We start from the raw sequence: 288358 nt of genomic DNA, 5'->3' as shown, positions 1-288358 counted from the left end.
TTACAGAGAGCTACTCCTTTCTATTTAGTACCCCTGCTCTTTGATAGTCCATCCATAGTATCTGATGAAGTAGGCTGTAGCCTATAAAAGTTCATGCCTCTGAACAAGTTAGCCTATAACGTTCTACCCTGCTCTACCTTCTGCCTAACATTTTAAGAATTAAGATGCTTTAAAAGGTGTAGAATGGTCTAGCAAAATACAGCCCTCTAACAGATGACTGTATTCTAAATGTATTTCCCCTTTAAGGAATATTTAATCAATTATTTTTAGTTTAGGGATTTCTAAAGTGGTTTCCTTATGTGGGATACAGAATCATAGATTACAGATAATTAATAAGCTTCCTAGGTATGAATGAAGGCTCATTAATAGTTGTTGGGTTATGTGTTGCCAATTTCAATAGTACCTTAATCTTGAGATAAAAATATTCTGAGACACAGTTGTCCCTGGAGAGAGCATAGATCTTTTCCCCCCGCCATTAACAATGGAGCAGAAATAGCAATATTTTTATTTATGTGCACATTTCCAGACCTAAAAGCTTGTCCCTTTACAATTGCAAGCACTAAATTCTGCTCAGCACTTGAAGAAAGAATTATGGATCAACAGTAACCCCATTAACATTTGTGGAGAGTGCATATTAAAGAGAAACAAATATCTAAGTTCATGTAAAATTTATAAGTTTCTGCTCCAAGAAGATGATAGAAGAAATGTGAAAAACGACTCAGTCCAATTTAATCATACTAATCCAACTGTAAGTAAAGAACTGGACATGAATGTTTTTGTAAAATGGAAGAGCCAAATGTATAATGTGCAATAATCACAGAAAGCAGACAGGTGCCTCTGTGTTTGGTTACATATTAGCAAACTCTGCCTTGCATATCTCTAAAGCTAGTCCACACTCTTATTCAGTATTTTGGCCTAAAAATTAAATATTCGGTCCTCTAAGTTATTGCAATTTCTCCTAGTGACCATTAGACATTAGGATCTCCCAGCCTTTTGAATTAGAGTTCAATAAAAATTCCCAGCAAACTTATTTTTGCCAAAAAATTGCAGATATCAATTGACCAATGCATTTAATGAATTCATGTTTATTCCAGTGTTGTTATTAGTCTCAGACACTGATGTCTGGAACCAGCAGCAGTCCAAGTTTGGGAGGTTAGTAGAGAGTCAAGTTCAAATTAATATATGTATGGAAGGATCAGGGAAGGAGGGGCCAGTGTACCCCTCTCCAGCTAGCTGTGCTGGGCATATGACCTAGCATGTGACCTAGACAAATTGGAGGATTGGGCTGAAAGGAATCACATGAGGTTCAACAAATCAAGTATAAGTCCTGCACTTAGGACAAAAGAATCCCATGCACCACTACAACCTGGGGACAGACTGGCTAAGCATCAGCTCTGCAGAAAAGGACCTAGGGGTTACAGAGGACAATAAGATGGATATAAGACAATAAGATGGATATAGTGTGCCCTTGTTGCCAAGAAGACTAACAGCATAATGGGCTACATTAGTAGAAGCATTGCCAGCGGATCAAGGAAAGTAATTATCTCCCTTTATTCAGCACTGGTGAGGCCATATCTGGACTACTGTGTCTAGTTTTGGGGCTCCACTATAGAAAGGATGTGGACAAGTTGGAGAGAGTCCAGTGGAGGGCAACAAACATGGTTTGGGGTTAAGGCACATGACTTATGAGGACAGGCTAAGGGAACTGCAAAAGAGAAGACTGAGGGGGAATTTGATAGCAGCCTTTAACAGTAGTTACAAAGAGAATAGAGCTAGACTGTTTTCAGTGGTGGGAGATGACAAAACAAGTAGCAATTATCTCCAGTTGCAGCAAGGGAAGTTTAGGTTGAATATTAGGAAAAACTCTCTCACTAGGAGGGTGATGAAACACTGGAATGGTGCTAGAGGTGGTGGAATCTCTATCCTTGTAGGTTTTTAAGGCCCAGCTTGACAAAGCTCTGACTGGAATGATCTAGTTGGGGTTGGCCCTCCTTTGAACAAGGGATTGGACTAGATGACCTCCTGAGGTCCCTTTCAACCCTCATTTTCTATGTTTCTGTGTGCAATGAGTTATCTGAGCTCACTAATTTATTGGTGTGGGGTCTTGCTGCAGCTGCTATTTCGGCAGCAAGGGATAAGGTGGGAGAAGAGGCAGTGGCAAGGAGCCATGTAAACTAGCAGGTGATCTTAGAGAGCTCACTATACATGCTCAGCACAGCTGCAGAGGTGTGCAACTGCACCCCACAGCAGTCCTTTTGGAGCTACTCCTGAATGTACACACACATTTATTTAGCCTAGGCTCATATCTAAATCTTTTTTGATCTATGGAAACTGCTCCCCCACATGCAGCATATGAAGCTGGCCCAGCACCATGCACAACATGTGCTAGCTCTGGGGCTCGTACAGAGCTTGTGGTGCCCTGCCTGTGATGCACAGGCTGGACCCAGCGCTGCATGTGGCACTGGGCATCCAGGATACAGGCTGCATGCAGCATATGGGGCTGGGGTTGGCAGGGGCTGGATCATATAGAATCATAGAAAGAAGGACCAGAAGGGACCTTTAAGATCATCAAGTCCAGTCCCCTGCCATGGGCAGGAAGTAAAAGGCTCAAATGAGCTCAACGAGGTGCTTGTCCAGCCTCCTCTTGAACACCACTAGGGATAGTGACTGCACCACCTCTGCTGGAAGTGTGTTCCAGATTTTGGTTACCTGTCTGAAAAAGAAGTTTTTCCATATGTCTAGCCTAAACTTGCCAAGTAGCCTGTGCCCATTGGTCCTCTTTCTCCCAGGGGGTGCTTTTCTGAAAAGTTGCTCTCTCAGAACCTGGTGTTCTTTCTTGTCATATTTGTAGGTGGTTATCCAGTCACCCCTCAGCCTTCTTTTTACTCAGACTAAACAATCCCAGGTCCCAAATCATAAGGCCTAGCCCTCAGGCCCCTGATCATGTGGGTGCCCCTTTTCTGCACCATTTCGAGCTTGTCCACATCCTTCTTGAAGTGCGGTGCCCAGAACTGGACACAGTACTCCAGCGGTGGCTTCATTAATGCCGAACGGAGGGGGAGGAGCACCTCTCTGGATCTACTGGCAACATCTGCTGATGCATGCCAGAGTTCTATTTGCTCTGTTGGTGACTCATATTCATCCTCTGGTCAATTGTCAACACCAGGTCCCTTTCAGATGCAGTGCCAGCCAGTGGACCAGCACCCATCATATAGGTATGGTAAGGGTTCATCCTTAACAGATGAAGAACTCAGCACTTGTCCCTGTTGAAACTCATCTGATTGCATTCAGTCCATAGGACCAGCCTGTCAAGGTCATCCTGGATCTTTGTCCTGTCCTTGGACATGCCCACTTGTCCCTATAGCTTGGTATCATCTGCAAATTTAATCACTGTACTTTTCACTCACTCATCCAAGTTATTAATAAAGACATAAAGAGCACAGGCCCAAGCACTGATCCCTGGGGGACACCACTGGCAACAACTTTCCAGGATGAGGCCACCCCATCACCTACCACTTCCTGGGATCGGCCACTGAACCAGTTGCCAACCCACCTCACTGTAGCCTGGTCTAGGCAATACTCTCCAACTTAATTGAGAGGATTTTGTGGGAAACAGTAGCAAAGACCTTGCTGAAATCTAGGTAGATGACATCCACCTCCTATCCCATGTCCATCTGGTTAGTTACCTGATCATAAAAGGACACCAGGTTTGTTAGGCATGACCTCCCCTCAACAAAGCCATGTTGGTTGTTTTACAGTACCCCATCAGTTGCAAGCTTGTGGTTGATGGCCTCCTTGACAATTTTTTCAAAGATTTTTCCCAGGACTGATGTCAGACTGACTGGTTTATAGTTAGCAGGGTCTTCCCTCTTTCCTTTCTTAAAGAGGGCACTACATTAGCCCTCTTCCAGTTGTTCAGGACTACTCCTGAGTTCAACGACTCTTCAAACAGCCTCACCAGAGGTACCACTATGAGACTGGCCAGTTCCTTCAGCACTCTCAGATGCAGGTCATCTGGCCTAGCCAACTTTAAAATGTCCATATGATCTAAAAGTATCTTTCATAGACATTTCATAGATTTCATAGACCTTAGGACTGGAAGGGACCTTGCAAGATCATCAGATCCAGCCCCTCTGCTCAAAGGGCAAGCAGTCAGCAGGGGTCAAATGAACCCAGCAAGCAAGGCATCCGGGTGTTTCTTAAAGGAATCCAGAGTGTGCCTGCACCACCTCTGGGGGGAGTCTATTCCAGGCCCTGGAGACTCGGACAGTAAAGAAGCTTTTCCTTAATGTTCAGCCTAAAATTGTCTTCCAAGAGTTCGTGACTGTTGGACCTAGTCTTCCCATGGGATGCCCTGGTAAACAGATGTTCAAGTTCCTGGTGCACACCCCTTATATACTTATAAGCTGGCACCAAGTCACCCCTGAGCCTACACTTTTCCAGGCTGAAGAGTCCCATATCTTTCAGCCTGTCCTCATCAGGCCTGCTCTCTTGTCCTCTAATCATTCACATAGCTCTCCTTTGGACTCTCTTGAGTTTCTCCACTTCCTTTCTGAATTGCGGACTGGACAAAGTATTTTAGCAGTGGTCTCATGAAGGCTGAGTAAAGTAGGAGGATCCAGCTCCATGGGCTGCATTTGGCCCACAGGCCTTATGTTTGACACCCCTGCTGATACCATTATTTCATAGATTTCATAGACATTAGGGCTGGAAGGGACCTCGGGAGATCATCGAGTCCAGCCCCCTGCCCAAGGGGCAGGAAGTCAGCTGGGGTCATAGGATCCCAGCAAGATAAGCATCCAATTTACTCTTGAAGGTGTTCAATGTAGGTGCTTGAACCACCTCCGCTGGCAGACTGTTCCAGACCTTGGGGGTTTGGACAGTAAAGAAATTCTTCCTTATGTCCAGCCTGAAACGGTCTTGCAGGAGTTTGTGACTGTTCGACCTCGTCATCCCTTGGGGCGCTCTGGTGAACAAACGTTCCCCCAGATCCTGGTGGTCACCCTTGATAAACTTACAGGTGGCCATCAGATCACCCCTGAGTCTACGCTTTTCCAAGCTAAAGAGTCCCATGGCTCTCAGCCTGTCATCATAAGATCTGTTTTCCTGACCTCTGATCATGCGCGTGGCTCTCCTCTGGACTCTCTCAAGCTTCTCCACATCCTTTTTGAATTGTGGAGCCCAAAACTGGACGCAGTACTCCAGCTGCGGCCTCACCAAGGCCGAGTACAAGGGGAGAATGACGTCCCGTGATTTGCTCGAGAAGCATCTATGGATGCAAGCCAGCGTTTTGGGCACTTTACTAGCCGCAGCATCGCATTGCAGGCTCATGTTCATCTTGTGGTCAATGATGACCCCCAAGTCTCTTTCTTCTGTAGTGCTAACCAACGTAGCACTGCCGAACCTATAAGGATGCTGCAGGTTTTTCCTCCCAAGGTGGAGAACCTTGCATTTTTTGGTGTTAAACACCATCAGGTTCTCGTCTGCCCATTTGCTGAGCTTGTCCAGGTCAGCCTGGATCACCCGCCTATATTCTGGCGTGGATGCTTTGCCCCAAAGTTTGGTGTCATCGGCGAACTTAGCCAGTCCACTCCTGACTCCAATGTCCATATCATTAATGAAGATGTTGAACAGTATGGGTCCAAGGACAGAGCCTTGAGGGACCCCACTGGTCATAGGGCACCACGATGAGTGACTGCCATCAATTACAACCCTCTGGGTCTGACTATGGAGCCAGTTTCCCAGCCAGCAGATCGTGGTGGAGCCAAGGCCACAATTGGGCAGTTTGGCCAAGAGGTGATCATGGGATACCAGATCAAAAGCTTTTTTGAAGTCAAGATATATGACATCAATCTCTTCTCCCTTGTCCAGGTGATAGGTCACCTGGTCATAGAAGGAAATGAGATTGGTCAAACACGACCTACCTGCAACAAACCCGTGCTGGCTATCCCTTAGAATGTTAGCCTGGGCCAGTCCATCAAGGATGGCCTCCTTAATAAATTTTTCTAAGATCTTTCCTAGGATAGAAGTCAGGCTAATGGGCCTGTAGTTAGCCGGATCCACTCTCCTCCCTTTCTTGAAAATCGGCACCACATTGGCCTTCTTCCAGTCTTCGGGCACTACAGAGCACCAGGAGTTTCAAAGATCCGTGCCAGGGGCTGGGCTATGACGCTTGCCAGCTCCTTGAGTACCCTGGGGTGCAGGTTGTCAGGGCCAGCTGACTTGAAGGTATCCAGCTTCTCAAGGTGTTCCTTCACGAGGTCAGCATTGATGGAGGGTAGGGGATCCCCCTCACCCAGATTTCCCTGTCCCATAGCAGGCACGGGCATCCCGTGTGACTGATGAAAGACTGACACAAAGTACCTATTTAATAGGTTGGCTTTTTCCTGGGTGTCAGTTGTCAGTTGCCCCATCTGGTTTAGCAGGGGTCCAACATTGCCCTTGCTTTTCCTCCGGCTCCCCACATATCTGAAAAAGGACTTTTTGGCGTCCTTGATGCTTGAAGCTAGTTGGAGTTCAGTTGCAGCCTTGGCTTTCCTGGTTTGCTCCCTGCAGGACCAGACCAGCGCAGAATAATCCTCCTTGGAGGTGAATCCCATCCTCCATCCTTTGTAGGCTTTCCTTTTTAGCCGCAGGAGGTCTGCTAGGTCCCTGGAGAGCCAGGAGGGCTGCTGTGCCTTCTTGCTGCCTTTCCTCCGTGTTGGAATAGATTTAGCTTGTGCATTGAGGATCGCTTCCTTGAGAAGCAACCACTCTTCTTGAACTCCCATCTCCCTGGGGTCAGGGTCCCTGAGGGCCTGACTGACAAGCCTCTTGAGCTTGTCAAAGTCGGCTTTTCTGAAGTCAAGGACTTCTGTGTTGCTGACTGACTTGCCAGCTTTACGGCGGATGGTGAAGGTGATCAGCTCATGGTTGCTGTCACCCAGCTTCCCATCGATCACTAGGTCGCTGATTAGGTTGTCCCCCGTAGCCAGTACCAGGTCGAGCAGCGCTTTGCCTCTCGTTGGCCCATAGACTTCTTGAGTCAGGTAGAGGTCATCCACGCATGAGAGAAAGCTTTGCGACCACTCGGATTTTGCTGAGTGATCTTCCCATGAGATGTCCGGGTAATTGAAGTCACCCATGACAACCAAGGTCCTGGAGCAAGCGGCCTCAGTCAGTTCCCGGGCGAACTCCTCCGCTCAAGCTCAGGACTTTGAGTGGGAGGTCTGTAGTAGACTCCCACCGTTGTGTCCCCTGTGCCGTATTCCCCACAAATTTTTACCCAGAGGGTCTCTAGCTGTCCATGCTGGTCGCCAACATCAGCTTGCAGGGACATGTAGCTTTTCTTCACATAGAGAGCTACACCCCCGCCCCTTTTGTCAACACGATCCCTCCTGTACAGGGTATAGCCCTCTATACCTGTGGTCCAGTCATGGGTGGAGTCCCACCAGGTCTCTGTTATCCCAGTGACATCATAATTCTTAGCACTGAGCAGGAGGACGAGCTCATCCTGCTTGTTACCCAGGCTCCTGGCATTAGTGTACAGGCAGGCAAGTGTGCCCTTGGGGGCTCTTGCCTTGCCCACAGATTGTGCCAGGGCTGGGGCAGGGGTGGGCTCCCTTAAGTGCCTTGGTCTGCTGGCTTTGCAAGGGCCGCTCAGCGGGCCAGCAGTGGCAGTAGTCCCCCCCATCCCCCAGCGGGCTTAGTTTAAAGCCCAGTGGAGCAGGTCAGCCAGCCTGGCTGAGAAGAGCCTCCTCCCCAGGGGAGAGAGGTGGAGGCCATCTCTTCCCAGCAGCTCACTGCCTCTCTCGCCAAAGAGTGGGCTGTGGTCATGGAAGCCAAAGCCTTCCTGATGACACCAGCTCCGCAGTCTTTGGTTCACTGTGTGGATCCTCCTCTCCCTCCTCAGCCCGTAGCCCGAGACTGGGAGGATCAACGAAAACACCACCTGAGCTCCCAGACCCCTAAGCCCCACTCCCAAATCCCTGTAGCGCCTCATGACCTGGCTGGGGGTGCTCTGAACCGTGTCATTGGTGCCCACGTGAATAAGGAGCATGGGGTAGTGGTCTGTGGGCCGAAGAAGCTGTGGGATCCTCTCCGCAATGTCTCGAATGCGGGCCCCCGGGAAGCAGCAGACTTCCCAGGCTAAGGGGTCGGGGCGGCAGATTGCCCCCTCAGTGCCCCACAGGATGGAGTCTCCCACAACAAACACCTTTCGCTTTGACTTGGGGAGAGTGGGGGCAGTAGCTGCGGTAGAGCCTGGGTTGCCTGCAGGAGCCGGCAACTGAGCAGGCTCTGCTGGGGCTGCAAGAGGTGCGAGCCTGTTGCTAAGCTCCGGTGAGGGAGGGGCCTTGGTGTGGCGGGCCTTTGGGCCCTTGACCACCTTGGTCCATGCCCCTGACTGGGCAGAGCAGGAGGTCCCAGAGTCCTCCTTTAGTTGTGGAGGGAGACGATGCTCTACCCTGCGGCTCCCGGGGGAGAAGGGCCTGGCTAGACAGAACATAAATGCCCTTGATTTCTCAGATCAAATTAGGGTCTTGATCCTTCTAAGTTGAGAAGATGTCTAAACTTTGACTGTAAGGCCTTTGGCAGATATTACACTTAAGAGATAAGAAACCAATTAACCACATCTTAAGTAGTAACCTGACCACATGGTCATGCAATTAATGGTGCAATGAAATAAGTAATAAGCCACATCAAGCTGATTGCTATCACACCTGAAATAGAACACATAGCCAATGCCAACCAGTGCTCCCATTCTTGAGTGCATAGAAGACTTGCAGGGGCAGGAGGTCCATGGCAGGAAAAACAATTGTTGGAATTGCAGATCAGATCCCATCATACTTTTAACTGAACTTCTGTCAGCAGCCTAATGTGCATGTAGAAATGCCTTCCAATAGCTCATTTTAAACCCAAACCCTAAGTTTTGCATACTACTGGCTGCCCAATATATGAAGGAAGGCTCATCAGACACCTGTAACTTGGTACAAATAATAAAAGGTGGGTATCTGAGTGAAAGATCCAAGCAAATCCAATGATGCCTGTACTTTTCTAAACTAAATTTCTCACTGATATGCGAAAATTGCTGGTTAAATCCAATAGCCAGTCACTGTGCCCTGGGCAATTTTGATATGGGGAGAAGCATGCCCATAAATCCCAAAGAAACATACATATTATCCACAAGTGCACAAGCAGAAAGAAGGAAAATAGGTCTGAAGAATGTAGAAAAGAGAAATGATTTGTGTGTGCATATGCATATAACACCTGTGACTAATGCAAATACTATTAGCATTTTCTCTTTTGAGTGCCAATATAAAATAATCAGAAAATTCATCTCCTAAAAAAGAACAACAAATTTTATTTAAACATATGACCTGCTGTTCTGGCAAAACTTGGCAATTGCAATGGCTTTCCCAAACTTAATTGTTTGGAATATCAGGTCCCATAATCTTAAGGTCTTTCTGGTGATTCTTGCTTAAAAGCTTCATTCCTATATAATGTTACCAGAGGTGTAAGTCACCTTATTCTGCAGTGTTGTGGCATTTTATTTTTTTTTAACTTTAAGTTAAAATTTCCATTACTTTTTTCAGCTCTACCCATTGATTAATTTCACTAGCAAAACCACTCTTGGCTCCCATTCAGTCTAAGCATTTGGCACACAATCCTTGATCTGCTATAGGTGCTGGCTGCTACTGAACCCCCTGAGACTGGAGCTTAGTCAATGACTGCATCACTCATTCAAATGTTTTTAATGTATTTGCTATGACTGCTTTAAAACGACTTGCCAAGTCAATCAAGGCTAAATCTCAAATAAGAACTGGGAAGACATTAAAGTAGTTGGCATCAAGATAGGAACTTAGAAATGCCTTTAAAAATGGTACAATACTGAATTCAAGTGAGCACTGTGCTTCGGAAAGGAAAGTATAAGAATACAGTCTGTTGAATGGCCTTGCTGTAATCTATTAACTAATTTCCATTATATTACTGGGATCCTGAGCCCTCTAGTAATCTCTACTGGGAACATTGTTTTGCAGGTGTCTTTTATTGTATGTATGATATGTATTTCAGAGGATATTCTGAAACCCGTTGAAAACAATAATAATTCACTGTTTGAACTTAAAAAGCATTTTCCATTCAAATTTCTCTAATTGCTTACAAATGCTGGTACCATATTTTCTAGCATACCACATACCCACAAATAAAATACAAACCTTGTTTTTGGAAGGCAGAATGTGGGTGGGGGAAGAAATTCTAGAGGCATGGCTGACTGTGAGACAAAGTAGGTTCTCCTGGAAACGTAGTGCCTGGGAAGTATGGCAAAAGTGCCCAGTCTGGGTGAGGAAGCAGGAACTTCCTGGTATGACAGGGCAGCAATAGGGCAAGTCCCATACACTTGAAAGCAAGACTATTATTTCTTTAATGTAAATAATAATGTTTCGTTTCCACACCTATTACATGGTTACTTGCTGCTTCAGGCACAACATACAGTTCAGCCATGACTGTGAGAACGTTAACATGGGACTCTGCCTCTACTGCTTTCTGCAACCAGAGACATGTAAGTCAATTTGGTATCCAGGAACAAGTAGGTGCTGTGCACTAATATTCATCCCCGTTCCTATTACGGCCAAGAAAAATCAGCTTCTCTGTTTAAGATACACACACCAGTGCCGGAGTTCTGATTTTTAGGGGAAAGGTACATATTATATATGAGTTAATATGGTCAATTAAAACTCTGACAATCCAGTAAATGAGATGAAATATCTTTTTCAGCTGCTGAGGTCAGTGAGGCAGAGAGAATTTAAGTGACTTCCTTAAGGTTACACAGGAGATTGAGATCTTCTGATCCCAAGTTCTGTGTATTGATGGGTTAACTATCTTTTTTCAAAAGAAATGAAAGTGATAGTAGTTCCAGCTTCTTTGAGATTTGAAATTCTGTGCTCTTCTCTTACTAGATTTCAATATACTTTCATCTTCACAATTGATTGTGAGTCGAATCGCACAGAAAGCAAGGCTCAGGTAAGTATTTCCTCCTAGAAAATTCTTTTCTTAAAAGTAGAGAATTCAAGGAACAAAGGAAAAGATGAAAGAGCACAAGACACTCAGAAAGCTCTCAAAACGCCAATAGGACATTACTATCAGTCTGGAGATATTAGACACATGTTTTTTAAATCACATTCTTGCAAAAATGAAGGAGTCCAATTTCAAAGAATTTTTGTTTCCCATGGTACTTCTCTCATTTTGAAATAATCTCTTCCCCAGTCAAATGTGATAAGCCAGTTATGTTCACTTTAAATATGGGATCCTGCAGCAGGACATTAACCCCATTCTCTCTCAACATCAATGCATATCTTCATACCTTTAAGACCATGTCAAGAGAATTGCCTATTTTAAGGCCTATGTAAGAAAAAAGTTGGTCATTACCTTGGAAGTGAATTATCTTGCATTGACAAAATCCCTTAGAGTTCACTGTAGAGTATTTTAATTTCCACATTTAAATGAGATTTGAATTTGATCGGGCATCAATTAAATACTGTGCATTAAGACAATGACCTGAGATGGAGATAACAGGTTTACATAGCACTACCTCATTATGCATGTTCAGTTTATGGGCTTTGTTTCCCTCCAGAATTAGAATCAAAGGTCATAGGCCTATTAAGAATGATTTCAAATCAGTAGTTCATCAAGTGAATAAATAATACATCTATATAACTTGCATACATTAAATCCTTTCTTAGAAAATGTAGTTACAAACATAGATCCAGTCTGCTTCCTTGTCCAATTAATGGTCAGCACCAGCTGCCTCAAAAAGCTGTAAGAAACTCCTCACAATTTACTTCACCAAATTTGTAGTCCTACCCAGACAACACAAGGGGGAAAAAATCCATCTTGACCCTTTACAGTAATAAGCTCAAACCCTGAAGCAAGAACCAGAATTACCCACACATTGTTATGTTAACTATAGCTACACATGGAATCAATGGCCACAATATTATCTAGGCCTATTAAAAACAAAAAACAAAATAAAAAACAGTAACAGTGTGAAGTAATGAACTGCACAGTCTGAGTAGAGGATGGAGTGTATACAGAATTTTGTTTGATATCTTTTGATATCAGCAAGCGCAGCTCTGGTCTTTTATTGGGGATGGATAAAAAGGACCATCTGTTTTCCATAACCACTTTTGCCATTATGTATTAACTTGATGATATGCAAAAATGAAGCTTGCACCCTGCCATCTTTCACAACGTTACTGTCTTGTATCATTCAAAGGACTCTCGAATGCTCCTTTTTCTTTAATGATGAGATCACCCTTCATTTTCTAGTGGACAGCATAAAAGCCTTCATGTCTTACAAGAGTTAGGAGACTGGAACTGAAGACTAAATCCATAAGATGACTTAGCCAGGTTCTCAAACACTCAGGCTGCTACCATCTAAATTTGTAGCTGCCTAAAGCCCCAAAGTGACTAATTTTTTGATGGTGGACATGTGCAAAAACCACTCTGCAGTTCAGAGCCCTAGCTTATGCCTAAGTCCAGCCAGGATTCTCAGACATTTCCACGCATAGCTCAGCTACACAGGCACTCTCAGAGTATGCTCACTAGACTAGGCCTTGGATAAAACAAACCGCTTGACATAAGACTTTCCTGTCTGCCTGAGTAGCCCAGTGGGCAGGGACTGCTCATGGGGGGGTTACAGAATTTCAAATTCCTATTCTGCCCCTCCTGTTGAAGCTATTCCACTTCGTATAAATAATTAAATGCTAATTACAGCAAGGACTTAAACCCAGCTCTCCTACCTGCCAAGGTGAGTGCCCTAGCCATTAAGCTATAAATGCAATCTGTCACTGTGATTTTTCATTACAAAGGCCTAAACCTGGCCTTTGTAATGAACCCATTAATTTCAGGAATGGGTTCAATTGCTGTGATTTTTCATTACAAAAGCCTAAACCTGGCCTTTGTAATGAACCCATTAATTTCATGAATGGGTTCAATCTGTGAATCCCAAGTGGTGATGATGACTTCCCTTCTAGCTTGGAGTTAGGTGTCTGACCAAGGAGGGGTGGACATATACCCTACCCTTCTCCTTGGCACTTCCTGCTGGCTTGGTTAGGTAGCTTCCAACTCAGCTTGGTAGTCTCTCTGAATCTTATTTTAGCTGCCTATTTCTCCCTATGCCCTGTATAGGAAGCCTGGGAACCTCATTTAGGGTTAAGAATTCCACCAGAAGGGCAAGGGACCTAAAAGTCAGATGTTTCTACCCTGACCACTGCAATGCACAATCCTTTTTGTGAATTTAGCCCATGTTTCTTTTATGGGAGAGAGGTGATATAGGAGAGGGTTGCAGGATGGAAGAGAAGGTGGTCAGGGTAGTTAATTCCAGAAATTCTGTACAGATGTGAGTCTTGTTCAGAGACTCTAGATACTTCGTTTGCATAAGGGCTTTGGAATAGTTTGAGAAATGAGAAGTGGACCTTTTCAGGGAATGAGGTTTGTTGTGGGGGAAGGTCATGCATCTTTCAGGGAAGTCTGACAGATGGTGGTAAGTTTAGGAGCAGGAGATTATTGGGGTTGGTAGCAACCAAGTGCAAGAGATCAGCCCCTAGGAGGGAGGGGACTTGAGTAAAGGTATTAGTGATGGAATATGTTGGCAAGAAGATTTAGGAGAGAAGTCTGCTAGAGGGTTGTCATACAATCATAGAAAATCATGGTTGGAAGGGACCTCAGTAGGTTATCTAGTCTAAACCCAACTAGATCATCGTAGTCAAAGTTTTGTCTAAATGAGCTTTGAAAACCTCCAAGGATGGAGCTTCCACCACCTTTCTGGGTACCCTTTTCCAGTGTTTTACTACCCTCCTAGGTAGAAAATTCCTCCTAATATCTAACCTAAACTTCCCTTTTAAAAAAAAAAAAATTAATAGTTTGGTTGCATTTTTAGTCAAATAATTTGTATTAACATTTCATTTTATTTTGGTCCCAAATTCAAGCATTTTTGATGGCTGTACTTGTGTTAATACATCAATCTGTTGATATAAGTTAAGACTGTCTTGTTAATATCATCGGTATTAACAGTTCCCACATGTACTTTAATACCAATTTTGAATGGCCAAAATGTCTTACAGTCAATTTAGCCGACGGGGTAAAGTTTGCTTGGTAGTGACTGTCTAGTGAATTAAACATTCTGATTTTTATGCCATTGCTATCAGAGATAAAGTCTTTTCTCCAGCGCACTTGCAAAGTCTTATGCAATAGAACTATTTGATTGAAGGATAAATCCAGACTGTCATTCTTTTAAAACAAGTAATTTTTCCTGTAATAAAAAGCCTGAATCTTTGAATTCAAGACTGTTAAATGTTAGCATCGTACAAACTACAACTGTGGGGATAGATGTGTGTGGAAAAATAACCAGCACATCAATTCTAGTTGAACTTCAAGCAATTCCACAAATTAAAAGGTCTGGATGTACCTGAGGTCCCTTAGGTTCTTATTTGTTACTTCAGTTTTACCCAAGTTCTTCATAGCCAATGCCATCAGAAGAAAAATGTTGTAACTTTCTTGGTGAGTAGGGGACCAACGCACATTTTTTATTGCTGTCATCTACATGCTTAGGGGCTAGAGGAAGATTTGAGTTTAACGTGCATGGTAAGGACAGACAGGCATGTCAAAATCAAAGGTTGGGAACCAATAGATCAAAGTTTTATTACAAACTGCATCATAGACTTGCTATCCATGCATTTATAGCACAATTATTACTATAGTATGCGTTTACTGTATTCTGGACAAGTCAAGCACTCCCATGTTTTTTCAGTGTACCTCTTTTTGGTAAAATAGAGGAACTATATACTTCCCCTACCTCACAAGAATTGTGTAAGACCCTTGAGAATCTTAGATTGAAAGGCACTATATAACTGATTATTATCACTATTACTATTATTCGTAGTATTTCTACTACTACTACTGCCACTGTTACATTAGTGCAATTTCCTAAGAAATATAACCTATCCAAGTCATATGAGTATATATCAGGGGTAGGCAAAATATGGACCACAGGCCAGATCCAGCCTGCAGGTCCCCTAAAATTTTAGAAAATAAATATTTATTTGCCCCTGGCTGCCTGTCAAAGAGACTTCTGGCTTAGGACCCTGGGGCTGTTCCTGTCTCCCTCCACCAGGGAAGGAAATTCAGACAAGAGTGGGAGGGGGAGGCAGGGGAAGAACGCAGGCAATTGCCCCAGTCCTTGGGGCTGGGCAGGGCCAGCTCCTGCTGAGTCCTGCAGTTGTAGCCATGCAGCCGAGAACCACATTGTGCCAGAGTACTGCAGCAGTGGGCAGGAAAGCAGGGAAAGCAGCAGCAGGCAGGGGGTGCACAGGAGTGAAGCAACAGCTGGGTGGGTGCACAGGGCCCATGCTGGTGTGCCAGTGGGGCCCAGAGCAGGGTGGCAGGAGTGCGGGGTAGCAGTTCTATGGAGCTGGGCCAAGCTACACCAGCAGGGAGAGCTGGAAGCTGGCCCAGCAGCATAGACCCCCTGCCTGCCCAGTCCCCTGCTCTTGCTGCCTTGCTCTGGGCCTGACCAGTGCTGGAACACCAGTACAGGCCTCATACTCCTGCCCAGCTATTGCTGCACTCCCACACACCTGCTCTCTGCCACTCCTCCCACCTGCTGCCACTTTCAGTGCTTTCCTGCCTCCCACTCCAGCATCAGGTGGCTCCTGGCTGCATTGCTGGATAGTGCATGGGGCCCATGCTGGTACCCTGTGGCCAGGAGCAGGAGTGGGGTGTGTACATGTGCACATCCATGCAATGAGGGAGGGGGAGAGAGAGACAGAGAGAGCAATGAGGGAAGGACAGCGTGTGTGTGTGTTCATAGGGCAAGTCCCATATGTACACCACACCATATACACGCACCCACAACCTTCTCATACTGCCAAACATACAGACCCCCACACCCACATCCCCCCACACACAAGGTCCCCCACAAACCCCATCCCCACCCACACCCATGTATCTATACATACCCACATGCTCCTTCACCAGCAGAGCTAAGTCGAGCAAGGTGTGGGGCCCAGAGCAAATCCACCTAGTGCTGCTGGGCCCCCAAAGTGTGGGGTCCAGGGTGGTTGCCCTGATTCACACCCCCTAGGGATGGCCCTGCTCACTAGTCACCCAAATCCCTACATCTATCCACCCCAAACACACCCACACCCTCCCCCACACCTCACTTACCCAAAGCCCCCAACAAACCTATACCCAACCCCCACCTCCCCACAGTATACAAGAGTAAGACTTCATTTTCAGCTATTGTGCAGTCATCTCTGTATACACTACACAAACACATGTAAATCAGGACAAAAGTATTTTTTGAAACCAAATTAATGAATGTAGTAGATGTTCACTTTTTAGAATATAATTTGGTATTTTTCTGGTTCCGAGATGGCAAAACTTCTTTCTGGGGACAAGGGGAGGGACTTCTGGTGGCAAATGTAGGGGTTGGGGGTGGGACTTCTGGTCACAAGACAGCAACCAAGGGGCGGGGCAACCCATGTGGTCCTCAACAGCTTGCTAAAACTTTGTAAGCAGTCCTCCGGACAAAATAATTGCCCGCCCCAAGTGTATATGAATATATTTTCTGTCCATGTCCTAAGGATTCATTGTTATTTTTACTACATTTTCATAGACAATTTAAGATATACTACATAGCAATAAAAAGGAAACATAGTACAATAAATGCAATAATAGTAATAATTCACACTTAAATGCTTTGTATTTTCAAAGTGGCATACAAGCACTAATTAATTAAATAAAATAATCAGCCAAGTATGCTTATTTTCCAGGATACCAACCTTACTATTATATATTTTAAATTTAGCAGTTTAAACAGCTTAAACAGCCAATTAGAGTGCATTTGTGTCCCACATTTAGATCCATCATCATCAAAAACTAAGATCTAGGGAAAAGTTGCATGCCCTGAGAGTACAGAATAATATTAGTATGCTAATTACTGGTGGGAGAGGAGGGGAGACAAAGGAATATACAGTGTGCCGGTGTGAATATTTACTATGTAATATTACCTGCAGTGGAGTCAAATGTACTCTATTTCCAGAGCTCACAGAAAAGAGACACTTTTTGTATTGCTTCTATATGATTTATTTTGTCTTCTCAAAATTGGGCTGTGAAGATTCTGCACATATATTAAACTGACTGAAAAGTAGCTACATTTGTTCTTAACTTGCTTTTAAATTTGTCCTTTTCCTGACCTTGGTTTTCATAGTAGAAAAAAAATAACTTGTACTGACATCTTAGACACCTCACTTGAACATTTCAGAACAAACTATCCCAAGATTTAATAAACACATCTTCCCATTCCACTGGAACAGTCTTCTGTATTTTCCAACATAAATCCCATTTTTACTGATTAACTATTTATTCATTTCCCCTTCACCCTACCAACTTTTTTACATGTGGATGTTATTATTTGAAGACTGGGATGTCAAACATAGAGTCCATAAGATGTTCTATCTGGCCTGCTGATAGTCTGCCTACTGGAAGTTTGGGAGTCTGGCCTGACAGAATTTGGGGTCTCAGGTCCCCGACAGATGTTACCATTGACAGTGGCCCCAGAACCCACACAACTACCTAAATGCAACCCTGTGATGCTGCCCAGTCAGCCCGTACCTGAATGTGGTCCCCAAACACATATTGCTGCCTGAATGCAGACCTGCCACAGTTGCTGCTAGCGCTACATATAGAAATCTGGCCTAGGCTGAGTTTGACACCCCCATTCTAAAATACTTTCTAATTATCTTCCCAGTTTATGTACATAGGATATTGCTTCGTAAGTATTTTTAAACAAATATCATTCTAAAATTATTAATAACTAGCTAAGTCATTGATAAGGTCTCATGTTTGATAGGTTTATGGTTTGATCTCAATGGCCACATCCAGACAAGCACGAACTTGCAGTGCCACACACCACACATGCAGGCATTCCCTGAACTGCTACTTTGCAGCACAAAGGGCTTTTTTGACCCTGGGGTCAAAAAATCCACACCAAAAAAAATGGGGTGGCACACGTAGCAAACACGCGTGTTGCCTAAAGCCAGAGCCACGCTCCAGCTGCAAGCCAGGCTCCCTGCTCCGCCACAGCTGCAGCTCCCAGAGGCTCCCAGGTCCGTACGTAAGGTTGCTGGGGCCAGCACAGTTGCTGTGTCGCTCACATGCTGGCCCTGGCCCCCTTCAGGAAGAGGGCTGTTACCTGAAATGTCAGAACAGCTGCTCATGTACTTAGAACAGCTTTAGGCTTAGTAAATGCCATTTTGCATTTTGACACTGCATATATTATATACAGCAAAAAATAGTGTAAAGAACCATAAGAAACTGTTTAATTAACCAGGATCAGGTATTTGTTAGGTATATGGGATCTATCAAGCTGCATTGATAAGATCTCTCCAGAGTTAGGTGTTTGGAAGAGAGATTAGTTAGCATACAACAACTTTAACTTGGGAAGGACTTTATTAATTGGCCTAGAATCCATCTTTTTATGTTAGTAGCCTTGCATTTGAGTTTGATTTACCTTTTACTGTATTAAAAGCTTTTGACTGATGGATGAACTTGGTGGTAGCTGATATTAATAAAGACTCTTCATTTGAAGACTTACAGGAAAATTTCCAGGTCACTATACAGATAGGATTTCTCTATTGGGATTAACTTTTTTAGTTGAGGTTTAGTTGATGTTAACTCGATTATTTGATAATTGGTTGACCCTATACTCGGTGCTGTTTTCTGGTTTTCTTGATCAGATAAGAAAGTTATATTAAGGTTAGGGATAGCTATTTGATCTGTGCTTTGCAATTTTATTTATTAAATAGGGAGGGTGGCTAATGGAGCTCACAAACTAGAAAAGTCATTCTGAGTCTATTTATTTAGCTTAAGTAATGAGGCTACCTTGAAAACTCCATGCAGAGGTTAAATATAACTAATCCACCTTTCCATTCACTAACTGTCAGTTGTTCTCCCAAAATTAAGCACTCTCAAAAATTAATCTCCTTACCCTCCTTTGCAGCTTTACAAAAGTATCTATCCATCTGCAAATAAATTATTTGTTAATTCAATAACCATGAAAAATATAACTAACTTTAAAGCACTGGCAAAATAAAAGTTCTCAGCAGAACAAAGAATACTAAACTAACTTGCATTTTGAAGTAAATGAAACTGAAGCAACTCTGCATACATACAAAGGAATGATGAATTCACCCTTAACTACAGATATTACTTTACGGCTGTAATTTATCTTGGAGAAGGCATTTGAGGTATTTATTTGAAGGGATAGAGAAAGATAGATGCTATGTGATATGGGATTTAATGTTTTTCCCCACAAACAGCCTCTAGTAAATACCCCTAGATCTAGGATAAACAAAATGTTGAATTTTAGTCTGCTGTAGCTTTTCAGCATTTAATAGTTTTTGCTTCACTACCCTGAACTGATTTCCAAAATATTCAGGGCTTTACAGATATAGTTAACTGCTTATCCTGGGCAAATTAAATTTAGCTTCTGGCATATGATGAAAAGCTTGTTTCACCTAATTGAGCATCTAATGGGTATGGATAAGTTTGAGCTACACATAGAAATACTGTTTTTCAAAGCTTTTCTGATGAACACCCATTCAAATGGGCAAAGGAACACAACATTTACACAACCATAAGTTTTTGGAAGCAAGCTTAATATAAGTTTGAGTCCTCCAAGAAGGTTTTATGCCCCACGTGTCTTGATGTCTGAAGTGTTCACCTAGTAACACAGAAATACCCCTGGCCCATTTTTATTATTGAATCATAGTTGCCTCTTACTATTTTATTGAGCTTTTTCCTACAATACTGTGCACTCTCATTAAAAGGCTGTGCTATTCAGAAGCTTTATGATTACTCTGATGAAGCTCAGCATTTCAATTTTTTCCTCTCTAGAGTATGCACCTGGCAACAACATGCAACTTGCTTGCCTCTTAAATACAAAACAACAGGGGGAGGTGAAGAAAAAAAACCCAATCAATCTAAGGCTTCTTTTTGAGATTACTGAAGCTTTCACACTTTTGAACTTGTTATATTTTCTAGTATTCCTCCCTGAATTCTTCATCTTATCAGTACTGAATTTGCAGGAGAAAAAAACCTCAGAGAGAGACTCTTCTTTTGCTCACTACTGCCCACTTCTCAATACAGCTCTAGAATATGTCTTGTCTTCAGGTTCAGAATAGAGAGAAATAGAAGATCTTTGACTGTGAAAAGCCAAAATTGTATTTGATATCAGAACAGCTTTTCATTTTAAAGAACTCCACAGGCATTTAGGGAAAATATGGGCCTGGGGAAACTTCATAGTCATTTTTGTCGCACTGTATGCCGTGGTCGTGTCCCCCTCTTTCTGAGGTCTCTTGTGACAATTTCTAATTGCTGTTTACTTAGGTTGAAAATTAAAATATATTGTCCCTTACATGTTAAACCTGATCTGGCCATGTCTTTTCCCTTTTTGAAATTTTGCACTAATTTTTCCTCGCAAACGTTTTATTTTAGTTCCTTCTTGTTTTAAATTCACCATGATACTGTGCTTCTTCCACAGCTCTGCCCTAATGCCTTGCTACAGCCATCCTGCTTACTTTGGTCTGGCTTCTCTTTCCCTTTTTTTTTAAAAACTATTTCCTTTGCCTCCTTTCCCTGCACAAAACTAGATGCTCCATTTCATGCCTTTTCTTCAGCATGGAGCAGTCTCCAACTCACGGTAGGTCAGCACTGTAATAGAAGGTATACTAGGAACAGCACCATAAGCATACCCATGCTACTTTTTAATCTACCTAATGTTGTCGCTGATAGCAGTGCAACTCCAGAAATACATGTTAATGCAGACAGTAGAAACCATTTTTTTCTGTTAACGATAAATGTTCTTTTGCTTGCCCTGGCCATTATTTTTTTTTACACAAGTGATAATTTACAAATATAACTGTTTAGTGATAACAGAAAACATGTCTAGCTCTTCTTTTGCTTTCTCCAATCCCTAAAATGTCCTTAACATATAGTTTTAATCGTATTTTTCTGTAACACCTTCTCTTAGTCCAGAGAAAAGACAGAGAGGAGATTTGATAATAGTCTTCAAACACCTTATGAGTGGTTATATGGAAGGTGAGAATTAGACTACTCTCTGTGGCTACAGGGGACAGGAAAGGAGCAATTGTCTCAAACCACAGCAAGGGAAATTTAGGTTGGAGATTTGGAAGAACTTTCTCACCATAAGGGAGGTTAAACCATTAGAAACATGGAATATAAATCCATGGAAGTTTTTAAGAGCAGGCTAGATAAGCATTTGACTGGGATAGTTGTGGATGATTTTGCCAATATGACCTCCTGAGGTCCCTGGTAGACCTACTTTTTAATGATTATCATAGGGATTATCATACTGGTAACCTTAAAGAAAATCCTATACAATGATGAATTTCTCTAACTTGAATGGGAACATGCTAGCCCTGCTGCCCAGTGTTAATAGTCTTATTAACTTTGTGCGAGTTGTAATCATTAGCTATTGATCTGGCAATTGCAACCCACAGGATATTTAAGACTGGAAAAGTATGTTTAGATTTAGTTCTGGTAACTACAATCCTTCTTCTGTCACAGACCAAAGAGGTGCGGTTGGTTTCTGCCATGTACAATATCCAGCTCTGGACAGGGCTCCTCTATACTTTGTCAGATGTTGTAGGTTGATGGTGCTCAAGTTATAGCCCACAGGCATGATCTGGCCCATGGAGCCATGTCACTTGACCCATGGCTCTCCAAAAAGGTCCAGAAATTTGGCAGCAGGGGAAGAGGTGTAACTGTTAAGTGCTGCAGCTCAGGGCAATTGCTGCAGCAATTAAAACTGCCATAGCTCCCCTCCTGCCAAATTTCTGGACCCATAGTGAACGTGTTGGGCTGGATGATGTGGCCTATCTGTTGGGTCAACTAGCACGCAGGTTTGGTCAGTGGCCAGAGTGAAGGATCCAGCTGGCACACAGGGGCAGGCTGTGGCTGGATCTATAAATTAGGGTCCAGCCAGCATGCAGGGTTGGCCTGTGGCCAGATCCAATGCGCAGGATTGGTCCATTATTGAATACAGAGCACGGGGTCAGTATGGCATGCATCCCATATGGTGCATGCTGGATGACACCACAGACCAACCCACACTGGATCAGGGCCCCAGACTGACCCTGCATGCTAGATCAGGGGTTTTCAACCTTTTTTAGTATGTGTACCCTTGGCAGATGAGTTTTGTCTGTCAGTTGCTAGAGGTGCAGGGCCCCAGAACCCAGAAGCCCTGCACCTATCTCCTTGAAAGCTGGTAGGCTTTGTGGCCACAGCAGGGACTACCATCCCTGCAGCTTTCACCCTGCTGCACCTTAACACACACAGTGTTACCCATGTCACGAGTTTTGCTTGTCTGCAGCTTGAGGTGCAGTTTCCCCCAAACCTCTGCACTTATCTTCTTGAAACTTCGCAGGCTTTTGTCGCGGGCATCTCCCCAGATGAATGACCAGGCCACAGCGAAATGGCAGAATGCTAGGCCGTAACACGGGCCTCTGGATGGGTGACCCCTGTCAGGTCACAAGGCAGGGAAGTCAACCGCATCGAACTGCCAACAAAGCAGGAAGGAAATTGCAACATAACTGGCTAAGCAGAAAACAATGAGGGGACTGCGGTGAGGAAGGGGCTATTGACAAGTGAAAACAGAACGCTGGCAGGAAGGTAACACAATTGGCCAGTAAAGATAAGTAAAAAAGAGTGAGGGTATAAAAGGGTAGAGCCACGAGGCCCTGACAGGGAAAGTCTGAACCGTAACTTCAAGCGTCAAAGGGCCCGCGGACTGATCACCAGAAGGGTCACCCCCGAGCGCTGTCTTGGGTCATTCTTGACGCCTCCACGAAAAGACTAACGTTCCCAGCCATGAAGCCGCTCCTTTTGTTTGCTGTAGTGGTAAGCGTGCATGTAAGACTGTAGTAATTTATGTTTGTATTTGTCTGTCTTTCCTGTAAAAGACATGAGCCGTTGACCAAGTCTGGGTCTAGGGTCTTGGCTAGCCACGCCAAAGTCATCCGCGATCTTGAAAGCAAGGGGCCTTGACCTGAACCCCGTGACTCAACGGACATAATTTCCCGTTTAGGTGTTTGTAGTTATTTTGATTATGTTTTGATTGTTAAATGACCTTTTAAGAAACGAGCTGTTGACCAGGTCTGAGACTAGGGCCCTGGTGAGCCGCACCAAAACCACTCTATATTTCATTGATTCCCCATTATACCCTATGGCCAGATCTCTGAAGAGGCTCCTAAGCTTTTCCAAACCACTTGAGAAAGCCTAAAGAAGCCAGCACTTTGAACCAGACATGCTGCTTTGTCCGAAGCTTCTTTGGATCCAAAGCACTGTCTAGAGCCTTGCACAGCTCTACTGTCTACTCACATCCCTGCATGACATAGTTTCAATTTCTCAAACACTAACATCTGTATGCATTTCTACTGGATGTCTTAGTAATTAGGTCTGTGCAAAGCAGCTAGTAGTCACTTCAGATTCTGATTCAGGCAATTCAGAGGAAAGCGATTTGATTTGGTGATTCAAATCACTGTCCTGAATCGATCTGGCCGAATTTGATTCACCAGGCCAGGTCCATCCCCTGCCCACTTTCCCAGCCTGGCAATGGCTGCCCTGCCCACCCCAGCACCCAGCACTTCGGAAAAAACAAACAAAAAAAATCCCCCAAGTCACCAGGTGCTGCCAGGTGGTGGGGAGGGTGATCCCCACTTCCCCCTGCTATCCCATGCTGCATGGGGGGCTCTGCACAAGCCCCCTGACCCCCCTCCTCCAGCCCCTTCCCCATGGCTGCCCCAGCTCCGGCCATTTAAGAAACCCTCCTCCCCCCACAGACTCACCAGTTCCTGCCCGGTGGGGAGTGATCCCCACTGCCCCCCAACTCCCCAGCATTGCGTGGTGGGCTCTTTGACAAGCCCCAAGGCCACTGCAGGAGCCAGTGAGTCTAGGGGTTTTTTTCTGGGTTTTTTTCCCTTAAGGAGCTGGGGTGAGCAGGGCAGCCATTGGGGGGGCTGGAGGAGTGGGGGGGAGGTCAGGGGTCTCATGGCAGAGCCCCCCTCACAGTGGGTGGCAGTGGGAATCACCCTGCTGCTGGGCAGGACCTGGTGACTCGGGGCTTTTTTTTTAAAGGACCAGGTGCTGGGGCTGGGCAGGGCAGCCATGGGGGGTGTAGGGGAGCAGGCAAGGGATGGGGCCTAGCAGGGTTCCCCCCCCATGGTCCTTTCCCCCACCCCCTATTTACTGGCATGGCATCTGGCTCCAGCTCCCTGCTGCAGCAGGCAGGGACTGCCCGACACATAGAAGCTCTCCACATTTTTTCTGAGAGCTTTGAATCAATTCAGACCTTTTTATTGGTCCCGATTCAATTCTGACTTGGAGATTCAGCCACCAAATAGGGCCGAATCTCCTCTGAATTGAATCAGCACCTAAAGCTTCGCACAGCCCTATTAGTAACACTTTGAGTTTGCTATTTCATGTAGTGAGATCTTGTACAGTTTCCCCTATGTATTTCACCATCCTGAAGGAAACGTACCTATATCTATTGGATTAAGCATGTTGCTGACTGCCTCAATTTAATTCTTACCTTCTCTCCCAGGTAGGTTATTTCCTTTAACAAAATGTATCCACTGAGTTTCCAGTGATTTTGTTTTTAAAGTGCTAATACTGTTTTTGGAACAAACAAAGATTTGTGCAACAATATCCAACTAAAATTAGTAAGTGTCCAATTTGCTTTCAGGTTGACAGGTCCCCTTTTTTGCTGCAGCTTTGATCATTTGCTCCTATGAAGAAGTGATCCGAGTCCCTAGGTTCTCGCTGTTATCTTTATTCATGCTATGTACATTCTGCTAGTTCTTGACAACACTAGCCAAGTGATGTCGTTTGTTGTATTTCTTGCATCTCTTCCCATGTACTGGACACTGTCATCTTGTACTGTGTGTTGTTGTTTTAACTGGATTCCAGCTTCACTCTCAGTATGTCTTTCTTCCTTGGGTCTCTCTTTTATTTTTGTATTTTGGACTCTTTATCAGATTTACAAAGTCAGAACACTGTCCATTTCCCATAATGTTCATTCTGGACTTTGTGACTTCCCATACTTGGCAAAATTTAAACGCTCTGTCATGGCTTAATACCAAGTCTTCTGGTAACCTCTTTTTTGTTCCAGGTCTCGGTCACAACCGGGTCTCTACTCAGGCATTCACTTAGATCAGTGATTCTCAATCAGGGTCTGTGCCTTGAGATCCTTTAAAAAATGCCATAGGGACTATACAATGTTAGCACACTGTTAGGTGTACGAATATGATTCACAAGACTAACCAGGATATTTCAAGTAGGAATCCATCATGTTAAAAGCATCCTTACCTCTTGTAGTCTTTCTGAGTTCTTTGCGCTGGAAAAATTACTCTTTTTTTCTGTAGTCAAAAAATGTGCATTAGAAACTGGTATTTTCTGAGGGTTGCCTCTGGTCTAAAACCACTGACAGCCATATTATTCCAAAATTGGATCTTCAGCTTTAAATCAGGCACAAACTTTCTTATCATTTTACTTTTCTTTAAATTATACTCAACAGCAAACCTCTCACATTTCACTTTTATGAGGAGTGCAGTTTTTCTAAGTGTCATAATTAGCTCTGTATGCCTGAGGTAACTGCTAACTCATCAAGTGCTCCAAAACCAGGTTTAGTTAGAAATAACACTGCCATCTGACTGTCTTCCTTTTTGCTGGCACCCTTTTTTCCTGCAGTTAGAACAAAGTGTTGTTTATACCTTTTGTCCTCTACATCAACTCCAAATGGAAGCAAAACACTTAGTGCCCCATTAAAGCCGAGACCCAGAAGACAATTCAAAAGTGAAGGAAGAAGTTGTGAGAGGGCAAAGCAAAAGAAATTCAAATGTTTGCCGACAGCCACGGCACACACCGCCACTTCCACAGAGGAGTTAGCCCTCCCTTTTCCTCGTGCTGCCTCCTATACTTGTTTTCATTCCACGTCTGGAGCAGAATATCAGCCAAGATATCAGCCACTCTGTTCTTCACTCACACACCATATTCCTGGGACTATCCTCCACCAGGGAAATCAGTAGCAATGGCTTAGCTCTGGATACTGATGAGTGACTCACCACCATTGCTTCCTGATGTGATTTAGGTCAGTCTCTTCTTCTACCTCCTAGAGACTCCTAGTCCCAACACAGAAGGGCCCTACATGTACAAGTAATCACAGCAGAGCTTAAAACCTCCTCCAGATGGCTGTTAATTTGGGGGTCAGGGACCACTTAGGCTAGAGGGACAGGCTTTATATAACTACCTGGAGGCATGCAGCAGCCAGTGATTTATACAGGTCTGTTCATCCACTCAGATTATTTTAAACCTGAAGAAGCCACTGCCCTTTATTCTTGGATGTCCAGTCAAAGAGGTTATTTCTAAGATTACTGGAGTTGTTTTCTCTTCCTTCTCCAAAATGCTTCCACAGAAAGTACACCTGAATATGTTACTCTGTTTGGCTGAAGAGGGCTGGTAGTGTAGCATCTGTACTATTAAGCTGTCTTGAATTTCCTCATGTCATTAAACACTTATCAGCGCACAGAAGGAACTTTTGTTCTTTTCTTTAGATACTTAAGTGAAGTCAAAGCAATTATGTCACTATATAATTATAGAAAAAGAAATACAAATGGTCTGTTTCATTCCAAAATGAAAATTGATAAGCAAAGACTATCTTGTACGTATGTGTTAGATCCGCACTAAAGAAATGTTCCACCTACAGATGGCTTGCTAATGTATTTGTCTCACCATTTAACACATCTATGCAAATAAAAAATAGCTAAAATTTGTCCCCTGCAGTGTGCACTCACTTTTAAACACTAAGAGTGATCTAAAAATGATTGTCACCTTTAAAGTCATATTAAGAGAAGAAAGTGGGTATTGGTCCCAAATAATTTAAACAACCGTAAACTCCCAGTGAAATCTGGCCAGGGATACCACAATTCCTCATTGTGTATACCTGTTTAGAGCTGAAAAGTTCCTGATACCTTTTTATCAGGGATAATCCCTTTAGGTCAAAGAACAAAATTTGATTTCAAGTGTCCTTAGTGGACCATTTATCTGGTATTAAAAATAGTTTCCTTTGTGAAATGGAAACTCTTAGATTTTTCAGCAACTGGATCTGTAGATAATCCCATCGCAAGGCTGCCTTTGTTCATTGATAGTTTCCTTGTGAGATACACCTGCACAATTTGTTTGGAAAAAATAATCTGTTGTGGGTTGTTTTTTTTTGTAGCTAACATGTTAATTAAATACAAAAATAAATAGGCAAGGGCATATGTGAGAAGTATCTATCTAGGTTTTCACTTTTGCCACCTACCTAGGATACTGGAAACATATTTGCCTTTGAAAGGCACATAATACTTGGGATGACTCTTTAGTTTGATATGGATCATATATAATTAATAAATTTTGATAATTTATCTTGTAAAATAATGGGTAATTTTTTATGGGTTGATATCAGGATTTTAAAATCTCACCATCTGAAACAGAGCAGAACCAAAATTACTTTAGCTACTGAATTCTTAGAAGAACAAATTCAAAACAGGTTTTATACATTAGTCGAATACAAAAAGAGGACTGGGAAACTTGTTCAAAACTGATTTACCTCTTAGACTTGATTAATGATGTACTATGGAGGCGATCTGATAATACATTTTATAAGACACTTAAATGAACTGCAGTTTGGCTAATATGTAGTCAGTGCTGTTCTTTGACTTCTATGAACTACGATTACAGTTGGATATAATCCATATAGCTTTAGAATCCCCCGAGATATTATTCACACCAGATATCCAGTTCAGAACTCAAATATAATTTACACTTCGATGGAGTCTGTGCCCCCTGCAGTCCTATACTAGAATAATAAAAAATCCCAACAACACTGCCTTTAGCACCATACGTAAACTGCAAGTTCCAGTTTAGAAGCTTTTACAATATCAATATTATCGAAGCAGCGTTGTTTCTAACCATATACATCTATATATACAGTTGTGTGTACATATTTATACATGTACATATATAAATATGATTATTTCATGTGATTAAAAAGTCATTCAATTATCACAATTGCTTGAAACTTGGATTGGTTCTATCCATTCTTTACCAAATGAATGAGAAATATATGAATGCTAGTAGATAGAAACATTAACATAAAGACTAATCAGTTTTCTTTTTTTGTATGACTTCCATTTCAAGGTCTTCCTTTTTCCAATTAGTCACCCCAAATTGATTGTTTAATGCATAACTAATTTTGAACTTGCTTTTTCTTGCTGATGGGAAAATTAGAGTTCATTTTGTTCAAGCCACAGTGCTTATGTTGTACATTTATCAAGTGGTGATATTTTAGAATACTGCATGGCAGCTGTTCTGTTTTTCCTCAGTGGCAATAAGAGAGTCAGTTTTATTGGAACATATGCAGACCCTGTTTTGTAGATAACCACAAAGTAATATATCCTTTTTTGTAAGTTCAGAATCTTTCCCTGATGCCAAGAGTTAGCATATTTATTTCTCATAGCAACTCTATTTCAGTCAATGATTAATCATTACTTATGAAATAATTCAGGAGCTTTTAACTCAGGTGTGAACACCAGCTTCAACCCCTCTTCTTGCACCTTAAGAGTTCATATCCAAAACCAACCTTTCTGTGAGCTTCTCTTTAGTTTTTACCTTTTCCAAGATTTTTGGTATGTCTCAAGACATAAATATATGACCTCAATCTTTTATAATTGGATCAGTTGTTGCTGCTGGTACTGATTTTGGGAACTTTATTCAGACACCCATTTGAACAGGTGTTTCATATCCATGGTAAAGAAGAAATTCTGGCATCAGGATTCTAAATTCCTTATCCAAGATAGTGACCACGCCAACCACAGGTGCGAGTACTGCTTTACCTGTTGTGGTCAGTTTGATAAATGAATTTCCTTTCATTTGATTAACAGTAAGCATTTTTCATTTTTCTGTTATCTCTTTACTATCCAAGCTTTCTTGATATGGCTTAGCTAAGAGTGAAGGGCATACAAAGTTCAGCTAAGTCTTTTCATTTAAGTGCTCAAAGTATCGTGGAGTCTTGCTCACAATTTAATACGGCATAGGGTGCATACAAATAGATAACCCAACACATCACTGGTTAAAACGATCTAAAAATAGCTGGCAGTAAGCTAACAACATAATTAGTAAGTGAAGAGTAAACTGGATAAGGAACTGAATAAAAGTATAGGAGGACAAGTAACATCAAAGAGAGAACAATTGAGCTGGAAGGAAGTTAAAAGTGAAGCTTTTCAAGAATCTGTTTAAAGACTGATGTCAATTAGTATTTCCATTCATTTGTAACCTTAGCACAAAAAAGTAGGAGCCTACTCATGAAAAGTGCCAGTGATAGAAAGTCCGGAGGCTATTACAATAAATACAAAAGAGAACTGGAATGTCATAGAGGAGGAACTAGATGACTTTGAGAATTTCAGTACTAAAAATGGGATGAAATGTAATAGTTTCAAATGAAAGGACTAAAACAAAATATTTCTGCTAAAAGTTGAAAGATTATCAGTTGGAAATGACAAAATGGGAAAATAGGAAGAAAAAAAATGGGGGGGGGAGGAAAGGAGTTGTCTTCTTCAATTGGGAGATGGTATTCCATAAAGGAGGAATGATGGAAAGAGATGAGACTAATTTGACAAGGGGAAAAGCATCCTGTGACATTGATTTAAATCAGGTTAGAAAGGGATTAGTGAAAGAAGCCCACAGGTGAGTGAAACATAGTAAAAGCTAGTCTTTGGAGAAAATGGAAAAGTACAAGAGAGTTAAAGAAAAGACATAAGGTGGGCAGTAACTTATGCAAACAGTTCCCGCTATATAATTATCACTACCTACTTTTCTATCATGGCCTCAGGCTTGAGTCGAATCCAATATCAGTCTCCTAATCTCTGGGCAATTAGGTGCGATTGGGCACTGGATAGGTAATATACGTCTCAAAATTGTCATGAAATTTATCCTCCAAAATACCCAAGACAGTGACTTTAACATGCTAATAGCCCTGAGCATTCTTGAACTGAGGTCCTGACAAAACAACTGGGCCATCCCTGACAGGGAGAAGTTAAACACTGCTGCCTGCTGATCTAAGGCTGTAAGTCTGCCATCACCTTACTCTCAAATGTCTCCATAGATCGTCAACTAGCCCCAACTTTGCGAGCCTTATGGGGATGTCACAGCTGCTGGGCTCTGGCCCCACTGATGCTGTCAGTGCAGCAGACTGCAGAGCAGAGGCACAATTTGATGCACCAGTTACCACTGCTGGTGCTGCTGTGGAATAGCAGTCTCAAATTAACTGCTGTTGCTGCTGGACTGCCTGTTGGACTAACTGTTAGGAACTCTGCTTGGACATCCATCTGAATAGCTGTTCATATCCATGGTTATAGAAGAACTCTGGCACGGGATTTTCCTCATTCCCTCCAACCTGGTTTTGTCAGAGATTAGGCTCATTCATCTGCCTGGGTTCTCCACCAAAAATTGTACTGGCATTTTGGGGTAGGGGGGAGGGACAGGCTCTCAAACACTGTAAGATGAGTTGTTCTTGCATTATTTTTCTTTGGGGTACTCTGTATCCTTTATAACAGCTTTGAGAAGCCCTTTTCTTGTTATGACAATTTGAGAAAGCTGGGGCGAAGGCAGGGGAGGGAGAAGAACAATGCAGAGGACTTCAATAACATACTTTATGGCTATATCACTTGCATGTATTTTGGAAGCATTTCAAAAAGCTATGTCCCCCCCCACTCCTTTTTTTCTTGCTTTTAAATAATGATAACGTGTAACCAAGATGATCTTTGAGGATTTTAAAGACAAACAACTTATGTGATATGGTGATATATTTACAATTCTGGTATTTTTATCAGATCAATACCTTCAGGCAACAAGTTTAAATTTATGGATAGGCTAAAAAAGAACGGGAGAATAAGCTTATCTTTTTCCTTTCTTTCCCAGGCATCAGGTAGACATGCTGTTCCTTTCAGTCTCCAGAGACTGAAGAAATCTTGTTTCTCAGCACTTGCCAGAAACTTTATTCTTTTCATACTACGGTATCTTTTGCTTCACAGCTGTTCTAGAAGCTTCTCAGCCTTTTTTTGCTAGGTGATACTTAATCGATTGATCAGCTTGACTACCCCAATCAAAGCTGCACATGCCAATCATTTGCCCTATAGCACTGCTTTTGAACATTAGCACATAATTCTTTAGAACCTATTAACATCTAAAAAACCCAGAAGCTTTTCATCCTTGGGGTAAATTATTTTTTTCTTTTAGGATTTAACTGAAACTGAAAATGTCTACTGAAATATTTTTAATGGTTTTTAGGAGTAGGGCATATTCATATAGATATTTTTATTTTAGGTTAATAAAAAGTGTCATGGCTCTTGAAATATTTTAAAATTTGTAAATAAATCAAGAATGGTCTCTAATAAACACCATTTCAGATGTTTCAGACAAAGGCATATATTGTGCACCCTGTATAACCAGGCCATGCATAACTGGGAATTATTATTAAATGAAAGTTTGTTAATTGAGGCGTTTCTAATAAAAAGATCCCATTATTTATAGTTTGCTTAATTAATAGGTAACCTTATGGTACAGAGTGCTGAATAGTAAACGTTGTTATGCCAAACAATTAAGAGATTCTCAGAATACTAAAGGGTTACAAAGACTGGGGGATTATATGAAAAAATCATCAATAAATGTATCTTTCAGATATATGAAAAGGGAGAAAATCATACCTACAATTAGAATAACTCACTTCAAAACAGACAAGCTGTCCAGTAACTGCCCAAATAACTTTTGCATAACCTTTTATTGTACTTAAATAATTAATAATGAAGTTGTAACTTAGAGTGTTGGACATTTACTAATTTCTATAAACTTCAGGAGGGCCAGAATTTACGCCTAATTTATTGTTTTCCTCATACAAAAGTATGCCTGTTTGCAACTACTGCAGCACTGCTGGCACATCAATAGTGATTTTTTTCATGGTATCTCCAACAGACATTATGCATAGGAAGCAAACAACAGGTAAAATAACATGTCTGAATAAAGACATCTTAAAGCAATGGTTGCATCAAATATCAAAATCTTTTGACATTTGATTTTAAATCTAAAAGATTTCAGTCTTGAACATGGCAATAGACTATGAAAATATTAACAGGAACTGTTAATTCATAATCAACTTTTAACTAGATGTGCAATCAACAACAAATATTCCATCAACATTACCTACTGCCTCTGCTATAAATTTGCAAGAGGCTTTGGTTACAAACATACATTCAAATAATCTGGGATAACTCTCTTAGGTTTGTTCTCCTGGAACTGCAATGCACCTGGAAAACTGTGAACAGGCATTTAAATGCTGAGCCCTTGAAGAATAGGGCCTGCAATGCTGATGCTGCTCAGCAAGGGGACCCCTGTGCACACATCTCAACATGCTATGCAACTATGAAATCTATGAACTCCTCAGTCTGCCCAGAGACACGTGACAGTAGCATACAGGGCAGCCCTCGGGCAGCCTATGTCTCCCTACAGCACAATATGGAATTGTGAAAGGAGTGTGTTCTGCTCCCTGCTCAGCTGCTTCAGCAGAGTCCAGCAAGCAAGGCAAAAAGCACCCTGGGATGCTGGAGGACTGTGCTGTAGCTTCTTTCAGAAGAGAACATGTACAAACATTTGTTCTCTCAGAAGAAACTCTTCTGAGAGTGATTTAACCCATGCTGTTCTCAGGTTATTTTTCTCTTGGAGTGGCCATTCTTGCTCTGGGAGAAAAATCCTGAACAAGGAGAAACTAAATGTCTGTATTGGAAGGCAGAGGGAATGGGCTGGTCTACTTTGTTTGTTGACCGTATCCCACTAACTTATTTTCTTTTAGGAGTCACCCAACAACTGCCCTACCACTAGAGGTCCAGTTTACTTCAGTCTTTTTTGTAAAGTAAATATACTGAGAAGAAAACACTAGCAAAAAAGAAGGAATATAAATTTTTATATATTTATTGGCCAGTCTGTGTACCTTGGGAAATGGCTAGATTCCTGGATGGATGGATTTCTTTTAGGCAAACATATCATGCAGATATCAGTAAAACAAAAGACTACTACTTTTCAGATTACAGAAAATATAAACGAGAGTATAGGCCTGCTTGGCCTACTCAATAACAGAATGACATGGAGATTTAGCACATGGATTAGAAGTATACTCTTGAAGTTCCCATTAAGTTGCTAACATGTATATTTTCTTTTGTCCAATGTCACATTAGGCCAACCCAACCCATCATTCCACAGTGATTTTAAAATATTATTTTAATGTTAAAGAATAGTTTGCAAGATGTTTTTATAAACTTCAGAAGATGGACGCATGTCTCTAATCAAGCTTATTTTTCATACTTAATCATTTAAAACTATTTCAAATAAATACAGAGAGATGCATGACGTCCAGCCGTTCCCATATACTGGTATTTTCAAGGTGTGATCACAAGAAAACAGCCATGAAACAAAGATCTGTTTGGATGGGCCTATATATCAATTAGTTTGAATGAGCATCTCAGAAGCTTAGGGCCTGTTTACTCAGATACAGGTAACTGATTTAGCCAGTTCACTTGAAATTCACCTCCATAATTCTGATACAGGTACATATCCCCCTGTATAGGCCCATTCCCTTGAACAGATCTAGAACTAACTAGAGAGGTCCAAAACAGCTTTTAACTGTTCTAAAAGTGTTCATATAATATACTACACTGGGGAATTTTTGACATTGGTGCTTAATATGGGTGTAGGTAGGCAAATCTGGACAATGTTCCTAGAAAAAACTTATTAAGTGATAGGGATAGAGACAGCAAGTTCTCTGCTAGACCCGTTTGCTCTGGTCTGATCATTCAACCCATGGTCAGTTCTCCAATCTAAAATTAGATAGATTTCATAGATGTTTAGGATTGGAAGGGACCTTAGTAGATCATCGATAATAAAAAGTACCAACAAAATATATGTTTTGGCCTCACCTACATGGGCAAATCTAGGAACTGCAACAGTGACAGAGGCCATACAGAACAGTAGGACATTTTAACACTGCTTAGAAACTATAAGACAACAGCCGAATGCTTAAGTATTGTTTCTATGATATTTTCCCGACTGTCACCATCCATGCAGCTGTGATTGTAGTGCACTACATGTTCTTGGTCTGCAATTGTACACATGAGCCTTGGAAGGGGTAGCTGGGTGAATTGAAGCTGGTGTCATTTAGATAAAAGTGATGCTGATGCTGTTCTGGTCAATTGCTCTCTCTCTTGAACAAAGTGTTTAAACAATGAACAATATGAGTTGAATTGATACAGAAGCAAGAATCCCTCCTTCTTGCTTTCTTGCCCGAGGAATCATTATCTTACTGGAAACTGACTTGAATAGAATTTCAGGGGAATAAATGAGAACAGAACTTGGCCTGTTGAGTTAAAACGTGGACCTCATCACATCTCACTTCAAAGTCCAGAGAGGGATACATGGAAATCACCAAAATACTCATTAAGACAGTCCACACTTTCTAGGAAAGCAGAGATCTCCTGACAGACTTGGCCATCTGTAGACCCAGATTTTAAGGTATTCTGCATTCATAACATTTCCTCTTTTGTATTTTAAAACTTACCATCAGACATGTTTTCTTATCTTGTCTTCTGTTAGTCTTCTATTAAACTTTATCTTATCTTTTGTTGTGTAAGGAATTTGGAGCAGGAACAGCAAGCTGAGCATTGGGCTCTGAGAAAGCAGAACAAGCAGCAGAATAAATGCTGAGCACGAAACAGAGACTACAGCCATTGTCAAGGCAACAAGGAATCAGATGTGAATGGTTCTGCTGCCTGTATTTTAGTGGGTGGGGAGAACTGCTTGCTTGTGGACAGATGACGCAGAATCTGTAGTTAAACATTTCAGCTCTTTTAAGTGGAACACTAATTCTTAGAAACTGTAAATGAAAAGATATGGAAGATTGAGTATTTATGTATAAGCTAGGCTAAAAACTTGACTATTGCAGAATGCGGAATAATATATAGGCTAAAAATCTTTAGAGGTGCTCAGGACCTATCATGATTAGTCCCACAGCATTTTTACCACTTGGAAATCCCTCTAATTTTCTAAAAATATACTTCATAATTAAGCATAGTTCTATTTAAATATAATGAAATATTTGCTCCCCTCCCAAATGAACACAATGGATACAGCACAGAACTAATAATCATATATTGATGACACGAACACAGTCATGTGTTGTACATATTGCCTAAAAAGCATGTTGTACATTTTTGCTTAAAAAATAATCATCATTTGAGAAGGTTTCTTCAGCATTATAAATCTACTATTGCAGCACTGACCAACAAATAGGCCACTAGTATTCCTAAAGGTCAATACATTAACTACTCAAAAGTACTGGTCACTCTGAAGTTATATTTTCAATTTAAGTTACCCTTAACAATCTTAAGTTACACATCCTCAATTTAAGATCCATGACTTCCAAACCTGCCTTGTTTGTCTGGCAAAAAATTATGAACAACCTATGTCACTTACAGGTAAAAGACGACAATACCTTTTTCAAGGAAAGAATCTCTCTTCCACTCTCCCTACTGTCAAACCTCCTGTTCTCAAGCAAACTCATAGTACAGCTACCTATGGGCCAGCTAAATTCCATATTTAGACTGTGCACAAGACTAAAAGCTTCAGTGGCACAGACAAATCATGTACTTCTGTCAATGGATGGAAGTGCAGGCATCCATTCTATAACAGGGGGGCTACTGGGGCCGATCTCCGCGTGGCCTGCCCACCTGTTCTTGGGCAAACCACCCGTCTTCTTGCCCACCACGCCTTGGTCTTAATTAATTAACAGATGTAATTAGGTGGGACGCCGTCCATTTTCTGCCCCACCGCTAGGGGGTGCCATCTGCGGCTCCATTCCTCCCCTACACCGTCCCTCTCGGTGGGCCTCCTTGCCCTTCTGACCCTCCTGGTCCTGGCCCCTGCTTGGGCCAGTCAGGGGAAGCTCTGGCAGGCCTCACTATATGACCCATACTCTTATCCTGGGGTCCCCCTCTCTGGGTTCTCCTCCATAGATGGGGGAGCTGGGGTTACCTCACACCACAACTGGTGCCTCAGGGTGTCACAGGGGACACTCATTCCCCACCCCCCCCGGGCAGCAGGTCGTGATGCTACTACCAGTCTTATACTCAACCCAAACTCTGCCTCCCCACATTGGAGGACTTACTGGGGTCAGGACTCAGCTCTCTCTCTCTGGCTGAGCCCCCTCTCCCTTCTCAGGACTCCACACACTGCCCCCATCACACTGGAGGCTCCACACTGCTTGTAACGCCCCCTTTACTCGGGGTCTTGGGGCTTCCCTCCATGGGTGGGCTCAGGTGGCAGTAGCCGTGCCTGGCCCCAACTCTCCTCTACAGGATCTCAAACCCCCACGGGGCTCAGGCGGCCTTGGCCACACCTGGCTTCCAACTCTCCTCCTCAGGGCTTGCACCCCCACAACTACCTCCGGTGTACGCGACCCACCCCAAGGTGAGGGCTAGGGGTTAAGGCACCCTGACCCGCCTTTCACCGGGGTGATCACTGGCCTGGCATTTCCTGGGGGCTCCCACACCACTGGGAGACCCACCAGGCCACACACTCCCAGCAGGGTGTAGTTTCTGGTCATACCCAGGACCAGGAGCCTCCTACCATCCCCTGCAGCTCCTCCCTTACCTTCGGATGAAACTCGGCAGCTCTCAGGCCAGGCGATGTTGTTGCCTGCCCTCCAGCAGTCAAATTGCCTTGTTTGTATAGGGAGCCCTGAATCTAAAATGGCTGCCCTCATTAGGCACCTGGAGGCTGCCAGCTCCAGGGCCACACGTTCCCATCCTTTAGAATTCATTGGTAGCATTTGTCATTGTCAACCACTTAGCTTCAGAATGCTCACTCATCTCAAAGAGGTAGCAGGGGTCCAGGTGAATGTGTCGAAATGATATAAGCCTGAAATGATACAAGCCCACCTGGAATAAAGATTAATATTAAACTGTACCATTGCCATTGTTTCACTGATCCTATTCTACACAGGCATGCTGCCATCCAGTAAAATGACATGAATTCAAATGCTAGCAATATGCAAATGATACCACTCATCTGGAACCTGGAACTTTCACCTACAGATGTAAAACTCACTTGTGTAGAAAATACAAACCTTTTTTGGAACAAATGTCCACTGGAACTAAAATCATCACAAACTTCAACACCTTTGTTCCAACGGTTTTTCTTTGCTTTTGCCTTCTCTAATATAGCAACAGAACTACATATAAATACTAAAAATAAAACAAAACAAAATGCACTTTAAATATTCCTAGCACAGCAAAATACTGCACATAATTCTCCTGGGAGGAGGACCAGAGAAGAGGGGGCAGTCATGAAAACTTGACCCTGGTATATTTTCAGATGGTCTTTAGGGCTAACTTCAGGGTTAGTCCCGGAATCCATTGATATCCTATACCTCACTATTTTTGTCAGTATTTTATGGAGCCCTACAAAAAGATTATCCAAAAGAAAGCTTTTACCTTTCTTTCTCTTACTAGCAAATTGGCAATCAAAAATGACTGGGGTGGGGGATGGAGCCCAGCATTCAGCCCCGCCCCCCTGAGGCCTGACCCTGTCCCCACCTGGCTGTTTGGGTTCACTGCTGGGGCTGCTCCCCATCCTTTCCCCCACCTCTGCCACAAGCCTGACCCCATTGCCTCCTGCCCCCTGCCGTGACAGCCCTGGCCCCGCTTTGGGGCCAGCTCCGCTTCCCTGTCCTCTCCCCTGCTGCTTTGACTGTTCCCTGCTCCCCCAGTTTCTCCCCCTGCTCTGGGGCCAGGCCTGCATCTGCACCCCCTAACTGGGCCCTTCAGCAGTGGTAGGCAGAAGGCCAGTGGCGGTGGCAGTGAGCCTGGGCCTGGTGGCAGCTGTGGACATGGGCCTGGTGGGGTGCCAGCCATTGGGTGGTGGCTGTGACTACCCATAACCACCCCTAATATAAAGGCTTTTATATTAGATACTTGTGGAATAGACCAGATCCCTCTTTCCTAAAGGTTTCTATATATGGCCTCCTTCAGCCTTTACATCTTATCAGAAGTTGTTCTTCAATTTTCTTTAGCACAGGTGCAAGCTTTTATGATTTTGTGTTGCACAGTTTCTACACAGTCTCAGTGGTTCCTTTGTTTTACGTAGGAACTCTGCACAAAAGGTTTGATGGAGTTCTTAGTTTCTTCCAAAACTTAAGTCATGAAGGAGGCCCACCACACTTCTACTAACTTGTTTTCTATGACCAGGCTGTCTAACTGGTGGCCTATGGGCCACATGGGCTAGGGACAAACATTTAAGAAGCCTGAGCCTGAATTGATTCAATCTTTGCAGGTTAGTTTAACCTGCAAAGCTTAAACCAATTTGGAGATGGATAGACATTCCCTTTTCATTCCAGAAATGCAGGTACATGCCTGCAGTGGCTCAGGCAAGAAGCTGGGGGGGAAGGGATGCTAGAGTGAGCCCTCCCTTCCCTTCCAGAGTACTGAGCTAAGTACAAAGCTAAGACAGTCCCCTCAAGGCTTTGTCCTTGGACCTATTTTGTTCAACCTCTTCATTAATGATGTGGACATTGGAGTCAGAAGCAGACTGGCCAAGTTTGCCGATGATACCAAACTTTGGGGTAAAGCATCCAGACCTGAGGACAGAGGGGTAATCCAGGCCGACCTTGACAGACTCAGTAAACGGGTGGACAAGAACCTGATGGTGTTTAACACCAAAAAATGCAAGGTTCTCCACCTTGGGAGGAAAAACCTGCAGCATGTCTATAGGCTTGGCAGTGCTATGCTGACTAGCATTATGGACAAGAGGGACTTGGGGGACAGGATTGACCACAAGATGAACATGAGCCTTCAATGTGATGCTGCAGCCAGTAAAGCAAGCAAAATGCTGGCTTGCATCTATAGATGCTTCTCAAGCAAATCCCAGGACGTCATTCTTCCATTGTACTCTACCTTGGTGAGGCCACAGCTGGTGTACTGCATCCAGTTTTGGGCTCCACAATTCAAAAAGGATGTGGAGAAGCTTGAGAGAGTCCAGAGAAGAGCCACGCGCATGATCAGAGGTCAGGAAAACAGACTTACGATGACAGGCTGAGAGCTATGGGACTCTTTAGCCTGGAAAAGCGCAGGCTCAGGGGTGACCTGATGACAACCTTATAAGTTTATAAGGGGTGTTCACCAGGACTTGGGGGAATGTTATTTCACCAGAGTGCCCCGAGGGATTACAAGGTCAAATGGTTACAAACTCCTGCAAGACCGTTTCAGGCTGGACATAAGGAAGAACTTCTTTACTGTCTGAGCCCCCAAGGTCTGAAATAGACTGCCGCTGGGGTTGGTTCAAGCACCTACTCTGAACGCCTTCAAGAAAAACCTGGATGTCTTTCTTGCTTGGTTCCTATGACCCCAGCTGACTTCCTGCCCCTGTGTGGGGGGAGGTGCTTGGCCAGGCCCAGGCAATTCAGGGGCAGTGTAAACTCTCCACCCTGCCTGCACCATCTCAGGCTTTTCCACCGCTGGCTGCTCAAGGGGTGGGAGCATTGCCAGACCCCAGCCCTGGGCTAGGACTCTGAGGCAAAGGGGGGGTTGCAGTGCATGCATCTGTTGGTGATACTGAGCTTTTCAATCTCCCTCTCCCTGTCTGCAAACCTGACAGGACTGGAAACCAGCAGGGGGGCTGATAAAACCACAGTGTTATCAGCCCATCTGCAAAACAAAGCCTCTCTCATTCATTACAGCTTTTCTTAAACAGCTTTTCCCAAGGAAGGAACTGAGGGACATTACCAGCTGCCCTATTGATTAACTCCAAAAAGCCCTGAGCAGACTCTGTTCTCTCTACCTGCCCCAGTGAAATTGGAGAGAAAGACATCTTTCAGCATTAGCTAGCATACTACATGCCTAGGGACCATGGAGCTCGGGGATCCTTGCTTGAGCAGTGATGGAAGCCAGGCAAACCCTGCTGTGCCTTCATTCCCCGCCAGAGCTCTGGCTAGGGAGGAGAGGGGTGGGGCCAGTCTGTTCTTTGAAGCACAGAACACAGCCTAGCTCAGCCCATAAGTGCACTGAACTTATGTTTGGTTAAATGTTTAAACCAGTTTCTGATCACTTCAGCCAGTTTATGTGTAATGTCTGTCCCTAGCCATGCAGGGTTAACATGCAGCCTGTGTGCTCTCTCCTGGGCTAGAGACAGACATTCAAAAAGCCTGAGCTTGAATTGATTCAATCTTTGCAGGTTAGTCTAACCTGTGTAGATTGAACTGATTTGCAGGTGGATAGACATTCACTTTTGACTCTGGAAATGCAGGCACATGCCTGCAGTGGTTCAGGTTAGAAGCCAGGGGGTGCTAGACAGAGCCCTAGGCTGCAGGGAAGCTGTGCTGGAGGAAGGGGAGACGTGGCCAGGCCCCAGAAGGCCTGAGTATGATTGGGGAGGGATTTAAACCCCCACCCTGGGCTCCAGGGACCCCAGCTGGGGCATGCCTGCAGTGGATGGGGGGAAGCAGCCTCTGCCAGGGGTCCCCAGCACCCGCATCCCTGCTCACTTGCTTACTGCTGCAGCGGCAGGAGTGGGACTGTGGCCAAATCCCAGTAGCCTGAGGGGAAAAGGGGGTTTAATCTCCCCATTGCAGGGGGGCAGTGGTGCAGGCACTGACAGGCTCCACTTATGCACCTGGGGCTGAAGCAGCCAGACGCCACTGGCCTGAGAAGGGGAGAGGGGTACGGGCACCAACACAGCAGTGGCTCCATCCCACACTGAAGATCTTCTGGGCCAAGCCTAGGCTGAGCCCATTGGAGGAGCGGTGAGTGGCGCCCAATGCTGAGACATATCTGGCCAGGGGAAGGTGTGTGGTGGGGGGGGGGGTAAGGAGGGGTTGTGACCTGGCTGGAGGTGCAGAAGAGGGTGGGGGTGGCCAGGGCCAATGATGGAGTCCAACTCACCTCTGCCTCTTGCTGCCTGGGCTGGACTAGCCCTCAGGGGTGGTGGCCAGCTCCCTCCACCTCCCACCCCATGATTTGCAGGCATTTTGCAGCTGGAGCATGGCTCCCCACCCGTCTCCTGGCAGCAGTGGTGGAGTGAACCATTGCGATGGGCAGAGGTAAGGTACCTATCACCCACCATCTGCTCAAGGGACTGAGGCACGGGCCCTGCCTGAGATCTTCAGCATAGGACAGAGCCAGTGCCCATGCTGCTGTTGCCTGCAATGGCAGAATTAACCCCCCACCCCCCTCAGGCTACGGGTGCCTAGCTGCCACAGCCCCAGGTGCATAAGTGGAGCCTGTCAGTGCCCACACTGCCCCCTCCACAATAAGGGAATTAAATCCCCCCTTGCCCTCAGGCTGCTGGGGTCTGGCCACACTCCTGCTCCTGGAGCAGTGAGGGAGGATGTGGGGGCTGGGGATGCCTGGCAAGGCTGCTGCCTTCTTCTCAGGCAGACCCAGCTGCACTCCAGATCAGGGTTTCACAGCCAGTCAGAGCAGTGATAGTGATCTGGCTGTGGAGAAGAGGGGTGGGGCCAACCCCACTTGGTTGGAACAGACAGCCCAGCCCAGCCCAGCCCAGGGCTGCAGAGCATGCTGGGGGGCTCCGATTTAGCTTAAAACAAGATAGAAGTTCCATAAACAGGTTTGACCCAAATCAGTTAATTCTGATAACTACGTTCAACCAGGTTGATCTCAAATCAGTTTTGGTCATTTTGAAACTGGTTTATGTGCCCTGAACTTATGTTCAGTTACAGGTCTAAACCAGTTTCTGATCACTTAAACTGGTTTGTGTGTACTATCTTTCCCTAGCCCTGGTTACTGTTCCTCCCATTACTCTAGCTGCTATGACATTTGGGAGCTCTGGGCTCCCCCTCTCTCTTCCAGCTTCTGCTTCCTGCCCTGCTTCATGACAGCAAGAAAGGAGGGAACTGGACTGCATGCCATGGGGTAGAGGCGGGTGCCTGTGTAGAAGAGGGGACCCAGGTGGGGTGCAGCATCTGGCCCTGGGGTACAGCCCATAAATTGGACAGCCCGCTCTAAGCCATCAAAAGATAGTTGGTCCAAGTCAGCACAGAATCTACTACCACCATTTTTTTCTTAATAAGAATTATGGTGAGCTGTGGTTGAAGGCTATTTATTCCTTCTTTCTATATATCCACAGTGCTCTATACTGCCTCTCCCACCTTTTCTACCCAGCTAAAAGGTAAAGGTGAATGTACAAGGTAAAAGCTAAAAGGTAAGGTGTTAGTTTAATGGATGATTATCTTCTAGTATCAGTTTTGTGCCAGACCAATGAAGTTAAGCCTATATCCTTTTAAGAACAACTCCTAATTCCTGACTCCTAACGAGCTATTTCTTTCTGCTGCTCCTCCTTTTTTAAATGTACATTGGAATGGAGTCCTGCAGAAACTGTAGAAGTTTGCCTTCTTGTTTTTTGGGTCCAATGCTTTCTAGATCCATTATCTCATGTTTTGCAAGATAGTGTTTACCATTTACTGCTCATCAGACACAGCCAGCTTTCTTTAGACCTTCAGAAACTTTAGCCACTAAGGCTACCCTGACATTTTGGGGGTCAAAATAAGTTTCATATACTCCTTATCTTCACTCTGCTGGTAAGCTGCCACAAGCACATAGCTATAAGAATAATGGTGGCTCATTAACTCTTTCATTGCAAACCATTTGTCTACCAAAATCATGTCTCTTACCTGGATGACATTTTTAAAAAGGAAATTTCCAGAGACTGAATTTGAGAGGCACCTTGCCTAGCACACAATTGATAGTTATAATGAAATCCAAACAAATTATTAGCTTACTCACTATCTTGGCAATCCAGACTTCTTGCATAAATAAAAGAACAGATGACTATGAGAGCTCTCCTGAGTCAGAGTCTAGTTCCTTATATGTTCACAGGCACCCATTTATCCAAAGAGTTCTGAGAACTACCCAAATTTAATTCCTCCCCATTACAAGCGTAAAGTGCATTACAAAATCAAACCCATCTTATGATATGGAGTGAAAAGATTTTTACAACAGGTGAAAAACGGGAGATGAGGGTACCACGACTGCCTGTCATTGCAACAGTAGAAAATTTATTATTTGTGTGAACATATAATCTCAAAGCTTACGCTTCCTTTGTTTTGATGCTACGGGGAAGGCAAAACCTCTCCAACTGTCCTTACCGCTAGATTCTAGAGATGCAATTTTTCCAAAATCTGGAGTGGTGACATTCCACTCATCATCTCCCTTTGAGACTGCTTAGATGGGTCAGCTCTAGATCCCCTAATTCCTAGACTTTTAAGCAGATCTGGTCTAAAAATGTAAGTCAGTTTCCATATATTCTGTTCATGTGCTTACTTGCCAAACTTCAATTACTGTTTTTTAACTTCGCAGAACTAAACAGAAATGATGGGGCTGATCCTTACACTGCCAAGCAATAGCATTTCAGCTTTTGGGTGCCTCCACTGCCCTCTCCCCCCCTTCTCCCTGTTTTTTACACTGGATGAGGGGCTTTGAGAAAGTGATTTGCAATCAGTGGCGATGCATAGGGGGTGCATGGGGGTGCACATGCACCTCCTAAGCGCGCTGGTGTACCCTCTCACAGCCAGCATTCCTTACTTAGGAGCACCAGCTGGGGAGCACGGGTGCCAGAAGTGTCGCTGGCACTTCCAGATGTGCCCCTGGTACTTCCGGGCATGCAGCTGGCACTTCTGAGTTAGTATGGGTGGCCAGGATCCCCCCCCCCACCAGGTTGGTGCAATCAGCCGCAGGGGAACCCCTCCCGATCAGCTTGATTGGCCACAGGAGGACTCCCTCCCAGTCACTGACTGGCTGCTGGGGGGACAAGTGCCCCCTGTGGCTCAGGAGGCACCAGTCGCCCATGTTTGTGATACTCTGTCTGGCCTTTCTGCCTGCCTCTCTCCCTTCAATAGACTTTTTATGGTATTTTTCTTTCAATAGTAGCATTTAACTGAACTGCTTGATTTAATTTTTGGATTGCTGTCATTTCCAAATGTTATACTTTTCATTAAAAAGTAATTAAAATATCATGAACCTTTACAATTATACACGTGAGACAGCTGAACTTAGTGTTCTTGATCAACTTTCATTTTCCTCACTGGTAGCTGCTGCCTCTTTTGTTACTGCTGCTGCAAATTCCATGGCAAATTGCACATAGCCTATCAGTGTCTTTGGGTTTCTTTCATTTCTCTTAATCTGCAAGTCTATGTATAACGGCACATCTCTAAAAGTGTCCATTTTCAGCCCCTCCTGGAAGAAACAGATGATACAAGTCAGTGATCCCTTTAAAACAATCTTGTTTATTTGCTAGAATGTAGCAAAGTCCTGTTACAGGATACAAAAGAAAACAGGAGACTGTTTCTAGACTTAGAGTGCCAAACTTTTTTCAACTAGTAATAGATGGAAAAAAATCTCTTTTTAGACTTTTCTCCTGGTCACATATCAGGCTTGTCAAGGTTATGTCTGAAGAAAGAGAATATGAAACTCCACCAAGTCCTTTACCTGCTTCTCTCACACATTGCCACGCCTTCCTGGCCCCTCACCCCCTCCACATACACACTTAAACAAAACTCAAAGTCTCTCTGTTCACAAAATTCAAATGACTGAGATGCCTTTGCCTTTTGGGGTTTTTTTCCCCCCCATTGGTTTAGATGGTGACACACAGTTGTATTTTAGTTTGGAAGCTGCACATTTTAAAACCTGAACTGTCCTATTATCTAAAATGAATAATAGCAGTTACACCTACCACCTTCAGTGATGTTTTGTCCAACCCACAACAATATACACATACACAGCACATACTGTAGACCTATCTTTCTTCAGGAGGAACTGATCTATATAGGTGCAGACAGACATGCAGCTCCCAGCTGGAACTTGGAAGGATTTCTGCAAAGCATTCTGAGTTACAGTATTACTCCAAGCCAAACAGAAGTTCACTGTTAGTTCCAAGAGGAAGGGAGTCTAGCTGTGGCTGGGAGCCTGCAGCAGGGTTCCCATAGCAATGGCCAGGGCTTTCTGCCAGTGGTCACTGTTTTCAGAATGGGAGGAGGAAAAGGCAGCAGAGAGACCTTGTTCTCGGGGCTCCCCAGCTGTTGCTGAAAGGTCGCGTGGGTGAATTGGAGTCCCCTCATCTTGGGGAGGCTGCAATATATCCACCTCACCCCCCGCCCCCAAGATTGAACTCCCTCTGCTCCCTTCCCCCCTCCCATTCTGTAAATAGCTACAGGCTGGGAGCCCTGCAGATGCAAATTACGAAAGATGCTACATTTTGTATCATATTTATTTGATATCTCATGCAATGAGAGGGGTCAGATTTTCATCCAATCGGCTGTTTTTGAAGCTGTTTGCAGCTGTGCACTTGTGTTTGGTCATAGCTTTAAGCTGCTTCCTGTGCCAGATCAGGTGGAAATTGTTACTTCTGTCTGCACCTTATATGTTCTTATTTGCCCTCTCCAATGCCATAAATCAGTCACTATGGAATAGATTCTGGATTAGTCTCTAAACTAAAAGACTATATTTGTTACTAAAAAGCATTGAAATGACTTTGAATCCAATCTTTTTGACTGGACTATTTTCTGTGTACATAAGTTCAAGACGTACAATTTACCATTTCCATTTTAAACAGAGTCTTAAAAACATTACTTTAAAAATTCTTTCCATTATACCATGCCTTATGAACCTGAACCTCTGAAATCTAGGCTCATTCTTACAACATTCATCTCGCAACTTTAGTAGCATCAGGTTTACACTTCAGCAGAGAAACTTTATTTTCATTATTTTCTCACTAGTTGTATTCATATATAAACGTAAGAAAACTGAAATCCGTTATGGCTAATGTGATGAAATGCTGAAAGTTAGGCAAGTACAAAATCATGTGGTAGAATGTACATCATAAATACTAATTAGTTCATAAAAGTAGACATTAAAAAGGATGAAAATTTGAACTACAATTAAAAAGTAAGTTTTGAACAAATCGTCAGTTACTATACAAATTTGTGTCAGAATGAAAAGTGGTGGGAAACAATAATGCAAGCCTCTTTAACTTATCTGAAAATTAAGTTTCCAAATAAGAATAATGTTTAGCCTAGATCTTCTATTAAGTTTGTATTTCATAGCTCTTTAAAAATCAATAACTTTTTATGCTAGTTTAATCTTAAATCTATACAGATAAATATAATAAATTCAGACAAAATGTGCCAAATTATATAACATACTAAATTTGGTCTGTAACTTCTTTTATCATATATTAGAGCTGTCGCACTAGTGGCCTGCGGGCTGCACGTGACCTCCAAAAGGCAAATAGGACACTATCTCCTTTCTCCCCTGACCCTGCCATGGCTCCTGCCATGGAAGATGGATCTTTCAGGATCCCCCAGGTTCTACCATCACACACAGGGACAGGAAGTAGAAGCTGGATGGGGGCAGGTTGCCTGTGCTGCAGGAGTCAGGGGACATCTGGCCACAGGACCTGGAGGGGCTGGTGGATAGAGGAGCCAGGCTGCCTGCAGGGCCAAGAGGGGAGGAAGGGAGCTGAATCACCCACATTGCGTGCATGGTGGGAGAAGCAGGGGGAGTAGTGGGGGCAATCACCCAAGCAGCAAGCGGCTCTCAACCTGTGGTCCATGCATTGTGCACAGCCCCTAGGACTGCGGTTTCTGCAGGGTGTGACCCCTAGCTGCCCAGAAGTTGGACAACCCTGGCATATAGGATTAGTTTTTACATTACAGTCATTCAACTCAAGTCAGATACATGTGTTTATTCCTTTATTAGGCTGCATGTTTTCACTGTATGACAATAGAAGGCAAAGCAGTTATCTTAGTACAGCTATTTTTTTGGAAATTATTCCCTGCAGAGCAAAAGGGAAACAGACCAAAAAGTACTTTCATTATATTTTTAAAAATAATATATCACACTTCTTCTTATACAGGTCTCCTGTTCTGAGATCTGAAGCACCCAATTTCTCAGGTTTAGACGGATTTTACAATATAGTATCTTGACTTTGCTGTCACCTATGATGTTTCAAGAAACAAAAACAAAATCACCTATAACTGCAATTACAGAATGTATTCAGTGTACATTCACACACCTCATTTTCCAGACGGTATAAAATTCTGTGCTGTATTTTATTCATATACATGTCATATACATGTTATACCAGAAGTTTGGTATAACTTTAACAAAAAGAGATCCAGATATCAAATATGTTACCAGTTTCTGTGTGCTATAAAACAAATATAGAACTAGTTGCAAAAATAATTCTTTTGATGTCATTTCTCTTCTCCACTGTAATGTCTGGAAGGCCTTTCTACTTTTCTTGAAACCCAAGCTTCCTTTTGAGTTCAGCCATCTCTATCAAACAAGAAGCACTCAAACCAATAACTGAATCATGTAATCTAATTTTAGATGGAATAAACATTGGTGATTGGGAAGGAGACTTAAAATAGCCTGACTTTCACCCTTTACTTTAAAAAGCAACTAAGTAGTATAATGCATCCCACAGTAGGGTTTCACTGAATGCTATCAGCTGTCTCTAATATCCTTTGTGTACAGTGAATACAGAGGCAAGAACTCTTGGTATACTAAACAAGAGGCTAAACAGGCTTATGTGGGTTGTCACTAATACACAATACAAGAAAGAGGATTTACGTTCTTAATGTTTTAAAAAAAAACAAAAGGTTCAAGCAGTTATTTTTACTGTTAAATATTCATCAACCCAACAATCCATAACCCAGATTATCAGGGCAGTCCAACAGAGGGTTATTATAGTAATTGTATTCCATATTGCTCCTCAGGATTAGTTTTACCTTTAGCATTGTGGAGGCCTCTTCTGACTAGATGTTGAACTAGGCAACAGTAGGTAGATCATTTCCCCTCAGTTCATTTCAGGTGGGATAGACACCAAGCAGTAAGTCTCAGTATCTAGTACACTACAATCTTAAGAAAAGAAGGAAAGATTACTGGGACATGGCTAGCAAGGGGAAAAGGAGCTAATGGGGTCCAATGATAAGAAAAGCAAGTCTGCTTTGATATACAGATCCCTTTTTAACCGAGAATGCATTTTATGGGCATCTTGTGCAACTGTTTGTGAACAGACAGCTTTCCATGGATCAACAGCAAGGGCTCCATAATCAATTTTGACAGCCATTCCTTTACAGCCTTATCCTGGAAATTTAATTTGATAGAGTGCTATGTGAGATGCAACAAAATCTGTGTTTCACAACCTCATGATGCTAAAAACATACAAAAGTCATGGGAGAGAGACACAGAGAGACAGAGATAAAGAGTTATCTTCATCACAGTTCAAGTATTTCTAACAAACTATGGGAGTTTATACACATGCTCTGGGAAGTTGGGGGGGAGGCGGCACTTTAATTAGCGTGGCTCCCAGAGCCGTGCTCTTTAAGAGCGCCCGGAGTATCACATGCATCAGCATCTCTGTGCTGAAAAATGGCAGCAGGTTGCTTTGAATTAAAGATAGTCAAACAACCTTTAGTTTAAAGTGTCTCAATGCCATTTTTCAGCACAAGGAAGCTGATATACATGACGGTGAATTCTGCTGGAGTGCAGTAATTACCATGCTCCAGTAGGCTTGATTAAGAAAGTCTGCTCTGACACACTATAATTACAGAGCATCAGAGCAGCCCTCCTGCACATGTATAGGAGCCCTATGACTCCAAAGTAGGATAAACTTCAAAAAAAGTGCCTTGGTATTCCAGAAAAGTTTACTCCATGTCACAATGCAGTGCATATAGCTTATAAAGTGAATTCTTTATTCTGTTTGCTTTAAAATCCTGAAGTAAAAGGAATTACATGTTCTTACCATCTGGTTCAACATGGGTTAACCCCTTGCCTCTGGCTGAATGCTCTCTTGATTAAGCCAAATTTATGCTAAATCTATTGTAAATAAACATAAGTTATTGCTATTCACAATCATTAAGCTACATCAATTCCTTGGGATGCATCCTAATAAAGCAGCTATTACAATTAAAGGGGTCCCAATTAAGCATGACATGCTGTAGTTAGCTTTAGAAAAAGGAGAACATTCATATTTTTTAACTCAAAAATTCTACTCCAGTTTCAAGGGTGCTGTCATTGTGAATGCATTTTCTAAAAGTCTGCATTTGTTAATAAACTTAATGGGGTTGCTGTAGTAAATTACAAGAGCAGTCCCCATTCCATCACTCTAAGTGTATAAAATCAGGAATGAGACAAATTTCTCAACTCTCACTGAAAATACTTCTAAAATACTTTAAAACTGCTCTACTTCTCTGTTCATCGGGTAATCAAGGAGAAGCCTTTCTTTTTCTCTATGAACAGATGAAATTTTTGGTGTTCAGAAGTCACATTAGTTACCTGAAGCTATAATCTATGCTTTATATATACACTTAGCATTAATACATAATGGGGCATCTTACACCAGCAATGCATTTCACAATAGAACATCCATGTTCCTAACAAATGCTACTGAATTGCCAACCTTTGGAAAGGATCAGATTTATTTTTTAATAAACTGTGGCCAAGGCATTGATGACACAGAAGACATAACACAATCAGATTATCTTTTATTAGAGATCTTATTTTACATTTCCCCAAAAGATATAAAACCTTCTAAGAGAAAATATCAAAAACCTTCAATTTAAATCGGTTTGTTTCAGAGACAGCATGGTCAAGAAAAATCAAAGACATATAGGATATGGGAATGTGAAGAAAAAACCCCCTTAAGGACAGGTACAACTCTGATATGAAAATAATTACAATGTTTTAAATCATTCCCTGTACAGCATTTTCTTTAAATCCGTATTTGTGTAAAACAAAGATGCTTGGCTCTCTTAACCAGTAGTTAAAATACGAGCAGCTTTAAGGGTTAGAAAAGATACAAAGGAATATGATTAGACTGCAAATGTACAGAAAATCAAGTGCCACCAGAAGTGAAGTATTGCAATTAAAGTATTGAGTCAGCTTTTACAGGAGATATGGAAAATAGCAACAGCCCAATCTTGTACCAATTAAAGTGAAAATCTCTTCACTAATTTTGATTGGTGTTTTGACTGAGCTCAAAAGTTTAGTACTGGGTTTCAAATTAACTCCAAGTCATTACTTCATCATAAACTTATAACACAAACAGAAGACATTTAATTCTTTTTTATGTAAAATAATTTTAGAATATACTTGAACAAAAGAGATTTCTGCTGGTTAAGGAGTATTCAGGCATCATGATTGTACAGCTGATGACAAATGAAAAAGATAATACAATTATTAATGATATGAAACAGGTCCTTTGGAAACAAGTCCAACAGGCAAGAATACTTTTAAAATTTATTGCATCAAAATTTTACTTTTCTGCTTTAACAGAATTTAAGATAGTATTTCAAGTATCCTCTTTGCACAGAATGCACAGAGGTCTCAAACATTTTCATTCTAAAGATGCAACCAAAAATATTACTATTAGAACTTACTGCTGGTAAGTCTACCAATCTGCAAATTTCAACTAAAAGGGAAATAATTTCCAATACTGTTACCAAGCCTTACAGTACATGTTTATTGCATGGAAACATCCACTTTCTGCTTTATATACTTAAATATAGTTTTAACTTTCCCACTAAATGGTTAGTGATTTTTCTGTTCTTCACTTAACTTGCACCAAATTCTGCTAAATATTGAATTCTTGATTATAAAATATAGAGCAGATTGAATTAAGTAAGGAAACTATTCAATCAGGATAAAGAGATCCAAACCATGACAATACATTAAATTAAAATTTTACTTTTATTTGTATCTTTAAAGTTGGATGTATAGCTACAAATTTGATATACCACGGCACCAAAATGATCCAATTAAATTAGTACAGCAGACAGTTATATTTAGGAAATACTAGTATTTTCCAGTTAAGAAGAGTTGTTAATCTATTAGTATTAAACATAATCATTGCTGAATGCATAAGTAAAGCCTAAGCACGAGAGAAAGTCAGAGGTATGACGATTAAGGAAGATCAGGATGGGGTATCATAATCAAATGCAAATTAGTATGTTTTAATTGTAAACAGTAGCTCTATTCAGGGAAATAATTTTCATACTCACATGGCTTCAGCATTCAATGCAAAATACTTGGTATGGTAAAAATTATGTGAGAGGAATAAGCAGCTATTCCTCAGTAAGGTAAACATTGGCAATGTATGTGTGATTATCGGGTTTGAAAAGTGGCATTTTTAAAATATAGGCACATGATTCTCAATGCACAGTTCACAAACTCTGAAATGCAAATACACATTGTATGATGGGTTTTGCAAACTGTCTTGCACACTATCAAATCTTTGCAGCAAGGCGCAGATTCATTGATAGTTGCTGAATTTAAATTTAACAGCATATCTTATCTTTCCAATATTTTGTTTCATGACATCATTTTAATACATTCAAAGAGTCAAAATATTCATAGTAACATAGCACAAATTTGGTGCAGGAGGACATAGATCAGAGAGTGGCCAGCATTGTCAAATAGAAGATACACAGTTTAAGTATTATATAAACTACCCTTCCCCAAAAACAGTAATGTGGACACCAAAATAGTAACAAGACATATAAAAAAATAAGGCACATTTATCTTGATATGGTAATCCTAGAATAGAAACCCATTTCAGAGAACATCAGTATTCAAATGAGTTTTGTAAAAAAAATCTTGTATTTGTGATTTTATGGACTGACTTTTTTTTTTTCATCTATATGATGATGGAATAATTGCACATATCCCAATATGTCAAGTACTAAAATGGGAGTTTTATTAAACATTTCTTTTATTTTTCATTGCAGGATTAACTTAAAATTCCATGGTTTTTAAGCAACATAATTCTCAAAGTGGGTGGTAGTATTAAAATCTACCATCACTTATATCACAGAGACTCCTGGCTTTCACTGGATCACAGAATTCAAATCTCCATTCCATGGAAAAAAGTTAAATTTAATAAAGAATAAATTGAGATTATTGTCACATATAAATGATTGCAAATATTTGGACATTAGCTTTTACCCAAGAACTTTTTATTTCATTTCAATGCCAAGCTGCATTAGAGATTTCAACATTGCAATTATTTGTATATAATTTAATCAAGGATCAGCAATACAAGTAATTTAAAATCCAATCCCCGCCCTTCAAAATAAAAAAACCTTAAATTGTTATTTAGCATTTAACCTGAGATTCAATTTGAGAGAGGTTAACATCCTTAGAAATGTCTTCATGTGTTGCATTAACTTATACTGATGTTGGTATTTTATGTAAAAACAAAAAAGTCATTTGCAACATGGCTTTTCACTGTGTTGGTCAAAAAAATTCTAAAATGCATGTCTTCTCACAGTATCCAGAAGCTGGAATAACAATGTGCTTCTTATTGCACGTCAAACTTGGAGATATAATTGCAGATTCCTCTTCACTCTCTGAATATTAAAGCCAGGTTTCATCTCAGTCGAATCCGGAAGGTATTTATCTCCATAGAATTCATATTGATTTCACTTATATTTCTGGCATCCGGAGGTGAATGCATCAAAGATAAAGATGCAGGTATGAGACTTTCAACACTGAACTTATTAAAGAGTTTGTGCACCTTTACCTGAAAATTCCAAAATGAAAAAAAAAAAAAGTCAATGATATTTAGAAAATCTAATACAAGTTTTGAAACCAATTTTACATTAATCCTAGATAATGATCATAACAACATCTTATTGTAGGCAACACCACACATGATGACAAGCCCTCATAAGCCACTGAAAATTCCTAATGTTATAAATGATGCCAGTAAAAAAAATGATTCAAGCGCTATTCATTCTGTAACATTTACATGCAGCCAATTTAGGCTAGGGACAGATGTTACACATAAAGCAGTTTAAGTGATCAGAAACTGGTTTAAACCTGTAACAGAACATAAGTTCAGTGAACATAAGCCAGTTTCAAAATGGCCAAAACTGCTTGAATGTAGAGTCAACTGATTTGGGTCAAACCAGTTTATGGAACCTCTGTCCCAGACCCTTTTCTGGTTTAACTTAAATCAGAGTTCCCCGGCATGCTTTTCAGCCCTGAGATGGGCTGGGCTATCTGCTTCAGAGAGCAGGGCTGGCCCCACCCCTCTCCTCCCTAGCTGGATCTCTGGCTGGCTGAGAAGGAGGTGGAGACTGCAGCTGGGAGACAGCAACATCTACCTGGCTTCCCCCTGCCCCCCACACTTGCTACATTCTGCAAAAGCATGAAGCCCCCCTCTCCCATAGCACAGACCCCAGCAGCATGGACCCTAGCCATCATCTTGTCACAGTCACACCACCCCCAAGCTAGCTAATGCTGAGAGGTGTCTCTGTGTGTGGGTTTCCAATTTCACTGGAACAAAGGCAGAACAAAGGCAGTGTCCCTTTAGGGCTTTTTGGAGCTAATCAACAGGTCATCTGGTAATGTCCCTCCATTCTTCCTTAAAAACGCTTTGCAAAAAGCTGTTTAAGAAGAGCTTGAACTAATGAGAGAGCAGCTTTGTTTTTGATGAGCTGATTAGCTTTTTGTTCTGATAAGCTCCGTGCTGCTACTGGCATGCTGTCAGCGTGGGGACAGAGGTGTGAGAAATGACCTGGTTTGCAATGAATGTACTACCTGTCAGTTTGTTGTAGACAGTATGAGGCAGCAGGGAGAGGGAGACGGAAAAGCTCAGTATCAACAGATGCATGTAGTCCACAAAAGCTTGGCGAGCGATGCTTGCCTCTCCCCCTCTAGGCACACCCCAGCTGGGGACTGTGCAGGCCAGGGTGGGGGTTTAAACCCCTCCCTTATCATAGTGTCCTGCTGGAGCCTGGCAATACTCCCTCCCCCACCTTAGCTCAGCAGTGTGGAAGGGAGGGGTAGGTTCACTCTAGCACCCCTGGCTTCTAGCCTGAGCCACTGCAGGCATGTGCTTCCATTTTCTGAATCAAAAGTGAATGTTTACCCACTTGCAAATTGGTGCAATATCTGCAGGTTATATTAACCTGCAAAGATTGAATCAATTCAGGCTCAAGCTTTTTAAAGGTCTGTCCACAGCCTTATGGTTAATTAATACACAGAAAGTTGAGTTTTTTTGCTAGATATTTTGTTTGGTAATCCTATAATGAGAATTTGAAACAAAAACTATTTAATCTTCCCCCTTAAATCCTCCAGAGAATTTCTACTTCCAAATCAAACTATATTAGTTCTGTGGATTATGACCACTCCAAGGTCTATGGCCATTAAGGGCATGTCCACACATATAGGCACGTGTGCTTGCAGTAGCTCAAATAGAAACAGTGAAAATTTGAGCTGGGGCTTTTTGCACGTGCCTGGACATGCACTTTGGTGTGGGGCAAATTGTGCCACTTGCGGCAAAATAAACTGGCCTGGCTCCTCCTGGATTCACAGCCAGGGGGAGCTAGAGTCTGGGACTAGCACCTGTGCTGTCCTCAGCTGTATAAAAAGCTGCCCTGTCCTGGCCCCATCAGCCATGGGGGGGCTTGGGAGGCTGGGCAGGGCAGCAATGTGGGGCTGGGGGAGCAGAAGGGGCTGGCAGGGGTTTGCCCATGGTCCCCTCCCCTCTCTTTCTGCTCTCCCTCCCCCCTACTTAACCAGCACTGGAGCCCAGGTCAGGGCAGCGGGCAGGCAGTGGGCTTCAGCACCAGGGTGAGGGCCAGCCATAGAGATGCTCTGGTTGCTACCGGAGCTTCTCTGTGGAAGACACAGCTTCTGGCCACCTCAGGGCATGGTCTGGGACTGTGCCCTGGTCCACTTTTTTCCACTCTGGTTTTTTTTGACCCCCAGATATACAGGGGTCTAATTTTGTTCCCACACTGCCTATTTGCTGCACAGGGAATGTTTTCTTGTTCCTGCACGTGCCTCTTGCAACTTCTCAAAGGGCTTTGAGATACTACAAGCCGCATGTACAAGCTCGTCTGGATACACTCTAAGAGTCTAATAATATAAGCACAGTGTCATAGAATTGTGGTACAGTAAAATCCATCAATATGTGTCACAGTGATGTTGGCCATCCAAAGGCCTAGATATAAATTCATGATTTTGCTACATTGTTTCCTCAAACTGTCACGGTAGCAACTCAGAAAATTCATGTTGGTATTAACTAATCATACATGCAGAAGACAAATACAGGTAGGACACTCTTAATTCAAATATTCTAAACAAGAATATTTTGAAGAAAAATGATTACTGTTTGAAAATAATTATTTTCCCAAGAGCTTAATAAGACTAGAGTGCCAAACCAAAAGTTGCCATGTTACTTGCTAATCCCTAAATAGTCACTTACATGTCCAAATCATCATATTTTTATTAATATGTAGAAACCATGAGGAATTTTTTACAAATTAAATAATGGTTCTGCAAGAACTGTAAATCATTTTAAAGCAAGCATGCTTTCAAAAATAGCTTTAACCCCTTGAACAATTTAACATACCTTTCCCTGAGTGGTTGAACACTGAAGCCCCATCTCTCTGTTTGAGAGTCTACAATCAAATCCCTTTCTGTGAAGGATCAGGGCTGCTTCATCAGATGGCCCAGAATCTGCCTGCAAACAAAAAATGTAAATATACCTTGGGAAGAAAACACTGAAAACAAGAGCCTTTTAAGAAACTCATGAACTGTTTCTCTTAAACCATTTAGCCGCTTTTGTCATAAATCAGATTTTGCACATATTGACCAAACACATTTTGTTATTGTTGTGAAAAATCTATGGATTTTAAAAATATGTTTTTGTACTCCCTGGTCCTCCAAATTCAATTTACTTCTCATATTTCCATTAATAAGCTTCTCAGGATAAGTAAGGAAATGAAAAAGGTGTTATTACAAAAACTGTTGTAATTACATGTGTGTACAACTTCTGGGTTTTATTACTAAACATGATTCTTCTCCCTAATGAATTTTTAAGGCTTAAGGTACCATGGTTTTAATTCTAATCAGTTGCAGAGCTTACTAGAAAATGCAGTGAATAATTTACAACTATAAATTAGTTGTTTAGTTTTATGAGAGAAATACATGGGACCCAGAACCCACAATGAGGAATGTACGAAAATCCAAGCAGTCCCTGAAACTCAAGCTAAACTTCGGCTTCATATAAAAAAACACTTCAAGCTCAAATGATCACAATTATTACTAATCAAGCACATTAAAATAACGTATAAAGGTTTCAACTCAGAATCAAGATACAATTTGTTAAATACGTACAAAGAGGCAAGGATTTATAATTGCTACAACATCACTCTTACGCTTTATAGATACAAAAGGACAGATGGAGGAAGTGGCTGAGAAACTGAAATTTACTCTTGTGAAAGAAAATTATTAAGCTTTCAAAAATTTCTTCTCCCACTAAACTGAGGTAAAAGGCTAAAACCTGATTTTATTTTCTTACACCCCCCCCCCCCGAGGGAGTAGGGAGCACCTTGTTCCCAAGGAAACAGAGGTCAACTATTTTTGCCCCTTTGAGTACCAGAAATAGGTGCATTTGGGCTTGGATTTTAAGATCAATAGCTGGCCTGCATCAATTAATGTATCAAATTCCTTGGAACTGAATAAATGAACCATTAAATTTCTAGGTGTTCCCTGTGCTTCTTGTTCTGCTATCTATAGAAGACCAGTAATACTATAAGATCAGCCAGTAACACTGAAAAATTTGCTTCTATTCTCACTCCCAAGTTACTCCATACCATAGGGCTGCAAGTCCCACAGACATGACTCTGGGAATAGGCTGGAAGCCTCTTTCATTATTATGAAAGGTAAAAGTTGTATAAGTATTGTTGCTTTCTCATCCCTCCATTACAATAGGATATTTGGATTCTGGGAGTAGGGGAAAAAAAGGCTGGATGTTAGGTCTACATCAGGGTGGGCAAAATACAGCCCACAGGCCAGATCCAGCCTGCCAGGCCATTCTATCCAGCTCATGGGGCCTCTACAATTTAAAAAAAAAAATCAATATTTATTTGCCCCAGCTGTCTGTCAAAGATGACAGCAGCCAGGGGCAGTAAGACCCAAGGGAAGCCCCCACAGGCTCCTGCAATAGCAGGGCCTGCCCGGCTCCACCTCCCAGCTAGAAGCCCCTACCAGCAGGGCTTCTAGCCTGGGACCATGGGGCTCTTTGCACCTCCATGCCCCAAGCAGGAAATTCAGGTAAGAAGGGGGTGGGGGACAGGGGGAGTGGAAGCAAGCGGGCGTGTAGAAGCACGCGGCCCATGCTGGGAAGAGCCCAGAGCAGGTTGGTTGGAACAAGGGGTGTGGCCTGGCAGGTGTCTATGGAGCTAGGCTGCACTGCACCAGCAGGGAGAGGGAGGAGCTGGCTCAGCTCCACAGAGCCTCGGCCAACTGGGACCCTGTCCTCCTGTTGGCTGCTCTGGGCCCTGCCAGTGCTGGCACCGGGGCACCAGTGTGGGTCTCCTGCCTGGCTGCTGCATGCCTGCTTGTTCCCAGACCCACCTGTCCAAGCCCTGCGGCACAGGCAGGGATGACAGTGAGCAGCTCTGACCCCGTGCGCCCCACATTCACCCATCCGGGCTGAGCAGGAGCAGAGAACAGGCTGCTGGTCAGCGTGGGGGAAAAGCCGTCCCTCCCCCGCCCACCACCAACAGTCCCTGCAGCACCTGCTTGGAGCCCATGGAGGGCTGTCCTGCCTCTCTGACATGTCCCTGCCACTCATGCGGCAGCGGTGGCAACAGAGAGTGGGCACAGGCAGCCCCGTGTGTGCTCCCTGCAGCTGCTGCAGGGAGCACCAGTGGCAGGATGGGGAGCATCCACTTTTCCCCTTGCCCCAGCCGCAGTTTGCACCCTGCTGCTGCTCAGCCTGTCGGGCAAGCACGGAGCCACCACAGAGCCCAGGCTGGCAGCAGCAGTGACAAACAAACTGCAGCTGAGAGAGGGAAAAGCACTCCACACTCCCTCTGCTGCTGGGCAGTCTGCCAGAGCCTACTCCACACTAGGCTCTGCTGCGGCTCCTTTTCTGGCAGCTCTGTGCTGCCCAGCATGGCTGTAGTGGCTGTGCGGAGCAGCCACGCTGGGCAGCAGAGCCAGTGGCAAAGAAGCCGCAGCGGAGCCTAGCGCAGGGTGGGCTCCACCAGCAAACACTGCCCAGCGGTGGTGGTGGTGGGGGGGGCTCTTTCATCCGCCCCAGCAGCAGTTCATGTCCTGCTCCTCCTGCCACTGCTGCTCAGCCTGACAGGCAAGTCCAGAGCCAGCGTGGGGCACAGCCTGTTAGCAGCAGCGATGAACAAACTGCAGCTGAGCATGGGGGAAAAAGCAGCTCCTCCTCTCCCGCTGCCGGTGCTCCCTGTGGCATCTGCTTGGAGAGTATGTGGGCTGCCTGTGCCCACTCTCCATTGCCACTGCTGCCCCATGGGCGGTGAGGATGCAGAGGAGAGCCAGGACAGCACCGCATGAGCTCTGGGTGGCTGCCACAGGGATCACTGGCAGAAGGAGGGGAAGCAGCCGCTTTTACTCCGTGCTGAGCAGCAGCTTGTTCCCTGTCACCACTGCTGCTCAGCCTGAATGGGTGAGTGCAGGGCATGTAGAATAGGGCTGCTCGCAGCTGTCCCCGGCTTTGTTGTGCGGTTGGGGCAGGTGGGGATGGGAGTGAACAGGTGCATGTCAGGCCGGACAGGAGCTGTAGTTTCTGGTGCCGGTAGTTGCATGCGGGTGGCGGGGCAGCCCCAGGAGGGAGGCAGTGGGGTCTGGGTGACCTGTCCTGCTCCCGCTGCCATGGCTGAGCCCAGTAAGGTGCTGCCAGTGCACTGGGGCCCATGCCAGCCTGGGCAGGACTGTCCACCCCTGCCTGAGGCTGGGAGTAGGGGGATGAGGGCAGGGAAGTGCCCAGGGCGGACAACGGGAGGCAGCTCTGCTGCTTGCTTCTAGGAAAGGTAGCAGAGCCCCTTCTTCCCAGGCAGCCCCAATTGGGTCCCCCTGGGTCACTGCCTGCACAGTCCCCTCCCCTGCAGGGTTCCCCAGTGCCCCAACCCCACACAATCCTCACCCCCCCCATAAAAACAAAATTTAAACATGCAAGTTAAATTTATATCTGTAAATTATACAGTTTGCCAGTCCGCAGTATAAAAAGGTTGGGAACCCCTGCCATAGACCCCTACCAGCCCACACCCCATGCTCCTACTACTCCACTCTGGGCCCCACAGGCCCCATGCTCCTGCACGCCTGCTCATTTCCATTTCCCCCCTCCTCTGCTGCCACTTTCCCTACTTTCCTCCCTACCTGCCACCCACCCAGCACCCTGTGGCTCCCATGCCCATAATACCATACCCACACACACACGTCCCCACAGACCCCCATACTCACCCACCCACAACTCCCCACAAACCCCACACCCCCCCGACCCCCATGCACAACCCACACTGCCGCTGCCACTTTCCGCAGCCCTTACCTCTGTCCCCTCCCCACCTGCTGCTTCCTGTTCCAGTCCAGTTCAGCCAGCATGATGCTGTTCCCAGCTGTTGGGCGTATCACAGCAGTTTCCCCCCTGGTCCCTCTGTCCAATCTTACCCCCACCCCCAGCCCCTCTATCCAATCTTATCTGACTTTCCATTTGGACAGAGGGAGAGTCGCCAAGCCAGAAGACGCAGAGGCTTCTGGCTGGGGACTAGGAGTGGGATGGGGGGCTGGGTGGAGCCAGGTGGGCTTTGCTGCTCAGCCACTGGGTCCTGCCACTGGCTCCCTCTGGGTCCTGCTGCTGCTGGTGCCTATTATCTTTGACAGGAAGTCAGGGGCAGATAAAAATAAATTTTCTACCATTTTTAGGGGTCCCATGGGCCAGGTAGAATGGCTTGGTGGGCTGGATCTGGCCCACGGGCCATTTTTTGCCCACCCCCATACTAAAGAATAGCACTTGGGTTTTACTTCCAAGTTTCTCATTTAAACACTAAGAACAGCTAACTTTGCATGATTTTCAAGGCATGAAGAGATCACAATTTGAGAGGATTTGTCTAGAAATAATACTTGTTTAATAACCTAAAACAAAGTTTCTTAATTAATGAATTGCATTTACAGTGGAGGACAGTTAATTATGTAGACATACATTAATTAATACTATTACAGAGAAAATCTCTCTCTCTACTGTTTATTAAAATGGCATAATTTCCTATGTTAATTATTGATCAAGATGATTAAAACAATGTGCGATAAAAAACAACCAATCTTAGAGTTTTTAACCATGAAAACTGAACTAGCACGTGATTTTCCCTGCCACTGAAATGACATTTTCTTTAAAAAAAAAAAAAAAAAGTTGTACTCAAAGGAATCCAGTAAAAATTTTTGCTTCACCTAAAATAAAAATGCCTGCATAAAAAGCCCATTAATGAAACATTATTTAACATTCATACTGCAGAAGCTTGACTACCTATGGGGTAAAGCAATGCTAGAAATGACAAGCCAGTCATGGGTAGCAACACTTTTTCTATATCCAGTGGAATTATCTTGTAGTCATCTGCATAACAAATGCGCATCAAATGATGGCATTAATATTTCAACTCTGAGTTTTTCCAAGTTAAAAATTAACCTAATTAAGATTCCAAATCAATTATACCTGAAATATTATTAATAAAAACAAAGCTAATTATTTATGACTATAATATAAGTACAGGATTTAATAAGCAGCCATTTAGACTCCCCTGGAACTTTATTAGGTATAAACAAAACATATCACCAATGTGTAAAGGAGGTTAACTTTCTTTAATTTACACACAGACAGTGTAGAAAGGGTAAATTAAAGCAAACTGCCCTTCCTATACCACTTTGACATGTAAAGTAGGCTAAGGGTAATTAAATTAGAAGAAAGACTAAGTGCTAGGAAATCTAATTTATGCCATATCATATACTACTGCCAAATTTGGCTTGCTATGATACATGTCAGAAAATCTACTTTAACCTTTTCAATTTCAGACAAACACTGAATATTTTTAATACTCTAATATTTTATAACAATGTTAGGGAACAGAATTCCCAATATACTATACTATCAAATCTCACAGTGGCTCTTCCGAACAGGTGCCAAAGCCTTGAACACTCATTTCATTTCGATCATTAATTTAATGCTGTCCTAACATCAGATTCCAATTTAAAAAGCAACCAAACAAAAAAAGAAAGAAGCCAAAAAAACCCCAACAAACCACCATACAAGTACCATGATGTCTTATAAGCAGAGATCCGGGTTTTCCGTTTCCCACAGAAAAACACAGATTTCCCATTTTTATCAGAGAAAACTCAGATTTTCTCTTTTAGAAGAGAAACCCACTGATTTCTCCCTTTTGCAAAGATCTCTGCAGGCTTGCTGAGTTCCAGCCTACAAGAGCTGTTTGCAAAAGGGGCCGGGAAACCCTCAACCCTGCTGGGAGGGGAAGGGAGAGGGGGAAGGGCAGGGTCCGACACTTGCACTTACCAGAGGCTGCTTCAGGCTCACTTTTCTTGCTGGAGGTAAGTGGCACTTATGGGTCAGGGCAGGTGGGGGAAGCTGGGTAGGAGCCGAGGGAGTGGGGAGATTGCAGCCAGCCGGGCACTCTGGCCGAGAGGGGGTTTGCAGCCTGCCCACTCCTGACCAGAGTACTAGGCCGCCTGCAAACCCCCACCACTCCCAGCCAGCTGCAAACCCTCCCCTCCTGGCCAGGGTGCCCGGCTGGGGAGTGCCCAAGCTGGCTGGGGACTGAAGGAGCAGGGAGGTTTGCAGCCAGTCAGGCACTCCGGCCAGGAGAAGGAGGGGAGAGGGATACAGCCTCCTCCACCTCCTCAGCCCCCAGCCAGCTTGGGCACTCTCTGGCCGGGGGGCGTGGCTGGCCAGCCACTCTGGCTGGCAGAGGAGAGACTGCAAACCCCTCTCTCCTGGCTGGAGTGCTGCAAAACCTGGGTCCCAAAAGCTGCATTCCCTGCCCTGCTGCCCTCCCCAGGCCTAGCATGTGTGACTGGGACAGCAGGGCATAGTGGGCCATGCACAAAAGCTGCCTGTCGCTGTAAGCTCCATGCTACCCTAGCTACACTTCCTGTGTGTGCACGAGGGCAGCACACACCTGCCCTGCCCCCCCCCCACAGATCTGTGGGGCGTGGGTCTCCCCTGTCCCCTGGGAATGCATGCTGCCACTGGGAGCTGGCCCCACCCAAGCCTGCAGCAGGCAGGCATCAGCAAGGGGCTGGCTCCTGCTCCTGCTGTAGCAGTCACTGCCTTCCATTGGGGGCAGGGGGCTGAAGACCTGGGTCCCTGACCCCACAGCTCTGGCAGATGGGGGCTCCCTCCAGCAAGGCTGTGGGGGCATTTAATGTTAACCATGGATTTTGGGATTTTTATCAGAGAATCAGCAATTTTTTTATTAGAGAATTTGTGATATTTTAATCACAGAAAACCAGGATTTCTACTTATAAGCAGTACCTCAAGGCCACAGATTTTGCTCAAAGTGAAGAAGGACCATTGCCACAATTTTTATCTGATTAACAAAGTACGTAACAGAAAATGTAAGCAGCATGATAGCCATGTATATTTGTTACAAAAAGACAAAAGAAAGTTTTAGTGCTGATATCCAATCTATTTGTAGGAGGATATATCAGTTTTATATCCAATCAACGTAATACGACTTTTTCTTTTAAAGAAAGCATCCCATTTCCTTAAGGCATTGAACTCTTCTATGTCAGAAAAGTTATTTTACAATACAGTAATTACTTTTTTCTAGAGGAAGAGAATTTTAAAGGGAAGTAATGTTTTGCCTCAGATGTTTCCTTACTTGTGCTTTGATGGCTGATGTATTTTGTAACTTGGTAAAGAAATCATGACTTCTATCGCTTGTACTTTGGCTTCTCTGAAAAAATGAAAAGCTGCCCCTTTATGCAAGAAATTCATTTCTATGAGTATAACAGGTTTTTCTGTGGAAAAGAAGGGTTTTATAGTAACTGTAGTAATGTTTCTGCCAATTTATACCTGATTGCAAATACTAGTGCCACAAGCTCAGAAGCCATCTATATAAGGCTGATCACTGAACCACAAAATTTGTAATTATATATGGGGCCATAGTATCAAGCAACTACCCTAACTTTGAATTTGTAGAAATTGGGAGTATAGTTGCAGACAGGTGAACTGAGAATTTTCCTTACAGATGCCCAGAACTAGGAGTATAACTTGCTGTAAAGGTGATCAAGAGTACTATTCAAGGTAGCCACTGCAGGAATTCCAGTTTTGCTGAGCCACAGTTTTTGCTAAGCTATAGTTAAACAAAGACTCCAGAAAAGGAGCTTGGGAAGAACAAGCCTTGTGACCACTGAATGACCTGATAAGAAAGAAAAAGTAAAAACACACCAATCAGCAAAGCAGCTGATTCAAAGGAAGGAGTAGCAAAAAGCAGTTGCTGAATAACTCGAGAAGTAATGTAGAAGAGCACACTAATGAGGGAGATAAATGGAACCAGAAATACAGGTGGGCAAACTCAGCAAGAGGGACCAGCGGAAATGAACATCTCAATAGAAAGACAGAGGAAAAATTGGTATAAGATTAAGGCATTTCAGACTTGCAAGACTCATTTTTTGTAGCGACCTTAAGGAACCTAACTCATATGGTGTCGCTATCTGTCAAGGGCATTTACTAAAGTTGAGCTATTCGTTAAACAGATCAGCTGGCACACTGTCCGACTGACAACTATCCTCTCTGAACTTCACCACAAAACACATTCAAGCAGCTTTTTTTGAGTCACCTCTGGAGTCTGAAAACTTAGCCTTCCTGAACACACCAACCCCAGCAGTCTGTATATCAAAGCAACAGCAGCATGATACCACCTGAAGAAAACACTCCCCACACCTCAGAACAACAGCCATCTACTCCCCTGAAACAAGCATCTGTTTGGGTTTCTAAATTAAGAAATAAGATAAGCTGTGCACTGTGCTGTTGTATTAATATTGTAAAATGAACATGAAGAAACGGGGATGGACAGAATATTCCACCCTACATGGAAAGACTAGATCCTCCATTTATCAGTTGTGAATTTAACTTGTAAACTGTGGATCTTCCTGAACTGAATGACTGATGTAGACTAGGTACTTCAGGATCCTCCTAACAGTATGGAAAACAAAACCTAAGAAGCATCATTACCATATGGATCTGCATGCAGTGAACAATGCATTTTAATCAAAAACTTAACAAGGCACCAGAAATACTATCATGTCCCTCTTTCAGAATCACGATGGCTTGTTAAACATTAAAAATTACCAGATACACCTTGTTTAGGAAAGAGCATGCAGAGAGGCAGGGAATCTGCATTACAAATATTATTATATGTTCCAGAGTCGATGACAATTTGAAAAGACTGGCCCTGGAATGCTTAGATTGCAATGTACCAACTAATGAATCAGACAAAGGGGTAGTGGTGGGGGCCTCTCACACCACCAGAGCAAATGTGGGAACACAATTACATCAGAACACAATAAACATCGATTTATACTCTATAGAAAAAAACTGCAGTATTACGAGAGATTTCAAGTAGGAGCACATATGACAAAGACCTCATGCTGCTACAGCTACTGGTAAAAAAAAAGTTTTATTTCTAAAAACATTTCCAAAAAATACCAGATAATTTTCTAACAAATAACATTACAACTACTACTTTATAATAAGTATTGGATATCATTGTCAGATACAGATGAAAAATCTACTTAAAGTACCTAGATGCCAGTGATAATGACCTAATTTTGTTTTGATATGTGGAAACAGAACATGGCCCTGATTAGCAATATATATATTAGAGGTACACTGATACATCAGTCCCATATTGGATCAGCACTGATATAAGGAAAATTGACAGTATTGGCATTCGGCTTTTTTTGGCTGATGTGGCTGATAAAACCCCCAGTCATGCGTGCAGCCGCAGCATAGCACACAGGTGGCCAGAAGCGTAGCCCGACAGCAGGGAGAAGAGTCGGGTATGGCTGGTAAGTCTGTTGCGAGGGAAGGGGCATGGAGGGGGACAGATTGAGGCCCTCACGGTGAGTGAGGGAGGGAGTGGGGCTGAGGCTGCACAGTTGGGATGGAGCCATGAGCAAGCTCGTCCGGGGGGTCACAGTTCCTGCTGTTGGACACACCTCAGGAGGGTGTGGGAGGAGTGTACCACCAGATCTGTGTGCAGGGTGAGGGCATGCTGCTGCTATGAGCTAGGGCCAGGGCTGTGCTGGGCTCTTCCTGGTGGGGGGGGAGGTGTGGTGGGGGTGGGGGTCAGGGGAACTGGTTTGGACTGTGCTTGGGGCTGGTGGCAACAGTGCTGGGAGGGAGGCTATGGTGAATTTTGGGGTGGCTGCAGCCCTGCTGGTAGTTCCTCTCCTAGTGCTGCTGCCATCTGCCCCGAGTGTAGTAACGTCCCAGCCGCAGCCAGGAAGAGCTTGGCACCACCTCGGCCCCAGCCCACAGGGACAGCCCACCCTCACCTCATGCACAGATCCAGGGGCACATGACCCCCATGCCCTCCCAGGGTGTGTGCAGCGGTGGGAGATCCCCCCGTTCCCCCCAGATGAGAAGCTTGTGGCTCTGTCCCGTGCCCTACCCCAGCCCCACTCCCTCCCTCGCTGCAGGGGCCTCAATCTGCTGCTTTCCCCCATACCCCTTCCCCTACAACAGACTTACAATCCGGACCTGCATATTGGCAACTAATCAGTATTGGCCTAGAAAATCTCAATCAGTGTCCCCTAATATATATACTTGTTGCCTTAAAATGGCCAGTTTCTCAAAATTTAATGCAACTACAAGAGAAAATCAATTAACCAGGTTTTGCATTAACACAACCATCAGCCCAAAGTTGGGTTTTGCTCATCAGCGACTATGAATATTTTAAAATCTGTAGATACAAATAATGTGCATTCAGGAATATAAAAACAATTGGTTGAGAAACTCTTTGGACTATTGATGTTGATTTTAACATTCTAGGAACACTTCAGAGTTTCAGAGACAATGTTATACCAATAGAATTTGGATGGCACAAGAACCTACATACAGGCTGGCTGGCTGGACAGTGATCTGGGCCAAATCTTGGAAAAGATTATATGCAACATAAACACGAAGGCAGGGTTTCTCAACCATTTCAGACCTCAAGGTACCTATTCATAACTTTCCTGAAGTTAGCAGCACCCATTACAAAACCACTGTTTGAGGCTAAATACAGACATTCAGGGGCCTTAGGGCGAGGCTAAATTGAATCAAAATGGCTCCCTGATATCAGGCAAGACTGAATGGGGAGGGTTAGTGAGGGGGTTGGGGGTCCAGCAGACTTGGAGGGGATCAGAGGTTCACGGGGGGATGGAAGGAGGAGGCACAACCAATGAGGGGTGGGGGGGGGCTGTACAACCCACAGGTGGGGTGGACAGGGCCAGCATGACCTGCTAGTTAGGTGAGCAGGGCCAGCACACCCCATGGAAGGGGTGGGAAAGGGGCCAGTCTGACCCACAGGTGGAGTGGGGGGGGCAGTGCAATCCATGGGGGGGAAGGCACATGATTCATGAAGTGTGGGGATGAGGCACAATCCACAGGTGGCATGGGGTCCTTCTTCAATGAACTTACAACCCCCATCCCTCCAGCCCCATCCCCACCAGGACTAACTTGCTTGGCTCCAGCAGTGGTGAAAGCTGATGAAAGCGGCTGCACCTGGAGCAGCTTGTGGGAGGTGAGTGGAGAGGGCTGGCTGGCTGGGTGGGAGGGGGAGGAGAGGAGGGGAGGGCAGGCAAAAAATACCCCAATGTGGGGTGGGGCTGAAAAGAGCAGTCCAGGGGCTGGGGCAAGTGGATGAGTATTCCGAGGCCTGGAGCAGGGCAGGGAAAATGTAGTTTCATTTTAAGTTTGACCTAAAATCAAGTAAGTTTGAGCATGAATGACTCATGCCCCCGGTGGCTGGAGGGGCATGGCGGCAGCAGCAGGCATGCAGTGGCGGTAAGTCGGGGAGCTCCCACAGATGCTGCCGGCGCTGTTGGCAGTGGGGGAGGTAGGTGGTGAGCACTGACCAAGGGTCGGTGACCACCCGCAGCCGCTACCAGCAGCAGCAGCCAGCAGTGATTGTGGAATGTCTGCAGGTGCCACCAGCCATGCTGATGAGCAGTGACCACCCACAGGCGCTGCCGACTTTGTAGAGGGTGCACTGCCACGCTCAGGGCGTGCATGTACACCTATGTGCACCCCCTACTCATCACTCCTGAGTTTGAAAATATGGGGCAGTTCTTCCTGACTGCAGTGGCAGTTGCAGCAACCCTGAACAGGTTTGCAGCACCCCAAATGAGAATCACGACACTAAGGTACTACATGCCTGTAGCATAATTAGTGATAATCAATTTGTTTTTATGGAAAGTAGATGCTGTCAAACAAGCTTAATATTTTTTACGAGATTAAGAGATAGACTGATAAAGTTAACTGTGACAATATACACAGGCTTCTCTAAAGCATTTGACTTGGTCTCACATGACATGATTACAAATACTAGCACTAAACAAGGTTAACGTAGTCCATGCTAAATTGAGTAAAACTAGCCTAATGATGACTCCTAAAACGTAACTGCAAATTGTGATTCAGCAAAGGTGTTTCCACTGGGGTACTGCAGGAATATATTTGTGACCCACTCTTCAGTAAAACTGTGGAAGACATAATAACTGTTTGTAAAAATATGCGAATGACAAAAAATGAAGAAATGGTAAGTAATACAGCTTGACTTGCTCTGTAAGGTGGGCTACTTGAACAATGCGTTTTAGACATAAGCATACACAAGGTCATATACTCAGGAACAAAGAATTCTCATCACCCATATAAAAAACAGTGCCTTGGGAAGCAGGAACTGTCAGAAGGACTGAAAAGCTATTCTTTGGAATCGGGAAATAGCAGAAGCAGAAACTCTAAGTGTTCTCATAAAACTTCTATTTTATCTCTTTTTAGATGCAAATAAACTGCTTTCTCCAATATGATTTTATCATAAGACAGATCTCTGGAGAGAGAGGATGCAGAAGAATGAATAGTAGCCTGGCACAGAATTGGATGGATTAACATTTTCAGATGGTATCCAATTCCAACAGCTTGAAGTAAACCTGAACTAAGCACTATATGAACTAATATGCTGCCTGAAGAATGCTGAAAATTGCATATAACCATTCTCCCAAAAAGTTGCTAATTTTAAGCCAATGATGAGATAATAAAAGACTTCTAATAAAATGTGGCTCTTTTACGGTAAGCAGGGTTCGGTCATGGAATAAAGACCAGTACTACCCTTGAGAATGCATCTCCTTTTTTGCTGCAGAGGGAAGAACACTGGATAGGAACGTTTCTTGTAGGGGATGTAACACAAGGAATTCCACGGCCATTCTTTTCTGACTCAGGATTGAAGCCAGAAGACCCTAATTCAGAGCAATGCTTTTTACACATGGCCAGAATATACATGCTAATATCTGAGGCTTCAAATTTATTTCAGTGACTTCTCCCTTCTTATTCAACCTTCAGCAATCAAGTTTTAGCAACTGCTTTTTCCTTTTCTGACAAGGATCCCAAAACAGGGCTTACATCATTCCACAGCACAGTTAAACTGGGACATGACAGCCAGACATTAGCTATATGAAAGTGCAAAAGGAAGGCAAATTGGTCTTTCTGCCAGAAATATCCAGTTTATGCCATGGCCCATCTTTGACCAAAGGCAAGAGGAATGAGATGGCTTACTACCTTTGGAACATTCATGTAAAGCAGCTATAACCAGCATACTCACCAAAGGAAGCTGGGAGTAAAAATCTATAACTTTCTGTAAGGTTATGTACTTGAGTATATTCTCTTTTTCATCAGTACCTAAAAAAACACCAAACTTAACAGAACAGAGCACGCCAAATGTCCTTGGCTGGATGAAGCAGGCCTGGACTAATAGGAATGGCCATTTTATTTTCAAAATGAAACTGCAAAAACCAAAAAAAAGGGGATTAGATGCAAAAGAGCTGCCTATCTGGTCTTTTGGTGAGGACAGGTAACTTATTAAGACTTTCTGAAAGAGTGTGACTTTACTTATCCAAAAAGTGGTAATTCCTTCCAAGGATTTATTAGTGGCTAGGACAGACAGTGCCATGAACAGCTGCAGTGCTGAAGAAAGATACAGTACTGAAACAGATATTGTTAATGACACCAGGATATTAAAGTCAGTGCTAGATTCAAACTGGCAACATCCTGCCAACTTTCAGGGAATCCTAAATGTAGAGCTACACAAGAAGCAGGAGTCCCCTTGTGGGAGGTTCTTTCATAGTGTTTGTATCTGCAGTAAGTGTACATGAATATGTTCCTGTGAGGTTGGGAAGCAGACCATTCAAGATCAAGTCTTTAAGACTATTACACATATTATAGATGGAAACCAATGAAATCTATAGCTGTGCAGACAGAAGTAATGAAAAAACATGCAGGTCTAATGACACGCTCAGCAGAGTCTCCACTGAGACACGCGGAGAAAGTTATGTATTCCCACATACTGTAGAGATTTCAGGGGGCACATCTCTGGAAGCCAGGGAAACCAGGACACTGCTGTAGTCCTGGATCTGGTGTTGCCAATCAGCTGACTGGCAGTTTCAGCCTTGGGACTGCATTGGAGTGAGTTTGATGCTGTGGTGTGATCTGCTGATTGGCAGCCCCAAGGCTGCACTGGAGTGGCCCCATGTCCCAAGATGGGCCACTGAGATCTCTGGCATGCATTTCTGGAAGCGGGGGAAGTCAGGATTCTTTGGTTTAGAAATGTGTCCCTAGCAATCTCTGGGATGAATTTCTAGGAGCAGGAAATCCCAACTATTCCCACTTGCAAAGACACATCCTGGAGGTTACCAGGAGCATGTCTCTGGAAGTAGGGAAAGCTAGGCAGGCACACCTGGGACTTGTGGGGCTCCAATCTGCATGGGAATTCCTGGGGTGTGCAGGACCAAGGCCCTTAAGTCCCAGGAATATCTATTTCCTTTATAGGAGGAGTGTGCAGGTAGTTAGTGCTGCCTGCACTCTCCTGCCATAAAGGAAATAGATGTCTGCCACAATAATGCCACACAATGTATTGCTACCTTTTGCCAAGGCCATATTGTGGCATGAAGAAAGGTATGAAGGTATGGCTATTTTCTGTCACTCTGTACTGCCATAAACATTTTTATGGCAGCACAAAGGTGAAAAAGGCATGTCTGTTTCCATCCCCAGGCATATGGGATATCTGACAGGGGCATACATCTCGCACATAAACCTAAAGGAAGGTTCAAAATCTAACGCAGAATTTAATTTTGCAAGCCAAGAAAGAGGTCATGAGAAACATAGGCTATATGAAATATTGATGGATATCTTCTGAACGCTGCTTACAGAAAATGGCTTTTGGAAGTCTTTATCATGAGCGTTAAACTCATCTGACCTGGGGCTGGTTCATGGGCCAGATTGGACCCACACGTAAGACCCACATTCCGCATCCAGTGCGTGCCCTGGAGTGGCCGAACCAGGTGTTGCATGTGGCGCATCACATTCAGCCACTCCAGGGCTGTGCTGTATACAGCAGCCACTCCAGATTATGACCTAAAGCAGCAGCCACGTGTGGTGCATGGAGCCATAGGTGCACCTCACATGCTGCCTGTGGGTTAACTCCGGGCAACACTGAGGGCCAGATGATAGGGGCCTATGGTAAGATTCAGCCTGTGTGCCTTATCTTGGACACTCCAGTCTATATAGTTTTCTTCTGAGAGAAAAATCCACAGGTGTTCTACAATTGAGAGATACTCCATTAGAAGGAAATCTTGACTCAGATGAAGTTGGCCTTTTCATGGTCCATTATGATGAGAGGTACACTCCATGCAGAGAAGAATTTTTGGGGGGCAAGGTCTCAGTGAGCCAATAAACAAAATAACGTCAGATGTAGTAACTTAATACTGTGATGAGACAAGATAAATTAGCCCACACCCTACGGCTACCAGTAGGAGTACCAAAGCTAGCAACACTGAAGCTGGCTTGGGTATCAATACACCACATTGCAGTCACTTTTGTGACTGCAGTGCAGACTTTTCCCTTATATAAACTGTCATTACTTCCATAGGCAAGAGGAGGCATAATTAAAAAAAAACAGTTGTAGCTAATATGGGTGGCAGTCATTCCATATTTGAGATGCTTCCTATGACTGGTCATGATCCAAAATATGGAAGTACGCCCTAAAAGTTTTTAAACCACTTACCAGTCTTTCAGATTTGGAAAAGGGATAGTGCCTGCCAAATTACAGTATGAAATTCTGAATAAATATTCCAATTATGATTTTTCCATTCTTTAAACCACATACAGTGAGAGTCACTTATGCACTACATCTGCTCTAAACTGCTCTCTTTCCACAACTTGTATTACTTAAAATTTCATTCTATAACCAAAATAGCTTTCTGCAGACCACAGTATGAGAACCTCTGATATAAAGCATCTTTATATCTAATACAGGACAATAACCATTGCTCTCTGTAAAACGGAAAGATCAAGAATGAAATTCCTTTTTCTATATATTATAAAATATCCATTCTATTTTTCCTATTTAAGATGATCTATTTGGCCTCTTTATAGGTATTTCATTAAACTGATCTCTGAAAAAGATGTTGAAGGGGACTTGGACAACAGGAAGTAGTAAAGCTGAAACTGACATAACCCTTTTTGAAACCTAACACTATAAAATTACGTTAGTCTACAATGCAAGGAAAATGAAAGAATCTCCACATGAGGAAGATGGAGGGGATTGTACCTGGAATCAAGGACAGGACTTCCTGAGCTCACAGGTGACTAGAGAAATGAGGAGGATGGCTGTCCTATCTATTGGGCATAATTTTGTTGTTTTAAGTCCTAAGACTGCTTCAGAAAATTAATTGAGGCCTTTACAATTGTTTGTTACAGAGAACATTCCCCCTGCCCCGAAAATACTCAGATCAAGGATTTCACTGCTGGCTAGTTTTCCTTGAGTTTCATCATCATCTTGTAAAGAATATGACCTTCCAAAAGCCAGGTCTAAAATCCTGGATTTGAGGAAGAGGCCAGAGGTCCTTAGTCAGGCACACAGAAAATGCCAGAGCTTAAAGCCACTGCTATCGATCTTGTGGTAGTTTTCAAAGTATTACAGGCAGTTCCTAATGAATAGCTAAATGGATTCTGGCCTTCCATATTGATTATTTTACCTTGTTTACCTTGTTTGAACTGTTAAGAAAACTGGATCATGAGGAAAGGAGTGAAATCTTCTTAGTGGTCTAGAGAAAGATGAAATGTAAAGCTTTGACCTACATAACCTAACCTATGGTCAATTATTACCCTCAGGTCCCTTTCATTTGTGGTGCTGGTCAGTTTGGCGCCACCAAGTCTGTAGGTGTGTAGGGAATTGTTTGTCCCCAGATGGAGCATTTTACATCTGTCGATGTTGAACTTCATTTGGTTCCGATCCGCCCAACTTGCTAGCCTGTCTAGGTCTGCCTGTATCTGTAGCATATCTTCAAGCGTGACCACGCTTCCTCATAAATTAGTTAGTCTGTGAACCTGGCCAGTGAGCTCTTCACCCCCACATCCAAATCATTGATAAAGATGTTGAAAAGCAATGGAGCAAGCACCACCCCCTCACTGGCCACTTCTTGCCAGGATGACACAGATCCGTTCATTAGAACTCTCTGGGTCCTACCTGCATCCAGCTTCCTACCCACCTAACCGTCTCGCAGGTAAGCCTGCAATCCTCCAATTTTCTCATGAGAACATTGTGGGATATCAGATCAAATGCCTTTTGGATGTCATGGTATACAATGCCAACCTCCTCTCTCTTATCCAGGTGGCAAGTTACCTCATCGTAAACGGAGATGAGGATGGTAAGACAAGACCTGCCTGTGACAAAGCCATGCTGGCTGTCATTCAGAATCCTACATTCTGGAAGTCTATTGCATGCAGACTCCTTGAATTTTTCGAGGATTATCCCGGGGATAGAAGTTAGGTTAACTGGCCAATAGTTACCCGAGTCCTCCCTCCACCTCTTCCTGAAGATGGGCACAACACTGGCCCCTCTTCCAGCCCTTGGGGACCTCTCTAGAGAGCCATGAGTTTTGGAAGAGTTTTTCCAGGGGTTCCATGATGACTTTGGCCAGCTTGTTCAGCACTGTTGGATGAAGTTTATCCAGTCCTGCTGACTTATACATATCTAATTTTTTTTAACTGATCACACACCAGTCCTATGGCAATACTAGGAAGGCAGTCATTCCCACCCTGCTCATTCTGTACCCCACCTGGCATAATTTCCCCCTTGGCCCAGTAAAATACCAAAGCAAAGTAGTCATTGAGGAATTCAGTTTTCTCCTGAGTGCCGATAACCAGCTGTCCCAAGTTGTTGAGCAATGGCCCTATTGTCTTGAAAATAGTATTTAAAGGTCTGTATTTTGGGAATTGGCTTATAGGTATAGATATATGTATCATAAGAGCTCAAAATGGGCAGCAGGGGTTAAATGATTTCTAAAGAGCGTGGGTCTCTCACACACAGTTTCTCATAGCTCTGAAAGCAGACAGGCTGTCTAACACAACAAGGCCAATAGACACACACATAGCCTAAGAATTGAAGGGGCATCCCATAACACGAGATCACAGCCTACAAGACAGGCAGGTTGTCTAACACAACAAGGACACAAAGCCTGGGAACCAAGGAAATATGTACCATATTGCCCATAACATGAGATAAGTGACACCACCTACAAGGCCCCAGAGAAGTTAGGGGGCTAAGTCCTGGTTTTAGGGGAACAGACCAAAGTAAGAGAGGGCCCAGAAAGCAATGTGGACATGTGACCACAGAGACTACCAACCAAAGATAGCCACGGATGAAGAGTAATAAGGAGTCATCAAGAGGGAAGGAGTACACAAAAGCAGAGACTTGAGAGTAACAGAATCCCTCCTTCTCTTCCTTCCCTCCCTCCCCATTCCTTCTCCTGCCTGAGAAGGGTCTCCAAGGCCACCATGGACCAAGGGCATACCAGCAACCCATCTCATGCACTCTACTAGAGAGGGGCTGTGGAACTTGGCATCCCACCTCCAAAATGCTGACACGCCATGCTGACATTTGACACCTACGAGATAGCCTTAGAGTGGAACTTTGAGTCTGATGACAGCCCTAGGATTTGGTAGATATATAGAACTGCTTGATTGTTTGTATTGTTTCTTTTTGTTATAACTATGTATCAATACATTTACCTATTATCAAATGGAAAGGTCGTGGTCGGTCTGAGAGTGGGTCTCCCTGCACTGAACAAGGTATCTGGATCTTAAATCCAGAGCCAACCGCCGTTTGTTTTTCTCCTGTTCCTTATGTACTGGAAGGAGGACTTGTCCTTGGTTCCTATCTGTCTACATGAGCATTCTGGCAGTTAATTACTCCACAGTAAGATAGTACTGTCCCCGACAGTATGATTTTACAGCAGAGTAAATTATTTTACTCTGCCCTAATACCGGCACTTGTGTAAGCAGCAACGCTTTAATGTAGAGCTAATTAGTCAGCTCCATAGGAAAGCACATATGTGGGTGCACCAGGCTGTCTCATTCTATGTAGATTCATAAATTAGTCTTTCAGAATTAAAAACCATATTTGAAATATCAAATATTTGTTTATTAAATTACCATATTGAACATACCTTTGATTGTATTGTTCTTAGATTAACCACATGTATGTCACAAGGCATGGAAGAAGTAAATGGAGAAAAGACATTCAGCATCTGTGGGGCTCCTGAGTCCGCATACGTAGTCATTGGAATTAGAGGATGATTTATGAAAGTAGAAGTTATATGGCTAAGAATAGAGGGAAAACTCACTGATGACTTCTCTTCTTTCTGTTAAAAAAGAAAAACAACATATAAAGTTACTTCATAGAATCAATATTAACATTTTCACATGTCTAAACCCATTTATTTCACATTAGGCCCTCTTTATTAAAGTCTATAAGTTAGAAGTATTTTACTTAATTCTACAAAGAGGGGACAAATTCTCACATCAACAAACTTGTAATCTCTACTATTACTTCTATTAATAAATACCTGTGCTGCACTGCCTACAAAATACTATCAGATAACTGGCTCTGCAGCTGGCAAGAGACCACTGCTACCTCACTTATCTGTGAGCAGGTTGTTTCATCAGAAAATTTTCAGTGTGTGGTTGAAAAATCCTGTTTTGTTAAACATGTAACATTTCACCAAGATGTTCTGGGGCTGAAATAGAGTTGCCAAATTCAATGCTGGCTTCTCTCTAAATTCATGAACTGCATGAACCAGGGCAAAGGATGCTACAGGAAAATTAGCCCAATTTATATACTTTTAGTGCAGACATTTTGAAGCCCTATCACTTAAAGGATTGTGAACAACATCTTCATGTTCTAAAGCAGTAGAGTTCAACCTTTTCTTTGTGGACCCCCTAAAAGATTTTAAATGGAGGAGCAGACCCTTCTGAATTGCAAGTGTGGGTATTAACATACTTTTAATTGTTCATAGTCATCTTTCACAGACCTCTTAGATACAGTCTGCAGACCCCCAGATCCACTGATCTAGAGAACAAATTACCAGTTTCCCATGTGAGGTTGTTAAATGACTCACAATAATTAACTAAATTCTGCTCAAGTGAGTTATACCCTTTAATGTTCAGTGTGCCTTTGGGTAAAAATACTATTTCCTTCTCCTGCTAATGTGAAGAGACAGTTGGAGCAGCAGATCTAGGTATTCAGATACATTTTGTTGTACTCATCCTGCTTTATTGAGGGACACAATGAAACCCTGTGTACCACAGGAAAAGCAAATTACTAAGGGAATAGCCTGTATTACACATCTATCTTCCCTATCATGAATCACATCCATGCCAGTTTTACTAAATTAAGAGTGGGCAACCTATGGCCTGTGGGTCAGATCTGGCCCATGGAATCTTTGGATCCACCTGGCAGATGTAGGGTTCCAGTAGCATTCAGCAGGGGTACAAGTGGCAGCACAATGGCAAGGTGCTAGCGCTTGCCCACCTGCTTCTGACACTGAGCGGGTCATTCCAGCTTGCAGCAAGAGAAGTTCAACTATCTGCGTATTAAATTGTTTTTAACTTTATTTGAAAAAAATTTAGGAAAAGATCACTGATGATTAAAAAACAAACCAAAACAAAAAGAACCCCAGAAGTCTCTGCTTACACAGTCACATTATGCATAATAGCAAGCAGATCAACATGCCACCTCAAGCTTAACTTTCAGTTACATTTTTCATGGCACTTAAAATTCTTTATCTAGAAACTCCTGAATTTATCAAGTCGCAATTGTTGTTTATTCACTTATATATCACATGGTCCTCTGGAATCATTTTTAACACATATATTGCATATATAATCCCACAAAAACTAAAATATTTGTAAAACTGAACAGATATCTGAAACATTTACTAACTATATCAGCACTGAAAAATACCATTGTTCTAAACTACTTATAAATTATGTTGAATAATGCTAGGGAAGGTTCCTTTTCCACATGATAGTCTGATGATCCGTGAAGACCTCAGGTCATTCATAATGTATTGAAAAATTAATGTCTTTAAACCAACGAGCTGGTATAAATTACATGTGATATCTTTTCTTTTGCTAAACACCCTCTGCCCTCCATTTGAAGGTTTCCACAGCATAAAGTCAGTGTGCCATACTAGAAAATACATTCTTTGGAATCAGTGATGAACAACAAAAATCATGTGGCTATAATGAAAGAAATTCACATTATATCCTGTGATGGCTGAACAAAACAATTGGTTAAAAAGGGATTATGCCAATCTATCTATAAAAAGAGCTGAATAGCAACAGCCAATTACTGCTTTGCCTTTTGAACACTTCTTTGACCTCTTTCTACATATCATTTCTATCCGGTCTATCCAATTCTTTCACCTCTGGGAGGCTGAAAATAATTATCTGCCCAATAATAAAAGCCAAAAAGTACACAAGTACTTAGCATCAATCAATGGGAAACAGAAGAGATTAGAGTATTTTCTGACTATCCAGCTTGCCTCGCAGCTATATATTTTGCACTTTCTGGAAATCATGAACTTAGTATTCATGTTTGTACTTGGAAAATCTAAATTGGGTCTCTGTGATTTAATGAAAAACAGATTACAAACGCATAATATAGTACATGAAATGTAGAAGAATTAAAGTTATTTTGGGAACCTTAACTTTTACATTATTTGTCATCTTTATTTTGACAAGACATAACTTTAATGGTGCACTTACCATATTTTCTTGGACACTACACACAACTGAATAAAATATGCACCTTGCTTTTAGAATAAAATCAGACTTATAGCAGACTGTGAGACACTCCTGTAACGAGTGTCTAGGTAAGGCAGCAGAATTTCCTTTGTGGCAGGATAGCAAATAGGCTAGGCCCAGAACCTTACAAAGGCAGTAGCAAGACTGTTACTTCTTTACTTTAAGACGTTCTTTAAATAAATTCCTGTAAATAATAAAAGTGGTTTCCATACCACAAACGTTATCAAAATACTAGACTGCATGCAGCAGCTCACTTATTCTGAGCCAAGTCAAAGTACTCAGGGTGTGAGAGGGTTAAACATGGACTCCACCCCTTCTGCTTTCAGGGCCACAGAGAAGTGACAGCCATCTTGAAAGATAAGATATTGTACTCTTAAAATCTCAAGATATGTACTTTATTAGAGAAGGTTAAGAAGTGACTTGATTATGGTTTTTAAGTACAAAAAGAGATTAATTTCTGAAAGCAGGTGCCTCTTTCATCTTACAGAGTGAAGAAGATTCCACAGTTGTAACTAGACACATTCAGAATGGTATTAAGGCACGTTTATTTAAAAAACATTGGAGTGGATTTAGCTTTGAAACAAATTTCTAAAAGATGTGTTGTTTTTCCTATCTAATGAGGTCTCAAATAAATATTAGATACTTTTCTACAGGTTCCTAGTCAAAACAAACTTATGGACTTGATATAGACATTAGAAGTACAATATTATGGTTTGTGTGTTATACTGAAGGATGTAAACTAGGGGGATCATGAACAGAATCTTCTAATCTTGAAGTACTGGAGTTTATCTTTAAGTGGTACCATTCAAGTGTCTTCACCATAACCAATGGTTAATGATATCCATATAAAATAAATTCATTCCAACTTATTTGTATAGTCATCATAAGCTCAATATACCGTTCCCAAGTTTTATAAATCGTATGCTCAGTTAAATCTACTCAAGTATTTCAGCAGCTGTCATTACTTTCTGCTTGTACATGACAATCAATTTGTCCTTCCCAACTGTTTTAAAAAAGAGAAATGAAAGCAGAGTAAGAACACAGAGTAGAAGAAAAGAGGAGGGAGAATTCAAAGGTTAACTGCTGCAAAACACAGGAAAGCAACCAAGCTATTTTCTATCCTATATCAGAATCTCAACCCTTCCTGATTTACATTACATGAGAAAATTCTGCTTGGTCAGATATGTCAATTTTTAGTTAAATTTAACATTGTAGAAGCAACATATTAGTTTTATTTAAAAATATAGTTAATGCATTTCTGTAATTACTCCTACCGCATCTACTCCATGTCTTTTCTCTAGTAGAAGTCGGAAGAGACTGGCTGTAATCTTATTATCTTGGACACCTTGTCCAAGGCCACGGTTGTCATCCTGCATAAGTCGACGGTCCATGATTACTTCCAATTGGCCTGAAATACGAATGTTGGGTTTAGGCTGGTAAACTCAAGGCATTCCTCTATTAACTATATGCAAACCCAATGTATTTCCCTATTAACTGTATACATATTATTACTGCAAACAGCAATGACAAAGATAAAAGGAAGTTACTGGTAACTGGGGTTCTGAGACATTGCACACAAAGCACATTCTTACATAAGGGAGAGCTCAGCCCCTGATCCTTTTGACTGGAGATATTTTGACAGTGTTCCTCTCCTTGCCTGCCTGCCGCCTCTTGCTTCCCTTGCCACCTCCCCTGCAGCCACACACACACACCAAGGTTATGAAGGACAAAGTATGCAATCTGGCTCCCCAGGTGGATTATCTTTTTTAAAATTAAAAGGAGTTTCAAAGAGGTAGACTCTGAAGAAAAGGTGAAGGAGTATAGGGTTTAGAGAAGTGTGTGGACAAATCATGAAAACATGATGAAGGAACTCCAGTTACTGTTAAATCATTTCTTTTTCTCCTTCAAATACCTGTCCACAATATTTGCAGGTGGGACGTGGAGTCTACTTAGGCAAAGACTGACAGAGTACTGCTGTACCAAAGGCAATGTCACATTAGGAGGCCTCCACAATTACACAATAAGGGTATATATGCCAAACTTCGTGTTGCCGGACTATAAATGTCACAAAAACCTTATGGAAAGAAGCAGCAAAGGTAGCTGGAGGACCTGGAGGAATGCAGTTATCACAAAAGAAGGGTGAGCCTTTATCTGGGCTGATATAACTAGAAATTGAGTTAGAGAAATTCAGGGGATCTAAAAGCCAGACGAACCCCTGAATCTGTGGCTATGACCACCAACAGGCAGGGGGAGCCTTCTCAAAGGTTTGATCCTCTGTCTCTAATAAACCAGAGCTCTTCATGTTGCTCATGTGAAGGGTACCCTTAGATCCTGAATTATACAACCGGGGGAAAGAATACTAATGAAATGTGCTCAAATAACCTGTAGCAGGAATTTGGGTACAGAATGCCACTTTTCTGTATAAATCTATAAACAAAGGATCCAGTATTGTGGCTTGGATCTCATAAATGTGTTTGATGGAGGTGATCACCAGCAGGAAAACAGTCTTCATGGATCGACATTAGAACAAAGATGATACTACTGGTTCACCTAGTCAGTGCGTTACTGCCATCAGATCTCACTGGCAGGCTGGGTTCTTGACATATGGGAAGACCTTTCTTGTCTCTTTTAAGAAACTCGGTGCAACAGGTGCAAGAAAAAAAGCTGATCTTCTGTTTGGGGGGACAATGGGTAAGAGTGCTGCCAGATAAAATTGAGGGATATATAACTGGTTCTCAGTTCCAACATTTAAACTAAAATACATGGGATTTTTGACAATACTGGGGAAATAACCTGCATTGGGCACCTTGAGGAGAGCTGTTTCACAAGGTAGAACAACTCATGGAAACTTTTCTGTTATGTGTTAAGACATTCCTAACACAAGGTTTGGTACAGATTCACTCTAACTGTGAGAAAACCCTCAAAAATTAATGTTGTCAGAGTACAAGTTGGTCTGAGTGGTACCCTCTGTCATTTCATTGAGGGTGTTTGTCATGAAGCAGCAGCAGGGGAACACAATTGCAACTTACACAGGGGTTGTGTTCTGAAGTCAGCACGTATAATTGAAATCGCATATAGCAGAAATCACTGGGCTCGGCGCTGAGCAGCTGCCACCACCAGGCCCGGACAAGGCGGCCAGCTGAGCGTGAGCCCCCCAGCCATGCCAGTGTGTGCAGGCAATACCACACGGTGCTGCACTACGTGCTGTGCCCCAGACGGCACCCAGTGGCCAGCCCCAGCAGCTGAGCGTGTAAAGCTGAATTTGCCTAAGTTAAATGCGCGTAAGTTGTGACTGTACTGTACTTATCGGTATGAGTATAGGTTGTCTTGGCCAGGCTAGTTATATCAACACAATTCTGGTCCAATCCTGGTATACATCTGTTATGATTCACAGGTTAATGCGATTAGGGAAGAAGGCACCACAGGTCCTATCCACCCATGGTATCAGGAAGGCATGCGATAAGGATCGTAGACTGCCCTGTCCCCCTTCCCTTCATCCTCAAAGTCTGCCCTGGAGCAGAACAGCTGGCACTTTGCATTCCACTCCATTGCAAATAAGTCTATTTTTGGAAACCTGCCATGCTACGAACACTTGGAAGAGGACTGAATCCTTATCTCCAGCTTAGGGTGGATTGACATGACTGCTCACTGAGGACTGAGCAGATACAGGTATTGTTACTTTCCATCTCAGAAAGTAGATAGATTGTAGACAAGTTTGTATCTCTCTGAGGTCTGACATATGGCATCACAAAGTGCAGGATGCCATGTGGCTGACGAGGGAGAGTCCCTTGTCTGCTCTTCTAGGCTGATAATCTGTCTCCTCATCGCATGAAAATACCTCTGTGGGAGAAACATCCTGGTGACTACTGTGCCCAAGAGAGTCCCTTCTAAGTTAAAGGACTGAACTGGCATTAGTATAGATTTTTTGGTAATTTACTATGAAATCTAGTGAACAGAAGAAGTCTTACGGTCACCCAAAGGTTGGTCAATATGCATTCTGCTGTAAAACTTTTATCATCAATTAGTCATCTTTCCTTACTTAGATGACAATCTCTGACTTCTTGTGGTGCATGACCACAATCACAAGAACTTCTGTAAACACTCATGGGATATTACAGAGGCCAAAAGGGGAGGAACCCAATATTGGTAGTAGTCCTAGGCCATAAAGGAATATGTGTATCACCTGTATGGTGATAGTTATTAAAACTGTGGTGGAAATTGATACTTTTTTTGGACATGACTTTCTCATCTGATATAACCAAAAGTAGAGGTAGAGGAGCACATTAAAAACTGACTGTACAATCGTATAGAGTGAAGTTGTATCAGGCCAATAACGGATAGTTCACAATGTGGAATTGTATACTTGCTCAGGAATAGGGCTCCTTGCCAAAGAGGTCCAGATACCTAGGATTCCTCTCTATTGGTTCCCCTGTCAAGGGGTGGGGCTATCTATGCAGCCCTCAACAGCTTGCCCACACTCGGTAAGCAGCCCTCCACATAAAACAGTTGCCCACCCCGATATAAAAAGTCATACTTTCCTAGGATGCAAAATATTTTTGTGATAGGTGGAAATCTACCTTCTATGCAGAGCTGGGACAGGAACTGATGGTGACTTTGTGAACCACAGGACAGCTTAATGTTTTGATGGAATTTCTTTATCTTCCAAGCAGATGCAATTGATATGAGCCATGCCAAAATGATCAATAAATATTTCTATGAAGCTCATAACGGGCTCATTAGTAAGGTCCATCCATTAGTAAGGTCCATCACTTTTCTCATGTCTTCTTTACTTAAGGAAACAGGGTTCCATAGGGCAAATTGTTTGATGATATCTAGTTAAGTGGATTCTAATTATGGATTTTTAAAAATATACTGTAACAGGGGCTTAGGCAGAAGCCCCGTTATTAGGGCAGCCACAGGAGCAGGTAACCACAGGGAGCACCCCACACAGGTGAGGGGAGTTACTAAACCCAGAGATTAGGGTAAGTAACCCACCGCTGTGTGCAGCCCCAAGCTCGGCTGCGAGGGAATGCAGTTTGCCCTTGGGCACTGGAGAAGGAGGAGACCACTGAGAAAAGAGAGGAGAGGAAGGGAGATGGCATCTGGAGGAGGGCTGAGGACTGGTGACACAGAAGAGCCACGGACAGCTGGTAAGGAGCCTGGGTACTTACCCAAAGCCCGTGGACAGCAGGGGCAGCCCAGGGAGGATCTGGGGCTCCTGGAGAACAAGGTGATAAGAAGAGTCTTGAGGCAGAGGGCCCCGGGGCAGCATGCAGAGGGCAAGAGCCATGCAGGCCATCTGCCCCACCAGGTAGCTAAGGACGGAGATGAGTTCACTTTCGGGCACGGGGAGTCTGCTGGGAAGATGCTTCCTTGCTGGGAGCTGATAGATGCAGTAGAGACACTCCCCGCTAATGAGTTAATTGGCATGCCAGGACACTTCCTGATTTAAGAGTTAATTAGAGCAGCTGTATCACTTCCTTTGCTAATGAGGCAATTAGCATGGAGGAAGCAACAATATAGCCCTGTTATGAATAAAGCCAGCACTGGGAAACTAACCATCTGGGTGGTCTGTGGTGTTTTGCCACCCTTAAGGGGTAACACTGAACATCTTTTTCTTTCAATCGAAGTCATGGCAGGAATGTTCTGAGGGGAACCGAGACAGACCCAGCCACCCTCCCACAGAAACTGGTGCCTTGGCCAGGAAAGCCTAGAAAACCTGAAGAGCCATGGAGTCCATGGACATCCAAGCCCTGACAGACTGGCAACAGGTGCACAGTATCACCCTATGATTCCTACAGGGCAGCAAAGCATGGATCCAGCTGTTTTCTTGCCAGCAGGACCTGAAAGAAAAAAATCGAGGCCCAACAGATGTTGCTGGGGAGAGGTGGGGGAGGGGCCAGGTTCCCCAGGATGCCCCCACAAGATGATGTGGAAGCATACCTGGAAGCCTTCAAGAGGATGGTCACAGCTGCAAAATGGGATCCTAGCAGCTGGGCAGTACGGACAGGCCCCCTTTTCATTGGGCCAGCATAAGCGGCCTGTCAGGCTCTCACCAAGGCCAAGGCCTGGGACTATCAGAAAATGATATCATACCACCTTGATATCCCCTGAAACATACCGCCAGAAGTTCCAGGTCCGAAAAGGGGCTGAGGGATCCTGCCCGCACCTGCTTGCCCAGACCCACAGGGACCTAGTAGAACAGTGGCTGCAACTAGAAACCTGAATGGTAGGAATGGTGGACCTTATAGTATTGGAGCAATTCTTGACCAACCTCAGAAGCAACACTCATCGCTGCGTACAGCGCTACCAGTCTAAGATGGTAGAGGAGGCTCTGTGGTTAGCTGAGGATTATGCTGCGGCAAAGGGAGAGGGGGATACTCCTAGGAAGGCGTGCCTAGGGGAAACTGGGATGAGGCACCGCCTGGCAGAACCCAGCCAGGGGAGGAAGGAAGAGAGCCCCTGGGCCCCCAGTTGTGAACCCTGGACCTGGAACTCCAGACAAATAGTATGCTACAGGTGTGGAGAGAAAGGGTGCATTTCTCAGTTTTGTCCACAAAGGTCCCAAGTCTAGGCGTTGATGGACAGGCCCCACAATGCGAAGATGGACTGCAGCTTTGGCCAGCACAAGGGACCAGGTCACCAGAACAAGCCTGTGGTCGAAGTCAAGGTGGGGGATACCATCATCCCCACCATTGTTGACACAAGTTGCACATGGTCCATGATATGGGTAGACCTCATCCTGTCACACCTGGGGAGCCCTGAGAGTCCCATGAGTATGGTTTGCATCCATGGGGCCTCATATACCTATAAGCACCAACAAATCTGGCTCACAATGCTGGGGCACATGGAGATCGCAGTGGGATTAGCCAAGACCTTCCCCTGCCCCATGCTTCTAGGGATGGATTGGCCCCACATGGAGGAGGTGGTCCCTCAGATCCTAGTGAAGAAAGCAGGGGAACGGGAGAAGGACCCAGAAGTGGCCTGCTTCAGAACCCCTAAGGAAGGAGGAAAGGACCTTGATGTGGAACAGATCATAGGGGATGGGTACTTCTGAGAAGAGCAGAAACAGGAACCCCTGTTCCAGAGCATCTGGCAATCCCAACTGGCCAAAAATGAAGATGAGGTGGTGGACCCCTGGAAGACGAGACAAAGCCTTCAGTTTGAGGTAAGGGGGGTGGATATCCTGTACCATATGGAGGACAAGGAAGATGGGGAGGAAAGACGGCAGATCTTGGTCCCCCAAAGGTACTGGGAGGACTTGCTACAGGTGGCACACATGCTTCCCAAGGGGCGGCATCTGGTACAGGATAAGACAGAAGCCCACCTGAAGCAATGGGTCTTCTGGCCTGGCTTTTATAAGATGGTGGAAAAGTATTGTGCACAGTGCCCCAAATGCCAGAAAAAAGTGGGGGGCAAAGCCCCTAAAAGCCCCGTTAGTGCCCCTGCCCCTTTTGACAGAGTCGCTCTGGACATCGCAGGCCCATTCCCCCACAGCCGGGTGGGGTATCAATTCATCCTGGTAATTACTGACTATGTCACCCGCTTCCCCAAGGCAGCACCCCTACATCTGGTGACGGACACTGCGACAGCCAGGACCTTCATGAATTGGATAGTGTGGGTCAGGATCCCCAAGGAAATCTTCACTGACCAGGGGAAGAATTTCATGTCCAAGATACTGAGGGGAATATGTAACACCATGAAGATCAAGCAGCTCCAAACTTCCATCTACCATCCCCAGACGGACAGCCTTGTGGAGAACCTTAACTGGACCCTGAATGGGATGATACGGGCCTGCATACAAGGGGACCCCCGGGAATGAGATGTGATGATACTTCCCCTACTCTTCTCCATCAGGGAGGCCCTACAGGGATCCATAGGGTATGCCCCATTAGAGCTGGCCTATGGCCACAGCCTAAGGGGACTGTTGGATATAAAGGATGGGAAACAGGGCCAGGGGACATGGCCCAGCCCCAAGCCATGGCCAGCTTCAGAGAGAGACTGAAGAGGGCCTGGGAGAGAGCCCAGAAGAACCTGGGATAGAGCCAGGAGAGACCGAAGCAACATTATGACACATGGGCTGCCAAAAGGGTACTCCAGGTAGGAGATTGGGTGCTTGTGCTACTGCCCAATATTCCCCACAAGCTACGGTCACGGTGTCAGAGACCTTTTCAGGTTACCAGGGCCAGTAAACTATGAAGTCTTCTGGACAGAACCCACCCATAGGAAGCAAATTTACCACATTAACTTACTGTGAAGGTGGCGTCAATGGAAAGGGTGGATGAAGGAGGTATGCGAGCTAGAAGGAGAAGAAAATGGGGTGCTCCAAGAAACAGAGGGATCCCCAACTAGACCAGAGGTTGATGACCAGCTCAGCCATAGATAGCAAGAGAACCTAAAGGCCCTGATAACATAGTTCCAAAATGTCTTCAAAGAGTTACCAGGAGAAGCCTGGGGAGTAGAATGTTGTATTCAGACCCCGCTGGGATGTATTGTACACAACCACAGTGCAGTGTTGCAGTGGATAAAGAAAAGATGGCCTTCGGTCCTGTTCCAAGTTAAATGGATGCCATTCAGACTGCATGGGGTGGCCTCCTCCTTCCAGCAGCTGATGGACCAGTTGCTAGTACCCCATCAAGAGTATGCTGCTACATATATCAATCACATCATTGTTTTCTCCTGGGACTGGGAAACCCATGGCCAGCATCTGCGAAAAATCCTGGAAGAACTCTGACAGGCCAGACTAACAGCCAACCCCTGGAAATGTGCGTTAGGTAAAAGAGAAACGCAATACCTAGGCTTTATGGTGGGGCAAGGTAGCATAAGACCTGTGGCAGACAAAGTGGCGGCAATCCGACAATACCCCCTTCCCTGGACACTAAAGCAATTACGATAGTTTCTTGGCTTCGCCAATTACTACAGATGGTTCATGGAGGGTTTTTTGGAAAAGGCAGCAGCCCTGACAGAACTGACCAAAGGCCAAAGGAACTCGACCAAGTGGAACCTCAGGGCCCCCCGAGCCTTCAAGCAAGTGAAAGAAGCCCTATGCCAACACCCAGTTCTGTACACCCCAGACCTCAAGAAAATTTTCTTCCTGCAAGCAGATACGTCAGGCATTGCCTTGGGAGCAATCCTCTTCCAAGAAGGGGGGTGGGGAAGAAAGGCCTATAGCCTTCACCAGCAAAAAGCTATCTCTGGCAGAGACACGATACTCCAGGATTTAACAGGAGCCTGGCCATCCAGTAGGGGGTAGAACTCTTTCGTTACTACCTAATAGGGCAGGAGTTTGTATTAATCACAAACCGTACCCTTACACTGGCTACAAACAGCCAAATTGGCTAATGCTAGACTGAGGTGGTCTCTTGTGAGACATCAAGGAAAGAAGAAGAATGGGAACATCAATTTCCTTTCCCATATGGAAGAAGGGCAAGATGACACCCTGACTAAGAGCCAGGCAGAAGATGGATTTTGAGATTTGTTTAACTAAGGGAAGAGGTATATAACAGGGGCTTTGGAAGAAACCCCGTTATTAGGGCAGTCATGAGACCACGTAACCACAGGGAGCACCCCACACGGGTGAGGGGAGTTAACACACCCAGGGAAAATTACAGTAATTAACCCACTGCCATGTGCATAAGCCTGGCTGCGAGGGAACGCACTTTGCCCTCGGACACTGGGAGAGGAGGAGGAGGAGACCACTGAGAGACAGAGGGGGAGAGGAAGAGAGATGGCATCCAAAGGAGGGCCAAGGACTGGTGACACGGAAGAGCTGTGGTTGGCCGGGAAGGAGTTGAGGTACTTATCCAAAGCCCATGAATGACATGGGCAGCCCAGGGAGGATCCAGGACTCCTGGAGAACAAAGCAGCAAGAAGAACCCCAAGGCAAAGTATCCTGGGGCGTCGTGTGGAGGGCGAGAGCTGGGCAGGGCCGGCTGCCCCACCAGGCAGCTAAAGACTGTGACGGGCTCATTTTTGGACATGGGGAGTCTGCAGCAAAGATGTTTCCCTGCTAGGAGGTGATAGATGCAATAGAGACACTCCCCACTAATGAGTTAATTGGCATGGTGGAGATGGATTAATGCGGCAGGGACACTCCCTGACTTACGAGTTAATTAGAGCAGCTGTATCACTTCCCTTGCTAACGAGGCAATTAGCGTGGAGGAAGCAACAATATAGCCCTGCTATGAATTAAGCCAGCCCTGGGAAACTTATCATCTGGGTGGTCTGTGGTGTTTTCTCACCCTCAAGGTGTAAAACTGAACATCTTTTTGTTTCAATCAAAGTCGTGGCAGGCATGTTCTGAGGGGAACCGAGATAGACCCAGCCACCTTCCCACAATATATTTAGGTTCTCTCATGAAATTTTTCACATTACCCAAAGGAGTAAGCAGGTGACAAGGCTCCTCTAACTGATGCTATGTGCAATGGAGCACAAGATGTGAAAGTGACACAGTTAAGTAGAGGTACTCTGTGGTCCAATTCCCTCTTCTCTGCTAGGCTATTAGCAAGTTGGGGGAGTGTCACAAATGTCTGCATGTCAGCTCACATCTACCCTCCAAAGGCCAGTTACATTGGCCACCACTGGCATATGTACACACAGGTAGCTTAGGGCCCTGGTTTATGTCCACATCTGAGGAAACTGCTCCACTATTCTAGTAAATTATCATTGGAAAGGTTACTACTACCAACTGTACTGTACTAAGCACTAAAGCATTACTGCTTAGTACTAACTGGAATCTTCTAACAAAAACATATAGATCATTTTGAAGAAAATATAGTAATTCCTTCAAGTGGTAAAGTATATTTTCAGGTGCTAATAAAAAGCTTTTTTCTAATACATTTATAGATTGTCTTTGGACAACTATAGAGAATAAACAAAATTTGTCAGGTGGTAATATACTGAATTGTCACACACTCCATTAAAAAAGTGCCAGTTTGGCCTACTGGATGGAAGAAGGGACGGACTCCAGAGGCCTTGATTCTTTTCCCCATTCTTTCTCTGGCTTGTGGTTTCTTTGGAACAAGTCACTTTTTACTTCTACATCTCAGGTTATTGGTAAAATGGGAATAACGATCAACAGAGTATGAGTACTCTCTGGAGTATTGTATACAATTTTGTGCATCACTTAACTTATTTAAGCAGTATTTATATATGGGTATGTTTATGGATAAAAAGACATAATGAGACTATCAGTAGCATTAATACTTGTGTTCATAATACTAGTACTGGGTAAGTAATCTGTGGTTATATAGGAACCTCCTATTCTACTCTCATAGTTCAAGATTGATGGTATGGTTAACAAAAACTAAAACATGAAAAATTGGGAAGTGATAAGAGAAGAGATACTGTTTCACATGACTCAGCTCAGCGGAATTAAGTGGTAGCAATATTATCAAGGCCAGAAGCTTAGCATGATTCAGAAAAAGAAAGATTAACATTCTTATATTTAAACATGAGTATTAAGAATCCCAACAAACAAGAGTTATAGAAAGGATAAAGAGATCTCTGAGAGCTCTTGGAGGTTGGGTGAGGTCCTGTAAAAAGGCAAAAATAGTTCCCATTTAAAAAAAAAGGAAAAAGGAGGATCTGGGGAATTAGACTGATCAGTCTGACCTTGATGCACAGCATGATCATGAAGCATGTCATCAAGGAATTTATTTCTTAGCACTGAGAGGAAAACAAGGTGATCAGGAAAACCCAACATGGATTCACTGAGAGCAATTCATGCCTTACTTATCTGATTTCCTTCTATACCATACTAACTTTGTGGATGGAGAAGAGAATAGTGGATGTGATATACCTTGACTATACCAAGGCTTTTGACAGTTTCCCATGACATTCTCTTTAGTATGCTAAAGAAATACAGGCTAGATGAAAGTACCATCAGATGAATACATAACTAGTTGGATCATCATGCTCCAAGAGTAGTGATCAATGGGTCAATGTCTAATTGCGAGTATCAGGCCCTCTTGAGGGAATCCATCCTGGGTCCAATACCATTTACTATCTTCATTAATGATTTTGAGGATGAGATAGAGTTTACAGTTAGTAAAACTGCAGATGACATCAAGTTGTGGGGAGTTGTAGACATTCTGAAGGATAGGATTAGAAGTCAAAGTGACCTTGATATATTGGTGAAATGATCTGAACTTAATCAAATAAAAATCAGTAAGAACAAGTGCAGAGTGCTATGCTTAAGAGAAAACAATGAATACAGAGTAGGGAATAGCTGGCTTGGCTGCAGTACTGCAGAAAAGAATCAGTGGGTTATAGTAGACCCTAGATGAATACAAGCCAGCAAAGTGCTCATGTTGCAAAAAAGAGCCAATGGTATATTGCACTGCATTAATAGGAGTGTGTCACCTCCGAGTCTAGGGACGTGATTCTTTCACTCTAATTCAGCATTGGTATGCTTCATCTGGATTATGGAGTCCAATTTTGAGCAGAACACTTCAAGAAAGATACAGACACATTGGAAAGAGTGAAGTGAGAAGCAGCAAAAGTCATTAGAAATTTGCCTAATGAGAAAAGTTAGAAAGAATTTGAATTATTTAGTCTGGACAACAGAAAACTGAGGGGAGATCTGCTAACAGCTTTTAAGTAACTGACAGGTGGTTATAAAGAAAATGGTGACAGAATTTTCTCTCAAGCTGTAGGGGACAGGGCAAGGAGCAATGCTCTTAATCTGAAAAAAGGGAAATTTAGGCTGGATGCTAGCAAGAACTTTATCATGATGAGGGTGATTAAGCATTGGAACATATTACCTAGAAAGACTATGGAATCTCCATTAGAAATTATCAGAGCAGGGGTTTTCAACTTTTATTAAGCAGTGTAACCCTTTTGGGTACACTCCTGATGGAGTGGGGAAGGAGGGGCCTTGCATGCAGTAGCATGGGGTGGTGAATGCTTCTCTTCCCATGCAACCCCTCCCCCCCTCCCCCCGCCTCCAGCTAGCTGGGTGGTGCCTGTCCACCCACACAGGGAAGCTGCTGCCTTCATCCCCCACTCCCTGGCCCTGCTCCTGGGAGGCAGTGGTGTAGGATGGTGGGTGGCACCCCTGCATGCGCGTACCCCTTACCCCCTTCTCGCAGACCCCTGGTTGACAACCCTTGTATTAGGCAAACACTTCTGTAGATTGGTTTCAGACAGGTATGATTCTAATCTTGAGCACTGGATTTGACTAAGTGACCTCCTAAGATCACTTCTAACTCTACTTTTCTATGGTTCTAAAAACTACATTTAACAAGACCCAATGGAAAGAAGGGGTCATCACCAGGGAGGACTATTCTGTAGTTGCTCGGGGATGTAGGGGGGTAGTTAGGAAGGCCAAGGCAGAGATGAAACTGGGACTAGCTTCCCAGATTAAGGACAATAACAAGTCCTTTTTTAAATACGTAGGGGGGAAAAAGAAGGTCCCGGGTAATGTGGGGCCCTTGCAGGACGCCATGGGAAACTTGGTTGTCACACCAGACGGCAAAGCTAACATGTTTAAAGATTTCTTTGCCTCCGTCTTCCTAAGTAGGGACCAGAACAGCCACCTCCCTGCTGGGCCCCCCTCAGGCCCCGGGGGAGGCACACCTGGGCCACGGGTTAGCAAGGATTTAGTTAGGGAGCTTCTGGAGGGGTTGGATGTATTATTCAAGTCAGCCGGCCCGGATGATCTCCACCCTAGAGTGCCAAAGGAACTGGCCGAGGTCATTGCAAGTCCCCTGGCACAACTTTACGAGCACTCGTGGTGCTCTGGTGAGGTACCAGAGGACTGGAAGAGGGCCAACGTGGTCCCCACATTCAAAAAAGGCAGGAAGGAGGACCCGGGAAACTATAGGCCGGTTAGTCTTACCTCCATCCTAGGCAAGCTCTTTGCGAAAATTATGCTGGCACACATCCAGGAGGGGCCAGCAGGGGACTGCATGCTTAGGGGCAACCAACATGGGTTCATCATGGCAGGTCCTGTCAGACCAACCTGGTGGCCTTTTACGATCAGATCACCAGATCATTAGATGCAGGGGTAGCAGTGGATATAGTCTTCCTGGACTTCTGGAAGGCTTTCGACACTGTCTCTCACCCCGTTCTCATTAAGAAACTGGGGGGCTGTGGTGTAGACACCCACACAGTCAAATGGGTCGCCAACTGGCTGGTGGGCCGCACCCAGAGGGTAGTAGTGGATGGGTTCTTCTCAACCTGGAAGGACGTGGGCAGTGGGGTTCCGCAGGGCTCGGTCCTCGGGCCCGTGCTGTTCAACATCTTCATCAGTGATTTGGATGAGGGGGTAAAAAGCACCCTGTTCAAATTTACTGATGACACTAAGATGTGGGGGGACATGGGCACACTGGAAGGATGCAACAGGCTACAATCAGACCTAGACAGGTTACAAGGGTGGGCGGACGAGAATAGGATGGGTTTCAACACAGACAAATGCAAGGTGATGCACCTCGGAAGGAACAACTGGCACCACACCTACAGGTTGGGGAACTCCCCTCTTGTTAGCACAGAGGCGGAAAGGGATCTGGGGGTCATCATTGACTCCAAGATGAACATGGGCCGGCAGTGTGGAGAGGCAGTAAGGAAGGCCAACCGCACCATGTCATGCATCCACACATGCATCTCGAGCAGGTCCAAAGAGGTGATCCTCCCCCTCTATGCAGCACTGGTCAGGCCGCAGCTGGAGTATTGCGCCCAGTTCTGGGTGCCACACTTCAAGAGGGATGTCGACAACGTGGAGAGGGTCCAGAGGAGGGCCACTCGTATGATCAGGGGACAACAGGGCAGGCCCTATGAGGAGAGGCTATAGGACCTGAACTTGTTCAGCCTCCAAAAGAGAAGGCTGAGGGGGGATCTTGTGGCCTGTTATAAACTAGTCAGGGGGGATCAGCAGGCATTGGGGGAGCCACTGATCCCCCAAGCACCGCCAGGAGTGACCAGGAATAACGGTCACAAGCTGGCAGAGGGTACGTTTAGGTTAGCTATTAGGAGGCGCTACTTCACAGTCAGGGCGGCTAGGGTCTGGAACCAGCTTCCAAGAGAAGTGGTGCAGGCTCCTACCCTGGGGGTGTTTAAGAGGAGGTTAGATGAACATCTTGCTGGGGTCGTTTGACCCCAGTATTCTTTCCTGCCATGACAGGGGGTCGGACTAGATGATCTAGGCCAATGTGGTGCCGATCTTCAAGAAACGGAGGAGAGTGGATCCAGCTAACTACAGGCCCATTAGCCTGACTTCTATCCTGGGGAAGATCTTAGAAAAGTTTATTAAGGAGGCCATCCTTGAGGGACTGGTCCAGGCTAACATCCTAAGGGATAGCCAGCACGGGTTTGTTGCGGGTAGGTCTTGTTTGACCAATCTCATTTCCTTCTATGACCAGGTGACTTATCACCTGGACAAGGGAGAAGAGATTGATGTCATATATCTTGACTTCAAAAAAGCTTTTGATCTGGTATCCCACGATCACCTCTTGGCCAAACTGGCCAGTTGTGGCCTTGGCTCCACCACGATCTGCTGGCTGGGAAACTAGCTCCATGGTCGGATCCAGAGGGTTGTAATCGATGGCAGTCACCCATCGTGGTGCCCTGTGACCAGTAGGGTCCCTCAAGGCTCTGTCCTGGGACCCATACTGTTCAACATCTTCATTAATGATATGGACATTGGAGTCAGGAGTGGACTGGCCAAGTTCGCCGATGACACCAAACTTTGGGGCAAAACATCCACGCCAGAAGATAGGCAGGTGATCCAGGCTGACCTGGACAAGCCTAGCAAATGGGCGGACGAGAACCTGATGGTGTTTTAACACCGAAAAATGCAAGGTTCTCCACCTTGGGAGGAAAAACCTGCAGGTTCCTTATAGGCTCAGCAGTGCTATGTTGGATAGCACTACAGAAAAAAGAGACTTGGGGGTCATCATTGACCACAAGATGAACATGAGCCTCCAATGCGATGCTGCGGCTAGTAAAGCGACCGAAACGCTGGCTTGCATCCATAGATGCTTCTCAAGCAAATCCCAGGACGTCATTCTCCCCTTGTACTCGGCCTTGGTGAGGCCGCAGCTGGAGTACTGCCTCCAGTTTTGGGCTCCACAATTCAAAAAGGATGTGGAGAAGCTTGAGAGAGTCCAGAGGGGAGCCACGCGCATGATCAGAGGTCAGGAAAGCAGATCTTACGATGACAGGCTGAGAGCCATGGGACTCTTTAGCCTGGAAAAGAGGCTCAGTGGTGATCTGATGGCCACCTATAAGTTTATCAGGGGTGACCACCAGCGTCTGGGGGAACGTTTGTTCACCAGAGCGCCCCAAGGGATGACGAGGTCGAATGGTCACAAACTCCTGCAAGACTGTTTCAGGCTGGACATAAGGAAAAATTTCTTTACTGTCTGAGCCCCCAAGGTCTGGAACAGTCTGCCAGCGGAGGTGGTTCAAGCACCTACATTGAACACCTTTAAGAGTAAATTGGATGCTTATCTTGCTGGGATCCTATGACCCCAGCTGACTTCCTGCCCTTTGGGCAGGGGGCTGGACTCGATGATCTCCCGAGGTCCCTTCCAGCCCTAATGTCTATGAAATCTGTGAAATCTGCTCAGGTCCCTTCCGACCCTACAAACTATGAAACTATGAAGACAAGTCTGAATTTTTTTCCCCCTTTGGAGTAGATTTTCATATGTCTATCTTCAGAAGAAGCCCTAAAGGGCTGGGGCTGAGAGGTATTGGACAGTGATACTAGTGAATGGCAACCGCTATGCTCCGACTAGAATTACTAAAACTCCAGATTTAGGACAATTTTTCCTTGCCTCAATACTCAAAGTAGCAATACTTGGCACCATAGTGATCTATAAGCTAACAATGTGTATCTATAAGCTAACGATGTGTGTACTTTAGCTGATTAATCACCTAGGTCAGATTTTAAAAACAATCATCATACCATACTTACCATTTTTCAAGCTTGCAACACCCAGAGACTGGGCAGAATGAAGTGTCAACCGAATTCCATCATCTTGGATATAAGCCATTGTTGTCATTGGATAGACATTTGCTTGAAGAGGCAATTTGCTCATTGTAAGTCTGGGCTGAATCTATAACATCAAAATTAACTTCAGTAAATTCTACTGAAATTTAAAATAAGAAAAACAAACAAATTTCAAGCATTTATCTTATATGCTCTACAACAGCATTTCTCAGCTCATGGGTCACCACCCAGAAGTGGGTCACATGAATATATGAAAGGGTTGCAAACAAAAATGGATCAACAAACTTTAAAAATGGATTGTCCTTTAAAAGAGAAAAATGTGGGAAACTGGCTTTTCCCTTATAGGCTGGCAGAGTTCCAGCCTCTGCTAGGCTCCTTAGGGGCCCCCTCTGCCCATCTCAGATACCCACTCCCTGCCCCACACACTGAGGGGATGGGGGCAGGGGGCAGCAGGTTAGGAGTGAGGTGCACTGGGTTGGGACTGGCCATTGATGTTAACAAACATGTCCTGATACAAAAAAAGGTTAAGAAACACTGTTCTACAAACAATGACTGACAGCAGAGACCAAAGCCGCCACTCCATTGTATTATACAGCTTGTTAGAGATTTGTGGCCAGTATCACCATTTTGGAAGTGGCGTAAGAGATTAACTCTAGTTCAAAGAACACTTTTGAAAACTGAAGTATTCATCAAGAGAATCCACACAAAGAACTGATATGGCTTGCAGAATAAGAAGCGGTATTTGAGAGAGTGAATTTTCTTCCTTTACAGAGCAGATGATGTGCAAGTTCAATGTAGTACAAGAGGCATTCCTAGGATTTATAGAGGAAACTAATTAAAAAGTCCAATTACATTCTTGAAATGTACATGAATACATTTATAATAGTAGTAAATATCCTTCCTATTTCTTGTTCATTTTATCATCTTTAGGAAACTGCAGTACGACTTTGAACATACCTATACATGGGGATATAGAAATATCTTATTCAATAGATTTGTTTTTCAGTGTACTCAGAATAATATTTGATGACAGCAGGGGGGGAAGTTTTTATTTTTGCCCATACTGTGGGGACAACACAACTAAGGAAAATGAGCATCATTTTTATTTCATCATATGCATCATTAGTTATATAGCAGCTTACTAGAGTCCAGTGATCTCCAAACATTTTGGGCATGAGATCACTTTTTGAATTAAGAAGCAACCCAAGATCTACCCTATACCACCACCCCTCCCTCCCCTTCCCACCTAAAGGTCAGTCTGTGGGCAGAGAAGGGGGGGGGGCACATCGAGAAAAAAATTATTTGGGGGCTCACCCCACCAGCAGGTAAGTCTATAGGAGAAGGGGCAGGGGACGGGGTGGGGCAGATTGAGGCCCTAGCAGTGAGGGAGGGAGTGGGGCACAGGCAGGAACAGGGGCTGGGGGGAGTGGGTCTGGCCAGGCTGGGACAAGCAGAGGCCAGGAGGCACATGCCCCTCAGGCCTCTACTTGTCCCCCACTCCCCCCAGCCCCTACTCCTACCTGTGCCCTGCTCCTTCTCTTACCGCTGGGGCCTCAATCTGCTTGGTACTGAGCAAATGCAGAACAAGATAAAGTCCCTTCCCCAAAGCACTTACAATATAAATAAATAGGACTGAAAGGGAGAGGAATATTACATACAAGTTGAGCATTATTAGAGCACTTGTATTACATACAAGTGATAGTTTATTAATATCATGTTAGTTTATGTCAAGCTACTCTTTGATTCCAAGAATTACATTCAATATACTTCATGTCATCCTTGCATCATAATAAGATCCTGAAACAAACATGTGTGAAATGTGAGCTTCTGTTCTTTAGCCATCATCATCTAGACCTTTTACGGAAAATGGCATGTCTTTTGCTAGAGATGATGCCATTCTGATAATATGCAAAGGGGAACTGGGAGTTTTCTGATGCTGCAGAATTCCATGGCATCTTGATGGAGTAGGTATTAAAATATAACCCCTTAGAAATTATTCAGATCTTAAACTCGCTTTTAAATAGAGTAAAAATATGTGCGACTGAAAATTTCTCAAGAAACATTTGTAATATGCTAACTTCCTCTATGTGCAACATGTACCTTAGTGCTTTATTTAGTTTGTCATATTTCTGAAGCAAAAACTTTTCTATATTTTTTAGAACAAAGAACACTAATGGCATTTAACAAATTATAATGGATGAAAAATAAAAAAAATGGTTCTTTTAAAGAAATCTTTTTCTTCCCAATAAATTAGTTATTAGCTACCACATACACAGAATGCATCTCTTTGAAGAAATCTAAAGCACAGCACAGAAAAATCAAAAAGACAAAAAAGTCTGAATATAAAGTATATTTTAACAGTAGTACAGTACCAGTATAACAAAAGAACAATGTTTTATATGCGAGACAATGGCCTGTACTAATACATATAGAGTAATATATACGTAATGTTGTTGAGTCATGGGAGAAAAAAACCCACAAACAAGTAATCTCATGATTTCCATATCTCTTAAGCAACACCAGGAAACAAGAATATATATTTAAACAAATCCCTACTTTCAAAATAAGTTAGCATATTGTAATACTAAAGAATTAATTGTTTGATTGAAGAGGACTAAAACAACCAAATAAAAATCAGTGTTACAAAATAATATACTAAGTTGTTATATCTATTACACAAAATTGGCAGAGTAATTACCTGATATCCATTAAGGTCAGTGTAAAACCTATTTTGACTGTTTATGTCAGATGAAATTCTCATTGCAATCTCACGATTGTACTCTCCTCTAATGTCCACAATATTGGAAACCTCAAGGGACTGGCCTTCTAACCCTACATGAAAAAAGTACATTTAAAATTTTCAATTATTTAAAAAAGAATTTACAGAACACAGCTTACAAAACAGTGATCAAAATCCTTCTATCACCTTTCTATCCCTGTTAACGTCTATCCAAACACACAAAGATAGGCTTTGGAACCAGTGCAGATGTCAGTATTACAAAAGCGGTAGGCAGACAAGGTTCTTTGGGTAGACATGATATCTTTTATTAGACTAAATAGTTGGGAAAATGGCTCTCTGCAAGCTTTCGAGCACAAACACCCTCCTTCAGGCATAGAGAGAGTCTGTTGGTGTTTTGGGTGCTCTCCTGGGTAGAATAGAAGACAATATGCAAAATGCAGGTCTGTGAAAATGTAAATGCATGGCAGTGAGGATCAAAGAGAATGGAAGACTATAGCTGTAAGACAAGTAGGGGTGTGTGTGTGGCCAGGGGGAGCTTGCAAAGAACCATTTTTCCAACTACAATAAAAGCTCTGTTATCTGGCATCCCCCGGGAACGGGAGATGCCGGGTTACAAAAAAATGCCAGTTAATTGAGTGGCCCCGGCCACCGCTTCTCACACAGCATCTAGGGTGTCCCTCCGCCCCTCCCATGGCATTGCCCCTCCATGGACAGGGAGCTGGGTCCCGCACAGCCTGCACGACCTATTATGTCCCTGGGCTGTGGGGGCTTGGCAGTGCAGGCTGCTTTGCCCCAAGCCATGGGAGCTCAGAGAAACCGGAAGTGCCCCAGGGGGAACTTCCGTTTTCACTTTAACTTGCAAGCCAGCATGCCGGTTAGTCATGCTAGCTTGTAAGATAACGGATAACAGAAACTTTTACTGTATTAAGTTGGTCTAATCAAAGATATCACATCTACCCAAAGAACCTTGTCTGCCTATGTCCTTAGACCAACATGGCTACAACCAACAACCCTAACATAAAGGGTAGTATGCATAAAAATGGAACTGTTCCAAAATATCACTGACTGGGAATCATTTCAGTTGTGTGAAATGCTTTGGCTCAGATACCGGGGGCAGGAGTGAGCATCCCTCTCTTTGCAAAATGTTTAGTGTTTGTCAGATAAACGTGTAGAAATCCATTATACCAAGGATTTATATTTAAGTTAAAGTTAGTGCACTTGAAAACCTTTTGTGTTTTTTTTTGTTTTTTACACAGCAGGTTTTTTTTTTAACAGGATTCAAACATTTAAAAGTTAGAATATTCCAGTGTTAAGGTTTTCTGTGCAACTTTAATTTGGCTCTGTGATGGTCTTTGATTATGTAGTCTTACACTGTTTTTTTCACAGAAACCCTTCTTCACTCAGTACACAAGCTACATGATGCTGCCCTGCAACAAATATAGAATACATATAATAAAACTTGTGTGTCATTTGTTGCAGAAGTTAGAAGACAATTGCTTAAGGCATTTTATTGCTAAGCCAGAGAACTGGATTCTATCACTGACACAGAATGCCTATTGGGTTTTAGTAAACTAAAACTTTCAGACAATCATTTGTGTTCCTTGTATTCTAGGTACCTGAATTATGTCACTTAAGGCTACATCTGAGTTGCTGAATGCTTGCAATTACAACTGGAGTTGACTGAAACTGTACTTTGAATATATAAAATGCTATAAAAATACTAAAAGTACTCTGAAAAATCAAGTTTACAGATCTTAATGTCAGCACCCAAAATTAAAGGATACTTTTGAAAGTCTGACCTGTCGATACTTATTCCACAGTGGTAACATGTTGAAATTAATAACACCTCCATTTATAAAGATATATATGAAGCAGTAAGATACTATAGTTAAAGGACTGCAGGAAAACATATTAGAAAAGCCACTGGCAAATTCTCTCTTTTTCCTCTAGTGGCTAGTCCACATAAGGAAAACAATTGCCAGCTGCATTCTTTAGCTCAAATAGGAGTCTACAATATGGTTCTGAAGGGTTCAATGTGATGGGGGGGTTTTTAAACCTAGGAAATAAGCTAGAAAATAATCTACAATCCCCCAACAGGTATACAAACAAACTCATGTATTCTAAAAATACATTAAGATTGCAAAGTTGTGTTTAGCTCCAATATTGGCTAATGTGTACTATATAAGGTCTGGGTCATATATGAATGACAAGCAATAGAAAGCAAACTGAATGGCTATTCTATAAGTACCATCCATCCTGTTATTGTATAATTGAAGACTGTATTGCACTGCATATACATAAAGTTAAGTTAGCCCAAGCAACTTCACTTCTAGTACTTCTTAGCTTTGAAGTGTTTGACTTCCAATATCTGGAAGATGAAACTAAACGAATTCACTAATTAAGGCACAGATTTTAACACCAAGGTTAATAAAATATCAAGAGTAATTTATCTAGGGATGTATTAGAGTCTCACTTAAAAACTTCAGATCAAGATTAGGCACTTTATCAAAACATGTTCTACAACACAAAGATAAGTTATCTGGGTTCTGTACAAACGTTACTGAGAAAATGTATATTTGCAGTTACATCTGCACCTAGTCTTTTTTCCTAAACGTGATCATATTTGCTTGCTTCATCTTCCTTACCAGCCTTGTCTTCTGAATTTTTTATTATTTTGTATTGCTCTTTCTTGCATATCTGTTGCATTTCCATAAGAAAGTGTCCACATCTGAATTTTATATAACTATTATTGTTGACTACTATGATTTATATAACTACTACTGTTGACTAAATAGGAAGGTGAACCTAATTCCAACCATTTGCAGGCTGTGGAGATCAGAGCTGCTTAGGAAGTTTCGTCATTAGAAAATGGCCATTTGTCAAAACTTATAATTGCTTGAGTGTTTTTAATTGCTCCGAAACGGCTTTTTTGCAGGTTTTGTGCCTATTCTTTTTTATACTCCCTTTTGCTGTTTACAAATTAGCTTACAAACTGCTAAAAATACACATTTTTAAACAGTTCGTACACCAGCGTAGAACCTTGTAACACTCATTCTAATAGCAGAGAACAGGTGTCCAGTTACTACCCCCATCATACCAACTTGACACTCTCATAAGAGGTGATGATTATGCCCAGGGATAGATCCAAAGCGGGTGCAGTGGTATGATGGCACCCTGCTTTGAGACCAAATCATAATGGAGGAGCTTCTGGAGACTTCTTAAAAGTCCCCAAAGTAGATGAGAATCTTCCCTGCTTTCTCTTCCATGGCATGTATCTTCCGTTCTCCATCTCCCCCTCCCCTGCCTGCCACTGCTGCCTTCCTGGGCAAGGGAAGCTCCAGAGCTGTTCCTGCCTACTTGCAGGGGCAAAGCTGAGCTGAGACAATGACAGCGGCTGCAGTGATGGGGTGGAGGGGTTCCCTCTCCCCATGATACCTCCCAGGGAACTGGGGAGGATGGGGAAAAGTAGGGCGATGCTTACCTGCCTTGGTTGGGAGGAGGCGGGGAAGAAGACTGGGAGAGGGAGTGCAGCCAACTCTGCACTGCATATTGCTACCCCTGTACACACCCCTTTGCTAAATCCTGAACCTGACCTAAATTAGGCCACTTTGCTGCTGCTCAGTACCTTCAGGAACTGAAACCACTGTGCCTCATTAAGAAATTGCATCTGGTGTCCCTAGATGTCTCAAGGTCTCCACTTCTGCTGGCCATAAGCCAGGCAGGAAGACCATGCCAAGAATGTCTGTGCTGTTTGACATGCAGTAATGGTATGCAATGGATATTTACCACTTTGAGCTCCTCCTGTCACTAAACACTCACTGCTGTCAGGTTCTGACAATGTACACATCATTATGATGCAAAATCTTCAATATTCTTATAAGTATCACCAGACTGCCCAGTGGTCTGACTTTTTTTTCTGGTCTATCAGGCAAAAGAGACCATGGAGTGGAATCATGTAGCATGCTCTTCACAGGTTACTGTGAGCTCCTGGAAGAAAAGGAGATGTGCAAAGGCAACACAGGACAGCTAGCTTTGGGACCATCTTTAGATTATCTACTGCCAGTTCTGCGTATAGGAAAAGTGCACAGGTTGCAAGGAAAGGTCAGTTCTGTAAAATGCAAGATGATCGACAGCAAGACAAGAATTTTAGGATGACAGAAATCTGCACAGAGTGGACCCCAGTCTAGGTAGCAGACCATGATTTAAAAAGTCTCACAGAAAATGAAAAATGGAAGTTAGAGCAATTTGGAAAATGGCAGACCCCCAAATTGTTTAGGTCAGTCTGGTGCAGGTAAATCTATTCTGCATCTTCTGTACTGAAAGTATGCATTACCATCAAGAAGGTGGACACCACCTTGTTTTCTTAGGTTCACCAATCTCCACAATGTCGTTGATGGATTGCCCAATTAAATCCTCTGACATTCCCATCTCATAAATCCCGAAGTGTTAGGCTTTTCTAAAGCTGAAGATTGCAGTGCAGTAACACTTGACAAGTACACAGCTAGCAGAAGATGTGGGTAGTCAGCACAAACTAGCAAAGTTTTGTCTCTATACCTTATTTTTAAAAGGTGAGGCCACATGTGGTCCCTGACCCTCAAACAGTTGAGGCTAAAAGAGCTGCCTCACTGGCTGCCACAAAGCATAAATGATTCTGTTGAATACACCAACTGCTGGGCAAAACTTATATCAATATATTCTTTAAAAAAAAACAACCCCATCGCTGGACAGAATTATACTGAGTTATATGCCAATGGTTCATAGCTTTTTAAAAACAGTATTTTTTGTCTCGATCTTTAAATTACACTACAATTGAGCCCAAGTAATTTAGTCTGTAAAGTCAAAACATCCTAAGTCAAGAAACAACATATCTTTTGCCACTTGTGAAAACCGTAATTCTCTCTTTCTTCATCCAACCTATTCATTATCTCAGGGAATAATTGTATGAAAAACATGCAAGTGATCATGCAATTAAAGAATGTATCCTAATAGTTGCATAAGCACACACCCTATATATACGTCTGTCATGTGAGTGCCCCCCCCACGGCTGGGACACCCGTGTCAGCTGCAGTCTCGTAGTTGTGGAGGTGTACGGGGCAATCCCAGGCTTGGGGGTACACATGCCCACCCTGCCCCCAAACTGGGAGCTCCAATCAGCTGATGAGGCTCCCCGGGACAGGGGCCTGTGGCCACATGTTCAATTAATGGCATGACAAGAAATAGCTACAAAGCTATTACACGTATTTTGTTGAATAACTTCATAATTTATTCCTTTCTATTATGCCACTAAGTGATTGAACCCGTGGCCAGGTGACCACTTAAGGTATGATTAATTGGTTAATCGGGCCTTAAATAAAATGTGTAGATAAGGCCTTATAGCTTCTATAGGCCCACACTCTGTAGAAGCTGTATGTCCCAATTCATGGATTTTTAAAAAACTATTCCACAGTTTTAAAAACCATTAAGGCATATATGCATGATGAACACAAATGGACATTCCATGCTGCAAGTATAAAATAACCATAGCCTGCATTACTCTCACTCCCTTTCCATCATTTCCAATTAAAGGCACTTCACCAAAAAATGGTAGGCACACCACTAACGTGAAAAAGGATGACTATGGACTGGAACATGGAAGAAGCAGGTTCATTTCCCAGCTCTACTAAACATATCCTATGTGATTATTTTGGGACGCTCATTTGTTCTTTCTGGTGACAAGCTAACCAATTATACCAAACTGTACCAGTACAAAACAGCTGTACTTTGTGTCAGTTCCATCTTGCAGTAAATGGAAGCTCAGCTGCAGTAATTTAGCAGCTGTTTTAGCCATGGGTAAAATTCTCCAGATTAGTTTCCATTTACCACAGGATAGACCTGACATAGGAAACAGGTCTTCTTTTTAATTTAGTTTAATTTGTTCATTCTCTCCATATCCCCATTTCCCATTTGTAACAGTTCCCTATTCTCAGCTGCAAGGGCGATAGAGTCATATGAATTACTAGGCAGATCAAATACAGCTAAAAATACTTATAATGCGGAAATAATTTTCCTTTCTCCATCATTACTTTTTTTCAGCAGCTTCTTACTAATAGAAATTAAAGGGAAAAAGAACTGAATACTTAATTAAATCAAAACTACATGTGGTTCTTCCTGATGCCTCTATATGGCTAGGAGACTTACCTCTGACCATCCAAGTGGGTAAGCAGTCCTCGAGTCCTAAGACACCTAGGCTTGTTTTTCCTACAGCAGCACTCTTGTACAGTTTTGGATAATATCAGAATGAAAAATCTCACAGAATCAGAATGTGGGACCTGAAGAGATCGCAAGATGCGATTCAATTTTCTCACTCTGAAGTGACATCAAGTATACTTGGACTACACTTTACAGATGTTTGTCTAATTATGAAATTGATTTCTAGTGATAAGGAGTCCACAACATATCTGAACAACGTTTCACAGCTTAATATGCATAGTTAGATTTTTTTTTCTAACGTCTAAATAAATCTTAAGTGTATTACTGGCGGCTGTATTCCTTCTGCAATTTACAGTGCCAACTCAGGTGTTAGCCCATAAGAGTGGGCACCTAAAACAGGGAATTTATCATGAACATAAAAATCTTGCAATTCCCAAATGAAGGCATGAAACATTTTGGTAACTCTATCTTCCTTCCTTCGCCCATACAAAACAACAAATTAAATGGTAAGAGGGAAAGGGATTTTTTGGTTTTCTTAGACAGAATAAAATCCCTCTGTGGGTCACATCCAGCCTGTAGGTTTTAGATCCTTGTTCTATATCGGGGTGCTCAACTTCTAGCCTGCAGACCAGATGTGACCCCTGGCCAGCAGGACTCCCCATGGGTCAAGAAATCTGGCAGTGAGGGAGCAGTGGCATAACCACTGCCCTCCCCAGCTTCTAAATTCCTAAGACCCCCATGGTGAGTCAGAGCTGAGTCATGGCCCTCTCCCACACTCCCAAATCGGTGCCAGGCCATGCCACATCACACACTCCCCACCTGTGGAGCCAGACTGGGGCTGGGTTGTCCCCTGCCCTCTTCTGCACATCCAGATAGGGCCCCATCATACCCACCCTGGGCATTTGACAAGGCACTGCCCATCTGGGCCTGTTGGGTAAAAAGGTTGGGCACCACTATTCTAAATAAATAGAAGTTAGTTTACATTACTTCTGCTTATGCATCATGGTTGTGTCCGAGTCCAGACATAGGTTCTACAGTAAAAGTGATCCATAGTAAGAGGGCTGCAGAGAGAAGGCATGACTATTGTTCGATTCCCCTGTTTAAATGATCTTGAAACAAGGGTTTTACTGAAGGAAAGCAGCAAGCTATGTTTATAACTTCTCATGCAACAGTTGGGGGTAATAAATTTTATAATGCAGCTTAACTGTGAAAGGACTTGGCAATCTAATGAGCAGTAGAATATGCACTTCCAGTGTAAAGCTGTAACTAAGACAGGCTAAAAGTAAGACATATATGTAACAGGGCCCCTACCCATAACTGTATATGTGGAAAAATGGGAGCCATGACTTTAAGGTTGAATGCAATTTGCATGTTGCCTGGAAGGGGTGGAGCTTAGCTGTCATTTAAGTCAAGCTCCTGGGGATGAGTAGGCAGTCTAGTTCAGGCAATGGAGGGAAGGAGTTCCTGACAGGACCACACTAACCTGAGGCACAGTGTCTGAACCCAACAGTGCTGAGTGATTGTGGGCCTACCAACAGGGGGAAGGCACTCTGGAAGAATGGGCTTTTCATAGCAACTGATTTTCTGTTACAGGGGGCTTTTTACTTGTTGTACCATAAAACATGGAGATGTCAGGGATGCTACTGAGAACCCTCTGAAAGGGGAGACACCAGATTATCCCTTGTGCAGAACACTGCAATGACTTAGCAGGGCCTGAAGAGCTCAGCGTGTAGAGGGCCAAAAGGACTTGTGAGAATAGACTGATCAAGGCCCTAAGTCAACACATTGGTGAGGGAGATGGTTAGTGTTAAAAGGAAGCCCAATAGGAAGGCAGAGCATACGGCACTGAGTGGGAGGTGTCCTGGAACTGGAAACAGGCTTACTCAACATAGATCTTAATATGGGTGCCAGGCCCCATGCACTAATTGTAAACCAGAAAAAAAGAAAGAGAGATCTCAGTGAAAGCAGGGGATTTCTAGACTATCAATCTAGATCAGACAAGGGGTGGCCTGTAACAAGAAGCATAAGAAGGGCACCTACAGTAATCCCCTGGCCATCTATAGACCACCTCCCAGGTTTATTACTGAAAACATCAAGGCATGGCAGTCAAGGTGGGGAGGTCATTAGGGAGCCAGGGAGCAGAGCAGGCTGAGGCAGAAGGCTAGGGGGTCAGCAAGCTACTTGAGAGATCTTCAGGCATGGTATAATATAGTTATCAACATATATTAAAGGCATATTTGATAAGTCATTCTAGCACCCTTCACAATTATATCTATCTAGAAAGAAGCATCTTATTTTGTTTTCCATAACAAGCAGCATTCAGATAACTGATGATTCCAGACCCTAATTATTCCTTAGAAAAGGAGAACAATTGAGAGACAAATATAAAGGATTTCAAGCCACGAACCTCTGATTCTCCCCATCTGGCTATGGAATACGCCCAGGCATTGACAAGAAATATATCCTCTAACTTAAATGTGCTAAGTGATGAGAAAATCTAATAGTTTCAGAAGTAAAACTTTAAAAACTTTACCACCAGCTTCCATCCTAATGTAGAGCTGTGTGTATGTAGTTTATGAATTAAAGGTACAAACTTTCCACACATGAATAATCTGTCTTGTCCAAAATAAATTCTCTTTTTCTACTGCATGTATAAGATGTATCCAATAGAAAAAAAACAGACTGCCTTCCAGTGGCAAGTATCCGATTACAATTCAGCTGATTTGGAGGGAATCACTCCCAATTCGATTTGGCTAATTCAGATCTGAAGATTCAGTGCCAATTTGGAGGTTCAGCTATTGACTAAAAAGTCCCGTGCCCCCTGGCCCGGCTGGGCAACTTGTCCCAGCCCCAATCCCTCCTTTGCTGTAGGGGCGTTGATCTGCCCCCAACACACCCATTCCCTCCCCCTTCCGCCCACCACAACAGACTTACCAGTTGGAGGCAGCTGTGTCCAGTGTCCTCAAGGACTGCTGCCTCTCCAGTCTATGGCCAAATCTCCGAATCGGCACCGAATCATTTCCAAATTGATTCGGAGGCTTCCAATTCAATTTGGCACTTTTAACTGGTCTCCCGATTTGATTCAGATTTGGAAATTCAGAACGCTGAGTCTACTCTGAATCAAATTGTGACTTGGCTGCATTCACACTTACAATTGAAAAGGGTCCACACCTCCATTCAATTTTTTATAAGGTTCACAAATGAAAAAACGTTGAAAACCACTGCCTTAGATCAACATCTGTGTTGAATGCTATTCTCCACAATTCAAAAAGGATGTGGAGAAGCTTGAGAGAGTCCAGAGAAGAGCCACGTGCATGATCAGAGGTCAGGATAACAGACCTTACGATGACAGGTTGAGAGCCATGGGCTCTTTAGCCTGGAAAAGCTCAGGCTCAGGGGTGATCTGATGGCCACCTATAAGTTTATCAGGGGTGACCACCAGGATCTGGGGGAACGTCTGTTCACCAGAGCGCCCCAAGGGATGACGAGGTTGAACGGTCATAAACTACTGCAAGAGCATATCAGGCTGGACATAAGGAAGAATTTCTTTACTGTCCGAGCCCCCAAGGTCTGGAACAGCCTGTCATCGGAGGTGGTTCAAGCACCTACATTGAACACCTTCAAAAGCAAATTGGATGCTTATCTTGCTGGGATCCTATGACCCCAGCTGACTTCCTGCCCTTTGGGTGGGGGGCTGGACTCGATAATCTTCTGAGGTCCCTTCCAGCCCTAATGTCTATGAAATCTATGAAATTGGCTACCGGGGCTTTGCACAGACCTACTGCCTTTCTCCAAGTAAAACTTAGATCACTGTGTAGAATCCAGAACTTTTTGAACCACAGAAGCAGCTATAAAATCTAGAAGCACAACCAAACTAAAACCAACTGTGTGGATCAGCATTCCTGCTCTCTGGGACCTAGTGCACGGTTACAAGGGCTGAGATGTAATAGCAGCAGGGTTTAATTTCAGAAGTTACATTTCTCTTTATTTTCTTTAATAAAAATAATTCTAAATTATCTTGAGTCTACACTTTTGAAAAGACCTCAGTAACTGCATTTTCAATTTTAAATTAGTAATGGAACAAACAGCTAGCAGAGATCACTTTGATCATTGAGTCTAGCCCCTTGAAATAATAGGCAATCATATAGTAGATGTTCTAGTGGACTCTTTTAGACTTAACATTAACTCCACAGCTACAAAGCTTCTCCTGCTTTTCTATGGCAACCTTAGGATCTTTAGTACAAACAAATGATTCAAAAACTTGAGAGTCTAAAAAGCCTACTATTCATCAAAGGAAGAAAAGAGGAGAAAACAATGATACTGCTAATGTTTTGGGCACCTTCAATGGTACAGAAATTGTTGAATTAAATGTCTTATTTCTCCACTGAACCCAAGTTGTACTAGTTTAAAAGAAACTTGAACTTTAGCAACTGCTTTTGATGTTTTAAACTAAACTTTTCCTTACTAGACAACTCAAGTAACAGAAACCATATTTGTAAAAATTCACTAAAACAATCACATTCTTACTTCTTTGATATGTAACTGAATTATAAGCGTGTTAGGTGGGCTAATGAATTGATAATGCAGGGGCGGGCAATTATTTGGGTGGAGGGCCGCTTAATGTGGTTTGGTGAGCTGTCAAGGGCCCTATGGGTAGCTCTGCCCCTTGACAGTTGCCACACCCCCTGGTTGCTATCTTGGGACCAGAAGTCCCACTCCTAGCCCCTGAACTTTGCCACTGAAAGTCCCTCCTCTTGCCCCCTAGAAATACTCATATTGGGATAGGGAGTTTCCATCTTAGAACCAGAAAAAACTCAAATCGTATACTAAAAGTCAAACATCTACTATAACATATTTTAATGTTATTACAAAACATTTTTGTCATGATTTGTATTTGCATACTGTATATACAGGTGACTGCATAACAACTCAAAAATAAATTCTTAGTTTTGTATATTGTGTGGAAGGGTATGGCTGTGTGTGGGGGGGGCAATACAGTATGCTGAAGGATGTGTATATGTGGAGGGCTGTGGGGGCAGGATGTGGGTGTGTGGCATCTGTGAAGTGTGAAGGAGGGTGAGGGGACATCCCCACACTCCTCCCCCCATAGTGCAGCAGCAGGTGGGGGCATTTGCGGCACTCATGGCTGGCACAGGCACTGGTACCCCCGGGGGTGTGTGGCTCTGGTCAGCGCTGAACATCACAGTGAGGGGCACAGCCCCCCACTGAGCCATCTCTATCACTGCTGCTCTCTGCCGTGCAGTCCACACACTCATGCAGCACAGGAGGGAAGCCCCAACTACTAGAGCTGCCTGCTTTCCCTGCCCCCTGGAGTCCAGGTACAGGGGTGGGGAAAGCAGCCAGCTCCAGAGTGTGGGGCTTCCCTATGATGTTGTGTGAGTGCAGGAGCTGCATGTGTGCAGTGGGGAGCACTAGTAATAGAGACAGCCTGGTGAGGGATGCACCCCTCACCGTGATGTACAGCACTGGCCAGAACTGCACCGGGAACCAGTGCCTACGCTGAGCATGACCATGCTGAGCACCTCTACCTGCCAGAGCTGCACACCATGGGGGGAGAGTGTATATGGAAGGTGGGGGGCCCCCCACCCCTTTCCTCTCCCTCACATCCACACCCTGCCCACCTGAATTCCATGCTGCTGCCGCCCCCTTAAGCATGGGCTTGGTGCTATCCTCAGGCCAGCTCCATGCTCTACTCCTGCCCCAAGCACTTCCCTACCTGTTGCCCAGAGCAAGTGGGTTGCCAGGGAAGTTGAGCAGGTCCCTGGCTGGGCCCTTCCATCCACAAGACTGGGAGTGAGGCGCAACAGGGTGTGTTGGAGGCATGTATATACATGGGTCCCTCACTACCACTCTTGTGGGCAAAAGGGCTGAGCATGGTACAATTCATTGGTTGGTGCCATCAGTCGAATAGACATGCAGATCCGGCCTACAGGGCATATTTTGCCCCCCTCCATGATAATGGAGTCTCAGAAATAAATGAAATAAGAAATCTAGGTAATTTGCGTTATTCTTTGTTATTACTGCTTGCTACACTGTACATGGATGTTGAATTCATGTCTAATTTGCCAAGAACTACATGAGCATACAGTCGTTTCATGGATCAAATGTAGGTACATAGGCATATGTACCCACTTTTGATCAATGTAAGGTTGATTATATGCTCATGTGTTTTTTTGCAAATTAACGAACTGTTGTTTGGTTAAGACGGCCAAGTCTTCTGATGAGGAGCACTATCCACACAGTAAAAGCTGACCTGAAAGGGACCTAATACTAAAACTAATAAATTAACGCTCCATAAATATAAAAAGGCCTCTAACTTACAACCCAATATTCGTTATATCTTGTTTATTCCATTCCAGGATTAAACTATAACTGCCAGCTTGATATACACATCAAAATGTTCCTCTGCTACATTCATGTTTATATTATCTGATTTTTTTTTTGTTTTTGCATATACAGACAGGGACATATCAAGCAGGAGAAGAAAGCAAGTGTTATATCTGTACAGAGCACAGTATGAGCCTACTACTGAAATATTGCATCCATTACTGTTATCTACTCTTCAAGGATAGTTAAAATTGGAAAAAACTAAGGGAAGAGCCTTTAGAATAATTCAAAGTCTAGAAAACCAGCTTATAGTAAAAGAAGGCCAATCTATTTAAATTACTGAAGAGTAGGCTAGGAAGTGACGATCACCATTTCCAACTCTCTATGGAGGAAGATTTCTGACAGCAGATGGCTTTTATTCCAACAGTCAAAGGCATAACAATATTTCAGTGGTTACAAGCTCAAGAGTCTCCTCATCACCGAGCCTATTAACCACTGGAACAATTTAGCAAAGAATGTGATGGATTCTTCCCTACTTCAAGAGTGTTCTAGCACAGATCTAATTGCCTTGATTCATGACTTACTTCAAGAAATTCTATATCCTGTATTATGTAGGAGCTCTGAATAGATCATCTTAATGTCCTCTTCCATCCTTAAAAATCTATGAATCTCCATAACAGCTTAATGTAGAAATTGGCTAAATAAGAACAACTGGAACATAATACCCCTATCAGCTGTTGTTCTTTTAATCTCAAAAGGAAGAAAGATAAATGTAAAGCTCTCAGGACTAGAAATAATCCCTCTCTCAAATTTGATACAGAAGATGACGACTCCCAATGCATAGGGCCACAACTGTAAGTTTACTAAGAAATTGTTCTTTAGAAACTGTTCTTTGCTTTTGAAGAGAAGAGAAAGAAGCATAAGCAAAACAAAACTTAGGTTAGCTCCCCACTGGCCAACAGTCACATAAGGCAGGGTGTCCAGGGCTGCTTCTGATCTTTAGCATCTACTACCCAACACTATTTGGACCTCTGATAAAGCGGGTGGAGGAGAAGAAAATTTCACTAGAGATAAAACTATCTGCCAAGTTATTGTTACTGAACAGCAGCTACTATGTCTTATTATCTTGGATAGGGATTCCTGTAGGGGAATAAAGAAGAAAGAATTATTCTCAGTGAGAAATTTCCTAATGTCACTTAATGAATGGCAATAGAATGGCTTTATGACTTATAAAGCTCTTATCAAGTGAATGCCTAATAGGCAGACTTCTCCTCCCAAATAAAGATTTTCCTCCCAAATAAAGAACATCATGTAATATTCTGGTCCAACATTTAGGCCTCACTCCTATATCATTCTCCATTCTACCTCTGAGATTCCTTTGGCAAAAATACCATAACATGATAGCCCTACTTGCTGGATAGGAACTTGCTCACAAAAAGGGCCTTAACAACATCCCCATATTTGCAAGGTCAATGCCCAGCAGGTTCCAAGGACAATGGTAAACCTCATCACAACAGTATTTTCTTCCTTCTAAATATTGAACTTTCTTTTCCAGGTTGTTGCAGGAGAAGTGTACTATTTTCTCTTAGCAGAGGCAAAGATTCCTATTTTCTTTTCCCCGCAAACTTTCATGATGCTTACTCAAAGGAAGAAAATATTGGACTGACTGCTAGTATACACGCAGTGAAGTACACAAGTAGGAGTTGATAAAGTAACATCCATACTTTTTGTTCAGGAAGCTTTACTGACAAGAGCCAGGGTTTAAGCCATGAAAGAAAAGCAAAGAAAAATGCAATCAGATAGTATTCCTTTGGGGACACTAATGTTTAAAAAAATGGAGATGGAGATAGACTACAGCTACTAGGGTGTCAGAATGGGTGGGGAGTGGGAGAACTTGGAAGTGAGCAGGCTATCAGATATTTTCAGTGTCAACTCTTTCATTTCCTTGTTTGCTGGAAAGGAAGAAAGAATTTATGGCAGAACGGAGGACAAGGGAGACAGACAAAGAAAGAAATCAAATTTATTTAATTCTAACTAAAGAAAGCCCCAATATAAAAACTGTATCTTTACTATGTTTAAAGTTACCTTTTTGTAATATCTCCTTCCTTGCCCAATACTTCCATGTATTGCAAACACTCAGACCAAATGAACCTTTCCCCATATATTCTTAGTGACAACTCATTATATCTTGACTTCAGGGTACTTGTTTTTCTTCAACTAATCTTATTACAAATATTGTTCTTAAAACGTATTGGTTGGAAAGGGACAAAAACATTAGACTTCGAGTTTTGCTTCCTAGGGGCTTCAAACTGATAACCAACATCTTGCTTTACAGTCATAGGAAATATATTGCATAGAGATCATTTAAAATTATTGTACCATTACGGCTCTGGGGACTGAACCCTTCCATCAATATGCAAAAACCTGTGAGACACTGGTAACCCATACCAATCTAATACTTCAAAACACTGATGCCACGAACTGGGACACCTCAGTTTAATTACAGTTCTGAAGACAAATGTGACACTACCTGGGCAAGCGTCACCAGCAGATAGTAATAATTCAGTGTCACGGTGAATTAAATACTTTAGACAGCACTAATTCAGAAACTGAAGGTGAGAAATTGCAAAACATCCTAATTATATTAAGGTCCATTTTTAAGTATTACTTTTTCCACCTCATTTTAATAATTGGTCTTATTATTACATTTACTGTGGTAGCATACAAAAATCCAAATCAGTTCTGGGAACCTAATACAGAAGCTATTTACATCAAAGATTTCTCATGACTCAGAGAATTCTCTACCAGACAGCCAATCTGTTGGGCTTGAGCTGGGTGACTGGTGCCAGACTCAAGAATAGATCCTGACAATCAGAAGGCCACTTCTGTGCCAGCACTATACCCGGCATAAAAGTAAAGCATTAGGAAGAAAAATGTACAAACAAGAATTAGCAAGAAACCATGACTACATGTTTGCAGTTTCTTACCCTGAACCTTATACAGTCGCACTGTGTGTGTCACATGATGGAAAAAACACGTTACTTCTGAGAAAATCCTTCCATGAGTAACTCTCACAGTAGGTGGATCAGTGAATATATAAGGCTGCAAAAATAAAAAGCCATAGTTATTACAACTGTATAAAAATAATTTGTTGTAATATTGTTGTCAGGAAGCAAAACATAATTTATTAGCCTCAAACATTAATTTTAAATACTTTTTATGCAGAAAGCATATTACAATGTAGGTCTAGAAATCTGAACAAAGCACTAGATACTAAAAAAAATCATAATTTCTATTGCAAGACAAGAATTCTCGTTGGCAAAATGTTTTATTGGACCATGCTGTTGCTGGCACTGGTTTCTGACTTCTGGATCTTGTCTTGATCTGTGACTTGGACTCTCCTTGTGGATTTCCCTTTGAGCTGGTAACTTGGTCACTGATTCCTGAACCCCCACTTTGCCTGTGGTTTGGTTCCTGCCTCCTGCCAATGGCTTAATCACTAGGCCAGCCACCCACGACCTTGTCCTTACCAGATCTTTATCCCCTAGTATCCCACAGTGCTCCAACTCAATTTCTTCTCCAAGTGAGTAAGAAAGGCTGGTTCTCTGACAGCTGATGGCGAGAAGAGCTGTAGCTTTGCTCATTGCCATGGTTGTTAAAAAGCCAGTACTGCCCCAGGGAAGCAACTCTGTTCGTAGACACAGCTGCCGGTCCTGCCACTGCAGTGATCATGGAGCAATGGCTTTCAAAGACAGCCTACCCTTCCCCCTACCCAAAACAGCCCTCTCTCCTGCTAGGAACAGGTGGAACCTGACAAGCACAGTTCCAGCTACCGGGGGGGGGAGGGGGGTGCAGAAGAGTGGGGTGACAGGTGGGATCTCTTTGATGCTGCTGGTTTCCAGCAGATCACTGACAACCAGCTTGGTTTCCAGAAGTAGTTTATCTACACTTCCTCAGTTCTCCAGGGTGATATCAGATACTCGTTACCAGAGATGATCTTCAAATATGAGTGTAACAAGAAACAGGTGGTCATGGATTCAGAAAAGGGTCCCTATTAATCCTAATATAACCACATTAAGGTCCAATGGTAGAAGAGCTTTTTATTGGTGCAAGGACCCCGGGTGGGACATCAACTACAAATGATAATACTTTAAATACCGTAAATCTCCTAGTAGAAAGATAGGTAGAAACAGCAGCTACATGCACTCTAAACCAAGCTAACAGACAACCTGGAGTATTTTGGGAGCAAGTAATCTAGCTAGGACAAAGACCTGGAAATCAACAGGTTGTAAATCTTTCCCATGTGGCTGAGTAGGTCTGGCTGGTGGAGTCTTTTGTTTTTTTGTACTTCTAAAGAATATGATCTCCCTCTGACAGAGTGGGGTAAGCTCCCCAGGACCAGGTGATCAGTGAACCTGGTCCTGACCCAACAGCTTGGTTCCAGTTTCACCAATTGCTCCAGGCGAGTCAGTAAACGACTGTCAGGTCCCACAATCACTGACAGCACAGTCCCAGTTGGTTATCAGGCTGTCACGAGGGGAAGCAAGTTGTCAGCAAGCAGGCTTACTGACAGGCTCCTTCTCCTCTTGGTTGGAGATGGGAAGGGAAGGGAGCAGAGCTGCAGGGCCAAGCAACCCCATACTGTTCTTTGCCTGGAGGGCATGCCACTGAATGCCTTTGCCATGACTCTCTGGACATCTGTCTCTGTCTGGTACCACTTTATTTTTGTAGCACTTCAAAGTAACGTGGCACTTGTAGCACAAGTACACATGTCCATAGTTTGAAAGAGAATATCTAACCACCCTTACTGTTAAGCTACAGTGGTCCTTGGTCAAGATGAAACTACTAAGGTTATGTCTAACAGGAACAGCATAGCCACATCAACATGGCACTCTGTCCAGGTCTGAGAAAGAGTCAGATAGTCCAAGTGGAGTGCTGAAATGACACTCCATCAGTTCCAGTTTCCAGTCAAGTATCTCTACATAGCACTGCATTGTGCATCTCATTGAAGCTATGACAAGTACTCTGGACAGTTTTGCAGTGCACCAAATAAAGAATGTGCTAATAGGTTTTTGGTTTTAGTGAGTCTGACCTTCTGAATCACCCTTGGAAAAAAGTGAATAGGAGAGAAAGGAAGAGACCAAAAGGGTCCAAAGTAGGAGAAATGCAACTGAGAGTGATCCATAACTCCAATTTCCTGGAACAAAACTGATGATTCATTTGGTTCAGCACTGCTGAAAAGAGACTGATGTGGAAAAACTACTCTTGAATCACTTCCTGTTACACGGACTATCCATTATTTATGCTGATTATAGCCATTATTACATGTTTTCACTATGAATGTGAACCAGGAAGAAGGGACTTCAATTGTTTACGAAAAGTTCCATGAACAAATGGCTTTTTGGCATAACTTGCTCCTCCTTAGTTGTCTTAGCAGAAAAATGTAACCACTGTCTAACAACACTTACAAAAGCATCCAAAACCAATTTTTAAGGAAAGTCTTTCATGCATAAAAAAGGGTCTAAGTTCTAATACATTCATATACATGATAGGCAACAGCTGTTGTGGTCCAGTATGGCTCTGCTGAACTCTGTTCTTTAGGTTCAAATCAATACAGATTTATTCTGCTGTTCATGGGCTCAGGCTTGTAAGAGGTTAAAAGATGCCTGTGACATTTTCCTTCACTTGTTGTCACAGTAATCAGCTGGCACGTTACAAAAACACTTGGATGCCAATTTTTGTTATGACTGGCAGCTGGAAAAAGTAGGTATTTTGTGAATATCCTTTGTGCTGTCAAGAATCCAAGGGGAAGAACTTAATATTGATAATAGCTTCTGTCTACAACAAAACCAAAAAAGCATTTGTTTGCAAAGTGAATAGCTATATGAAAAGTAGGTTAAGAGCAGTATATCAGTTCTCCTCGTCTAGGAAAGAAATGATTGTCACGAAAAAGATACCAGCCTAAACTTGGTCATTTTCCTGTAGCAGTTCAGCTTCCTGTGGTACAGAACATGGCAAAGTCCCTCCTTTTCTCTTTGAAATAAGGAAACATCTTGAATAGAATCTTTTCCTCCCTGTTGAAACACTTCATTTTCACTGTGTGGAATCTCTTGTCCCAAAATGCTCTTGTGAGAGGGGCCCTGATGAGAGACTGTACAAGATGGCAAGCAGATGCGATAAGAAGAGGAAATGTATCACATCTCCACTAAATCTAACATACACTAGTCTGATTTTGATGGACTAATTATGGTAGAAATGAGCTAATTTAAAGGGAAGTGATGTCACAAATAAATTCAAAGTGACGGACAGGTTGTCCTCAGGTAGGAAGTCAGACCTGCAGTCTAGTGAAAGACAGCAGCTAGTGAGATGATGCATCAGTGAGTGTACAAAACCATCTCTTAGACAGTGCTTGCAGGTTCTGGAAGTCTGTATTTAATAGCATACATGCTATCTCTGACACACTTCCAGAATAAACATTCCAATTAATACAGAAACGTGAAGGTACAAGAATTACCCTGAACTCTTTGAAGGTCTTTGGGCGCATCATCTTGTACTATCATGAATTTAAGTGCAAACTGCAAGTGGAAAATCTATGGCCAAGAAAAACAATACACAGTGACAACTGTCACCATTCTAAGTTGTATTAACAATATATTAAGTCAGACTGAAAGGCGATTCTTGGCAATCAGCTGACCCTCCACAATTTAAATACTATAATGCAGGGGGTTTTCTAGTCTAAGTATCCCCAGAAGCCGGATGCTGAGCTGAGGAGGATTGGAGGTGGGGGGGGGGCGGGCGGTGGGCAGGGTAGCATGCGGCTAAACACCAAGCAGGGGGTGGAGGGGTTGGACTAGACAAGGAGCATGGAGGCAAGTGGGGACAGAGTACTGCCACCTCCCAGAAGCAGGGCCGGTGTGGGGTGGGGGAAGCTCATCAGGCTGGTATGAGGCTGTGGTGTCCGCCACATGTGAGCTTCCCTGGCTCACAGAGGGGCACCACTGCCCTTGCCCTACTCCGGCCCTGCTCCTGGAAGGTGGCGGTGCTCCATCCCTGCCTGTCTGTGCATACTCCGAGCACTGGTCCAAGAACTCCCAGGGGTATGCGCACTCCCCGTTGAAAACCCCTGCTATAACGTCCATCTGCCATAATTTATCAATTACCACTGCTTGGGAACACCGCTTGATGCATTCATTATCAGCAATACCTGATGATAAGAAATCCTTATCTGCAGATGGAATGTGGAATAGAATTCCTGAAAACAGACGTCTGTGCATTTGAGAATTTTTTCCCTTGGAATGTCATAGAATCATAGAAGTGGGGTTGGAAGGGACCTTGTAGATCTTCAAGTCTGACCCCCTGCCTGGGCAGGAGAAAAAACTGGGCTCAGATGATCCCAGCTGGTTCTCTGACAGCTGATGGCGAGAAGAGCTGTAGCTTTGCTCATTGCCATGGTTGTTAAAAAGCCAGTACTGCCCCAGGGAAGCAACTCTGTTCGTAGACACAGCTGCTGGTCGTGCTGCAGTGATCATGGAGCAATGGCTTTCAAAGACAGCCTACCCTTCCCCCTACCCAAAACAGCCCTCTCTCCTGCTAAGGACAGGTGGAACCTGACAAGCACAGTTCCAGCTACCGGGGGGGGGGGTGCAGAAGAGTGGGGTGACAGGTGGGATCTCTTTGATGCTGCTGGTTTCCAGCAGATCACTGACAACCAGCTTGGTTTCCAGAAGTAGTTTATCTACACTTCCTCAGTTCTCCAGGGTGATATCAGATACTCATTACCAGAGATGATCTGAGGCATCAAGCCTCTTCTTAAAGACCCCCAGGGTAGGAGTCAGCACCACTTCCTTTGGAAGTTGGTTCCAGATCCTAGCCGCCCTGACTGTGAAGTAGCTCTTACAGATGTCTAATCTAAACCTACTCTCCAACAACTTGTGGCTATTATTCCTTGTTATGCTAGGGGGTGCTAGGGGAACTAAGGTCTCTCTCAAACCCTTCTAGTCCCCCCCTAGTGAATTTATAGGCTGTCACCAGGTCCCCCCTCAGCCTTCTCTTGTGAAGGCTGAACAGGTTCAGGTCCTGTAGTCTCTCACTGCAGGGTCTGCCCTGTTGTCCCTGGATCCATGCTCTCAAGAAGGGAGTTTCCCATCTTATAAGTGTGTTGCTGGTTACTAATTCCTGAGCCCCACGAGTGCTCGCAAAGCCGTGCCAAGGGCCCTGCAATAACCCACGCTAGCTCCCTTAACACCCTGGGGTGGAGAGCATCTGGACCCACTGATTTGAACACACCCAGCCCCTCCAGAAGCTCTCTAACCTGGTCCTCCCCAACCTGAGGTCTGGAGGTGTTCCCCTCGAGTCCATCTTGCATCACGGTGGGGAAGTCCCGGTCCCTATCCAAGAAAACAGAGGTAAATGCTGCTAACCTTGCTGAGATTCACTGGTGCTTGTAACTGCTAAAAATCCACCTATCAGATGAGAATATGATTTTTAAAATCTAACAGTCAGTACCTGGTACTTCTCTGTTAATTTGTCATTGGTGTCAAGTATACAAGTATCTGCAACAAGATACTGATATAGGGTTTGCTAGTTCTTTATTTGGGATTACACCATGGGATTACCATGCATGCTAAAGCATGCAAAATATCTAGCTATCTGAACTTTGCATCTTGAACCTTTTCAGAATGGAGATCTAAAGTTTATAGCCACGCTCTCCTGATCAAGTTTAGAATGATTATATAATCTCTTAGACTGCAGGCTGCTTGGTTCAATACCAAAGCTTTGTCTGGCAAAAAAAAACGACAGTAGAGGAAACTAGCAACCTACATACTGAATGAATGGGGAAAGATCAGGACCCAAGTCTCATTGGCAGAAAATAGATTATCCCTGTTCTGCACTGACACAGGGATACTGATCTGGAAGGAAAAGAAATGGAATACCATCCTTTGCAATAACGACAACTCCAAAGAGACCAAAAGTTCTATGGATGTTGGGTGGCTTGTTGGGCAGGGCGAGCTCACCCATGGGTTCATGGTCACCAACAACAGGGCCAATACGGTCAAGGCCATCCATGATGCCAACTTAGCTGGCATTTGCTGTGTGACACACAAGCTGCACCTCACAGTCAAGGACGCTTTGGAGATGGACAGGGCTGCCGGAGATGGTGCCATGACTACCACCCAGCTGATTTCAAAATTCAGGAAGGTGGCAGGTTACTTCCACAGCAGCATCAAGGGGGGCAAGATGCTGCGGGAGAAGCAGGCACAGAAAAGCATCCCACAGCACAAAATTATGCAGGATGTGGAGACTTAGTGGAGCAACAGAAGGCCATCCATGCGATGGCCTTGCTCCAGGAGATTGGGATCAGCGATTCCCTTAACGAAACCGAGTGGAATACCATCTCCCAGATCTTGGTAGCCCTCAAGCCCTTCCAAGTCCACTGAGACCCTCAGCACTGGTGATGCCCTCCTTAGCCAGGTGATCCCCCTAGTGAGGGAGCTTGAGAACCCAATAGAGAAGTTCCAGGGCAATCAACGTTCCTGGCTGGGGCAGGCAGGCATGTCACCAGACATGCAGGCACTGGTGAGGCAGCTGAAGGAAGGCATCAGGAAATGGCTGGATCCCTTGTGGTCCAGTATGATCCACATGATGACAGGCATGTACGACCCGAGGGTGAAGGGGAGCATATACACTGGCAGCACCAAAACCCTAGATCACTGGACACAGGTGCTGGTCAACAAAGTCAGAGGGGCAGAGGCGAGGGGATGTGGAAGACAGGGATCCACTTTCCCATGCCAGCACTCTGAGCACCAGTCAGTCTCCCCCCATGCCAGCCGCTGCCAATCTGGGCCAAGGGCATAGCTTCAATGTTGGGGTTCAGACGCACAAGACCCCAGCCTTAGGCAGGTAGGAACTTCACTACATCAACCTCCTAGGTACGGAAACTCATGGACTCAATACAGATATTGGAATTCTGACTCTACAACCCGCCAGACATCTGACTCCCCAAGTACCTCTCCACTTTTACCTGCGCTGCTCCATCTCCCTTCCCCCTCACCACCCCCTGATGCCTCCATTTCCATTTTCACTGACTGGCTTTCTTGCCTGCATTGCATGCTAGTCTCTGGCTTCTTTATTATTCCTTCCATCTAGGAACAGCGCGCGCGCACACACACACACACTCTCTCTCTCTCTCTGCAGGTGCTTCCTCAGCCTGATGAAGGGTTTTTTCAACCTGAAAGCTTGCTAAGATATATTTCTCTAACTATTCAGTTGGTCTACTAAAAGATACCGGATTGACCCAAAGGACCTTTTCTGCCAGTGCCATGTCTTTAGACTAACACCCTTAGCACCTGTCCTAGGTCAGCTGACCAGGAGGAGGGAAGGGCCCTGGGCACATCTAAGTCCCAAGGCTGGGGCTGGTGGGGAAAGTTCTCTGGCAGCTGCTGGAGAAGAAGCTCCTGCAGGAAAGGAAAGAAAGGCTCTAGTCTGACAGTTTGGCTGCCTAGTGCTACTGTGCTACAGTGCACTGCTTACCTGCTGTTATTTAAAGTGGTGGACTGGACTGAGGCTGTAGGGGAGGAGGAAGCCTCATTGGGGCACACTACTGTGTTGTGTAAAGGCCCCAGTGCCAATGAGGGCACGCCTTAACACACAGACAGTGTCACCATGTCACGAGTTTTGCTCGTCAGCAGCCTGAAGTGGTTTCCCAGAAATCCCTACACCTATCTTCTTGAAATCTGGCAGGCTCCATGGCCTCAGCAGGGGCTAGCAAGCCTGCAGTTTTCACCCCCCTGCACCTTAACACACACACATACACGTGACATAAGTTTTGCTTGTCAGCAGCTTGAGGTGCAGTTTCCCAGAAACCCCTGAACCTCTCTCACTGAAACTTGGCAGGCTTCATGCCCTCAGAAAGGGCCATCAGCCCTGCAATTTTTATCTGAATCAGCCAAAAAATGACAAAGGTATAGATATTTCAGTAATTCCAAATTATAGTCTACGGCTAAACCTCTGAATCAGAGCCAATTCAGTCAAATCAATTCGGGACAGTGACCCAAATTGAATAACTGTCCTCTCAATTGGCCAAATCTGAATCGAATAACTCCCGATTCACAGAGGCCTAATAACAACTAATCTGATTTTTTAAATTTCCTAGTGCAAAAATAGAATGACTATGTAATTCCCCTCTCCCCGCAACAATTGCTAGGCTACAGTTCTACCTATTTGTAGTAGATGATTGCATTAAAATAGCTGCTTATAATTTAATGCATATATATATCACCACTTATATTAAGGCTGTGAGAGAAGTTACGATCAGGTTGAGTCCCAGCATATTAACTGCTCTATAAATAAACACAAGACCCCACAATACAAAAATAATTTAGTGTATTAACTCTGTTATTGAATGTATGAATTAAGAGTACGACTAACAAGTCACTCAACTGACTGGTCAAATATTGTCAAATGACTGCATATTTTTTCACTGGTCAAAGATTATAGCAATTTTACACAAACTACATTTTTTTTTGTAATTTTCTTGAAAGAAACATAATGTTTTATTTTTTGACATTTCTTACTGGAAAATCTGTGCTTTTTCTGTGCACTATTTGGACCTATTGGCAAATGCTTATAATTTTTTATTGAAATTTGACCAGTCAATTGACCAGACTTTATTTGACTGGTCAAAATATCCAACCCTAAATCTCAGATTCAAGATAAAAAAAGGAACACTGAAATGAACGTGTCTTCAGTAAATTTTTATCATAAGACATAAAATGAGGTCTTGACCACTTGAAGTCACTGAAGGTCCTACGGCACTTCTTGCAAAAGTAGCTGGTGTCCAGTTTATATTCTTGGCAGCTAATTACATTCTGCCTATCCCTGCAGTTTCAAGTGGATGATTTATTTTTTATCCAATTCTGATCCTAAACTGTGTCAATTTTGCTGTTCACTACTAAAGTAAATGAAACTCTGCTTCCAAGAACTGTGCATTACATCAGCTGATCAAATGATTCTTCTATATAAGCTTGTAAAGTGTTTTCAGATCTTTGAGAAAAAAACCCTGTATATAAATATTGCTATTACCTTGGCCTCTCCATCTGGTAAGAAGAGGTAAGCTCCACTCTTATCTCTGTTACTTGTGGTTCCATACCAAGCAAACTCAACCTTTATTTGATGATTTTTGCCATCTTCTTTTGTGGTTATTTTCTAAGGAAAAGAATCACAATTTGAAATATTGACATGTTCAGTTTTTTATGCATCAGAATCACAAATCCCACTGAGAACACAAAACACATTTCAAATTGTGAACCAGTGTACCTCCAAAAGTCCAGAGTTCCCAGAGAACCACAGCTTCATATAGGAGTTCTCTAAAATTATGTCATCCACACCATTTTGCATCTCGTTTATCTTGAAAATGCTATCTGGGATCACCTTTATATTGTTGCTTCCACTAATATACATGTTATAATCAGCAAAGACTGTTTCTGAACTTGGAACCTCCAAAACTTGGTAAACTCCCAACCCCAGAGGTGACAGATGTGCCACAAAAGAAATCTGTTGGAGAAAGAAGAAGGTACTAGATATAAAAAACAAATATTATGAAAAGTGAAAGTTTAAACATATTGCACAAAACTCAAGCACAATTTAATCCTGCTTGCTTCAGTGGTTATACCTATGGCCCTGAGAAAAATCACAATTTCACAGACTGCATGGAAACGACAAAATTTGTGAACATAGGCAGTGAAAGCCTGGGGCTAACAGGGCTTAGCCCCCCTCAGACATGGGGCAGCCCAGGCATGGGCTCCAAGTGACTGCAGTTGGGAGGGAAGCACACATACACACAGAAAGCCTGCCTGGGATTGCAGCCAGATGGCATGCAGAGCACTGCCCACCAGAGCAGGTAAACTGGGGAAGGGTCGTGGGGGATAGATTGAGGCCCTCACATTGAGGGAGAGACTGGGGCAGAGGCATGGGCAGGGACTAGAGCGAATGGGGCCCCAGGGCAGGTTGTGGGATGCTCAGAGCATGGGTTGCTCATCCAGGGGTGCAAGGGGGCTCCTGCTGCTGCACATACCTTGGGAGAGGCCCAGGGGGCATGTGCCCCCCAGATTTGTGCATGGGGTGGAGGTGGACTACCATTCCGAGCATCTCATGACCTGTCCTGGGACCCCATTCACCTTAGCCCCTGCCTCTGCTCCACTCCCTCTCTCACTGCAGGGGCCTCAATCCACCCCCTCCCCCAGTGTCCCTTCCATTTCCCTGATTTATTTACTATGGTTGGCAGCGCTCTGCACACCATCTGGCTGCAATCCCAGCCTCCTGTTGGTTCTGTGTCTGTGTGCACCCCCCCTCCCCCCACTGTGCCCAGAGCTCACAGCCAGGGTGCCTTGCTGCCCTCTGCACTCCCCCACATTTGGGGGAGGCTAAGCCCCATTAGCCCCAGCCTGCCGTTGCCTATGGCTGTGTGCTTGTCTGCCGCATGTGTGCTGGTAAAGCATCATTTTTCATGGAACTACTGGGACCCACTTGCCAAGATCAATGGTAGTTCTGTGAATATTCTGTGAAAAAATGATACTTTACCCATGTGTGTGTCACAAATTTTCAACAAGATATCTGTGATTTTCTCAGGACCCTAGTTATACCAGGGCTGAATTTAATCCACCTTGTAAAAACAAAAATAAATTACTAATACAGTGTGTTACTAATAGGAAAACCTCATATTGCTGAATAAAGAAATACCAATTATTGCTATATAAAGAAATACCACTTATTCATCACAAATAAAAATAAATACTGTTACTGTTAAGTTGATTAATAGCAGGATCACCACTTACTATTATAGCGACTTTTTTGGTGTGTTGCTCTTACAGAATACACTTGTAGCCTGAATTATTAGGCTGCACCTCAAACCCACTTAAAAATCTGAAAAACGATATAAAAGAATGGTGCCCTACAACTGCTCTCTATTTTCTGCTTGCTTAGAAGCTATATAAAAGTAAAATAATACAGTAGATACATTTCCAGGAGAAATTTGCTCAAAATTCCAGTTACACGTGTCTTTTCTTCTTCTAGAAAGCTTCAGATATCTGCACTGGAAATTAATTAGCAGTAAATATTTCCTTGAAGGAGGGTTGGAAAATAAACAGTGCAGGAATGAGATCCTTAAAAAAAACCAAAAAAACCAAAAAAAAACAAACCCAAAAAAAGAATTCTACCCAGCTTCCAAATCAAAAGTATTACTAAGTAAACATATTAGATAGGGACCTATGAAATATTTTACAATTTTCAATCCCAGTTTTATGGCCAAACATATATAGCATCTGAAACCCAGTTTTCTTTATAGTATTCTTTTTCATGAACTATATAGCTTCTAATATGAAGCTACAGCACATAGCAAATGAAAAAAAAAGCAGAAAACAAAACTGATGGCTTACTTTCACATAGTAGGACATGATAATTACCTTAAGTATCTGTTAGAACCAAAACAAGTAGCTGGCTCCTGAACAAGTATCTAACCTGAATACAGCATAATAGAAATGACAACTTATCTCCAAATCAATATGATGGGAAAACAAGACAACTGCTCAAAGCTTTGAACCTGAAGGGCCCATTTAACACATAAATCACTGTAGATCCTCAATTATCACCATGCTTTTCTAGCCAAAGATATACAATATGTGAAGACCAGGCTTCTTTCAGTATCCTTTTTCATGAACTATGTAGCTTCTAACATGAAGCTATACAGAAAACAGAAAATCCAAAAAAAAAATGCTTTTTATTAAAAGTAACATACCTGATATGATTCATGTGATACTGTAGTAGTTCCACCCCAAACAGCACAAACCTGGACCATAACAAGTTTTCCAGATGGGGATAATACTTTAACTTTGGGTGAATTCACATTCACTGAAACTACTGAGAACCGCTCTTGTTCTGTTGGATTATAAATCAAAAGGTACCTGCAAAAATATTTTTTTTTCCAAATTATCTTTGTGAAAACCAATGTTTATTTTCAAGTTACCGCATTGTTTCCCACTAATTATTTAAGCAGAAACAAGTATTTAAACAAAAATTTGGTCACAATAATAATATTCAGGATGTAAGCAGGAAACAACGAATAACTAACAACAATTCTTCAAAAGATTTTTAAATGTTACTATTTCTCATAATCTTCAGACAGAAAAAGGTATCTTATGGTACTTACAAAAGTCCATTACAATTAAACTGATTTTTAAAGCATTTTCATAAACAGTTATAATTACAGCCTAACAGGACAATCTTTGACGTATTTTTTTTTAAATACTGAATTATTGTACACTGCCTAAAAGTAAACAATTATATTTACTGTACAATTATGTATTAATTTTACTCATCTTATTAGTGAGATCGGTGCAGCAAAAGAATAAAAAAGACAAACTACTGATGTTTTCCAACATGTTAGAAAGAAATATCTTAGACCTCTGTTTTTAAGAGCCCACTGCTGAACCTGAAAGTTCTGAGGAATCAAACTAGTGATTTGAAAATAGCCAACTGAAGTATACTTCTACTTAGAGTTGATGTATATTTTTTCAAGTGTATAGTTTCTCTCTGCTATAAAAGCAAACCCCTTATCTCCAAAGCCTGAAACCTTTTAGGCATTCCCTACAAGCTAATGGCAGTATATAATGGGAAAATGCATGTTTACTTGACGGCCCTCATATGAGCCTAACATAGGTAATAAGTGCCTTTGTGAGTGCTCTCCTGTTGCAGCAAAGGTTGCATTTGTAAACCAATCAAATTACAAGTTTTTAACTTTTAAGGTAGTAGTTTCCACAGTCTATTGAGCATAGGCACTGCAAGTAAGCCCCACCCCTATATATGGTCTGTACAAATGACAGCAAAGGCTCCTTCAATACACAGATGGAGATGAGTCAAGTGTTGACCAAAGGGAAAGAGTGAAGTCAAACCTCTAAAATGAATTCTCTCTCTTATCTTTCATCAAAGTAAAACATTTCTGTCTTCATCTTTCACATATTTTTCCCATAAACCCAACACCTAATATCTTACATGAAAAATTAATTGGATAAATATTATAGAAAGCTAGTAAAACAAAACCACCCCCCCATGAATACACCTTAAACTTTCAGTACTTTTTTGTTATGTCACTGAGTCAAAGTTATATGCTAACTGTATGCTTTTGCACAGCTAACCAAGACCAAATACAGCTTCATGCCATGCAACATAGAAGCTGCCACATGGCAATGACAAGGGAAAAGTTGACCTAAGTGCCAAAGGCCCTCTCTAAACATTCAGGTAAAGATGCAATAGGATCCGATGTGCAATTTACACAATCATGCCTCCTGCCACACCACACATGCACAGCAGAAAGTGCGATTGTGGGATCAGGCATTAGATCCCATCATGCCTTATTGTCAGTGCAGGGGGAGCCCAATCCCAGCCTCCCCCTGCACTGGCAAGATGCAACCTCCTGCAGCTAGGATCACCACACACAACTAGGGCTGGAGGATGCCCACTGTGACAATCTCCCCATTCCAGGGCTACATGAAAACACCAAGGCAGGGGGGATCATTGCAGGGGCAATCCCCTCCCTTCCCCACAATCCCACTCCAGGGGTGATACCCCAGGTCAGGAGGTGGAAGAAACTCCTGGGGCTAGAGGATCACTATGATCCTCCCACCCCAAGAGTTTCCCTGCTCCTCTGGGGCAAGAGGACTGCCCCTGCAGCAATCCTCGAGCCCCAGGAGCCCTAGGGATCATGGAAGCTGTAATCCCCAGTGTCCAGGGGTTTCACTCACCCCTGAGCCCTAGGAATAATGGCTGCTGTGATCCCTAGGGCTCAGGGGATTTATGCTGAGCACAATGCACCCCTGTAGTCTCTCTCTGGAAGATCCTGCTACACATGGAAATTAGAACTTGACAGCAACCAGCTATAAAGTTAGTATACATTTTCAAGTTCTAACTTTATAGCTGGCTGGAGATTTTTATTGCATAATAGCTACTTTGCAAATGTAGCTGGTCTCCAGGGGTGCCTACATCAGCCAGGAGACTGCTCTGACATAGGTGTCTGGTGCCACTTGATTCAGAGAGGGCACGTGCACCTCTTGAGTCGGGGGGGCACTTCTGGAAGCAGTGCGGCCGCTTTGGTTGGTGGCTCCCCAGCCAGCACTTGCTCCTGCCTGCCAGCTAAACAGGGAGTGCAGACTGGCAGGGGGTACACCGGCACTCGGGGGTGCATATGCACCCCCATGCGTCACCCCTGTGCTCTGACACGCTGTAATTACAGCACATTGGAGCAGACTTGATCAAGGTAGTAAGTGCCTTTGTGAGTGCTCTCCTGTTGCAGCAAAGGTTGCATTTGTAAACCAATCAAATTACGAGGTTTTAATTTTTAAGGTAGTAGTTTCCACAGTCTATTGAGCATAGGCACTGCAATTAAGCCCCACCCTTACATATGGTCTGTACAAATGACAGCAAAGGCTCCTTCAATACACAGATGGAGACGAGTCAAGTATTGACCAAAGGGAAAGAGTGAAGTCAAACCTCTAAAATGAATTCTCTCTCTTATCTTTCATCAAAGTAAAACATTTCTGACTTCATCTTGATTAATCAAGTCTGCTGGTCTGTGGTAATTACTGAACTCCAGTCAGCCACCACTAAAAATTAACACTCAGAAAAGACAGCACTTCAGCAATGCTACAACTGCACAAACCAACGTCTTTCAGGTCAGAGGACAAGTCATGGACCTATCTATCCCAACCCACACGGAGGCAGTCTGCCTTCATGTATTATTGCCATGATCTAGCTATCAAGCAAAGATTTAGAATGACTACCAATCCAGAGCACTTCTTCGTGGCATTGCCACAGGTAAGCTCTTAGAGATCATTCTCCTGAAAACTGCTAAAATGTCTCTCCTATTACTATTTGCTTGTAAGACCCTGCAAGAAACTAAATTAGTGAGAACATTTCACCACAAAAACAGTGAGGGTTGCTTAATCCAACATTAATGAAACTACTTTTGTAAGCTCCCCTTACAGGGCAAGACAGTGCTGATTAGTTTATCATCATTAAATTTAAAACAAGAAAGATGATTAAAAGTAGAAGTTTTCTCTTATTGTGTACATACATAATATCCAACATATGGGAACCCAGATCATGGTTGGTGCCGTTACGTGTTACTGCAGCATAAATGACCACCTTGAGAGTCTTCAGGGTAAAAACACTATAGATCCCTTGGAACCAAACCATGAAATGTCATAAATTTTGCATCAACATTATTTATGCAAACCTATAGCAATAGAGATGTTAACGCGATTACTGAAAATAATTTCGAAGTTACTTTAAGATACATTTTACTGGCAAAATAAAATGTAAAAAATGCATATTACAAAAGATTACTTATCTCTAAATCTACTCCTTAGAAAAATACCTGTATGAAGGATTCTCATTACTAAGTCCTGAGCTCCCAGCAGGAAGGCAAAATTAACTAACTTTAAATATATACTTCAGCAAGGCATCACTCAAAGCCTTTCTGGCTCCCTGGTCAGTCGTATGTTAATTATCTTTCAGTTCCACCTTCTAACACATAACCAATTAAAAATGTCTCTTATACAAACAAAAGACGTGAACATTATAATATCAGTCAGAATGGAAGCTATAAAAATCAATGTGTACAAAAATCATATTAATTAAAAATGTTTTTATAGTGGGGTTAATGAATGACTGGTACCTGCATGGTATCTTCAAAAAAGCAGAACAAGTGTAATTTTTTTTTTAAATATATAAGATTTCTTACTCTTTAAAGCTATATTAAGCAACATTGCAATTTAAAAAGAAATTAATTGAAACACTGCAACAGCCAGTCATAAGAAGAGAGTTCAATACCCAATAGGTAATAGTCAAGATCATCCTTTTTTTCTAAAAAAACATATTTCAAACCTAATTCAAATGACATATCTAGTATATGTCCTCACGAAAACAAACATGACTATATTTTACACGGCTTAAAGTAAAAGTTATCTGAAAACAAATAAGCCCTCAAAGCCAGTCTTTATGGAACAGAGAAGTAAAACTGTCTTACACAACAAATACAAGAAATATTTTGTAAAAGTATAAAATAAACACCTTCATATTACCAGGATTGAACCATTCTTGAAACTGGCAGTGGAAGCCACTGTACCTCTGACAAAATAACCAAGCATGTTGTTTGACTTGTGGTTAGTCAAGTTTATAACAAATTCATCTAGATAATCTTCTACTGATAGTGTTAATAAGAATAGATATCAGCACATATAACAGTCAAATGGGCCTTGAGGTCTTTTCTGAACTCACGGGAAAACCACAAGGATTATGCCATGTCAGACTTATGAAGAACCATCTCACCTGTAGGAGTGAGAAGGTCATTGACAAATAATACACCCATTAAAGTGGTGTTTCAAAACACTACTATAAAAAGAAAACAATCTTGTATTAGATAACAGTGCCACTTTACTCCTGTAAAATTTCCTGTAAAGGTGAATCCACTCTTAGAGACCACAATCATCATGCTATTAATTCAACACCACCAGGAAAATAGCTACCTATTAAATTAAATTAAAGCATAGGGATCTAATTAATCTAAAAAGGTGGTTGTATCAGCTCTATGAAGACTACTGTAATATCTCATAACACTAGAAGCAATTTAATGGAAGGATGCGAAGCCACATATAAACCCGGCCATAAAAGGTTGAAGGTAGACTTTCTACTTCAGTGAAAATTCATATACACAATAGCTACCAAACATACCTGGAGAACGTCAGTCTGAGTTACAGTCTTAGGTAAGTGATGAAGCAGGTCAAGAAGCTTTTTGGTAAAGTACTAATCTTGGCTTGCTGCCATCATGCTATAAGGTGTTTCTGTTTACATTCACAAACTCTCCTGATAAATGGTTTCTGAGAGACCAAGAGGAAATAAGCTACCTATTTAAGAGCTTCCATCTACCCAAGCAGAAACCAGGATGTCAGGGAAAGAGTTCTTATGGAATGGCCTGGGGCTTCTTGATTGGATGGAATCACCCAGTGCTGGACTCTCAGGAGGGGGTCACAGCAAGACTATTTGCAGTAGGAAAGAAACCAATACCTGTGCAGCCATGTGTATCCTTAGGAGGATTTGCAGCAAGGGACATTTAGGTTTTCAGCAAGGGAAGTTTAGATTAGATTAGGGGGAAAAAACTTTCTTACTAGGAGGTTAGTAAAGCACTGGAACATGCTAACCAGAGAAGTTGTGGAATCTCCATCCCTGGAAGTTTTTAAGACCCAGCTAGACAAAGCCTTGGCTGGGATCTAGTTAGGGATGGTCCTGCTTTGAGCAGGGGAGTATGACCTCCTGCTGTCCCTTCCAACCCTATTTTTCTATGATCAACTTTCTAAGTTTTGTTACCAGTTACCCCAGATTGGCATAGACAAGCTCTCTCTTCCTCAGCAATTCTTAAAAAAGTAATAAAATAAAAATAAATGAAGGCCTTCAACCTTTGTCTCCTACAAGGCTGAATGTATCTATGCTTGCTACATTTTAGAAGTGGAGTCTGATAAGCGAGTACTAATAGCAGATTATCTTTGTAAAACCACTCAGCTACCCAGGCATAGGGGCAAGTAAGTAATTGATATGAAATATCAAAGTCCTTCAATACTCAGTTCTTCTGAGCTCTCAGGACACAGATGTTATTATACACACACATATGTATACAGTACTAAGAATTCTAAATCTTAAGTAGTCAACTAGTTTTTGTGTTTTTTTGTTTTTTTAAGTAGCAGTGAATTGAATTCAGGGAAAAAAAGTCCTGAATTGCCTGAATTTTTTTCCTAACGACTGTAGTGAAGTATTTAATGAGTTTTGTTTCACCAGTGACAGACTTTTAGGACTCTTTTTCTCTCTAAAGAAGAATCCTGATACCTTGGTCTACACCAACCTAGGAAAATGATAAAGTTCCTATATTGTCATACTTCTCCAACTTTTGCACATAACAAAATTCAAATTAAAACTAAATAAGAAAACTATCTGTTTCCCAACTATTTAGAAAGCTTTTTCTTCTCAGAACCTCAAATTTTACAAAACATGCAAGATTCCTTCCTTTTTTAAGAGTATAAAACTCTCTTTTCATGAAGCTGTAGCTTAACACTTTGTCTAAACAACAGGTTAGATAAAGCTCTGGAGAGTAAATTGGGATTCCCATGCCCTCTGAGACAAGAATTAAAGCACCTGGAATCAGTTGAGGGTTGAGCGAAAATTATATTTTAACTACATTTTTTCTATACTTTCCTTCATCTATGAAGGAATTGTGTGTTTCTATTATGTAACACTAAAACTGGAATGGATGTAGGACAAGCAGTCAAACACACAGCCTTTGGGTTGTACCTGGCCCCACCATCTGGCCCCTAAGTCTAATCAGACCCACACAAGGCAGAGTACAAGCCTGTGCCTGCAGGACTGGACTAGGCCCACAGACCTCTTTCCTTTTCCCCAGCATACCTGATCCAGCAGCTACTTTGGCTCAAATTCCAGAGCAGCTGGAATGGGCACCACGTGCATCACAGTCCAGAGCTGCTGGGTTGGGCAGCACATACAATGCAATCCAGCTGAGACAGCCACTACATGCAGCAGTCACTCTGGTCAGACTGCACCACACGCTGTGCCTGTTCCAGCCACTCCAGGACCTATGTCTCAAGTAGCACAGGTCCCAGACCAGATGGAGCAGCCACCAGATCAGATATGCTAGGGGAAAGGGGCCTGTGGGCACAATCTAGCCCAAGAACTAGTCTCATAGCACTTCTCGGTACCACAGGGACTAGATGAGTTTGACACCCTTGATCTCCACACCAGAGCACAATAGGGAACTGGGATCAGTGTGCCAGAAGACCACAGTGCTTTGTTTGCAACCCTGCAATGTGGCTCCTCTATGGCCACCTCCCAAGTCTATCACCTTGGTGTCACAAACCATTTCCCAGATGTGACCTTAACCTTTTTAAATGGATGTAAAGACATGCCAAAGCTACTATTTTCTGGAACATCAGCCCAGACACTTGGCTTCTCAAGTTCAGTGCAAATACTCAACTACCTGCCCACCCATGATACAAAACAACTTATAACACACACAATATCCACATCCGTAAAACACTCCAACTGGAAACAAGTGCAGTCCCAGACCTCCCCTCCACCTGGAGTAAACAGATGACGGCAGAGATGGCAGCTCACAGGCAAAACTGACACTAGCACGGACGACCGGTGATGCCTTAGTCGAGGGGGGTCCAGCTGATTGCTGCGGCCACTTCCGGAAGTGACTGCAACCACTTCTGGGAGCGCCATGGCACTCCAGTCCCCGGCTGGCGCTTGCAGGGGGGGGCACTGGCACTCCTGCCTGCCCCCCTAGCCACTACCTAAACAGTGAGCACGGCCAGTCAGGCAGTGCACCGGCACTTACGTGTCACCACTGGATACTAGCATCTTTTCCAGTTTGAGTTGATGGTCCTAATAGCATAGTTCAAGAGCATGTGATGTCAACCAGGTCTTTGAGGTCCATGAAGTCACATGCTTCTACTGCCAAGGAACACTTGCACTCTAAGTGAGGATGCCATTAGCAAGTAGACCCAGAGGCTGCGTTCAGACAAGCGTGGACATTTGGTTTCTCGGGGACAACTAGTAGAGGGACACCTCCTGTCGCTGCTAGTTGTCCCTAGAGAATGTCTGTGCCACACACCCTCTGGTGCATTGCAGGTTACCCCAGGTGGGGTAGGAAAGGCTCAGGCCAGTAACTGTGCTGGCTCCAGCAGCCTTACCTGGAGTCCTGGGGACCAGGGAAGCTGCAGCCGCATTGCTCCTGCAGCTTGGAGCCCGGCTGGCAGCCAGAGTGTGGCTCTGGCTGGCCAGGCTCCAGTTTTGGGTGGCGCGCACTGTTCCCACAGGCACCACTCTGCTTTTTCTGTGCGGATTTTTTTGACCCCTGGATTGCAAAGACTCCAAGAAATATATAATTTGTCCAAGGAAGGAAGTGTAGGGGAGGGGCAACCTTTGAACCCAAGTAGTATTTATATTTGTATTTAATATACAATATAATATAAATGTGCGTCATCCAGATGGTCTTAGAACTACAGACATCCTTTATGAAAGTGAATACTTGCTTGAGAAGTAATACACCTTCTCCCCAACTCCTATGCTGATCATCAATCCCAATGGCTTAAATCTTTTCAGAAATTCAAACCATAATGAAATCATGAACAGCTGAACAGGAAGAACAACACTTGCAATGAACTACAGACCTTTCCCCGCTATCACTTTCCCAAACTGCTGGAGGTTCATGTGAAAAAAAGTGAAGACAAAAAAGGATTGGGGAGATTCACAGTTTTAGAGCACATTCTATCCATTCAGCCCCTTAAAATTAGTTTTAAATATGCTAGGGAAGATTTGTAGCCTATACCTCAACCATGACATCATGCCAACGGGAAAATGAGGAGGGGGAACTTTGTTGAATTTCATCCTGTTAATTTCAGAATATTTCTCCAATTTATCAAAATCATTTTCAATGCTGATCCTACCTTCCAAAGTGCCTGCAACCTCTCCCAGCATGGTGTCACCTGCAAATTTGATCAGCATATTCTGTTACATTATCCAAGTCATTAAAGCAAATACTGAATTGTACAGAACCAAGGACAGATCACTAAGGTGTTAACAGTCTGACTGAAAAAGAAGACACTGCTTCTTTCTGTTTTTGGCCCTTGGTCTACTGCTTGAAGGGAAGGACTGTGCTTCTTCTATCTTCTCACCTGGGCACTAAAGGATAAGAGACCTGAAACACAATATCTAGTATGGGTTATCTGCCATATTTACTCAAATCTAAGACAAGCTCAAATTTAAGATGAGCCCCCCATAATCATATTTATGTATGGAAAATGTATAAAGCTGTTATACTTTTCCAGGTATTAAATCTAATTATGGTAGGGTTCCTCTCTCCACCATCACCCGACTCCCCCTTCATTGCTACACTAAAGAAAACAGTGGTGGGGGGAGTCAGGTGATGGTGGAGAGAAGAAATGTCAGGAAGCCCTTTTGCCCTCTGTCCCCCATACTTCTTCCCTCTGTGGCCTTCCTGACCCGCCATCTGCACCCTCCCCATCTCCAGTCTCTGCTCCTTTCCCCACCAGTTCCCCACCATCTCTGCCCTTACCCCCGACATCCTGCTCACTGAGAGACACTACTTGAGCTTTGTTCCCTGCTGGGTCACAGAGTGCAACACACAGAAACAGCCCTTGCCAGGCTATACAGCAGTGGCAGCACTGCTTATTGGCTGAGCAGAGGATGGAGTTTCCCTGTACTCCATGTCTGGGAGGAAATCCTACCAAGCTGGAGCCAAGCTGTACCTGACAGCGAGAGAGGAAAGGGGCAAAAGTAGGGGAGGAGGGGGCAGAAGCTGCAGAGGACAAGCCGGGGCGGGGGGAGGCAAGAAGCTGCAGGCTGCTGTGGGTCTGACTCTGGCCCCAATCCAGGCTCAGGGCCAAAATCAGAGTTGCAACAGCTTCCTGCCTCCCCCCCAGCTTCATATGCGAATTCAAGACAAGGAGCTTCCTCTCCCATGCTGAAAATTTCATCTTAAATTTGAGTAAATATCTACTTGCAACAACACTGACAATGCTTTATTATTCTGGGGTTACAGTAAAAAAAATGTGGAAGTCTCTTACCCTTCCAGGTTATTAAAGCTGACACTAAATTACTTGATTTTTCTTTGTCAATCCAACAGCAAACATTAACTTAATATTAACCTACTTTGTCTTATTTTTTGATGATTTTTTTAACACTTTTTGGGTGACAAGTTTAGACTGATTTCTTCTCCAATAGGGCATTGTACAGATTAAAGCTCAAATTTTACTTATGCCTACCTGACATCTAAGACTTAGTAGCTATTTGTACTAGATTTCAAATAATGTATTATTATTCATTATTATTTATCCAGAAATATGTACTAGATTTGAAATAATTCTAATGCCATTCAAGGCATCTCTCCCAGTGGAAGAAACATGTGCATTCCACCCTGCACACAGCTCTCCTACTTTGGCAATTGGTCTGAGAGAGTTGCCTACAGGAAGCAAAAAGGAAATGCATGGCCCTGGTTGGGAGGAGTTCATATTACATACCTTAATCATTTTAGGATCTTATTTTTCTGTAGGGCCATGGGTAGAGATGGACAGACCCACTCTTAGCCTAATAGTCTAGTGATTGTAACACTTTCCTAGGATGTGAGAGACCTGAATGCCACTCTGACAGATGTTCACTTTAAGTTACGATGGGCTCTAATCCTCAGTACCAACAACTATACCTCTTGCCATGCCATGGCAAGATGCACCATTTTAGGATCAGGAATTAGACCCTAATCATTCCTTTCTTGCTGGTGAGTGGGAGCCCAAGCTCATAAAACCAAGATGAAACCAATCAGCTGATTAGCAGTTGAGGCTGGGAACCAAACCAGTCCCTGGCCCAAGTTTACAAAGAGCCTGGCACACAGAAAATCTTGCACTGGCTTGCCACAGCCTGACACCAGGCTCTCTGTATACCAGGAGCTGTATAAACCCCATGTGCCACCCAGATAAGCAGGATACAGGGCTTATACAGCATCCCCCACATGGGGAGCCCAGCACCAGGCTGCTGCAGCTGGGCAGCACACCGGGCCACATGCTCAGTTTAAGGTTAGATACCAAGCCACAACGCTATTCCACATATAATATGCGGAATAACTTTGTGGTTCATTTACTGTATTATAATGTCTTAAATTGACTTGCACATATGTCCGGGTTACTATTTAAAGCACAGTCCACTTGTTAATTGCGTCTTAAAGGTAAAGTGTGCTGAACACCTCAGGCATTTCAGAAGAGAAACAGGATTCAGGCTTATATTGAGTTTAGGTCAGTGATCCGCTAACAATTTCAAATTAAATCGAAAGTTTGCTTTAAACTAGATCAAATATGCAGCTATATAATGACGCTGTTGTAACAGTTATAACATCAAGTTCTCTAAAATGTCTATCCAGTTTGAGATACCAAAACAGAAGATACAGATAACACATGGAAAAAATGTAACATCAAAATGATGGTAATATATCAACTCCAACTAATCTTCCCACAGGTATAAAATGTCAAGATCTAAAATTGCTATGAATACAACAGATAAAAGGAACCTGTACCTTTGATGACATACTCATACTAAAAATAGTTTTTGTGCATTTGTAAGAGATCGTTAGCCTTTAACATACCTAGCATAAACAGAGTTTTTGGAAATATTTTTTCATGCCCAAATAAGAAGACATCTTCCAGGGTAAAAAACAACAGAAATTTAAATTTGACAGTGTGAAAACACTTGCAGAAGAATGAATATACAGATCTAACATTTAATTTCAAGTCAAAGGAAGTACAAATCAGCACCTTGCTTTAATAAGGTGGATCAATAAAGACAGCACCAGAATCTATTGTCCACAGATCAAATTCAAACCAATTTACTAGCACAAGAAAAAAATATATATTGTCCACAAATAACAATTAGAATCATAGGAAATCAGCACGTCATAGGGACAAAAAACCAGACTGTAATTGATAGGAAAGTGATTTTAATAAAGTTTAAGGGATTAAATGATTAATTTGGAAATCAATCAAAATATTAAGAAATAAAATTTTTACCATCTCTAAAAGAAGTAATAATTGACAGAATTTGATTAATGTGAAATGTAAGATGTTTAAGGACAAATAATTTTTTGTGAGAAACAAAGCAAACCCATATTTTAGCTGCCTTTTTTTTTTTTAAACCATTCCTGCAACGTCTATCCTAACAAAGCACCTGATCAAGCCCCTTGGATCTCTTCATAGGAACAAATAAACCCAACCAACATGCATATCAGATTTCTCTCTAAGATGCCACAAAGGCCTGTGAAGATAGAAAGTAGGCAGGATACAGGCATATAAATTCATGCCTCTAGCCTCAAGGAGAATCTCTGATGGCAGCAATATAGCTTCATGTGTTTTGTATCAGTGGAAATCGTATATAGAGGTAGACAAATGGAGCTGCCAGATGACAGAGCCATGAAGAGAAAGGAAAAAAGGAAAACACTAACCTCCTGCTGATCTCACAGATCTCTGCACAGATCTCTGGGGATCAGTCAGTATTCAACATGGGTCCAATGACCCTTTTTGTGAAACAACAAGTATGAGAATACCTGAGAGGCAACATTTTGAGACTTCCTCATTAGAAAGCCACTTCCCAAGATTTTCCATTCCCATGAGACAACTACAGTCCAAGAAGAATAGATATTTTCTAAGATTCAACTGTTCACTCTCTCATTTCAGAAATCTACCCAAGTCATTTGTTAAAAGGACAGAGAGAGAGATGTAGCTCAGATAGGGCATATATTTTTTCATTAGATAAGGTTCTTATTTGCCTTCTTCAAAAGAAGCTAGCCATTCATCCTTTATGACATAACATGGAAACAGAAATAAGATTTGGGTCACATAAAGTAGCCTTATTATAACAATAACTAGCAAGTCCTTCCATCCAAATAAGTTGACATCATATAAAATTGATCTAGAAAATTATTTAGAAATAGCCATTATTAGTCTGTTGAGGCCTACCTTCACGCAAGGCAATTGCAACAGGCAATTCTGAGACACAAAACACCTTCAAGAAAACAACACTCACAGTAAACACAGACACAGTGGCACAATAAATAAAAACTATAGGTTTTGAGAAAAAAAAAACACAAGAGGCCAACATCAACCTAAGACAACACTTTCTCTAAATGTTATGTACCTACTATACAATCCAGATACGAGTACTTCCTATGACTTGGATGCATTTCTAGTGGCACATATATCCTATGTACCAAAACTACTCTCCAATTAAGGATAAAAGGATTAAGTCCAAAGGCACTATTTTAAATTATTCTTTTACCACAAAGTTGTGAAGTGTTCTGAAGTCCAAGATGGGCTTGAAGCCCCCTGACTTTTTCAGGATCAGGAAGTACCTTCACTAAAATCCTTTCCTTGTTCCTCTTGTAGTGCAGGCTTTATTAATCTGCATTTAGAAGGGAAAAAAAATCTGGTTCAGAAGAAGAGAAGTTTTTAAATATGCCATATCACTTCAGTCTGCACCCTGAAAGCCTTGAACTAACTAAAGTATTGCCTTTAGCAACTCCAAAAGAAAGGTTGATAGAAACAGCCAGGGTCTAAAACATGAGAAACTGTATACCAGGTCAGGCAATTATTTTAGCTGGAGGAACACTTAATGAGTTTTGGCCAGCTATCAAGGACTGCAAGGGCAGCCCTGCCCCTTGACAGGCACCCTGCCCCCTAGTCACTATTTTGGGATCAGAAGTCCTGCCCCCTAATCCCTGACCTTTGCCACCAGAAGTCCCTCACCTTGCCCCCAGAAGTACTCCTTTTGGCAAGGGGATTTGCCATCTTGGAACCAGAAAAAAAACCAAATTGTATGTTAAAAATCAAACATCCACAGTAACATATTTTAATTTTTTTTAAAATCTTGATTTGTATGCATTTGCATCATGTATATACAGGTGACTGCATAATAGCTCAAAATGAAGTCTTTCTATTGTATATTGCAGGGAGTGTGGATAGGTGGGTGTGTGTGTGGATGTGTGGGAATGGGGAGTTTCTGGGAATGTGTGGGTGTCTGCGTGGGTGGGTATGGGGTTTGTGGGGGGTTGTGGAGTGTGGCTAGGGGAGTGTGTGGGGGTAGATGTGGGGTGTGCCTGGCGGGCATGGGTGCATGTGTGTTGTGGTTGATATTTAACAGGGAGCAGGGCTCCCACCATAGGCACACAGGTGTGTGTGTGTGGGGGAGGAAATGCATATGGGCAGGGGTGAGGGAGGGTGTGGTTGTAGGGGACGGTTTGTGGGTATGGTGGGGTGTGCATGGGAGCCACTGCACATGTACTCCCCTGAGTCGGTCAACACCTGCCACGTAATAGCTCAGAGCCTGCGTACCATGCTGCACCCGCCCACCACCACCACCACCACCACCAGAGCACAGCCCCAGCCCTGCCCTCTGCCTGCTCTGAACTCACCCCAGCAGGAACAGGCCAGCCAGAACCTATGCACACAGCCCCAACCCCAGCCCGCCCCGTACCTGCTGCACCCCCATCCCCATCCCGTGGCGCATCCTGCTGCCCCCTGGGCGCACAGTGGGGCTGGGACAGCTCTGTAGCTGGGGTACACAGTGGGGCTTGGGTGGCTCTGCATGAAGCAACAGCTCCTTCCAACTGCTACTGACGCTGACCGCAGCTTCTTGATACTGACAGAGACCCATGCATACAGCCCCGACCCAGACTGTCCTGTGCCTGCTCTAGACTCACCAGCTGAGCAGCAACAACAGCAGCGGCAATGCCGGGCAGAAACTGTTCCTCGGCATGGGAGTAAAGCAGCCCCTCTGCCTCGCCACTGCTAGGCCCTCCTGCTGCAGCCACCTCTACGCTGGGCTGCCCTGCATCTTCTCTGCACTGCCACCACTGGCCCTGGGCAGCCCAGAGATGGCAATGATGGCAGCAGAGACACAGGGCAGCCTGGCACAGGTATAGACAACTGCAGCAGGAAGGGCCTGGCAGAGGTAAGGAAGAGAGGCCACCCCCCACACCAAGGAACAGTTTCTGCCAGGCCACAGCTGCTGCTGCTCACCAGCAGCAAATCCAAAGCAGGCATGGAGTGGGCCAGGTCAGGACTGTGTTCACAGGTCCCTGCTGGTACCATGGGGCTGGGGCCAGTAGCAGCGGCAGCCGGAAGGAGCTACTGCTGCCTAAAACATATTCCAGCCATGGAGATGCCCCAAGCCGGCTGCATGTCCAGGGTGCAGCAGGACACGCCATGGGCAGGGGGTCTCTGGACCAGGCAGGACCAAGAGACCCACGGTGGGTTCCTCCACAGACCAGATTTGGCCCATGGGCCATATTTTGCTCACCCCTGCTGTATACTGACATCCTTACATACTGAAAAGGCATATCACCCTCTACCACCAAAATTCTTCAAATACATGCATATTGTGCAAATCTTTCAAGTGTTCTTAATTTGTGACTACAGTAGTTATTTATTCATAAAGAGCAGCCTATCCTTCATGGGAACAATTTATAGCAAGGCATATTTAAAAGTTAAGCTATCATTACTGCAATGCATAAGGCATTGCCATAACAAACCCAACTTCTCTTTTTCAAATACCAAGAAGTTTCTTCTAAGTTCAAGCGCCAAAAGTTTGCTATGGCAACTGCTGTACTATGTGCATCTGAGACAAAAAACATCTTCAAAATACAATGCTCTATTTCTGTAACCAGGAAAGCAAAATAAGTGTAAAAATACTAAATTTTACATAGAACATCTTTAGCCAATTCTGAGAAGTTGCAAGTTAAGCCATTTAAAACTGTACACACCTAGTCATTTTAACATTCTAACCATAGAAGGAAGTCTATTATAAAGAAAGTATTAAAAAACAGGCTACCACACTCCATTACCAAGAAGGGAAAAATAAGAGTCAAACAAATAATTATTGGACAATTTAACTTCTTGTACCAATAACGTGTAAAAAAAAAAAAAGTTTTAAAATCTTTTAGAAATAGGTTACAGTATAAGCGCTTAAAATAATGATGCATCATCAAACTTAGCTCTAGAAAAAGAAAAGAATTTCACAGGATTGTTGGAATGCAACAAATTATTAGCAAAGGCTACGTTTCCTTATGGTTAAACAGCATTAACGTCTGTCTTATTTTATATGTCAAAATACATCACACATTCAAAAAAATTGTTTTCTGACTTAGTAATTTTAGTTGTTAGATTGTTCAGCCAAGACTATCCCCTCCATTACTTTGTTCTCACTACTGCTAATAAACTGTTAAATGTCAAATACTTCTTCAAATTACATGGAACCAATACCAAGGTCATGCTGAACTTAGAGTTAATTAACAGAACAGATTGTTCACACAGCAATGAGAATGTTCTATTTATCTAAGACCATACATATTCACTTGAATACAACTACATTTGGCTTTATTCATTTTTAAATTGCTATTTCTGGGAGGGGGGGCAAATCTTTACTGTAAAAGCAAATCTGATTTCAGACTTAAATCAAATCAGGCCATAAAGAGCTGTTGCGTTTGTAGCGCTAAATACATCCCTGTAAGTACTACAAAAAGCTGGTGTCGAGCTATTTAAGTTGTTTGCAGCATTACAAACATGCTGCAAGTGCTCCAAAATATTAAAGCTGTATTCGGCAGCAGTGTTGGTCTGAGACAAAATGAAATGCAAAACTCTAGAACTCCTGAGTTCACAGATGATACCTTTTATTAGACCAACTAAGAAATAGCAACATAGAGCTACAGGGCTCCCTAGAATCCCCAGCATACCAGAAGCCTTTGTTCTCTCCCTCCCCCCCCCCCCCCCCGACACACACACATGCATGTACGGACGGGTACAAGAGCAGATGGGACGCTTCAGGCACATCTACACATGATGCTATGTCACTGTAGCAACGCACTATAGTGACGTAGCATCCATGGGTGTCTATACATGACCAGCAGCTCTTTTTCTGTAGCAGAGCACTCCCCTGTTACCACACACCACCATGGCAAAGCAGGTGCTAAAAAGAACTGTGCAACGCACACTGGCACAGTACAAGCAGTTACTGTGCCATGCTTTAGTACTTCCAAAAGGAAGTACCAAAGCATGTTGCAGTAACAATGTCGCTATAGGGCAACTCTTCAAATGGCAGTAGGAATTCCCTTATCCTAACCTTCCCCCTTTCCACTAACTGGCAGGCAGTGGAGGACTTGGGGTTAAAGGGCTGGGGTTAGGGTTAAGATAAGAGGATTCCCACTGTTATTGCAACAACCAGATTGTGGCAGCAGCAATGCTGAGCTAGCAATGGCAGTTCTCCACACCCCTTGGTGGGGGATCCAAGGAACAGCCTACTTCCCGCCCCATCTGGAGAGGTTGCCTTTATAGTGACTTCAAAGCTCTCTACCCAGGGGGCCTGTCTGTATGCTCCCATAGTGCAATATGTTTGTGCTGGGCCACTGTAGCATTTCAAATGACTGCCTGCCCATATCCTCAATGTCTGAGGTTAATTTTTTTTAAACCCCAACAATTTGAGTTTTATGACATATCTAAATGGATCAGACTAGAGAAAACAAAAATGCAAGTATCTAAAACAATACTTTTACACATGATTCCACGCTCCTCTTAACTATCCTAAGGTAATGAATTGTTTTGATTTAATGAAATGAACATTTAATCCAAAATGGAGTAAGGCTGTCATATATTAAAAGGCGACAACTTCCTTTTAAAATAGGCATTAGCAAATGACCCCCTCCATTACTTGTCTAAGACTAGTAACACTGAACCACAGAATTCTTTGAGAATTCTTAAAAACAGATGACCAGATGCAGCCCACAGCAAATGCTACTGCATTTTTATCTAAAAACAGCCAAAGAATTCAACTACAAAACTTGTTTTTTCTGTTAGGAAAGAAAATTGCTTATTTGGCATTTATTCACTATATATTGAATATACCAGTATATAAACTAACACTCGCTTTTGAATGTTCCAGTATCATGGTATTTAAGACAAAGTTATTTTTATTGGTATCTTATTCAAATGTTCCTGCTTCAAATATATTTCCTCCTTTATTTTATCTGTACATGGATAGTATCAGCTTATCACTCCCCCGCCATGTACAAAATTCAACAAACACACAATGTGATGATATACGAGTTCAAAATACCATACCCTTAGCCTCTGTACCTTTATAAATCATTGTGAACATTTACCTAAAATCATTTTGAACTACAGAAGTGAGCAACAAGGGCAGTGTCTGGAATGAGACCTATCAAACTTTAATGTCGTTATGCACCTGTGTTATGCTGTATTCTCTGCAAGATGCTTCATTTCCATTTAGAACTTTGGCCTGAAACTTTTCTTAAACTCTGGTTCAAGTCATCAGGGACCATGTGTCTGTCCTGCTGTCTCACACTACAAATTTTCTTCACTTTCAAATTATATTTATGAGCTACACTTATCCCTGCTACTGTTCAATTTAAAGTATTCAAGCTTAATGTAATACAACTGGTGGTAGGGCCTGACTTCCAGCAACTAAAATAGTAAGTTTCAACCTTTGTACCAGTATTTCTTACAATATTTTACATGAATTACTATATCACTCCATTTGTATTATAACTGTTTGTTCTGACAACAGCAACAAACCATGATTGTCATGTAGTATTTCTCAAAGAAAACAGCAACCTGCCTCTGATGAAGTGTCAGCATAAGTTACTGAGGAATACTAACCAGTTATCTGATTATCATCATGAGAAGTCTTATATAATAAAGGGCTTAGTCCGTCTGTCTCTAACGCTCTTGGAGCACTCCCCAACCAATCACTGAAGCAACCAATCAGAATGCGGAGTGCTGCCATGATGGCATGGACAGAGCGGGGAGGCAAGGCAAAGTGAGCACCGCTGGACTCATGCCTCCCCTCCCCTACTCCTCAGCCCTACTCCTCAGAGGCAGCAGAGTGCTGCCATGAGAGCACATATGGAGAAGATGGAGCAGGGGGCAAGGCCAGTGGCACTGGTCTCGCCTTCCCACTCCATCCCTGCCATCATGGTTGTGCTTCGCTGCCCCTGAGATGTATGCATCCACCCCCAGACAACTGCTCATCTATAAACTCATCCAGAGGTTGAATGCTACTGTAGTACATTGTATGTAGAACATTTTTATGGATGGTTTGTCATCTTATACCTACTTGAACTAGATGAACAATAGCACCCTGCCATTTATGCTGCGATTAACATGTAATCCCTACATAAGTGTAACATGTAGAGGGGGTGTCTATGCACAAAATTTTAGGCAAAAGGCAGGACAAGATTGCCCCTTAGAAAATTAAGCTTACTCAGAATGGCATACACTTTTGTAGGTCATCGGACAAAGTAGGCTGCTGTCTACAAAAACTTACAACTTTCTGAACAAGTTTGTCTCTAAGGTGCCCTGGTGTTTGTCTCTTCCTGCCATGCCTTTTGCCTAAAACTTCAAAATGTTAGAATATTCTTGCAACAATGAGGCATAGAAATAATAGTATCTCTTGATAGAAAGCACTCTGTAATTAAGGAAGCTTTCAGCACCAAAATCTTTCCAAATGACCTCAGAAGAACACGGAGGAATACAACCTAATACCCAAATATTGTGTCTACAAAGGACAACACATACATTTATTTTAAGGCTTTCATTTAGTGGTAGATTCAAATAAAAGATATCTTGTTTCCATCCAAGAACAACAGTTTTTCTATTTCACAGAATTATTTAAGAATAAGTACAGAGGAAGAAGACAGCTCTTGGGTCTGTGGTTCAGCCCTTTTTTAAAAGTCTATCAGGAAGGGCTCAGGCTTGCCACCTAAATTCGTCAATCTCCATTTCCATATATCTGCCTTCATTTTCAAGGTCTATTTGCACATGGATCCTTTCTTTGATGCTAAAGTCTAGATATTGTGTAAGGTGCTCTGCAAACTTTCTATTCAATTATGACACAATAATTATCTTTGTTATGATCCTTTTTGGGAACTGACTTGCTTCCTTATTTATCTATATTAGAAGGCAATATTATAAGAGCATTGCACCTGTACATTATTTAGAAAGTTATAGAAAATTTCTACTCTATTGAACTTCAGAGCCACAAAAAATTAATTCCCATCAAGGATACTCCACCAGAACAAAAACAAGCTTGTGAAGATGAACTTTTAAACCATAATCTTGAGTTCAACAGACACTGGTTGTGAATTGAGAAGTGAACTTTTGACGTGTGTTAAAGTTGAAGTTGAGGAACATAATCAGATCCCACTTCCATACAATTTCCATCAAACAGTAGGAATCTTTTTCTGGTACAAAAGGAAAAGAAATCCTTTCTAGAGATATCCTCCAAGTCTTGTTATTTGGAACCAATATAAAAATTAAACTATCGCCATCCAATGGCCTTTATTTCTACAGCTATTTACTGCAGGAAAAAAAAAATCACAAACCCAACATGAACGAAGGAAAAAAAAAGTATTCCTTCCAGAAATGAAGATGATTGGCCTCTTCCTAAGAATCTGGGAAGAAATGAAGACTATAAGAAACATGGATATTGTTATCTTGCATTCTTTCCTCACAGATTTCCCTCAACTCCTGAGGGATTGAATTCTTTTGGGTTCTACACCTTTCCACTCTCTAGCACAGGACTTCCTGACAAAAAAGAGCAACCTAATTAGGGAGGACACCTATATATATTTTACAGAGACTTCCTAATCAGTCACAGGATCTTTTAGACAACTGACTGCTACTAGATGCATTTTATGTAAAGCCGGGATATCAGCTGCTAGGCATAGACTTATATATTAACCCTGTTCAATTTAACCTATTAAAATTATTTTATGAAAAATAGTTAGCAAAGAGCCAGATCCCCAAAAATATGCATGTACCTAAGCTCTGACTGGCCCCAAAAAACTGGATTAGCTTCCATTAGAAGTTGTATAACCTTCTGTGGTAAGCAAAAGAACAGAATCAGACATCAATGGACTAAAGTTTTGCTTTATAAATTTAGGTCTAGCTGATGGACAAAAAAAATGAAGGGATGGGCTATTTTGGCCATGACCCTCTTTAACAGAACTTAAAAAAACATCCACACATACTTGTACAGATGGGGGCAGGGAGAACCAAGACTAAATGAAACCTGAAGATGCATGGACTAGAAGGAGTGATAATTTCCAGTAATGGCTGTCCCTCACTCTATCTCATGGAACCCACCAGTCCACTATGAAACCTCTGGCTCTCATCATTTTACAATACCCAATAACATCTGACTAGATCAGACCAAAGAGAAGAAATTAGTTTACAAAGCCATCTTCACTAAGATTTAGCTGAAGTTACAAGCTGAAGGAAAAAGGGGGAGGGGAGGGGCGGGGGGGGCAGATCATGGCTCTCCCCCCAGGGAGTGGGGGGGCAGGGGCAGGCACTGCCAAGGCAGGGTGGAGCCATGGGTTGTGTGCGGGGGGGGGGGGGCAGCTCCCACCGCTGCTTGCACCCCAGGTGTCCCCTGGATCTGCATGGGGCAGGCTGCAACCAGAGCTGCACAGGGTTCTTTTCCAGCAGCAGCTGGGCTCAGAGTGGGCATCGGGGTGCTGGGAGGATTCTGCATTCACCCCAAAATTTGCTGCCACTCTGCTCCAAGCACCAACACCACCAGCTGCCCAGCGCAGCCACGGCTCAACACCCTGCCTCCACCCATGTCCCAGGAAGAGCCAGAGCTGTGCTGGTCAGCTGGCGGTGGCAGCACTGGGAGCAGAGCGGTGGCAAGATTTGGGGTGGATGCAGTATCCTCCCAGGGCCACCAACACCTGCTCCGAGCCCAGACCCCACCAAGAAGAGCCCCAACTGCAGCCCAACCCACACCACCCCATCCTTCACAGATCCAGGGGAAACATGCCGCACCCCCATGCCCTCCCAAGGTGCAAACAGAAGTGGGATCTGCCTCCACCCCCTCCCTCACTAGCCCCCCCCCATGCCCCTACCCTCCCCTTTCACCACACCTGACTTACCAGCTGGAAGCAGCTCTATCAGAAATCAGATTGGTATCAGCCAGTATCCCTCTTTAAATATTGGCTATGGCATCAGCCCCAAAAATCTCTATCAGTACACCCCTAGAAATTATTTTTATTTCATTCTAGGGAGATGTCTAGACTTCAAGCTGACAAGTGTCTCTCCAAATCTTAAATGAGGAAATACTGGTAAGCAAAAAAAGGCCAATCTGTATAAATGGTTGTTCATTATGAGAACATACTATACTATATGAACACCTTTAAGGAGGTGCTGAGCCTGCAGAGGACTGCGACCCAGCTGCAGGTAGAAGCCTGGGGGAAGCTGTAATTGATCAGTAAATGAGGGCAAAGCTAGAGAAGGGGCAGGCAATTATTTCGAGAGGGGGCCACTTACTGAGTTTTGAAAAGCCATTGAGGACCACATGACAGACTGGGGGCAGATTAATATTAATTTTCTAAATTTTTTAGGGGCCCTGTGGGCCAAATAGAATGGCCTGGCAGGCCACATCTGGCCCACGGGCTGCATTTTGCTCAGAAGCACAGAGCAAAGGGGGAGAGAGGAGACGAGATAAGGTGGTAGTGGTGGTAGCAGCATTACTCTGCTATTTTCAAATCCATATTATTTTCCATTTCATCCTTTTTCCATACCCAATTGGTTTGGCTATAACCCCCTCTTGCTGTGCCAGTTTTACATTACACAGTCAATTAAATTACACACTAACTGGCCAGTCAATTTTGGAACTTAGCCAAGCCAAGAAGAAACTTAGAGGCACCTGATGGTCCACAGTTCCCCAGAATGTGGGGAACTTGGCTAGCCACATCTGCCAACAAACTAAGCTCTGAGAAATGAACTCTTCACCTGGATGGGAGAGTTCTGCAAACATTACTGCTCATTTGGGATGCACGACTGAAAGAATAACCCTTCAAAATGCTAAACCATCAATACAGAGCAGTAAAAAAAAATCTGAACTTTCAGAGGCAGTTAAAGCTGCACTAATGTAACTTTTGACTAAACCATGGCCATAAAAATAACTTCATCTAGAGCCAGGCATTAATTGCCACAAGTTGAGTTTTATGGATTCTTTCACAACTTTTGGAAAAATACCACTGAATTTTGAGGGCTCTCTTTCAGAATAAATAGGACTTGGAAAATGTTAGCAAGTGATTCTTTGACTAGGCTTTTCTGCCCAGACAAGTGGTTCTTACTCCTGTTTTTAAGGAACCACCTTTTATTTTTTCACAGCCAAAACAAGAAGAAATTCATAGAGCAATTCTTATGTTGCAAAGACCTCAGAAAGATCACAACAGGTCAGGATGTTTTTAACACTATTGATCTGAGATCTCTGGGTTTGTCTTGTGAAACACGTTTGCACACCTAACCATACTAAGCTTGTGTAGCACCACACAACGCACTCAAAAGGATCTCAAGACATCATAAGGAGCCACAGCACCCTGGCCGAGGATTACTTAGCTGGATATTCTTAAATTATTAGCAGGCTCTAGAAATGGAACACATAGCATGTCTCTTCCAAGGGATTTCTCTAAGGAATGCAAACTTTAATTAATTAAGGATCTTAGACTGGTTATGCATGTCTACTTAACACCCGAAGAATGCCGCTAGCATAGCCAAGAATCCTAACTACAGCCAGTTTTAAATTGTAACTAATTTGGAAAAGGTGGTTCTTAAACATCTTCATAGCACGCATCCAAATAGGACTCCAGGCGCAATACTAGTAGCAACCACAACAACCACCACCCCACACAAATAAGTGTGCACACATTCTCCCTCCTCATTTTACAGCCTTAATGGAACAAAAAGATACGGTCAGAGGGAAACTTCTGCTTTGCACTTCATCTTAATATATTTTTAAAGATGGCAAATCAAGCATTTAAGTAGAATGTTTTTAGGACATTCTAAAACTATGATTTTCATCACAATACCGTACTAATTCAGCTATCAGGACATATACAGTATTTCTTATTATTTTGGTGTATACAAGTTGGTAAGGTTAGAAATGTGTACAATGTGTATAGTTATCAGGCTTGTATTAGAAGTACTGTAACAAACAAAAACATTTAAGTTTCAAATGTTCTGAGTGCCTCATCTTGACACGTTAATATGAATGAAGTAACAGGCCTTAACTATATCATTAAAAGTAAAAATACTTCTACATTTGGCAGATTTAATATGGAGTGAAATAAATTACAAAAATAAAAACAGTAAAGAAACTAATACTACATTCAAAATTTCAAATCTTAAAATATTTACTTACTTGGGCTGTGTACTCAACTTTATAACAGTCTTGTGTGGCAGAGAATCTTGTGAGGACTGAACATCATCCTACAGAAGAAAATATTTTATTTTGGTTTGGTTTTGACCAAATTAATCAAATTAAATCATACATTTTGGTTTTGGACAAATCAACATTTATAAAAATGCAATGTCAACATCACTAATAGATAGAAATCTAGTCTGCCACACACACTCAAGCACACACATGCACATGCACTAGATTGTTTAAATGTAGAAATATATCAGTCCCCTCCTCCACCTACCCCGTTAGAAAATTATTTCTTCAAATCTTGTATACCTGCTGGACCAGAAAACTGAAGAGAAAAATCTATCTGGTTATATTATGCATTATATAACACAACCACATAGATTTGACAGAGGAAACAAAAAACCATATACTGCATTGTTTCACATACAATACCCTTCTCAGTTAAACAAACACCTTGCATTTGAAAGGCAGACGAAAGAAAAAAGATCTTTCCTTGAAAATGCTGATGAGTACAGTGTTTTCCAGGGAAAAGACAGGTAACTGCAATAGTGGGGTAAGCAAATACTGTGGCGGCTCCGTTAACCCCTGGCTGCAAGATGTCGTATGTGCTGATGGTTAACACAAAATGTCTGACTCTTCTCTTTTTAAGCTTAGCTGGGTGGGCAGCCAGAAACATCTGCCAGGTTAACTGAAGGCCCAATCCTAGTCAACAGCACCTAAAGAGTCAGGGAAGGGCCCACCTACCTAATTCAAGAGGAGCAGCCTGAACTGCAGAAGCTATTACCATATTTCCTTGCTTAAAACACCCTCCCCCAATTTCCAGCAGCTACTTTTTGCAGAAAAGGTGCACATTTTATGTGAGAAAATACAGTACTCATCCATCCAATTACCAAGCTATAGTGTTTTCTTCATCTGAATTCACTATGAACTACTCTACTCCAGAAGCACAACAGCAGAGACAAAAAATATTTGGATCAGGAGTGTGAAATATATGGCCCATGAGCTGGGTAGAGCCTGAGGAGGTGGGTCACCTAACCATTTATCTTTTCCTGACATTTCTTTTTGGGATTCTCCACACTCTCTATAAGCTTAACATGAAAGAAGAATAGATGGAGAAAAGTTCTCTTTCATTACTGAAAATGCAATAATAGTCTTCTCAGAGTGACTCAGATCACCCCAGAATGTGTCCATCTTTTTCTTCCATCTTTCTCTCTCTCTTCTCAGTTTCCTCCTCCTACTTTTTTGTGTTAGGGCTTCCTGACAAGCTTGGCTTGTCTCTGTTAGCCCTCCCTACTTTTTCCTATTCCCAACTTTTCTCTATCCCTTGCAAATGTAGCTAGGAAGGAAAACACCAGAGAGTTTACAATAATATAACCAATTTTTTTCTGGAAGGAAGAGTGTTGTAATGTGAATATTTCAAGAACTAGCTAAGTGTGACACCTAAGTGGCAGCAGGTTGTTGTACACAAAGGTCATGAACAGGAGTAGAAACTGCAAGTGTAAGGAAACACTGTAAAAAACAGCAGTCAGAATAAAGAGCTTCCCAATACAACAGTGATGTTATTTTTTACATAACACATGTGCATGTCTGTAACATCATTAATCTGTTGCAAAATAAGCAAGCGTTGTATCTCATATATTTGTGTGACCTGTAAGCCAGATAGCATGTTTGTGAAGCAAAAAGTAGATAAATTGTTTTTCAAAAGAAATGGAAGCTTTCATGCTTCTTCATAAGAGTGAATGAAAAGCCTGTGTATTTGACTGTAAGCAAACAGTGGCTGTTTCCAAGGAACACAATGCTAAGAGATGTAATGAGTCATACCCTGGAGTCAAGTATGACAAACTTACCAGGAAGTTGAATGAAAACAAATTGAGTGAATTAGAGCAGTTGGAAAATCAAAAATGGATCTCCACACAAGCACCGTCAAGTGACGGAGCAGCAAGAGCTAGCTCTCTCATTTCTCCATAAATAGGTGTCTCTCCAAAGATTTTTGCTGAGGGAGAGTTAAGGGACAGGATCTGCGTGAACAGAATTTCTCAACGATGAAGATCAACACACAAAACTATGCTCAAGATTCAGTGACAAACACTTGAACCTTTTCCTGGAAGTGGCCTTGCAGCAAAGTACTGCCATGAATCTGAGAACAGTATTGACCGTTTGTGAGATATTAGTGCATGTAAAAGACTTCTTTTAATTTGAATACATTTTATGTTCTTATTTTTCCTTATAAAACCTGTAGCAAATACTTTATGAAAATAAATCCATTTTTTTCCACACATTTGGAGGCCTGACTGTAACAAATATGTATATATGAACCAATTTTAAAACTGATATATGCTGAAGAGATTGGTATTGATGTGCAAAAACCAATTTATCAAAGTATAAACTGAGCTGAACAAACAACAGATTTTGGTAAAAATATATAGGTGTAGCCTGCAGGCACCTGCAAAACAAGGACCAATTTGAGCTTGATATTCCTGATTTAGAGATAAACCTTCAAAACATGCAAGATAAACAGTTTTTCAAAAGCATGGTCTTGGTTATTGAGAAGACTAGTATAATCCAGGAACAATTAAAATATAGTTTCACAGACTTTTAAAAATGCATTCATTGCCTTGACTCCAAAAACTCTTAATGCAGGTGTGCATTAAGCTTTCCTCTACTAAGGGTTTTATTATGCTCTTGTGATCCATGTTACCCCAGAATGGCCATACTCTACATATTAAATACTCTGAATAATAAAAGCAAAGTCCCGCTACTTTGTGTATTCACTAAGAAGCATCATGTTTTCCTATTTTTTAAAACAGTCCATGAAAATAACTTATCTGAAAGAGGAAGTACTGTACATGCTGTTTCCTCTTGCCAATCATTATGGGATCACTTGTGGCAGTATCCTCAGCTTCCTGTATCCTAAAATGCCTTTCCAGGACTTGGATCTATCAGAATTGATGACTCCTCCTCTACTATTAATCTTTTTCCTCACTTTTTGATATAATTGCTGTTTCTTTCCATGCTTCACTTTCCTCCACTCTTGACTTCTTATTCCATCACAAGAGCTACATATATGTGTTCATATTATCTAGGAGAATTCTCCTATGGCAGAGTTCTGCTAGAAAAATTTACTCAGAAACCCTTGAAAAAAAGTTGAAATGCTGAGCCCCTATGCAGCCAGGGGTGCTCCTGTGCACACATCTAAGTCATCCACATAATAGATGACAGCAGTGCACAGAGCTGTCCTGACTGGCCGACTCAGGCTGCCTTTGCAGCACAAGGGGGGGGGGTGAAGGGGTTCCCTGCTTGGCTGGAACAGCACAGTGTAGCCTGAGTGACACACTGTCTCCTTGGACCCATGGGAGGGGTTGGGAGCAAAGCATGCTGGAAAACCAGAGGACTGTGCTGCAGCTTCTCTCAAAATGTAGGTGTACAGAAGTTAGTTCTCCTGACAGAAAGTCTCAGAAGCCACTTAAATCTGGTTCTTCTTGAGTTATTTTTCTTCTGGAGCAGCCATTTTTGCTCTGGCAGAAAATCACAAGTGTCTTAACACTTGTAGTTTCAGCTGGAGGAACAGTGACTCTTCTAACAGAAAAAGAATGCCTCTGTGTGGCCAAGGTCTACCTTCCCAATTCTCAGCCCTGGTTCATATCCATCATTTGTTTCCTCCACTGTACCTCTATAGAGATGATTAACAGTTCTACTCTACTAAGGGCTTGTTATGAGGATGAAGTCTCAGTTGAAGATGATGACACCTTGATTGACACCTAAAAAAGAGGTAGCAGGAAAGACAATAAAACTATGAACTTGATTTCCACTGACGATGTCTGAGAGATGCCAAGATTTCAGTTCCCCTTACTTAGAGGCTGGAAGTTATTAAAGATATATAGGACCACTATGACAATAACATTGTGGAGGCAAACATGAGTGCAAAAATATTTCAAAGTGTTACTGATGCACTGATCTAAAGTTCCAGAAACATTTCAATATACCAAATCCAATTGCATAGCTACACAAACGCATGCACAAAGGTAAATGATTAACTCACACACTTATGCACAAAGGCACAGAGCTAAGCTGCATACAACTTTACATGCATTCTTTCCTAGCTTTTTAGTGTTGAACCAGGCATTCAAAAATATTTCTAACATAAGGGTTTTTTAATATAAAAAAGTATTGTATGTTTAATGAGACAAACTCATTTTGGCTTATTTGTGTCTATTCCTTCACTGTCTCCCTCTTTTTAAGAAACCTCCAAAAATGGCAAGTGGAAATTCTATGTTTATTTTTCCTCTACTGATCACTGGGTCAAATTATCTCAGTTTATAAATAAAGATTAATACACAGATCTATAAATATTAGATATATATCGTAGTCTTTCAAATCCTTCCTTAGCTCAGATATTCAGTATGGGCTCTCTCTTTTCCTGCCATATTATTACCATAACTAATAATGATCTTCAGGTTAGATTAGGCCCACAGTTATGCTAGCACAACCTCTATATTATCAAAAAAATTGTATAAGCTAGAGATACAGATAACTTGATTTTAGTAAACAATTCTGTTGACCCACAAAGTGAAATAACCGTTCACTTACTTTTTAGCTGTGTTGGTTCTGCATGGTTAACTGCAAAAAGTAGTAAAAATTATCTGTTGCCACTATCAATAGCTATAGATATAAATAAATATAGCCATTAATTGCACTGTTAGAAGGAAGGGAATGATCTTTTCAATCACTTTTTAAAGTAGAAATCACTTCAAACTAAGTTTCCCCACACCATTCACACACTGCCTAAAAAGAAAAAAGAAAGAATTTCTTCCACTTTAAAAAAATAAGAAAAAAGAACAACTCACCATCTTAAGAAATGGAGTTGATGGATTGTAGTTATAAGTATCTTTGTCCTTTAGGATAAGAATATGGGCAGAGTCAACTATCACCTTCTTCAAATTCATTAATGAATGGAAAAGCCTGTCAATAGAATTTTCAAATGTTACTTTTTTCAGAGTTTATGAGAAGCCACAATGAGAACCTTGTAAAAAAGAAGATAAAAAATGTATAACCACTAAAAATGTTATTTCAGCTAAGATTGTTTGTTTGCTTTTGAAGGTGGGCTTGTCAAAGACAGAACCAGAAGTCACATAGGGAGAAAGGACTAGATTTCCAAAAAAAAAGTCAAGTTATTTCGGAGCCAAAGGTAAGTAATCTTGGAAGAGTCCAATACAGTGCTAGGCAATCATATCCTAGAAATGAGATATTTACCCCTCACTTTATTAAGTATGATTTGGGATGCCTGAAAAACTAACACATTTCAAGTGACTAATAATTCTTCAAAATGTAGATATTTGACAATGAATAATATTGAATAAAATGAGTACAAGTCAACATAAGCACACCTGAGATGAAATATCTGGAAAGTAGGATAAAGTACTAAAAATACCTATTACTAGGTCACTGATATTGAGAAACTAATAAAAAAATGTTATGTTGCACTTAAGTTATCCAATATTGATATTTCAATTACGTTATCCAACATATGGTTTATAAATATTTAATATTTTTCAACCTTATAAAAACAAACTTTTTATACTACAGGAAAAGGAAAATTCTTCACACATTTAATTCTGCACAAATGATCTGCAGCTATTTTACACGAAACTATATGCTTTCGTAGATTTAGTTAAAACATGGTCCCAGATAAGTCTTCATTAATCAAGAATTAAGTTCATAAATATATATCAAGAAATCTCACAGATAACACACTTACACTAAATGTTACTCAGATGCCTATTTCCAAAACTTAAATGCACAGACATTTCCTAATTCAAGCAACATTAAAATCTAACCTTTTTTACACTATTTAACTAAACTAACAGAAAACTACATTCCCACCATCACCAGAATACGCAACTTCCCAGTGCAAACCATCTGCCCATAAACATGAAGCTTCTTACCTAATACTACTGTTCCTTTAGATGATGGTTGTCTAGATTTCTAGTTACTATATTATGAGAACCGCCCCCCACCACCCCACCAAGAAATCAGCTACATGTTACTGTAGGCTGTAAACAAACATCACATTTGATGTGTTCTGATTATCTGGGGGTTTAACTAGGATGAAACCAGGAGAGGCACAGGCATTAACTTGAATGACCCATAATTAATTTACAGAGGCAAAGAGCTGAATGAAAAAGTTTGGATTTAAACTTAATTGCTGAACAGTAAGAGTTCTATACCCCTCTGCCTTTCTGCCATCTGACACCACCAGGGAAAGAATCCTGCATTATCTGCACATCAAAGAGCAACTCACAAAGACACTCTCATGGACCCAGAGAATTAGACTTCCACCTTCAGCTTCCTCTGTGCAAAAATTAAGTTTATTTTCTGCCTATGAGGACGTTTTACCATCCTTTTCCTTGAGCCTGAGGAAGGGTGTTTGCACCTGAAAGCTTGCAGAAAGAGATACTTTTCTGCCATTTCTTAGTTGGTCTAATAAAAGGTATCATCTTTGAACCAACAGTTCTAGAGTTTTACATTTCAGCTTGATAAGAAGACTTTTTCCAGCTATTTAAGTTGGCCTAATAAAAGAAACTGGATTTACTCAAAGAACCTGTGTCTGCCTATGTCCTTAGACAAACAGGGCAACACCTCTGTTAGCATGTCTCAAATAATTCACAGGTACTTAAAGCAGGATAATGAACTTGCCTGAATCTGGGATCCCAGGACAAAAGACTTCCTCCTACAAGAAATGCAATGCCTGTTTACAGCATAGGAATCATCTGTTTATTGCATAAGAATTGGGGGGGGGGGGTTAAAAACAGGTGCATGCCTCACACCTCCCATTCCCCCTCTCCTGTTCATACTCTTTATTCCATGATCCTACTAGATCACTGTAATCCATCTGTACACACTCCCAGACTCAAAAATCCAAATCACACAACAGTTCATGACTCCGCTGCAATCTCCTTTTCCCTGGTCCTTCGAATCCCTGCCATAAAACAGTTTTAAATCACAAGGAGGTAGCTTCCTAGTTTGATGAAACTGGAAAAGATTCCTTAGAAAGTAGAGATATGCTTGCATTAGGGGGAAAAAAAAAAAAAAAACAAAACAGCAGACTTTCCCAGGGTTTGCTAAAGCAGCTTTGCCACCCCAGAGCTGTGAAAGTAGAGCACCTTCCAGTGAACCTGAACAAATACACAGGAATCTGAAGCAAAGAACAGTAGACTAAACAGACACATAAAGGAAGCTAACGAAGTGGACTGGATAGGTGATATTTATGAAGGTGGGAAGTGTACGACAGAACCAGATATCACATAGGTTCAGTTCTTATGCCTCAGTTTTTCTCCTCCTAAGATGAGATTAGTTTTATTATTTTAGACATAGCCAGCTTCTTTTTCAAAAACAAAAATAGTTATGATAAAGTATATTACTGGGTTTAATTTTATTCTGTTTTAATAAAAAAAGTTTAAGATTTTGTCTGAAGATACAGAGGCTAAAATTGAAGTCTTACAGCCTAGTCATCTGCTAGCTAGACAAGTAAAGACTAAGAAGTATTCTAATAGTTATTTTCAACTACATTAAACTCCTAAACCACCAAAGAGAGTCACTTATCCTTTCCTTGAAGATTAAGGCTTCACTTTAATAAGATACAAATTTGGTTCTAATGTACTGTATTAACTTGCATTGATTTGGGCCTTCAAGAGGCTGATTCTACACTCATCTTTTCCCCAAAAATTAACTTTTCAAAATTGGGGTGTAGGACTTAAGTGGTGAAGCTGATTTTCTACTCAAAACGGAAGCATGGAGACACTGTAAGATGACAGCTGTATGAAGGAAGAGGTGCAGTCCAACAGATGTAGACCCAGGGGGAGATGTACTGGAGTGGTTGGAGTTAGTTATAAACTTTAGGTGGATCATGATTCAAAGCTATCTGACCAAGTGCAGGAGTGGCATTTCTAGTCAGGCACTGCTGAGAGAGTCAATTGACTTCATGGTTTATTATACTCTAACTCAGAGGTTCCCAAACATTCTCTCATGATGTACCTCCTTTCCAGATCTGCCAGCTGCTCATGTACCCCTACCACCATATTTTGTATTTTAACCCTATAAAGGCCAATTATTATTATAATGAAAATTAAATCCACCATTTCTCCCACTTACTCCCCAGATACGTCTTACATACCCCCAGAGGTATGTGTACCACAATTTTGCAACCCCGATCTACTTGATTCCTGCCAATTGTTCTTTATTCCACAGATACTAACAATCCTGTCTCCTTTTAAATGGTCTTGATAAAGGACCATGCAAAAGCTCCTTAATTAAGCTATCCTTTCCTTGGCAATGTTGCTGCCTCTACTCTACTCAGCTACTCCTGGTCTCTCTTCTCCCATTTCACAGTTTTGCAGACAATGTTTGGCTTTTTTTCAAAAACTTAGATTCACCCATGGAGTCCAGTCTTCAGCAGCTGCTACAGTTCTAGTTTTTGGCTGAGTAGCTAAGAGCAGGTGACAATTCAGCTGGGAAAGGGTTCCCAAACAGGAAAGAACAGATGGATGAACTGAAGACTGGGCTCTATCCCTGCTTTATGTAGCTATTATTATGGAAAAATCTTTACCTTCATTCTGCCTCCCTCTACCCCAAAGGTGTCTGCTTAATTTGGGTATGTGTGGTATGTGAGAAAATACAGTACCTGTTCCACACATTGGGAAGAGATTAATTTCTACCAGTCACAGAGACAGCTCATCTCAGCAGGAATAACAGCAAAGAAGACTACCTCTGTTGCTGCCACGGCACTTGGCACTGGGTTAGGGCAAGGGGCAGCCAGCAGCACTCAGAGGCTAGCAAGCTACTAGTCCCTCTTCTTCTTCAGGGGAAAGGGCAGGCTGTCAGTGACTGGGCTCACTGATAAGTCCTGTAAGGGGGAGGGGAGAAGCAAAGGAACAGCTTTCTATCACCTACTGAATAGAAAGCATACCTCTGCAATTATCTTCTGCTCCAGTGAGGTGCCTCCAAATCTGTCTAGGCCCCATGGCGCTCTAATTTTTGTTAGTGCTACAAATGAACTAGTGTCCAGGCCCAAAGATTATATTCTACCTTCAAAAGAGACTTTTGCAGACAGCTAGAAGCCCTTTTAGAAAGAGGAAAAAGTTGAAAATGTATTCAATTTTATTTTGTTCAAAGAATCACACTGAAAAGAGAACCAAGAATAGTACCTTGTAGAAGTAAGTGCCCTACTGGAATAGGCAAGCAGGACTCATAGTAGAGATGATGTTTTAATCAGACCAAAAAAATTCTTTAATTGCAAGCTTTTGGGCACAAACACCCTTCATCAGGCATTGAAGAAAAGATTGTAAAAGTTCTCCTGGGTAGAAATGAAAGTTCATATTTCAGAGGATTTCACAGAGAAGCCAATAGATGGAAAACTGCCCAGAGGAGTTTCAAGCCACAGAATGGGAGCAAATATTGGACAGCCAGGGGACTCCCAAAGAGTCCCCACTGGGAACCAGGGAGGGAGAGAAAAACAGAGGGGCGAGGGACTCCTGGACAACCCTGGCTGGGAGCCAGGGAGAAGATGCCCAAAGCAGAAGGGGTGGACACATCTAGGGAACAGCAGCTGGAGGCTGGTAAGGGAAACCCAAGCACAGAGGGGTGGGACCTGCCCAAGAAGAGGAAGGTGAGAGCTGGGGAGGGAGAGCCAGTGGCAGAGGGGTAGAGTACACCTAGAGAGCCCCAACTGGTGAAAAGAGAGAGGGAGACAACAGAGAAGGGGAGCATTATGCCCAAAAATCCCATACAGTGAGAGAAAAGGGGGAGTCACACCCAAAGGAACGAGACCATTATTAAAAACCCTCGGCTCAGACCCAGGGAGGGTTATGGAAACTGGGGAAATGAAGACTGAGATGCTATTCACCTCGGCAAAGGGGACTTTTATGCATGCATTTTTTTTACCAAATTGGAGAGCTATGCTAAGATAAATATTTCTAAGAAAGTACATACCCAAATTAAAACTCCTTGAATGACTACATTTTACAGAAAAAGGTGGCTGAGAGAACCCCTGAGAAGTATAAGGAATTCAGACAAATAAATGACACGTTTGGTAAGCTCAAAGAACTCAATTTCTTCAGGAAAAAGAGACGTTTTGAATTAGCTGGTAAACTAAAGATCTATCAGGTGATAATGCAGAATAAGAACCTACCTACCTCTAATTTCCAGAGAAGATACAGTATCAAAAAGTTTTAATTTGTTTTAGATTTAACATGCAACAGTCTTGCGTGGATAAGCAAGGCTATGAACATCACTGTACATAGATAATTTTGCACTCTTTGCTGAAATTTTTTGACAAGTGATTAACTTTTCTAAAGCAGGATTTAAAATTGAGACGTTTCCTTGAAATGCACCAGTCATTCCATAAGTCTCTTGGCAAATAAGCTTGATTAAAAGAGTGTGAGTGTGAGTGTAAGTGTCTGGACCTATTTTTTCACATACCAAAAATCAGAAAGATAAAAGTTTGCATTTTTAATACAGAGGTAATTAGAACTTGAATTAAATGAACTGATTCTTCCCTTGAAAACTAAGATCCCATGCTGAGTTAAATTTGGGACCTTGTGAACACTATCATTAACTATCTTTATTTTGCACTGTGTAATTTCTGTTCACTTTAAAAGATGTTTGGACTTAAAAAAAAAATAAAATGTATAATAATACTCTAATTATGCATTATAGATAGCTAAGGACCACAGATATGAAAAGAAATGAGAAGTCCAATAGAGGAATCTGGTCATATTACTTAACCAATATGTTTTATAATCAAGGCAGCAAACATGAGATGAGATATTTGAAAACATGTTTGAAGCCATATTTAATTTTCTATTTTTCACCTTAATACGGAATTGTCAAACTGGTGGCTCATGGGCTCAATGTGCCCTGTCCCCCGCAGTTCCCAGTCCAAGCAGCACTCCCCTTATCACTCTCCTGCTGCTCCTGACTTTCCCCTCTATCTTCCAGTTTCTACTACCTGCCTCAACCCCTGATGGCAGGGTGGGGTAGTGTAGCCCATGGGACTGAAACGGCCCATAACAAGTGGTTTCAGGGGAAACTGCACAGAACAGGAGTACTCGTACAGTGCAGCAGGGGTTGCCCACCACATGAAGGGTCTGAAACATGGATCAGGGGTGTGCAGCCCATGCAGCATGTTAGCTGATAGCATGTGGCCCACAGTCACTAAAAAATTGGTGTCTATGGCTTAATATCTGGGACTTACCTATATCAAATTACTCAAATGCATATTTCAAAGGCTGTACAAATAGTTTAACTCCAGAATGTGGCCATAAACTACTTAGCCTATGTATCTACTTATCAGTATTTATGCAGAGATGACATCTTGTATTGTCTGATGCTGTAACTCCTGCAATGAAAGGAGACAATCTGGAATAGTGTAAGATTTGTGATACTTTCAGGAAGTATCTACCTTGACCAATTTAATGATCAGTCCCAACAGATTTCACAGATCAAAGTACTGATGTGCTTCTTTGTTAGCAACAACGTTTTTTATCTCTGCAAACCTTGTAGCATCACAAAAATAGCATCTGGAGGAAGCCTGGGGCTAATGGTTTTTAAAAAATGCATACCTAAAGTAAGATTTTTAACTATAGAGAATTGGCATAATTTAAAACAGTGCTGAACACCTAGATGCTCCCATTGGATTTTGATGCTAGAATACATTACCTGTTTAAAAGCCTAAGGTAGCCTAAACTACTTATAATGTAAAGGAATTGGGGATGCTTAATCAAAATGTTGATATCTCCTTTGTCAAGCAGTGAAGAATTAACATAAGCAATCTATATAGTTACTGAAGTAAACTCAAAGTTCTTGTTGGTATTATTATTAAGTACATGCTTAGAAAGTTAACTATTTTATATCATAAACAGAAATTAAAGGACAGGAATAATTTAAACTCAACTCAGCATCAACTTTTCAAAGCAAGGATTGTCAAATCAGAACCAATCTATCATTTTTCAGTTTACAAAGGAAACAGATATACAGACTTTTTAATGCACCCTATAAAAGTAAAAGTCAGAAATATTCTTCTTTTAAAAGACAGTTTCAAATACTAACTTACATATTAAAATTTTCTACCATTAAGACATCAGTTCAACAAGTTTTCAAGTATAAATTTTTCAGATTACTGTAGATGTGCATTTATAAAAATGTAAATTATTTAATTAGAACATTCATATATCCACGGGGGTGGTGTATACATATAGATGTACACATACACACACACACACACACACACACACACACACAGTTACATTTGTCCACAACCACAATAATCTTACAATATGCCTGTGCTAGTTAATAAATTAGCAATGCTCCTTTAAAAAAAAAAATCTATATAGATAGATATCTATAGATACATAAATATTAAAGCAGCATTGCTACTTTATTAACTAGCACAGGAATACTGTACAATTTGTGATACTGTGTGTGTATTGTTACTATTATTGTTACTGTGTATTGTATACTATATATATCTCTATAGATATGGTGGTAGTAATAGCACTGTGTACACACACAGACACACACACACACACACACACACACACACAGAGTACTATATACATAGCTATATATATATCAGAGTACTATATATATATATATATATAGTAACAATACACACACTTTAAAGCTGCAGTGCTACTTTATTAACTAGCCTGGGAATACTGTAAGATTATTGTGGTTGTGGACAAATGTAACAATATGCCGTATTACAGGAAAACTTAGTATTCAAAGGAAACAGGCAAACAAACCTAACTCTTTTATCTGTCCACTGATTGAAGTACAGCTAAAGCATAGCAACTTTATACCTGAATGAAACAATTTAACCCCAGGGGGGAGGGGTAAAATACAGCATGACTGGATCCAGCCCGTAGCTGCCCCTGTGGTGTTTTGCATAAGGCCAAGCCCCACCTGCTCCTACCAGGGCACCCTGAGCTGCACACACCATTGTGCCTGCCACCTGCAGCTTCTGGTGGGGCTGTTCCTGGTGTTGCTATGTTCCCCTCACCTCCAGCAAGAACTGCCCAGCTGAAGGTCCCCCCCATCTGCCTGCCCAGAGCAGGGCAGCAGAGGCAGGAGTGGGAGGAAGAGTTGACAATGGAGGCAAGGGGAACACAGTGGCAGCCAACCAGCTTCAGGCCCGGGTCAGGGCCGAGGCCTGGGCAGCAGAAACACAGTGGAAGCTGCCCTAAGTGGGGCTCAGCCACATGCAGAGCACCACAGGGACGGCTGCGAACAGTACTGCCCAGATGAACTCTGCTGCAGGTGCCCCCTTTCTCCCCCTCCTGCCCCTCACCTCTAGCGCCCAGACAGCCCACCCAAACATATACATCCTCCACACCCCACCTCCACACAGGGCAAGGCATGCAGGGAGTGGATCATGGCTCGGTCCAGTCCTTGGCCCTGAGTTGTCACCACCCTACTATCCGGCCCCATGACCCTGGCCTCACCTGCCCATCCCACTCCTGAACACTGCTCCCCACCCACCCAAAGCCCCATAGGGAGTTTTGGTAAATTGATCCATGGAGGGGTGCTGACCCAAACCACGAGACTCCCTATGCGGCCCTCAGGCATAAATAATTGCCCACCTGTGGTTTAACTCCATTTAAACAAATATAGGCAACTGTCTATTGCATAGAACCAAAGCAACTATTTTGTCTATCCATTCCTACATCTGTGTAAGTGGAGCTCCTACTTCTGCATAAGTGGAACTGAACAGCTTCACCTGGGGTTAAAGTAACTGAGATTAACTTTATTTCAATCAGTATAAAAGTGGACAGACAAAACAGTTACATTGTTCCAGTGCAATACACAGTAAACAGCTGCAATTTAAAACCAATATGATTGTTTTGCCTGTCCACACTCCATTTCACAGTAGAGAAAAAACAATTAACTTCAGAAACTGGAATGAAATCAACACTGAGATCTGCAAATAAACTAATAAATTCGTCACCATGAAAATCATATCCCAGATTAAAGTTAGGAGCCACATAGCAGGGAAGATTAATTTAATCACATAATGCTTTGGGAACATATATATTTTTAATCACTGCTTATTCATGGCAGTGATTACTGCAGAAGTGCCTATTATTGGACAGAACAGCTACCTTGTTAGAGCAAAGGTCAGACTTCCCTTTCAACCTTCTTCTGAAACATCAACATAAGTTGTAGCCTCTTATTTGGAAAACTGGGAAACTACTTCCCTATATCACTATATTTGTAAAGCACTTTGAGATACTCAAAGGTAAGTCAACATAATAAGTGAAAAGTAGAAATAACACTATTTTCTTATTAACATATATTTGGTAGCTCTATTCAACATACGTACCAGTATTACGACCTAACAAGTAACTTAGAAAATAAAGATGTTAAGTTTACATTATCTTTTATTAATTGCCTTTACCTAGTGCCATAATCCACAACTACCCAATCTTTGGATGTTCCAGTGATGGCATCATGGTGTTGAAAGAGTCCTAGGTTCCTTCTAGCTTCTGTCAACAACTTATAATGATCCACTGAAGGAAAGGCATTCATCTTGTCAGATTTCTTGCACTGTACTAATGCCAGAGAGTAAAGGATCTCAGCTGCCCTGGAATTGTAAAGAAAACAAACAAACAAACAATGTAGCTACCTGAGTAAAAACTCCATGTATTTTATTCAAGGAACCAACACAGTATTATCGCAGCTACTCTCAAAAGTGGCTCCACAAGTTCTTTAAGCTAAAAAATTGTCAATATAACATTCTATTCATAAACACAGCAACTGAACAGGTCATTTGCACAGACCTATAAGTCAGGAGTCAGACCTTAAAATGATGCATTCAGGATTTATTGCATCTCAAAAGAACAGAAATAAAATTCAGCTTTCAGAACCACACATCTTTTTTAACAAACAGAATTACTCCTCTCAAATGGTATGTTCTGTATTATATTCTGCACAGTAACCAGTCATTTAATTTTTTTAAATCTGTGTATGCCTTAATTGGATTATTAAGAACCCTTAAACACTATATTAAGCTATCATATTGCAGAGCTTTTACCTGGCAACCAGATAGAGGCTTATAGGATTTTAAAAATCTAAACTTGTCAACACTGCCTCTCTCATCTTTCTAATCCAACATGTAAAATTTTTTGTGGTTTTAATAAATGCTATTTATAATAAATGCATGATTCTTTCCCTTTACACGTTTGATTTTACCTTGATTTGGGTTAGTTTTTTAAAGTTTGAGAAAACAGTGGTAAAAAACTTCTAAGTTAGTTAAGCAACGTAATTAAGATAACTTTTTCCTGTCCAAAATAAATAGAAGATTAATTTCTACACATCTAATTCAAAAGTGGTAAAAAATATCAGATTTTACATTTGGCTAAGCCCTCAAGGAGCAACAGAAATATTTTTAAATATTTAAAATGATTAAAGTAATTAAATATTATAATATATTCTAACATTAAATAAGCTAAGCTTTAAATATTTAAAATATTTCAAAATTATTTTACTGAAGTAAAACTAAAACTTCAATGTAAAACAAAATTCATCCTTCCTTACCAACCCCTCCTCACTACTTCCTTTTAAATTGCTCTAGATGTCACCAACAATTTGCCTGTCATTCAGTCAATAATCTGCAACTCAGACCTCTTTCTACATCCCTGTATTCAGGTTACATCAAAATCTTGCCAATTTTTTTCTGCTTAACACCTCTAAAATACAGCTCCTTCCATTCCACTCAGACTGTTTTAAACTGTCATCCAGACTCCTCTCTCACATCTTGATTGCTGCAACCGCCTTCGCTGTGGCCCAAGAAATACAAATTTGTTACACTCCTACTTCTTCAGGATACTCCGTTAAGCATCATTTTCCCAGTCTGCCACACTGACCATACCATCCCTCCCTCTCTTTGCACCCCCAAATGGCTTCCCTATCAAACTGATGTTTTTTGTCCTCAAGTTCAAGAGTCTTCACAGGCTATCAGCAAGCTATGCGTCTTTTCTCACAGAATATCAACAGGTCAGCTTTTATTTCAAATCAGCCTACAACACCAGCCTCTAGCTCCCATTGTTTGAAATTATATTTCATATTCCCTTCCCTGTTGATGTTACTGGGAGCTATTCCAAAGCATGAACATCCACAAAGCTACCACTGTCCTCTACAACAGAGTGCTTTCCCATGTGCCACAGAAGCAGTACTGCAGGCACTTCCTTTTATTCCCTAGAGAATACCTTAGACTGTGTTAAAGGTAATTTCCACTTTGAGGACTTTAGTTTATGGACAACATGAAAAATACCCCCACCATGCAGCCCTTGCAGCTGGTCTTTAATTTTGTCCAGGTGACTTCATCTTCAGGCCGTCTGTCTGGAAACTAGCAAGGGGTGGACAATCCGTGGCACAGGTTTCACAAGTGGACAGGCAACCTCTGTGTGTGGCACACGACAGATCAGGGAAGGGGCAGGCAATATAGTGGCACATGGCAGGAACCAAAAAGTAAAGCAGCAAATCAGGCAGAAGAAGGGGATTGCATTGGCACTTGGGAAAGGTACAGGGATAAACGTAGCACGCCTGTTGGAAAGGCTCACCCCTCACTGATCTAAATGTACCTGATGGTGCAAGGTTGAATTGGAAAAATTTCTAAAGGTCCCCTTCTGGCCTACAAATATTTGATTTTATGCCAGAGATGTGCAAATCTATGACTCAGCAATGTGCATGTGCGCCCAAAACTAGTAAAGATCAGAAAATACTTCCTTTAATTCTGCAGTTGTAGTAAGCACCCTACCTTTACTATAGCTTTTGCAGAAAAAAAAAAAAAAAGCTACTGATGGCTAATTTGCTTATCTTAAAAAATTACAGTTTTTATGCATATATTCAATATAGAGTAAGCTCGTCACATATCTTAGAAAGTGCACTTAGTGTAAAATTGCAGTAGTTAAATGTTTTTCCAGCACACTATACTTTTTGTTCATATAACACCAAAATTTGTCATTATTAACCTGTTGAACTGTTTAAAGTAAAGCCACCTTAGAGCAAGAAATGTTGGCAAGATCCTTTTTTGGTTCAGTTCACCCGTGTCAAAGTAAGTAGCTGCAATATTACAATTTTACCCTAAACCAATTTGTCTTTTAAAGATCTGAACACTATACACAAATGAGGGACAAAGCTGACCTAAAATATTTCTAACAGAAAATTTTCCTTAAATCAGGGCTCAGCAACCTATGGCCCCCAAAGCCATGTTATCTAGCCTGCGGAATAAGAGACTTCATCACTGTTCCAGTGATGGTGGGTTTTGCCCACACTGTGGTTGCACAACATAGAGACATGGCAGTAGTAGTGGCCAGGCTGGAAGGGTTGACCCCCCTTTAGAGTCGAGCTGAGTTGTTTCAACTCGCCAGTTACTAATTGCCAAGCGCCGTCCTAAATAATACCCTGCTACTCGGAACTAGTGTCCTGGCATTGTACTCAGACACTGTAAAATGGCAAGAGCCATAATTTGACTGAGCAGTATTCTTTACCTCTTTGTCTCAAACAATTTCCTAATACTGGTTTGTACTTTTGAACAGCTGCCAACTCCCCACCACAGGGGACTGCATTTCATTAAGGCAGCATTAATCAGAATATTTAAGTCTAAAAGCCAAATTCTAAACTGTGAAGTTGATGCATTTAAATAACTGAGTTTCATATTAGTTACTTTTGTTATGTTTGTATATTGTTTAGTTCTCTCTTATATGCTGTAGTCATAAATACATTTATAGATGCAGAAGTGTCTCATTTTATTGTGACAGAAGCTACACAATTTGGAAGTGCTTCATCCTTTCAACATGTTTTCAACAGGAAAAACTGGCGGGGGGGAAATCGCACATTTTTTTAAAAAAAAATCAAAGGCACATTACATATTTTAGTAGTTACCTTCGTAAAGTAGCTGTACATCTTTGAATAATCGATGAAGGTTCTGAAGTTAACTATATATATTTTTATAAAGTTCAGTAAATCTGTACATCAAAAACATTCAACCATCAAAATCCATGGTTCCTACAAATGCCTTCCCCAAAACATGATATCTGACCCAATGCACAAAATGCCCTCCCTCATGGCAACTATACAGGTTAAATTAAACAGCAGCTATGCAATGGAATGAACTTGCACAGAAAAAAATATATATAAACAGACATATATGCCACTAGGAGCTCAATTCTCACAGAACAAATCACATATTCAAGGGAAATCTACCCAACACCTTTAAAAAAAGCAAACTTGTAAACAAAAATTCACAAGCTGGCTGGTCATTAAGAACCAGGAACTTAACACTGATATTGGTTTTATGGTGCATTATAACCTACTTGATTCCTGAATTCTTCCCACATGTAAAAGGTGGTAATGACTCTCCTGTCTGTCTTTCTGCAGGTCTTCATCTCCCAGTAATCAGTTCCTCTTCTTCAGCTAATTGTTGGCCTGCTACCCCTGGAAATTTCTCTCCTCCTTCTTCCAACTGTTTTTTTTATTATTATTATTATTATTATTATTATTATTATTATGCTGTGCTTCCTTTTACCCCTCAGACCTGTAGAAGAATGTCTTCCAAAAGCTTGCCTGCCTCTATCCCAAATAGACCATTGGTCCAAGAAAGATATCACCCTACGAAATCCTGCCTCTCACAAAAATATTCCAAACACTTCAAGAAAAAACTCTGTAGATAATTCATATCTAAGAGGTTTACTAAACAAAGTCAGGACCCCTCACGTATGGACAAAAAGTTAGGTGTACATTCTTCTGGCAAGCGAACAATTTAATGAGGGTTTCAAAATACCAAAAAGACAGTTATCACAGAGGTAGACAGCAGAGAAATGTAGGAAACAGAATTGCCAGAGTCTGTTCCAAATGACTTCCACAAATGATTTAACATCACTAGCTGAATATATTCCACAGATTTACTGTCTTTGTAAATGCAAAATCATGTCTAATTTCTTAAAGAAATAACACTGCAATCTTTTGAAGATCAACTGTTCCCAACTTCAAACAAAAAGATGCCAGCCCTTTTATCCACAGTGTTAGAACTGAGCTGGAATTAAATCTCAACTTAAAAACAGATTAAGTCAGGTTTGTGGATCCCTATAAGAAAACATCAATACCTAACATTTCATGTTACTTGCTTCCATAGTGCATTACCAGAAATGACTGATAAAGAGAAGAGCATAGATTATAAGCAAATGTGCATTTTTGTTAACAATGGCACCTTCAAATCAAAAAGTGTGAAAACTGTTGGGTTTTTTTTTTAAGTCTCTGGACAGAGCAGTCTCACCAAAAGCACATCCTGTTCTATGCTTGTATTTGGACAGACAGTTCTGATGCTTATTCAGCAGATATGAGGTATTCAACTTATAAACATTCTGTAATAAAAAGTTCATGGCTTTACTGAAGGATAGCAGCTTTATCAAAGACCTCACTTTAAACATGCTTATAGATGCTAGGGTTTAAATTGACCAATGCTTAATTCTGCCTTATCCCTTAACAAGAAAACAATACTTTCTATAACCCTAGTGCTCAACCTTCTGGCACTGCAGGCCTGACAAGAGGCATAAAGTGGGCTCGCAAGTCAGATACAATTTAGGGTCAGCATGTAAGGAACTGGGCCACAGCTGCAATCCTGCATGCCAGGTCCAGCTGTAGCATGACCTCACACAATCCAGCATGCAAGGCCTCATCATCCAACCCATGGGCTTCCACACAAGTCCAATAATGTGGCAGAAGGGGAACAGTGGCAACATGAATTGCCATAGCTTCCCAAGGACGTGTTACTTTAGATGCAAAGTAATACTTATTACTTCTAAAAAAAAAAACCTCTTGCACAGTATTTTTCCACAATATTCTTAAGAAATATAATGCCAAAATTACTAGTTTGCATACTAGGGAGAATAAATATTTTTGCAAGCAATATATTTTTTAACTTACACAACAGGTGTTGGGGATGAGAGAAAGTCACCTAAAAAAGTATAGACAAGAAAAGATCAGGAAAAAGAGCAGCACACCTTTCCTACAAAAATATTAAGCAACAAGATATACTGGAAAGGTAAAACCAATTTGTAAAGTTATTTAATTTTACCTGAGCACCAAGCCTTACTCAACAAAGTAAGTAATTAAGTCCAACTACCACCCATGTACCAATAACGTTTACCAAAGAATATCTATATTAAAATTTGCTCAAATACTGTAACACAGTCTCCAAACATGGCTGGAAAAACTGTGAACAGATGTTAATGTATTAAGCTAAAAATAGTGATTTTTCAGGAGGACAGATTTTTATTTACATGGAAGTTAGATACACCAGCTTTCTTTCCCCAACTGAGAAGCCATAAGACATTAATACGGTAATAAATCTGGATCTTAAATATTCCAGAACTAATGAAGTTCACTGGAGTCTTATGTTGGCTGATGGATTTCTTCATTAGGACGTCCAGCCACGCATAAGTTTAAGCCATCCAACTGCAGATGACAGCTGAAGAATGAAGTCACAAAAAATACCCCTATTGATATGTTTACCTCCAGGCATCCTCACTAGTCTCTACTTCAAATCCAAAGCACTAACCAAAAACAAGCATTCACAGTTATATATAAAGACACAAAAAAACTGTACTATGCAGTCTGCAATATCACAAATATTAAAGAAAAGTTGCTTATCTGTGCTGAAGTTCTTCAAGATGTTTTCGCTTTGTACACTGGTGCACATATACACCTTACACCTGACAGGAGAATGTTTTTGGCCAACAGTTGCCAATGAAGCCATGGATTAGCTCACACTCTTACGGGTACCAAGGGCATTAAAGTAGTGTGGGGTAACTGCTATGTATGTGGTCCCATTGCAACTGAGGATTCAGTCTGTAACAGGATTCCTTAGTAACTGGGAAAGGCAGGTCATGGAATATACAAGTAACACATCTTAAACAATTCCAGTTATTGCATAGATATGTAACCGTTGTTTCTTCATTTATATCACTCTGGGATACAGTGGAATCACTCTAAGTGATTCATAAGCACTTCCTAATATACACTATGAGCAATGCGTCCCTACCTAAAACATATTGCAAAGCGTTTTGCTGAGAGCATCCTTCAGTCATGGTATTTCCATTCATTAACAGTATTTGCTAAAAGTGGAATTCTAAATGCCTGATTTGCAGAAGTGGAGGGTTGCCGAAGCGGAATGAGCTCTAATATTATACAGGATCTAACCGCCAGTTGGCAACAAAGTTTAACACATCCTGAAACCCATTTTGATAATTTCTGACATATAGGTTGGCTTTCCATCTTTTCAGCAAAGGACAAAAGACAGCTGTCAGAAAAGTTCACACTTTCTTTATTGGTACCTACAAAAGAAAAATACTAAGAAATTTTCCTTCTCAATAATTCAAGTGCAATTTGGGAAAGAACATGTTAAATAAATAAATAGCATGATACTATTTCTCACTAGTACTTAGGGTACAAGGAGCCCCTGCCATGAATGCCCTATCTTTCCAGTCATCCTATATGAAATAACTACCTCATTTATCTGAGCCAAAGAATTCTGAATTTAAGATGACCTCCAAATAAATTAGATTCTATATACAGAAAACGTATACATTTGTTAAAATGTTCCATGTATAGAATCTAATTATTGGACGGCCATCTTAAATCCTACCCTCCCTGCACTGCTGCAGCAGGTTTTCATAAGGACAAAACATTATCAGTTTAACTGAGTTCCCATCTAGGGACTAACTCGGGGTGATAATAAGCATGGTGGCATGAGAGCAAAGACTGAAGGATAACTGTGCCCACGAGAGATGGAAACTTCTAAAAAGGCACAGTATTGGAAACCTAATGAGAAAAGGTTATTGCCTTTTAAGTAAAAAATACACACACCTAGTGGTGTGTTTTCAGATGGAGGAAGACGAGGGACAAGTAGTAAATGTGGTTAATGAATTACTCCTAATCAAATCAACCATAAAAGATTTATTTACTTGTCAATGAAGGAGAAGCTCACAAGGCAGATGCTGCATTTGTCCAAGTGCGTTCAGAAATAAAATGCCTCCAGCCACAAATGTGGGGAAGAGTGCTGCCAGACTAGCCAGAACAAAATACTGTGAACATGAAGTAAAACTTGGCATGAATTGCTCTCAGCAGATTCAACAACAACTAAATTTATATTCTCACATGCACATTCACGTCTCACATATTGTGCCTCCTTTTGAAACAACAGTGATGTAACGCACAGACTGCAAGCATCTCAAGTGGCTTACATTTCTGAGTAATGTAAATCAAATCTTGACCACTTCCCTGAGAATGCACTTCATAAACTACTACATTAGATTCATGCTTCCATTTCCTTCCTGAGCAGTGACTACCACTGTCCTGAATACAGTCCTGAGTTGGCCTTCCTTCATCCATGTCAGATTCAGACATCTCTTCATTAGATGTAGGTTGTTCAGTGTTAAGAGAACCTGCCAGGTCAGCATTGCTACTTTCTGATGTAGCATGACTGGTTATTATGGTAGGCTGCAGAACCAGGGGCCCAGCAACAAATAAGGCTCCAATTGTTGCTTTCTATACTGTGTTTGGTGGTCACTCTTATATCTTGCAACTGATCAATGTGGCGGCACCAAATATTAGGCACTACTTGCGCTGGGTAGAACAATGGACCTGTTTGTCCACTCACAATCATAGGCTAACATTTATTAACTGTCCAATTGCACACCACTACTCTGTGACTTACACATAGCTGCCGAGGAGCACCTATCCCCCTTGTCATGGCCTACTTATCTGGAGACTTACAATAATACGTTGCTGCAAGTTTAATTTTAACAAGTCCAGCCATGACCTAAGATTCCAGCCCACGAACAGCACTGCCAGTCTAATTCATTGTAGCATGTACTGCATTCTGGTTTGCTAGGAAAAAGCAGACCATCTTCTGCTGTTTTTCACGGACAGCAAGGCATTTTTGAAAGACTATGCAAACTGTCCAGCCAGGCCAATGGTGGCTGTATGATATGGTGCAGAACTGATATATGTCAGAAGCCATTTTTCTTCATGAACCTTTGAAACTCATCTGAACTGAATTGTGGCTCACTGTCAGTTACAACTTGTTTCCATAACCCAGTGTTTGTAAACAAATGTCACAATTTTTCCATCATCTGTGCTATACTAATGGTTTTCATGTAGAAAACTTCTGGCTATTTCGCGTCGAAGTCCATAACCACTAAGTCAGCGGTTCTCAAACTTTTTAGACTCAAGGTACCTCTCCAAAACTCGTCAAAATTTAGTACCCCATTTTAAAGATAATTTAACTATATCGTGCACATTGCAATACTTGCATCATAATGTTATTATTGCATTAGCAATTGATTAGAAATTATAATAATATTCCATGTGCCTCACCAAACTGTGCACCTTCTGCAGATCCAGGTAGGAAAGGAGCAGTGGCAGGAGCATGTGATCCTGCCACAGCCCTTCCTGGTCCAACCCTGCACAGGATCTCCTGAAAACAGAGACAAGCAGGGCAGATGGAACTATCCTGCAGGTCTCAGTTTTTAGGAAGTATTTTGGAGCCAAAAGGAAGCATGTTGCAGCAGAAAGACCCGCATCACATTATAGGGGCAGGCATGGTGATTCTGCTTCAGGTCTTCCTGGTTCAGCTCCTGAAATTGGGGTGCATGGGACAGTTCTACCTAGTGGCGGTAGCAGCCTGGAGAAACAGTGCTGCCACCAGGCAGAACTCCCCCCATGCACCCCATTTTCAGGAATTACACCAGACCCAAACTAGAGAGAGCTGCAACAAAAGTGGTGGGCCTGCCTGTGTAAAGCAGGTAGGGACACTTTTCTGCTGTAGCCAGTTTTCAGTTCCCTCCTAACATGACCCCTTAAACAGAGAGGCACACAGGGCAATTTCATCCCATGGTAGCAGCACTGCAACAACCCTGGCAGGTTTGCAGTTAGGAACCACTATACTAGATACAGTGCCATCCCTAGTGGGGGGCAAATCAGGGCAACTGCCCTGGGCTCCGTACTTTGGGGGGGTGTCGCAGAGTGGCTGTGGCCCCTCCTAATGGCCCACCAGCTAATGCTGGTGCCTCCATGCCGCTGCCAGCTCCGTATCTGGCTGCTCACCACTCCGCTGCCAGCTTCTTCATGTTGGGGCCCCACACAGGCTAATTTGCCCCAGGCTCTGCACCCTGCTAGGATAGTTGGACTAGGTACATCATCTCTAAAAACGGTTCTGCAAAATCAATATGGAGCCACTGCCAAGGAATAGATGGCCATTCCCAGGGGTGTAATGAACTAGTCTGCATATATTCTGTGCTTGCTGGTACCCCATACAATCCTTAGCCGGGTGTTATATTTCTTGGTCAATACCCAACCGCCATTCAAAACTTCCGGCAAGTGCCTTCATTTTTTACAACTCCTAGATGACCTATGTGAACCTATGTGCAGATCTTCTAAAATTGTTTTGCAAAGCATGAATTGCCCACATGACACATCTTTGATGTATACCAAGTTCATCTTTGTTTGCATAAAAGGTGCTAAATTAGGAATGCCCATATATTCCCAAACTCTCAGGGTGGTTTCATGCATGTGTCGGTGGGGGATCTTTCTTGTTTTTCTTGCCCAATCATATTAAAGGTCACTGGGGCATATTCTAGATTAAATAAATTAACAATTTTAGTAGATACTGTTTCTACTACAGGAGGCTCTTTGCAGATGAATTTAAGTATCCAGAAGCATTTCCAGGTGCCTTTGCTCTTTTGTTTTCAATGTCATTAAGTGTGACCCACTAAAAAGAGAGCGAAGCATTGCATACATGCTGCACCTGCCCTGGACATTCTTTTCTTAGGATGGAGAGTTGATACTAATGGTTGGTGATTTGTGACCAATGTAAACTTTTTCCCATATAGGTACTAATTAAAATCTTTACCTGCACCCTCTCCAGACTTAAACGTTTCCTTGTCTTTGTGCATAATTATGTTCTGCTGCTGTAAGCAATAGTGATAAAAATGTTATGGGCCATTCAGTACTGTCAGAAATAGTATGTGATATAACAGCCCTGATGCCACACAAAATATGCATTGTCACATAACTTGATAGGTAATGCCGGATTAAAGCGACCAGCCCTTTTGCTTCTAGGAACACTTCCTGATGCTCACGTGACCAAACCTATTTGCAACAAACAATTTTAGAGGACACAATACAGTTCCTAGGTTTGGTACAAATCTACTATAATCATTAGTAAATCCTAGAGAAGATACAAGTTGCAAAACAACACTTGGCTGTGGGACTTCCAAGAATGTTTTTCTCTTAAGATCACTGTAGGCCTTGTGCTTCCATAATACGTCCATAACAAGAACTGCACAACAGTCCAGACTGAGGAGGGGTCATGCCTAGGGTGACCAGCTTTGGGCACAGGGGGAGAGGAAGAAACACCCCACTTGGGGGCTTCCCTCTTCCCAAGCACTGGGGAGACCCCAGCTGGAAGTCTGGTTCGAGGGGGGGGTTCCCCCCACATCCCCTCAACTGACTACAGGCTAAAAAGGGGGGCATAGCTGAGCAAACACCCATCTCCTGGTCGTCTGCACTGGTGAGCAGGTTTGGAGGTGAGTTCTAGCACCTCCTGGCACCTGGTATGGGCCACTGCAGGGGTCTGGCTACCTTTTGAAAAGCAGAAGTCAGTTCCCTTTCTTATTTGTTCAATCTGAGCAGTTTACAGAAACCTGTAAAGACTGAATTAATTCAGCCTTGTGCTTTCTGACCATCTGTCCATAGCCTATACATACAACTAGTGTCCCTACTATTCTGTTCTATATAGTTTATTTTAATCTCTTCTTTATTTTTCTTAATACGGCATTCAGTTTCAGTATGCATCTTTTTATTGCAACTTAGGCAGTTAGCTGGGATTTAGGATCCTTTTCTACACCAATAGCATACATCTGGCTGTTACATGCACTGACTCTTCCATTGCATATTTAATAACTCATTCATTCCTATTTCCATAGGCATTCTTCCATACAATTCTACAGCATCCTTTTCTGTAGTTTCCATAGCTATTCCAATCTCAACAGCACATTTAAAGATAAGGTCTCTGTCTGATAAGATATTCCTTTCTACAGCTTCATTAGGTAGCCAACACACAAATGCATCTCTGAGGGTCTCATTAAGTCTGTCCTTAAAATGGCAAAATTCTGACAATTTCCATAGTAATATCACAAAAGGGGAAATAGATTCACTTTCAAGTTGATTTCTTTTATGGAACCTGAACCTTTCTGCAATGATCAATGACTTAGGTGCCAGATACTCTTGGACAATTTTCATTATTTCTTCAAAGGTTTCACTTGCTAGCTTTTTTGGAGTGAACAGGTTGCACAGTAAACTACGTTTTTCCTCACATCAAGAAGGAATGCAGCTACAAGTTCCTGTGGTAGAATTTCATTTACTTAAAAAAATTGCTGGGGCCACTCTATGTACACGGGCCAGTCTTCCAATAAGCTCAAATCGTTCCAATATAGATAGCCATTTGGTTTCCAACAGATTTCAAATATTCACAATTAAAACAAATTATTCTGGTTTGTTTAATGCATGCAGCACTTCTGGCAATGAGGACAGGATTCCACTTGTGTTTATTCAAGGGCATTCAGAAATAAAATTACTCCAGTCACAAATGCAAGTAGGAGTGCTTCCAGGCTGGCCAGCACAAAACATATTGTGAAAATAAAGTTATATATTAATTGCCATCCACAGATTAAACAAAAAGTAAATTTAGGTTCTCATATGCACATTAAATAAGTTAAACATACCTCACAGATGTAGCAGAAAGCTATATTCTGGAATCACGGGGCACATTCACATGAGCACACACATGGTTTGCGGCACCTCAAAGCTCTCTGAAGCATCACAAACTGCATGCAGCACATGTGCAACCATTCACCTCACTGCAAATTTACAGCACAGCACCAATATGTCACAAGGAAATCCTGGGTTCAAAAAACATGCTGCCAAAAAAGCGGTGCAGTGCACCCTCCAGGAGCATGTGCTGGCCGACAAAGGCTGGGTCCTTCAAGGAGACTTTCTGGCTGCAGACCAGAGTGTCTCTCCTCCTCTAGTTGTGTACCGGCTTCTCCAGAAAACTTGAAGGAGTGGGGAAATGGCTGTTTTGCCCAGCACCAAACCTCTGCGCAGGGGCATGCACCGTGACAAAATGTTGTGCCACTTCTATTTTTGACGCGGCAAACACACAACCCTGTACGTGCGCACTCATCTGGACATGCCCACAGTCTCTTTCTAGGCAGTTCCACTGATTTATTAAAATAAGAGCTTGGTACTTTACTCTGTCTTGAGTAGGAATGGGATCTATTCTGGGTTTTTTTGGTGGCAAAGGTGTACGCATCTTGAGAGGAACATAATGGCATTGGGATCCTTTAGTACATGAAGGACATCACACTAAAGAAATCTAAGCCCCCAAGACAGGGAAATGATTCACTATTGCCTGAACATATCTTGGGATCCTTGAATTCTACAGCCACTAATCCTCTCTCGTGACCACGGATGTTCAAAATTAAAAAGCAGTACCTGCAGCATCTGGCTAAGATACCGCGTGACAGTTGCAAACAAAACTAAACAAGGAATTTAGCTCATTCTCTATATTATTATGGCAATTTAATAATAAAATTTGTACATTCATTGCTATTTCAGAGAAAACCTCCATTTAAGCCTATATTTGAAATTCTGAATTATAAACCTACAGAGTAACATTTACAACTGAATAAAGCTAGTTATTTGGGGACTCGTACCTGGGAAAGCTCTTAATTTGACAGTGTATTATTTTCACTGGTTGCCATGACTCCCAAAAAACCCTATTCCAGGTATGAATTATAATATTTTGCTTCCACAGTTGGAATACAGTATCTTTTATCCATCACTTTTGCTGTTGAAGTTCATAGTATATTTCAAATACTCTTGGCAAGATGCAATAAAAACTTTTTAGTAGAAGCCACTTTTCCTCACATGCAGAATATCCTGTTATTTATGATAATTCTCCTGCACTTCTTAAAGTAGGTCCTGCAGCAAACCAGACCTCTAAGTCTTGGGAAAATTTATAGATAAACCTACATTGACTTCTCCCCCTGTACAGGTCTTACAGAAGTAGCCTTATTAGAGACTCTTAAATCCAAAATCTTGGAACACAGAATCCTAAGGAATGAATGAAACCCAAACACAGAAGAACACTCTAGACGCAACAGCTGTCTTTTCATGGGGGTCAGTCACACCTAGCTCTTGGGGAGGCCATATACAGCACTCTGGCAGTAATAGTTTAAGCCAAATCCCTCTTGCTTTTGATGTTCTCTTTAAAATAGATTTACATACAATTGTTTTAAACTAGGGATATATTTCCCTCAACAGAAAACCTATCTAATTTTTACTTCATTAATAGGAATTGACACTCTTACAAGGAGGGCAATATTCAAACCATGTAATTTAAGATATTAAAGGAAACATAGGACTAAAAAAAACTATGAAAATATTTCCCAATAAGATATTAAATGCATCAAAAAGGTGCAGGCAGGGCCGACCTGGGGGGGGGGGGGGGGAGGGGGGGGGCAAATCAGGGCAACCGCTCCAGGCCCTGCACTTTGGGGAGGGCCTCAGAGAGCCAGGCACAACAGCTCCAGCGATGCCATGCTGCCACCCCGGGCCCCACGCTTTGGGGGGCCCCACAGAGCTGGGCAGAGCAACTGCAACAACTCTGTGCTACCACCAGCTTCACGTCTGGCTGCTCAGCACCACTCCCCTCCCCACCCCACCAAATCTGCCACCGGCTTCCTTGCGTCCGGAGGCAGGGCCCCGCACAGGCCAATTTGCCCTGGGCCCCGCACTCTGTTCAGATTATCTCTGGGTGCAGGTAAACCAAACAAAACGTGTGAAAATTTATTTCACAAAGGATTTCAGAAAAGTACATGAACTCTGGGTCTTTTCATCTTAAGGCCATAGGGAGCGAGGAAGAACTGGATTATGGTCTACCCATTCTACATTTCACACTGCCTGCACAGAACCATGGGACTGTTCATATATCCCACCCAAAATTTTATAGCATTAGAAAAGCAGTTTTTTGTAACACGAAAAACCGGAAAAAAAAGAACTCTAAACAATTCCTCTAGTTTCAATATGCAGGAAAAATATCAGAAAAACAAAAGGGGGGGTATAATATTTTTTACTACTTTATCTTGGGGGCTTAACCTGGCCTCTGACAGTTGTGACAAAACACATTAAAACTGCCAACAAATGTATTTTTTTATATATATATATATATACACACACACACACACACACACACATATATACATACACACGCACACACACACACACATATATACACACACACACTTTGTTCACTTTGTATTCATTCACAGAGACTAATGAAGAATGAAGAATTGTCATTCTAGGAGCACTATTAGTGACATACTCTGGTTTCATTCAGAATTATAATGAACCAAAGGTTTACTTATCTTCATCTGCATGATTTTTTTTCTGGGTAAATTTAGCAACTCTTTGAAAAGTCAATTTTAAGTAAAATATTATGTATAGAAAAGACTATTCTGTATTGTGAAGATAAAGGAGGGTGCTACCAAGAAAGGAACATTGAAGTGATTCATAACATTTACTAATTAATGGAATAAACAAAGGTGATACAAGAAAAATTTAAAATGGTTTTATAAGGTGATTTTATAAGAATCTAAAAATAAAAAGGAAAAAGGAGATTCTTGGAGCTCCCTGGCAGATGGAAAAAATACGGGACTCAGAAAAGCACTCGGAGAGAAAAAGGATATTATAAACTAAGGCTATATAGTATTAACAAACAAAAAATTAATGTAAAAAACCTTTCCTCTGCCTATCTTTTAAAAATATTTTCCCTTTATTATATTTTCTCTATAAACACATAACCAAAGCAAAAATATATACAAAAGCAATATAACAAAAACATATACAGGGGTATAAGCTGTACTTATCTAAATATGTCATTGACTTTTTTATTCTTAATACTCAGGATATTCATTTATTATGTTGCGGGCATTGAAAATTAATCAAAAGTTTTCATAATTAAGAAACAATATAAGAACTTGATTTTTTGGCATTTGTAACTGTAGTACAACATCAAAAAATATGTAAGAGCATGCTAGAAAAATCATACAAATACCAACAGAACAATCTTTATTAGAAAGTTCTTGTCCTGATGACAGACAATGAAGAGAGACTTCCAGTTACCATTAGCTTTATCAATGCGTCATATTATGTGTGTTACTGTTAAGTAAGATTACTAGCATAAAAACCTCAAGATGAATGTATTTTCTTGATTTCATAAATGTCAAATTATTATTTTGTTTTGAAAGTGCGAAAGTAATATTTTTCTAGCACTTTCTATTCATTAAACTGGAGGCCCAGAAATTTTTTCCACTGCTAACTCTTGTAAATTTGATAGAAGCTGCTTATCAAGCTTTTTTTTAAGAAAATATTTAAAATCTAGACACCACATTTCTGACAGTGACAACCAGTTCAATTTTCAACCATAAACTCATTTAAAAGTTCAAATGGCTCAGATTCATTATTTCATCATGTACAATCAAGTTATTCCAAAGTATCTGTCTGTCAGAAATGACCTCCAAACATTTACTGATTACAAAATTTTTAGAATATTACAGTAATCATTTGAAGCCATTTTAAATATTAAGTGATGTTTTTGTGAATCTTTTTAAATATATTATTTTCTAAACTTTAAATTACTGTACCATTCAAATCTTAAGTAGCTGCCACATTTTCAGGTTCAATTTTAAGAAAAGCAGCTTTTTCCCTGATTATAAGTCAGTGACTACAGATTAAGACCTTGAACTGCTGCCATTATAAAATCTAACAGAATCAAAGGCTTAAATGCACGAATATACTACCATTAAAAATGCACTAAAAACGTGTGCACGCATAAAAATAAAGACCGTAGGGGCATGATTATAGGCTGACCCATGCATAAATAGAGCATGGTTTCTTTTCGGGGTAAATATAATCAGAACAATGCAGTATATGTACATTGTCAAGGAATGCCAACTAAGATTTTTTAAAACTTGGCCTCAGTATATTAACTACAGTCTATACATTTTTTAAACAAAGTCTCATTTAAATTGCATTTTAGGAATTAAGCTACAAGTATTAAGTTAGAAAACCAAATACTGGAAAGTTAAGAAACGATGCATTTGAGACTGCCAATAGAAGCAAAGCCATTTTATTCATGTCCTATCCAGATGTTCATTTCTACAGGCCATGCCAGGTTAAGGTGCTGTGAAATGCTGACCAATATTAGGAAACAATCATTAGCAAGACTTAACTGAGCATAATTTATATAGAACTGCAATTGAACTTGGCCAGTTCTGAAACAGTGATCATATTAAAGTATGATGGGTACACCTCCCTGTCTCTAGGCATCTCCCCATAAGAAATCACAGACTCCTGTTTACAAACCCTAAAGCTATTAAAGTAGGTTTAAACAGGTTCATAAAAAAGCTGAAAAGATTTCTATACTAAAAAGTGTTATGCGGAGAAAGTGCAACCACCTACTGATTATCCCATTTTAAAAAGTATTCCTAATTTTCCTGTTTACCCAGATAGGAATCTATGATTCAAAACTTACTTGGTAAGTATTTATTTCTAGAATTTGACAGTTTACTGCGGTTTAAAGCAGAAACTGATTTTTCTCCTCAACACCAAATTCTTAGGAACACCTAAAATATAAAAAAGTTACTATAGTACAGAGGTGCTCAACCTATCCACTTCCATATGCCAGATGCAGGCACAGGGCTGGCCCATGGGCTGGAACCAGCCTCATACACTGCCCTGATCTAGCATGCGGGGCCTACATCATCTGGTCTGCACAGCTGCCCATGGGTAATGAAGTCTGGCAACAGGGGAGCAGCATTTAATGCTGCCACGTCTCCTCTACCACCAAATTCCAAACCAGTGAGGGGACCCACAAGCCAAGTGACAACTCCATGGGCCAAATCTGGACTGTGGGCCACAGGATAAGCACCACTGCTGTAATACTGAAGAGCAGGGAAGCAAGGCCACCTTCACCATGCTCAAAACCCTTACTCCTCATCCTATATAAATTCCAAGCTTCTTCTCTCCTGTTGGTTTACATAAAGATGAAGACAAAAAATTGGTTCAAATCTTCCCTAACTTGACTGTTCTTAAAGTTTCTATACTGGAACTGCTGAAGTCACACACTGAATTCCTTAAGACAAATATTTCCCACTTTGCTTATATTGAGGTGAAACCACAAACATTTCTCAATAAAGCAAAAGAGCTTACCATTAACTTTTTCCTGGGGTGGGGGGGGAAGACCCCTATTTCAGACTTTGCTACTAGGAGGAGATTTTTATTACATCTTCCTTACTGGACCTTGCTAGTGCATACTTTCTGCAGTACCTGTCCCTGGGAAGCCCCCTAAAATGCAGTGGATTGCCAAATAGCTTGTTTCATCTTTTCTTCTCCAGATACTTGGCTCTTCCCCTGAGCCCACTACAGAAGGTCCACACTTCCCTTGGATGATGAAACAAAAGAGGACTATGCAAGAACATGTTAAGGACAACAAGACTTGAGAAGAACTGACACCAAATACGGAAAAGGTATCATATACCTAAGTATCATAAAACTTAAATCACTACAATATCATGGAGATTCACAGTATCATATCACACAGTAAAGTATAGGGGATGAGAGCAGATAAGAAACTTGTGTCTGTGACAAATGCAAAAAGAACCACAAAGGAAAAGGATGCCAGGCTGAACAGAGGGGAAGGTCATGTCATGTTTTGCCAGTTTTCTCTCAAATATTGATGAAATCCAACTTAGAGAGAAAAGTGACAGCAGGAGGAAGAGGGAAGAAATGAGTCCCACATAGTTGGGATTCAATAAAGTTGGGGAAATAGACTTGTTTAGGCAGGAAGACAATGGTATCCTGTCTGATACCTCATGTTCTGAAGTACCTTGTTCAGTCGAATATGGCAGAAATGAAGAGATTATGAAATGAAGCACAATAATGCTGACAAGACATCAAACTGATGAGCCAGGCTGTCTACACAGGTACTTTACAGGGACCCTTATGCTCCCATTAGTCATCATTTGAGCCAAAGGGCACACCAAGAGCATGTTAGTAAGCCATGCTTTAGGTGTCTCAATCCCACAGATGAAATGTCAGTGTTTGATTAACTAGTCTTCCCTGCCTCTGACCTTTCCCAAGGAATGCCAGGTCCAGGCAATGACAATCTCTCATCTATGATTAGAAGTTCTGTATCATCATCGTGTAACTGTCATAACACTGAGGGCTTATATTCTTTCTGCCTGGCCTTCAAAAAAGCATGCCATCTGGTCTCCAGTTAATTTTATAGATTGCTTTCTGACCCGTACCAATAGGGGTGTCACAGAGTTAAATGTGATTTCATAAGCCTAACAAATTTGTCTACATTTCTAAATATTCAGTACAAGGGATCCAACATGGATCTTATTTTCTTGCTTTCAAAAAACCTAGTATGAATGACATCTGCTTGTCAGTGTACAAATACAGGGTACAGGACAAAAAAAGGATGCATTTTATAGACTGTATAGAGGTCTTTATGATCCTTCTAGTTTGACCAACTGTGTAACACATGCCATAGAACTTCAACTACCAAGTGGTGCGTTTAATCTATAACTTCTATTTCAGTCATTGCTCACCTTTCTGAATGATATTTACTGTTGGATTTAAGGACTCCAAGTAATAAACAGTTCCATCATAGAATCATAGAAAGTTAGGGTTGAAGGGGACCCTAGGAGGTCATCTAGTCCAACCCCTGCTCCAAGCAGGACCATCCCAAACTAGATCATCCCAGCCCAAGTTTTGTCTAGCTGGGTTTTGAAAGCCTCCAATGATGGAGCTTCCACCACCTCTCTGGATAACTTGTTCCAGTGCTTTATTACCCTCCTAGTGAGAAACTTCCCTTGTTGCAATTTGAGACCATTGTTCCTTGTTCTGTCATCTGCCACCACTGAGAACAGTCTAGATCCATCCTGTTTCAAACCCCAGTTCAGGTAGTTGAAAGCTGCTATAAAGTCCCCTCTCAGTCTTTTCTTTTCTAGATTAATGAAGTCCAGTTCCCTCAGTCTTTCCTCACAAGTCATGTTCCCCAGCCCCCTCACCATTTTTGTTGCCCTCTCTCCAATTTGTCCACATCCTTCTTGTACTGGGGGGGCCCAAAACTGAACACAGTACTCCAGATGAAGCTTCACCACTGCTGAATAGAGGAAAAGAATCACTTCCCTCGACCTACTGACAGCATACCTACCAATTCAGCCCAGTATGTCATTAGCCTTCTTGGCAACAAGGGTGCGCTGCTGGCTCATCTTCCGCTTACTGGCCACAGTAACCCCCAGCTCCTTTTCTGCAGAGCTGCTGCCCAGCCAGTCAGCCCCTAGCCAGTTCTGGTGCATAGGATTATTCCATCTTAAGTCCAGGGCTTTGCACTTGTCCTTGTTGAACCTCATGAGATTCCTTTTGACTCAATCCTCCAATTTTTCTAGGTCACTCTGAATCCTAGACCTACCCTCCAGCATATCATGTTTCTAGGTAAGCTGTTACAATAGCTTATTGCACTGTGTTGCCGGCACTGGCAACATTTAAGGTCATAAACAAAGCTGCAAGAGTAAGGCTAAGGCAGAAGGCACAAAATTCATTTTGAATGAGTACAATTTGAACTTAACAGGTGCTACACATGAAATGTTCATCAGTGTTTTAAAGTAATTAACATTACAATTTGCTTAGCTAGATAAATCCACAATTTATGTTAAACAAGGAAGACATAACGGAAAACAAACTTCCAAAAAAATTTCAATTTAGGATTTGTTAATAGATTAACGACAAACAACCAACATTGGATATAAAGCACATATATGCACCCTGTAGCCTCAGGTGTATTCATAATAATTAGTGAAGTATGAAAGTATGCATTGGTTCTGTGTTGCCGTACTGCACCTATGAGCTTATGGTAAATATTTTTAACCAAAGTTTTAGAAGCTTTAGAGATAACTATACAGCAGAAGGTAGCTTTGTTAGTGTGACCATGAAGGGAAGGAAAGCAGAAAAGTGATAAGGAGACATTCCAGACAGAGTAGGAAAAAAATAAGAAATGCTCTTTTCATTTTCACAAGAACATAAATTTTGCTTAATTGACAACTTCCAAGATCACCAAAGAACTGGTTTATGCTGGTTCCCAGACAGACAAAGAGAATCAAAATGAGCCAATCAGATTATGTTTGTTACAGTGTGGCCCCCTCTACATGTGCAGGTAGAGGCACAATGGGATCTAACGTGCAATCCACAAGTGCACCTCCTGCCATACCACACGCACATGGCAGAATGCATGATTGTGAAATTGTGCTTTGGATCCCAGAGTGCCTTAATGTCAGTGCAATAACGAGAAACAAGCACTCGCAGCCCATAGGGGCACCCTACGCAACCCCAGAGCTGGGGGACTGTGGCAACCATGATGCCCCAGGCTTGAGGATGGGGATCACAGCTGCCACTATTCCCCAGGCCTAGGGGTTTCATGGTGGGAATGGTACACTCCTGTGCCTGGAAACCCCATGAGCTGATGTCGCTCTCAGCTGCATGGGAGATCCTACTCCACATGCAAATTAAAGCTTGATAACAACCAGCATTTTAGTTAGTTCATAGTTTTGAGGTTTAACTTTACAGCTGGTTGGAGTGTTTTATGGTGTAACAGCTACTTTACACCTGTACCTGCTCTTAACATAATAGCATAATTAACCAGTTAACTGTGCAATACCTGTAACGTGGAGAGGGAACCTTAGTTGTATAATTATATGAATTTGATCCAAGAAAAACAAAGTACACAGGGAGCTCCAAAATGGACCTTGAACTACCTCCCAGTTGGGACTTGCATCAGAAAAGCCACTCATCCAGCTTTGCATGGAAAAAATAACCCCTACCTCTAAAGAATGAGGTATAACCACCTTGCTCAGCAGCCACACTTTCATGCTGCAAGGCTGCTCTGGATAAAATGTTACCTATATGTAATCTCAGTCCTTTTCTTGTAGCTTTGCCCATTTCATTAGCATGTGCTGAAAACATTAGCAGTAAAAAAGACTGTCCTAAAAACCACTGTCTGTAAAAGATTCACCCACAGCAAAATAAGAGTAGCAGAGTCAGGTAATAGAAACAGAACCAAAAGCAATAATAGTATGGTACAAGATGACTATAAAACAGTTTTAAAAATAAAAGCATATGAAGCACTTTTTAAAATGAACAAGGAAGTTAATGACGTATATGGGGTTTTAACACAAAATTACCCCTCCTCCCATGCTACCCTTTCTATAATGTACTTCTGTCCACTTTTCCCTCAGCTCCTCTTTTTACTTGCCCCCTCTTCCACCACTTCTCTCAACTTCCTTAAAAATCTCTCTTTCAGGGCCATGACCCTCCTCCCTCCCACCCCGCTTTTCTCTCTTATTCCCTTCTTCAGTATTGTCTGAGTAAAGTCTTCCTCACTTTCCTACTGCTTTGTTTTCCCAAGTTTTTTCTTTTTCCTAGCTACTCCATTCTTTACCTGTCCTCAATCCCCATGTGCCTCAACCTTCATAGTTCTGTCTCCTATTCATCATCGAATGGATTTCCTTTCTCTTGCCTACTTCTGCTCCTCCAGTTTTCATTTATCCTTTTTTCTGTGCCCACTTCCTCCTTGCAAAAACAAGCTCAAACCAACAGTGACCAAAAAATGGTAATAGCAATCCAGCAAGGGTCACATGCACACACTGGCTGGTATCCCAAGTGACCAGTTACTTTCAACAGTATTTTAAACCCATTCTGAAGCAAGCAGAGTAAATTGTCATGCTAATATCCAAAAATTTTGGAGACCAGTTATGTTTTTCCTACTGCAATATATGAATCTCAACCATAGTATAATAAAAATAAACTTCAGAGTTTATCTTAAAATATATTTTCTAAGTTAGCAATTTTTAAAACAAAGCAGAACTAGATGCCTACACTTACCTTAAGTAGGATTCCAGAACTCGATCTAGTCGTTTGTAGAAGGGTCGCGATGTAAAGTAGCCACTCCAGTAATGATAATCTCTGTCTGCATATGTGAAGAAGTCCCCACTCAAAACAGGAAAAACTGAATTGCTGCTCTTCTCATCCAAATTACCTGCTTTACGCAAAGCCTCAAAATAATCTGATAAAGTTCCAAATTGGGCCTGAAACAAAATCAGAACAACTTATGTGACTAACAGATTTCCATTTCCTTGGTTTATTAATGCAGTCCTAAAGGATAAGGACATGTTGGATTTAACAGGTACTTTCAAAGTATGCTTTCTGCAAGCCAGATCATAATAGAATTATTGGTCTATTTTAAAGTACATAAAATTTCCCCTGATGTCTTGACTGACATTTAACTCATCAAAAATAATTTTCTAACACACAAGATGCAAGCTGTTTTGTTGCCAAATATAAAGACACTCCTGTAAAGTACCTGTAGTTTAATTCCTAACAGGTTTAAAAAAAAGTAGTAAGCTTTACCTTTCTCTCTTTAGAGCAAGTAACAAAGGTCTAAGCAAACTTTGGTTTCAACTGTGGGAAAAATGTCCTAAACACTGTCCTTTTCTCTAACCTCTATTGGACATTAGTAATCCATTTTCTGAAGGTATCTGGAAAACTTTATACATTTTCCCTCTTCTAATGAAATAACAATGCAGTTCTTCCTCAATTCTTTATTTTCACATGCATTAATTTTATTATGTCACAACATAAAGTCTTTGATATATCAAAATAATCAAATCCAACAATAAAAATCAAAACATGTCTGTTTTCGAAGTGAAAACCTACTTTAAGTCAGCTGTTCCCTGGTAGCTGTCTATATGCACACTCTCATCGCATGGGACGTGAAAACTACTAGTAAACCACGTGGGAATTGAAAACTACTAGTAAACCACAGAGTAAGACTACGCATACAGGGAGGTACCATGAGACAGGCCTCTAATGCAGTAAATCCTTGCTCCCTTTTATTTCACACTAAGTAGTTAGTTCATTTTCTCATGCTCTTCATATAGGAAAACAAAGTTTACTTGATTCCATTTCAAAACTATGTCCATATAAACAATATAAAAGGGTTTTCCCCTTTTACAGCATAATTCAAAAACAAGTCATGGAATCTCTCCGATGCAAGGATAGGGGAGCGTGGCTGAGGAAAGGAGACTATGCTATATCAGCTCTCATAATCATGTAGCAAGAAAATCATTGTGGATGTAAGTGGAGAGAGTTTGTGAGAACACAGAGACATAAGCTATCTCCTTTTCCCCAGAAACAGGACAGTTCCTGGCTAGCTCCCCGTCTCAGCACTGCTTGGCTTGCCAGCTCCTGTAGGGAACCAGGAGTTGAACAGCACCGAGATGGGGGGCAACACAGAAAGCTACCCGGTCCCAGCACTGATTAGCTCCCAGCTTTTGTGGGGAGCCAGGAGCTGAGTAGTGCCAGGACTTGGGGAGTTCTCCATCCCCTGTGACACCCCAGCGTTGGGGCTAACTGGGACCAAATTAGTTTCAGGTCAGTGTCTATACATGCACTACTGCACAGTATTTACTACCTGAATTTACAGGTAGTAGCTAACTGCACAGTAGACTAATTTGCTGTACAGTAAATGTGTGCACATGTAGATGATGACACTTTACTGTGCAGATTAGTTTACTGCACAGTAAAGTGTTTTGTGTTGACACACTGTGACAGGAGTGCCACTATTGGAGCCTCTCCAGGTATGGCTCCGCCCTCCTGTAATGGGCCAACCGCCTGCTTACTCTCCTGCCACGCCTTGATCTTATTTAATTAATAGATTGCTGTAATTAGTGGGAGGCTGCCCATTTCTATGCGCCCTGATGACAGGGGGCACTATCTGCGGCTCCTTTTCCTCCCCTACACCGCAGCCAAGCCTCACAGATGGTGCTGGTGTAATCTGACTCTGGCCCTGTTATGTCTCAGCCCTCCTTTTGCCCCCGGGGCTCCTTGCCGCCCCTCTGCACTCTCCTCTGCACTCTCAAGGCTCCTTGCCGCACCTCTGCACTCTCAGGGCTCCTCTGCCCCCTCTCTCTTGCTCTCTTGGGGCTAGGTCAATGCACCCCGCAAAACACTGCACCTTCTCCGGCACCAGGAACCCCACACTACTGGAGAGTCCCTATGAGGCCTCCTCCAACCCCTAATAGCCTCACCCGGTCCTCTGGTTAAACAGTAAACACAAAACACAAAGCCGCCGGGCTATAACATAAAGCTAAACCATCTGGTCAGACACCAGTTAATCCCTATCAGGCAAAAATACTCCAGCTCATGGCAGCAACCTGCGGACTCGTGCAGCCAAACCTTGGCCTTCTCTCCGCACGGGCTGAGCTCCTCACTCCTTGGCTGCCAGAGGAGGAACTGCCACCCTAGCCTCCTGCCTGGGTTTAAGAAGGGCTAAGTCCTGCCCCTTCCTGTCATGGGGTTTCGCCAGTTGCCCCAGCAACCAACACCTGTGCTGCCCTGGTAACTGGCAGCTGCGCCTCCCCCTTCTCACCACTAGGGGCCTTTCTTGAGCCATCCCTATTCTCAGGCGCAGGGCACCTAAGTGCTCTGCGACACACACCCAGTAACAAATAAAACTTTTTCAAGACCTTAAAAGTTATTTGTCAATTGAAATGTATTATTATTTAAAAAAATACAATCCTAAAAGTAGTTCTAATATCTAAGCTGTATCTAAGTTAGATATAGCTTCCTTTCTCATTTACCAAATAGTATAACTTTATAACCATGTTAACAATCTTAAAACTAAAATATTCTTATTTCAAAATTCACTGTTAATTCCAAGAACCCGGCATATGCTTGATTCTGCAGCTCTGAAAGCAGCAGGGAACTATTACTGAATTCAGCATGCAAACAGATCAAGCCTTAACGCATAAATGAGTAAATATTCAAAACAGAAAAAAGTCCACAAGACTTCTTTCTGCTGAATATGAATGTACCAGTGACACCTAGTTCAATATGATTATTATGGTGCTCACTCAGGAAGAAATGTCAGCGTGAATGAATTAATGTTTATCTGAGCATGTGCTCTCACCTGAGTATAGTGCTAGCATATTTACTCTTTGAAAGGAAATGACTGCTTATAGAAAGTGAAATACACATTTATATTTTGTTCTTCTCACTTATCTGTGAGAATAAAAAAAACCGCCAAAATTATTAATGGCTGAAGGAAAGCAAAAAGAACCTAAAGTCTTTTAAATCTATAAATAGTCTTTACAATGTTAAACTATACGCACCTTTATTTGACAAACTATAAAGACATTCAATGAACTGATAAAGGAAAGCACACCAAAATTTTAAAATGATTGCATCCAAGATATTTTGTGCTACATACCTTTATGATAATGCACTTAGTATGAGGGAAGGCAGTTTGAGACGTGTTAAATAAGGCAATTAGTGCTCAAAAGCAGCTTAATGAGAGAAATGGAAGGCTGTACATCAGACGATGACAGGAGATAAGAACTATAAACCTTCCACAATAATAGCAGTATTAAAGGAGCCTCTGAAAAATTAAAGACTATTTTTCAAGTAAACCACATCAGCTATTATTATTATTTCTTGCTAGATGTAGAAAAATGTAAAGCCTTAAGGGAAGGGGCATTAGGGGAACCAGCCCTCATCTATACTTAACCCAATGTAAAATAAAATAAAAACTATGATGTCAAATGACAACAGCAACAACAAAAATCAGTAGTACCTTTCTTATTCATCAAGTCTTTCAACTGAACAACAGGAGTATTTAGCTATCTTTCTCTGTGATACAAAAACAAAATCTCAGTCCATCAAAATTTGTCATCATGTAAAAAAGGAGCAACTTAAAGTTAGTGCTAATGGTTTCTGGGAATAGTCTATAAGGAAGTCTTAGTTTCAATATATCATACATTTCAATATATCATTTAAAAAAAAAAAAAAATCACTGCTTTTTACCTTAACATGTAAATCAGGATGAGAGTTCATATAATCAAAAATCTTCTGATAATTCTGGTACTGCTGATCCCATTCTGAGCTCTCTGTGTAGCGAAAATCATCCCCTAACGGAGCCAAGAGAACTTTCGTACGAAAAAGCTTTGACTTCTTTCTGTATTGATCTAAAATCATCCAAGCCCTTGGAGGGAAAAGAAATAATTTTAGAATACAGAATAATTATCACTTGACAAGATAGCAATGATATCCTAAATTATGCAGTGTGTTCCAAAGAGGACCCTAAAGCCTTGAAAAGTTCTGCTTATTCACTTAAGAACAGGCAACCAGATCTACAAAACGTTTTCCACAAAGACAACAAGTTCTATTTTAAAAGCAGCAGTTTTTTTCCTCCCACTACTCACACTGTAAGGCTGCTTCACGACCTCACTGCTTAGCTGATTAAGAGCGTTCTTCTAAATTCCATCTTAAATTTATTCATGGATAGTTTATACTCATTTGTTCTTGTGCCAACATTGTCCTTAAATAGTTCTTTCCCCTTCCTACGTTTTGTCATCTCTGATGCATTTATAAAGTGCAATCATTCTCACTGAACTTTCATTTTGCTCTAACTAAACGTGCAAAACTCTCTTCTAGTTACAAGCTAGCCATTCCCAAGTATCCTAATAGCTGCCCTTTCCTTTGCCTGATCCTGTTTGAATTCATCTTTCTTCAACAAATGGTGGCCAAAATTGTACACAGCACTCCATAAGCATATAAGAAGTGCCATGCTAAGTCAGGCCAATAGTCCATCCAGTCCAGTATCCTGTCTCCAACAAAAGTGAATACTTTGGAGGAAGAGCAGTGACTGGTTATATCTAGAGTAATCCATCCCTTGTTCATTAAATCAATGCTGTTGAATTTCAGGAAGGGTAAAGAGATATAGCACTCCCTCACAACAGGCTTCCAGACCTGTGCCAATCCCTTTTTCGCATATACAATGTGTACTCCAATTTTTATTAGCTAGTTTTGCGAGAAAGGCATGGGTTATATGTGAGAAAATATGGTATTTCATCAACACACTATTTTTTGAGCCATAATGAATGACAAATCAAATACTGGCCTGAAGACAAATTCTTTTGGAACTCTATACTAATAACTTCCCTCCAGCCTGATACCTCTACAAAACAACACGATCGATTATTGTTTCTCCTTCAGCTCATTCCCAACACACCTTTCATTTTCTTTACTAATTACCATCATCTTAAGCTCTGTATGACATATCAAAAACATTGGTGAAGCTGAGACAGATGAGATCTACCACAACTGATTTAAAAAAATTTAGTACTCTCATCAAGCAAAGAAAATGTTAATTTGCCATGGGTAATTCTACCCTTGGTAACCACCTATTATATTTATTTGCTTGCAGTAAATAGAGTAATATACTTGATTACTCTCATAATATACTCTATTAATAATAGAGTAATAATATACTCTATTTACTCTCATACCATATAGACCTTTCCCAAAGAAATTAGCCATCTAAAATTGGGTGGTGTGTCTTAAACAAGGAGACTGATTTCCATGCTGGAATGGAGGACTGGGAAGGCCAGAATGGTGGCTGGGTCTGTCTCTCCACCCCCAGGCCATATGGAGCACTGGTAGAGATCATTCACCCTCCCCTAGCTGCACAGCCAAAACTAGAGGCATAACTGAGGCCCCATATACAAGTTACAGTTAAGATATGATTAACCAATTAATCGTGCCTTGAGTAGTCAACCAGCCACAGATTCAATCAATTAATGGTGTGATAAAGAAGAAGTAATCTACAAAGTTATTCCACTTTGTGGCTCCTTATCATACTGTTAATTGAACACATAGCTGAGGGACCCTGTGGCTGGGAGTCCCATCAGCAGACTGGAGCTCCCAGCAAGGGGGGCCATGTGACCCAGAGGCACCCCATGGCTGGGAGATGGTCAGCTGAAGGAGTTCCCAGCCATGGGAGATTGCTACATGCCAGTGCAGGAAGTGCCTGGGATGGTGATCACAGTCTCCCCCTGCACCAGCAGTGAGGTGTGATAGGATCTAATTTGCGATCTCACAATCACACTTCCTGCCATGTACATGAGACGTGGCAGGACGCACAATTGTTTGGATCATGCATCAGATCCTATCACACCTTTACCTGTACTGTCTAGAGGGGACTGCTCTCTCACACCCTCAGCTGAACTAGCAGCAGCTTTGACTGTCAAATAAGCAGCAGCTGTAAAAAAGTTACATCTCTAGCATTTCACTGTGCAAGGGGAGGGTGAGTGACACTGGCAAATGGACTATGCCCCTATTCTATGCAGCCATCATTTACCTATGATTCTGGAAAAGTCTTTGCTTCTTTATTCTGCCTTCCCCAAGAAGTGTTTTATTCAGAAGGTTGGAGGAGAAGAGATGTATAGTATTCCAGACCATCCCAAGACAGTAATATATTAAAGAACTGATTAACAGACTTGATGTGTGACAGGGTGAAAATGTTTGTAACAATTTCCCTAAATCTTGCAAAATACTTATGGTTACCATTAATCTCTTTTCAACACCCCACTTGCATAATTAAGGTGCCACTGGGAGGACCATGATCAAACCTGAAATAACCTTACTTCGGCTATGGACAAACATACGTCTGAAACACCTTCAAAAGGGAAGGGGAAGTTGCTGCTTTGGAGCATGAAGCAACTGTTAATGCTGTAACAGTGTTGTGTTCATGATCCTGTAGTATGCAAGTGAGCAAAAATGGCCACCAACTTTGACCCTGATTGAAGCATAGTTAAAGTTGGAGCAACTCTGCTACACTTCTATCACTACAGGCTCTTGTACAGAAAACTCCTAGAGCAGAACAACAGCTAAGCAGTTCTGAACAGCCAGCTCCCACTCCCCTTTTAAATCCATGCCACGTTTGTTTATCCATATACTTTACTTGCAAGTAGTGACTAAAGATTTTGAGTATCTATTTTGTTTAAAAAGAATCCCAAGCTACTTAGATGTATGTTCTTAATGATGTTGCAGTATATACAATTTTTAAAAAGGATTAGCAGTTTGAAAACCAAACAAAATTTTAAAAATTTAAAAGTGAACTACATTAAATGAAAGTTTCTCCAAGAATTTAAACAACTCCCTGCTATATCTAAAATCCTTACAAACTTAAGCTTATTAAATCAGGTTTTCTTTTTACCCATCTAAACAGCATTTAACAGTAAAGTTATTCTAAGTAATAATTTCATTTAAAGGAAGTTTTAAACCCTGGTTGAAGGGTATTTTGTGTACTCTACTGAGGATAGTTCATCTCACTCAGGAACATCACTTCTTGCCAGAAGCCCATTTTATAATTCATAGTGCTGAACTGTCTTGTCTACAAATCAATACCACTGGTGAGATGTTAGCCACGTTAAAATTAAGGTTTGTAAGGTTCTCCCATGAAGAGAAAAAAACAAAACCTCTGGAAACAAGTATCCTATCAGTTAGATACCATAACAATAAGAACTACTTATAGAATTAGTCTTCATAGTTTTATGACTGATCCACAAACAAAAGCATGGAGGAAGAATACCTGTCTTCAACTTCACATTAGCATTTTTTCAGAGACTCAAGCACAGTGAAACAGGATTGCCCTTAAACAGTGAATATGTAGGCAAGGAGCTAGCCAACTGTTCTTCCTCTCATAACCTTGAGAGAGAAAAACTCTGAAATTCCTCTCACAAAGTTATTCCTAATCTTTACTTTGAGAGTAGACTAACTATATACTGAAAAATACATGGGGCAAGACCTACACATCAGATCTGCTAGAGACTAAAATATACTTTCACCTCAATTCTGAAGCCCACACATCTTTCCGTCCTGGCTCCCTAAAACAAAGGGCCAAAAAAGTTCTTTCAAATGTGGTTTCTGGACATTTAACCTAAACGTAACCTTCCTGTTTTTCTATTTTTTTCTTCTGCTGTATACCACAGCATATACACAAACAGCTCTAATTCCTGTTTAGCAACTTTTCTGTCTTAGGAATAAATATATATTTTTAAATTATCTACAGGAGTTCTGAGTATTATATGCATGATGACCCCATGACACTGAGACCTTCAATCATCCCATACATTTTACTTCAAGAAAAGAAATGTTCATTAAGAAGTATTCTTAATGGCAAAACTAACAATGACTTATAAAGAATGCATATGGCCTTTCTTTTGAAAAGCTGTCATGCAGCTTTTTGCAACAGACCTTTAATATTAAGATGGAGAAAACCCCCTCAAGCTACATAATAAGGTTTATTTTTTCTCCTCTTGTTTGTGATCCTGAGAAAAATTGTGACAGTCTGCTAAATCACTTGGCATTCTTAGGGCCCCTCTACACACGCAGGGCAGGAGGCATGAATGGGGACTGTAAATCAGATCCCATCACACCTTATTGCCAGCGCAGGGGGAGCCCAAATCCCCACATCCCCCTGCATCAGCAAGAAGCAAACTCCTACACCTGGGAGCCCTCTCAGCTCCCAGCTACAGGGGCACCCCAGGTGTCCCCACAGCAGGAAGATCACACCTGACATGGTGTTCCAGCTGGGGGGAGGGGGGAAGGGTTGCTTCATGCAACTAGGACCCCCAGCTGGCACACCATGTCAGCTGCAGTCTTTCCAGCCTTGGAACTGCAAGCCATGCCCCTGCAACCAAGAGCCCTGTCAGCTGATGGGGCTCCAAACAACAGAGAAGTGCTCCTGAAGCTAGGAGCTACCATCATCTGGGAGCTGCCGGGCTCAAAAGTGTACATGGGGCCCCCCAGCTGGAAGCCTGGATCTGCTGATGGGACTCCCGGCCATAGGGGCCCCAGCCACATGTTCAATTAATGGCATGATAGGAAGCAGCTACAAAATTATTACACATATTTGTAGCTTGTTTGTTTTTTTTTATCATGCTAGTTACTGAATAAGCGTCTGGCCAGGTAACCACTTAAGGCATGATTAACTGGTTAATCATACCTAAAGTGTAATGCATTAACAGGGCCTTAGACTGGGTTCGCTTCACTGCCAAAGCAGTAGCAGCACATGTTCAGTGGGAAACACCAGGATTTGCCAGAGTGGCTCCAACAAAGTAATAGGTGGAACAAAAGTCTCAACCTGGACTCTCCCACCACCATTTTAATCCCCGGACCCACTCCATGAACCTACAAGATACATTCTTCAATCTCTATCTTCAGTGATGCTACTGGGATACAGATGCTTCCCCAATTCCTAAGGATGAAAAAGATCATATGTTCCAGGGCAGTCTGTGCTGGGCTCCTTCCAAGGCACCAAAGCAGAATGCATTTGGATGAAGGTGGAAGGCGAAAGATGCAGCACCAATGGTGGGGATTTATTACAGGCCACCTACTCACGCTTTTCTTAGGGGAATGCTCTAGTAACTTTCCAGGTATTAAGGTAAGCCTAACCAGTCTGTAGTTCCCTGGGTCCTCCTTCTTGGCTGCTGGAAGAACAATGCAGCCAAACAAAATGTGAAGCCAGTTCCTAACTTAGGTGGTGTTCCAGAAAGGTGAAGATGAAATTGGGAGATCATCTATCTTGGTTCTTGTCCTGACAAACAGGGAAAAATGCATGGAGAATATGAAGGTAATGGCTAATTTGGGAGGAAGTTATCACAACACAATAGAATTCCAAATCCTGAAAAAGAAAAAATCATGAGACAAGGAAAGCAAAATGAGGATGCTAGATTTCAAGGTGGATTTCATCAGATTCAAAGAACAAATAGGCATGGTGTCATAAGAGGATAGGTTGTAGGATAAAGGCACCTAAGAGGGCTGGGAGCTCCTAACAGCCACAGCATTGGAAGCTCAATAAGAAACTCTCCTGACACAGTGGAAACACAAGAATGGCAAGAGATCAATGTGACTGCATAAGGAGCTTCTAAAATGCCTCAAATGCAAAAGGAAAACATATAGGTAATGGAAGAATGGACAGGCCACCAAGAAAACATACCAAGAAATAGAAAGAACCTGCAAGGACAAAATCAAGGTGGCAAAGATAAAGAACAAACTGCACCTGGCAAAGGAGATTAAGGATAACAAGAGGTTCTGTAAGTGTGTTGACCAGAAAAGAAGGACCAAGGAAGCTGTGGGTTCTCTGCTAACAAGGAAAGAAAGGTGCAAATAAGGCAGACCTACTTTGGCTCAGTCTTCACAAAAAAAATTAAGCTGCTGACAGAAACTTAATAGGGATTATCTGGATAAGGAAGAGGACAAGCAGAGAGAGGAGACGGCAAAAGAGATGGTCAAACAGCATCTGCTGGGTCTGAATAAATTCAAGTCAGCAGGGTCCGATAAACTTTGTTCCAGAGTCCTAAAGGAACTGGCAGAGGAGACCTTGGAGCCCTTGACAACGATCTTCGTGAAGCTGTGGGGAACAGAACAGGTACCAGAGAACCAGAAAAAAAGCCCATGTAATGCCTCTCTTTAAAAAAGCCAAGAAGGAGGACCCAGGGAACTACAGACTGGTTAGGCTCACCTTAATACCTGGAAAGTTACTAGAGCTTTCCCCTAAGAAAAGCCATTTGCAAGCATCTGGAGGACAGAACACTGATCACAAGCAGCCAGTCTGGATTTATGAAAAAATAGTGTTAAACAAACTTGATCTCCCTCTTTGACAAAGCAACTACTTGGGTGGATGAGGGGAATGCTGTGGATATAGTGCATCTAGACTTCAGTAAGGCTTTTGACAAGGTCCCACAAAACCTTCTCGAAAAACAAATTAGAGAAATGTGAGCTAGGTGAAACCACTATAAGGTAGATAGATATCTGACTCAATAGCCACATGAAAATGGAACTTATTAAATGGGTCCATGTCAGAATTGTAGAAGGTTTCAAGTAGAGTCTTACAGGGATCTGTCCTGGGCCTGCTGCTGTTTAACATGTTTATTAACAATTTGGATGCTGGCATAGAAAGCTTCTTGAGCAGGTTTGCAAATGACACAAAACTGAAAAGAATCACAAACACCCTGGAGGATGTAAGCACAATTCAGAAGTACCTCAACAGATTTGAAAGTTGGGCTAGAGCTAACAGAATGAAGTACAATGGAGTAAAATACAAGATGGTATAAAACGGGTGACATCTGGCTGGATGGTAGCACTATGGAAAATGTCTTGGGAGTCTTGGTAGACCACAGACTTAATGAGTCTGCAGCGTGATTCAACCACACAAAAAGTGAATTTGGTTTTGGGATGCATCAATAGAAGCATTAGGGATACAAGACATGGGAGGTGATAGTGACTCTCTACTCAGTTGGTACTGGTTAGATCTCATCTGGTGAACTGCGTGTAGTTCTGAGCTCCACATTTTAAAAAGGCACGGAGAAGTTACAGAGGGTCCAGAAGCAGGTAGAGATGATCAAGGGCTTGGAAGACAATAGTTCTTTGGTTATTTCACATTAAGGGAATAGTAGATGAAAACAGAAAACAATAGCAAAATTTTACAACTAAAAAATCTTGAGTATGTTTCTCCAAATGGAGTTGCCAAACTACTGACAGAGGAATATTACATACAGACAATATTATTATATAATATAAACTTGAATACAGTAAAAATCCAGATAAAGTAAAGCTAACAAAAAGATTAACTTCAGGCATAAACTACGCTAAGCATTATGGCTGCTTACAGACATGAAGAAAACAAAACAAAATAAGACTGCGCTTTACTTTAAGCTTGGCACGCCCCTGCACCAAGTGAAGTGCATGCCCAGAAGAAGCATCACATTAGTTTGACCCAGCTCACCCAAGTCTGTGATTGTATGCTTCAGTAGGGCTTTTTGGCGCTCTTATCTAACAGCTGATTGAGTCAGCTGTTAGATAAAAGCATCAAAAAGCCCTGCTGAAGCACCTGATCTGTACAGAGGCTGGGAAGCCAGGTCAAGCTAACATGTATGGTATCTTAAAATTGAAGGTGTGGCACACATCTCAGATGCGGGGCTACCCAAAAGGATGATAACAATCATCTGGAGATTAGGTTGTGGGAAGCAGGAACCAGCAGGACCTGAAGTTCTCCTATGCCCAGTCAGCTGTGCTCAACTAAGCATCAGGGTGGGGCTGTGGGTAGCCCTGGAAGCTGAATAATTCATACCTGAAACACTTTATGCCCTATCCCAAACACTATGAATCTGGTGAGGCAGAGCACACAATTTTTGGGTTGGGACAAACTTGTTCAGATCCTACATGAGCCATTATTTTAACATCTGCCAGGGGACACAGAGCCCAGCTTGGATTAATTTAACCTGCCAAGAATGCAACAACTAAGTATAGACATCTCCTTATATACGGAAGATTAAAGCCTAAGACACTTCCTCGTCTACAGCTTCAAAAACCCATTGTAACTAACAAATCAATACCCTATAAGAATGACAGTTATAAATAGCACATCATGGACAGAAAAAAACTATAATATAAAAAAAAAAAAAAAATTAAAAAAACATTTCAAATCCTTTTAAGATGCGTCTGTCATCAGTACCAAGAATCTTTCAAGCAGGATGTGTTTACATTAAATTTCGTGTTTCTGAGGTTACAAACAGATGTTGCAAAATGAAACGTATCAGCTGTGCCAAAACAAACATAACCCACTGCCCCACAAAGCCCAACCACTGCCACTTCAGGGAGCTGTGGGAGCCTGATTCTATGGAACAACAGTTGGGGACTATCTGCAAATGTGGGAAGCTAGGGTTGCCCCACTTGCAGAGATGTGCCAGAATCAGGGTATGGCAGTGCAATATGTGGCCAGGTAATCCCCTGCTGGAGGATTCGAGGGGCGTGCATCTGTGAGAAACCCAGGCATATCCTGAATCAGGACACAGCAGTACAATGCATGCACCCAGAGAATCCCTTGCTGGAGGATTCCTGGTGTGCACCTCTGCAGAAGGAGAACCTTGGACAGGTGCTCCTGTGACCCAATTCTACTTGCCCCAGGAATGGGAATTCCTGGGTCATGGAGGAGCAGACCCCTGAGGCCCCAGAAGCACCTGCACTCTCCTGCCCCAAATCAAAAAGATGTCTGCTGCAAAAAAAGCATCACAAATCTATGCTACCTATTGCCACTGCACAATTTTTAGCATTTGTGGTGCAACAAGTGGCATGAACATCTGTTTGCTTGGTCTCCGTACTACCAGAACATTTTTTATGGAGGCACAAAGGTGACATCTGTTTCCAGCCTCAGAAACAATCTTAACTGTTTGGACTCTTGGATTTCCAGAAATAAACAAACTACAAGTTGAAGTGTTATTTGTGAGCGAGACTAAATGATATTTTTTCTTGGTTTATCTGCTATCTGATTCATTAGGAAGAAAAAAAGATCCTACTGTTGGTTTTAAGCAAGGTAGAGAAAGGACTGAGAGGCAAAAAATTTTAGGTGATTAAGCAGACAATCAAAATGATCGTATCAGAAACTGCAGGATCAATATGCTAACTCACTTAGTTTCTCCTGCTCTTAGGCATTTTATAAACTGTACTGGCAACTACTTTGTGAACAGGAATACATACAGTGCACAAGTAATAGGAATAATTTTCACATGACAAATATCTATAAAAACTATAAATCCAGCAAACAGTGATAGTTGGCATCTTTCAGCAAGTATATTTTAATTATGCATCATCCTAATAGTTTCCAGTACTGTACCTGTGTGGAACATTTCCATCATGAATGGCCTCTGGAGGAACTCTCCATGGACAACTGACTCTTCCTCCAGGAAGACGTTTAAAATCAAACTGGCAGCATATTTTAGGATCTGGACCACAAGTATGAGGAATGTCATAGCTATAGAAAGGCATCATATGGCAAAGGATATCTGTACTGGATCCCAAATCTAAAAGTAAATACACAGATATATCTATAAAAATAAGCTATATGCAGCGTTTATATAGCAACTGTTTAGCCTTAACCTAATAGTGTTATTTAAATACTAGCACAAAACAGTTTCATCTTTAATATATGCTGGCTAGGAACCTGCCTCATTAAAGCATTAGCAGTTTTGCAGCAACTTCAATGAGCACAGAAACAAACCTTTAATGATCCAGTTAAAGATATTGCATTGAATGAATTCAACTGTGCTACCTTCCATAAGAAGAATCCATCCTTCAGTATTTTTTAATAATTTAATTTTCAGTGTCATTTATTTGAAAGAATTCTCAGGTAGGAGCAGATCTAGAGGGATGCAGTAATATCCTGCTTCACTGGCAAGTACTCTAGTTCAGCTGCTAAATGCATGGGCAGTGACCTCTTCATCTCCACATATCCCATTCCAATGCTCTGGATCTGCTACTGCTCAAAAATAGATTTATGTAGCTCAACAACGTTACGTTTTGGACCTCAACACAGAACTAACTTCCCAACTAAATTAGAAAAGAACTTTTCAATAAGTTAAATTTGCATTTGAAAACAGAGTCTACGTTTTAATAACATAAAAGGGTTTTTTTCAAATGGTCACAAGTAAAGCAAAGTAGCTGCAGAAATTTAAGTGACATACTGATAAAAATATAATTAAACAAGAATTACCATCACAATCTTCATGAATTGCCAAAATTTCCAAACTTGTAATTAAATATTCGAGTTGACATTGTATATCTGGAGTTCCAAAAAGGGTTTGACAACGTCCCCAACCAAAGGCTGTTAATGAAGTTAGATAGCCATGAGATTATAGGCAAGGTCCACCCAAGGATTAGAAATTGGTTTAAGGATAGAAAACAAAGAGAGTATAAATGGTGAGTTTTCAGGATGGAAAGTAGTAAACAGCAGGTTCCCCCAGAGATCTGTGTTAGAACTGGTGCTGTTTAACAGATTCATAGATGCTAGGGTCAGAAGGGACTTCAGCATATCATCAAATCCAACCCCCTGCCTAGGCAGGAAAGAGTGCTGGGATCAGATGACCCCAGCCAGATACCTATCCAGCCTTCTCTTGAAGACCCCAAAGGTAGGGGAAACACCACCTCCCTTGGAAGCCCATTCCAAATTCTGGCCACTCTTACTGTGAAGAAGTTCTTCCTGATCTCTAGCCTAAATCTGCTCTGTCAGTTTGTGACCATTGTTCCTTGTTACCCCAAGAGGTGCCCTGGTGAACAGAGCATCTCCGATTCCTTGCTGTGCCCCCCTAATGAATTTGTAGGTGGCCACAAGATCACCTCTCAACCTTCTCTTCTCTCTCATATTCAAAAATGATCTGGAAGGGGGCAGGGGAGTGGGGGAGTAGTGAGGTGGCCAAATTTGCAGATAACACAAAATTATTCAGAGTGGTAAAGACCAAGGTGGACTGTGAAGAAAGACTGAAAGATCTCAAAATATTAAGTGAATGGACAATTAAATGCTGGATGAAATTCAATGTAGATAAGTGGAAAGTGATGCACATGGGAAAAATTATCCAACTATACCTATACTATAATGGGCTCTACATTAGCTGTTACTACACAGCTAATGTAACAGAGATCCTGGAGTCACTGAGGATGATTTGCTAAAAACATCAGCTCAGTACTCAGCAGCCAATAAAAAGACAAATAAGATGTTAGGGATTATTAAGAAGGGAACTGTTAACAAAACAAAGTATCATTGTGCCCTTCTATGGTGCATCCACACCTTGAATATTGTGCCTAGTTTCAGTCCTCACATGTCACTAGAAGATATAGAAGAACTAGAGAAGGTACAGAAAAGGGCAGCAAGGATGATCTGTGGAATGGAGGGGCCTCTGTGTGATGAGATTAGAATCTAGCTACCCAGATTAGAAGAAACACTTGGGGTGGGAGGGGCTGAGGGGAGCATGGTAAGTGTTTACAAAATACTGAATGGTGAAGAGAAACTAAATAGGAATTTATTATTTACTATCTCTCTCAATACAAGAAGTAGGGGTCATAAAGGCCAAGTACAGACCGTCAAAAAGCCCAAGGCTGAATCAATACAGTCTTTGCAGTTTAGTCTAAACTGCAGAGATTGAACCGGCAAGCAAGCAAACAGACATTATCTTTTGATTCAGCAAATACAGGCACATGCCTTCAGTAGCCCACACCAGAAGCTAGGGGGCACTACAGCACACCTCCCAGTCCAAGGCTTTCCCCATTCCCTACTCCAGCTACCTGGAGGGCCTGCCTGGGCAGGGGGTCGGAAGCATCTGCCAGGCTGGGGGGTTGGGGGACGGTGGTAGTGGTACTGAATTCATAAAAGCTTGAATAAGAATAGGCCTCTCTCTGTATTGAACAGAAGGGTACAATCCTGTGGAATCCCGCTGGCTGCGATCATGGACTACAAATCCCAGAAGCACCTGGAAGCAGGAAAAGGAAATGAGGAGCAACCCTGTCCAGACCCACAGCAGCAGGACTGTGCTGAAAATCCCAGAGACCTTGGAGACAGTAAGAAGAAGAAGTGAACACAGCCCATGTTTGGGGGGGCTATGATTTAACTTGAACCAGAAAGGGGTCTAGGACAGAAGTTTCATAAACCAGTTTGACCTATATCAGTTAAGTCTGATACTACATTCAACCAAGTTTATCTTCAACCAGTTCCAGCCATTTTGAAACTAATTTATGTGCACTGAGCTTCTGTTCTGTTACAGGTTTATTAAACCAGTTTCTGAAGAGAAACTGGTTTATGTGCAAATTCCATCCCTAGCCAAAATGAAACTACTAGGAGTAAGTTTACAACTAAAAGAAAATAGGTTCATTTTCACACTGTTTGTAATTAAAGTGTGGAACTCATTGCCACAACAAACATGTAGAAACAGTTTAACCAGGTTCAGAAAATGGACTGAGCACAAGAGCTAAGGGTACTTCCTCTGGATCAAAACTTCCTGAACCTTAAATGCTGGAGAATTATAGGTTATACCCTGTTCACTCTCCCTTTCAGAATACCAGGAAAGATAGACCTATGGTCTGACCCAGTAAATGGCAGTTCTTATGTTCTATTCGGTAGGACTCTGTTTGATAATTAGGTAGTAAACTGGGAATTTTGATAAACTCTGTAGCATTGGAATACAGATCTTAACAAAACTGGAGTGAGCGAGCGAGCAAGCAAGCACGCATGCATCTGCAGGTGCATGGGCTCACATAGGCAGATGAGCTCTACCCTGGAAAACAACAGATGGGACTGGTTGGTAACAGAGCTATGTCAAAAAGTTTAAGCAATTTTGCTTTACTTTGTGACCAAGTAAAAAAGTGCATAAATTCTTGATAAAAAGTTTTCCTTCCTGCCCTTCTAACCTTTCAGGCTTGTTCCTTTTTTCCCCTAAGAGGTTACCAAACTTCTCTTTCCTAATTTAGAGTGCTGTTATACCCGTGATGGTCTAGGAATTATGCAAAAGGCAAGGATTTCTTTGGATATCTTCTATTGTTCCTTGCCTCTCTCTCTTTTCATTATGACTATATGGTTCATTTATTTTTGTGTACCATTTATTTTCTCTCTTACATGCCAAGCATGTTCAAAAGAGCTGAAAACTTCTAAGTTCCAAAATATACATCAAACAAAGAACATTTTTAGAGTTACTAAGTGTCAAATAATTTTATCTCAAAGAAAAAAAGGAAGCTTTGTGGTCTAGAGAAAAAAGAAAAGGGAAGGCCAATCTTAATTACTGTTTCTCTGAAAGGTACTTCAGGGATGTGACCCCTGTTTTTCAGTAATTTGAGTTTCTTTGACGGACTTTAAAATATACAAGGATTAAAAACAGGCATTTAATTACAACTATTGAGTGTGACTTACCATTTCTTAGAGATTTTTAACCAGATTAGATTTTAAGAGAAAAATCTGCATGTGGCAAAACACTATTTTTCAGGTTAACTACCAAATTATTCACCAAATTAGTAATTAATTCCTTCTTAAATTTCTTGCTAAGAAATTCTTCTTAGCAAACTTTCAGGTATAAGTACCCTTCATCAGGCTGAGGAACCTTGCTAAGAAGAATTTTTCCAACTATTTAAGTTGGTCTAATAAAAGGTATCAAGGTTTATAATTTTGTCTGCTTATGTCCTTAGACCAACATGGCTACGATCTATACCCCTGTAACATGGACAACCTAAACAGCTTATAAATGAACAACGTTATATGATCTTAATTGAGTATTCTGTAACCAAGGACAAGATTTAAATTACTTAAAGAAGATATTCAAGAAACTGGACTTGACAGAATCAATTTACTGCTGTTTATCTCAAATACTGATTAAATGGTTTTATTTTTATTCGTTTACCATGATTAGTTTTTGTCTGTCTTTTTGGAATTACATAGTCTTTAAACAGTCTGATATTTACCAAAAGAAGATAAGCAAAAGTATTTCAAATCTTACTACACTGTTACTAGAAAAACTCAAATCCAATTCCTTCACAGTGTTTTGGAACATTTCATCTTACCCTGAAAATCTTGAAAATACAGTGGCAAATTTACAAGATGCTCCCCTTAATGCGATTCTCTTGCTTTCTTAACTATATTCTTGGTTGCAAGGCTCTATCCTAGGAGTCAGGGTTATAAGGATCTTCTGCTACACCCCCTTCCAGTCACCTGACCCTTGACCCTCATGGCCAGGCCCAGGGGTTTCCCCTTTTACCAATAAACTAGCTTACCATTTTACTTCATCCCTCATGGGCTGCAAGGGTTTCTAACTGGTAAGCTCACTGTTCCATGCCTGGTGCCTCCCAAGTCTGAGGAGGCACCAGATCACTGACAGGGGAGGGAGGGAGATCCCCTAGCAGCCAATCATCAAGCCCAAAATCACCAGTGGTGAAACCGAAAGTGCACTTCCACTGATACTTCCAGTTTCACGGCTGGCGTTTCTAGGGGGTGCATGTGCACCCCCTACACATAGCCAATGTACTCCTTCAGCAGGCTGTAGCAACTCTACTCACTACGGCCTTCCCCTGCACTCAGTAAGAGGGGTTAAAGCACAGTCAAGCAAAATATAGCCTGAGGGTCACATCCAGGCCACAGGCTCCATCCAAGTACTTGTACCCCACCCCAGCCTGCATGCCTCGCTCCCAACCTCGTGCATAGAAGGGCCCAGCCCAGCTAGCATGCAGCTACCAAGCAGGACTATTGCTGTCACTGCTGCAGCCACCAAGGAACCTGCTCAAGCTTAGGTAGGGAAGTGGCAGTGGTAGGGAAAGGGGGAGATGCAGCTGTACGGGAACTTGGAGCATGGGATTGAAACTGGTGGAAGCAGGGAGCTCAGATGGGCAGGATGTGGGCGTGAGGGAGGATAGGGGCTGCCTTCCTCACCCTCGGCTGTGCAGGTCCCAAAACTCCACCAGCAGTGGAAGGAAGCTTCGCCCCCTGCTTCCTGGCAGAGTCCCGGGACATGCACAGCAGGGAATGGGGAAGGCAGCCAGCTCCATTCATGTGGGGCTTCCCCCAGTGGCATGTGAGTGCTGGGAACTGTACATGTGCTATGCAGAGTCCTGCGCAATAGAGGCGGGCTGGCCAGCCAGTGATCTTGTCACCTGTTGCTGCTGCTGCCAGCAGCAGAGGCTGTGCACCATAGGGGAGTATATGAGGGGTCCCTCATATAACCTCACCCTCCCTCACACCCCAAAACACCCACATTCTGCCCTCACCACCACTTCCACATATATACCCTCCAACAGACCCTATACCCCCACTCTCTTAAACCTGTCAGACACACCCCCACACGCTACTATACACACAAACCCACCCACACAATATACAAGAGTAATACCATTTTTGAGTTATTATGCAATCATCTTTATATACAGTATGCAAAAAATCAAGACCACAATTTTTTTGTAATAAAACTAAAATGTTATAGTAGGTGTTTGACTTTTAGTATATAGATTCATAGACTGTAAATATGGAAGGGACCTCAGAAGATCATTGAGTCCAGACTCCCTGCACTAGTCAGGAAAGACAACTAAGGGTCAGGTCACCCCAGCAAGGTGACCAACCAGTCTTCTCTTGAAAATTTCCAGGGTAGGTGATTGCACCACATCTGGAGGGAGCTTATTCCAAAGTCTAAACACCCTACCTGTGAAGAAGTTTTTCCTAATGTTGAACCTGAAACGGTCTTCCAGGAGTTTGTGCCCATTATTCCTGGTTTTCCCCAAGTGTGCTCTGGGGAACAGCTGTTCGCCGAGCCCTTAATGTACTCCCCTGATGTAGCGACAGGCTGCTATTAAGCCCTTCTCAGCCTTCTCTTTTTTAGCCTGAAGAGTCCCAGGTCCTTCAGCCTTTCTTCGTATGGTTTGCCGCGAAAGTCTCTGATCATACAGGTGGCTCTTCTCTGGATTCTCTCAGGCTTTTCCATGTCTTTGTTAAAGTGCGGTGCTCAGAACTGGATGCAGTACTCCAGCTGCAGGTTCACCAGTGCTGAGTAGAGCGGAAGAATCAGCTCTTGGTTTTGCTTGAGATGCATCTATTGATACATGCCAGAGTATTATTTGCCCTGCTGGCTATAGCATTGCACTGATGGGCTCATATTAATACTGCAGTCTATTATTACCCCAAGGTCCCTTTCATTCAAGGTGCTGGTCAGTTTGGCGCTACCAAGCCTATAAGTATGTTGGGGATTGTTCATCCCCAGATGGAGCACTTTACACTTCTCAATGTTGAACTTTATCTGGTTCTGATCCGCCCAACTTGCCAGCCTGTCTAGGTCCGCTAGTATCTGCAGCCTATTTTCAAGTGTGACCATGCTCCCCCATAACTTGGTGTCGTCCACCAACTTGGCCAGTGAGCTCTTCACCCCCACATCCAAATCACTGATAAAGATGTTGAACACAACTAGATCAAGCACCAACCCCGAGAGACACTACTGAGCACATCTTGCCAGGACAACATAGATCCGTTAATTAGAACTCTCTGGATCCTACCCTGCAGCCAGCTTCCTACCATCTAACTGTCACACAGTAAGCCCGCAATCAGAACATCGTGGGATACTAAATCAAAGGTCTTTTGGAAGTCAAGGTATACAATGTCAACCTCTTCTCTCTTATCCAGGTGGTGAGGTACCTGATCATAGAAGGAGATGAGGTTGGTAAGATAAGACTTGCCCATGATGAAGCCATGCTGGCTGTCATTCAGAATCCTACCTTCTGCAAGCCTATCGCACATAGACTCCTTAATGAATTTTTCCAGGATTTTTCCTGGGATAGAAGCTAAGCTAACTGGCCTATAGTTACCCAGGTCCTCTCTCCTCCCCTTCGTGAAGATGGGCACAACATTGGTCCTCTTCCTCAGGGACCTCTCCAGAGTGCCACAAATTTTTGAAAAGTTTTGCCAGGGCTTCCATGATGACTTTAGCCAGCTCCTTCAGCACTCTCGGATGACATTTGTCCGGTCCTGCTGACTTCTATAAGTCTAATATTTTTAATTGATCGCGCACCAGTTCTGCAGCAATAGTAGGAAGGCTGTCATTCCTACCACGCCCATTCTGTGGGCATGATTTTTCCCTTGGCCCAGTGAAGTACTAAAGCAAAAGTAGTCATTCAGGAGTTCAGTTTTTTCCTGAGTTCCGGTAACCAGCTCTATGTTGTTGAGCAGTGGCCCCACACTCCCATTTGCTTTCCTCCTGTTCCCTACATACCTAAAGAAAGACTTCTTGTTATCTTTGATTCCTGTTTATGATTTCTGTATATGATTTAGTTTTATTATGGTTCCAAGATGGTTACCTTCCCCTTCCAAAATGAGTACTTCTGAGGCAAGGGGAGGACATCCAGTGGCAAAGGGCAAGGGCTAGTGGGCAGAACTTTTGCTCCCAAGATGGTGACCAGGGTGTGGGCCACTCATCAAGGGGCGGGGCCACCCTTGCAGCCCTCGACAGCTCACCAAAACTCATTAAGTGGCACTCCAGCCAAAATAATTGCCCACCCCTAGGTTAAGGGCTTCCCTATATAGACTTCATAGACATTAGGGGCTGGAAGGGACCTCATGAGATTGAGTCCAGCTCCCCAACCATAGGAAGGAAGTCTGCGGGGATCAAAATGCCTGTTGAATGAGTTGAGAGTAGGGCACCACCTCTGGTGGGAGTCTGTTCCAGAGCCTGGACACTCAACTGTGAAGAAGTTCTTCCTTATGTTCAATCTAAAATCAGCCTCCTAGGAGTTTGTGGTCTTTGGACCTTGTTATTCCTTGGGGAGCTCTGGTAAACAACTGTTCTGATCCTGATGCACTAGCCTTATGTATTTATATGCTGCCACCAAGTCTCCCCTGAACCGTCTCTTCTCCAGGCTGAAGAGTGCCATGTGCTTCAGCCTCCCCTCATAAGGTTTGCTCTCTTGGTCTTTGATCATATGGATGGCTCTTCTCTGGACTCTCTCGAGCCTATCCACGTGCCTCCTGAACTGGGGGGACCAACACTGGACACCATACTCCAGTTGCTTCTTCACCAAGGCCGAGTAAAGCAGGAGGATGACATCCCTGGTTTTGCTAGAGATTAGGTTTATGCAAAACTTTGGCAGCCGCTTCATTTCAGAGGTGTTTCAGCCTGTTTCGGCACCCGAAACACCAAGTGCAAAATGAAACGGAAGGCTCCAAAACATCTCTGAAACAAAATAAAACCATGCCAAAGATTTCAGAAATGTTTCGAATGTTTTGGAGGCGCCTCCCGGGAATAGTCCAACATAGTCCTCAGTCCTTCTTTTAAAGTGCCTAGAGGCTGGGGCAGTATGGGGGATGAGGCCAGGCAGGGCAGACATGGGGGCTTCTCCCGTGGCTTCTTCTGGCAGGGCAGAGGCAGGCACATCTAGAGGAGCCAGGGGGAAGCTCCCATGGCTGCCCTACCCAGCCCCAGCCCCCAGCACTTAAAAAAAAAAAAAAAAAAAAAAAAAAAAGCTCCACACTCATCAGCTGCAGCAGTGGGGATCAGGGCCCCTGAGGGCTCATGGCAGAGGCCTCCCAGGGCAATGGGGAGCAGCAGGGATCACCCCCCCCGCTTGGCACCCCCGTGGGCAGCTGTTGCATCACATGGGTACAGCACGGCTTGGCAGGGCAGTGGGCACTGTCTGGAAGCTAGGGCAGCTCCAGGAGTCAGCCAGAGCCCGGCACCACTCAGCCCCAGCAGCCCCAGTTCCCAGACAGTGCACAGCACAATGCCGAGCCACACTGCAATTTGCACCATGGGGCAGCTACCACGCAGGTGCCAGGTGGGGGGGGATGATCCCTGCTGCCCCCCACTGCCCCACCCTGAATGGGAGGGCTCTGACCCAAACCCTCAGAGGCCCTGATTGCCACTGCTACAGCTGGTGAATGCAGGGCTTCTCCCTCCCCGCCCCCAACATGGTGGGAGGCTGGGGCCAGGCAGGGGATGGGGCCACGCAGGACAGTCACTGGTGCCTCTCCTGAAACAGCGTTGAAACTCTGAAGCAGATGTGGCCAAAACAAAATGCAGCAGTGATCTAACACACCAAAATGAATTACTGTCCCTCCGAAACAGCCAAATCTGAAACAGAAATAAAATGTAGCCATTTCGCACAGCTCTACTAGAGATGCCTCGATGGATGCATGCCAGAGCTTGGTTAGCTTTGCTGGCCACAGCATTGCATTGGTGGCTCATGTTCATCTTGTGGTCAATCAAGACCCCCATGGTGATAGCAATGTAGTATGAACTGAACTAATGCAGCTGATGTTAACATAGAGTGTAATAATAGTAATCTGCTTGACATAAATGAATTCTGCATAGCCTTTACGTATGACTGTGTGTAAAAGGGTGAATGGTGAGAAAATGGCATAGAGATGGGAGATGATTTAACTATTTAGGTAAGCAACAAGGCATCAAATGTAAGTTACCAGTTAGTAAACTAATTAATGAACGGCTGAAGAATCCCTTTGAAGCTCAAGGGCACAAAGGAGATAACAGAAGAAATTCTGCCAGATGGACAACAAAAATACTCCAAGACTAAGATAAGCTGAAGACAAAAGAAGAACAACCACAAAAACAGAAGCTGGGTATGGAAAAACCCCAAAGCACTGAAACAAAGGATGCCAATCTCTATAAAAGAACACTTTGAAAATGCCAAGTTAGGTGAGTCTCTTTCTCTACTGCTGTGTCATCAGAGCACAGGTGTATCTATTCACCCCGCTCCAGCTGTTATCTTTAAATCTGCTATCTTCAAATCATCATCTTCTACTCAATAAGCCTGGGTTGCCCACCCTGGGCTAATATTGAGCAACTACTGCAGGTAACTATATCTGGTGTGTGTGTGTGGATAAAATGGTTGTTTTGTGTATGTGTATGCCTGTGTGTAATGATGTGTATGATGATTTTTGTGTGTTTATATGAATGGTGTGCCTGAACCTCTATGTCTAACTTGTGTAATCACTAAACGTGGCACCTTGCCTTATTCCCCTTTATAAAGTCTCACTTGTGATTTGAGCAATTGGCAATTTGTGTAACAGCAAGCTTAGCACTGCTGAGCCTATAAGTAGGATGCTGGTTGTTCTTCCCAAGGTGGAGCACCCTGGAATATACTCATTCACAAAGTCCTCAGTCTTTAAACTAGTCTTGTATCCTATAACAAGATTTATTTCTCACAATCTTATACATAAAATAGTGCTAAGAGACCACATTACCTAATATTCCCCACAGAAGGAATGGTCTCTTCTTAAGTATTTTTTGAGAGTTTAGTAGGCCAATTGTTTAGGCATTACCAGATGCCCATGTCACTTCAAAATTAATATAAATATTCTATACTCAGAATAGATTAGCAGCCTTTGGTAGCAAAGTTATTAGTTACTATATTTTTACATAATGTTTTTTCTTCATTACTTACAGGAATATATTGTTCATATGATATCTGCGTTAGAAGTTAAGATATACTGCTTTATTTAGATAGAGGATATCCTCAAATAGAAAAGTAAAGAAGCTTATATAGCTGTCATTTTTTTCTTTTCAAGCAGAAACATGAGTTAAACAAAATTTCCCAAACAGGTTTGCCCTGAAGTTGAATAAAAATGTCAGAATATCTCTAAAAGACATTACTTTTACTATTTCTGTAATTCTTTGTGAGGCTTTAACGTGGTGGTTTTTCCTTTACAATGAGAGGAGATGAAAATACCTCTTTTTAAAATTCTTTAAAGCATAATACATGAACTACCCCCTCCCACCATGAAGAAATTCTATTGCTTGAGGTAAAACCCATTTCTTATCCTTCTGCTCTGATTTGCAAGTGTGATGTGTACCTTTGATTAGATATTCTTCAACTCTTTTGATCAAGTGGCCCCTGCATCTAAAATGCATAATTTACAGTACATCTAAATTGTAGTTAAAACTTGTATTAAATATGGTATACAAACATGACAAGACAATACCTACATATGTCTTTTAAAACTTGGCTGTCCAACTGGCAACACATGGGCCATATGAGGCACAAAAGGGATTCCATTTTGGTCCCTGGGCTCCTGCCCTCTTTCCTTTTCTGCAGTGCTTTGGCTGCAACAGTTAATGGACTCTTCAGGCCCCCTGCCTCCTCCAACTTTCATGGCCTAGCCATATGCCATGGCAATGCAGAGGGGCTGAGGGTGAACCTGGGGCTATGTGAATGAGTGAAGCAGCTGGGGGGGGCCAAGGGAAGACAAGTGCCTGAATGGATGCACAGAGAGGGCCTAATGTGAACATACAATGCCTGTGGGGGAGAAGGCAGAGAGAGAATATGGGCACATATGGTGCAGCAGTGGAAGTGGCGCATGGTAGCACACTGTGTCTGCACAACGTGAATTGGAAGGGCCTGTAGCTCACCCTGAAACCCCTAGTCATTTAAAGGTGGATAGCCCTGTTTTAAAACATGAATACAAAAAATTCAGGGAAGAGGATGGAAAGCAAAAAGAGGTATGAACTTTCAACTCAGAACACAGACAAGTGTGTTGACTTGCTGGACTATACAAAGTGGAATAAGTACAGTCCAAATCTAGTCATTTTTTTTTTATACAAGCTTCTGTCAAGAATAAGTCACCCTGAACATCTCATAACTGCTAACAAAACAATAGATCACCTGCCAAATAAGGAACAGAGTTGCAGAAGCCCTACATGAAGGCTCCAAAAGAACAGCCTGCCTGAAAGTGTATTCCATTTTTTTAATAATTAAGATTTGCACCTATACGGCATTTAATCTTGTAAACACGTATGTATTAAACCAATGTACATTGCTAACTCTGGACACATAAATGTAACCATTCATTTTAACTGAAATATTTCTGCAGTCCTATCACCAACCTTCTTTCAATTTTCCCCTGACAACATAATCCACTTAAGACACCCATAAGTATCCTGGAAAGTCAAATCCCATCGATTTTAATATTAAAGGTTTCATATAAGCTGAACTAAATGTGATGGCTACTTCAGGAAACAACAGCTTGAACTTACCTTTTCGGAACCCTATTAAAGCATATTACCTTATTCCTCAGAGCTCTTATCCCTCTAATAACAGCATGGAACTGAAAGGACCTCTATGCAGCGTATCATAGTATCATAGTAGCTAGAGTCGGAAGGGACCTAGGTAGATCATCTAGTCCGACCCCCTGCCTTGGCAGGAAAGAGCACCGGGGTCAGATGACCCCGGCAAGGTGCTCATCTAACTTCCTTTTAAAAATCCCCAGGCTAGGAGCCTGCACCACTTCCCCTGGAAGCCGGTTTCAGGCCCTAGCCGCCCTGACTGTGAAGTAGCGCCTCCTAATATCTAATCTAAACTTACCCTCCGCCAGCTTGTGACCGTTATTCCTGGTCACTCCTGGCAGCACACGGGGGAACAGGGACTCCCCCAATACCTGCTGATCCCCCCTGACCAGTTCGTAGCAGGCCACAAGGTCCCCCCTTAACCTTCTCTTGTGGAGGCTAAACAGGTTCAGGTCCCGTAGCCTCTCCTCATAAGGCCTGCTCTGCTGACCCCTGATCATACGAGTGGCCCTCCTCTGGACTCTTTCCATATCGTCCATGTCCCTCTTGAAGTGTGGCGCCCAGAACTGGACGCAGTACTCCAGCTGCGGCCTGACCAGTGCCGCATAGAGGGGGAGGATCACCTCCCTGGACCTGCTCGAGATGCATCTGTGGATGCATGACAGGGTACGGTTGGCCTTCTTGACTGCCTCCCCACACTGCCGGCCCATGTTCATCGTGGAGTCAATGACGACTCCAAGATCCTTTTCCGTCTCCGTGCTGGCAAGAGGGGAGTTCCCTAACCTGTAAGTGTGGTGCCGGTTCTTCCTCCCCATGTGCAACACCTTGCACTTATCAGTGTTAAACCCCATCCTATTCTCATCCGCCCACCGTTGCAACCTGTCAAGGTCAGCTTGTAGCCTATTGCACCCTTCTAGTGCACCCACATCCCCCCACATCTTAGTGTCATCAGCAAACTTGAACAGGGTGCTTTCTACCCCCTCATCCAAGTCACTGATGAAGATGTTGAACAGTGCGGGCCCGAGGACCGAGCCCTGCGGAACCCCACTGCCCACGTCCTTCCAGGTCGAGAAGAACCCATCCACTACCACCCTCTGGGTGCGGCCCGCTAACCAGTTGGCGACCCATTTGACTGTGTGGGCATCGACACCACAGTCTCCCAGCTTTTTGATGAGGACAGGGTGAGAGACAGTGTCGAAAGCCTTCCGGAAGTCCAGAAAGACTACATCCACAGCAACCCCTGCGTCTAATGATTTGGTGACCTGATCGTAAAAGGCCATCAGGTTGGTCTGACAAGACCTGCCACTGATGAACCCATGTTGGTTGCCCCTGAGCATGCATTCCCCCGCAAGGCCCTCCTGGATGTGTGCCAGGATAATTTTTCCAAAGAGCTTACCCGGGATTGAGGTAAGACTAACTGGCCTGTAATTTCCCGGGTCCTCTTTTTTTCCCTTTTTGAAGATAGGGACCACATTGGCCCTCTTCCAGTCCTCCGGCACCTCACCAGCGCACCACGAGTGCTCATAGAGCCGCGCCAGGGGTCCCGCAATGACCTCGGCCAGTTCCTGTAGAACCCTAGGGTGAAGATCGTCCAGACCAGCGGACTTGAACACGTCCAGCCTCTCCAGAAGTACCCTAACTAACTCCTCGCTAACCCCTGGCCCAGGCGTGTCTCTCCCGGGGCCCGAGGGGGGCCCAGCAGGGAGGTGGCTGAACTGGTCCCTACTTAGGAAGACAGAGGCAAAGAAATCGTTAAATATGTTAGCTTTGTCATCTGGCGTGATGACTAAGTTGCCCATCGTGTCCTGCAGGGGCCCCACATTACCCAGGACCCTCTTTTTACCCCCTATGTATTTGAAGAAGGACTTCTTATTGTCCCCAATCCAGGAAGCTAGTCCTATCTCCATCTCTGCCTTGGCCCTCCTGACTGCCCCCCTACATCCTCGGGCGACTGTAACATAGTCCTTCTTGGTGATGACCCCATCTCTCCATTGGGTGTATGCCTCCCTTTTAGCAAGGAGACATTCCCGGATGCTCTTAGTGAGCCACGGGGGTTTATGTGCCCTCCTGCTCCCTTTGACCCTTGTTGGCATTACCTCCCTTTGGGCATGGAGGATCGTCTCCTTAAGGAGCAACCACTCCCCTTCGACATCTGATTCCCTTCCCCTCTGGGTCCTCAGCGCTTCCCCAACGATCCTCCTTAGCTTGTTGAAGTCAGCCCTCCTAAAGTCTAGGGCTGTTGCCTTGCTGCAGCCCTTTGCCACCTTACGCTGAATGGTGAATTCCAGCAAGCGATGATCACTGTCTCCCAGGTGGCCCATCACCCGCAGCCCCCTCACCAGGTCATCACCCGTGGCCAGCACCAGGTCCAACAAGGCGTCTCCCCTGGTGGGACTGTGCACCTCCTGGGTTAGATGGAGGTCCTGCACTCTGGCTAAGAACCGACGTGCGCGATCAGACTTGGCTGACTGCTCCTCCCAGCAGATGTCTGGGAAGTTCAGGTCCCCCATGATGACCACATCCTTAGCCCTCACTGCCTCTGTGAGCTGACCTAAGAATTCCTGGTCGAGCTCTTCTCCCTGGTTGGGAGGTCTATAGTAGACTCCCACCGTTAAGTCTCTCTCCCCTGGACTGCCTTTTACTCTAACCCAGAGCACCTCAGAGTGCCCCCCCTCTACCCCCTTGCTGATTAACGAGGAAGTATATTCCTCCTTGATGTAGAGTGCTACTCCTCCACCTTTCCTTCCTATTCTGTCCCTCCTGTATAGCCTATAGCCCTTGACACTCACCGCCCAGTCATGCGATGAGTCCCACCACGTTTCTGTGATCCCTACTATGTCAGGGCTGGTGACAGCTAGGAGGAGGGCAAGTTCCTCCTGCTTCTTCCCCATACTTCGAGCATTCGTGTAGAGGCATTTGAGGCCTCCAACGGTTGTGCCCACTGACCCCCTAGTCTCAGCAATGCCCCGTCCCCCATCACTTACCTGTTTCTCCCTTTTGACCATTCAGCGTAGACTGAATATCTCACACCAGGCATTCATGTCAAATTTAATTTTATAATATTTTCCAGACAGGGATATTTGTTGCGGAGATGCATCTTGTTTGTTATATTTTAATATGGGACAAAGAAGTAGAGAGGGGCAGACAAGACATTCAACAGAATGACAGAGAAAGCACCTTTAGGACAACAGAAATGGATAGTGTCACATGACAGCCAACTATATATATATATATATATATATATACACACACACACTATATATATATATATATATATATACACACACACACACACACACACACACACACACAAAAATACTATAAATACAAAAGATTGAGGCCACAGGAAGTCAACCCACCACACATGTCAAATGTGATTTTTATGATTTTTTGTGGAGAGGAAAAAGGTAGATACCATCAAAACATAGTCCATTACAGATGTTATTGCATCAAAGGAATATACAATTTACCATCAGGTACAAGATGTTACAAACTCCACTTTAATTACTTTTAAGTTAGACCAAGGCTTCACTGGCCCCTACCGCCACACTCAGGACTTGAGAGAGGGCTGCATGCCAGCAGTGCTGCCCATGCAGCATGGGGACCGTAAGCTGCCTCAGAAGCCTATATGACAGGAGCCCCCACACTACAGTCACTGCCCACACAGTGGGGAGGGAGGACAGGGGGAATCCTTGGGGGACTCTCTAGGCACTGCTTGTGCAACCGGGGGGGCACCCCTCCCCACTACAGCAGGGAAGGAAGGGAATCCCATGCAACTCCACAGCATGTGGTCTACAGCAGCCTAGGAGCTGCATGCTGACACCATATGGCTCCCAGCTGCACTGAAGTTAGACAGGCCTGAGTTAGACTGTAAACTCACTAGAGCTGGAAACATGTGGCAGAGCACTAACCCACAATGGGTTTCTGAGCCTGATTCTGTGCAAATACTACCAACACTACCAGTATGTCCTTTGCTAATTTTTGTTGGTCAGTTTATAGTTTCATAGTTTCTAGGGTTGGAAGGGACTTAAGTAGATCATCTAGTCCAACCCCCCTGCCATGGCAGGAAAGAGTACTGGGGTCAAATGACCCCAGCAAGGTGTTCATCTAGCCTCCTCTTAAAGACCCCCAGGGCAGGAGCCAGCACCACTTCTCTGGGAAGTTGGTTCAAGATCCTAGCTGCCCTGACTGTGAAGTAGCGCCTCCTGATATCTAGCCTAAATCTACCTTCTGCCAGCTTGTGACCGTTATTCCTGGTCACTCCTGGTAGTGCTCGGGGGAACAGGGACTTCCCCAGTGCCTGCCGGTCCCCCCTGACTAGCTAGTAACAGGCCACTACATCCCCCCTCAGCCTACTCTTGTGGAGGCTGAACAAGTTCAGGTCCCGTAGCCTCTCCTCGTAGGGCCTGCCCTGCTGCCCCGTTTGTATGTTTGTATGTTAATACAAACAGTGAAGATAGCATAGAAATACCTTTGTTTCATGTAATACACTGCTTCAAATTATTTTACTAAAAAGGGAACAAATGCACTGTATATTTAACTAACTAAACACAAACCTGTAGGAAACTACTAACTATTTTCTCAAGGTGAACTGATTTAGAGTTTAAAAGCTTAAGAATTCAGACAGAGACAGACATATCTGCACTTTCCATCCATTTAATGTTGCTTAACAACACCACAGCTATTAGGGAAAGAATGGTATGGAAGTTTCTATTACATAGGCATCCTACCTATGTAATGGATTATGCTTGTTTCTGCAGGAGAAAAAGAGAGAAACAAGGAGCTCACCCTATATTGTGAAATTAACTCACATAGTAACTGGCGGCTATCCATCCATAAATGTTAGGTACATTTCTCTGACCCTGCCCTCATAACAAAGGCAACAATTTGTGCATGCGTGCATACCAGAAAAGTTCCAAAACAAAAACACCATTTCATATACTTTCTCCCCTAGGGAGAATAAGTGAACAAAAATGAGAGACATGAACAACACTGCTTAGTGCCATTCTGGAAGGTGATTTCATGTATTTAGTATGCAGGATTCAGCTCCTTTCAATATCATCCGTATACTACATTATTTTCAGGAAATAGCTATGTTTATTCTTTTTTCTTCTTAGAATACAAGGCCTTCAATTTTATCCAAAGGTCTAATTTCTATTTTTTTTAAAAGCACTTTGCCATTTACCAACATTTTCAAGAAAAATAACAGGCCTAAACACGTATTTGAAAACTTTATTTCACTTTAACTGTTACTAAGAAGAAATATTTTTTTCTGGGTATAGAAATCTTGATGAACATCATAATTCTAACAGTCATCATTTCTATTTTAATTCTATTACTCAAACTGTACAAAAAAAATATTTTCTCCAAGTATCTTGCTGTTAAGCATCTCTCTTTTAGGAAAAAAACATTACTTTCTCTTTCACCGATTTTAATTTTTTCACCATTAGAGAAAATAAATAAGCAAGAGTGAGAAGAAATATGCTCCCCACCACAACCAATGGAACAGGGGAAAGGGATTATTAAGTTTGAAAAAGAAAGAGAAAAAGTAATTTAAAAATATGTATTTTTAAAGGTAAACCATCTCTGCACTTTTTTGGTCAGGGGAAAAAGTAAAGCAAATAGGAAAATTAAATAAAGGAGTAAAAGCAAAATTATTTTAAAATTTAAAATGAGATATAGGTTTTTCATTTTTTTTTACTGCCAAAAATTTCCCCCAAAAGAGAAAATTTGAACAAAGTGAACCTTTCCCTCATAGAACATTTTCTTAAGTTGTACTTAAAATTTGGACTAGTCTTACTTTTAGTTACTTTATATTTTTTGTATTAAATAACCCTGTTCATTGCAATTACTGTCACCATTATTTACTCAATTCCTATTTCCCAATACTCAAAAGTATAAAGCAAAAATATGACAAAATAAGTTAAAGAGAAATACACTTACCCCAGTTCTGTCTCCAAAAAAATTCTAGTGTCTTCTGTACTGAAAAATGCTTTTTAACTGAGTAATGAACTCTCTGTATAAGCATGTTGGAAAATCCTGTGCGTTTCAGAAGGTAAGCCATTGTTGGCGAATGCCCAAAGGGATCAACTGCCCAGCCAGATTTTGGTTTTACCCCTGTTGAGTGTCAAGAAAATACAGTTGATCTTTCTCTTAGTTCTTATTTTAACAAGAGCTATAGACACATTATTAAACACAGGGATCTGAAAATTCATGTGAACGATGCTTAATTTACACAGATGAATGGAAATTAAGTCTTCTTAAGAATACCTGTAGGGAGTTGGTTTGTGTGATTGCAGAGTGCCTAGCCATTAACTTTGAAAACTTGTGGCACTCATGAGAGGTCCCAAATGATTGGAAAAGGGAAAATACAGTGCCCATCTTTAAGAAAGGCAAGAAGGAGAATCAGAGAAACTACAGACCAGCTGGCCTCATTTCAGTCCCTGGAAAAAAAATAACAGAGCAGGTCCTCAAGGAATCCATTTCTAAGCACCTGGAGAAGGTGATTAGAAACAGTCAGCATGGATTCATCAAGGGCAGGTCATGGTTGAAAAACCTGATTGCCTTATATGACACAAGATGACTCTCTCTGTAGATATAGGGAGAGCAGTGGATGTGATAAATTCCTTAACTTTTGGTCTTTTAATATGGGTTGGTAGACCCATATCAACATTCTCACCAGAAAGCTAAATAAGTATGGGTTGAATGAATGGACTGTAAGGATAGAAAACTGGCTGGATCATTGGGATCAAAGAGTAGTAATCAATAGCTCGATGTCTAGTTGGCAGCTGGTATCACAGTGTATACCAATGGAGTGCCCCAGAAGTTGGTCCTAGGGGCCGGTTTTGTTCAATATTTTCATCAACAAACTGGATGACTGGATGGAGTGCACCCTCAGCAAGTGTGCAGATGACACCAAGTTGAGAGTAGCAGATACATTAGAGAGTAGGGCTAGGATTCAGAGTGACCTAGGCAAAGGAGGATTGGACCAAAATGAATCTCATGAAGTTCAATAAGGACAAATGCGAAGTCCTACACTTAGGATGGAAACAATCCCATGTACAGGCTGGGGACTGAGTAGCTAAGTAGCCTTCTGCAGATAAAGGCCTAGGGGTTTGAATGGACAATAAGCTGAATAGAAGCCAAAACTCCACCCTTGTTGTGAAGAAGGCATACTGGACTGCATTAGTAGGAGCTTTGCCATCAGATCGAGGGCAGTGATTCTTCCCTTCTACTCGGCACTGGTGATGCTGCATCTGGAGTACTGTGCCCAGTTTTGGTGCCCCCCAAAATAGAAAGGATGTAAACAAATTAGAGAGAGTCCAGCAGAGGGCAACAAAAATGGTTTGTGGATTGGGGTACATGACTTCTAAGGAGAGGCTGAGGAAACTGGGTTTATTATTTAGTCTGGCAAAGAGAAGACTGAGAGGGGATTTAATAGCTTCCTTCAACTACGTGAAGAGTGGTTCCAAAGAAGATAGAGCTAAACTGGTCTCAGTGGAGCCAATGTTTCAGCATGGTTCCAGAACCCAAGGAGTTACTGCTGTTTGCCTCCCCACTGCCCCTTATTTGCTGCTGAAACCAGGGTTTTAGTCACTTCCGGTGACTAAAAATCAGTAATAGGGAAAAAGAGGGAGTGAGTAGCAGGGGCATTAACTCCCTCGGTTCCAGAGCAATGCTGAAACAGCTGCTACAGGAAACAAGGATTAGCATAGCCACTGCCTCCACCCATGGTCTGGATCCAGTCCTTAAGAAGCCCATAAGTCACCGGAGCTCACACGCTCTAACATTTACACAGGCAAGTTAGGAAGAAGAAGAAGGATGATAAACTGTCAACCAAGAGGCTCACTGGTTCTGAATACCCTTTGACTTCAGGTTCAGGACCCAGGAACTAAAATATTTGGTTTGGTTTTGTTTTGTTTAAAAAAACAAAAAACAAACAAAACAAAACAAAAAACAGAAGAAGAAAATGATTTCTGGGCCAAATTCACAATTGTCTAAATTCTGGAAACAGAAATATCTGTTTCTCCTCATAAAATTATGGGTTCAAGTACTCTATTTAAACAAATTTTATTCCATATTTAATCACACTTAAGTGCTATGCAAATTTTCCACTAATCAGGTCAAAAATATAAAATTAACATAGAAAATAATTTAAGTTCTTTGATTGGGAGCCTGTATTTACAAGTAGGAATCATAAACAAAGGATTTAATTGTGCAATTTTTAATGTGCAGGCAGACTGCTGCATATTGAAAGCTGCCCTTTACATTTGCAATTTGCAATTGGAAAAGTCACTTTTTATAATTAGGACTGTTTTACCAGAGGAGACTTAATCAATATTTTCTGTGGGTAGGCCTGTATAATAATGCACTAAGCAAAAATCTTCTCACGTAGTTGTTCAAGAAAAATACTTTATCTCATAGAACTAAACTACATTGCAAAACATTAAATATCACTTCTCAGCTTAACTTACTAACTCAGTTTAATGTGAAAAATATCAAAATGAGGAGACAACATATGTACATACCAAGATTCTTCTCTAGCCACTGATGTCCTTCTATCAACTGGTCTATTAAAGCAAAGTAATGAGGAGAAGCCTCATCAGGCATAACCCAACCTCCTGTGACTATTTCAAACTGGCCACCTTCTATCAATCTGGAAGAAAATGAGTAAATTTACAGTCAGAAAGTCAAGACTAGCTTTAGAAAATAATGTCTTATACAAAGATAAAAATTCACAAATTTTAGAACTTATGCTGATAGTGAAAATATAAAATGTTAACTACTTACCTCAATAGTTTTAGTTTTTATAGAAGCTATTAATATAGATTTTCATTATTCACAGGACCAAAAATTAAATTTAAATCACATTATTTCAACTATGGTACTGAAACTGAATAAAAATGCAAGAAAACATGAGTGTTGTTCCATATCAACTGAAACTATCTGCTCTACTGCATACGCCATGCCGGGTTACTGATACTATCTAGCAAAGGAGGAAGATTGGTTTTCTGAGACAACAAACAAACAAGCGCATGGGCCAGACGGCTGAAGTCTACTGGGTTAAGTGTTTAGGAGCATTCTACTTCCCAAGTACTGCTAGTATCTATCCTCTAATGCAGAGTTTCTCAACCCGTGGGTTGCAACCCAAAAGTGGGCTGCAAGAATATATGAGAGGGTGGCAAACAAACATTCAAAATGGAACAACAAACTTTAAAAATGGATTCTCCTTTAAAGGAGAAAACAATGGGAGAAACTGTGACTTTCCCCTTGCAGGTTGTCAAGAGTTCCAACCTACAAGGAGCTGCTTGGCCCCCCCCCCTTCCTTTACACACACCCCACCCTGCCCCAGACACTGGTGGACTGGGGACTGTGGGCAGGGGGTAGCGGGTCAGAAGCGAGAGGCACGGGATTGGGACTGGCCATTGATGTTTACAAATAGTTCCTGGTGCAACAAAATTGAGAATCAACTATTTAGTTGGTCTAATAAAAGATATCACATCTACCCAAAGAACCTTGCCTGCCTACATCCTTAGACCAGGAATGGGCAAAGTCTGGCCCATGCCCGGGATCCGGTCATCAGTGGACTCCATTTCCCAGCCACCCCTCTGCATGGCTGGGACCAGTCTCCGTGCAGACCCTAGCCACAGAAACACAGGAAAGCTCAAGGCTGGGGTTACCTTGGAGACCAGCCACAGCTGGTAGGGCTTGCAGCAGAGCAGAGCAGGGAGCTGCTGTGGAGCCACTGGGATCTTGCAATGGGGGCAGTGAGCTCCAGAGCCAGGGCACAGCAGCAATCCTTGGCCTGCATGCTCTGGGCAGGAGTGCACAAGCAACGGATCGCAGCTCTACCCCAGCTCCTTGTAGCACTGACAGCCAGGTCTGGAGCACAGAGCTGTGATCCCTTGCCTGGAGTGTGCAGGATTCAGATCACAGCTCTGCCCTGGCTCCATCACAAGATACCAGCAGCTCCAGAGCAGGCCCCTGTCCTGTCCTGCCCTGCCCTGCCATCATGGCTGCAGCTGGTCTCCAAGGCAACCCCAACCTTGAGCTTTCACAGAGCCGAGGCTGCTGGGGTCGCCATGGAAACTGGCCCCAGCCATGCGGGCAAGAGCTGCTGGGAAATGGAGTCCGGCTGCTGGCCCAATCAGCTATTTTGCCCACCCCTGCCTTAAACCAACATGGCTACAACCAATAACCTCGTAAACATGAAGCACTTCTCAAGATTATAAACTGCAGTAAAAACAGTATCCAATTCAACTTAAAAGGGATGTCCTTGAGACTAAAATCCTACAGTTACAGGACTGTATATCCCCCATAAAAGTACCTCATCTAAATATTACAACTTTTTTTCCCTAATGGTCATGATCATATCTTGATAGAAGAGACATATAATTAGAGATCCATATCTGGAGACAAGTAAAAGGGTCTTTTTTTCATTGGGGTATGTAGTTGTTTGGGTTCTTTATTTTTCACTACTGTTTTTGACTGCTTAGTCTGCTCTTCAGCTGACATCACCACATGCATAATATGTATAAAATGTCACAAACCCAGAGGACAAAACCCAGCACCTATTTGTACATGTTGCTGACATGGTAGCCTGAGTCTACCCAAGGGTTCTTAATTGGTCATCATTATTACTATATAACGTTCTCTCTCTCTTTCTCTCAATGTAGCCTGCTGTTAGAACTCAGGAACAAATGGCCCATCCAGCCCACTTTTACATTCTTGCAAGCAGCAGAATGCACTAAAATACCTACATGAACTGCAGTGTACTAGGAGGAAATGCCTGTTTGACTAAAGACTTGTTACAGTTTTTACTTGACTGTATTTGAAACGGTAGAGTTTATTACTCTAGGTGGACCTTGTGTGGCTGATCAGAGTGTGAACCAGGACCAGATGTGAACTAAGCAGTTTTTGTTAGGGTTTTAGGGTCTAGGCCCAACAGCTTTTGCAAGGCATCCAACTGCAAGCATAGCAAGCAACCAACAGGACAAGTTTACCTACAAACTTAGCCAAGGAGGGATGGGCACAGTAGGAGCTTTCTTTCAAAGGGAATCAAGAAAAAGAAAATGGCTAGTAGAAGATCACTGACCATGAACCAAGTTGATGAGCTGTGTTTACAGTCCTCCCTCTCTGAAGCAGGATGGTCCAACCATATCATTGAGAGAGATGTTACACAAGTTTTTGGGTAGAAAAAGCCTTTTCTCAAGATAACCTGTTATTGCAGACTTGAGGGTCTGACCCCAGCATCGGATGTCCCTTGGTGGTCAGGTTAGCCTGCTTCCCTCTGACCTCCCTCACCTCCCATGTCTCACCTCCTGTGCTTTTGTTGTTAATATGATACACTAGGGAGGCTCCTTCTAGAAGCCAGAATAGCTTGCTAGGTGCTCCCTCCTCTTGGCTCTATTCTTGGGGCTGATCCACCACCGAAACTCAGTCCTGCCTCTCTAGGTACCCCTCAGGGTTCATTGCCTTACTAATCATACCCACTGTGGTCCTACCAACCCTACCCTCTTGGCCCTAACTATGCCTAGGGGTTCTAATTGTGGTCAGAACCCCTAACTATGTCTTAGGGGTTCTTCAGCTGCTCCCAGAGCCATGCCCATGTATCACAGGTTTTATTTAGTTGCAATTTGGAGATGGCTCCTTTGCCCCAAGCCAACACTTGACTAAACCCTTATCTTGGCTTCAGCATTCATGGCTTTGGCCCTTTTTCTCCAGCTACGACCCCCAGTCCAGGTCCACTGCCTCAGACCTCAGCTCCTGGGCCTCAGCCCCTCATGTTCCTGCCCAGACCAGGTCTCAACATGTAGAGCAACCTGGCAGCCTGATATATGGCCTTCAAACTTCCTCCACAGCCACAACCTGGTCCTCCAGTTAGAGCATAAGCTCCAAAGTCTGCTGTGTCCTGTTACGTGGCTTTGCTCTCCCTATCCTGCTGTGCTCTTCTTTCCTAGTAACAGAGGCAGGGGGACCACCTGCTTATGTATTCCAAGGACCATCATGGTTTGTAAAATGCTACTTATCTGAAGGCAAAAATTACCATCTCCACCTGGACAGAGGTGAGATTAACAACAATCCTTTCCTTTCTGTTCCTATTTTCTACTCAAAATCACCTTCAATTACCCATCTTAAATAATTCCCAAATTTTACTTTTCATTAAGTGTTGGAAAATTTAAAAGATGATTTAAAAGGCAGTAATGACTTAATTGTGAAGTCCATATAATCTGTTAAAGTAAAAATATTGCCCAAGTAAATTGACTATATAATATCTTTAGTACTTAGACTGAATCATACAAAATGAAAGCAGGAATATACCATGATTTGAGAGCTTGGAAAAAACTGCATATTGTGCTGATCTCAATTACAGCAATAAGTGAAGATGCTTCTTATTTATCCATTTCCTAACGTTGATCTAATTTCCTTTTATCTATTCTCTACTGTCATCCTACCACATCCTCTGCTGCTTCCATCTACACCTCCATTTCACTGCCTCCCAAATCTCACAACCCAATTCCACAAAAAGCACATGCACAATTCTTGCAGACCTGCTCTATAAGTAAATGAGCATAACAGTGAGTACTGGGAATAGCTGGTTATCTTGAGGGGGAACAGGTAATAGATGCAAAAAAAGTGATATTTTCCAGCCTTGGCCTACCTCCCATCATGACTTCCACTTTTATTGTAATTGCCATGACATCTAGTTGCTTCCTTCAAGTTCCAGCTCTTGAACTCTCTGGATTACATGAAAACCTCACAGTTAATTTTTGTCAGCCAGTGCCTATCCCTGACAAGACTGGAGAGAAACATGGCAATTATGTCCTATAAAGCCTCTGAAGAAGGAAAAGAAATAAAATCCCAGGATTTTTTAAGTTCTTTAGTTTTAAGCCAATCATTTTAAAATTTTAAAATAAAAAAAATATATATCTTCTATTTTGTGTTCTCAGGATAGATTTAGGGGGTGGGGGAACCTACCATCTTTGAACACTTCATTTTTTACCAAGATGACTTTCAAATGATAAGGTTATATTTTCAGGTCTCTCTCTAAACTAAGTACTAGAGGCTTTTTTTATTTCAAGATTAATTAAACTAAAAGAAACTTAATACATACTATTTGTTAACAAGCTGATAAAATGTCACTGATTTTAATCCATGCCTTCATTTTATCACGCCTAAAAATTTAACTTCACCTAGAGACGTTAAGAAAATTATATCTTTACGGTCACAAACCAGAAATTACGGTCACAAACTCTGCCGCGACCGATTCAGGCTGGACATAAGAAAGAACTTCTTCACTGTCAGAGCCCCCAAGTTTTGGAATAGACTGCCACCGGAGGCGGTTCAAGCACCCACTTTGAACACCTTCAAGATGCATTTGGATGCTTGTCAGCAGGGATCATAGGATCCCAGCAAGATTTCCTGCCCCTGGGACAGGGGGCTGGACTCGATGATCCTCTGGGGTCCCTTCCAGCCCAAAATGTCTATGAAATCTTCTTTTTTATTGCTGTATGTCTTTTGTCAAAACCACTGGCCCTTTTCTTTAAAAACCTGATGAACAACTCACTTTCTAGGGTGTTATTTATTTATTATTTAGATATATATCTTGCCTCACACAGAAAACAAAGTTATAACAAAACCCCTTTTTTTTCCCCTTACTAATGCAAAAAGTAAGAAAAAATGTACTTTCACCCCAGGTCAATATAATTTTTTTTGTGGCTTAGGATAGAAAAAATAAATGAAATGTTGAAACTCAATTGCAGCATGAACAAAGGAGCACAATGTACGTCTTAGGCCTGTGCAAAGTGGCTAGTATTCGCTTTGGATTTGGCTGATTCGGGGGACAGTGATCCAATTAGGTGATTCAAATCACTGTCCTGATTCAAGTCGGCTGAATCTGATTTGGAGATTCAACAGCAGCCAAATGTCCAAATCAGCCAGGCCAGGCTCATCTCCCTCCCCTCTCCCAGTCCAACAAGAGCCGCCCTGCCCACCCCAGCTCCCAGCACTGGGGGCAGGGGGGAGGCCCCGGCTCAGCAGGTGCTGCCAGGCAGGGGGGTGATCGCCCACTGTGTGTGGGGTTCTGCATGAGCCCTGAAACCTCCCCCCCTGCTCCCCCAACCCCCTCACAGGTGCCCTGCACAGGCCAGCTCCAGCCCTTTAAGGAAAAAAAAAAATACCTTAAGAAACCCTGGGACTCACCGCTCCTGCTGGCGGGGGATGATCCCTGCTGCCCCCTGCCACGTGGGGGTCTCTGGAGGAGCCCCCAAAGCTGCACCAGGAGGGGTGAGTCCCGTGGATTTTCTCCGCTTTTTTTTTTTTCTTAGAGGACCAGAGCCTCAATAGGCAGGACAGCTGTGTGGGGTCCGGGGTCGAGGGGACTCATGCAGAGCCCCCCATGCAGCATGGGGCAGTGGGAATCGCCCCCCTCCTGGCAGCACCCGCTGAGCACCGGGGCTTTTTTTTTTTTTTTAAAAGTACTGAGCTGGGGCAGGCAGGTTACTTCCCCCCATGGTCCCCTCCCCCACCCCTAATGTTTACCAGCTCAGAGTGGCTGCAGCTCCCTGATGCAACCACCAAGGACTTCCTGAATCAAAGCTCTCTGAATCTTTGCCGAAGATTCGGAGAGCTTTGAATTGATTTGGACCTTTAAATTGGTCCCCTGATTTGATTCGGATTCGGAGATTTGGCCACCAAATTGAGCCAAACCTCCTCTGAATCGAATTACCACCCAAAGCTTTGCACAGCCCTAAGTACATATGTAATGTAGATATTTTTATCTGGTTCTTTTCTAGCTATTCTGCAACATACTTCTACCCCCCTGGGAAAAAGAATATATAAAAAAATGGAAACAAAAATTGACAACAACAAAAAAAATCATAGCTAACCAGCACGAAGATACAAGCTTACTTTGGAACAGATCAAATCTCATATGAGCAAGTTATTAAGAACACCATTCCACAAAAAGTTTAATTGCAAATAAGAAAAAGGTCCAAACCTTTTGACAGCATCCTTTTTTTGGCTATCTATTCCATCCCACCACTTCGAAAAGTAAGAGATTTCAGACCACATGAACTTCCTTCTCTTGTCTTCTTGCAGCTTGATGATCATGTTGTTTAGGATATGTTGTGTCTGATCTCTGAAGTAGTCATCAAATGTCTTCAACCAGCCTAAGTAAAAGATAAGAAAACAAGCACAAATGTTATATTTAAAGGATTCCTGAAGCAAGTGTTTTCCCTGGTTACAATAGAGTTTATCCCTTAATATGCACTGTGTTATCATTGTCAATTTGTGGATGATCTCTACCATGGTTCTCTGATGGTTCTTGATGTGACTTTAGAGTCCAATCCTTGAGTTACAGATCCATTTGCAGAAGCTGCAGGTCCTCCCCCAGGGGAGAGAAGGCTGAAGGCTGGGATTCCTCTCCTTTTCCTTCCTTTCCTCTTTCTTCTTTGCTTCAAAGCCAAGACACTTTATCTCAAAATGGGGTGCCACTTGGTTGAGGCTGCAGCACCTATGGACTCACTTAGCAGACAGTTCCTCCCAGTGCACGATGTCAGCATCCATTTTCTTGAGGTATGCCTTCAATGTGTCCTTGTAATATTTCCTCTGATCACCACGAGATTTCAGGCTGCAACTAAGTTAGGAGCACTTGTTTTGGGAGTTGAGAGTCAGGCATGAACACACGATGTCTGGTCCAGCAAAGCTGGTGCTTGAGAATCATAAGCGCAACATTCACTTAAAAAAGCCAAACTTTATGTAGCGACAACTTTGCAGTACTAAACTTCTAATAAACAATAAGTAACTGCTCGTTTTAAAGACAATTTTTGTGGTTTTGTTTTAACAATCTTATTTCATCTTTCTTTAAACAAAAAAAGTCAGACTAAAAACCTTAACATCCCAAGTTAAAGTAATAATATATATTTAAATTGCCAGATGGGTTAGTTACAAAAACTGGTTACTTTTGGCATAAGCAATGATAAATTAACTACTAAAATAGAAGTTTCCAGCTGCTGAATGATCCTCCTTAGGTACTGCCAAATGGAATTCCATTTAATTAGCCTTTATTGGCAGGATTAATTATAATGTGTTGACAAAGTATATGAAAAATTTCTTGCTGTGTCGCATGCCTGCCAACAAAGGGTATGGCCATGCAGCCAGAGCACTCAATGTAGCAAATGTTCCAGCAATGATATACAATTATTTTTAAAAGTTCACCAACACACTGAGAAGCCATTTCTCCCTCACATTCCACATTATAGCCACAAACTACATTTTAGTATGCATTGGTTTAGAAGTTCAGACCAATGATCCTAAAATCCCTTTCACTCCAATTGTATTTTGCAAAGACAGAAACCAGGGCCCTCAAAGAAGTAAAAGAAAGAAATGCAGCTGAAATCATTGCCACTATCTAAAAAAGAAGCTTTCCACTAGACTCTTTACCTCACTATTAACATCTCTGGGCCTCTAAGAGTTTGAAATTAAAAATTAATCCACAGAAGAAACAGAAAATCTCCTAGGGGCCCCCGACATTACCAGGATAATGATATAAGATAAAGAATTTGTTTTTAATCAACCACATCGAAAGTCTAATCTGTAAACCTTGCAAAGTGACAGGTCAAAATGGGGTCCCAATCCCCTTCTCTCCCCAAATACTACAAGCTCCTAACTCCACTACCAAAGAAGGTCCCAAATCTATAGTAGGCATTATCAACTGAAAAAGGAGGAAAGAAACCTGCCATCAGCCAGCCCACACTCAAAGTCATTCCAGGTCACTCTCTCAATATTTAAAGGTAAAGAATTTTAACTACCGGTCATGCCACTTTTGAGCGAAGAGAGTTTGAAGAACTTACCATAAGGCCCCTTCCCCAAAACACACATGCACGCTCTATCCCAGTCGCTATCTTTTTTAGGGTGACGACACCCCTCAAAATGACAGGAAATATAATAGAGCAAATATTCTGTTGTAAAGAACCCAAAAGATCACAACAGGTCAGGAGTTTTTTTTGACACTATGGATTCCTATTTCAAAGCTCTGGGTTTATCTTGTGAACCACTGTATAGTCATTTCCATACACACACAGTGCTAACATTGAGTAGCACTCTTAAAAGGATCTCATGGCACCCTGGTTAAGAAACACTGCTCTATCACATGGCTTGAGGAAAGGAGGTGAAATAAGCTCCCCCTCAGCTCCAAAACCTGGATGCATCTAACACCTCCATAAGTGAAAATCCCCAAGCAGTTTCCCATAAGGTTGGAAAACTATAAAAGAACCAAGCTGACTACCAGAGAGCCTTGCTATATAATATAAATATTTTCATTAAAAGCAGGTATTTCTTTCATAGCATTCTTACTGAACCTTCCTGAGAACGCTGTAACACAAGGCATAAGAAACTGATCCCTCATCCTCTAGCTGCAAGAGACTGGTTTCAAAATTTTGGTAAGTTTTAGTAGTAGAAGTAAAATGTCCTATTGAGGTAATGCTCTACAGGAGAGAAGGAAAAGATGTGTACTTAATTTCATAGAAATTATTACAAATTGCTGAAAAAGAATTTTTTCCTGCCTGCAAACTGGAAAGTCTAAGAAAAATTCTTAATACTGAATAAGAGTGCAAGGCAACAATTAAAATAAAATTGGAATGAATTTTAAGCCTAAAAGCAGAGACAGGTAGAAGATAGAGAGCTGTGCTATGTAGAGATCTGAGGAAAGATGGGTAAATTAAGCAGGTTACATATAGAGATTAGGGGCGTTGGTACATGTGATGATGTCACAATGTACATGTGATGAAAATTTCCCTTTGTGTGGCTTAATGGTGTCACACATTACACATACATGAGTTTTGGAGATTTTAAATGAGTTTGCATCATTACAACTTGGAACGTTGTAGCTATTAGCTTGCTCCCTGGCCGTGGGAGAGATGAACAGGCTCCACAGAAAAAAAAGAATCGGGCCCCTGTAACAGCCAGAACCAGAGGGATTAATAAACAATAAATACGTGTTTCTTGGAGACTTTTGGTATTTTGCCTAAACAGGTAATATTAGTTAATATAAAGCTTGTAAGATTGTAAACTGCAAATGTAACTTGTCTGTCATAAGTTTAACCAAAATGATAAAATTAACTGTTCATGGAACTGCCTGGGCAAAACTGTAGCTGCAAGATTAGGAGACCTAATGGTATTTTGCTCAGGGTTCAGCCTTGATGATAAAACTGGACTTAATTGCCTGGCACACCCAACACATTCCAAGAAAACATATCCCAAGAAAGCATATTCAAATGAAGCCTAAAAGGGGTCGGAACTTAGGTGGAGCAATGTTAATTTCAAACCTAAAGGTGCTGCATCATAATTTGCTTATTGGATAAATCCGAGTTTGGGTAGTAACCTTTTATGATAATTTTAACACCTTTCAATCCCATAGGGTAACAGCTATAGGGCAACATTGTAAGCGGCTCTGAGGCCAACAGATTAACATAAGACTAGGTATAAAAAGCGTGTGCATCAGGTAACCAGCAGGAAGGAGGGAACAGAACAGTCATTTCTGTTCCAAGCCCAGACCCCAAACTCCTGGTGTGAGTGAGGATCAGATCCTGATCAAGGGAACTTCCCCAGTAACCCTCTGACTGTCTATTGAGGGACGCCCGACTTCACTGGAATCACCTGATGTGTACTTGGCATTGAGGGACTATCAATAAATTGCCAACCCATGTCTGTCTATCTGTTGTTTTGAACAGCCCAGTGGCTAATACCCTCACAGTGCCCAGCTGGCCTGCAACAGAATTGATCTATCTGTTATTATTTACTATCATTCTCTTTAATACTGCATTATCTGCTTAGTGCATTTATCTTTCTGTTAACTGTTGTATGTGTGTAAGCTATAATAAATTTGCCTTCACTTCACTCACAACTTTGCCTCCTCGATCCAAAACTGAATCAAACAGCCCACTTGGCCTGTGATGAAACTGATACACTCACAGTGCCCAGCTGGCCTATGACAGGCCCCTCACCTCTTCTTTTGCCAGCAGGCTCTTGTGGCCAGCAGGACACCTGGGGTTGCCCAAGAATGGGCTGGCTTCTCCAGCTGCCAGCATACCCAACCACCCTCCTACCACCTCCCCACGCCACCCCAGGGACAAGTCAGGGCATTCCCAGTGGCCCCAGGCATCCTGCAGCTGCAGGAGCCTGCTGAAGGCAGAAGTGGCAAAGGGCCTGATCCTTTTTTTCTGTAAAGCCTTCCTGCCTCTCCTGCAGCCAGGGGACCTGATCTTTTTTTTTTTATTTTTTAATGGACCCCCGGCCATAGGAGAGGCAGACAGGCTCTGCCAGGTTAAACATTTAAATGAAACGACAATGTTGCCCTATAGCTAGGCCCCTCACCAATTCTACCTTCAGCAGGTGCCTGCAGCTGCCAGGACAATAATGTATATACAGTGATGGAAAAATAAAACCCACCATTTAATTTAGGGGGCATAGAATGCAACCCGCCACATGTACAAGCACCCCATGAAACACAAAAGCTTAACACTGATGGAAACATAAAGGAAGTGCCAGAGACTGAAAAGAAGAGAAGAGAAGAAGACAAGACTTCTTTGTGCTTTCAGTATCACAGAGTCCCACCCATGTAACAAGGAGTGAGGGAGAACAAGAGGGAGGAAGGGCTTGTTTGCTCAAAGCCACTGCAGCCTTTTCCAGTTTCTGACAGTGTCCACTGCTAGTCAGGCCAGGTATGGCTTCTAGAACAAGGAGGGAGCTATGGTTCTTCCCCACTCTCAGATCCTGGCTTTTTGGTCTCTCACGCTCCCTGGTTATCCATGACCCTGACTCAAAATGCTAACATACAGTTCTGCTCCTTTGAGACAGGCTGTCTCTTACCAAGGAAAAGAAGTGCAACCTGAAGTTCTAAGCAGAAAACCAGACAGCTTCATTTGAATACAAGGTGTTTACTGAATTAAAGGCCACCCAGACAGTGGCTCTCTGCCCCCTCCAAAGCGTTAAGCAGTCCTTCTGTCCCCAGTCCACACAGACCAAAGAACTTGTAGTCCCTCAGCTGTTCCTTTACCAGTCTGCCAGCTCCCAAACCTCAAAAATCTGCTCTGCTGGTCTCTGTCTTCATGCTCTCCCAGCCAGGAGCTGATATACCCCTTGTCCAGACTGCTTTCCTTTCATCATACTTATCACATTCAGCTTTTCTGGAGTACCAGAAATCCTACCTGTGTCAACAGGTCAAAGCTATTCTAGTCTCTGTTGATGCTAGGAGTCCATCTCGTATAATCCCCCACGTAGGCAGCACTGGGACTTAACTCTCATTCCCTGTACAGAAGCTAATGAAGTAAACTGAGGCATGCAACATTATAACAAACATGAACACATTTAAAATAGAAATATTACAACAAACCATCATTTGATACACTGGGGTTAGGGGAGCACTGTTGATGGCAGCTAAATATCTGCTTATGTATACCTCAGTGGATTAGATGCATCTTTAAATGTTAAATTTGTTATGTGACAGGTTGGGTTTGTTAAGAGGAGGAAGAACATATTTCCTCCAATTATGAGGGGATGATGTGCTTTGTGGCCTAATTAAACCACCACAAAGCACAAGTTCAATGAGACTTGAGAAAGGCAGAAAAGGGTAGCTCAGAGGATGAGCTTAATTAACAACTAACTAGGGCAGCAGTGCTCAACCTTTTGGCCCTCTGGGCCGGATAAGTGGCATGGGATTGGTCTGCAGGCTGGATGGACACTCAGGGACCATGGCAATGGTGACCACTCCTGCAATGCCCTACACATTGGACTGGGCAACATCCAGCACACAAGGCCCAGGGGTCCTCATGAGTCTGGAAATTTGGCAGTAGGGGATCAGTGCCACCACTCCCCCACCACAACATTTCTGAACCTATGGGAAGCCTTGTGGGTCAGGGGTTTACCAACCCTGAAATAGGCCTTAGGAGATTAAAATCTTGCCTGAGAATTTTTATGCAAAAGTATTAGTGGGAAGACCATTAGGACATGCTTCACATCACTCCTTTTCACAGATCTGACTGCATGTTCTTCATCCCCTTTGCCAGTTAAGGTCAAAAGGAGGAAGAGATAATCCTAAGGCACAAGTAGTGTCTTCCTTTTCCTGGTGCCAGTACCTTCAAAACAGTGTGAAGTTCTATTCAGTGGTGCCAAAGATCAACAGAAAGCAGTAGCTGGCTTTGGAGGGAAAGCATTAGTTACAATAGTGTATGATCCATTCCCCCCAACCCCCAGAGAATGCAGGGAGGAAGAGGGTTATCTACAGGAGTTTACATACTGAAATGGATTATTAATAAATAATTGTATGAATATTTGGGCCAGGAAGCTGTTTGGTACTCCTTTGGGCAAATCAAACCCTGTACTTACATCCCCACTTACAGAAATTTCTCTTCTTTGGCTTCCCTAAAGGCATCTGTAAACCATGTCTAATGGTGATTTTGTTACAGAATAGAATCATTACTCAATATACTAATACAACTTGTTCTGGAAATAAATTGCATAGCCTCCAGGCTGGTATATTGCTATAATAATTTAGTGATGGGCTGTATAACTGGCAGGTTGCAGGTCCCCACCCAGGTACTGCTCTCCCCATCACTCTTGCCAGGATTCTCCAGGCCTCCTGTTCTCTTCTCCAGCTTCCTCCTCCTGCCACTGGGGGCTGAGTGGTGCAGCCCACAGCCAAGCGCCCTCCAACCATTCAGAAGTTGGACAGCTCAGATTTAGTGCATAATAGTAGCAGAGCAAGAGCTTCCAAAAGCTGGTTTGTTGCTGAACAGATCTACTATGAACCATATTCAGAATTTGCCCTACTATGCCATAAAAACACATTTGGAGTTTCATTTTTTACTACTATAGAAGAGCCAATAGTTTGGCAAAAATAGTGTAATTATTTTCCATTTCATATATCAGAATTATTAATTAAGCTCCAAAGAAAGAATTCTTCCTATTGGTAATGTGTAAAAGCCAGAAAGAACACAACTTGAATTTCAAGTTCAAAGTCATTTTACAGATATGACAGGAAGAGAGAAAGAAAAAAAGTCCACATGACTTTACTTGTAAATCAAGACAACTAGATTTTTAAACTCCCAAGAGAAAAAAAACTAAACATTTTCAATGTAATTTGAAATAATCAATTTTCAGAGTATAACTGGACTCTAATTTCTTTACGCACTCTTTTAAGCCTGCCAACTACAATAGTCTTTTTAAAATTATGTTTAGAACTTAGAAAAAATCAGTCACAAAATTTAAATGTGAAATATTGGAAGGGTGGAGGGCTAAAAGCCATCTAAGAGGGTCTCTTAATTGAAGGAAATATAGCTTGCAAGGAAGAAGTTAATAAAATAAGGTTCTTTTAAAACTGTAAGCATAACACATAAATTGTTTGAGATTACAATAGTTCAGCATACATAAAGTTGACAATGAATTATTAAAAGCAATAGTTTCATGGAAACAGAAAAAGGAAAAGCAATGAAGCAGCAGAATTTATTCTCTCTAACATGCTGGGTTTATCAGAGCTATAACTTGCTGTGAACTAAGTCCATTTCAGGGAATGTTTGTTGTGGAAGCTTTCATCCATAAGAATTGGGTTCAGTTAGATTAATTCATTTTTCTTTCAATACTTCATTTACCCTTCAACAATCAAAGACAAATATTTCAAAGATATTGCATATGAACCAGCACACAAGCAGAGGAATATAAATTAAAAACTCTTTACCATGAATTTCTGCTGTAATAGATACAAATGTTACCATAATATACACAATTAATGGAGAACGAACTAAAAAAAAAAGTCTTCTTACAGTTTTCCCGTTAAGGAGTAATATGATGCAATATAACAGTAAATTAGCTTTTATTCCTGCTGCACAACAAGGTAATCAAGAAAGGTTTTTAATGTTGAATTAGCATTTTATACATTATTGAAAAACTTAATTCACACTTTAGAATGAAACCAATCAGAAGTGCGGTACATAGCAAAAGATGGTATTTGTAGCATCATAGTTGAGCAAGAGCTACTATGAAACTGGATTTTTGTTACCTTTTAGTCTTTGACAAGACCCTAAATTATGAGCTGAAGAAGGGGTATTAAGTTAAACATATACTGTAATGGAAAATATGCTTTTGAATTTAGCATCCTGGAAACACTGATAAGTGCCTTGAGTATACTGTATTTTCTCATATATAGGGTGACCACGTCCCGTTTTGGCTGGGATAGTCCCAGATTCTCTAAGCTGGTTGGTCAGCAGCCCTGAGTTGAAGTTCAGCAGGGAGGCAGAGCAGCACAGTTGCCATTGTGTGAAAGTAAGTTGGGCAAACTTATGGTCACCCTATCTAAGAGGCCACATCCAAGGTTCCTACATTCCTTGCTCCCACAGTGATAGCAGTTTCTGCCTGGCGCACCATGCCACTCCACTGGACTCCGGCCCAAGACTTTTGACCAATTGACCAAGAACAGCCTACAGAATCCAGGACTGTCCCATCCAAACCAGGACATATGGTCACCCTATTCATCTATGACCCAGACCTTTCCTTCCCCCAACTTAAGAGCAGCTGGTGGTAACTGAGGTATGCATGATTTGCACTGGATAGGGATCCCCAATCACCCAGAATTTGGCAACAGGAAAAGTGGTGGCAGAGTTGATGGCTGCAGCTCTGGGAACCACAGCAATTAACATTGTCACTGTTCCCCCCATCACCAAATTTCCAGATCCATGGGAGGCCCCTTTTCCCCCATTCTACTCCCCTACCTGAACAGCATGGCTCCATGTGCTGAATCAGACCAGCACATGGTCCCACGCCCAGCACATGACCACAACATCCTGGGCTGGTCTACAGCCCATTCAGTACATGGGGCTTGCATCAGACTCTGTAGCAGGCTTGGCTCCATAGCTGCAGATATTCAATCACCACAAAGGAAGATTTTTTTTCTTCAAGCTGCCCTTCAAAAACCGTGCGTACTATATACAGGACATGCTTAGGCAAGACACTAAGGTATGTTGTAAGCCATCAGAAATATCCCTTTTTGAAAATCTGGATTCATTATTCCTACTTCTTGATGCATTTAAATGATCTTAGTCACTAAATCTTCCATCTGATGATCTGAGCCCCTGGGGGTAACAACAAAAGAGGACACACATGAAAATTTAGTATTACTTTAGTCCAGAGGTCAACAACCTATGATTTGTGGACTGAACATAGCTTGTAGAGCCACTGGATCCAGCCCACAGATGTGGTGCTGTGGCAGCAGGAATTTTCCCCACGCCGCAGCAGCAGTGACAGCAGGGGCTTCCACCAGGTTCCTGCATGGAGAAGCAGTGGTAGGGAGTTCCTAACACCCACCTGCCTATCCACCTCTGACCCAAGCTGGGTCATTCTAGGTCATACCATGAAAAGGTGGCCAACTGCTGTTTTATTTTATTCCTTTTCCCATCACAATTGTAGAAACCTATCACAAATCTAGATTAAAGGCACGAAGCAGAAAAAAAAGTTCTGCTCATGTGGCTCTACCAGTAAATCTCCCTACTACAGGCAGTTTATACCAATGAAATGTTTTTGCCAACATAGATTATATCAGCTCTGAGAATAAACAAATTACAACTAAAGCATATTTGTTCTTTTAAGAAGTTCACCAATGAGTCTCTACCATACTCCCATTAAATGCTCAACACTAGGTCCTTAACCAAACTTTAAAATTCTAGAGCACAGAAACATCTAGCATATTTTAATGTATACTAATGACAATGATCACTATCAACATAGCAGTTTAAGTACTGGACAAGTCTCTAAAATCCCCCAAAAATATCATCCAAGAAAAAGCTGAATATTTCAGTTTGCTCAGGTAGAACAACAAAACTAGACAATCCAATATCAGCTCCTTTTGCAGTTTGATCAATGAAAAAGAGTCTTACTGTTCTGACAGGTTAGAACATCAGCATAACTGTTCCGTCTCAATTTTTAAATCCCATGACATTACTATAATTGTTTCATGTACACCTTCAACAAAATAGTCAAAGTCAATAAAATTACACCAGATAAAACAACCAACTAGTTACTATTCTATAAATACATTTTGAGGGCATTGGCCATTAAGAATTATTTTGTCAATGACTGCAGCTCACTATTGCTTTATAATTCAATGGAAACCAATGGCCAAGAATCACAATTTCATTGTGAAATCTGTAGACCTGTTCCCAGGAAAATGACAAAACTTAAAAGAGTAAATCTATTACTTGTACTGACACCAGTCCAGAGTTATATGAATGAACAAATGAATGAGCAAATTTAAAATTTTAAAAACTTATAAATAGAAAAGTAAAATCTTATAGTATTTCAAAAGGGAAGAAAAGAGTAAAAGGATAAACTTACCTAGATTGTACCTGTTTAAATATTAGTTGCAGTTCACTGGAAGCTAGATATTTTTGATAGACTACTTCAAGCTGTGTTTATAAAAAATATTGGGAATTATGCCCATTTGGCAAGATTAAAAAAAAAAAATCACCAACACACTTCTACTGAAAGAGTATGACAACATATTTAACTTTGTGGACAGATGGCATGCCCTAATTTGTAAAAGTCTATAGCCACCTGCTATGCATTTCACTTCAAATGCACGGCTAGGCATTCAGCAACTGGATATCTGACAAAAAGCAAAATCTCTTCAAGGAGAAAGTATAAGGTGAAAAAGGTTTCTTTATTAGAATTTTTATATGGTAGATCTGCAGATTTATACCCTGACAAATGAAAATCCACCAGAGGCCCCCAAATTACAGATTTGCATCTCCAGAGCAAAACAGACTCTGATTTCTTTAAGCTCTCAATCTTGTTCCACAGAAATATTTTCACTAGTAGGGTAATTCGGACCCAGATTATTACAGAGTTTAAAAGAATTCTATGAAGGATCCTATTCAGAAGTCATGTCACATCAAAGTCTGAAATTGGAAGAAGAAACTTTCCCCAGCGTCCAGATTCCAATGCAACATGAACAATCAATTTAGAATTGCTATCAATTTTAGGTAGCAGACACTCAAATACTAAGAGTTATAACAACATCAATGAGAAGAGAGACAGAAACATAATCTTCACAATTTTTGTAGAAAGCCTTTCTTCTTGTTATTTTATTTCACATTAGGGAAGAAAAAAAATCACATAAGATTAAACTCAGTTTTTCAAGCCTCATTTTTTCAATTCAGCACTTTTTCGCTAAATAAGGTCCAATGTCAAAACTGAACACCTATCTGCATAACGGCAATTTTAGTTTAGATTTAGACATTCTTTTAAATAAGCAATTAAAAGACATGATGGTCTTTTGAAAAGTCAATAGCAAAAAATTAAAGAATCAACCCTAAATGGGAGGGGGGAAAAAGCTGAATTCTACCTCTGCACTATAAACTAAGAAATCCAGAAACAGAATTATCTGTCCCCATTCCTAATCATTTAAGCCAGGGCTATGCAACCTTTTTGCCAGTGCAGGCTACCCTTTATGACCCCAACTCCCACCGCAGGCTGGAAGTCTCTACTGCACAGAGTGGGAAACTGCCTGCCCTTACCCTCACCACTGCTCCCCACCTAGTCTTTAATCAGGGTAAGAACAGACTTGGCAGAGCAGCAGGCTCCACAACAGAAGGGAGTGCTGCAGATGAGATGGGTGGCACAGAAAAACTTTATGCCACCAAACCCCCATGCTGGATAGAACGTTTGAGGGCTGGATCCAACCCACAGACTAGATTGCCAGTCCCTGATTTAGGCCATTAAATTGGCCTTATTATGTAGAACTGAGTAGGGTATTGAACAGCTGAAAAATATTCATCTCTCTCAAACCTAGAAATTAAATAAAAAGACAGCATCATAAAATGATCCATAATATCTAGCTCTTGAGAAAAATTAAAGGACACTTGAGAGTTTTTCCAAGTCTTCAAGAGAACATTAAGTCAACTATACATTTGGAGACCTAAAATAAGTTTGCATACATGACAAAGAAATAAGCAAAGTCTGAAAGTTAAATCAGAAGACCAAGGTAGAAGCCAAAACTGGTTACAACTGTAGTCCTCACATGAAAAAAATGTGAATTTCTTTATGATCTAAAAATATACTCCCTCGAGTCGGTCTTCTTATTTTTACATTTAAATTCTGGAGTCAGTCCCATTGCATAAGGGGGGAATTGGTGGAGGGAAGCTGCCTACAAAACCTTTACAATTAATTTACATGCAGCCTTAGGACCTGCATGTGAGCCAGAAGCACTTTAAAAAAAAAAAAAAATCAGAGTTCAACCAATGTTGAAAATACTAAAAAAATTTCACAATAGCTATCTGAGATACTAGTAGTCTCCTGTCCCCTAAAAATATACAGAAGAGAATTCAAGTGTCCACCACGCAATTTACATTCCTTATCTATTCCTCACACATTGTCCTTTCCAAGAAAATTAACAGAATACTTCTGCTGTTTATCTAGTGGGCAGTAAAGACTTAAGACTATAGATAAAAAAAATGTTGCAATTCTGCTTTAATCAGCTTATTGCATACAACAGGCACACATCAAATGGGCAGCTTTCAATTTCACAGTCTGTGGTTTGAAACTTTTTAAAAGGTTAACATTAAGTTATCATCCATATTTCTATTAGTATTCTTCATTTTTGCTTTAACTTCATTTAAAACTATAAAGTCTGATAGTTTACACTCATATTCATGACAGAATTTAGCTACTTTAAAATTAGCAATGGCCCACTGAATTGAACGTAGCAACAAAACTTGGAAACTATTTGAAAATTATCTATTACAACAGCCAAAATAGGGTAACGCTAGGATGCACGGAATATTGTAGGGTTGAGCAAATGCCCCTACTTAATCTTCCATGGTATTAGGATCAATTTTAAAACTTTGCAAGCTATACAAATTTCCATCTGTAGAACTAGAGACGAAGTCAAATACTGAAAGATGGTTAAATTAGTTAGAATTATTTTACAATTAAATGAACTGTACTAGCTTGTTAATATTTTTGCTATTTTAATAATATTCATTTATTAAAATTAAGTAAGTTATTTTTCATTGCAAAAAAGCAACCAAATGCCTTATGTACACCATATTCACCTAAATGAGAATTTAGTCATGGTATATTTAATACCAACATGATAAAATGTGACATTTAGACCTGAAATATTTAGGTATATACATGTATTTTTTAATTAGGCAGAAACATATTGTGGGGGGAAAAGAGGGTGGGGCTAATTCAAAGTCTCTAAATTCCACATTATAAATCAAGAATTTGATTGAACACAGGTTTAGTTCTGTACACCTACTGCATACAGCTCTGATGTCCATAACACTTTATAGGAAATGGCTTACAAATTAGAATGCAACTGAATAAAAAAATAATTACACAAAAATCACTGGAGCCAGTTCAAGGACATCAAGGACATGCTGTTAGCTTTGGCTAAGAAGTAAAGGACAGAAGGCAGTATGATGACTGTATTTAAAACCACCTTAGCATCCTCTGATCTTTAAACTGGTATTCACTGAGCTAGTCCCTGCCATGCTCCCATGGGAACAGCCCCGCAGGCAGGAGAACTTACTTGTCTGTGTCTGGACACATGGAGCAGCTCAGGCGCCCAGGGGATCACAGCTGCTAGCAATCCTGGGAGGACAAGAACCTGGGGAACCAGCCCTGACTGGCTCACAACAAGTGATGGGCAGTTTAGAGGGAGAACACAGAGGGAAGTTTGGCATTTGGCATCCCCAAGGAGAAAACCTGTCCGGAGGCAGCAGGAAGGGGGGGGGGAACCCCAAAGAAACAGCCCAGCTGATTTAAAGTTAAGAGCGAAGCCTCCAAGCCCTGAAAAGAACGACTGAAGAGATCAAAGGCGAAAGTCCCAGGACCTACAAGGGAAGAACTCCAAGGGATCTCATGGAGATAAAGCTTATTTGATTTGAAGAAAGTATTCATAGCGCAACCATGTTGAGGAGGAAACTGCAAACTGAGGATTAGGGGAGAGACAGACAGACTGACCAATTGACCTCAGACCATCTCCGCTCACCACCAATGGATAATAGTAACCATCTAGTTAAGAGGAAAGGGGCAGAGTATAAGGGAGTTTGGAGCCCTGCAGAAGATCTGCAACGGGATCAGCCAGACCAGCAAGCCAAAACATCCATTCTCCTGGACATACTTTCCATCAAGAAGTGCCAGGTGAATGTGGGGGATTTATTGAGGTCCAAATAACCTGGCACAGCTCCGAAGTGAGAGAATACAAGTTGCTCACACTTCCTCCTTTCATCATTCATTTGGGAAGGTTTCCAGAAATAATTGCTTTTATTTTTTTGAGCTTGGACAGATAAAGACTATTTTTTAAAAAACAAGATGTTACACTCTAGTGTACTGTATTTTACATATATGTTGTTACAAATTTGTTCCCCATGAATTGCTACAAGATAATCAGGCTAGAATTCAGGGAAAATTGTAATGACCTATAATTTAGACACAGGCGGCATGTCCGCATGAGTGCTGACACGTGGTATGTGGTGCTGCATACCTGCCTGCGCCACATAGCTGTAGCACCACATACTGCATCTGCAGGCATTCCCCATGCTGCTACTTTGTAGTGTGGGGGTGGAAGGGGGCCCGTGACCCCAGAAGAACCCAGGGTCAAAAAAACCCATGCCAAAATGTAGGGTGGTGCATGTGGCAGCAACATGCGCCACCCACAGCCAGACCCTGGCCAGCCAGAGCTACACTGGCTGTCGGCCAGGCTTCCTGCTGCAGGAGTGCTGTAGCTGCAGCTCCTGGAGGAACCTAGACATTAAGGCTGCTGGGGCTAGCAGAGTTGCTGGCCCCTGCCTCCCCTACCCAACCCGGAGTAACCTGCTGCACACCAGAGCTCATGTAGCATGGGTGCTCCCCAGGGACAAGTAGCAGTAGCACACAGTGTGCCACTGCTACTTGTCCTCTAGGAAAATGCATGTTCCTGCTTGTCTGGACACTCCCAGTTTGACCAACTCTAAGACTGCTTATACACATGCTGAGGAAGTGTGGGGGGGGGCAAAGCAGGGTGGAAAGCACTTTAATTAGAGCAGCTCTGAAAGTCCCTGCACTCCCAGCTACCACCCCTACATCACAGGATGGGATGGGATGGGACCTACCAACAAGAGGCACAGCCACACAGCCAGCTGCTGCACAACAACCCATCCCCTAGCCCCTACCTTCCATTGTACCATGCAGCCCCAGCATGGGGGGACTCCAGGTACTGCTTGAAGGGCTGTGATGGGTGGGGAGAAGGTGGCAGGCAAGTGCAGAAGGAGAGGGAGAGGGAGATGGATAGGGGAGTCATGCTCCAGCCAGAAGCAGCCACCAGAGGAAGGCCTGGAGCTCTGCTGCCCCCTTAGAGCAGCTTGTGCAAGGGAAAACCAGTTTGGAAAGGAAGGGGCTTGCCCAACCAGAGGCAAGGGCTTCCCAAGAAGAGCGTGGGAACTACTGGGTAGACACTGCAGCCTTCCACCTCAGAGCATGGCATGCCTCATGCCAAGCCACTAGGGATGGGCTGTGAAGCCCAGCTCAATCTCCACTGCCTCGCTCCTCTCTGCCTGGGAACATGACAACAGGCTGGAGTTTTGCTACGTGCCCAATCCGCATCCACTAACAGCTCCTCCCTGTAGCAGGCATGAGATGACCAGTTGGACCTCCTAGCCAAGCACGCTGTGGCTACACAGCATGAGGAGGAATGCTCCCCGGGGGCTAGGGGCTGTAGCTTGGAAGTGAGGGGCAACAGTATGGGCAAAGGAGGCAGATCACTGACATGCCACAAAGCAGTGTGGGGGGGTGGGGGAGAGGCAGGACAGCCACAGTTGGAACGGCATCCTTGTGCAGGGGGGAGCTGCTGCTGGGAAGAAGTGAGCAGGGGGTAGGCAAGGGACACAGCAGCCCTCTACCTCAAAGCATGGCATGCCCCCCCCAGTTGAAACCACATCCTGGTGTTGTAGGGGGCAGCTGCTGCTGGGAGGGAGGGAGTTGGTGGTAGGCCAGGGATGCAGGTTGGGAGTGAAGGACACCAGCAGGGCTGGGGGGGGTGTGGTTTGAAAGTCAAAGGCAACAGCATTTCAGATCTGCTCAGCACCACAAAGCAGCATGGAAGACAGCTGTAGCTGGACCCATGTCCTGGTGAGCAAAGGGGGCAGAGGGAGCTCTGATTTTCTATAAGAAAAAACCCATTATCAAACACCAAAATACATAGGTATTGTATTATAATGATTGAGGCACTGGTAGGCTTCCACACTGCTTTAAAATTATAAATATATCAATGAAACATCGTGTTCAACTGATACCTATATATATAGTGGCATTTCATTTAAATTGTGGGAAAATGCAGACTTGGGGTATTTGGGGGAATTTATCAGAGAATTTTGATTTTTTTAAACATAGAAAACCAGGATCCCTGAAGATAACATAGGTATAGCTGGAATATTAAATTGAATATTTTATCTTAGTCTTCTATAAAGATTAAGGATAACAGTAATAAAAGTAATGGTAGATTACCTAACAAAAATGAAGAAAGGCAATAGAAATAACAACATCTGAAGTGGTAGCTTATTGGAAACTGGCACATGGAATTGCAACTCCCATAGCAAAAACTTACAATGAAGTTGTCAATTTGTGTGTAGAACTCTATGATTGAAGAAAAGCAAATGTAGCACCTACATTCTGGAAAAGGCAACTACAGTTTGATTTCAATATATACCAGGTCTTAGAACTGATTTTGAAGAAGATAATAAATCAAGAACACGGAGATAAAAAGATAAAATACAGCACTAAATTAATCACATCAGATTACTCAAATATCTTTCAAAGACAGGATAACCACATTCTCAGATCAGGGAAATGTAGTAGACCTAACATCTAGATTTCAACAAAGCATCTGGTATCCTAACTCACAGAAAAAAAAAAATATCTAAAATGGTAGAGAGGGGGAGTAATTACTGCAACTGTAAGGAACTGCTTAAAAAGCAGATTTTAACTGGGACATCGAAAAGGAAGACCGCAGATTGGAGAGTGTTTACTAGTGGTCTCTCTTACAGATCCAGCTTGGGACAAATCTTGCTTAATATTTTTGTTAGAGACAATACTTTCATTAGTGACATTTTCACTAGTGCAAGAACTAGAAGTGGATTTATGAAAAATCTGCAAAAGATACAAAGTTGGGAGGTCTTGTCAAAACAGAGGAGACCCAGAAAATCATATAGCAATAACTGAACTAGATCAGGGGCCAGCAGCCTTCTAGGAGGGGCCAGCTGAATTAATAGAGCTCTTTCCAAAGGCAGGCCACCACCTGTGAGCCAAACCCAGGGCTTCCCCAGACCCAAGAAGCTAACTGTTATGTCATTAGCCTCAACTGGAGGCAAATCAGTCAACCTAGCTGAAAGCTAATCTGAAGATCTTGACAGTCTGGACATACTCGTTCATCCACAGAATAACCAGGGGGAAAAAAGAAAGGGTTGGGAAAGAAGGGAAAAGACAGACTCTCTGCTGAGCAGGCTTTACTTGACTTGCAAACCACCACCACCTTGACCATTTTTTTTTCCTGATACCTTAAACTTTCCCCAAAACCTAATTTTTTAAAAAATCTCTTCATAATAAACATCTCCCAAATCATCCCAAATGCACAGCAGCCTCTAACCTTAACCACCGCTATTTCCTTCATTTCAACCTTTCAAAACTACTAAATTATTATTCTACCGCTTCTCAAGGTATGTTTAGACAAGCTCCACTCTCCCATCAAATTGTTCAGCAAAATAATCTACAAGTCAAGGGAGCAGAGAGTAAACAGAGTAACAGGGAAAAGTCATATTATCAGCAGCAGAATACATTTCCTCTTGAAGAAACCTGCAACGGTTCTTCTAAAGATCCTGGTATCACGGGCCCTTCTAGATCACTCCACACAAAATATCTATGAACCTTCCATAACGATCATACGGAAAAAGGAGCACCAGAGAAAAATACCTTTTTCTATTGATGAAGCTGATTCTGGCATGAAGGTGAAAGAATAGGCACTTTGGTCCACCAATAGGAGCAGCATGCAAAACACTAGCTAGAGATTCTGCCTCCCTGCTGCTGCTGTGAAAGGGTCACAGTTGCAATTCCCCTCCATTGCCACCGGATGCTACTGTTCAAAACAATCTATTCTTATGCATTTGAATATGAAGTATTTACAGTGTAAACCACATAGACCAGTGATTCTCAACCATGGTGCTTCAACCCACTAGGATGCCAAGAGACACTTCCAAGGTGCTGCACAACCCTCATTCCCAGGTCAAACTGCCCCACTGCACCTCTCTGTTTCCAGGAGATACTGAGTAGGGCAAGACCAGGAATCATACAGAAATTCAGGGGGGCAGAATCTCACTTTCTTTAGGACCCAAAGGAAGTGCTTGCCTCTTCGAAAGGTAAGAGTGGCAGGATACAGGAGCTCTTAGCCGTCTCTCTCTCGTGCCAGAAAAGGCAGGAGGCCTCGCTCCAACAATTTCTTCCCAAAGGTAATCTGCGTCCAGGACTTGCTACCAGGCTGTGCTGCACAGCGTGGTGCTGTACCACATCAGCCAGATTCTTTCTTAGCAGGGATTCTACTGTTCTGCAAAAGCATCTCCATCCTGCAGGGAGAACTATCCCCTCTCCCTGTATTTCAGGACTGCACTTTCATTTTTATTTTCCTTCTCACTCTCCTTCTCCCCTCACTCTTAAGACAATATGCTGAAAATGAGAAGCTTCTACCAAGCTGGTGAAGCTTGTGATTTTATTTTGAATCTTACAGTTTATGAGGTTTTGCACAGTCCTCACTCCAAGAAGGAATCTTATTTTGCATTAAAACAAATCAAATTTCTAGACCTTTCATTTAAACGCTTAAGTGCCATTTAGACACCCTGGGCACTTTTACACGTGCTCCGGGGTTGGGGCACTTAAATTACAGTGTCTCCAAGAGCCGCTCTAATTAAAAAGTGCCACAAAGTCTCGTGTATTAGCACCCCCACACTTCAAAACAGTGGCAGAGGTGCTTGAACTAAAGCTTGTTTAACGCAGTAATTACCACAATCCAGCAGACTTAATTAATGAACCAAATGAAATGTGACCTTAGTCTCTGTGTCTCAGAACAGTACTATTCAGCCGCAGGATATTGCCCCAGGATAAATATGTTAAAGATTTGGGATGTTCAGACCCTTTGGTTACAGAAGCCATAATAGTATCTTTCCAGAGTGGTAATTCTCAACTGGGGCACTGCTAAGATCAAGTGTTGCACCCATTATAATATTAAAGTTATTCATACATTTTCTCCAATTGTTTAAAAACTGCATTTCCACTCATGTTATAGTTTATCTACTGTAATAAATATTCTTAATGGAGTACCACTAAACTGAAAAAAATTATGGAGGGAACCCTCAAGTGTAAAAAGACTGAAAACCATTGACAGACACTCAAAGCAGTAAAGGCTTTTCATGCATTAGTCTTCCTCAAGATTTAAGGCTATCAATATAGCATTCTTTAAAACAAATGTAGTAAAATAATTAGGTTTAAAATAAAGTTTTATGCATTGCTGAGTCAAACAACCTTCAGTTCAGGTCCTGCGATCTACCTTAACTGTAAACTCTCAGTCAGTGTTAAATTTGATTCCTGGCAGTTCATTTTTGTTTTGGTAAGAATATTTTGTTCTAAACTCCCATATGTTGAGGTTTGTTTGTTCTTAAAGAGTACCAGTGAAGTAGTTTTCAGTGAAATCACACCTAATGAACATACAAACGGGTTTGTGAAAACTGTTATTCTGTTAAATCCAGTGGCCCCAATACCAGGACACACATCTTATAAGTAAAGATGTTTTGGGAGGGGTTTTGAGTAAGAGCTCAGAACCTGAAGAGAGAGACAAAATTGCTTTTTTTGTGGTCATAAGAACAGAACAGTTCTGTTGCTAACCCGAATACAAATAGATAAAGGATCAACTGAAGGATATAAAAATTACAAATCTGTGTGCTGGCACAGAAATTGCATAGAAACCGCACACAGAAAATGTCTATCCATCTTCTAGAAATCTCTTTTAGGCAGAAATCTGATGATCTAGGACATGAAGCATCTTTATTAACTTCAGAGTATACAGAAAGATATTAAAAATCAGAAACCAAGTACTACCTGTAACTTTATTCATTATATTTAATTCACAGAATCATAGGAATTCAATGTTATTCTTACATTGTAAATGTGTCATTTAAAACAGGCTAAAAAAGCACTACCAAAAACATCTGACTGTCCCTTTTTACAGACAAGTGAAATGGCTAGAGGAAGAAAATATATGCAATTCAAATCCTCTACAGAACAGCTTATTCTACAGAGCTTAGGACTGCTTTTTATTCTATTTTATCTTGGAAAGTTAGGGAAAACAGATATATAGCAAAAGGATATGTCCTAGAAGCTCATAATATGACACATCAGTTTCATAGTTTCATAGTAGCTAGGGTCAGGAGGGACCTGAACAGATCATCTAGCCTGACCCCCTGCCACAGGCAGGAATGAATGCTGGGTTCACAAGACCCCAGACAGGTGACCATCCAACCTCCTCTTGAATATGCCCAAGGTGGGGAGCAAGGACCACTTTTTGGTTCCAGATTTTGGACACCCTAACTGTAAAATACTGCCTTCTGATCTCTAACCTAAATCTATTCTCCATCAGCTTATTACCATTGTTCCTTGTCACCCCAGGTGGTGCTGGGGAAAAAAAGGGCTCTACCTATTTGCTGTTGATCTCTTCTGATGAGTTTGTAGGCAGCCACCAGGTCCCCTCTCAGTCTCCTCTTGCTGAGGCTGAACAGGTTCAGGTCCCTCAGTCTCTCCTCATAGGGCCTGTCCTGTTGCCCTCTCACCAAGCAGGTGGCCCTCTTCTGAACCCTCTCCAGGCTGGTCGCAACCCTTTTGAAGTGCAGCGCCCAGTACTGGATGCAGTTCTTCAACTGTGGCCTGACCAAAGTTGCACAGAGAGGGAGTATCACCTCTCTGGACCAGCTTGAGATGCACCTTCAGATGCAAGACAAGGTATGGCTGGCTTTGCTGGCTGCAGTCTGGCATTGGCGGCTCATGTTCATCTTGGAGTCAATAATGACTCCAAGATCCCATTCTGCCTCTGTGCTTTCAAGAGGAGAACTCCCCAGCCTGTATATATGCTGTGGATTCCTTCTCCCTGGGTACAGCACCCTGCATTTGTCTACGTTGATCCCCATCCTATTGCCGTCAGCCCACTTTTGTAATCTGTCTAAATCTATTTGCAGCCTCTCTCCCTTCAAGTGTGTCTACCTCACTCCACATCTTAGTGTCGTCAGAAAACTTGGACAGTGTGCTTTCCACTCCCTCATCCAAGTCGCTGAACAAGTTGTTAAACAGTGCGGGCCCGAGGACCGAGCCCTGGGGTACCCCACTGCTCACATCTCACCAGGCTGAGTATGACCTGTCCACCACTCCTCTCTGGGTGCCCATCAGCCAATTTTTTACCCATCCAACTGTGCAGGAATCAATGCCACAGTTGCTTAATTTATTGATGAGGATGGGGTGAGAGACGAGATCAAAGGCCTTCTTAAATTCTAGAAAGACTATGTCCACAGTGACACCATCATCCAAGGATTTAGTTACATGGTCATAAAAGGCAATCAGGATGGTCAGGCAGGACCTGCCTTTGACGAACCCATGCTGATTGCCCCTGAGCATAATCTCCCCTGCAGACTCCCCACAGATGTGCTCCTTGATGATTCTCTCCAAGATCAAGCACCAAGGTGAGGCTTACAGGCCTATAGTTACTTGGGTCCTCCTTCCTCCCTTTCTTGAAAACTGGGACCACATTAGCCAGTTTCCAATCCCCTGGCACCTGGCCAGATGACCACGAATGCTCATACAGCTGGGCCAAGGGTTCCACGATGACCCCTGCCAGCTCCCTCAACACCCTTGGGTGGAGGGCATCTGGACCTGCAGATTTAAAAATGTCTAGCCCCTCCAGAAGATCCCTAACTACTTCTGCACTGACTGAAGGCCTGACAGAGTTATCCCCAAGATTGTCCCTACCTCTGGTAGGTGAGATATCCTGGTCCCTGTTCAAGAAAACAGAGGCAAAGAAACTGTTAAAAAAATCAACTTTCTTATCTGGCATTAATTGATTTCATATATGCTTTGTGTTTTTTATGCGATTGTTACACTGCATCAAAAGTACATCATGTAAAAAAACATAGAGGAAGCATTTTCTGTTGTTTCCAGGTGTCTGGTAATAATTTCAAAATCTTTTATTGTAGGTTAGTGGTTCTCAATCATTATACCGCAAAAGGTGCTATGGGTAGGCTACAAGGGCAGATGCAGGGTAAGTTAGCTGACCTCCCTAGCAAAATATTCCTAGAGTACCAGAGAGCAATGGGCTGAGATGCTGGAGACCTCTAAATGTGTTACCGCCAACAGGAAACAGTTAAGCTGGCACTGGTATTTTAAATGTTTACAAAAATATTTCATAGAGGAATTAAACCTGGAAGAGCCATCTGAGGAAAGGTTTACTCAGGTCCATTGTTGCACTCATCAGGAAAATACTTGGTATTCTTGCTAACTTGTATGTTTACAAGCCAAAAGCAACAGGACCAACATCTCAGGACTTTACACAGGAAAGTTTTAACAGTTATACCAATATTATTGCCTACGGTGACATGCATTTTGAAACAAGGATTGCTTTTAGTTTAAACTCCTTCCACAGCAAAATACAAAAAGAACAGGGTGTCAGCATTGCTAGCAGCCTAGGGTTTAACACAGCAAATATCCATAGGCCAAATCCAGCTGGAAGAAGTTAGGTTGCAATTCCCTGCTTGAGAAAAAGTGTATAACAAATGAGGTTTGTTCAGCAGGGCACATCTCTACCCATACCCTCCCCACCCCAGTTTACCAGAACTCTTATTCTAAAATACACATGGAACTGGTGAGCCATACTATTGTAACTGTATTGGTTTGAATTTACATTTAGTTTATGCCAGTATAACATTAGCATGAGATAAGCCTCAATTTGCTCCATGCTCACTATTTTTTTTTAAAATCCCTACTGCAGGAACTGAATCAGTGTTATTACTGACGCTAGCAGTATTGTTGTCTCCTGTACAGGCATCTTGTCAGCTACCATCACATCCTGTCTTTTAATATACCTTACTGAAAATACTTTAAATAGTGGTGCCAACTAATGGGCATTCTTAACCCCAAGCCCAGAAGTTTTTAAAAGGCTAACGATGAATCTTCTACCAAATTCCCCAGGAAAAAGTTTTCTTGAAAACAAGTCTTTCTTCCCTTTTTCCAAAATGAGCACTAGACACTTAGCTTGGAGCAACCACAATCCCACAGTTATTAGGCACACTGAGCACAGACCTGCTGAAGAGAAATCTTAACAGCAGCACACATTTTAATTGATATACATATATCACAACTGCATAATATTACGTTAATCCCATTTTTTTTTGCCTATTCCTTACAGTACAACAAACATCAGTTATCTGCACATATCAGTTATGCATGAAATGGTTTATGCACTTAGTGCTCTGCTTTATAATGTAAATGCTGTAAAACTGCATAATTATCGAAACTGACTATAACCCATCAGTTTCAAGGCTAGATACAGACATTCAAAAAGCCTGAAGCAGAATCAATCTAAGTCATGCAGTTTTCTGCAAACAGTAGTGAACAGAATATACGTTCACCCTTTGGTGGAAAGACAAATTTTAGACTGGGATCCACCACTTTTAAACCTATCTGTGTGCCAAGCTTCTGTTCTGTTATGCATATAGACCAGTTTCCAATCACTCATATTGGTAAAAGTCTACTGTCTGTATCTGGCCCTAAAGCAGGCCTGAACTGACTAGGTTCTGTCAAATTCAAGGTTTCTAGTAAAGACCTAAAGAGCCTTCGAGAAACAATGTATAGAGTTTCAATGAGGTATGAAAAAGCTTGGCCTACCCCACTCCTGTAATTAACCAGCATTGTTTACACTGAGTTCAACTAAGAGTATAATCAAGATAAGTGCACAGCCATTTTTCAATCCTGAAATTATACAAGTAAATGGAGTACACTACGCATTAAAATTTCCTTTTGCATTTATTGCACTGTTATAAAATGGAAAACCTTATTGATCTGTGCAATTACGATTTCAGTGTCATTAGACATGTTTACTCAGTTCTCAGGGTAAAGAGGAAAGCTATGGTTATCCACTGAAAGCAACAATAAAGAGGCAAAAGTTTAAATGTAGATTCCACAGTTTAAATGTCCTCCAAATATGTGGCCTATTAAATATTTAGTGGCAGTTTTTAAAAGTCAACATAATTCTAAAAATGGAAAGCTTTCTTGATAATATGTTCAGAAATAAAACTTTTATTTCATTGCAGCAATGAATATAGCTGTGCTTGATTTAATCATGGTGAGTATCTAAAACTTCCAAACAATCCAATGTAAAATTCCAGCACTCAAGCACTGGTACAGATATATGATTAAATGAAAAGTGAAACTTTAAGCATGTCAGTAGTCCCTCAAAGTCAATGGGAGTGCTCGTTAAGCTTACAGTTACATATGTGCCCAAGTGTTTTACTGGTTCTAGACCTGACACAGTAGGCAATGCAATTAATCAAAATATATATCCAAACACTAGAAGAAGTTGACAATATTATATGTAACTCAAGCTGCTAGATGCTTAGATTTCAAAACTACATGGCAGCACATTACCTGGATCATTATGCGAGTGTGGTACAACAAAAACTTGAAGAGGTTCACTGTCCCATTCATTCTCGTTATATGTGATATCAAATCCTTGTTTCCAAACCCCACCATCTGGGTTATCGAAAGGAAGAATGTCATAAACATCCAACATCTAAAAAGGATTAAAAAAATAAATAAATAAACAACATGAATTCACCAAGAGGGTATGATGAATAATTCTGCATGCCAAAACTCTGCTGAGTTCATTAAAACCCAACAATAACGTTGAATCATGTTGGTTTTAGTTTGGGTTTTTTTAAGTTTTAAATGGCCAAATAGAGGTAAGCAAACACCATACCAGGACAGTCACCTTGGTGCCTAGAGGCCAACCAAGATTGAAGGCTCATTATACTAAGCACTGTATAGAGAGGGTGAAGGAGAGGGAAATTAGTGAACGCTCCCTGCTTTAAAGCACTGGCAATTAGGGATGCAAATATGATTTAAAAAATTATCCATTTGACCTGCTCTAATTTCACTGATTAAACAGTTAACCAATAACATAGCAGTGCAGATACAGCTGCTGCTGGAAGCTGTTCCCCAGACCTTTGGAGTGTGCGGGTCGGAAGGAGACAGTGACAAACCCTGCCAGACAACAAAGTCCACATGAAGCAGTGGGCAAAGGGTTTTCCCAGCCCACTACAGCCACTGGCACACAATGAGGAAGGGAGCACCTGTGAACAAGCAGCTAATTGCTTAATTAACAAGTCATTAGCCCATCCACCGTTTTCCTCCTTAACCTCATCAGCTATGGGTACCAGTCCCCACCCTTGCCCCACCCCTATTCCTTCCCCCCTGCTGCCTTCCAGTTCCTGAGACAGTGAGCCACTTCTCTTCTCCACCAGACTGTGCCCCACACTAAAAATTAACTTGTAATGTATTACCAGTATATACAGTTTGCTTAAACATGTAACCTTTCACATCCCTACTGGCAATCTAAATCGACAATACAAGCAGTAGGAAAAAGGGACATAACAGGAGTAAAAGAATGGGAGTAAAAATGTGGCATGAAAGGACATGGCAATTTTTTTTTGGAAGGGATCCCTAAGATGGGGTTCACTACAGGAAAAGGCAGAGGAAGAGAGATGGGGTAGAAGAGGATGGCAAGGTAGATGAGATGGAGAAAGGGTGGCAAATAAGAAGCAAGTGTGGACTGACACATGTTCCCAGAGAGCAGGCAAAAGTGCTTTCCCAGAGAAAGCACAACTCTGAGGTCAGTGATTAGGGCACTCACATTTGAGATCCAGGTTCCAACACAAAGATCATGAAATGTAGGACTGAAGTGCTCAAAAGACTGAGACAGACTAAACCATCCCTGCAAAATGTTTTCTTCATTCCAACAGAGAAGGACACCTCTGTTCAAAATATCGCACCTATATTGCCTAAAAATACCAGATGTCATATGGAGAAAACAAATGAAGAGTCAGTTTGATAACGCTCAGCTCTGCTAAATTTCTGTTGAGGAGCACACATCTGTATCTGTCACTACTTACAAAACAGAAGAGCATATGTTCCTTTGAAGATCACTTCTAGGCATGCCAATCACAATAAAGACTCAAACCTACTGTAAGAAACGGATAGCTGAAATATCATCAGCCAAATGAATAAATATAGTCATAAAAAAAACTCTTTTGTGCAGTTGCATCAACCACACTTGCAGGCATTTCATCAGTTAGTTTCCAAAGAGGGCTGTCTTCTCTTGTATATATTTCCCCCTCTACACATCATTAATGTGGCAGAGCCACACAACTGCTTTACTGTTGACGCTTGACAGGTCTGCATAATGGATGCATGGGTGTGGTGCAAACATGAGGACATGGTGAGCAGTCTGTGGTACATCAACACACTCACATATTGGACTATCCTTTAACCTAATCTTATAGAACATGGCATTAACGTGTCCAGCTCCAGAGCAAATCCTGCTTAGCTTAATCCATAAATTGTGGGGGAGCTCGTACCACCCTCCAAAGACAGGGATGAAAAATTAAAAATACCATCAAATACAACATACCAAGATAAAACGTCACCAATATTTTTAACTTGGATCCAAAAGAAACCAGTCAAATCTGAGAGACACCAGTTATTGTGAGCTGCAAATTATGTCCCACATCTTGTTTCCTGTTTAAGGCAAAAGAGACTACCTGTCAGAGAAGTGCAAGTTGAGGATCGTAGTGGGGAAAAAAAAGGTTTGTGGTCTAAAAGGAGCATATAGTATTAGAAAGCCTAAAAAAATTTTCAACAGATGGCATTACTGCTAACTTAAAGAAAAGAAATTAGCTTCTAGAATGGGAGTACAAAGTGGATGTAATTGAGAAGTTTGCACTGTGGACAGAAAGAGAATTTGGAGACACCTAAACTTCTGAAAGTTTATGATATCAGGTTGAAAGACACCAACAGAAAGTGTTACGAGCATCATCCTGAGGAAACAGATATGCTTAAAACCCACCCAAAAATAAATATTTCAGTACATGTACAAAGTATGTCAAACATGACCACGCAATCAGAGACCATCCAAAAGAAGACAATCCATCACTGAGGATTCAACATTAAGAAACAATAGAAAGAACAACAGAATTTTGTATAGTCTTCTGGGAGCAAAAAAAATACATGACTGAACAAGATTCTGAAAACAGCAAGTGAAGTTTCATCATCGGTACGTTAATGTTAATAAAGCTGCTTCAGGTGACACTTCTAGATTACTGAAGACTTCAGTGATGCCAAAGGAGCTGACAAAGATCAAAGTACAAATGGTATCCTGAGGCCCTTCCTATCTCACAAGTAAGGGAAGAAAAAGAGGTAAACTCTCTGCCAAGTGCTGTGAAGCAAAAGATTTTCTTTTGTGGCATACTGAGCCACACTGTACAGGAAGAGAAGGCTTTACCATTTGAATGACCTCCAGCTCAGTAGAGGTGAATCAATCTTCCTGACAACAGAACAGCTAGATTAGTCAAAAGAACATTAAAGATGTCATCATCATGTGCGATTCCCTGGGCAGATAGTCTTCTAATCTGAGCAATGTTTCTTCACCGCTGTTCAGGGTTATGTGAATGCTGGACAATTTTTGCTGCTGAAAAAGGCAGGTTCAGTTTTAAGTGCAACCGTTCTCATTACTAAAGCTGTTAGCCTAACCACACCACCTTTTTAGGTTTCACAGAGAAAGCCAGAGGCTCAGCTGTGAACTCCTGGAGCAGCTGATCAATGCTTGCTTACCTTGTCAATCCTCCCACACCTTAATTAGATACATAAGCAGACACAACCAAAAGTAGTGTTCATGTCGAGGTTTGTTGGAAACAACTCATACTGAAAGACAGACGAACTAAACCAGGGGTGTCAAAAATACAGCCCACAGGTTGGATGCAACCCACAGAGCCCTATTAACTGCCCACAGTGCTGCCTGTGCGTCTAAGACCAGCGTGTGCTGGCCCCAACCCTAGCCCCACATTCTGGAAGCACATGAAGCCTCCCTGGCACAGGCTGTACATGATACAGGGCTGGAGCTGGCATATGCCAACACAGCATACAGGGCCAGTTTGGAGTACATGCTGCATGTGGTACCTGCACCGGACTGATCCTGCATGCCAGATCCTGGACCGGTCTGGATCAAGCCCACAGACTGGCTGCATATGGCAGATCCAGCATGCAGAGCTGGTCTGGCACAGGCACCACATGCTCCAAACTGGCCCCGTGCACCATATGTATGTAATGTATGCCTAAAACAGCCTCACGTGCCACATGCAGTGCACAGGACCCAAGCTGCCACATGTGCTGCAAGCAGCAAACAGGACCAGTCCAGAGCATGCAATTCATGCAGTGCTTGCACTAGACCTGCCCTGCTTACTGGTTCTGGCATGTGGAGCTGGCCTGCAGACCGAATTTGGCCTACAGACCAGGCCCATGCCCCTCACTTAGCCCCCAAGGACAGATAAGTTTGATATACTTGAACCAGAGGTATTAAACAGCCTATAGTTCATGCAAAAGCAAAATGTCTTTGCCAAATACGTTACATGCAGTTACAGCAACAACCAGCCTTGGTTTTCTGATGCTGAAAACCTATGATCTCTTGAAATTTGTCACAAACTGGAAGGAATTTCCTTGACTAGAGATTGCTCCAGTTTGCCCAAGGGCAATGGCTTTCATTTTGGCTGCATTCATGTCTAGGCTTGTACTGTGCATTGCTTTCATCAACTCACGTAGGTCTTTCTCCACAGATTCAAGGTGAGAACCAAATAGAACCGCATCATCAACAAACAAGAGCAGTAATTTTGTATGCCATGGAAAAGGAATATGTTTGGAAGCCAAATGAATGATCAATTTTTCTGAATACTTAATCCATTAAAAAACAGATAGGAGGCAAGGACATCATCCTGCAGGAAACCTATCATCCCAAGAACCTGTTCAATGGTCAAGTTATTTGTTACCACATCAGAGATGGAATTCTTGTGACACTGTAGATCTGTTTCTTGTTTACAGCTCTTCTGCAAATGTAATGTCTTCTAGTCAAAGCCAGACCTCTGCAAGTCAGAGCAGGAAGGATTATGACAATAAAGAATGTAGTACCTGATACAGACCCCTTTATCTCCTTCTACAGCCTTATGTAGCCAAAACAGACAGGCCATCATTAAATAAAAACAGGCTTGATGCATGTAATAACTCAAATAAATGGCAAATCAAGATAGGAACTTTTCTGGACAGCATCATTAGTTGCTACTGCTCATACAATGGTCAATGCCATAATAATTATAATCCTCAATTCTTCAAGGCTTGCCTGATGTGGTCTCCATAAACTGAAGATCTGAGTAAGCTTTCTTTAAAAACCATGGTCAACAACCCACTTCCAAGTGTAGCTTGCATATATGGACTCGCTAATGATTCAGCTGTTATCAGTTGAAGCCAATTTCTAAACATTTGCAAGGCTCATTCCGCAAATCCTCCCACACTGTTTTCCATTTACATGTAGATTTTAATGCCAAGTTGGAAGCAGACCTACTAAAAAGTTTTCAAAAATAAAAAGGACTATTTTGTAACATCACTGCCACCATGTCATTAACTGGTCATTCCCTGAACAAACTTAGGTGCTTATGATGTGTACACTAAGGAAGTTATAGGCCTGAAAGATTCCATTAAAAAAATATAATTGAATCACATACAGTAGAAAATAACAAAAACTGCAGAACCTACAGTATAGGTGAACTGAAGTCAGATCAATGAATAAAAAGTATCTACATGACTTTCTTTCATATCTACCTTGAAGGAAGATACTTCCTACTTTAACTGGCCATGGTTCTTAGATGAAGAAACTACACAAGAACTCCCAATTATGAACACCCTTTTGATAGCTAAAAAATAATCACATCCAAGATTTTGTTGTCAAAACAGTCAAAAGATGCAGCTTGTTAACTGTTGGGTACAGCCAAGAGGTCTGCTCCATCACAGGTGAGAAAAAAATAAAAAATCCTCAAGCTGACAGCAGTCAGCAAAGTCAGCCAAGATATTGTAGAATAGCAGAATACTTGAGAAGTTTTCTGCCTGAACAGACATTTAATGAAAGCTTATTAACATACGAAAAAGGTGTGGAAGGGTGGGTGTGCATGCGTGCGTGCGTGTGTATGTAAAGCATCCCCTGCCCAACACTGACTCCAGCCCAACTACTTAAGCACTGCAGGACAGGAGTTTAAAACTAGCAAAACTTCTCCTAGGTCATGAATCTCAGACCCACCAAACCACAGCACACTGACCTGCTAAGTGCTAATCCCTATAAAGGAGGTCAGGCTAATATGGACAGTTATTATAGCACTCCCCACTTCCCTGCCATGGCTGCAGGCAGAGGGGGCCTGGCCCAATGCGGGGGAGGGCTGGGCCTGAGGGTGGGGAGAAGCTGGCTGGCCACAGCAGGGGAGGTGGGGGGCGAGGGGGATCAGTGACCCAGACCAACATGGGCAAGGAGGTCTGCTCCTCTCCTCTCTCACTACTGCAACAGGGCCAATCCTCCCCCCACTGCTGCCATGTTGGCCTGCTCTGCAGCATCCTGACCCCACTCCCCTCCACGCTCCTGCCACCACCTCAAAAGGTGGCAACCCCATTTCCCCCTCTCCACTTCGATCCTGCTTCCCCCTCTCTGCTCCATTGTTGCCACCTGCGGGTACCAGGGCAGGGGGGAGTGACCTCTCCCCCCCATTCTGTCCCCTCCATTGCCATCGCCTCCAGGGAGCAGGGCAGGGACTGGCAAGACCAGGTGCGCTGGCCTCCCCCCCATCCCGTGTCCCTACCATCATGGCAGCACTCCACCAAGCCACCACCTCCTGTCCAAATGCTGTATTTGCAGCGAGTGTTTCAGTCAGCCAATCAGAGTGCATATAAAGCATGACGGGCAGTGGCTTCTATAATATTAGAATTCCTCTTCTGTCGCTACCATTGACAATCAAGCCAGATGATATAAAAATAAACAAATCCTTTGTCATCCCTTAGCAGCCCTTTGGTTCTAAGAACCAACCAAACCGGACTTCTGAAGCACAAAAATACACGGGAGTTTGTCCCACTGGGTGTGGAGACCACTCAAAGGTACTAAAGAAACAGCTGCCTTCGGTCATGACTTGTTTAGATTTCTCAAAAGTATTTCAACTCCATTGACCACAATCAGAAGGCCTTTATTTTATATTTTCTCAGTATAAGAGTTCAAAACCTAGACCCAGGGTTAAAGAGGTAAACAGGAAAAATACATAAACATATCTTCAGCTAAAGTTATCATTAAAATTTAATGATTCAAGGTGTCAAGGAATGTGAAGAGTAGAAAAATTTAATTGCCTTCGTGCCAACATTAGAAGCCTAGGTTTTAAGCAAAAGCAGCAGAGATGTTCATTTATTAAAATAATTTTTTCATCATTGGTGAAACCAGGCGAAAAGACTCAGATGATCAGAATATTAAAAAAAAAAATCTCACAGCCATTATATGCAAACAAAGTATGGTCCCACTAGACAACATATATACATGATGCCTTAAAAGAGTCAGTTTCCCAAATCAGAAGACAATTATTAATTAAAATTTGAGAAGGGGGAAGGAAAGAGAAAGAGAGAGCATTGAGAATTAAGATTTACTAGACACCCTGAAAAATAAAAACAAATCCTAACACAACCCTAAATTCCATAATCCTAAAGTCCCTGGTTTTAGTGCGGAGGGGGTGGGGAGAGAAGAACAAGACATTCATAGAAGTACAACCACACATTTTTCCTTGGGGTGTGTCAACTATCAGAACTTTGCCTAACATACCATTGTATCAATACAGCTCCACATGTGTAAGTTTTATAGTGCATATTAGGGGTGCACCAATAAAGATTTTTTGGGCCCATGCCAATGGCCAATTATTAGGATCTTTTGGGATCCTATGACCCCAGCTTTGGGATCCTATGACCCCAGCTGACTTCCTGCCCTTCAGGTGGGGGGCTGGAATAAATGATCTTCCGAGGTCCCTTCCAGCCCTAGTGTCTGTGAAATCTATTAACAAATCATATCAGCCAATACCGATCCAACTGCCAATATACAGCCTGGCAACTTGGAGAGCAACTTGGTAAGTCTGTTGGGGGGGAAGAGGGGGAGGGAGGGGCAGATCGAGGGCCCCACAGTGAGGAAGGGAGTGGGACTGACGCTGCCCTGCCAGGGCAGGGTGCAGGACAAAGCTGAGAGCGGTTCATCCAGGGGGCGGATCCTGTCACTATGTGCATCTCCAAGGGAGCCATGGGGAGTGTCTGCCCCCCAGATCTGTGTGCATGGCAAGGTTGCACTGATGCTGTGGGCTGGGGCCAGCACCGGGCTCTTCCTGGCAAGGGGGCTGGGCCAGGGCTGTGCTCAGGGCAGCCAGCAGTGGTGCTAGGAGGGTCCTGGCTATAGCCACCCCAGAATTCACTGTAGCCCCCCTCTCAGCACAGCCCCAGCTGCACTCCCTTCCTTACCACATGGGCCTCAATCTGCCCCCGATGCTCCCTCCCCCCAACAGATTTACCAGCCAGATGCTGCTCTCCAAGCTGTTGGGCTGGCCACATGCATGCTGCAACCACATGCATTCATGTGAGTTTTATGAAAGACATTATCAGCCACATCAGCCAAAAAAAGCCAATTGCCGATTGTCCAATGGCAGGCTTTCACCTCAAAACCCCGTCCCTATCTGGGGTAGAGGCTTGTCTCTATCGTTGTATGTTTTTGCCAGTCTCTGGTACTCATCACCTTGTCTAAGCAGTTTTATCTTTCTTTCTTTCTTTCTTATGCTGTCTTCTGCACCAAGACGGTTTTAGCACCTTGGCTAGTGAGCTGAAGTCCACCACGATATCTTGCTGGACTCTCCCACATGTCCACGATCTCACCTGCCATGACTTGTTGTTACAGGAGAAAAGAGAATGCTGGGGTGGTGTGGATTTTGACACTTTTGCTCTTGAAATCTGTCTTAGTATAGTGAGGGCTCCACCAACCTTTAACACCCAATGGAAGAGGTGAGGGTGTAATTCAATAGTCTAGACAATCTGCTTCTGAGCAGTACAAAATGCTCTGTGGGTCTCAAGGTCTGGTCAATCAATAGCTCTGATGGGTCTGGTTGTACTTTACCCAGTTTGGAGCCTTGCACAGACCTGCCATTAATCCTAGACATTTCTTTTACTGGCCGATTGTCCAGATAGTTGCAAACACACTATCTATCTGGGATGACTTCCCTCTCACTCTAATGAAAAGGAGAACAGAAACAAACTGGCACTTCTCTGACCTTATATTCCCAACTTTATGGTTCCCTTTTTCTTCAGCCCTGCTATTAGGGTCTTTATAGTATCTTCTAACTGCCCCCCTCTCTCTGGGCATTTCCTTCAGGGTTCTCTCCCTTGGCAGCTCCCTCCACAGAGCTGCTTCTTTTAAACCCGATCTCCATTGCTTTCTGAGTGCCTTCCGGTCTCCCTGCCATCTCTCTGCCTGAGTCAGCCACTTCCGGTTTCTGGTGTTCCTCTTTTGTCTGCTCCAGGCCTCCTTTTATCTTGGAGTTCCGGCTGACTCCCCCTCCCCTCCTGAAACACCAGGTGAAGAATAAGCCCTGCAGAGTTCTTTGCAATTCAGATGGGACCAATTTACTTCCCTGGGGCTCTTCTCTTTCCTCACACCAATGATGTCAATTTTCCTTTTATCGGTGCTGATACAATACGGACCAATATATCTGTGCACCTCTAGTGCATATACATGCATATTTGAGGAATTTGTGTATAATGATAATGTTAAAGCATAGAAGACATACATTTGCATTTTGAAGAATAATATATTACTTTTCAAGGGCTTAAAAAAAAAAAAAGAAAAAAAAACTTTGCTTTTCATTATGCATGCTTCTAATGCATATACAATCCTGAACGTTACTTCTGCAAACTTCCAAGATGGTCACTTCTAGCTGAAAAGCCTCATAATATTGCCCAACATATAATTTAGATAAAGCCTAATCAGGTTTGCCCATCAGCCTCTTCCACTCGGATGCAGTCCTCCCCACAGATGGACTTCCAACCCTTTGGAGCTCACAAGGCTTCCTTTTCTTTTCTTCAGTCTACCAGGGTTATTGTAAAGTTCATATAACTTCATGCAGTCTCACGTACACCTGATGTCACACACAGTACTACAACAGTAAACTCAGTAAGACAGATTGCCTCAGTGGAGAAACCGCAGTACTGTTTATGTGAGATTTTCCTTTTCATTACTCTAACGTTATTTGAGAGCTTTCAGTTGGTGCTAGCTGTTTATTGCTAATAACGCGAAAAGATAAATCTAAAAGAGTATTACTATGGCAATAGATTGCAGCTGATGCTATATTTACAACCAATGGTAAAATTATTGTGTCAACTACATGGATAGCAAGCTCCACATGAAAAAAAATTCCAGATCCAGCAAGATGTGACGACTAGCAGCCAACTGCCTCCCAAGAGAGGAATTTTGAACCTAGGTGCTGTGGCTCTCTGACTCTGAATTCTTTGCAACAGAAAAATTGCTCTATTCATTTTTCTTTACTCAACAAATGAGCATAAACTAAGAGCTGACATTTTCCAAGGGGTGTCTAGTATAAAAGTTAAGAACTAGTCTTAAGTGAAGACAAAAGTGAAACCATACAAACTCTTCTGAACAGAAGTGTCGTTCTTCCTTACTGCTGGCCTCTGTAGAGGTATGGTACTCAGCAATAATCTTCAGAATAGACTAAATAATCCATCTTTTCTTGTTCCTCAGACAAATACCATTTCAAATCGGCATAGTCTAGATTAATCAACTGTAAGAAAACCTATCTTGACATATTTTACAACTCTGAGGACATTTACACTGACACTGGAAAAAGTCCCATTTGGATTGCTGTAGACCAAATTAAGGAGGCTGAAAAGAAACTGAACTCTGCTCCACACGATACCATCCAAAGAGAGAGAGAGACAAGCTGCAAAGACTTTTGAAGGAAAATCTCTATGAAGAATTATTCATATGGTACTGGCCTGAAACTAGTACTAGCTGTTCTGGCTGCTGGTTCCTGTTTTCAAGTTTTGCCCTGTAACATCCATATATCGTAAGCCAGAGGTGGGCAAAATGCAGCCTGTGGTCCGGATGTGGCCCATGGGTTCTCTCTATCCAGCCCACGGGGCCCCTCAAAAATTTAGAAAATTAATATTTATCTGCCCCTAGCTGCCTCTCATGGGATCCTCGATGGCTTGCCAAAACTCAGTAAGCTGCCCCCTGCCCAAAATAATTGCTTGCCCCATCCGAAGCTCGCTCTCTCAGTGTACAAATTCATCCTGACTGAGAAGCACCAAAGTAAATGCTGAAAAACTTGGAAAAAATACAGGTTACATATTGTAAATCAAATTATTTTGCAAGGAAATAAAAGGTGATAATGTAAGTATATTCTTAAAACGTATACAAATGTGTTTTGGACTAATTTTTGTACTAGTTACAAGGATGACTACTGAACTGAAAAACTTTTACATTAATTTTTATGGTTCATTTTCTAGGATTTAAATATACTGTAATGAGGTTTAAAGTGCACACGTAGCAAGCTACCCAGCCTGCTGGCATCTGCAGGCAGGTTCTGCTCCATGAGAAGCCACTCAGCTAGTCCTCCCAAATAACTCACAGTATTTAGGCAGCAAACAAATAAACAAAACAAAATGCTTCTGCCCTGGGTAAGAGGAGGGGAGTCCTTTGTCTCTGGCCCAGGAACAGCAGTCTAGCTCCTCTCTGTAGTAAGCTGTTTTGCTTAATGCTTGCTCTGTGGGAGCTCCTCTCTTGCTTACTCTTCTGGGAGCTTTTTAAGCTCCTAGCGTGACACCCCTGCCTATCCAGTTACTTCCATAGTTTGTTCTGGAATAGTAGGACGCTAAAAAGCAAGATTTAAAACTGAATACTTTTCAGACTGCAGAGCCAGGCAAACTTATACCCAAGAGTTTTAACAAAAACAGCCCAAGAACAACTGCAGCTGGAGTACTGCATCCAGTTTTGGGCTCCACAATTCAAAAAGGATGTGGAGAAGCTTGAGAGAGTCCAGAGGAGAGCCACGTGCATGATCAGAGGTCAGGAAAACAGATCTTACGAGGATAGGCTGAGAGCCACGGGACTCTTTAGCCTGGAAAAGCACAGGCTCAGGGGTGATCTGATGGCCACCTATAAGTTTATCAGGGGTGACCACCAGGATCTGGGGGAACGTCTGTTCACCAGAGCACCCCAAGGGATGACGAGGTCGAACGGTCACAAACTCCTGCAAGACCGTTTCAGGCTGGACATAAGGAAGAATTTCTTTACTGTCCGAGCCCCCAAGGTCTGGAACAGTCTGCCAGCGGAGGTGGTTCAAGCACCTACATTGAACACCTTCAAGAGTAAATTGGATGCTTATCTTGCTGGGATCCTATGACCCCAGCTGACTTCCTGCCCTTTTGGCAGGGGGCTGGACTCGATGATCTCCCGAGGTCCCTTCCAGCCCTAATGTCTATGAAATCTGTGAAATCTTTTTATGATATAGGTAACCATAAGGTAGTTAGCCCAACAATCACAGACGAAAATGGAAAGGTTGATACAGTAAAAAAGTCATAGGATAATAAAATTAATGTCATCCAAACAAATTCATTTAAAAAAAAATGTGCAAGTTTATCAAGTAAGTTATGCTCACACAGTATATTCACACTTTTCTCAAGCATTTCACCTAGGACATGATGCAATAAACGTAATTCAAAAAGTAACCATAAACAGAGAATCATGATCCAATATGGGCATTTCTAGTGGGGTTCCTCTACAGCAATATTTTCAATCTGAAGTTATTTAATATCTTTGTCAAAGATGTAGAAGAATTTAAATAAATCACTGATGGAGTTTGCAAATGACAATAATATGCGAAGTGGTAAAGAATAAACGGTAACAAAACACAATCACACCATGGCAGGGATGATGGAGATACCCCACTGGTCTGAAAATTTGGTGGCAAGATAGCATTGATAGCTGCAGGTTCTGGCGACACAGCGATTACCACGTTTACATGAATTCAAGACAACCCCAAATTTAAGATAACCCAATAATTAAATTTAAAATTAAATATACGTGCATGGGCGACTGGTGCCTCCTGAGTCAGGGTGGGCACTTGCCCTCCACCGGCCAGTCAGTGATCAGGAGGAGGGGGTGGCTGATCATGCGGACCCGCCAGTCACATGCGCCAACCTGGAAGTGCCAGCAACAGGCCTGGATAGCCCAGGGGTGCACCCGGAAGTGCCAAGAGTGCTTCTCCTGGCACCCCTACTCCTCAGTCGGTGCTCTCGGGGGGGGGGGCACCAGTGCTCCCACCTTCCCCCCCACCCAGCCCCTAAGTGGGGAACTCTGGCTGAGAGGGGGTGTACCAGAGCTCTCAGAGGGTGCACATGTACCCCCATGCACCCCCTAGACTTCGCCACTGTATACATGGAAAATTTATAAATTTGTTATAATTTTCCATGTATAGAATCTAATTATTCAGAGGCTGTCTTTATTTCCTCTCCCCCCACTGCTACAAGGGGCAGATGGGGCAGTCAAGCAAAGAGGTCAATCAGCTTGCCCCTTGCTTGTGCCTACCCTCCTGCCACCACCACAGCCTTAGCTTTCCCTTCCCCACTGTGCTACCTCTCCTGCCCCCACACCAGCTTCTGCTGTTGCCCTTTTCCCTCCCCCCTCTCCTCCAGCATCTCTATCCCCACCCTTCCTCCTCCCCTCCTTCCCGCAACATGTACCCTTGCTCTGTGCCAGGAGGCTCCATCCCCATCCTAACCTCATCCACTGAGCACAGTTCTAGTCTAGCCCATTACTACAAGACCAGGCTAGGGCCATACTCAGTGCCCCAGGCTGCAGCATGCACAGAGCTTGCTGGCACAAAACAAAGGTGGGGAGGAAGGGAAGAGGAGCAGAGGCCGTGGAGGTAGGGAGATGTGGGGGGAAAGAGGCGACAGTGGGGAGATGACAGGGTGCAGAGGCAACAGAGGGCAAGAATCAGGCAGCAATTGCGGCTACATCTCCAGTCACATAGGTAGAGGCTGGAGCCCAAGCCACAACAGCCACCTACCCCTGCACTTCCCTTTTACTAAATTCTAAGATGAGAAGCTTTCCCCCCCACATGCTAAATAGAGAAAAAAAAAAAATCACCTTAGAATAAAGTAAGTACAGTAATGCTACTCATCCCAGCCCCAAATGTCCAGACTCATGGGAAGGTCTGCAGAGCATAGAATCATGATATACAGCAGCATGGAATCACATCATCTGATCCATCAGGTTGAAAATCTGGTGTTGGAAGGAGTGGCAGCTGCTGGGGCTCCAGAAGCCAGAACAGTTAACACTACCACTACCAATTTCTAACCCTCTGTGCCAGATGACATGGCCCCAGACCACTCATCCAGCCTGCAGACCAGCCCCACCTGGGAGGGGGATGAGGTGGGTACCACTGTACTTGAGCAATCTGTATCAGTTAGCTAGTCTCATTGAAAAAACCCTGAATTAACACAGTCAACTGTAAGGTCATATCTTAAAACAAATAGTGCAGAATCACACTTGCAGGAGCAGTGATTGTATAACAAAGGGAAGGTCATGGCAGATAACCAAACTGAACATGAAGTTCCAATCTGGTGTTATCACCCCATCATTTAAGTCTTTAAATCCAAAAATTTGTGTTAAAATAAATGTTTTGTTAAAAGAATGGAGATATGCTTAAGAGGATATCTGAATTACTTGGTGAAATTCTATAGCCCTGCAAGATATCAGAATAAATTTATCATAATACACCCATCTGGCCTCAAAATTCAATGAATATTTGCAGCTTGGACATCTTTTTTTAAGACTACAACACTCCTAAAGGCTTCTCTCACCAATCCCCAATGTGGTCATTGACATTTATTTATAACTTCAACAGTGTCTTTTTTTTTTTTGCATTAAGATAAAGCTTTGAATGTAATATAGATTTTTGGTGATGATGCTTGTGTACATTGCTGATTTTGAAAAATGGCTATTTATATGTATGCGAAGTAATAGTATGATTAACTGCCAACATCCCTGAAGAGCTTATAAACATTTTAATATGATTTTACAAATATTTTCATGTCTGCATTTAGTCCATTTAGAGCCCAACATCTCTCCTTCCTACTGTTAAAACTCTCCCACTTCCAGATGTTTTTCATCCGAGTGATCTAGACTTGACAATTTAAAATCTGCATACAGCAATTATGAACAGTAGTGTAACTAGCAGTGGGTGAGACAGACACCTGCCTCAGGCTCCAAGTTAGGAGGGGTGCCAGAATTACCCCCTACCCCAGTAAAGTGCACACCCTGGCAGCATACCCATGCTGAAAACTCCCAAACATTTCCTGGCTGCTGCTGCTTTAAGAGCAACAGCTGGAGCAGCAGCTACTCGAATGCAACTTATTAGGAGCTTCCGATATGGGTATAGCTGGCCTCTCCCCACCCACCACTCGGAGAACCCATGCCTCTCCTCTCCCCTCCCCTGCTCTTGGAAGCTGTGAACATCCCCCCCAAATCTCAGACTGGTGTGCTACCCTCCCCTCAGAGGGTTTGAACTGAGCACCAACTTCCTCTATGAATGCTCATTATATCCACACCATCCCTCCAAAATAATAATATGGTTATGAGACTTCATGTAGCACACAAAGGGTCCTCTCTGTTCTTTAAAACAGTAGCACAATGATAATTCAAAGATCCTATGCATATCAAAGGCATCAAAATATTTTTTTTTCCAAAGAGCATGACTTTCAAAGATGGCAAATCCCTTCAGCCTATACTGAAGTAAACTGAAGTAACAGATACTTCATGACAAAAAAAAAAAACCCTCAACCTAAAACATTTTGAGGCAATTTTTGAGTAAGTATTCAAAAGTGAAAAAGATTTTTTTCCTATCCCCTGTCACACATCTCATCTCCTCTTCCAAAAAATCCACACTCCTCCTCATCTGTAAAAGCAGCACATAAAAGCAATTTCTGTATTTCCATTTGACTGGTACAATTTATAAAAGTTTGGGAAGAGGAGGGAAAAAAAGAAAGTTAATGTATTAAAATATACTCTCTTTCCAAAGTATAATCTGTTCTAATGTTTGGCAGTAAATTATCTGAGCTCAAACCATCAGATGGGAGGTTTTATAACCAAATAGTAGTGTTCTACAGAGCTGTCATACCCTGGTTAAATTTTTGGGCAGTATGGCAGGAGTTAACACCACTAAGATGTATACCAACAGGAAGAACATGAAGGGAAAGTGTGATGAAGTATACTCTTCAGTTAACTGAAACAATAGCCAGCACCAAAAACAGCTCCATGCTGCCTTGGACTGGAAAGACTTAAGTTACAACTAAGGTAGCAGGAAAACTCTTCACGGAAATTAAAAGTTGATTATAACTAAGGAGCTTAGGGGGGAGATGGCTGGGATGAAAAATGACTAGGGCAGAATGGTTAATATTCATTCACATGCTTCTTACCTGTACATCTGAATCCTGACTTCCACTTCTTGATGCAAACGAGCAATCCTCAGGATCAACTGCAAGGGAAACTGGAGCAGATGGAAGAAGTTCTGAGAAGGATCCTTGACTGAAATTTATGGCCTCTGGATTCCTTTGACCATCTTTGACCGATTCACTCAGATTGATCACAGAATCTCGTATGTTTGATATGATCTCGTTATTTTCTGCCAACAAACGTTCTAAATGGTCTATTTTTTCTTGCAATATTGAAAGCTGACCCTGTATTTAAAAATAAATAAATAAATAAATAAAAATCCATTAGTCTCCAGTTCATCTCCTTCCAAATCTAGAGGTTTAGAATTCAATTTTAAAATTCTACTCAACCAGTATTTTATAGGGGAAAAATATTAAATATGCCTTTGTTTTGTACATGAACCATAGAATAAAGGAAAGTTTCTTAAACTAGTATATAAAAATCTTGTGTCTAGAGAGAAAAAAAAAAACCAAAACAGGTCTTTTCTTTTATAAACATGACTTCATGCTACAAATATTTAAACAACAACACAAAGAGTCTCAAAGGTCATATTTTATGTTTCAAGTACCAAACTGATAACAGAAAATAAATACAAATACATATAGTCAGAAATGTCTGAGTTAAACTTCATTTCCCATCATTTTTTCCTAGCCTTTTCATTTATTGGCATATCTGTAAGTAACTGTGAAAGCCAGTTTTTTATGGAATTACTTAAATTCTTAAGTGGAATTAAAATAGGCCATAAATTTCTGCATCTAAAATGATCTTTCAACGTGAAATGTCATAGTTTTACCCTTTCTGAATTTTAAATATACACTTAAACAAAAAGTGGTACTTGTTTTCTTTGAGTATAAGAAACCCACTAGATAACTGACAAAGAACAGAAGAGGCTAATAATGAAGCAAAAACTGAAAACTGCCTTGTTTAGATAGGTACAAGAATTGTTCATAGATCAACGTTTTTGCTCAGTAACTTCCTCAATCCCTTAAACAGTAAGGCCACTCTCACGCACTGGGGGCACAGGTAATAGCATCACAATAAATGGCAATTTAAACAAGTTAGTTATTGACCTACCCCAAATATATGCAAAACATTATAACGTTTCAACAAAAAAAACTTCCACAATATCAACAACAAAGTCTATATATTCAGACTTCTAACACAACGCTAAACAAGATGAAAATGCTTAAAAACAACAACTGTATTTTAATGAATCCTTTTTAATGAACGCTTTTATCTGATGCTGAACTAGCGTTTATGAATTAAGTGCTCACATTTTAGCAGTACCTTGCTATCTCAATTGTTCAACACACCTGCTCTGAAGAGCCATAACCAGGAGTTTTGCTCAATTTTTACAAGTGCTACTCTTATTTTTATGGTACATTATGAAGCCTCAATGTCCCATAAGATCAGAGGCTTAAATGGCAGAAAGAGCAGTTAATTCCTAAAACACTGGTAAAACTATAAAGAGAATGTTTCCTACCACCACTTTCTTGAGGCATCCCCTTCTCACATCCTTTTTAAGGCCCCAATTATTTTCTTCATTTGTCAAAGTAGTTCAGATTTCTGTATTTCAGTTTGAGGAGGCCTAATTGTACCAAGTCTTTTGTTTAAAATGCAATTAGTAGCATTTTAAAAGCCTTTAATATTCACTTTTTTGTAGTTAAAAGAACTAACGCTTATCCTGATAGACAAAATAAACTTGACACCACTATATAGCCATTTCCACGACATTTAGCCTTTATAACAATCCGTCTTTACAAACCTGCAGATTTCATTTTAAAAGCTTACTAGCTCACCTTTTAATTTTAAGGGCTATTGCATATCTGTAATGTGTATTCCTTCAGCCTGTTTAAGTTAATCTTCTAGTAATACCAAATACCAGAATGTAGCAGAGCAGAACAGACATCCTACTTATTGCTACCCAAACCACTTATAATGTGCCAGCTACTTCATGTTCTGCCAGTATACTGTTTATTTACATTATACATAATAGCAATGACCAACCTTCTATCCTTCCAAATATTTGAGATATTAGAGGCCAGGTTAAATTAACTGGTATATAGGCCACAGAACCGTAAGAAGATAACTAAGATATCTGTAAAATTTATAACAAAACAAAAAAAAAGAAAAGTCAATGCACGTGTGGTAGTATTGTGTGGAAAAATAAGTGTAGTCCCATGCCCTCTGGTGGTGCAAAAGCCAAATAAATGAAGCCAAAATCTCTGCAGTGTTTTCTTTGCATTTGTGTATCTATGCTTGGCACTTTGTTTTGTTTTATCTTATGCAGACAAGCAAAAAACAAAAACTGTTTTTATAAATTACATGATACATAGATTGTCAAGCAACTGGCTAAACCTGATTAGGATACTGCATACTTCCCAAATGCCTTGATCTTTTTGACTTCTCATGCAAAGCAGCATTTATACAAGGTAATATACCTGGTTCACTACAGGTTCCCTTAAATCACCAGAACTATCATTTATCTAGACAACAGAATGTTGCACAAACCTGTCCTACCTTAGCTACTATGTCTCCACTAACATGAGATCAGGTCACTATATAACCTCTATATTCCCTTCCATTCACCATTTTATAATACTGGGAAGTTTTTGATTGATGTTTATTCATTAGTCTGTTTTCTTATAGGAAAAAGATATAGACAGCGTTCCTGTTTGGATTAATTATATCTTATAAATATGCTTCTCACAGATGTCATGACTCTTAAAACTGCATTAACCACATACCTATTTTTAGCATTTGAACACTGTTTGGCCCTCAACATAATTCATATTATGACCAACAATCCCCCAGCCTCTAGCCAATACAAAATACTATTAAAACCTATATCCCTTTGTTTTCTTTAAAAAGTTTAAAGAAACATCTTTTTATAACCACCTCTCAAACATACCATTCATTAACTTCGCCTAACCCCAAATATGAAATGGAAAAGCTATAACAAAAACCTTAGTCCAAATACACTGATGCCATATAAGTTATAACCAATAAACTAGTACCATAGGAAATCCCAACACATGCGTGTTGTGTAAACTACTGCCAGTAAATCACTATTGTAGGAAGAATTCTTTTGGGAACACTTTTTCCCAGTTTAACTTTCACTTTTTTTAATGCGAAATTTAAATCCCACAGCACTGCAACTTAAAAAGATCTATTTTTAGATAAAGTGCTATAATGAGCCTGAAATGGACATCGGTTACCAGACTGTATTTATTAATTATAAAAAACACTACCAAAACCTATTTCCTGCATTTTATTTAAAAATGTAATTCTAGTTTAAAACCTCTTGCCCATTCAAAATAACTTCTATACTAAACAAGAGCACATGTCTGGGCTGAGGTTGCCTGGGCCCAGCCCTGTGTGCCATCTCAGCCTGACCCTAAGCACCTGGATCAGGGTCTGTAACGCCTTAGCCCAGCCCAGCATCACCCCGGCCCAAACACTTGATCTAGCACACAGGGCCACAGTATCCAGCCCACCACACTCCCCACAAGTCTGGAAATTTACCAGTAGGAGAGTGGCAACTAATGCTGCCACTACTACCCCTATACCAAATTTTCAGACCCATGGGAGAGCTAAGGGCACCAAACCACACAGCTCTGCAGGCTGGGGGTCAAACACCCCCTGGTCATTGGTAAGAGAGACTCCTCTGTAGCAGGGGGCATGGCCCTCTACCCAGAACCTCTTGAGCATATACTGACAACATTTTATAGAAGCAGGACGTTGGCTGCTGTGGTTCTCCTGATTTACTGGTGGCCAGTTAGGGTGTTAGGTCTATGTTGTGTCAGGGTTGATGGTAGTCATATGTAAAGTTTAGATTATATTTCATGTGGGATGGTTTGGATAGAGGTGATCCTGCCTCAGGCCGGGGGCTGCAGCGGATGACCTCTGGAGGTCCCTTCCAGCTCTACTAATCTTACCAATGTACTGAGGGCTAAAATGAAAAAGAAATACCCATCCATGCTTGCTTCCCTTTCAACAGTGTACGCACCAACTCATTCCCCACCCTACTCATCCAGTCACACAAACAAGCGGGGGGGCTATTACCTGAAGCCGTCAGACTAAGTAGCTACTCAAACAGTTACTTCTGCTCCCTCAGAAACTCCTGAGTCCCAAATTTTCATCACCCATCTCTCAGGACCCTCTCCCTGGCCTGCTCTACTACTGTACTTGTTGCTAATTGTTCTGCTGCAGGACACAGACTGTGGCTGTCTCTGGACCGTTGGACTATCTCTGACCGTTTTTTTCCCCCCACTTCAGGATCTTCTTTCCAGTAAACTCTGACAGGCACCTTAGCCCAACTAAGGGGAAAAGCCCTGGAAAAGCGATGAAATATGATATTGTTTTGTTTAGGAAGAAAAAAAAATGTCTCTTGTCTTTAACGTTCTGCATCACAACGCAACCTACAGCTGCAACTTTCCTCTCTCTCATGTGTTTTTATAGTCTCTCCCCCACTCCCCATCTGTCGGCTTGCAAGTAGCATCTTAGGTCATCAAAAGTGGTCAATATATTTAATTAAAAGGTTAAAAAGGAAGGTTTTGGCCTGATGAATGGCCCACAGACTACAAAAAAATTACCAGTAACAGTCCAGTAACATTAACATCAAAGCGCACAGTGGTGGAAAATATTTAATTGCTAGAGACTCCAAATTGAAAGAATGTTTCTAAGCCTTTAGGCAAAAAAATCATCAAGGTATGCCAAGATGTTTTGTTGCCTGGTGACTGATCAGCAAACCAGTGACTGGAAAGGACTAATAAGCCACAAAGGAGTGGGGGGGAGGTGCAGAATGGGAAGTCTGTCCACCCAAGAAATCTCATGGATCAACTTGAGCTTCTCCAATACAAAAACATTTTAAAATATATTCAACCTAGAGTAAGTGAAAGGGGAGTAGGGCGAGGAATAATTAGGCAAACACAAACAGACTGCTGAACTAAGATACAGAACTCTGTCTTTTCAAGATGCTTCTTCCTGGACAAACAAATGGGCAGGCAGTACCAAGGGCCTTTTGCAAGTACTCTGTATTTAATACAGCCAGGGGTAATATAGTAGGACTATAATCAAAGTCATCTCAGAGAAGGCTTTAACGTTAATGATGAGGTAGGGGGTTGGAGCATAAGAGAAAAGTGCTGCATATAGAGAAATGTGCGACACAAGTATGTGTGCATGGCCCTGTATCTGCACGCATAGTTCAGTTTGTAATCCCAACTCTGAACGCACATAACAGAGGTTGTTAAAATATATCAACAACCACATTTTTACGTTTGTTACCCCTTCTTAGAACCCATGTATTTGGAGAGTAGAGCACAAAAACTGGGCTTCTAACTATGCCCCAAGCCAAGCAAGCAAGCCCATGTCTCATAAATGCAAAAGGTAGTGTGAAAAGATGATCAAAGGGGTTGAGCTAAAACCTAGACAAGAGCCTGGTTTTATTCTAAACTGAAAACAAATCCCTAAGAGCCCTGCTGAAGAAAACTCAGTTCCATATATCAATGAAGTCCCCAATTAGATATTTCTTTTCCACGGAGAGGGAGGACCTAAAGAATTCTTCCATAACCCAATGGAAGTGGGGAGACATGCTCCCTGGAGCGGGGAGATTTCTTCATCATAGCTGGAGGGTCCAGCATAAGAGCTGTGAAGCTGAGGCTAGCTGTGGTAGAGAGAGCTATCCTTGGGACAAGTAGCAGCACAGGGGGGACAAACTCAGGGCTCTGGGAACCCCACCGTGATCAGGTCTGTGACAATAACTATTAAGTCTAATCCTGTTTTATTTACATGTTATCTTTTTTTCAGGCCGATTTTTTTAGACTCTATCTGATGGCTTTTTGTTTGATGAGGGAAGGGAGTTTGAGGAAAAAAAATGGCTCAGTCACCTGAGCTCTTTTTAAATAGCTCCCTCAGTAAAAAGACAGGAGATACAAAAGTTGAACACTCATTAGAAAAAGTCAGTGCTCCAAGGTTAAATTTATTTTTTATTTGAACAAGTCATGAGGTTTTAAAAATCATGCGTTGTACGTGGCAAGCACATTTTGTTTAACATCTTTCACTAAGCCCACAGTTGAAGGCTATGCTGCTGCCTATGCCTAACAAACTTAACCAGACAAGGTATGCATAGGACTAAGACAAGTTTAGGCTATGTGAACCTTGTAAGGTACAAGGAAGTCATCAATAGCTGCTGCAGTCTAGTGAGGTATGCATAAAGGGGCTCTGCTTTGCAGTGGATTATGAGCTCCAGAGCTGAAAAGTATTTATATGATGTCCAGCCAAAGGGTTTCAGAGTTATGGACTTTGCAAGTGCTTTGCTGTAGTAACCCCCCCCCCTTTCCTTTTTTTCTGCACACCAGCAGTTAAGTCCTGAAGCCAAAAAGTCATTTTGTGGTTTTTTACAGTATCCAATCTTCTCTCTTAAAACCTAAGGAATATTTTATATCAAAATGTTATTATGGTTATACTTTTCAACACTCAAAAGTCAAGAAGGGCCAATTTTAAAGGAACAAGCTCTGAATTTGAGTAATATAATCAAACTTTTTCAAATAGTATAGGATTATATCATTTTTCTGCATCCCTTTATACACAAAGGCAGCATTTGGATATGCAAAAAAGGTCAAGAAAGAGACATTTAAATTGCACTAAGACAACCAAGTATAAAACAGTCACACTTATTAACCCATAGAGGCAAAAACTGCTACTTCAGAACAGAGTTGTACCTAATAAAGGCTGTGCTGAGAGTTTAGAAAATATCATACAAGGAAGGGTACTAATAAAAATATCAAGATGTTTATATTTAAAGAGAATAAAAAGTCTGTGTGTTTGTCTATGCAGGAGTTCGAGTCTAAACCAAAGTGGGTTGCACTAACTGCTACATATTAAATGGTAGACTGCAGACACATCCCCATAGCCAACTGGCTCTTATTGCAGTGGAAATCACTGAGTCCATGTAGCAAGGACTCCTTCCAGGAAAAGCACTGTTCAAAGCATTGAGGGCAGAAATCCCATGCTGTTTTATGTAGTTGCTGGGCTTTTGACTGGGGGATCTTTCCCACAGCATACAATGAGAAAACATAACAGAAAAACTACTCTTTTGGGACCTGAAATAAACTCAAATTCCTGTTACACCTCCTCCACCATTTAATGGCCCATCTCTTTTTCTGCTGGCTGAAATCGTTTTCAAACTGTAACCATGAAGCATGGATGAAACATTATTCCACATGCCTACAAAGCAACTTGTGAAGGTGCGTTTGACATCTCACTGCCAGACAGCTTCAGCTGTCAGCAGCTAATGTACAACCATGCAGCTTTTAGAGCAGTTTTGGCAGCAGCACCAGCAGCTAGCCCACCTGCAGCTACACTGGGAGAACAATGAGGAAAAAGGAAGATGACATAAACCAGATGTTTCTGAAGGAACGCCACTTGTGTCACTGCCATTTATGGGCTTGCAAAACAAGCATTTTAACACATTTTGTCTGGCCATGGTAAACCTTGCTGGAGGAACAAAAAGAACAGTTCAGTATGCTGGGGAAGCCTAGGGTTTACCTTGACCAGCTAAAACAGAAGGTAATTCACCTCATCTACACTAGGATGTTAATGTGTAAAAGAAGGACATTACCTTTTTCCTTGTGAAGCGAATGTGTCTACACAATACTAGCAACAAATATGGTAACTAGTTGACAGTTTTGTTTGCTATAGTTATACATTTCTTTAATAACTTGTTTTACAATGCAGGAAAGAAAAAGAAAAGGAAAAAACTTTGTTTGTCACATGTCCAGGCATTTGCAGGTCAGTATGCAGGAGTTCCAGCAGAAGCAACACTTGAAATATGATCTTAAGGCAGCTAAGCGGCCACTCTGATTTTGCTAATTTTTCCCCATATGATCACATACGAAACAAAATCCACGTTGAAATCTCAGGGTCTCACTTAAAAATAAGACAGTAGCAAAAGACTTGATGTTTTCACTCTTATTTAAGCCACTGAAATGACATGAAATTCGACACATAAGGACAGCACAAGCAAGCCAGACACCAGTGAAACAGGATGTACACTTCTGTAAATAAGAGAGGTTCCCTATGCACTTGGCAGTGGACCCCGAAGTGGACCAGAAGTACTTCTAGTCCACTTCCAGGTCTGCCACGGACTACATGGGGAAGCCACCACCCACCCCACACTCCTGTGGAACGTTCCATCCACCCCACCATCATGAGCCATGCCCGGGTACCTCGAGGTATGTAGAAAAAACATTTAAAGCTGTCTCTATGGCCGAATCACTGATTCGCCGAATCAGCATCGCATCTTCAGATTCGGATTCAGCCGAGTCAAATCAGGACAGTAATCCAAATCAATTAATCTAATCACTGTGCCGCATTTCAGGCCAAATCTGAATCGAATATGGCCTGTTTTACACAAACCTAGTGTTTGAGAGATAAAATACGCTATTTGTAATAAAGCCAAAGGACAAATGCATAGAGTTAAACATGTTTATATCTTTGTGGAGAGGAAAGACTTACGACTATAAGAATCTGCAACCCTATACATATGAACATACATGGAGCACAGAAGAACAGATGTTACAGCTATTCAGATTCAAAAAATGAATTTAATAAAGTTTAAAGAGTTTTTAAGAAAACACAGTGAAAGTCTAATTAGTGGTAGTACTGTCTCATCTAACAAGCAGAATACACAAAAAGAAATTGTTTGCTGGTACAATATGCTGGTGATTCAAGACAGGCTGCCCATTCGTGTATTCCATTTTAGTTATGCATGCACCCCATCTGCTCAAGACCTGAGTTTCAGTTAAACAGGGTTATCTCAGTCTGTGCATCACCATGAGAACACTTGTGCCTCAAAAATAGAGTATAAAAGGCAATGAAGGACCGACCAGCACTCCAATTCCTTCTTCACAGCAGGCCTGATGGTACAGTAAACTCCCAAAAAGGAGGGGAAGGTCATAAAAGACACATATGGAAAACCTATTTTAATGGACCTTTCTGTACAGATAAACTACCTTTTTTCTTCTTTGAGCACTTGTCCACGTATATTATACACTACAAAATTCCCAAGCAATGATTTACTTAAAGTGGCGAGTGCTCAGATTTGGATCTAAAAATAAATTGAGCACTCATCTACCAATAGGCCTTCACCTTAAATGCCTTTCAGCGTGTATAGAGCCTCTAAACAGCAGCTTCACAGGTGGCAAATGCATGAAAGTCTCTCATAGAAGCAGGGAGGAAGGAAGAAGGAGAAAGGAGGTCTCCATATACAAACACAGGAAAGAATAGAAAGCTCTTGTTTCAAAGGGAGGGCCCATATGACCTGCTAAATCTACATTAGGTGCCAATTGCTGTCAATTCCCTTATGAATAGGGTGACCATACACCCTATTTTCAAATGGGACAGTCTCAGTGAGGCTCCAAGGCACCAAGCCTGCCAGAGCAATGAGGGGGAGTGGGAAGTGTCCTGTTTTGAGAGTCAGGAAATAGGGTAACCCTGCTTACAAATGGCAATGCATCCACTAAGCCTTTGCATTCTAAAGGAAGATGGTTGTAAACTGAGACACTATTGAAAACCCTTCTCTATGTGTATGACAGCTATAAACACTAGGAAGATGCATAACAGGGTTTCAACAAGAGACCCAAGATAGTTAAAGAATGTAGACTGGTTAGACTCATTGGGATTTGAGACTCAAAGGGCACAAGTGGACATTCACATCAGGCCACAACGTTTCTCCATTTTACACTATACTCCTTGATATCTGTTATACACACTAATAGAAAATGCTCTATCCCCAAAGTCCATCCAAAAAAATCATACAGTAAATGCAAATAGGCCGGTATGATGGCCTAATCTATTATCCTGAGACAAGAGGTCTGATATAAGTGAAATACTTCAGAGGACTGCTGAATGATGCAAGATCTCCAGAAAGCAAAACGCCTTGATCACACTGAAATGAGGAGAATAAGCGTAGTGTCATCTCACCTTTACCAAACCTGCTCTGAAGTTTAACATGGAAATGAAATGTCTATATAAGAACATTCGATGACAGAATGAGGACAGCATCCCCTAGAAATTTTAAATCCCAAGCCCCTCTGAAATGGAAGGTTTGATCTTTCTTATTCTCATGTGTCACAAGATCCCAAGTCCGAAATATTGAATGGACAGCTGGATCCTGTACCTCTGATCCTACTGTTCAGTCTGCCCACCAGCAGAAACCTCTCTATGCAGGAGGCCTCAGAGCTTAGCCTCAGCTGCACGGGATTAAGATAAGGAAACCCTCACATGTAAGACTTGCCTACGAGGATGTGAAAAATGAAATATCTAGTGCTGTCTCTGGACTCAGTCTTGCTAAAACAAGGCTGAAAAAATTAATTCACTCCTGATGGCCTCAAAGTGAATGAAGGGGCCTAAACCAGTCATTTCTGCAATGTAAGCTTTCAGTTTTTTAGAAAAACCTCTTTTAACCTTTGCAACTGAACGATAACCTTCCAAGCGTGAACTCAATCCACGGCAGTTGTACACCTGGGCCCACAAATGAACAGAGCCTACAGCTGCTTGCAACTTTTTCAAACAACATCAAGAAGTTAACGTCAGTAAAACTGACCTCTTCTGTTGATCTGAGGCCTGCAACAGCAGTTAAACAAACAAACAAACAAACAAACAAACAACCAACAACAAAAAACCACGCTAGCTGAGGCACTACTGGGACTGCTACTCTTAAATCTTTCCCACATCTTGGTCTTTTACACCAAACTCAAGTCGATGTGTACCTTGGCTTAGCAGGTATTGTGTTCCCAAACTATACCAAAGTGAATTACTAGTCATGTCTCTGTTCACAGCTGCCAGTCGGAGAAACTGTCTCCACCTGGGCAGCAATTCCAGCTGGGTGGAGACAATTGCTCTGACAGAGTCCCCACGGGCTTGGATCCAAGAACTCTCCTGCTGTAGCTCTCAACTGAATCCGTAGCTTCATGGAAGAGATATAACCATATAAAACAAGAACAGGAGCTATTTTCAGGGGCCTAATCTAGGGATTCTACAATCAGAAAAAAAAACACCTTTGAAATAGCTTAGATGTGGGAGAAAAGTAACAAAACACTTCTACCGTCACAGCTGACAGGATATTTTGGGAACGAGGAAGAAAAGAAGGGACACGCTTTCAGGAGCCAGAACATGGCAGAAGAGGGGAGGTGACAGTAAGCTCACACCTTTTAGCCAAAGTAAAACAGGACGTAGAAGCCTAGAACAAAATATAGGGATAGAAAACTGACAGCATCTTCGGCACCATGGCATTGATAATAAAATCATTTCCACCATATCCTTCATATTCATTTGGTGTTTAAGATTTTTTTGAACCCTAATGTCACCGAATCACCTCGTAAAAGACGACCTGAATATCCTTTTCCATTACATTTCTGGATTCAGTTCCATTTGAATTTGTGACAAAGTCCCACAGAGGGATCTGTAAACATTTTGACAAGATACTAGCTATAGGAGCAAAGCAACATTTATAACAATTCTTAAGATACGTTGCATTGGCCTCATTTTCTCACTCTCCTGTTTCTGAGCTTTAGGTGGAAGAGACAAGCCTGGAGCAGTTTCTTTTGCCTGCCCTCTTCCCAGATCAGCTGGTGGCCAAACTCTGATCCATAACTTTAAACCAGGGCAGCTTTGTTCCCCCTTTCACACACAAGCTGCATCAAGGTCTTGTTTTTACACTCTTTTCTTTTGGATTAAATATAATTTTAGCAGTGAGGGCTTTCTGCATCTAATAGGGATATAAAAGGTATTTATTTGAAAAAAAAAACAAAAAACAATGAGGATTCTCCTCTTCATCCAAGTTTCCTGGGGTCACAAGAAGGTTCCTTTTGTTTATTTCTACAAAAAAAAGACTAAATATTTTTCACGTGTTTTACTTCTAGCTTGACCTTCTGTCACTTATCTTGGGTACCTACTGTAAAGGCAACCGGATGATTTATCTTCCTTTGCGCGCTACCAAATCATATTGTCAGCGTTCTGTTTTACAAGAAAGTTGAAGAGCAGGAGTCAAAGAAGGAGCATTTTTGTTAGGCAGATGTAACAGTTTAAACAGCAGTTTCTTTCACTTCCATTTCGAAACGAGACAAAAAAAAGAAAGGAAGAAATGCTATTTATTTCTGAACATGGATGATGCCAAAGATTGCTATATTTTGGAAAATGTGAAATGAGAACAGAGACTCTCTCAGATTCTGGTCTTCCTTTACCTATTTATTTCCTGATCAGCAAAGTCAGGTTTTTCATTTCTAGACACAAAGATCCCATGCCTTGAAGGTACTACCACATGCACCCACTTGAAAACTCCCTCCTACCCAGGCAAGAAAAAACAAAAGCAAGGGGCGCCAAAGGCTGCTCTTTACTCTAGCCCTGAAGTCAGGTACCGCAGACGCAAGGGGAGACTAGCAAAAGTTGCATTTGGGGTTGAGGACAAGGATACGGAAAGCTAAGACGTTTCTCTACGCCAACCTGTTGAGGCAGACAGCGGGATCGAAAGAGGAAGTTAAGGGGGGTCTTGCCCCACTTCATGCTTCCGGGAGCCCCATATGAGCGGGAAGAAGCGGAGCGGGCTACCGGGGGCGGGGAATGGCAGGTAGCAGCAAAATCCTGCCCTGCGGGCACCACGATCCGCCTCCCGCACCACCCCCCATCCTGGCCCCAGCCCCGCAGACACGGGCTCCCCGGCGCGGGGCAGGAGGGCAGGGAGTCCCGTCCCGTCCCCGTGACCGGCGCGGCGGGGCGGGGCGGGGAGTCCTCGGCGGGGCAGGGGCAGGGCCCGGGCCGCTCACCTTGGGGAAGGTGCCCTCGCGGCGCGGGCTCTGCGGGTGGTCGAAGTGGCCGCGGTCCAGCATCAGGTAGAGGGAGAAGATGACGACGCAGAAGATCGCGCTGCCGAACACGGTGAACTGGCGGCTCAGCTTCATCGCTGCCCCCCGCCACCGCCGCCGCAACTTCTGGGCCCCGCTCCGCGCTCGGCCGGGCAAACTTCTCCCAGCGGCCGGGCCGGGCCGGGCCGGGCCGGCAAGCCCGCAAAGTTGCCGCGGCGGGGAGTTTCCGGGCTCGGCGCGGGGGGAGGGGGCTAGCGGCGCCGCGCGAGCCTGCTGCACCCCGGCCGCCGGGCTAGCGGCTCCGCTCCGCCGTGCTGCCCGCGGGCGGCGCCCAGGGGCTGGCGCCGCCTCTGCCCCCTCCTCCGCCCGCCTCCCTCCTGCCGCCGCCGGCGAAAGCGCTGCCGCCCCGCGGCACGGAGCAGGCGGCGCGCACCGCTCGGCTCGGCTCGGCTCGGCTCGGCACGGTGCTGCCGCCCGGGAGCAGCGCTCCGCCCCCCGCGCGCCCCGGCCTGGCGGGCGGGGCTTGCCCGTGACGCGCTGGGCGGGGCGGGGCGGGCCGGGCCGGGCCGGGTCGGCCTGTGGCGGCTGCTCTTTCCGCCCTTCGCTTCCCCGCGAGCGGCAGCGCCTGGGCTGGGGGCTCCCCTCGCAGGCAACGGGGCGCCGGGCGGGGCGCGTCCCGCAGTGCCTCCTCCCGCGCGCCAGGGGGGGCTCCCCGCGGAGCCCCCGGCTCGTCCTGCCCCGCTCCGGCGCGGGGGGGAGAGCTGCGGACAGAGAAAGCGCGGGCGTGTCGCTGTGGGGCAGCGGCGTGTGGCGCGGCCGCCCCCGAGGACTTAGGCGGTGCTGGGCAAGTCCTCCTCGCTGCCTCGCCCCGCATCTGCCAGGCGAGCTGGCTTACACCGAGAGTCGTCCTCCCCCCCAAGTGAGAGGCGCCCGTGGGAGAGAGCAGCTTGTCCCTGCTGCCACCAGCCCCTCGGGCAGCTCAAGTGACTCGTACAATATCAGAAAAGTATAAAGGTCTCCAGTTTGTAGCCATATTGGTCTCGGGGAAAAGGCAGTCGGGACTCGTCGGAGTTTAAAGAAATGTTTTTGCAAAAATCTTGTTGGTCTCATAAAAAATACCATCTCTCCTACGAATCCGGATAACATTATAAATTGATAGATAAGTATGAATATATCATATCAATTAGACCATTATAAATGTATAATAATATAAATAGAAAAAGTGATAAAGGCATGCAATGAGAAATAAATTTACCATCAAAATGATTTTAAAAAAAAATCAAATGAAGAAAAATAAAAGGTGCTTAATGAGGGTCTGAAGCCACCCGTCCCGCCAGGTGACTATAGGGGGCATACGCCACAATACCAGGTGCTCTGTCTGTGCTTCCTGAGGAAATGTGGGAAACACTTCTATTGAAAAGAAATGGGTGTGAAGACAAGACGAAGCTTGCAGCAAGAGTAAGGTCACAGCATAATTAAGTCTGCCTGCGCCACCTTCATTTGTCTCCCTGGTGCCTTTCCACGTTGGTGCAGTCTTTAATTACACAACCGCACAGGGATGCTACTTTATTATTATTATGCCACAGCATCTCTGCCTCACTGCACTATATACCACGAAGAAGTCAGGGTTGTGCAGTGAATGATACTGGGGGTCATACAATGGGCTCCTGCCCCACCTGTTACACAAGTTGGAGGCTGCTGGTGAATGAGACACAGAACAGCAGAAAGAGAAAAAATGGGCATGAATTACCCAGATGAATGTCACTAGGAATAATCGGATTCCAGTGGTGCCTCTACCGAAGAGACAGGCAACGTCAGGCAAGTCATTTCCATGGGTGGCTATTGTGTGTTCTTCAGTTTCTGGGCATGCGTCTTCAATACAATCCAATTTGCAGGAGCACCAAGTCCTCCCAACTGCAGCTTAAGATAATGGAGGCTGTGCTTTGAATTTGAATTTATAAAGTCCTCATGCAATCTCTGTGTTCCAGAAAAAAACAGGCGTAGACATCCTCTCCCAAGGAGATGGTGCATATATAATCATTAATGTTCATTTAAAAACATAAAGCCTCAAAAATATTGTAGTGAGATCACTGTAGGAAAGCCATGGCAGGATTAATCGTTCTAAATTCAGTTCAGAGTTTGGATTTTGTGCAATAAAAAGGCATGGGGCTATGAATGAGGTGATGAGGATAAAATATAAATTGAATAGCTACCAATTCAGCAAGCAGTGTCCATCCAGTGGGAAATCACAGTATGTGATAAAGCATTACATTGTAATACATATGCTGAAGATGTCCATATTAAAGTTGAATGGGCACCCTTTATTTTGGCATGTGATATGTTGAGTTCTTGACTGCAAACTTAACTCCAAAGAGAGACTGTGTGCGCAGGAGGGTGGTTAGGGCCCTCAACTGGAAGGTGAGAGAGTCTTGAGTTCACGGAGTTAATGAATGAAAAACAGAAATAGTTCTGAGAGCATGTACAATTTCTTGGGCAAGTGTTTTAATCATTAGACTATTATATCAAAGGTAGAAATCACTACATCCCTTTCCTCCTTCACCATGCTCAGTCTTAAAAATAAAATGTCCAGAACTGTACTTTTGGAGAGCCCAATCCTATTGGCCCCTTCAGCATTCTCTGAACATAACTACCCAGCCAGGTAGGTTCCTCAGTGGGCTTGGACACCCTTCCACCTAGTTTCTGAATTCTTGGGCTTTAAGTGAAATAGATATTAAGCTGCTGAAACCAGTTCTGAGTGCACAGAAGCAAAAATAAAGGTACTTTAATTAGGACTTTCAGGTGAAACAGGTAGCCACTGAGGAAAGGTTTTTTTGATTGCAACTTTGGACTTAGGTGCATTAGATGGAATGCTAATTTAGCTTTGCATAAGTGTCTTTATTTGAAAAATACAAAGGCAATGGAAGTAATGGCAACACACAGGATTATACTGGAAATTTAAATAAGACATAAAGTGTTATATGTAATGAGGAAATTCAAAGAGGCATGGTGACTACAGAAAGTGACCTCTTTACACTAAATAAACATCTGATTACAAAGCATGCATACATTTTGTCAACCCCATATTTTCAAGTTCAGTTTTAGGAAAAACAGCTTTTTCCTCAAATATAAGTCAATAACAAGAACAATTCCTTAAACTGTTACAGCCATTATGAAATCTCACAGGAGAATCAAAATGATGAAGAAAAAGACCCAGGGGGTTCAATGCACTACAAACATTAAAATTCAAAAAAGCAACCTCTGTACCTAAAAATAATTTTACCCAAGGTTCATTGTATTGTCTTCAACCAAAAAATCCATCTCTCAAGACATGAATTGAGCTACAAGGATATTTTTAGTTAAATGGAAACTATTCATAGGCCCGTATTAAAAATCCAGACTTGAATTGTAGTTCTGATTCAAATTTTATGATGTGTGCAGCCAAAACCCTGGATCTAAACAGTTCTGGTTTTAGGAGTTCAAAATTTAAGTTTTTCTAATTTTTGAGGGATTGTGGGGAAGGAGAAAGATGATTTTGTTTATACCATTGTTAAGAGCAGATGTCAGCTCAGATTTGCTGAGAGCTAAATTGTGCTTTGGAAGAGTGAAACATATAGTTGTCTTAAACATTTAAAATTTAGCCTCAGCTCTTTTTTTAACTTATTGCTAAAATTTTTCATTAGTCTTTCCCAAACAATAAATGCACAATTCACTCCAAAAATAAATAAATAACCACATTCAAAATCCATTTTAAGTTTTTTAGACATTTACTCTTCTGACATATATACAATACTACATGACTTCCTGTCAGCTCATGTTACTACATTTATGCTACTGTTATATAGTTGTGGTTATAGGTCAGTTTTTCATGCAAGTTGACCATGATTTTTATGGTTGTTTCCAAGAGAAAGTCAATTTAAAATCAAAATAATACAATAAGAAGAATTCGTATCAATTATAAGCACTTTCCCAGTTTCAAGTCCCTTTGGACCTTTTATGTTTCAGTTTTGATTAAGCTTGTCCACTTTTGGGAAGTTGACTCAGTGTCAGTTGAAATGGGAAGGGATTGTTTTCTGAGACAAAAATTTTCCAGGAATACTCCTAGTTTTTCAGCGAGTCCTCCCTCACATTTCTTGCCAAGCTAGTTTATTTTCTTTGGAGAAATAACTATTTCCTGCCATAATCTGAATAGTATATATGAGGTTTTGGGCAGATCTTCCCCAATTTACTTTGGTAGCTTCTGATGCTATGGTTTTGTGATGTTGTCAGGGCTGTCCCTGAGGGGGGTGAATCGGGGTGACCGCCCCAGGCCCCACGCTCTGGGGGGCTCTATGCACAGTGCTGTACAGGCCCCGCTGTGACTGCTGTGCTCCTGCTCCACGCTCCTGCTGCTCACCACTGCTCCTCCCTGCTCCCCTCACCATGTTCCTCCACTCGCGCCCACTCCACACTGCGGCCACTCACCACCCCACAACCCCTCATGGGCTTATATGCCCCAGGCACTGCACACCCGTAGGGATGGATCTGGTTGTTGTCTCATTTAATTAAGCATGCAGGTGAATTAACCTGTTTCACAAAAAGGGGCATGTCTACACATGCTTTTATGTGCACCTAAACTTAATGCGTTTTGCCTAACACACATTAAAGCAATTTAGACACGCATCTACATGTGCACGCGCTAAGGTGCATTAAAGTGGTATGCAAACCGGCTTGGAACTAAAGTTAGTCCCAAGTCATTCGATATACACAGCGTTAATGTGCCTTAGCACATCTACACATGCATTAAGGTGCTTTAGCTATTTGCGCCTAAATTTGATACTTCTGTAGGTGTCGCATTTAGGAGTGAATAACCTAAAATCAGCATTTTTAATGCTCATTAAAGGTGTGTACGTGTAGACCCATGCCCTTAATGCACCTTAAAATGGATAATGCACCTTAAATTAGCACATGTAGACATGACCAAGATGAACAACAGGGATTTGTAAGGAAAAACTTTCCAAAAAGCAATAGATGTATGAGTCTTACTGATTTTCTTTAGCTTGCTATGCAAACTTTATAGTTCACATTATAGTAATATAAATTTGTAAAAAGTTGTCTTCCCATAAATACTTAGGAGGAAGCCTTTTTCCTGAATGTCAGGTAAACCAGCCATATTTAAATCTAAATGAAAAAAATCAACCAGGAAACAACGTGGCTATGCTGCCTTGTCCACTACTAACAATGGCTAGAAATACTTGCTCTTCGTTTCATTTGTTGCTAGGTAAGTGAAAGTATATGCCTGTAAGCTGAAAGAATCAATTAACTTTCCAAGCATTCAGGTCCAATCAACTCTAGAATGGTAGTAATTGGCCAATCAAAGTCCCTACATTCAATTTCTTGGCATGTCTCTGTTTGCCAGCTGTGCTCACCTTGATTTCTCTGTTTAAGCATAAAATAACATGATAAGTTTTGTACACTGCATCTAATCACTTACAAAAAAATCAGAGGCAAAAAAAGCCAGATTCAGAGGAAGATCAAGGTTGAGACAGGCTGGCTTTGCCAGCAGAAGAATTTCTCTGGTACATACATCAAAGGCAGCAATTTAATTTGTTGAATGTGGAGACTATTAGCTCTAACAAAAATCGAAGTCATGGTATCATAGGAAAGTAGGGATGGAAGAAAGTAGGGATGGAAGAGACTTCACAAGGTCATCTACTCCAGTCCCCTTCTCAAGCCAGGATCATCCCTAATTAAATCATCTCAGCCAAATTATTGTCCACCCTGCTCTTGAAAATTTCTATGGATGCAGATTTCACAATTTTGCTAGATAGCTTGTTCCAATGCTTGACCATTCTGACTATGAAGGTGTTCTCAGAGAATAGCCAATAGCTCTCAAATGACCTCAGTTAATCCCTTCAGTAGCCCAGAGTGCATCCCATCTGGCCCTGCTGACTTGAAAGCATCTGGCTTCTAAGTAATCCATAAATTGTTCTGCTACTCTAGGCAGTTTGCCTCCTTCCCGATCTTTGCTGTCAACTACAGCCGTCTTCTGGTAGCTGCTCCTGTTTGTGAAGGCTGAAGTAAAAAGGCATTAAATAATTCAACCTTCAACAAGGACAAATGCAAAGTCCTACACTTGGTACAAAATAACTGCATGTACAAATACAGACTGGGAAATTACTAGGTAGTTGCAGTACTGCAGAGAAAGTTGTGGTGTTTACAGTAGACCATGGTCTACAGTAGACAATGGTCTACTGTAAACACCACAACTTTCTCTGCAGTACTCAGTATGAGCCAACAGTGCACTCCTGTTTACAAAGAAAAAGGAAGGAAGAACTCAGCAGTATATTGGGTTATATTAACAGGAGTGTCACTTGCAAATCAGGAGCCTGGGTTATTTAGTTTGGAGAAGAGAAGACTGAAAAAGGATTTGATAAGAGTCTTCAAATACCTGAAGGGTGTTTATAGAGAAAGTGATGGTAAGCTTTTCTTTGTGGCTGTAGGGGACAGGACTAGGAGCAATAGCCTCAAAATTCAGCAGGAGAAATTTAGGCGGGAGATTAGGAGGAACTTCTTGACTATGAGGATGGTCAAGCACTGGAACAGGCTACTTAGAGAAATTGTGGAGTCTTCATCCTTGGAAATTTTCAAGAACAGGTTGGACAGACACATGACTGGGATGGCTGAGTTAGGAATGACTGTGCTTTGAGCAGGGGGCTAGACTAGAAGACCTCAAGAGGTCCCTTCCATCCATATATAGTAATGCAACTCATCAGAATAGGCAAATACTACCTTATTTATTGTGACAAATGAGTCCTTTTTAAATATAGTTTAGAAATACTCGAAATTTGTTTAGGTACGTTTCTCAACCAAGGAATCATATCTCAGCATATAAGGATTGCTGGAAAAGTAATTCTGATTGCTACTTCTTCCACTTCAAAACTTTGGAGTAGCCCTCTCCCTTGACTTGTGGAAAAGAAGGCAATACCATTCTTCCTGCTTGTCAGAGTGAACATGGGTCTTTGAAAATAAAAAGAAAGCAGAGGAGCTGTTTTAATTTCCTTTATTCTTTACTACATGAAAAATCATGGCTTTAATTTTTCCCAACCACAACACATGACCAGAAGTGAAAGTCTTGTGTCTTCTTTCTTCCCCCTCTTATATTTGTTTGGGCCTTTTGATTAGTGCACTATATTTCATGCAGCCAAATGAAGCAGTGGGGCAGGGAGAATGGAAGCTTCATGAGTAACAGTCCCATGTCATTTACAATAATAATACAATCTTAAAACAAAATGGACAAGACCATTCAAAGCCAAGTCTAAAACTAGCCAGGGCTGGTGACCTTACAAATCAGGATGAAATTTTTGCCAAACTCTATGCTGCACCCTTCATCCCAAGCTCCAGTTTCTTGCCATTCCTTTTGGAGAACATGCTGTATATAGAGATGGAAGTAACTAGCTGTCTTGGAATTCAAGCTGTAGCATCAGTTCTCTTTAGAGTACAGGTGCATAGCCAAATAATGAGACTAGCTCCCCTCATCTCTTTGCTGTAATCCCTAATTTTCAAGTGAAAACTGACCACTCACATTTGTGTATTGAGCAATAATACTATCTGCCATATATATGAGAGAATACCAAAAAGTGCTCCAGAGTCCCTAATTCAATTAGTTGGAGTTCTCTGTCTCTTGAGAACATTTGTTTTATGTATATGAAGTGTAGGTTGGAGAAGCAATACAATGAAAAGGCTCTG

General features: G+C 42.3%; 1 protein-coding gene across 1 annotated transcript; it reads right to left on the bottom strand.

Annotated features, from left to right (window-relative positions):
• Nucleotides 1-46935: 46935 nt before the first annotated feature.
• MAN2A1 (mannosidase alpha class 2A member 1) lies at nucleotides 46936-281084 on the bottom strand. The gene is made up of 22 exons (XM_090038361.1): nucleotides 280595-281084; nucleotides 267755-268015; nucleotides 251756-251900; nucleotides 227004-227175; nucleotides 220534-220661; nucleotides 217949-218122; nucleotides 199321-199507; nucleotides 189669-189846; nucleotides 185691-185893; nucleotides 163018-163203; nucleotides 153413-153527; nucleotides 148560-148627; nucleotides 124459-124624; nucleotides 121983-122219; nucleotides 121749-121871; nucleotides 112655-112769; nucleotides 97089-97222; nucleotides 94355-94496; nucleotides 78714-78847; nucleotides 74799-74993; nucleotides 55624-55734; nucleotides 46936-52782 (listed from the first exon to the last, which is right to left on the bottom strand). Exons 1-22 carry the CDS (start codon nucleotides 280727-280729, stop codon nucleotides 52630-52632), a joined length of 3462 nt encoding a protein of 1153 aa, XP_089894487.1. The 5' UTR covers nucleotides 280730-281084; the 3' UTR covers nucleotides 46936-52629.
• Between the last annotated feature and the right edge of the window lie 7274 nt (nucleotides 281085-288358).

The sequence above is a fragment of the Crocodylus siamensis genome, chromosome 3, assembly GCF_052110815.1.
Source record: "Crocodylus siamensis isolate JL-2025a chromosome 3, ASM5211081v1, whole genome shotgun sequence".
NCBI classification, from domain to species: domain Eukaryota; kingdom Metazoa; phylum Chordata; order Crocodylia; family Crocodylidae; genus Crocodylus; species Crocodylus siamensis.
The sequence above is the reverse complement of the archived record's forward strand: the minus strand, read 5'-3'. Positions and strand labels throughout refer to the sequence as shown.

What these genes read in the sequence shown, in the direction of transcription:
- MAN2A1 (XM_090038361.1), bottom strand. Translation starts at nt 280,729, where the DNA reads ATGAAGCTGAGCCGCCAGTTCACCGTGTTCGGCAGCGCGATCTTCTGC. An exon ending in CTGACCTTAATGGATATCAG is followed by an intron (nt 94,497 to 97,088) that starts GTAATTACTCTG and finishes TTGATGTTATAG; the next exon opens with ATTCAGCCCAGACTTACAAT. An exon ending in TAAGAACAATACAATCAAAG is followed by an intron (nt 55,735 to 74,798) that starts GTATGTTCAATA and finishes TTTTGTTTGCAG; the next exon opens with GCAGATTCTGGGCCATCTGA.